This window comes from Cibotium barometz, chromosome 18 (assembly GCF_041138505.1).
Source record: "Cibotium barometz isolate CiBa-2024 chromosome 18, ASM4113850v1, whole genome shotgun sequence".
Lineage (NCBI taxonomy): Eukaryota > Viridiplantae > Streptophyta > Polypodiopsida > Cyatheales > Cibotiaceae > Cibotium > Cibotium barometz.
This window is the reverse complement of record NC_141063.1, coordinates 7,352,792-7,641,149: the sequence shown is the minus strand read 5'-3', so window position 1 is coordinate 7,641,149 and position 288,358 is coordinate 7,352,792. Positions and strand designations below refer to the sequence as shown.

The following is a 288,358-nucleotide window of genomic DNA, read 5'->3' as shown; positions in this document are numbered from 1 at the left end:
AGCATGGTTTTAAGAGAAAAACCATAAAATAAAATGCTTCCTAGGCATGAGGGAGGTTGGGAAGATGATTAACATTAAAAAGAGAGCATAAACATCATTGTTGTTATGACCCATGTTAGTCATGGTCATTTAATATTTGATTTATATATTTTTTATGATGCCTATTTCTCATGAACACGTTAGGATTGATTGATGTGATGTCAATTGATTGTTACTACTGACGTGGTTTATGTTTATGAGTTTAGGTGATGAGGTGTGCAAGGGTACCGATTTAGGTGTTGCACAGTGCGAGGGTACCGATTTAGGTGTCGCACGGATGGTGGATTGAGTCATGGCGTGTGGACCGATCTCACAATATTTTGTGGCTGTACTATGGCGTTTGATATTATTTTAACATCAGTGTGATGTGTATGTGTGCACGCGTCAATTTATTGTACAGTGTGCGTACGAGCACTAGTTGATTTATTTTGTAATGTGCATATGTGCACAAGTTAGATTATTGAATTTGAAAAATTGTGCAAACCTTAGAAGGTTTGAGGACAAAGGTTAATTGAGGACAAAGGCTAATTAAATGGCAAAGTCCAAATATGGATGTATACTTTATTTTTGGCTGAAAGCCTACTTTTGGAATATATAAAAATACCCACGCGAGAAGAAGCCACTCACGTTGGGGGGGAAGATTGCACCCAGTCTTGTGTTGATGGTGATGTATTTCTTTATCTTGCTCTATGTTTTGATATGTGCTTTAATTTTCAATTTAATTCAAGTAGTTGTTTTGATATTTGATATAATTTTTATGAATCTTTTGATTATTCTCTTCAAGAAAATTAAAGGTCCGGTTGCAGTGGTATCAGAGCTTTGGTGTAATTTAATTTTCTTGAAGGCGGTCAAAAGAGGTGAAAGAGACGAAAACAGAGGTAATTTTGGTAATTTTCTTGAATTTAAATTGAAGAAGAACACGTTTAGGGATTTTTGTTTATGTATGGATGAAATAAAGCTTGTTTTTCCATTGGGTAATCAATCTCCATCAATCTATTGCCTAAAGGGTAAAACTAGGTGAAAAACCATTAGTGGGTTTCTCAAAACCATGAAACCACCTTCCTCTTCACTAATCCTCTTCCTAATCTGTTTGTACGGATTGAAAGAGCAAGCAGAGAAGCATGGAGAGCCATAATCTGAATTGCTAAACCTTCTCTTTGCTCAGTTTCTATAATAGAGGGTTGAGAATTATTCAAGAGTTCAAGAATTACTTTTGATTTTTTATTTTCTTTCTCCTCCTCTGCGCTACGCTGGAGTAATATATATATATATATATATATATATATATATATATATATAATCCTTCTCCTCCTCCCTCCATCCTACGGTCGGGCGCATCCTGAAGGGCAGGCCGGCTGCACAAAATCCAGCAAGAGGCGTGAATTTTTTTCTCCTCTTTTCATCCGACTTCTCTCCATCCCGTCGCGGCGGCGGCCAGCGCTGCAAATTGAGGAATTTTCAGGTTGGGAAAAATTCAGTAGGCGCTGAATTCTCCCTTTAAAATTCTTTTTTTTTTAACTCTAGCGCTCTGCGCTGTGGGACTATTGGTGGGAGAAAAAAGAAATTATTAAAGCTTTTATATTAAGCTTGTTAAAGCTACATAAAAGCTTTATAAGCTTACAATGTTTATTTTTATTTTTATATTAGATGCCGTGAATTTTTTTTCGTGGGCTGTTTTCTTTTTGCGGTTGTTGACTCCAGCGCTTGGCGTTGGGCATTGACCAGATTACAAGCTTTAATAGTAAAGCTTTCATAAGCTCTTTAGTAAGCTTAATAAGTCTAATATTAAAAGCTTTATGAGATAAAGCTTAGTATAAAGCTTTGATATAAGCTTAGTATCTATAAATATATCACTTCTTCTCTAAATTTGGGTTAGCTGACCTCTTCTCTAAATTTAGGTTAGTTGAGTTGACAGTTTCAGGCTGAGAAATGCTTGAAAAAGCTTTTATTATAAAGCTTTGTTAAGTTTTTCAAATAAGTTTTCAAATAAGCTTAAAGCTTTATAAATGAGACCAATCAAATGTTTTACAAAAGAAAATATTTTTTTTGACTATTCCCATCATATTTTATGGAAAAGAATCTTATGTGCATATAGTGAGTTTGGATTTCTTCTACAGATTTTTAGAATTTACCTCAAGAGAAATTTTGAGAGTTATCAAATTCTTGTGATGAATAATGTTGTTTTCTAAATCCTCATGAAGTACGAATAATATAAACAGCTTGTTAGTGAAGATATCATTCAAATGTTGCTTTAACCTATGGCTAGTTTTCTAATTTTAAAGAGTACATGGATTATTTCTTGAAAAATTATGCATTTGTGTATTGAGCTAACTTGGCAGGACTCACATCTAGTTTGACATTCCAAATGAGATAAGAAACCCTATCTTTCTCTTGTTTTAAATTTTTCCTATTCATACTATTCAGGAACAGCTTGATTCTCTTTATATTCTTTTGAATCAAGAACGAGAGCATCGGGACAACTTTCAAAGAAAGATTGAACAACGTCTATCTAGAATAAACAAATATATTAAGAAGAAATTTAAAATTGTGGAAGCATCTGACATGCATAGCCTGACCAATGACATCGTATCCAAGCTGCCTATTGTCAAGTGTTTCAGGTGTAAGATGTTGGGACATTATACTAAATCTTGCCCAACTAGAAAGAAGAACCAAATTGCCCAAAAGGACATGCTTGACACCGAAGAGGTTAACACACTCGACACACTAACCAAAGGTGGAGGTATGTGTTAAAAAAAATTATTTATTGTATACAATTTCTTGTTTGCTTTTGTATCTGTTTTCTGAATATTCTTTGTTTCTAGACCTAGTTAGAAAACTTTAGCTCCTGAAAAGAATTTTAGATACCATGACCTAACTAGAAAGATCGAGACAAGATTAGCAAAAGTTATCTTCAAGATATAGTTGCCTAAATTCAAGTAAAAATGATTGCTAGACATTTCATAGAAGATTAAGACCAATTTGAAGATTCAAGAACCAAGCAAGTTTTTCCAGTCTTTGATTCAAGTTATCAATTGCTTCACCATCGAATTTAGTGATGATGAGAAAAGTAAAGAAATAGCTCTCAAGTGACTAGAAACCAAGCTTAAGTTGTATGCCAATCACAATTACGAAGTTTATAACAATTCAAGTAAAGTTTTATCTAAATTTTCAAGTGTTTTAGTTTAAGATCTATCCAAGTACAAGATTTTGTCTAAATTTTGAAGTGTTCTAGTTTAAGATATATCCAAGTACAAGATTCTTTCTAGACCAAGTATTGCTCTAAGTCAAAGATATATTCAACCACAAGATTTAAACCCCTTAAGAACAAGATTTATTCAAGAATTGTAATTATGATTAATTAAAGACTAATCTTTCAATTTTCATCTATTCAAGTATTTTTAATCTAAGCCAAGATTCATTACTAGTATATCAAGTTTTTGCTATCAACTAGGGTGGAAGATGTCTATCATTATTCAAGTTCTGATTTCAAGTTTAAGATCAAGATCCTCTTAAGATTTCATTGTTTACAAGCAACATTCACAAATTCAAGAATTATAGACCTATTCAAAGATTATAATTTTTGAAATTTAGTTAATCAATTACAAGATTAACATTAAGATCAAAAACAAATCTCGAGAATTCATCAAGAATAAGATCAAGAACAAATCCCCAGAATTCATCAAGTTATCGACAGTAATATAAGTGATTATTCTTCAATCTTAAGTTGATAAGAATTTCCATTTCGACTTAATTCATTTTTGGAATAAGACTTGTAGACTAATTTTGAGGATAGAGAAAAGTTATGTCGGAATGAAAGTTTCAGAGGGAATTAGCTACTCCGTCTCAAACTTCTATTCTTAAAGTAGTGTCGTGTGGAATTAATCTATGGTATGGGACATTAGATTGGTTTTACATACCTACCCCAGACGTATCTATGTCTTCTATCTTTCACCAACGAGTATTTGTATGTGGAAGGTACCTATGTGGTATGGGACACTTAGATCCTTTTCACATGCGTTCACTTGTTTGGTTTTATTTTTAGAAATTGTTTGATGATCTTGTCCTCCACTTGTGCCATGCAGCCCATCCACTCATTGATTGCACAACTGAGGACAGTTGATTCCCAACAGGGGGGACTGTTATGACCCATGTTAGTCATGGTCATTTAATATTTGATTTATATATTTTTTATGATGCCTATTTCTCATGAACACGTTAGGATTGATTGATGTGATGTCAATTGATTGTTACTACTGACGTGGTTTATGTTTATGAGTTTAGGTGATGAGGTGTGCAAGGGTACCGATTTAGGTGTTGCACAGTGCGAGGGTACCGATTTAGGTGTCCCACGGATGGTGGATTGAGTCATGGCGTGTGGACCGATCTCACAATATTTTGTGGCTGTACTATGGCATTTGATATTATTTTGACATCAGTGTGATGTGTATGTGTGCATGCGTCAATTTATTGTATAGTGTGCGTACGAGCACTAGTTGATTTATTTTGTAATGTGCATATGTGCACAAGTTAGATTATTAAATTTAAAAAATTATGCAAACCTTAGAAGGTTTGAGGACAAAGGTTAATTGAGGACAAAGGCTAATTAAATGGCAAAGTCCAAATATGGATGTATACTTTATTTTTGGCTGAAAGCCTACTTTTGGAATATATAAAAATACCCACGCGAGAAGAAGCCACTCACGTTGGGGGGGGGGAAGATTGCACCCAGTCTTGTGTTGATGGTGATGTATTTCTTTCTCTTGCTCTATGTTTTGATATGTGCTTTAATTTTCAATTTAATTCAAGTAGTTGTTTTGATATTTGATATAATTTTTATGAATCTTTTGATTATTCTCTTCAAGAAAATTAAAGGTCCGGTTGCAATTGTTTAGGCTTACCCTTGGTTTGCTTGATTCTTTACCTTGCAAAAGTTATGTAGTCCTCAAAGAAAAACCTTAGCCACCAAGGGGAAAGAGTAATCTTCAAGAGAAGAAGAGGTTTAGTGAAGCCCCAAAGCTTCACAATGGAGGGCCAATGAAGAGGGAAGAGAAAAATACACTAAATTAAAAATTACACTAGCATAGAATTACTCTAAGATGAAAATACAAAGGAATAGGGGTCTATTTATAGGTCAGGGAGGCCACCAACCAAGTCCAACTGGGATCTTGAGGCTTCCAGCTTTAGTTTGATCCAATTTGGACAAGTTTTGGACCATTTAGGCCCATTTTCTGATCTAGTTTGAAAGAGGTGAGAGGAGAGATTAAAAAAACCTTATTTTTTTATTAAATAATTAGAGTAATCATGAGGATTCTAGGTGCCTTCTTCATGAGCTCCACTCCCCCTCTTGAGGTGTCAAAATTTCATTTTTTTACTGTTTACATTTTTCCATTCCAAGTGTGTGAACCACACTCATTTGGTTCTATTTGTAGGAAAGGATTACATACAATCATTAAGGTCATCTACACATACCCTACCCATGCACGCTAAATTATGTGAAATGATCCAAGGTAAGTTTTACATGAATTATCTATCCATTAGCAAGTTTGTTTGCACTTCAATGGTGAGTTTATTTGTAGGAAAGGATTACATGAAGTCATTTAGGGCATCTACACATACCCTACCTATGCATGTTAAATTATGTGAAATGAGCCAAGGTAAGTTTTGCATGAATAGTCTATCCATTAGCAAGTTTCTTTGCACTTCAATGGTGAGTTTGCACCCTGCAGTTTGGTGAAACTTATACGGTTACAAGCTTAGCCGAAATAATTATTAGAGACGATTCCAAAAAAACTCACTTTGACTCGGCATTGTGAGCAAACAAAGATATGATTCATATGTGTTGTTGGGCACATCAATGTAGGTGGTGTTGAGATGGTTGGTTACTTTGGAAAACTCCTTTGTCATAAGGCCCACAAGCTATTTGGAAAAGTCCTTTGTCATAAGGCCCACAAGCTATTTGTCAACAACTAGAGTCAAGGTGGAGAGGATAACAAAATCTATCGTCAAGGTGGAGAGGATAACAAAATCTATCGTATGAACAAGTTGTTAGTATTAGTTCATGAATCCCCATGATAAGGATGAATCATGATAATCTTTAAACACTAGAAAATGATGGGCACATGTTTGGGACATCATAGCATAGCGGAGGCTACACTCCAACCCACACACTTTGTCAATCCGTGAATGCAACCCGATTAGCACCGCATAGAGGCTATCCCGAATGGGAGAAGATTAGTTAACCACACACTAATGACTTCTAGTCCTACTCAATCCTTCTTCAACACTCAAGTAATCAATCTAACATAATCAACACATCAAGATTAGACTACACTTAATCATAAAAATGTAACTTATGCAAAGAATCTAACATGCAAAGAGCTATCACACAAGCCTCAACTACACATCATTTCATGCACAAGCTTCATCACATGCACTCTACAGATCAGATTTTAGCATCAAAACATCATTAAGAAATCTAGATTAGCAAGTGCGTAGACCATAACCTCATATCATTGAGAATGTAGAGAATAGAGAGTACAAGATTGAAGCATGAATGGAGATGGAGAGCCTTGGGAGAGCACATGAGAAGGAGCTATGGAGCAAGCTCTCTCTATGAGCTTCTCAACCAAATGACCAAAGAGTCCTCTCTAGCTCTCAAATGGGCCACCTTTTATACAAAAACTCTAGAACTCCCAAAAGTTCCCATGTGGGATTATTGTCAAGCCCTCTCCCACATTCATCTACAACTTGGAATTCTTTACAAGAGCCCTAAGTGTCTTTTTTGTTGCATCCTTGTATTGATCTTCATTCGTCATGCAACACTCCCCCCTTCCTATTTTGTGCACGTCCTCGAGCGCGGTAGTAGCAAGAGCTGCAACAAAAAAAACAATGGATACAAGTAAAGTCTTTTATTGAAAAAAAGAAAAGAAAAGAAAAGAAAAGAAAAACCAGCAATGATAATTTCACACGTGAGCATACAAGTGCAAGGCTGATTAAAGTTTTAATGAGTACTAAAATAGGTGAGTAAAGACTGGTCAAAGTGAGACTTAAGTAGTAGATAGTGCTATGCAAAGGCAAGTGTGCTTGTACACCGCCGGTTATGACCGCAGTCTCAATGTCCTACAAGTATGTAAGTTATTCCTAAGTGGCAAACCTACTCCTAAATATGAGCAAAGGTGATTGGAACTCTTTTTTTTTTTTTGAATATGTGTGTAGAAGGTGATAAAGATTAAGGTTCTATCCCAAAGAGACCCGAGCAATGGCCAAGAGACCTCCGCCAAGAGAATCTAAAGACCACTAAGTATCTCAAGGGCGACAGACCCTTTTTCTTTCTTTTATGACATAAGGAGTACCCCATGAAGATGAGGGCATCGGTCTCGAGGGTCCATAATGTACCCCAGAGTCCTACCAACATCTATCAAGGCGGTAGATTCCTTGAAGGTCTTTTTCTGAAGCTTTTAGACGTCAGTGTTTACCCCATGGAAACCAAGGCATCGGCCCCAAGGTGCTAAGACAACCCCAGGTCCTACCAAGCATTCCACATGGCTGTAGACACATCATGTCTCAATTTACTTTGTATTTTTTTTAATGGTATATTTTCATAAATTTTTTTATTAATCCTAGCACCTAGCTCATACCTAAGAGGTAGCTACCACTAGGGATAACTAATATACCTTGAAAGCATAAGAACTTAGCATACTCCATTGGTATATATCCTACACTGTCTTTAGATAGAAATATCTTTTACTAAGTCTTCTAAGAGTCTAGAGTTCACTCACCATATTTTAACAACTAATCAAAATCTTTGGTTTTAGGTATATCCTTTTTAAGAGGTGGGAATTTTAGCAATTGTCTTGGAATTTGAGCAAGATAAGAGGATTTAGGCATTGAAATGCTAGAATATATGCTCAAATGAGACTCATTTGGACTTATCTTAGGTACACATGTTGATGGTGGAATTGGGTAATAAGGAGAAATTGGGACAACCGGTGTTTCAATACATGTTTTAGGAAGATCAACACAAGTAGATTTGTAGGTGCTATCACAGCCACCTTTCCTTTCTTGAAGAGTTTGTGTTGATTTCTTTTGCACCCACTGATATGGAAAATCAAGGGTGGCTTTTGGAATCTTTCTGAAACACTCTTTTACCCCTAGCAAACCATGGCATTTTGGAAGCCAAATTGCTGTTGCCCCCTCATAATAGCCTTGTGCTTTAAGAACATGTTTTGGGACCCATCGAGTAACAATCCAAGGTTTAGGCTTGGAAATGATGTGCTTCTTAAGAGGCTTAGCAACTGGACTAGATGGTACAAGTTTGTACGCATCTTTGGGTAGCCAAATTGATAATTCCTTCTTGCCTGGCCTTCTTTGAGCAGCAACTAGAGTAGTTGGAACATGCCAGCCATGGCCCTCACTTGAGTACTCCAATTATCCACATCATTTGTTTTGGAGCTTCAAGAGCAGATTTTGAGAGTGGATTGTGTAAGGTAGAAACATTACCCCTTTGACAAGATAAAGCTCGTGGAGTAGCAGATCCCAAGATGCAATCAGAATCAATTTGCAACTTGTATTGTCTATTCTTCCAATCTAATGAGCAATTGGTAGCACTTAACCACGATCTACCGAGAACAACCTCTACTACTGCCTTGGACTTACGTGCCATATAAAAGGGCACTGACATCTGGTGATCCTGAATGGTCATCATAATGACACATTTTCCCTCTATAGGGTTATCTTCTCCTGAGAAGCTTTGTAGGTCCACAGGAATTTGCACAAGTGGTGGTTGACCCAAGGCTATCCAGGTGTCAAACGAGAGAACATTATAATCTGCACCAGAGTCAATTAAGGCAGAGACAAAGTAGGTAGTCTCATGAAGATGGAGGCACACTTGAATATTGAATGGATCGACATATGGTTCATCAGTAGCCAACTGTATGGCCAACATAGAAGCTTTGCGACGCTCCTTGGCTTTTGCAACTCTAGCTTTAGCCTCCTCTTGAGCCTGACGTTTAAGTAGGTCAAGTGCTTCTTTCCGTGTTTGTGCAGCATGCATCTGTTGAAGCATGGCTTCAGTTAATGGTTCATTGTATTTCTTGAGACGACTTCCATTAATGAAGTTAGGCATTTGCTCACCTTCTAGTGTCTCTAAACGCACTGCACCACTTGGAGTAAGCTCATTAATCACAAACGGTCCTAGGCCACGTTTCTTGAGCTTTCTCTTATGCTTCTTAAGTGTGTACAAGAGCACCAGGTCTCCTTTTTTGAAACGGCCAGTTGTTACATTTCTATCATACCATTGCTTCTGTCTCCTCTTCTCAGCATACATCCCCATTACCGCCAATAAGCGGGTCTCATCAAGCTTTTCCAATTCGTCAACGCGTTGTGAAAGCTCATGACCAGTCCAATCCAATTGTTTAGCTACTCGTAGAGGAGGTACAAGAAATTCAATGGGAAGAATTGCGTCTAGCCCAAAAGCAAGCTCAAATGGGGTTGTGCCCACAGATGTTTTATAGGCTGTCCTATATGCCCAAAGAACTGAGTGCAACTTTTGCTCCCAATCAGTCCTATGTCCCTCAACAATCTTTGTGAGTGCTGTGCAGAGAATCTTGTTAGTACTCTCGGCTTGTCCATTGGTCTGGGGATGATAGGGTGCAGAACGCTTATGAATTACCATAAATTCTTGAAGCAAAAATTCTATGACTTCATTTACAAAGTGTACACCTTGATCACTAACGATCTCAATAGGTAAGCCATAGCGTGTAAACACGTACTCATACAAGAACTTGGCTGTGGTTCTGGCATCATTTTTGACTGTTGCCTTTGCCTCAACCCATTTGGTCAAATAGTCAGTTGCAACTATAATATATTCAGCATCATGCGTGTGACGAGCCGGAGGTTTAATGGGACCGACAAAATCAATACCCCATTTTGCAAAAGCACGTGTGCTTAACATAGGCCACAATGGCATATTGTCCTTTGTGATGGGAGGTTTGGTCCTTTGACAATCGTCACAACGTTTCACATATTCTTCGGCATCCATTTGTAAGGTTGGCCACCAAAGCCCAGACCACCTAATCAACTTAGCTGTGGTATTGCCAGAAAAGTGTCCACCCCCAACACCTGCATGTGCATGAGTTAAGATTTTCAGATAGTCAGCTTCACATACACACATGCATAAGTTGCCATCCTTGCCCCTCTTGTAGAGTTGGCCCTCTATCACCATATAGTTTGCCGCTTCAATTTTAATAGCAAGCTTTCGATGTTTAGGAATTTTTTGATCCGTATGACCATGCTGAAGATAGTCCACAATATACTTACTCCAACTTGGTGTAGTTGAAATTTGGAATAATGTGACATTATGAATTGGCTTCTGAATTTTACATGAAGCACAGTTACGAACAAATGTTTCAGCATCTGCATGCATGGTAGGCCACCATTGTCCATCCTGAGATATACGTCGCACACAAGTAGTAGCTGATACATGGATTCCATCGATACCCGCATGTGCCCATTCTAAGATCTCCTCATATTGGTCGGGGTTAGGTATAAGCCGCAACACTCCATCATTACCCTGACGATATAATCTTCCTGAGATTAACTTGAACGGTCGCCATAGGTCCACATTAGGACCCGCTAGTTGTATCTGCCCACTTGTCAAAATTTCTAAAATGGATTCAGACCATCTAGGAGCTGTCTCTACAAGGAAAAGTGTTGAATCTAACATATCATCATCCACACCCACAGGAGCTTCGCCAGAGGTGATTCGAGACAAATGATCTGCCCTAAGATGAGTTGTTCCTTTTCGAACTGCCACTTCAAAATCAAACTCAAGAAGGATGATAAACCACCTTACAATCCTTCCAGTTGCACAAGGCTTATTTACCAAATATAGCAATGCTTGATGGTCCACAAAAAATATGAATTTGTTAGCCAAAAGGTAATGGCAAAACTTTTTCACTGCATATATCATGGACAATCCTTCTCTTTCTGTTGTGGTGTAATTCTTCTCAGCATTGTTCAACTGTCGACTAGCATATGAGATTGGGAAATCCTTATTATGTTCACCCAATTGAGCCAAAATACATCCAATTGCAAAGTTTGAAGCATCAATATGGACATTGAAGATTTGGTTCCAATTTGGTGCCCGTAAGATGGGTGCAGTCACTAATCCTTGCTTCAACTTTTCAAAGGATTCCTCACACTCATCAGTCCAATTAAACTTTACAAGAAGAGCATATAATGGTCTGGCTAGGACAGCGTACATGTAGATGAACCTACGGTAATAGCCACAATGTCCCATGAATGTTTGTACCCCTTTAGGGTTGATAGGCCGAGGTAATGAGACAATGACATCAATTTTATCCATATCTGTTGAAATCCCATTGTGAGAAACAATATGGCCCAAAATTTTCCCTTGTCTTACCATGAATTTGCACTTGTCAGGATTCAAGCATATACGATAAAGTTGACACTTTTGAAACACAAGTCTGAGGTGTTCTATATGATCATCACACTCTTGTGAGTGAACACATAAATCATCCATGAAGATCTCAAGAAATTGCCTAAGGTACTCCTTGAATACATGAATCATTAACCGCTGAAAGGTTGCTGGTGCATTTGTTAGACCAAATGGCATAACACGATAGGCAAAGATGCCATCTTCAGTAGCAAAGGCTGTCTTGTGTTGATCCTTTGGATCAATTGATACTTGATTGTACCCGGATAATCCATCCAAGAAACTGTATGCCTTTTTCCCTGCAACTCGTTCCAGAACATGATCCGTGATTGGAAGTGGGTAATGATCACGCACAGTTGCTGCATTTACCTTCTTGAGGCTTACACATACTCGAAGTTTTCCATTTTTCTTGGGCACCACTACAATAGGGGAGACCCATTCAGTGTGTTCAATCTCATAGATAAATTCTGCCTCTAAGAGCTTGTCTATTTCTTCCTTTATCTTCCATGTGAAATTTTCATTGTAGGTATAAGGACGTTGCTTGGAGGGCTTTGCATCCTCTCGCAATGGAATTGTATGCTGACATATGCTTGGATCAACTCCTTTGAGGTCTTTATAACTCCAAGCAAAAACATCACGATACTCCTTTATTGTTTGAATTAATAACTTCTCCTCATCTAAGGACAAGTCTGTGGCAATCCACACATAGCGAGGCTCTTCTCCTGGCTTAGCAATATCAATCTTTTTAGCATCTTCTGGACCATCGTATGAAATCCCTGGCATGCTTGGTTTTTGTCGCATGGGCTGTTGAAGAACAATCTTCCGATCTTGAAGAGTGTACTGTGTGAAATTGGGAGGAACATTGAGACCTTGTTCTTGTCCTCTTCACTCATTGAAGACCATGCGGTTTTGAGCTCTCCTTTGCTATCTTGCATCGGATTTTTTTGTTCAACCGTTGTCTTTGCACTTCCGACACTCTCTTTTGAATCGGTTTTAGACTTGAGTTTTGGTTTTTGTTTCTTCGTTTTTTTACGATTTTTGCTAACAGTTGTTAGCTTTTCCCCTGCTTGGAATCCATCTGATCGTTTTACTTGGTCTTTGATACTATCTTGTGCTTGGACATAGTATAGGTATCCGTTCTTTCCTGAGAAGTGAGGTGGTGGTCGAGAGTTTTCACTCTTAGACTCCTCCTTTTCTTTTTGTAGTCTCTCACGTTGTTCCCGCTCATCTTGTCTACTGATTCTCTTATGGCTCTTACAACATTTACGTTTAGGTCGGCTTCGAGGGATCTCTACTTGAACCTCCCTTCCTCTCAAGAGTAGGCGTGCCTTTTCTAACTCATCCTCAGGGATTGTCACATCATTATTAAAATCAGAGTCCCAGCCATCTTCCTTATCAGCATCATTAGCAGATTCGAGTGTCAAATCCTCCACTGAGACTTCCTCGACATGCATAGCTATTGTGGATGTATCCCTATAGTACAAATCATCTAGAAGGGCACGTGGTTGTACCATTCGTATAGGAATAATATCATATCCATCTGAGTCACAAAATTGAATTGGCTTCGGTAAAGCACATGTCGATAATGTTGCAAGGACATGACTCCATTCTAGTGGATCAATTAAATGCTCAGGGAAGGGTTGTGGAATGTATGCCTCATCTGATACACTTCGATTACCCTTAAGTCTCTCAGTGTTGAAATCCCTACATGAGGCTCCACACATCCACAGATCTTCTCGCCCATCTGACAATGTAACTCTTGAGCCCTCACATGAAGCAGAATCAAACTCATCTATTGGAGACCTTGTTACATCACGATATGAGTGATTCCTTAGGTTGACCCTTGTAATGACAGAATCATGTCGGAGGTACAAATAATTGTATCCCCAATCTTGAATCATTTGAAATTGTCGCATGAATGGTCTACCCAATATCACTTCATAGTTTGGATGTTTTCCAAAATCCACTACTGCAAAGGTGTGCTCATATTCAATCCCACATGTGGTGACCAATATGTTCTCAAGCAGCCCAAGGGGATGTTCTAAGCTTCCATCTGCAAGCTGCAAGCGCATCCTGGTACTCCTAATTTAGCTGGTTTGCCCCACTTTTCCCAAATGGACCTTGTCACAATGCCCACTCCTGCACCACTATCAAGTATTGCAATTGAAGCTACTTTTCGCACTTCTAATGGGAGGGTAGCATTTCCCTGATCGTCCTCACAAAATTTTCCTACTTTGTTGATAGGAACTGGCATAACATGCTTTGTCTCAGGGTGTATAGTACACTCATGGTGACCCTTTTGTAGCAATACCTACTCTGACAAACATGTGGCAATATCATTCCACAACTCAGGTCGAATTTTTATCAAATCAAGCAATGGTAAGGTACAAGCCACTGGTGCTGACAAAATAGCTTGCACGATACTCATATCCTTCTCCTTTGTCAACCTTTTATGCATGGAGGGTATCCTCAAGGTTTGAGAACAATTCTCATATTCTCCCAAATATGATGGTAAGGTTTTCATTGTATGCTTACTTCTAGGAGAAACAATTGTTTGAACTTCCTCCTGGATGCTTGGGCGTCCAAAGTTGTTTTCCGTGCCCCTGGTAAAATCCACCTCAGAGAATGGAGGCGAACTAATAGAGGACATGTTCTCATTAACTTTCTCATGAACTGCGGCCCACATCTCATTTGCCATGTCCTCATTAGCATCAATAACTTCATCATTGCATGGGAAGACAAGGCTAGGTGGTGGCAGATTACCTCCTTTCAATTGGGTGTCAATTGGTGCAGACCTTTCGCTATGAGCTTGTGAAATGAGCTCACTTTTCATTTCCCGACTCGATGACACTTCTGGTATGGTTTCTAATGTTGGCTTAAGAGAGGTTGGGCCCCGAGGAATAGGTGGTGGTGGTCCCTCAAGTATTGACGGAGCTTCCCTAATGAGTTGCTGATGTACAGCTAGATTGATCTTCTCCTCACGAGGGTTTGGGTATTCTTGAAGCTTCTTGGGTAGCTCAGATAAAGCTGCAATGCGACTTCTATGAGCATCAATGATGGCATCCAGAGTCTCATTCACTTTATCCACAAAAACAGAACCCCCAGAACTATCCTCAGTCGTACTAGCCTCATCTTGTTTAGCACTAGGCCCAGGTTGAGGTTGATGTTCCTCATGCACTTCTTGGGATGTAAAAGTTTTATCCCTCATGTTTTGTTTAGAGGCATCTTGAGAACCAGTGGATGCACTTTTAGTTTGCTTGTTTCAGTTCTTCTTCCTCCTAGTGGTTTTTTTTCTATTGGACTGTAGGGTCTTATCCACTAGATTTGTCTTTGCATCCCTAGTTCGAGGTGTCTCATCAGTCTGTATTTCAGCATTTCGTGTCTGTGATCGAGTCATGACTCTAAGTGGCACGACATCCTCATTCTCAGATGAAGGTGGTGATGGAACTGCCCCTACAAGGTTGAGTGAGACCTTTGGTTGAGAGGTGCCTTCCTCATGTGGTTTCAGCAGACAATCTTTTGGGAAGTGTTCTACACAACACCCTAGACAATATCTTTCAATTGGTGGAAACTGTTGTACTGTTGTATTGGATCGAGATGCTTGCCTTGAGCGATGTGGACAATCACGAGCCCAATGGGGTTCTCCGCACTCATAACAGGGGCCCATTGGTTTGGCCTCTACTTTCCTTGGCTGCCATTGACCTGAGGGGCCTGGAGTCCTAGGTTGGTAGCCGCCTAGCAACATTAAAGAGTTTTGTTCCCCTGGTTGAGCCCAGTGCTTGGCTTGGGTATGCGGGACTTTCAAAGAGATTTTCTTTGGATGAATATGATGCGTATTCCTCCTCCACATAGCCCGGGTTTACTAAGTCTCTACACATATTTGAATTGTCGTAGTCGACAACCCTCACAGGAGCAGTCCCAGGAGCAGGAGGTTGAGCACCAAGTACAGGTCGTGCTTGCTCTCGTGCCATCGGTGGCTTTCGTTCAAAATTAGTATACTGTTGATACATTTGTGGAGCCACTCCACCCCTTGGCTGCTCACGTTCCTGTCTCATTCTCGCAATGCGAGTACATTCCTGTGTGGTATGGGTAAAGTTCCAAGCACACGCTTGGCACCACTTTTTTGTGGGTTGGTTTGAGACTAGAGGAGAAAAGGTATTACAATTATCTGTTTTATGGTTACCGCCACATGCTCCACAAAGATGAGGACCTATAGGAAGTACACTCCTCATTCTCTGCTGCTGTTGTTGTGGCTGCATGGGTGGACGATAGGTCTGTCCCAATCTCCTTAGTACTAGGTTAGCTATCTGGTCTGGATTTACTAGTGCGCTAGACCCTGAACTTTGGTCATCACCCCACTGATCTCTCGGTTTCACCTCTGGGCCAGAACCATCTTGGAATTTGAAGTTATCGGTGAAATCCATAGCATCATGGCAACACTCATTGAAATTTGTATGCTTCTTCGCATAGAGATGTGTATGCAGTGTTAAATTTTTGAGTCCTTTTAAGAAGAGAGAAATTAATCGACTTTGGGCGGGCTTCTCATCCTCTGGGCAACGATTAATGTACTGCTTCATTCTATTTACACAGTCTCTAACACTCTCATTCTCGCCTTGCTTGAAAGAGTAGATGTGTGCTACCGTGTCATGTTGAATTCCCATCAAGGAAAAAGCAGCAATGAATCTCTCTTCCAAAACTCGTAAAGAAGATTTGTCTGAAGCCTCTAATGCTTGAAACCAAGCAAGGGCCTTTCCCTCAAGAGTGAGTCCAAATCCTTCAATTTGAGTATGCTTGTCAGCCACTTGCTCACCTCGAACTACTTGCCTAAATGCTGCTACATGGTTGTATGGATCTCCCGACCCTTCATACTTCTTTACCAGTTTCTGAAGAGTTGATGGCCTTACTTGTCTTGAATACTCATCATAGGGCCTACGGCCTATCACTCTCAGTGGGAATTGTTCCTCTCTTTGGTAAGATGGTCCACATGCATCAAAACTTGGTGTGGGTCCCCTATTACCAGCCTCACCAAACCCCTCCAAAGATCTTGTCACCCGCATTTCAGGAGGTGCATTAATGGGAGGCCGAGTTGGCTCCCCTCTCCTCCGATTGTCATAGTGAGAAAGATGTTGGTGTGGTGTGACCTGTGGTCGCACATTTGGTGTAGGATAATGTCTTGGTGCTAGAGTTGGGCTACTAGCAGTGGTCCACTTGGATGTTGAAGGTCCCTCTCTAGTGAACTCTCGTAGGGGAGGAGCAACAGTTTCTCCAAGAAAGGCTGTCTCTCCTGGTTTGGCTGTATTTGTTGAGAACACTTCCATGAATAATGGTTGTCCTTTCCATGTGAGTTCCCGAATCTCTTTCCAATCTAAGGTTCGGTATTCATTGGCCCATTTATCAATTATTCGGTTTATGTGTCCTGCAAGCTTCTCAACCACCACCACCAGTGCTAGAGGAAGATCTAGCTGTGGCAATCTTGTTGTGGCATAATATCCCTCTAACGAGTCCTTATAGACCTCTTGAAGTGGGTCATCCTATAAGACCTTTGTCACTGGAATTTGTCGTATAAACTCCCATTGGTTCTCAGCCCCCTGATCCATTTTGCTCTTGCCTTTCCTATCCCTTTCCAAATTTAGATCTACAAGAAGTAAATCATCTATGGATGGCTTTGAGGACTGGGCATTGGAGAGTCGAGGCATGTCCGGCTCAATGAGCCAATCATCTCTAGACTCCCTTGCTCTGGAAAGTTTTGATAATTCTAAGAACTCGGTTTTAGAGAGCTCCCCTAATTTGTCTACATTTTCTGGATGGTAGGTGACTTCGTAGCGAACACCATCTCCACCCATGTACATGTTACCCTGGTCACTCATTGACTAGAGGTGCTCTATCAAGTTCTGAGAAAATGTCTGCGATCTTAACAAGATACCGTTGTTGTGGGTCCCTAAATATCTCAGCTCCTTGAGCATTTGTGTAGACATATTGGAGTCTCACATTAAGTGTTAACCCCATGGTGTCGGCTTCAAATGGATTAAAAGATCTTGCGGGTGTCCTATTTGGGGCTACGGGATGACTATTTGTCGGCCCTAGATTGTCCATGGACAATGAACTAGTTGTTCTGGAGGAAAGGGTATCGGATTGGGATTCAGAAAGGGTTTCAGCAATATCTGCCAAATTGCCTACCGATTGGGTCCCACTTTCCTGCGTAGGTACTCTAGAAGGTGCCCTAGGCCCTATGGCAGAATCTATAAGACGTCCCGACCGCAAGTGCATAAGGTCAAATTTTTTTGGTTTTTTATGTGTTTTTTTTGTAAATATATATATATATATATATATATATATATATGTATGTATATATATATATATATTTTTTTACCCTACCTAACCACTAAATGCAACTAAAATGAGTATGTGTGGTGTAACTATCTATCCTATTTTTTATTATTATTTTTTTTATATGATTTTTTTTATATGATTTTAGGTTTTTACTTTTTTTTTAATTATAAAAATTATGAATCACGCTAAAAAAAATACTAATTATGCACAAAGTTACAAAAATTAAAAAAAATACAAGTTACACTAATTATACAAAAAATTAAAAAAATAAAGAATTACAAAATATGCAAAAAAAAGTAGACTCCTAAAAAACACTTAATTTATAGAATTTTTTTTATTTATTTTTATTTTTTTAATTTCTATTTCTTTTCTTTTATTTTCTTTTATTTTCTTCTCCTTTTGTTGTTTTTTTTTTGTTTGTTTGTTTGTTTTTTTTTAAACTAATAAATTTCGTGCCAATTACAAAAAATATGAATCTACTAATTATGCACGCAATTACAAAAATTCTAAAAAAAATAAAAATAAAAAATGCAAGCTACTTTAATTATGCAAAATTTTACAAAAAAATCAAGAAATGAAAAATGGACTCAAAGTACGAAAATAAAATTGTTTCTTTTTTTTAATATTTTTTTTAAATTCCTTTCTTTTTTCTCTCTTTTTTCGCTTTTCTCTCTTTTTTTCTTTTTTTTAAAAAATATATATTTTTTTTGTTTTGTTGTTTTATTTATTATTATTATTATTATTTATTTAAAAAACATAAAAAATAAAAAAATAAAAAAATAAAAATGAACCAACCTTATCCTTCGCTCTGCGTGTCGGATTCATCGCTGCACCCACGCGCCTTCACGTGCTTAGCTTTGATGATTTCACAGCTGGCCTTCGACCACCGCCTCCCCTCCACGCAGGTCTTCTCTCCAGCCGCCTTCAACTTCACGTAGCTACAGCCCGCCTACAGCAACCCTCAAGCGCCACCACGCAGGTCTTCTTCGTTCACCACCTCCTCTGCCGCCTATCTTCCACGCCGGCTACTCTGCGCTGCCTTCTCTCCAGCCGCCTACATCCACTACTGCTGCAGCCCGCCTCCACGGCCTTGCTCTCCACGCGGTCTTCAGCGTATTCGTTCTTTTTTTTTAATATAAAGGCCTCCACGCAGCCTTCCACGCCGGCTACTCTGCGCTGCCTTCTCTCCAGCCGCCTACATCCACTACTGCTGCAGCCCGCCTACACTGCCTGCAGCAGCAGAGCCGGTCCTTTTTTTTTAATTATTATTATTTTAACGTTTTTTTGCTCCCTCGCCTTCGTCCGCTTCATGGCCCTTCAACGAGTCAGTCGCCTTTGCTTTCACTTCACGGCCCTTCAACGAGTCAGCCGCCTTTGCTTGCTTCTGTCAGCTGCCTGCGTTGGCCACAGCAGCACCAAGCTCTTCTTCACGCAGGTCTTCTCTCCCTTCGCGAGCTGCACTGCCAGCCGTCTCCAGCTCCCTCAAGCGCCACACCGCTTCTACTGCCACGTCAGCAGCAGCTGCAGACGTCCCCCTCAGCGCCTCTGCAGGCTGCAGCGTATCAGTATCAGCAGAGTCCGAGATTCTCTCATCGTCGAGCTGATTATTCGGATTAGTATATATATATATATATATATATATATATATATATATATATATATATATATATATATATTTAAAGCCGCCTCCGCTCTCCTTTCAGTCGGCCTTCCTCTGAGTCCTTCGCCTGTCTACAACAGAATAAATATATATAGAAATATATATATATATATATATATATATATATATATCTTTTTCTTCACTGCGCCCGATGAAAACGACTCCCCACACAACGCTCTGCTGCCCCTTTCAGTTTATATTTTTTTTTCTTCTCTTTTTTTTTATTAAAAGGCCACCTCCAACACTTCCTACCTACCTCTCGCTAACCCCGTCAAAAATACAAAAACAGAAAGTACTTAAACCTGATTAATGGCGGGATTTCTCTACCGCAATGGGGCTTTAATTTTTTTTGCTTCTAATCAAAAAACAAAAAACAGACAAGGCGCCCTTGAAATCACACACTCAATGCCCTTGCAAACTCTACTCTAATCTACCCTAATCCACGATTTTGCAATCAATGGAGCACTTAATAAGAAGTAATGGTTAACACCCTTCACTAACTTAGGTGTGCGTTCCCCGGCAGCGGCGCCATTGTTTGGGACATCATAGCATAGTGGAGGCTACACTCCAACCCACACACTTTGTCAATCCGTGAATGCAACCCGGTTAGCGCATAGAGGCTATCCCGAATGGGAGAAGATTAGTTAACCACACACTAATGACTTCTAGTCCTACTCAATCCTTCTTCAACACTCAAGCAATCAATCTAACATAATCAACACATCAAGATTAGGCTACACTTAATCATAAAAATGTAACTTATGCAAAGAATCTAACATGCAAAGAGCTATCACACAAGCCTCAACTACACATCATTTCATGCACAAGCTTCATCACATGCACATTACAAATCAGATTTTAGCATCAAAACATCATTAAGAAATCTAGATTAGCAAGTGTGTAGACCATAACCTCATATCATTGAGAATGTAGAGAATAGAGAGTACAAGATTGAAGCATGAATGGAGATGGAGAGCCTTGGGAGAGCACATGAGAAGGAGCTATGGAGCAAGCTCTCTCTATGAGCTTCTCAACCAAATGACCAAAGAGTCCTCTCTAGCTCTCAAATGGGCCACCTTTTATACAAAAACTCTAGAACTCCCAAAAGTTCCCATGTGGGATTATTGTCAAGCCCTCTCCCACATTCATCTACAACTTGGAATTCTTTACAAGAGCCCTAAGTGTCTTTTTTGTTGCATCCTTGTATTGATCTTCATTCGTCATGCAACAGCACATAACATTTATTGGCAATGGCCTCATAGGTATAAAATCCTTTGCTTTTGCTATATTCAGTGGCAATTATGCTATGAGCATAATGAGTTTAGAAATTACAAGAAGAACTTCATACACCCATCCACATGATGTGAAACATGATTCCTTGAATATTCCTCATTTCAAATCTTTACATACAAAGATATCCAACACATTGACATAGTCTTAGCTCAAGCCTCCCAAGAGGCACTTTTTATATTGCAAGATTATGAGCTTTGGTATAGATGCCAATGTGCACCAAAGAGTAGTTTTACCTCCCACAAACCGTGGGGTTTTGGGAACATGAACTTCGTTTTCAAGTAATTTTCACCACAATAGTCACATACACATGGTTTAAAGTAGTTTTATGTGTTTGGCACTTTTTTTTATGGTTCTTGAAACTAGCGCTTCACCTTTAGAAAAAATTCCAACCATTTCAAGTTACTAGGGAGGGCACTCACCTATGAAGCAACTTGAGTGTGCTTTTTAAAATGAGGCTCCTCAAGTGATGACGATGATAATGTTCAATAAAAAGTACCCAAAAGCACATAAATTCTAGTGATAACTTACCTCCTTATGCACTTTTTTAGTTAATGGCCCAATATTTAGTTATCGTTTTCCTCTTTAGGAGAAGGAAGAAGGTTTTAAAAAAAGGGGGGGCCTTCACAAGGAAGAAGAAAAGAAAAGAGAAGGTGGGGGGGGAGGGGGTATTCTCTAGAATATAGTCAAAGCTCCTAGTACAATGGAAACATAACTCCTTGCAAGTTTCAAAAGTGTTTTAGCTTCAAAGTAGCACAATACACAAAAAGAAATGGAGTTTTCTATCCAATGCTTAAATTTTGTTTTTTCCATTGTTAGTCTTGCTATTTTCATAAGCCATTAGCTTGTGGGTTAAGCTAACTTATCGTACATCTACCCTATTACCAAGAAATGTGAGTGGCACATGCTTCTCCCCCTACCCTAGCACTACATGTCAGTCTCGATGATGAGAATGGTGCATGCTGATTGAGATGTTGATTGAGATGGATAATGATATAGACAATACATGTGTGGTGCATCACAACTTACCTAACAAGAGTCACCACATCACAATGTCTTATTTATAAAGTGTAAATAGTGGGGTGTGTCCACCTTCCAAGTGCATGAAGGTGACATATTTTCTATGGACAACAACTAGAAATCCCATAACCATTTGAATAACTTGCACTTCAACAAGGTGGTGACAACCTACAAGTTTAAAAACTAGCTTCATTCCTTGAAAGCGTTGATAGGATTTTTGTGGCCCAAGGGGTATGCCCAATGGAGGTGTCCACCCCAACCCCAAGAGAAAGAAAAACGCATTGGGTATGGTTAGGAACCTTAGAAGATAGGAGATTGTTGCACGGTCACCTGCGCATTAGTAAACTGGTCATTATCAACTTTGCTGTTAAGTGGAGGGTGGATTGTTACATGGAGAATAACTGACTTGGGTAGAATAATTGAAGTGTGCATGGAGAGGGAGCGCATTGTGTGAAGAGGCATAGGAGAGGAAGTTGTGGTGTGTGAGAGCTTTGCTTTTGAAGAAGAGAGTGGCGAGAGAATCAAGTTTTTAGGGAAGTTTTCTATATAAGTTGTTGAAATTAGTTGTTTTGTTTTTAGAAGAAGGTGACGTGGAGACTGCTAGAGGAGACTTGGGTCTTTCTAGAGTAGGGATTGTAGGGGTGATAGAGAGTTCTATTTGGAAGGTGGTATCCCACAACCTTTGAAGTTGCACCACTGTTGAAACTTGGACTAGATCAAGGATTGCTCAAAACAATTCCCAGTTGTATTTGATGGTTGAAGCTTGCAAGTTGTTGCTGCAATTCTTATTGTTATTGTTGATCTTGATAGAGTTGAGAATATAAGAGTGGTTTCTACTGAGGTTAATTGTGTGGGATTCCCTTGATTTTCTTGTTGTTTTCTATAATCTATTCAATCCCCAATTCTTCGGGTTCATTGAGAGTGGGGCAGTTATATATATATTCACAGAAGGTTAGGTTGTGTGCATTTGAAGAGTTCTCTTGTTTTGGTTCTATCAGTGTTGTTTGGATAAAGTTCTATTGGAGGAAAAGTTTTGAGTGAAGAGCTAACCTTGGTTGAGTCTGAGCTGAGTCGGTTAGCTTGTGTAAGAGTCCGAAAAGGGCGTCAACGTGATTCCCCCCCAAACCGAGATGGATCGGTGTGGTTCCTCCATGCCTGAGACACCACTACCATCTGGCAGGTTTCCTCAAAAGAATGAAATTTACGAAGGCTCAGGTCGAAAACTTGGCCAGGCTATATTATCATTACCAATGTTTGCGTTACTCAAGCCGACATTCTCCAATGCCCTTTGGGCTTACAAATTCTCCTCCTACCTTTCAAAGGTTTATGAATCTGGTGTTTGAGCCCTATCTGGGGTCCTTCATGAGAGTGTTTATTGATGATTTTTGTATCTACATTGGCAGATGGATCCATTGTGAGAATATGAGGTTGGCTTTAAAGAGATTGGATGATCTGGGTGGTCAGCTTAACCCTAACAAATGTCATTTAGCGCAGGCCAAGGTAACTCTACTTGGTCATGTGGTTTCTGAAAATGGGATCGAGGTAGATCTAGCAAAAGTGGAAGCTTTGCTCTTATTGGAGGCACCTTATAATGTGAACCAGTTTGCTGACATTTACTCATAAGGTCATATACCTTGCCAGATTCATTTTTCTTTTATCTCAAGCTTTATATCCATTGCAACAGGCATCCCAAAGGGATCCCTTTATGTGGAAAAACAAGGAGGAAGAGGCCTTTATGCAAGTTAAAGAGATCCTTAGCACCTTGCCAGTGGTCATGCCTCCTGACTGGAGTAGATAATTTTTTATAAACCCTAGTATGGGTGAGGATGTTATAGGTGCAATACTATTATAGAAGGAAAAGGAACATTCCTATATGAGGCCTATATATTTTGTCAATAGAATAAAGACACTAGGAGAAAGGACATGTTTTGAAGTAGAGCTAGTGATTGTGGTGGTTGTGGTGTTTGCTTTAAGGAGATTTAGGTCTTATCTACACCCAAAACCTTTCACTATATTGACCCATTACTCTCTACTTCCTCATCCGATTCAGTTTGACATTCCTTCCAAGAGATTATCTAAGGGTTGATTGAGTTGCAAGAGTTTTCATTCGCTTGTATGGTGGAAGATAGCGCAAGAGCTACACTAGATGATATTCCAACATACAGACAGAATCCAGTGGTATTGAAGGAAGAGACAGTGACAAAGAAGAAGGTGCCCAAGTGGAAGGAATTGAAGCAGGCTTGCGAGATGCTTTCACTCTATTTTTTGATGGGGATTTTAAGAGAAGATCAGGAGTGGCCAGTGGAGGTATAGTCTTGTTGGATCCAAAAGGTAAAGAAGTATTGCAAGAAGGGATTAAATTGCAAGTGCAAACGAGCAATGAAGCTGGCTACCTTAGAGTATGGACTTCAACAATGTATTAAGAAAGGAATTATCAGGCTTATCATAAAGGGAGATAACTTATTAGTCATCATGTAACTTCAAGTTGTCTGGAAAGCTAAGAACCCTAATTTGAAAGAATAGTGTTTTTAAATAAGAAGGATGTTGCAGAGATTTCAGAAGGTACATATTCAACATGTGAAGAGGAAGCTAAACTAAGCTGCAGATGCATTAGCAAAAGGGGGGTTAGGCCATCATTGTAGCCATCATAGCTATGTTGGAAGGGAGAATTTACAAGAAATTGAAGATTTTTTACACACAGGTCTTGTGCCTTCAAGCTTATCCAAAAGGGAGAGATATGGTTTCATAAGGAAGGCTCTGCAGTACACTATTTTGAATGATAAACTTTACATAAAGGGCAAGGATTTGATTATGACATAAGGATATAAGCTTTGTTCCAAATGTTAATTTGTCAGAGATAAAACATTCAAGCATGAGGGCTTCACATGGTTATTCAAAAAATGTATCACTTTACGAAGCGTGTAGTGCAGATCTAGCCATGGCATTATTACAAAATGCCCATTATAAGGCATTTATGGCAAGAAAACATTTGGGAACTGGACCAACTCTAGAGAAATTGAAAAATAGAATTATGTCACGTGAGGGAAGTGTGAATTCCAATAAGAGATTAATTGATTTGACACATGCAAATATTTCAGAGGCTAGGATTAAATCTTTAGAGATGTTTAAGCCACGAATGGAGGAAAGAAGCATGAGGAGGAACAGAGGTGATGTAGATCCTAGAGTATATGCCAACCGATAGTCACAGACTAGAGTACTCCATAGTGACTATGAAAAGAGTCACTATGGGAGCATGAGACATGTAAGTGCAATAATTATTGACCATCTACTTTCCAGATTGTAAGGAGATTGTGGTTCACGAATCAAATTGGGCTATTAGGAGGACATACCCAAGAAGTGTTATGATATGTTTTGGGTACTTGGCGTCCTCAAAATCTTGATGTGGAGAATTAATAAATGCATTGGGAAAGACAGCAACAAGGGGCATATCTGCACCATGTTTCAAAGTTAGGAGGCAACATCTAAATGGTACAATTGAGCAGCACATGTGGTTTTGCAGGAACACTGATGCACACACGTGGTTGGTGGATAGATCAATAGTGCGTGTTCCAAGAAATGCACGTGGAATATGGAAGATTCCTAAGGGAATATTGCTTACTTTAGAAGAGAGATATAGATTGAAGTCTGCGGGATTTGTGTTTGACGAGGCCGACGAGGTTGTTATGCATGGATGTATGACTAGGGCCACACCACCAAGTGAAGAAAGACCAACATGAAGGGATGGCATGTTGGTGAAGTGGAGGATCAAAATTGAACAAAGAATTCATTGTGAGAATAAAAAGAGCAAAGTTAATGGTTACAGAGTTCGTGCAAGAAAATGTTACTGTTTGCAATGAAACTCATGTTTTTTCGTGAAGAAAAAAGGCTTAGAAGCAAAAGGGATGAGCTATTTGGTTATAATATTAGAGTTTCTATGATGATCATGTGAAGATTTAACCCACAAGGATGCTAAAAGGTTGTCTTACATGCCATGTAATCATATTTACTACATATTCATAAAGGTGTTGGGTCTGAATGAGGTTGTGCATCAGTTTATTAACTAGGCAACTTTGTCTAAGTTGGAATTGTCCCAAGCCTTAATGAAAAGACATGCCTAGCTTGGAGGGTAAACTTTGCGGTGGAGCAATCACAATGTGCGATGTTTTTTTGTGGAGCTCGAACGAGACTTAAAGCTAGCTGTCTTTCTTAAGATAGTTTTGTATTTTGGATGGTTATTCTAACTTCTTGCTTGAAGGATTTATAATAGAACATGTCATGCTTATTTTTGGCAATGATAGGCATCTCACCCAATGAGTTTGTTTTGTGTTATTGCTACAACTTCATAAATAGGAAATAGTTCAGAGGAGCGTAACATTTTGTCATGCTCAAGTTGCCTTCAACCTTCCCTTGTCACATAAAATTTATCAATTTGATCTCATTTGTATACATGTGTGTGTGAATGTATACGTATGTTTATATAAGATATATATACAAGTGTGTATATGTGTGTGTGTGTGTGTGTGTGTGTGTGTGTGTGTGTGTGTGTGTGTGTGTGGATAGGTATATGAGTGTGTAGGGAAATATGTTGTTATATTTTATATGCTATTACATTGAAAAATAATACTTCCAATGTTTGTGAGACTATGTTATGTTGATGAATGGAAATACATTCTTAACACTCAATATAAGGCACATTTTGAAAGCCATAATTAGTTTCAATTCCATATTTTGGGTTCTTGCTCGATTTCTTTCACTAGCTTTTCCAACATCACTCGGTTTTGGTCACTCGCCTTTTGGTAATCCTCATTTCATGGAATGCACACATGAGTGGTCATACCACCATGAAACCTTGAGTAATTAGCTTCAAGAGATATTGTATATTCAAAAGTTGGTAAATTAACATGTCCATGGGGATATTGTATATTCAAAAGTTGGTAAATGAACGTCCATGGGCTTATATACTTGGGCCCCTTTCCACACTACTCTTATTAATGTACTTTTACACTTGTCCATGGCCTTTGGCCCATACCATTATTTATATGACATTAGTAACTTTGTTACAAACCATCCCTTCCCATTGGTTTCATTCTCCAAAGCATAAAATTTCAGCTCATGAAATGGAATGTAACTCCAATGACCATGTAGACCATATGTAGCATATAATGGCCTTGATTTGCAAGGCTCCAAATGTGTCTATAAGAACATAGTGCCTTCCATACACCAAGAATTTCATAATATTCTCTCAAATAATCATTCTCAAAGTGATCTCCAATGTCAATGTATAGTCCCTATTCTTTGCATGAAAACTCAAATCTTCCACTTTTGAGACCCCAAAAACTATCATAACAATAAATCCCAGCTAAGCAAGTAGCTTTCATAAATTTCTTAATAGTTTTCTTTGGCATAATTTACCAAATAACCTTGCATTGATCACGTAGCCTCTGGGATTAAATGGAAATTGGGCATCACCATCATAAAAAATGTATTTATCCATGCATCCTCCCCGTTCAAGTGGATACCCTTTATGTGCGTAATGCTCCCATAAACTAAATGTGTAATCACTTTGATCAATTACATATCCAAGTAGAGCCATACTTACATCCTCTATCATGTAATGCCACCCAGGCCGAAGGGAAAACTCAAAGCCCATCCTTGCGTGACCATAATAATGATTCTTATCAACATCCACAATCGCATGAGCATCCATATTAACCTCATCAATGACATGATCCATGCAATGCTCAACATCAAGACCAATAACATGATGATCCCCATATACATAAGTATCATCCAATTGCTTCACGATCATCATGTGAATGCTGTCCTAATCCATGAAATGCCTCAATATCACCACAAGCAACATCTCCAAGAGTGTAAATAGATGAAGAAGATAAACTCTCTTCATTGGGTAATCCATAAGATAAGTCCATGGATGTAGGCATAGATAAATCTATGGATGTAGGCATTATCATAGATGTTCCACAAGATCCATGTGATAATTCAATATGGAAATCTAATAAAGATCGCATCAAGGTAAGTAACTACATATCATGCAAACATGATAGCCCCTTACAAAAGCTATCCAACTCATCACCACCTATATTCTTGCCTTGTATGTCATCACCACAAAAGTCATGTCAACATCCATCTCAACTATCCCATGAGTTTTACTATCATTTGGCACCAAGTTATGAGTTGAGCATGCATCTATAATGCTTCGATTAGCCAATGCACTATGATCTTGAAATTTTACCCCACATAAGTCATGATAAAGGGTTTGCTAAATTTTTAACACACAAGCATCACTTTTAGAATAATAGTAACTTCCCCATAAAAGTCTTAGACTGAAGTGAACTCCCTTTTTCAAGATCATCACATTCATGTGCATTCTCTACAAGTGTTACCTCACTATCTTGAGCATGGCTGTCCACACTTTCATCATTCTCATGCATCCACTTGTTATCCAATATCTCCACGTCCTCATGGAAGATTTGCTCATCACATGATGTAAATGTTCTATCATAATCTTCACTTGTGTAGTCTTCACATGATGTAGACACATTGCATTTCATCCCTTCCTCAAGATTTTAAAATTTGTGCAACATGAAATCCCCAAGTGTCCAAACCTTTGGCTCTTTTGCATCAACACCACAATTAATGTCATCATATTCATCCTCCCAATGGTCATGAGAAAATAGGTCATCCACATTTGATGACCAATGGTGATGTGGAAATCTATGGCATTTAGACTTCATAGAAATTTTGGACTTTGGGTTCGCATTTAGGCTCGATGTAGAGGTGGAAAAAGAACATGAAGTATATGCATCAAGCTCAACATCATCTTCCCCATGGATGTCATTACCATATGAATGAGTCTTCATCTCAACCATGTGTGCATAAGTTTTAGTCACCTTTACTTCTTTTTGGCATCCAAAATATGCTTATGGTTATAAGTGTACCATCCATGTATGCTCTTCTCCCTTTTCGCCCTTTTGCAAGTACCGGCATGAAACCCTATTCTTTTTCCAAAACATGTATATTGGGTTTCTCAAAGACCAAAAGTAGATTAGACGTCACACCATTTGCATCATCCTCATCATCACACAAGTACCCTTGAGTACTCAAATGCATCGAACCTTTTTCTTGCTTGAGTTTTTATGGCTATCCACTATTCTGGAAAATAGCATGACTTCTCTAAGCATATAATTGTTGACTTCACTAATCATACTTTTCACTATATGATGAAGATCAACACACAACCCATTCACAAACTTCTTGATTACCACTTTCTCATTATAGCCACCAAGGAAGAAAGAAAGATACCAAAACATTTTGACATCGTCTTGGAGTTTCCCACTTTACACAAGCTTGATACATTGATCCTCAAAAACTCTTTGTTCATGCAATTGAACAAAATGTTAAACTATGTAGTAGGACAAATTCTCCCAATCCTCTATCTCTTTCACATCAACAAACTTTTTGTGCCACAATGCCTTGTCCCACTATATCTTTGCACACGACCATGAAGATGAGAAGTCACCCAATTGACTACGGAAGAAAATCTTATCTCACTTTATTATCCAATCTTTGATAACTTTGGATGAGACTCCTTTACCATAAAACCACATTTGTTCCTTTGCAATTACCAAATGACATGGTACCTCATTTTGCATCCACCTTGAGCATACATTTTAATGCTTCAAAACATCTACGAAATACTGAAATTGCACAGGTCTTTGCACCCACAAAAGCACATGCTTATATGCCCTCTCATACACATGGAAGATGTCATTGTCCTAACCATAAACATTGAGATAGTTTGAACCCTCATCAACACCTTGCATGCTTGTAGAAATATAAGATAGACACATAGATTGGTTTCCTTTATTTGCATCCACTCTAGGCGTAGGGAAACCCACATCCTTATCCACCTTGATGAGACCCTCATGCATTGAAGAGGAAACAAGCTTTCCATCATGGAAGATACCAATTGCCTTTCTCCATACCCACTTTACGAAGAAGAAAGTTGTTGGCCCTTTAAAGCATTGATACGTAATGATGATGTATGTAGCCAATTTTCCTCATGTGCATGATTATTTGCCAAAGGAATGTCTTCATGCCCTTGATCACCAACATCCCTATGATCACATGTAGACTCTTCTTGGACCTTGATGTGCCTTCCATTTTGTTGATACGCATGGTTTGCCATGATTTAGTACTTTTGCAATTTGAAGATGGTGCCAAGGGCCCTAAATTAAGTGTTTTATGGTTCTATGGAATGGTATTGGAGAGTACTATTCACATGTATAATCACGTTTGATTGAGTCAAAGCTGTACTCTCTGTTTTGACTTTTGTTTGCAAAAAGTTAACCATCGATAGTAATTTGCCCTTTTGACCCCCAAAACGATTGTTGGAATTAGGGTTGCAGGAATGCACATACAACTTCAAGAAGATAAGGAAGCTTGAGCACAACACAGTAGTGTATTATGAGTGCCAAAAATGAAAGATAACAAACCCTAGAAGATAATGGGCGTATATACAATGCACGGGGGAAAAAACCTCCTAGTGAGGGAAAAAGTGCCCCGGCGGTCCTAAGTGTGTTCACACACATCACTACTATAATATGGTAACAAATCCCCCCTGGAGTGATGCGGTGAACAAGAGCTAGCACTCATGTATAGGGAAGTGTCTAGCTATGTGGACGAATCCACAAAAGGGAGTAAGCCCAAAGCTTTACGAAAAGCTTCGAACTTCTCACGAGGCAGAGCCTTTGTGAAAAGGTCTGCAAGGTTATCCTGTGTTGGCACATAAGCCAAACTGATCTCTCCTGCAGAGAGTCTCTCCCTGACATAATGGTAGTGCAGCTCAATGTGCTTCGTACGAGCATGGAACACTGGGTTCCGCGCAACTGCCAATGCGCTCTGACTGTCAGTGAAGATGGTGGTGGCAGATGGCTGCCCAACACCCAAATCAGCCATAAGGCGTCTGAGCCACACACACTCAACCGTAGCTGTGAAAGCTGCCCTGTACTCAGCTTCACAACTAGAAGTGGCCACAGTAGGCTGCTTCTTGCTCAACCATGATATGCATGAGCTTCCAAGCATGAAGCAAAAACCACTCGTGGACACGCGTGTGTCATAACAACCAGCCCAGTCAGAATCTGAAAAAACATGTAAATCTGGCGGCAATGATCCCCCCTTGGGATAAAACAACCCAAGATGCCGAGTACCACTCAAATAGCGAAAGATACGCTTCACTGCCTGCCAATGCTTAATGCCTGGGCTATGCATAAATCTGCTCACCTGTGAGACTGCAAACTGAATGTCTGGCCTCGTAATGCATACATAAATGAGGCAACCAACAGCTGTCTGATAGAGTGTGACATCAAAGTGATCTCCAGCATCATGAAGACTCAACTTCAAACCTGTCTCCATTGGAGTAGCAATAGGCTTGCAGTCTTCAAGGCCAAATCTCCGCAACAATGTTTCAATATACTTTGTCTGACACAAAGCAATACCTCCATCACACTACTTAAATTGTATCCCCAAATAATGATGCAAATGCCCCAAATCTGACATCTCAAAAGAGGCATTCAAATCAGCCTTAAAATCAGCAATATGACTCTCATTTGGTCCTGTGAGCAGCATGTCATCGACATAGAGAGCAATGATTAGATGTACACCATCCACACGTTTAACATACAAAGTGCTTTCTATTGGACTATTCTGAAACCCATGTGCAGTCAAATATGCATGTATTTTTTCATACCAAGCTCGTGGAGCTTGCTTTAAACCATATAAAGCCTTTTTTAACCTGCACACTTTGTTTTCCTGCCCTCTTTGAACAAAACCACGAGGCTGCGATACATACACCTCCTCATGCAAATCTCCATTTAAGAACGCAGTCTTTATGTCCAGCTGATGTACATTCCAACCATTATGAGCTGCTAATGCACAGATGCTACGAACAGTGGTCATACGACATGTGGGAGCAAAAGTCTCATCAAAATCAATGCCCTTCTCTTGAGCATAACCTTTTGCAACAAGCCTAGCCTTATGGCGATCCACTGTGCCATCAGGCTTACGCTTCAATTTGTATACCCACTTAGTGCCAATGGCCTTCTTGCCAGGGGGCAAGTCACATAAAGACCATGTACTATTCTTCATAATAGCATCGTATTCTGCTTGCATAGCAGCCATCCAATTTTCTGAACTTTGTGCCTCATCAAATGAAACAGGCTCACTTTCATCGCACATACTAGAAACAGCCAATGCATAACAATCTGACGCATAAGAGGCACCATGAGAGCCAGAACGAGTGCGACTAGACAAAGGGGCATCCAACTTGCTGTCACGCAAAGTCTGCACCAGCCATCTAGGCATATTCCTAGAGCCCTCAATCTCTTGTCTCTCATCCTCAAGTGCATCATGCACATCTGCATCAGATATAGGCTGATTTGTGCCATCATTTAAAACCTGCATAGGCTGAAAAACTGCCTCATGAGGTATTGCACTTGACTTTGCACCACTGAAAAGAGGCAACAATGTATCATAGACATCACGTGAGCTGATATCTGTCTCCTTAGTACATGAAACCAAGGGCTGAACTGCATCTTCCACAAATACAACATCACGGCTAACCAAAATGCGCTTTGTCTGTGGATGATACAAACGATAGCCTTTGCTCTCAGCACTATATCCAACAAAAATACATTTGACAGCTTTGTCATCCAATTTTCTGCGATGTTGCACAGGCACTAATGCATATGCCAGGCAACCAAAAACACGTAAATGGCCAACAGATGGCTTGCGGCTATGCCAAGCCTCATATGGAGTGACAACCTGTAATGCTTTGGTGGGACACCTGTTTAGTACATAAGTGGCACACATGACAGCCTCAAGCCAAAAACCATGTGGTAGACTTTGACTCTTAACCATACATCTTGCCATTTCCATGAGAGACCTGTTTTTTCTCTCAGCCACACCATTTTGCTGTGGTGTATACGGCACTGTACATTGGTGTTTTATCCCACGCTCAGCCAGAAATGCATTAAATTCTGAAGACATATACTCCCCCCCTCGATCTGAACGGAGGGTGCCCATCTTACTTTCTGACACATTTTCAGCCATAACCAAAAACTGTTTGAAGCACAAAAACACTTCGGACTTTGCCTTCAAAGGATATACCCATGCATGCCTGGTAAAATCATCAATGAAAGTCACGAAGTAAAGGTAGTTTCCAAATGATGGAGTTTGCATGGGACCACAAACATCACTGTGAACAAGCTGCAATCTGCGTTCAGCTCTCACTGATCCATCTTTGGGAAAGGAAGCACGCTGCATTTTACCCAATATGCAGCCCTCACAAACATGCTTGACAGGTGCCTCAAGCTTAGGCAAAGAAGACACCATTTCAGATTTCTGCAGGCGCAGCAAACTTGCAAAATTCAGATGACCAAAACGTGCATGCCACAGTTTTGCATTTGAAATAGCCTGCGTATCCATAATAGCACATGCTGAATCCTCTACACATTTGCCATCCATATTGAGCTTATACAGCCCTCGACATAGTGAACCAGATGCTACAATGATGTCACCACAAGAGAGATCATGAACAGTACATCTGTCATCCACAAATTTTACAACCAAACCTGTTTTGGCAAATGCGGAGACTGACAGCAGATTCTTTTTGATCCCTGGCACATACAATGCATCAAAAAGTGTAAAGGTGTTGCCATTTGCAACATTCAGCACAATCTGTCCAACTCCTTTAACGGGATAAGAGGAGTTATTGGCACAAGTGACAGTATTCCCTGTGGGAGCAGACTCAAGGAAAGTGAATAAACTGCGCTGCGAGGTGATATGCTTAGTGGCACCACTGTCAAAGTACCATACATCTGAATCTACTGCAGACATACATGTGTCATGCAAAGATGGGTCATAACTGCACTGCGCATTGAATGCCCATTCTGTATCTAGCACAACATTAGCAGATTCATTGTTAGAAGGAGAGGCATCTGCAACAGCCATACCAGCCTCTTTCTTCTTAGCCTCTTTCGCAGCCAGCTTAGGACACGCTTTGATGACATGATCATTTCCCTTACAGTACTTGCAAAATGTCTTCTGTTTGTCACCCTTCTTCTCATCTTTGTCTTCCTTCTTTGGTTGCGCAGCATTTGCAGATTTCTGCTTACTAGAAGAAAAGCCAGCTTTACCTTTCCCGCTTCTCTAACTAGCAACGAAAGCTTGATCTGCGACACGCATAATATTCCTGTTTTGCCTTGACTGGTCTTCTTGCAGCAAAACAGAAACTAACTCCTCAAATGATAAGGCATTGGGATTGCCTTTCATCATCAAGCGAAGAGTGGAAGCAAAACCCTGATAAGAATCTGGTAGACCATTCAAAACAGTCTGCACAAGTGAACTGTCTGACAGGATTTCATCTGCAGAAATGAGCTGCTCTTTGAAATCCTTGATCTTTGTCAAAAAGCTATCCATAGAATCACCTTCGTTCATATGCTCACTCTCCAACTGTTTTCGGAGATAAGCAACACGAGCCTCATTTCTTGCCTGATACAATGTGGCAAGTACATCCCAAGCATCCTTAGAAGTCCTGCAGGAGCGAATATGTGGGATAATGGTACGTTTGACAGACAGCGCAATCAAGGCATGAGCCTGCGCATCTCTACCATCCCAACGAATCTGCTCTGCTGAAAGTGGTGGTTCTCGAACAGCTGCTACAGCACTTGTGCCTGCACCATCATCAACAGTACCTGTTTCTGATGTGTTTGCAGCATTCCCAGCCACAATAGGACGTGCATCAATACCCTGCACAATGTTCCATAACCCCTTTGCTACCAATACATGTCGCATCATATATGCCCACAATGGATAGTTGGTGCCATCCAACTTATCCTCAGCAGCCAACATGCGGAATACATCATTGTTGTCAGCCATGGCCAATGACTGTACTACTAGATGTAAATGCTGTCTGTAAGAGGTAAACCTGTATAAAATCGACCTGTGCTATGTAGCACAGCCCAAAACAGACGAATGGGCACCTGTCCTGCAGATTTTAATCTTGACAGAAAATCTGCACAGTAGGACGATTTTGCCTGCGCAGTACTTGGAATGCAAAAACGGAGGGCGAAATGACTTCAGATCAAAATTCTGAAACGACCAAGCCCTATGGACTCTCCCACGGCATATACTAACCTGCAGACGCTCGTGAAACCTCGTCGCAATCGGAGGAGATGAAGCGGCAGGTGCCGGTGATGCTGCCCGGGAGGAGGAAGCCTGCTCTGATACCAATTGTTGGAATTAGGGTTGCAGGAATGCACATACAACTTCAAGAAGATAAGGAAGCTTGAGCACAACACAGTAGTGTATTATGAGTGCCAAAAATGAAAGATAACAAACCCTAGAAGATAATGGGCGTATATACAATGCACGGGGGAAAAAACCTCCTAGTGAGGGAAAAAGTGCCCCGGCGGTCCTAAGTGTGTTCACACACATCACTACTATAATATGGTAACAAATAACGATATCCTATTAGGGATTTGTTTAGCTCTATAGGATGGTTTAAGAGTGTATTATCCAAATATAAAGTCAAATTTGGTTCACTCAAAGTGGATCAAAACTATAAAAAATAGGGCAGCCATACAAAATGCGACCTAGCCAATTACCCGGGTGTCTAAAGGGAAAGTTTAAGGGCGAGAATTAGAGCTTAAGGGATGGGGATCCAACCCTATATCCACTTTTTCCTCAATCCAAAACCTCTTCTTCTAGATTAGGGTTTTATTTTTTACTGTGAAAATTGTGAACACTATCAAGACCCTAAAATTATGCATTCGAAGCATTCCATTGTCCATGGCAACAATCCATCGATACATAATGCATCAATCTCACTATCCATCAAGTGATTCCAATAAAATTTTGCACAAATTTTGGCATGACCTTTAGGCATCAATTGAAAAATCTTAGTAAAACCAACTATGATATTCCGATTATATTGCTACTTACTGATCTCCCACATCATTTGAATTGAAACTTTGAGATTTTCTTGTATCTCCATTGAATCAACCTATGGCGGACTCTAGCGTCAAAACACAATTACTATAATAGAATGAGGGTCTAGTAGCAAAAATAACAACGCTTTTATAACTACAAGAGTACAGCTATGTCATGCCTATTTCACTACTAGACACGCTATTATTTTTGTTGCAAAACGGATCACTACTGAAAATAGTAGCAAAATTTCACAGCTACTTTTGCTACTGAGCAGCAATCACATTGTAGAAAAAAAGCTGGGTAGACTGGGGAGTCATTCACATAACTTCCCAGTCTGCCTCAGCTCTTTATAATGGATACAGATAGAAACTTGAAAAAGAAATTAAAACTATAAACAAAATATTTTTATATTGCTCATTTACAATTGGGGCCCAAAGATATGCTTCCTAGCTCTATGTACATCTAGCTCAATCCTATGACCATAATTACACAAGTCATAAGCTCGGTCATCCCATATTGTAAGATTCCTCCCTCCAGCTTTTGAGATGTAAAGATATAAGAATCTCCCCTTCAGTCTCTTGTAATTATTCCCCCCCCCTTCAGAATAGATGTAAGGTTCCTCCTCAACCTAAAAAGATGTATAAGTTCTCCTCTTAGTCCCTGTAATCATCCCCTATTTCAGAATGCAAGAAAACATTGTTTCAAGCTGTCTATTGTCAAGTGTTTCAGGTGTAAGATGATGGGACATCATTCTAAATCTTGCCCAACTAAAAAGAAGAACCAAATAGCACCAAAGGACATGCTTGACACCAAGAGGTTAACGCACTCGACGCATTAACCAAAGGTAGAGGTATGTATTAAAAATTATTTATTGTATACAATTTCTTGTTTGCTTTTGTATCTGTTTTCTGAATATTCTTTCCTTCTAGACCTAGTTAGAAAACTTTAGCTCCTGAAAAGAATTTTAGATACCGTGACCTAACTAGAAAGATCGATACAAGATTAGCAAAAGTTATCTTCAAGATCTAGTTGCCCAAATTCAAGTAAAAATGATTGCTAGACATTTCATAGAAGATTAAGACCAATTTGAAAATTCAAGAACCAAGCAAGTTTCTCCAGTCTTTAATTCAAGTTATCAATTGCTTCACCATCGAATTTAGTGATGATGAGAAAAGTAAAGAAATAGCTCTCAAGTGACTAGAAACCAAGCTTAAGTTGTATACCAATCACAATTACAAAGTTTATACCAATTCAAGTAAAGTTTTGTCTAAATTTTCAAGTGTTCTAGTTTAAGATCTATCTAAGTACAAGATTCTTTCCAGACCAAGAATTGCTCTAAGTCAAAGATATATTCAACCACAAGATTTAAACCCCTTAAGAACAAGATTTATTCAAGAATTGCAATTATGATTAATTAAAGACTAATCTCTCAATTTTCGTCCATGCAATTATGATTAACTAAAGACTAATCTCTCAATTTTCGTCCATTCAAGTATTTTTAATCTAAGCCAAGATTCATTACTAGTATATCAAGTTCTTGCTATCAACTAGGGCGCAAGATGTCTATCTTTCTTCAAGTTCTGATTTCAAGTTTAAGATTAAGCTTAAGATCAAGATCCCCCTTTAGATTTCATTGTTTACAAGTAAGATTCACAAATTTAAGAATTATAAACCTATTCAAAGATTATAATTTTTGAATTTAGTTAGACAATTACAAGATTAAGATCAAGAACAAATCCCCAGAATTCATCAAGTTATTGACAGTAATGTAAGTGATTATTTTTCAATCTTAAGTTGATACCATTTCGACCTAATTCATTTTTGGAAGAAGACTTGTAGTCTAATTTTGAGGATAGAGAAAAGTTATGTCAGAATGAAAGTTTCAGAGAGAATTAGCTACTCCGTCTCAAACTTCTGTTCTTAAGGTAGTGTCGTGTGGAATTAATCTATGGTATGGGACATTAGATTGGTTTCACATGGCTACATCAGACGTATCTATGTCTTCTATCTTTCACCAGTGAGTGTTTATATGTGGAAGGTACCTCTGTGGAATGGGACACTTAGATCCATTTCACATGCGTTCACTTGTTTGGTTTTATTTTCAGAAATTGTTTGATGTCATGATCTTGTCCTCCACTTGTGCCATGAAGCCATCCACTCATTGATTGCGCAACTGAAGACAGTTGCTTCCCAACAGGGGGGACTGTTATGATCCATGTTATTTGACGAATGATAGTCATGGTCATTTAATATTTGATTTATATATTTTTTATGATGCTTATTTCTCATGAACATGTCAGGATTGATTGATGCGATGTCAATTGATTGTTACTACTGACGTGGTTTATGTTTATGAGTTTAGGTGATGAGGTGTGCAAGGGTACCGACTTAGGTGTTGCACAGTGCGAGGGTACCGATTTAGGTGTCGCACGGATGGTGGATAGTCGTGGCGTGTGGACAGATCTCATTATTATATTCACAATATTTTGTGGCTGTATTATGGCGTTTGATATTATTTTGACATCAGTGTGATGTGTGTATGCGCACGCATCAATTTATTGTACAGTGTGTGTACGAGCACTAGTTGATTTATTTTGTAATGTGCATATGTGCACAAGTTAGATTATTGTATTAGAAAATTGTGCAAGCCTTAGAAGGCTTGAGGACAAACAGGTAGAGGGTTGTTACCACTTTTTCTATACACATGATGAGGGCCCCACCCTACCTTGAAATTCTCACTCTACATATGGCCAAAGGTCTAACCTTGTAATAGAAGTCGGGGCATATAAGGCTTGTAAATGGAACAAAAATAGTAATGGGCACCCTATAGGTGTGGGCAGCTAGGAAAACCCCATTGTATATAAGTTATTTATGGAGGTTTGTAAAGGGTTTCAAAGCAATACAATCAAGCTTGGGAGCTTCTCTATTTGTATTATCTCATGATTTCATGTCTTTGGTTGCTTTCATTTTCTTACATGTCCATGGCTATGAATCTCGTTTACTTCCTTGCATGCTTTTTGTGTGTGTGTGTGTGTGTGTGTGTGTGTGGAGAGCTTGAAGTTTTCACAATTCAAGTCTTGTGATTGCTAGTTGTGTGAAGAGGGAGAGATTGGAGAGAGATATATAATATAGGTGAAGAGACAAATTCCTAGCCTCCCTCTTTGGAGGGTTGGATTGCAAGGAGTCCAAGCAATAGGATCAATAAAGCTCAAGGATTGGATTACAAGGAATCCAAGAAATAGGATTAATAAAGCTCAAGGGTTGCACCCCCTAAGGCTTCCATTTCTTGTAATCAATACGCTTTTACACTTTAGATGAGTTCATACTTCTGGTTTAACAATACTTATTGTGAAGCTTTAACTTCACCATTAACAATTTTCCTACCAGAGGAGTGTTGGATCTAGCTCTTCAGCCAGCACACATCAAAGTGTGTTTGTTGGGAGAGCTAATGTGATTATTGCTAAAGGGTTATTTGCGGTAAGAAATTTAGTCTACCAATAAAGGCCGTGCAATGAGAAACATTTCAAGATTCCTAGTAGGAAGAGGAATTGCACAAAGGGAACCTCCTCTTCAAACTTTTATCCAGAGTAAAACCTTTTACCATTCTTGAGAGCCAATCCACTTTAAGTATTAAGAAGAATGTAGAGAGTATCACTAGGGAAACCTTTTTTCCTACAAGCAAACAGATGGAAGTACATATAAAGTTCAAGGAGGCCCAAAAATAATTACAGATTATAACCAACTGAAACAAGAATGGAACACTAGAAGGGCCCTAGCTCAACAAAGATACAGAGAAAGAGAGCTAATCCTAGAACCAAATGATTTAAAGAAGGAAAGATTAAAGGCTCTGGGGCACATGCCCAAGCCTTGCCACACAACCATTAGTAGAGGGGATGCCCCCTAAAGAGCTAATCAAGAGGAATCAAATGTTTAGTGGGTGATGGCTACCCCTTATGGTCTAGTAGAACCCATCTTAGAAAACAGGGAAGAACCCAAAAGCACAACTATCTATTAAGGAGGGTATTAACAAGACGATAACCAATCCTGAGTTCCTCGCTTACATACATGCAATGCTTTTGCAAGGGCAAGGTTGATTTTGCCAAGGGGGAGGAGTATTGAATGTTGAAATCCCATCCTACCCACAAATTTGGGTAGAGAGGAGCATCACAAAGAGATGCAGGGAGGGGAACAGGGAGAGGAAATATACACTTCACTAAACTAGCCTGTGAGCTAATCTCGATCTTAACTACAGCTACCCCAATTGACTTGTTAAAAATGGCAAGGGGTGGGCTAGTATAGGGAGTTTGGAATTGCTCACACATGCCCCAAGGAAAAATCCCATGGAGCCATATCATATAGCTAAACTAATGCAAAGCTTAGGTGTGAGCATTATCACACCAAAAGATGATGGGAAAAATGGCGTAAACTAGCTCTAAAACAAACGGATCTTATTGTGAAAATGCCTCTATAAGACCCATGGGAGTTTTGTATTAAAAATATTTTCAGTCCACTATTATCACAAATTTATAGTGATGAACTCCTTACACCAACAACTGGACTCTTACAATATCATACTTGGCATACCTTTTATAAGTGAGGCCACAATGGTGCATGATTGGCCTTAGATAAAATCTATTTACGAAAAAATGCCCAAGTTCTCAAGGTGGATTTATAGTCTTGGAAGATGCACCTTATAGAGGGTAACGCCTTTGGAAATGAGCATGCCACCAAATATTATGTTGAACAAGGTTGAGGAGGAGGACTTGATGTATGCATCGCTATCATCTCCATATTTTAGTGAAAACTAGATGCACGTATAGTCAACAACATTGAGGAAACAAGTACATGGATTTGGATGCAATGATAACATACAGATCATCTTCTGTCATGGTGATGAGAGTTGGGAGACAATTGGCTAAAATGATAGAAATGAAGTTGACAAAAAACTCTAACAAACGAAGCATTGCCAAGAGGGCTACAAAAGTGCATGAAGAATTCTCAAAAATTTAGAGCAAAGAGCTAAAAAAGATTACTACTTTAGTAAGGTACGAGAGGAGCCCTAGGCCCCAAAGAAAGTTGAACCATGACTTTCTAAGTTGTAAAGGTGTAAGAGGAAGAAGGCCTTGGCCAAGGCAAAGCGACCAAGAAGATATTAGCCCAAAAGGAGGCCACAAAAGATGATGTAATGATGGACCCACTGAAGTCACAGAGGTGGACTTAATTGAACCTAGGGAGGAGCCCAAACCAGTGTTTATTACTAAGGACTTAACCCCTCAAGAAGAAGGGGAATTAGTTGAATTGTTAAAAGAATTTAAGGATTGATTACTTTGCCTAAAAATACACAGATATGAAGGGAGTATCACTAGAAGTGGCACAACACATGATCGGTATCATTAAGGCAACCAAGAAAAAGCCTTATCAAATGAACACCAAGTATTCTGCTATTGTGCAAGAAGAAAGTGACAAACTTATTGTTGTAGGATTCATCTAATGAAATCGAGCATATTGAGTGGCTCTCTTACATCCATGCTTCCTTGCTTTTTTCTCTAGCCTATTTATGCTCTACCTTGCATCTTGCTTAAACTTACTCAAAAATATTGGTCACCATGTCTTGTTTCTAAAAGGAAGCAAACCCTAAATAACAATTGTGCCTACTTTTCATGTATGCTCTATGCACCCTAAACTGACTAAAAACATCTCTGTAGAAATATCTTGGTTGTGAAAAACCAGTCTGGTTTTTTACAGGCATGAAAAACCAGTCTGGTTTTTTACGAGCTTGAAAAACTAGTCTAATTTGTTATGGGCATGAAAAACCAATGTGGTTTTTCATGCCAAAACCACCATGCTAAAAAAGAGAGCATTTGACCTAACTCAATCGTTAGCACTCCCCACCATAACATAAATCTGGTATTTCCATCCCTTAACTTTTGATGTGAATATCTCTAATAATCATGCTTGTGAAAAACCATGGATTGGTTTTTCAAGCCAATTGACCCTAGCCAAAAAAAAACTAATTAAAATAGCCTTCTAACACCTTTAAGAACTCTTACTAACATCATCTCTTACCATTATATTGACTTTCCTTAGTCGTGAATTTCTACCCGTCGCAATTCACGCATGAAAAACCAAACTAGTTTTTCACGACCCTAAAATCTCTAACTTTGCATTTGTCCTTAACTTCATCTTTCCAATAATTGACCATTGTAACTAACATACATTACTTTTATAAAGGAAATAGATCGTTTTTTTGGCTGTATATCTCTAATATTTATGGCCATGAAAAACTAAGCTAATTTTTCATACCAACAAAATATATTGATCCTGAGATATCGTGGGGCATAGCAATACTCCTTAGATATTTGGGTTGCTCGCCCATAAGATCATGCGTGGTTAGGGCTGCGCTAGCCTAGGGTTGCTTATATCCTCCCCTATTGCGATGACTTCATGACCACTGTTATCATTTCTTCTTGAGATAAAAGTTGATGAGGCTTATGTCAAGGCAATTAGTGTGATCAGGTTAGTGTTAAGGAAATGAGTGTGATCAGTGTGTGAAGGCAATCAGTGTGATCAGTGTGTGAAGGCAATCAGTGTGATCAGGTTAGTGTTAAGGAAATGAGTGTGATCAGTGTGTGAAGGCAATCACTGTGATCAGGTTAATGTCAAGGTAATCAGTGTGATTAGTGTGTCAAGGCAATCAGTGTGATCATTGTGTCAAGGCAATCAGTGTGATCAGTGCGATCAATGTGTCAAGGCAATCAGTGTGATCAGTGTGTCAAGGAAAACAGTGTGATAAGTGTGATCAGTGTGATCAGTGTGATAAGTGTGATCAAGGAAAACAGTGTGATAAGTGTGATCAGTGTGTCAAGGCAATTAGTGTGATTAGTGTGTCAAGGCAATCAGTGTGATCATTATGTCAAGGAAATCAGTGTGTCAAGGCAATCAGCGTGATCATGTTAGTGTCAAGGCAATCAGTGTGATCAGGTTGATGAGGCTTATGTCAAGGTGATCATTGTGGTCAGGTTGATGAGGCTTATTTCAAGGTGATCAGTGTGATCAGGTTGATGAGGCTTATGTCAAGGTGATCAGTGTGATCATGTTAGTGTTGGGGGTAGGGTCTGGTTGTTTGCTATGGTCCAATATTCTAAGTGCTTGGTCAATGTCTATCCCATTGAGAGGATCATGCCAACTGAATGGGCAGTCAGGGGGTGCATTTGCACCTGTTCTTTGATGGGGGATTTGGGGATCTCACTTTCTTCCAAAATTTGTAGTGGGAGAAAGGGGTGGTTGGCTTACAAGGTTGAGGCCTTGGTGAGTCCATTGAGGGAGGACGTCTCCAAGAGAGGTTGGTGGTGGGGTTGGCTTGGGAAATGAGAAGGGTGACGGCAGAGTTGCAGAGGTAGGTGGGGATATCTAGGAGGAGTGGTAGGTGGTGAAGTGAAGGCAAGGAGAGGTGTAGCTGGGTAGAGGGTGGTCAAGGGGGAAAGGCATCAAGACTTGCTTATTCTCTTTGAGGGACCCAAAGTAAGTGCAGTTGAAGACGAGTCGCCTGATGTTGGTGAAGGGCCCTTGGAAGGTACGTTGGGAACACTTTCTTTGCCTGGTGGGGGGAGCCTTCTTCAGATAGGTCTTTGCTACACCCAAAAAGTAAAAGGAAAGCCGACGGCATGGTTTAGCAATCTGGAATTTCACCTCTAAGCTCCAAGCTTTGTAATGCTTCACTTCTTTCCGCCGACATCGACATGCTTCAAGCAAGGGGGTCAATTAGCCATCAACACTCCAAAAAGAGACTTAAGAATCACTCAAATCCATTCAGCCACTCACAACTCATGGAACTAAACCCAATTTGCCAAGAGCTGCATGGTATAACATATCGCCTAGACTCTCGTACACCGGAGTATATATCATACAAGTTGTCTAAATTCTTTCATTATCATGGACAACCTAGCCTTTTGCAACCACCCTATCATACATCCTCTTTACACATCAACACTTAGCACTAAATAACCCGATTGAATAACCATTGGCCTTACCACCCAGTACCTCCAAAGGGAGCTCTAAAGGGCTTTAACAATGCAGCATGATTAGACTCCAAATTAACCAAAAGCTCACCTAGCTGACATATCAGCTAACCATGTAGATTAGCAACACATAAGCACAATCTCTAAGCATCAAGCTATGAGATCTAGAAATCATATCCTATCGTGTCAAGATGACCTAAACCACCATATCTACCCATGCAAATCATTCATGGTGGTCATGGTGGTCATTTCGCTCACTTCTAACAAAATTGCCTGAATTTGCACCCATGCCACTTCCATAATAGAAGAGGGCCTTGTATGAAGAACTCCTCCATCACATATGCCTTTTATACCACCTCGACAAGCTAGCTACTACCAGCATGTCTACCCAAAGCTTATCACCAATATGCCATGCATGTGGCTATGAATTGGTCTCAAATCTACCACTTAATTTCACACACAACTTCACAGCATATTGACACCTCTTCGACTCAACAGTAGCTTCTTCACCACCAACCTAGGTGATGCAAGGACATGGTAACCATTAGGAAGGGAGGTATGTTAACTAGTTTGCTCTAGTTAACATAGTTTTGCCTGCCCATACTTCTTAAGGTGCTTTGCTATCTTACCCACTAGACACCTTCTATCTTTTGTAAGACAACACTAGAACATATAAAGTGGCCTCACCTTGAGCTTATGTTGTCAAATAGGGGAAGTCTAGAACTTAGTGTACATATTTGCTTAATACTTGTAATAGTGGTTGGACTATTACCACATTGATCCGTTAACATGGTTTTGCCTTCCCATCCTAACATAAGGCACTTTGCTACCTTACTGACGAACAGACACCTATCTTTGTTAGAGCATATAAAGCGGCCTTACCTTGAGCTTAATGTCAACTAGGAGATGTCTAGAACTTTGTGTACATACTTGCTTAATACTAGTTATAGTGGCCATACCATTTTTAAGTTTTGGCGGGTCTAGTGCAAAAGCTAGTCACTTATATATAAGTCATTTTAACACTAAGCAAACATTCATTCCCTTTGGATAGTGGCTGGACCATTTTTAAGTTTTGGTCGGTCTAGTGTGAACGGTAGTCACTTGTTTAAAAGTCATTTTGACACTAAGAAGTATTCTATTTCCTTGGAATAGAATATTTGTGAGCTCTTAGGTTTCGCTCTTTCATTAGCTTCTTCCCTATCCCCTTTTGTGAGAGCAAACCACCTCGCGAGTGAAGGTTATGTCTTGTTGGCTCCGTTTAGGTATAGAGAGCTATTCCTTTACCCTTCTTGTAAAGGACAATTTTAGTGTGACAATTGAGTGAGGACATGACAGACAAGCTAGCACACCCACATTGGGGAGTTGCATTTTGCGCCTCGAAGGCAAGACCAATGATACATGATTTAATAAGGATAACGTAAGCACTTGACTTGAATAGGATCAAATGGCAAGCCTTGAGATCTTTAAATTCCTCTTTTCAAGGAAATGGTAGTTGGCTCAAAGTCATAGGACACATAGAGAATTGTGTGTAATAGTAATGCCTTGAGGACATACAAATGTAGACTTAAATGCGAGACTCCAATGCCTAGACACTAGCTTGGATAATTAGACTCAAGGATTTCTCAATTAAAGATCTTGTTTATATTTAGGATACTTTAGGTGTTTAGACTCTAGTGTTTAGACTCTAGCTTGGGTAATGTCTAGACTCTAATTTTTAGACATTGACTTGGTTAATGCCTAAACTCTAATTTTTAGACACTAACTTGGGTAATTGGACTCATGGATTTCTTAATTAAAAAATCTTGTTTATGTTTGGGACACTTTAGGTGTAGAGACTCTTGTAAAACTACAAGTTGGCGTACACTATAATCAAGATAGGGAACTTATAAGGCTCATATAGAGAAGTCAAAGATGGCTCAACAAGGAACTTGTGTAAGAGAAAAGCCAAATTTTGACCTTGTACTTTGTAGAATTTGTGGTATGGCAAAGAAATGCAAAGGATGGTTTCATAGTCGAGTTCACAACACTGTTGTTATCTTATCAAACAAACTCCTCAAATATGAAAGGAAACATTTGAAGTGGTTAAACTATGGACTCATGATCTTGAATGAGTTGTGGATGAATCTGGAGGGATTCATCCAATAAACTTTACTCCTTTGGAGATGAGCTATTAAGGGGGAAAGTATGTTACATCCATGGGCCAATGGGGTGTCACATTGCTAGGATGCATTGGTATGATTGTGAAGTGGTTTTGTGGATCTAAAGGCCTCATGCTAAGGTGGTGCATACCTCTATCTCTCCTAGCTTAGGGGTGCCTTAAAAAAGCGAGCTTACTATTGGGAAGTGAGGAGTCCACCAACTATTGCTTTCCCTTGTGTGTCCTCTGCATATCGATGTGTGAATGATTATGATCATGGATCAACATTGTGGTGGGGATATCACACTCATAGCAAAAGAAGAAACAATACATTGTAAGCTATAAAGAAGAAATTGAGTTTTCTTCTTCTAATATCTTATACAAACTTTGCACTAATCTTTTGAAAGGTCTTGATTTTTTGTTAGTATGAATTGTGATATGCCATACTTTGCATTTTCTTACAAACCTCCAACTATGTTAAAAAAGTATATAACATATCAAATTATAGCTTTATTTGTTGGTCACCAAATCTCTCTCCTTTATATATGTGTGTAAGAGAGAGAGAGAGAGAGAGAGAGAGAGAGGAAATAAAATTATATTTATGGTCAGTGAAAAGGCCAAAATTACCTTTAAGACCAAATACACAACATGAAGACCAGAAAGGCCTTGACCCAAATTTTATGGTCCAATAAAAGAAAACATCAAAAGAAAGGAGCAATCCTACTAGTCAACTAGTAGAGCTATGATGCTAAGAATAAGATACATTCACCTTAACTAAGAAAGATAAAATTTCATTTACATTCTGGATTGGTTTGGCCAAAAACCTCAATAAGGGCTCTACACTCACAATAGATGGAGTGTAATTCATATCTTTGTGCCTTTAAGTTTGTTTATCTATTTCAGAACCTCAATTCAATTGATTTTGGTACGATAAATGATTAATTTATTTTAACTATTTGAGAACCTCAATCTTATTGATTTTGGTACAATAAATGATTAAGTTGTTTAAAAATTTGAGAACATCGATCTTATTGATTTTGCTACGATAAATGGTTTGGTTTGAGAACATTAATCTTATTGATTTCTTTTTGGTTTGGCAAAAATCCTCAATAAGGGCTCCACCATCACAATAGATGGGGTCGATTCATACATTTGTGACTTAAGTTTTTTTAACTCAAGGCACAAATATATGAATTTTATTGATTTCTTTAAACTCAATCTTATCGATTTCTTTTTGGTTTGGCAAAAATCCTCAATAAGAGCTCTACCCTCACAATAGATGGGGTCAACTCCTTTGCAATTCATACCTTTGTGCCTTAACTTTGTTTAACTATTTGAGAACCATGATCTTATCGATTTTGGTATGACAATATTTAAGGACCTCAATCTTATTGGATTTGGTAAGATAGTAATTATTGCATGATTGCCTTATCATAAAGACTGGGCAAATATTGAATCCTATTCATCCACAAAGGCTCTAGCTAATTTCTCATCGAAATATCCCTTCTTGTCTCCATCTTTCTACCATCCTTTAGGTAAACCACACCCATATATTAAGAGCCTTTAAGCTCCTCAGTTTTGGCTATGATTTTAGATTTAAATTATTCTTGCAAATCCTCCTTGATTGCTATTTTGATGCAACTTTCTGTCACTTGTAAGTCTTATTTCATCTCTTCTCTCATCTTAGTGACATTTACATTGGTAGATTGAGCCTTGGATAGTGGGCTGATTCTCTAAGATTTCATGCAGGCTTCAAGTTTATAGGCTTTATCCCTTTTAGTAGGGTGATTTGTCCATGTAATATGTGGTGAGCTTATTCAAGCAAGTGGTGGGAGGATTTTGTGGAATTGCCAAACAAAGAGAGAGAGAGAGAGAGAGAGAGAGAGAGAGAGAGAGAGGTTTCAATTTTTGTTCCACCCTTTAGGTTGTTATGGATCACCATGTGTCCATTTGAGGAGTAAGGGTTTCAATAGGGAATATCCTATGTCCATGACTTTTTTAAGGCCATTGATTCCTCTTATTTATAGGATGGATTCCAGTATAGTCTAAACACCCTAAGGTTGGCTCCTATTTGAGGAGCAAGGTTTTTAATACGGCATATCCCATGTTTGCGTTTTTTTAAAGGCCATTGATTTCTCTTCTTTATAGGATCCAATGTCCATGTCATTTTTTAGGCCATTGATTCGTCTTCTTTATAGGATAGATTACAATATAATCTAAACACCCTAAGGTTGGCTCCACACAGATAGCATGCACTTCATCTTCGACCTAGGGCATGAGCAAACTATAATTAGTCTCTTTAGCTAATTGATAGTGAACACACACATGTAATAAGAAGGTCCTACAAAGAATCACATGTAATAAGTAGGCCCTACAAAGAATCACATGAATTTGATTGGGAAGGCAACTCGCCGTCCATTTTCGGAAGGGGCACCACCACTAATAACATTCTCAAACTTCCATGGGCAGAGAAGACGCCACCACTAATAACATTCTCAAACTTCCATGAGCTTAGAAGATGCCACTAATAATAACATGAGAGAGAGAGTCCTCGTTTTGTGTAAACTACTCCAAAGGAAAAAATTAGGGGCTGGCTAATTTTAGAGGAGTTTTTGATATTGTCGGACTATTTCACTAAAAACTTTTTTAAAAAATTACCTAAAATTTTCTAGTTTTTAGTGAGTTCTAGTAAAAAATACACTACATAAATACCATATAACATAGAAAATTTCAAAATTTCAAAGTTTCTACAGAAATACCATATAACATAGAAATTTCAGCGCTCTCCGGGCACAGTATCAAATGCCTTGCGAAAATCCACAAAGCAACAATAGAGTCGTTGCCTCCGTGCCTTGGCCTGATCAATCAGGCACCTCAATGTAAAAATGTGGTCGATGGTCGAGAAGGCTCGTCGGAAGCCTGCCTGGCCTGCTGCTCTCAATCCCCCATCCTCTACATGAGGACAACCTTAATCTATGTATTACTCCTTTATGTGCCAACACAAGCTTTTTCTCCATAGTCTAATTAAAATTGTGCCTATAATAACGTTTTAAGGCTCAAATTTCAACATTTTCACAATCTCTAGCCTAGCTTTAGTATGGCACCATGTGTAGATGACAAGCACACAATCTATACACGGCACCATAAGCACACAATCTATACACGGCACCATGTGTAAAGTTTCTAAAGTTTATAGGTTATATAGAAAAACATTTATCCAGGTGTCTTATATTTTACCCTGATCACTGAGTCTTAGTCTAACCCTCGGGGCCTGCACGGGAGATTAGTGTGTAAGTGCCGTGATTTGGTAGCGTGAGAGGACCTCTAGAATCACAATGGATCTGCGGCCCCTGCCTGCTAATAATTTCTTTAGTCTCGCCACCAATGATCACCAGCATCTCCTCCACATGCCTCAATTAGCCAAGCGTAGTAGCCTTTCCATAACTATGTCTGCAAATCAAAGCAATACTCCAGGAGAAGGGAGAGGTATGCAGCCCCTTATATATCAAGCTTATGAATTATTTGGGCTCTTAAACCCAGTTTTTAACCATTTTGTATTTGCGTTAATTGGATGCAGTTGTGACTTTGCTGGACTACGGGGCTGGGAACGTTTGCAGCATACGAAACGCAATTCAGCTTCAGGGCTATCACATCCACGATGTTAGTTTTTTTGTTTCCTTGCTCTTTTATTGAAAGCCTTTTTTTCTGTGGAAGATTTGCCCCAGTTGATTGAACTGAGGCCATTATTCCATCTTATTTGAACTTAATGTATAATCTTATTTGATTAAATAGATGGGTTTTCAAAGTGCATACCACTGGAGGGAGGTTGAGACGTTGGTTTGATGTAATCATATTTAAAAGCTTGTCCTTGTTTGATTAGAATGGGAGTCACTTTGGGAGCCTCCATTGTTTCCACGGTTGTGTGTGCTTGTGTGTGTGTGTGTGAGAGAGAGAGAGAGAGAGAGAGAGAGAGAGAGAGAGAGAGAGAGAGTTTATTAACGTCTTCAAAAGACCCAAAGGGTCTATGAGACCAAAATGATGTGTACATAGTGTCCATGCAAGGCAATGCCATGTCTAATCCCTGATCACGCATCTATTCCACCTTGTCTCCTTGCCTTCTTGCCCTATCCTTGAACACTTTCTTTGGTCTTCTTTTCTTGAGTATTGACTTTGGCACTCTCACTTCACCCCTTGGAGGATCATCCTCCCTTGGAACCGTTGCTTGCCATTCCTCTTGGGTCTTGTGGAACACCACCAACCAACCTCGTGGGAACTTCATCCATGTCATGTGTTACTCTCCTTGGACTATGCACCTTCATCTAGGACTGAATCATTGTTTAGCCTTGCCGAGCCTACTGCTCTGATACCAATGTCACATCCGAAAGCTCGAGGAGTCTTCTTTTAGCTTTGACACCCTCCAGGAACATGTAGATGCAACAGGCATAGAGAAGGTGGAGAGAAGAGAGAGAGAAAGAGAGCTGAGATTCGGTATTTTCATAATGTGCCCTTGAAAAGGATTGTTGACTTCTAGGAGTCCTAGTCTACCGACTTAGCTCCTATAGGACTGAATACCTAGCAATGCTCTTGGCTTAGCCTTTTATAGGCTCACAACGTGCAAGAGGAGAAGAAAACCACCCGACCTGTTGTCCAGTACATGTGTCGGCCAGCTACAGTAGTTAAAGTTGATAGCCTTCTAGCCTTTTTTTCTGGGGTTCACCTGCACACAATTGAGCTTGGCTCATGCTCTAAATTTTTGTTTATTCTGCTGCCTGTTAGGGATTAGCTCAAGGATCCGCATGTACATGTCATGCACATGACAATTTCAGCCATTGGGAGTGTGTACGAGAGTGAATATGGCTTGGAAACACTGTGGGAAGCTTGGAAAACGATCTAACAAGCATAGATATGGTGTAAGGAAGGAGAAAAGTGCAGAAAATACAACCATAGAGCTTCTTGAAGGAGGTGCTAACTTCAGGCAGAGAGGGAAAGTAAGTTGGGGTCTAAGCTAGGATTGACACATGGCTGGTTGCTCTCTTTGAATAAAGGGGATAAGGTCTGGGCGGTGGAGTGAGCTTTGTCCACTTGGGACATCAGTGAGTGTGAACACAAGGCTGGGCATAATATATAAGTGAGTTTTGGTCACCCAAAAAATGGGTTGAGTCATAGATTAGAACTAGATTAGGTATTGCTACCTTTTGATGCTAGCCATGGGCCAGCCAAGGCTTGTACACCTTTTTGTACTATAGAATATATGGAATACTGAGCTATCTCTCTCCTTCTCTCTATCTTCTGTATGCGTTTTGCATCAAGCATGTTCCAAGATGGTGTTTAGGGCTGAAAGAAGACTTTGAGAGCTTTCGCATGTGACATTGGTATCAGAGCATCAGGCTCAGCAAGGCTAAATGCTGATTCAGTCCCAGATGAAGGTGCACAGTCCAAGGAAAGGAAAACAAGACACGGAAGAAGTTCCCAGGAGGTTGGTTGGCGGTGTTCCACAACACCCAAGGGGAATGACAGTCTTGTGAGTCGGGTGCCAGTTGGGGCATGCCTAGAAAGGCTTTTAGGCAACGGTTCCAAGGGAGGATGATCTTCCAAGGTGTGGAGTGAGAGTGCTAGACTCAATAGTCAGGAAAAGAAGACTAGAGAAAGTGTTCAAGGAGAGTGCATGAAGGGAGAGGAGACATGATGGAACAGATGCATGGATCTTTAGCAGATTTGGAGACCGGGTAGGTTTTTACTATTTAGTGAAAAGGTTACCACGAAGGGAAGGACGATAGGTGTGGGACTTTGGGACAGACAATGGGATGATGAGAGTCATCCAAGAATAGAAGTTGGAATCCCCTCATCAAGTTTAACAGAGGGGGATGTCATGCGCAAGACATGTGCATGCTAATTCCTAGGACTAATCCTTGAAGGGCAACAAGATAAAGAACCAAATTAGGACCTGTTTTGGACCATATTTAGGAGCTGGTGCAGCTTGTATGAGTAGGGAACACCTTACTGGAGGAGTTAGGAGGCTGTTGGCCAATGCATGGAAAAGATGCTTTCATTGGCGGCCTTTTTGGATTTATTGTCCATGGACCTAGCCGACAACAGGTTGGCCAGTCCAGGAGGTGGTCCAGAGCCTATATAAGGCATCAATAGCTCATTGGGTAAATCATTCAGTTCTTTCATGGGCTGAGTCATAGATTAGAACTAGATTAGGTATTGCTACCTTTTGATGGCAGCCATGGGCTAGCCAAGACTTGTACACCTTTTTGTACTATAGAATATACTGAATACTCAGTTATCTCTCTCTCTTCTCTCTTCTCTCTTCTCTTTTGTATGCATTTTGCATTAAGCATGTTCCAGGATGGTGTTTAGGGCTGAAAGTAGACTCCGAGAGCTTCCGCATGCGACACAAATGGTGACACTAATGGAGGTTTTATGTGGGATGTGCTATGGTGGTATGGGATGCCAAAGTGTATTCTCATGTAGGATCTCCTGAGGCTTCGCAGGTTTCTTGTCTGGGACACTCTGTGATTTGGCATACTTAACCAATGGTAACTGTGAGGGGCAGTGTTGGTCTGTGAAGATAAGGAACTTTCATGGTTGTCTGAGCATGGCGTGTTACCCATAGGGTGATTCCTCACACACTCTCTTGTGATGGCCAAATAAAATTGATGCATCAAAATTGGACATGAGAGATTAGAAGTTTGGAACTTCTTGGTATTAGACTCAATGTCTAGACGAGTTGACGGTTGGACCGTTTGATACTCCAGGATGGATGCAGTTCCATGGGGTTATTTTGATTATAGTACTTGGGAGTCATGCGTATTTTTCACTAGTTGAATGGGGTTTAACCCATGGACATGTTAGTGGTGAATATGTTATAACCATTGTTCTTAAGGAACTCTGTTAGTGAGATTGCGTGGACCCCAATTGGGGGGCTGAAATGTATGCTGCATCAGGCTCTTTGAGGACATGGGACATACGTAGAAGTTGATGGGGAGTTTTATGCTTGCCCTAAAAGTTGTCACGGGCACAAGGTATTGCCATGTCTAATCCTTGATCATATACCTCATTAGGCAACAGTATTAGGTGCATTCAAGGAATCTTCATCACAAAGCATCAGGTCCGCAACAGTTCAGGAGTCAGCACACATATACCAGGTCGGCAGGAGTAGAACATTAGTCGGCAACATTGTGTGAGAGTCGGTAGCATTTATCAATATTTATGGTGGTGGTTTGTGGAAACCTTACATCGGGCCATTGTGATGGGAGCATGTCATGTCGGCGGAGAACCTACGGTTGGGTGGTGAATTGCTAGTCATAGTCCACCGTGGTCATGCGATGCGTATGACGATGTCGGGTCTATGAAACCACGTTAGGGTTGTGGTTCTAGGTCAGATAATCCTTGGACGTGGTCTGCGGAAACCTTACATCTGGCCCCTGTGATGGGAGGATGTCATGTCACGGAGAACCTCCTTGTCTCTGTATGGCGAGGGTCCTAATGCTCTGGGTCAGGGGCATCTGGCTCGTAGATGGATCGGAATCTCAAGCTAACAACTCCTTTGGGGCGTGGAGGCGGAGTGCGGGTATGGGTGGTGAGCTCTGAAGTTAGAGCAAAGGCGTTGATATGTTTGGTGGACTTTAATGTGAATGTGTATCACAAAGAAATTTGTGATGGTTCTCTGGGAGGTGTCATGTTGGGGCTGGGCCTGAAGTCGGAGCAGAGGCACTGGTATGGGTGGTGGACTCTGATGTGGATGTGTGTAGCACGAAGAAATTTGTGATGGCTGTCTTGGAGGTGTCTTGTCGGGGCTGGGTCTGTCCCTGAACATGCTGCCTCAACACTACATATCTGTGTTGTCTGAGCTCCATCAAGTACATGCCCAGGCCCCGAATCCCTCTCGGAAAAGGCAGTATAATCTCCCCCGTATCTCGTAGTAAGCGGGACAGCTAAACATATAATGGGCTTCATCCTCTACCGCTTCCGTGGTGCATTCTCTGCATGAGAGAGAGAGAGAGAGAGAGAGAGAGAGAGTATGCAATTTGTACAAAGAGAACTGGAGAGCATCCCCTAAATGCTGTTGCAGGAAAGAGCTTGCTTGAATTGCTTATTATTGCTGCTGTTGTTATTTTTATTTTTTGTCCAGGTAAAGCAACCTGAGGATATTATGAGAGCAGAACGCTTGATATTTCCAGGTGTAGGGGCATTTGGTGCTGCTATGGATTCTCTAACTAAGCAAGGGTATACTCTCTCTAAAAAAATGCAATGGCAGGCTGCATCATGAAAGCTATGACAGGAATGATGATCTGAGCTCTCTGTTTTTTTAGTTTTTACTTTTTTTGGTCCAATAAAGTGTCTGCTGGCAGGTGGGCTGAAGCTTTGTGTGACTATATAAGGCAAGATAGGCCATTTTTGGGTATCTGTCTCGGTATGCAACTTCTGTTCGAATGCAGTGAGGAGAAAGGGAATGGTAATAACATTTCCTATATGGTGTTTTTGGTTATATGGTGCAGTTCTGCACGTAAAACTTGCTGCCCATATGCAAAATTTGGCTTCTTGGTGTTTTGCAGTGAAAGGTCTTGGCCTCATTTCTGGAGTTGTTGGACGTTTTGATTCCTCTCAAGGGCTCAAAGTGCCTCACATTGGCTGGAATCGACTGAATGTAAAGAAGGCCTCTAATCTTTTGAAGGGCATCAACGGACAGCATGTGTATTTTGTGCATTCTTACCGAGCCATGCCTGTAAGCTCAGTCCCACTGTTTTTTATAGAATGTGTTGTGTCAAGATTCAAGAAGCTTGCATGTTAGCTTGAATGTTATACTCACTTATATACTGTTTTTTTATCACCTCAAATAAGATCAGTCCACAGCCAACAAAGACTGGTTGCTTGCCACTTGCAACTATGATGGGGAGTTCATTGCTGCTGTGAAGAAAGGAAACGTTCATGCAGTCCAATTCCACCCTGAGAAAAGCGGAGGTAATGGCAAAACATTGCGTGTTACTAGAAAACTCAAAGATCTTCTTGATTTTCAGTACATTAGGTTACAGGAGACACCTAGTATTTCTTGTAGTGTTCATTGTGTCAACCATCAATGCAGGGCATTATTGTGTTGCTGCTTTTAACTTACAAAGTTGGGGGAAACTGCCGAAACTCGGGCTGCCAGGCTGAAACGTCTGCTTCAGGGGCTTCCTTGGCCGGAAAGGCATTTTGGCTATGTTTCAGCAGTTTGCCATCTTCAAAATTGCCATATTGACCGTGTCCTTGTTGTTTTGGCAGTTTTCTCAACAACTATTGGCATTTCCCCTCTGCACCCCCCATTTTAGTTCATGTATAGGTCAACTGACCTACATTTTTAAATATCTCCTCATGCACCTTCCATTTTCTCCCGAATCCCAAGACGTGGCTGCCAAACACTCATTTCTCATTTAAACATGAGGACGTGGAGATAGCTACTTCATATGTTCATTGTCTATCTACGGATTACCTTCACGAGTCCTATCTTCACCATGGTCTTGGCTGCAGAAGCCCGCCTAGCTTGAGGATAGCTGCATTGGCCTGTTTGAAGAGACAATGCTTGTAGGAACCTAGCACGAAGAGTTGGTTGTTTGACACATTGGTGAGGCCAGCTATGATGTATGGGGCTCCATTTTGGGGAGGTGATTTGGGACAGCAGGATGGCGGGAGGATAGAGAGAGTGGAGATGATAATGTTTTCACGCATGATCAGGAGTAAGCCCTCTACACCACATGAGATAGTCTTGGCTGAGTTTGGCGCAGCACGGCTGGCTATTGATGCCTTCTTGCAGACAATCACCTACAATTTCCATTTGAACGCATTGGATAGAGATCGTGTCACCATTTGGTCCCTTCACCAGCTTTGATCAGTGTTCTGGGGGAGCCCACACAGAACGGAACCAAGGTGAGAATGGGGGTTTTTGCACAGCAGTAGGAGTAAGCTGAAGCATTCATTGGCATTGATAGGTCTGAAAGATGGTCACAAAGCATGGGCATCATGGGATTTTAATCATTTATGTGACTCATAAGGTTTACGAGTCAATGTGTTTAGACGTCATTAAAGTTGGCCGGACATATTTTTATTTGGGCATGAATTCATGGATAAAAGAGGGTGCCTATGGCTGAGGGCCAAGTTCTATCATTTATAGAAGCATTGGTTAAAGAAAGCCAAAAAGGGTATATTTTTAGGAACCAAGGCCACTTTTGGCAAAAAGGAAAAGCATGGACCATTATATTTAGAGCTGGTCGACTCAATAGGGGAGGGGTGGGGCTGAATCATTAAACGCATGAGGAAGGGGCTGCTCTTGGGGATGCACACAGGCCCGCAGCAGCTAATGTTCTCTTTCTCTCTTCTAACCTCCTCCAAGCTGGTCATACAACAGACCGTACAGTGTGAGGGCAAAAGGACGAGATGTACGAGAGATTAGAGCAAAACAACATAGCATGAAATGGGTGAGTGAGTCTATATATAATGGTGAGTGAAAATATGTACAATAGTTCCTCTGATGTGAGGAGACTTTGTGAAGAAGACTGGTGCAGAAGCAAAGACGATGTCGGAGCTAGCACGGTTGGTGACGAAGGCTCGTGTCGATGTGAGGCAAAGGCACTTTGTGAGGTGGTTGGTGTCGAAGGCTTGCGTCAGTGTATGCAGAGGCACTTCGAGGTGGTGGTGGGCAGCGGAAGGTGAAGTGATGGAGACTCTAGTGACAAGGGTGCTACGGTACTTGAGGGGTTATGAGGAGCAGAGAGGGCTGCCGTCCCGAGTGGTGGTGCAGGCTCTGGTGACGAGGGTGTTGCAATACCTGAGTGGTGGTGAGGAGATAAGCAGAGAGGGTTGCCGTCCCGAGTGGTGCAAGTGGTGCAAGCTCTGGTGACAAGGGTGCTGCAATACCTGAGTGGTAGAGAGAAGCAGAGAGGACTGCCATCCTGATGATGTGAGATGGTGAGTAGAGAGGGCTGCTGTCCCAAGGTAAACTGTGGAAGAAAAACAATGTACTCGCTGCTGTCCCAAGGTAAACTGTGGAAGAAAAACAATGTACTGTAGCTGAGAGTGGGCTGCTGTCCTAAGATATGTACTGATGATAAAACGTTGAGATGCTGTACTGTAGCAGAGAGTGGGCTGCTGTCCCAAGGTGTGAACTGAAGATAAAACGCTGATGTGCTGGACTGTAGTGGAGAGGGCTACTGTCCCATGAGCTGAGGTAAAAACGCTGGTGTGTTCTCTGTAGCAGAGAGGGCTGCTATCCCATAAGCTGAGGTAAAACGCTGATTATATGTTGATGTAAACGCTGATGATATGCTGAGATGATATGTAGCAGAGAGGGCTGCTGTCCCAGTGATGTACTGGTGTAAAACGCACACCAGATGATGAAGATGATGAAGCAGATGTAGTGAAGGCGCCTGCAGCAGTAGCAACAGCATCAGATGATGATGTGGTACCGGATGTGTGCAATGATGTGGTACAAAATGCTGAATGGTCAAGCTAATCTATATATAGTAAGGGGGGCTGCTGGTTAGCCCAGCATGCTAGGGTCCCACACTAACAACATGGCAGAAGGAATGTATCCCCCTCTGGTAGCAAAGTCTGATAAAGTCAGAGGGGGAGATTGTGATGGCAAAGGTGATGAAGGTGAGTAGATGTACATGAGTTGATCGTCTCCCAATGAAAGATCCTGAATGGGGCTCTCCTCCGAGTAAGAAGTCCCATTCCCTGTGGTCCATATCGGAGTTTGGAGAATCAACTTTTGGTGAGAAAAATTGGTCCTCCGGGAATGTGGGTAGACGATCCATGTTACCTGCTCTCGAGGTCTTCAATCCTTTTGCTCACGATAGCTCTGATACCATGTGAGGGCAAAAGGATGAGATGTACAAGAGATCAGAGCAAAACAACATAGCATGAAATGGGTGAATGAGTCCTACATATAATGGTGAGTGACCTCTAATGTGAGGAGACTCTGTGAAGAAGACCGGTGTAGAAGCAAAGATGATGTCGGAGCTGCAGCACGGTGAGGGACGAAGGCTTGCGTCGATGTGAGGCAAAGGCACTCCGTGAGGTGGTCGGTGTCGAAGGCTTGCGTCAGTGTATGCAGAGGCTGAAACCGGCCTTCAGAAATCTGATGGGCAGTGAAACAAACACTCGCACACAAAACACTTCATCACCCATACTGTTTCCATGACAGATCATAGTTGTTTCTCGTACCGGTATTCGTATCGTACGGTTCGTACGGCACGATACCGTACAATATCGTACGGTACGGTTTTTTTTCTTTTTTTTTTTTCAAATTTTTTTTTTGAAAAAAAAAATCCAAATGCTTAAAAAAAATATAGAAACGCTGCATAACGAAGATCCCAAATGCTCGCAATACTTCGCAACTTTCGTGTCCACTCAGTATTCCATATGGGGTTGTTGAGAGACCTAAAAAATCTGGCGAGGTAGACTGGTAGTGTACACTTGATTGGTAGGATGAGAGAATCTTGCTACATCACTTGGAGATCCCTGGTATAGGTAGGCTAGACAGTTAGATTCTCAAGTTATGTACGAGGGAGAAGATTTGGACATGGCTATTTTGATCTAGAGAGGAGTCCCTAAACCTATCACCCTAGATGCATTGCTCGTATTTGTGCAAGGACGGTCCCTTAGTCGTAAACGCTACATTGGGAGACCTTTGGTATTGCATTACCCATCCAGGTTCTTTTTTGGAGACAATCGAGAGATCCAATTGGGAGAGACACATATCCATGTTCTGGTTCCTCGAGCACTGTAGACTCCTCCCTTCCCAACCTTCCCTCACATTCAAGCTTGAAGCTCCATAGGTTGTAAGTGTAAAAAATAAAAACCGTATTTTATCGTACGGTATCCAAAAATTTCATATCGTACCAAAAATTCCCGTACGGTATCGTATTATCGGACCGTGACAACTATGTGACAGATAAATCCACATATGCACCATCCAATCACGGTGCCAAAAACCTAGAGAGAGAAAGATAGAGGACGTGTCAAGCAATCCTTGAATACACATAGATCCAAGTCGAAGAGCAACACACATCTCTTCCAAGAACTTCATCCTGTGCATATGTAGCTTGATCCTCTGCATCCTAATCTCGTAAACAAAACCTGCTGGCGAAGAGAGAGAGAGAGAGAGAGAGAGAGAGAGAGAGAGAGAGAGAGAGAGAGACCCCTTGGTTGTTAGCCCCTTGGTGCCTCCTTCAGCTCACCTTCTTCAAGAGAGAGAGAGAGAGACCCGCGCTGACTGCTTCCACACATGCAGCCACCTAGCGTAGAGGGCCTCCCATCTGACACCTGTCTGGCTGCTCGATTGGTTGCAGAGAAACTCCTGCCTGACGCCTGCCTTGCTGGTTGCCCGCTTGGCTGCCCCATGTGATGGGAGCAAGGAGCGGAAGCAAGAGGGAGAGGGAGAAGGGTGAATGAGCAAAAGAGAGAGCACGAGTTTTGTGGGAAGCAAAAGTCTTAGAGTGTGACTTCCCTTATTGCCTTTTATACAAAGAACAGATAAGGTGATGACATGGCATTATAAGTACCACTTATACAAGGGATAGCACATTGTGCCTTTATCCCCAACAATCTCCCACTTAAAGGCAATGTGCCCAAAAAAGAGAGGAAGAAGTGTACATAAAAACATATACACAAAATACAAGAGAATCTCAACATGAGAAACTCAGCCAACACCCATGTGTACTGTGCAATGTGCAAAACCACGAAGGCGGAAGTCAACCAAACTTGGCAGACAGTGTCCCTTCAAGTAGGCAACCACTTTTATGATGTCAAATCAGCAGTAGAATGTGCGAAATCCACAGATCTGCAACTTGCCCTGTGGCTGGAAACTGAAAAACAGCAAGAACTTCGCAACGGGCAGGCAAAATCCAACCAAACTTGGCAGGATTCCTCTACAGGTGTAGGCGACCAGATTTAGTGCAAAAAACTAGAGGAAAACCCCCAAAATGACAGGCGAAATTCAGCTCCTGTGTGGCTGAAAAAATGTCGCCCAGCTTAAACTGCACCAAATCTAACGAAAAATGATGCAAATGCAGTCGCCCTGCTGCAGGAGGTGTAGCAATACCAAGAGCTCCAACTGGAAAGTGTCCTTGACCACTTTCTCACTGTATTTCGCTTGCTACAGCCCAAAAAACAGTCAAAAAATGCTGAAAAACAGCAAGTACACTCACCCAAAAGGTGTCTCCAGCTAGGAGCATGAGAATAGAAGTGATTCCCGCGATGAAACTCCACGAAACAGCTGGGGGCAGCGAGGGAGAGTGGCTGGACTGTGTGGGCAGCAAGAACAAGTGACTTCCCGTGATGGAAAGGTCACACAGTGCGAGGGGAGGCTAGGGAACGAGGAGGAGCTGGTGGGTAGGGAGGCTCTGATACCAATTGATGGGAGCAAGGAGCGGAAGCAAGAGGGAGAGGGAGAAGGGTGAATGAGCAAAAGAGAGAGCACAAGTTTTGTGGGAAGCAAAAGTCTTAGAGTGTGACTTCCCTTATTGCCTTTTATACAAAGAATAGATAAGGTGATGACATGGCATTATAAGTACCACTTATACAAGGGATAGCACATTGTGCCTTTATCCCCAACACCATGCTGCCCATTGCTACCCGGCTGTAGTCCATACGCAGCAACAGTAGCACGTGGCGGCAGAAGCAGCAGCAGCAGAGCAGCACGTGGCAGTGGCAGAAGCAGCAGTAGTTGCACTTGGCGGCAGCAGTAGTTGCACAACAACAGTAGCAATAGCAACCCCATGCGCAGCAGCAGTTGCACCTGGCGGCAACAGCGCCCAACGACGGTAGCAGCAGCAGCACCATGTGCAACAGCGCCCATGCGTAAACCATCCGGCCACCCCCCCACACGGTGACCTTCCTCTTCAGCTCGCCACCCTTCTCCTTTTAAAGAGGCGATGCGTTTTTTTCTCAAAAACGCCAAAAGCAAAGGTTTTAGACTTTTGCTGCTTGTTCTCAAGGAATAAGCAAGAGTTGTTTGTCACTTTGACGTGACAGTATGGCCTTATTGTCCAGGATGATTGTTTCATCACCCAGATGCACTGGAGGGGCATTGCTTTGGTCATATGGGGAATCTTTCTTCATTGGATGCTTACTGTGTTATTGAGTGCAATCGAGGACGCTTGCTATTTTTCAAGAGGGGGGTAATGTTACGAACCTGTGTTTTTCCCTCTGGACAACAAGCAGGTGGGCACGGGCATGGGCACGGGATGGATAGTGTGAACAGGCATCAGTTGGATATGAAAAGGAAACCCATATATGGTGGCCAGCCCAAGTGTGAAAGGGGACAAAAAGGGATTTTATTGTTTATAAGGTTTAATAACCTTTGAGGCTTAAAAATATTATTAATTATCGGAGGCATGTGTTTTTAATCTTGCTTTTGGCGTTTTTGAGAAAAGCGAATCGCCTCTTTAAATAGGCGAAGGGTGGTGCATGGAGTATGGCGGGCATCCCCTGGAGAGGCGGTCGCCATGTGGTCTACAGAGATTTTCGGGTGCTGTGACCCAGGGCTACAACTGGCCGCTGCTGCTGCATGGTCTACAGGCGGCGGCTGCGCATGGTCTACAGGTGGTGAGGCTGCTGCGTACATGTGGTACAGGTAGGCAGGCGGCTGCGCCTATGGGTTGCAGCCAGCAAAGGGGCACCAGGCGGCTGGGCTACAACCAACAACGGGCAGCAAGCAACAAGCAGCCAGGCGGGCAGATTGCAGGCGAAACAGGGGGGGGGGGGGGGGGGGGGGAGGCGCTGCTGGACAGAGGCTGCCAACCACTGTATAACCCCTCTCTCTTTCATCATAAGGGCCCGGTGTGTTTTTCTCTTCTGTGTGCCATGGAAGTACGAGAGACTCAAACACAGGAGAACAAGCTACGGATACATAGGACGATGTTCATGGGAGAGATGGTGTGATTTCTCTTCGTGATGAACCTATATGTGTTCAGGGATTTGCTTACAGGTTCTCTATTTTTCTCTCGCTTGGTGCTATGGAAAACAACCTTGGTTTTTGGCACCGTGATTGGATGGTGCATCTGTGGGTTTATCTGTCATGGAAACAAGACATTGGTTTTTCGAGAGGAAACAGGACTTTGGTATCGTGGAAATAGGTCTATGGTTTATGGGATACAGGTCTATGGTTTATCAGATACAGGTCTTTGGTTTCATGTGGAAAGCATGTCTTTGGAGTCATGTGGACAGGTTCTAGTTTTCTGGAGGTTACATGCAAGCTGTGACTATAGGAAGGAGTCAGGACATATGGTTTGGTACAGCCCTACTGCTGTTTGGGAAGGGGTTGTGGGATCCATGATAGAGATGGAGAAGATCTTTTCAAGCAGGGAGGTGTTATACAGGTGTGCCTTCTCTATGGAATGCTTTGTTGTGATAACGAGAGTTCTTATTTGGAAGTCCTGGTTGAAAGCCATAAAGGATCCTATTGATATAGGATTCGACAAGTTGTACTTTGTACTCAAATTTTGTTCAAGTAAAGAAATACCGCAAGGGGCACCACTGCGTTTTGGGGCCAATCGGTGTCCTTGTACTATTTGCAGGAGCACTCTAGCTCCCCTGTTTGTTTTACGTTTCCAGGTTCCCATGGGTGATGAAGTGTTTTGTGTGCGAGTGTTTGTTTCACCGCCTGTTAGATTTCTGAAGGTGTGGTCGACACATTTAATTCTATGGCTGGAACTAGTGCGGAGAGGAAGGATTTATCTTCGGAAGAGGACGACTACTACTTCGATGAAGACGAGGAAAGTAAGCAAGAAATACCTTCCGATATGCCAGAACTTGAAGATGATGATGCCACCCATGAACCAAAGATGCAGAGTTTGATGGAGGAATTAATGGAACTAGCGAAGGACTCACGTTTTCCATGAAACTTCAAAGCTGATTCCAAACCACGGAGGCAGGGGTCTGAGAAGAAAGCTAAGCCTCAACATTCGGCTCCCATCCACCCAAATTTTCAGCCATACCCCGATTCTTCTTCTTCTTTTCCCCCACCTATCCATGGAAACCCTTTCAATACTTCTCATCTTGGTTACTTTGGCGGAGGCTCTATCTTTCATTCCATGACGGGTGTACCCAACATGGGCATGACTGGGAGCTATGGTATGCAACCAGGTATGCATGGAGGTATGTATGGAGGTATGCCAGGAGGTATGTATGGAACTTATGGTGGCGGTGGTGTAAGTGCTTTTGGTATGCCTGGTATGGGAAGTGGTATGATGGGCAGAGGGTGGTGCTGTAGTAAAGTATGATACTTTTAGTGGTGCAAAGGATCGTTTGAAGGCTCTCACCTTCATTCAATAGTTTGATGCGGCATTTTTTGGTGGTAACTTCACAGAGGCATCTAAGGTACGAAAGGCAGCTTCTTTTCTAAAGGGTAACGCTCTTCAATGGTGGTCAACACTTCTTCATCAAGGAATAGCACCTAGCACTTGGGTGGAGTTCAAGCAAATCTTCTCTTCCTTATGGTTGACACCGACTTTTGAGGTGGATGTTATGACAGCTTGGCATCGACTAGATTCCAGAGATTGTAACAATCTGGAAGAATATAACAAGAAATTTTGGGATGCTCTGCTACCGGTCACATCCTTTAGGCTCGTGTCACTGGTTGAGTAGATAGAGACTTATTGCCTTGGATTACCCAAGGAGCTTCGAGATTATTGCATCAAAACAAAGGTCATTAATATGACATAGATGATAGAAAATGCTCAGACTGGATATGCCATGCTTACTGGTCAGATGTCAGGATTCAAGGATCAACGTCTCTTCTCCAAGAAAGCATCAAAGGAGTTGAAAGAGACCAAAAACACTGAACCACGAGAGAAGGGGCAATCCAAGAAGAGAAAATTTCAGCCCTTACCTCAAAGGACAGATGAAGAAAGGAAAGAGCTTATAGCTGGTAACAAATGTTTCTCTTGTGGAGAAGCAGGGCATCGGTACTATAGGTGTCCGAAGAGAGCACCTAAAAACGCAGATGATTCACTGGAAGAGCCTAAAGTAAAGAAACAGAAACCGTCTGCTGGACTAGTACCTGACTTGATAGGGATGAAGCAAGGGGATGCATCTTTAGAGTTATGCAGAGCATGGGGAAGACTACGAGATCAGGAGGTCTTGATCTTTTTCGATCCTGGGGCTCGTGCAAACTTTATCACCCTCGAGCTTGCAACAAAGTTGGGCATCAAATCACAGGAGATGGGTGTGTTGCATGAGGCTACTTTGGCTTGTCCCGGACATTCGGTTGAGGTAAACACTGATCATAGGGAAACTGCGTCTCAGTGTGTGCAGACTTACACGGACAGAGAGGATAATTTCTTCATTATGCCGTTGGAGGGTTGTGATGTTTTGTTGGGTATGCCTTGGTGCCATAAGGTTAAAGCGGTAGTAGATACTTTCAACAAGAAAATCTCTCTCACTAATAAGAATAAGGAACACACTCTTGATGTAAAGCTTAAAGGGGAAGGCTTGTATAAGCTGGACAGCTATGACAAGCGTACTTATGATGCAAATACAGTGGCTGCCCACACTCCTGCTATGCATGATGGAGAGCTATGGCGTGCTCGTTTTGGGCATGTAAATTTTCGGAGTTTGATGCTTTTGCAGAAGCATCATATGGTTGATAATATGCCGTCTCTTGAGTCTCCACCAAGACATGTATGTGAGGGGTGTTTTTTTGGGAAAGATGCAACGAAAACCATTCCCCAAAGATGGAGCTGTTAGAGCTGAAAGTAAATTACAGCTCATACATAGTGATGTATGTGGTCTAATGCGAACACCATCCATAGGGGGGACATCTTTACTTCGTCACATTCATTGATGACTACTCCAGGTTTGCTTGGGTTTACCCTTTGAAAGCGAAAGCAGAGGTGTTTGCATGCTTTCGAGACTTTGTAGCAATGGCTGAAAATATGCGTGGATGTAAAGTCCAAACACTCCGCTCAGATAGAGGTGGAGAATCATAGTCACAGGGGACGGAGGGGACGGAGGCTAGGAACGCCGGGATGGCGAAACGGGACGGCGTAGGGACGGGGACGGACGGACGTCCCCCGCCGCTGGACATTTCTCACAGGGGACGGTGGTCGGGGACGGCAGAGAGCCGTTGTGCCTGCCGTTGCTGCCGTTTTTGGCTGTTGCGCCTGCCTGCCCGTTTCTAGCCGTTTATGGCTGTTGGGCCTTGGCTCTTTGAGGCTTGGCCCTCTCTCTCTCTCTTGCCCTTGAGGCTTTCCTCTTTCTCTCTTGCCTATCTATATAAGAACAAGCCTCTACAAGGCTACAAGCACACACAAGTTCACAACTCTCTCAAGCTTTCAAGGCTCAAGCTTCTTGAATCTTCTCTCTTCCAACTTCCAAGTTCCAAGCTCTAGGGCCTAGGCTCTCACCTCTCCCTCAAGCCTCTTGAGTCTTGACTCTTCCAACTTCCAAGCCTCTAGGCTCTCTCTCTCTCTCTCTCTCTCTCTCTCTCTCTCTCATTCCTTAAGGCTCAAGAGTCAAGCCATCTTCAACCATGGCATCCTCCTCACGTGCCGGGGCTTCTCGTAGAAGGACAACGGGATGGACATGGTGGGAGGAGGTTAACTACACCACATCCGTTCATGGAGGCGGGTCTCGGCCATGGGTATGCAAGCTTTGCCCGTACCGGCAAACGGGTGGTGCCGACAAAGTGCGAGCCCACCTCTTGCATGAGAGTGGGCATGAGGTGAGGTTTTGCATGAATGTCACGCCCGAGAAGAGACGGGAACTTCTTGACAAGCTTAGCGTCTACGAAGCGGTTGAAGCGACAAGAAGGACACCGTGAGTGGCCGTGGATCCCGCGACGATGGGGAGAGGAACTCAAGCCTCTATTGGGAACAGGAACAAAAGGTATGGCATTGCTATTTGTTGACAACACACATGCTGCACGACAGGAACGCCAGCCTATGGAAGGAGTTAGAAGAGGCCAATGCACACACACAAAGTGTGAAAGATACTTTGGTGGCAGCAGAGGAAACTCATAAAGAAGTAATCATAAAGAGTTTACAGGCTGCAGAATAACAGGAAACAAGATACAGCGCATTGGAGAGCAATAACTTGGTTTTGAGTCAAACCATTGTACAAAAAATAAATGAGAATGCTGACTTGAATGTAAGGCTGGAGCAAGCAAAGGAGCGGATACAAAAGGAGATAGCTCACACACAGAGCCTAACAACTAGGCATGCCAAGGAAATCCAAGAGTACCATGTGGTGGATCGGGATCATGCACACCATCACCTTCACCATCAAGTCGGAATGTTACTCCATCCACGACACCGGCACCCTCCATCTCCACGGCCTCTCAATCATTACGTGGCCCACGGCGACAATCTACACTTGGGGAGAATTGGAACCCCAAGTTGAAGGAGGAGGTGGATATGGCGGTGGCCCGCTTCTTCTTCCACGACCACATTGCCTTTCAAGCGGCTAGGTAAGTGCAATCGATCATTGCCTTTCAAGCGGCCACATTGCCTTTCAAGCGGCTAGGTAAGTGCAATCGATCATTGCCAATTCATCATTCATGTTTTCATCATCCTAGTCCCCTTCTCATTAGTAAATTACTTTCTTGAATAGGTCAGAATACTTCAAGGTCATGGTTAAGAAGATTGGGGAGTATGGCTCAACCTATACGCCCCCCCTCATCCGAGAGCTTGCGCACTACATTGCTCGACAAGGAGAAGCGCATTGTAGAGCAAGCGGCCGACAACACAAAGCGGCAATGGGAGAGGAACGGAGTCTCCCTCATTGTGGATGGATGGAGTGACACCCGCAAGAGGAGTATTCACGGCATGGCTGCATATTCCCGCGGAGAGATGTACTTCATCTCATCTCATGATGCATCCGGCACTGGGAAGAGCGCGGATGTGCTTGCGCGGCGGAGTGGGCTACCACCATGGAGATCGTTGGCCCCGAGCATGTAGTGGGCTTTGTTACGGATGGGGAGCCTTTCAATAGGGCGGCTGGAGCTATTCTCCAAGGTATGTATGGACATGTCATGGTGTCCTTTTGTATGGCTCATTGCCTAAACAACCTCCTCAAGGACATCGGGGCATTACCATGGATCAGCCCGCTCATTGAGGAGGCCAACACCATCGTCTCCTTTGTCCTCAACCACCAGAGACTTTGGCATGAGTTCAACAAGAGGTCCTGTCTCTCTCTCCCCTCAAATATTCCGACACCCGGTTTGCCTACAACTTTCTCATGTTGGGCCGGTTGAAGGATTGTAGCGGTGCTTTGAGGGGGCTTTTCCTTAGCGACGAGTTTGTCGCCATGCAAGAGTCCCATACAAACACTGGCCAAGAGTGTAGGCTACGGGCGGATGACGCCTCTTGGTGGGAGCGTGTGAAGACCACAGATGCTATGGTGAGGCCCATAGTCCACCTATTGAGGATTGTAGACGCTATGCAACCATGCATAGGCAAGGTCTACGAGGCCACGGATCGCATGATAGAGAAGTTGAAAGACTTCGTGCCTGACGAAGACAGATACGAGGAGATCCATGCCTTGTGTCTAGGAAGGTGGAATTCCTACTACTCTCCATTGCATGCAGCAGCTTATGTGGTGGACCCAAAATTCCAAGGCAACAAGTAGGAGAGCGACCGGGAGGTGAGCGCTGGATGGAGGATCATCTTGGATCGTCTTGTGCCTGATGCATCGGTTAGGCGCAAGATCAGGGACCAGCTTTCGATGTACAGGTCATTTCATGGCTCCTATGGCTGTCATGATGCACAGGTTGACCGCTCCAAAGTTGGTGCTGCTCTATGGTGGGAGGACTTTGGTTCAGATGGACCGGAGCTGGAGTAGCTTGCCATCCGCATACTTAGCCAGGCCGTCAGCTCCTCTTGCTTGGAGCAACTTTGGAGTACCTACAGCCACATTGCCTCTAGGAAGAGGAACCGACTCGGGGTAGAGCGTGCCAATGACCTTGTCTTCGTCAGCGCGAACTTGTGAATGCTTTGCAAAGAGCGTGACCAAGAAGGCAGATTCCTTCACCGAGTGGGAGATGAGTCAACAAGAAGAGCAACAAGAGGATGAGGTGAAGGAGTAGCATGCCAGTGAGGATGAGACTGAGGATGAGCTTGATGCTTCTTTGGCACAAGCTACTCATGACCATGAGGCGAGCACTTCACGTGGATGATCATTCATGGATCATGATTCATGGGCCTTACTACTTAGCTCTAGCCTCTAGCCTCTAGTCTTCAGCACTTTCTTGTCATTGACTCATTTGAGTCCGTCCATGTATTTTGTCTCCTTAAGACTTAGTCCTGACTCTTGAGTCCTGACTCTTGAGTCATGACTCATTTTGTATCGACTTAATTATTAATATGACTCAAAAGCTTACCATTTTAGTGTAAATTTGTGCTCATTTTGATGTACTTCCAAAGTAGAATAAGTGTAGAGTAGAAAAATTTAAAAAAAAAAGTATTTTTTGAGTGCCGTTCCCTCCCCCGTCCCCGTTCCCTACTTATGGCCGTCCCCCGTCCCGTCCCTGTCCCCCGTCACCGTCACCGTCCCCCGTCCCTTGTGACTATGTGGAGAATACATGTCAAATGCATTCAAGGATTATATGCTTCAAAAGGGCATCAAACACCAATGTAATGTGCCTTATACACCGCAGCAGAATGGTGTAGCTGAAAGAAAAAATAGCTCTCTCATGGAGATGGCAAGATGCATGGTGAAAGCACAAAAATTGCCTCACAATTTTTGGATGGAAGCTATAATGTGTGCAACTCATGTGTTGAATAGGTGTCCAACAAAAGCTTTGAAAACCATAACACCATTTGAGGCTTGGTATAGCCGAAAGCCAACAGTGGATTATATGCGTACATTTGGGTGTTTGGCATATGCACATGTGCCAGAACAACTCCGAACAAAGCTAGATGACAAAGCAATGAAATGCATTTTTGTGGGCTACAGCAATGAGAGCAAAGGATACCGTCTCTATAATCCAACAACACGAAGGATTTTTGTCAGTAAAGATGTGATATTTTCTGAAAATTCAGAACAGCCCATGTACAGCTTGTATAAAAGTAATGATACAAGCATACAGGACATGTTTGATGGACTATTACCCATTGCAATTAGGGGGGATTCAGATCAGCCAGCCCCTACACAAGAAAATCCTCATGTAGAACATGTGGAACAGCCAGCCATTCGGCCCCCTTCTATGGAAGAAGTGGAAGATCTTGTCAGGGAAGAGCAAACAGCCATAGACACAGCCAAGTTAGTGCCAAGATGGTTGCTGAAAACTTTGCAAGAAAGCAAACTTGCAGCTCCACTCACAGGTAGAACAAGGGCTAGTTCGAGCCATGCATTGAATATACATCGTGGGGAGTCTGCATTAGCCATGGGTGGTCTCTTTGATTTAGAACAGCCTTCTTCTTATGAAGAAGCACATGAGAATGAGCATTGGGTGCAAGCTATGCAAGCTGAAATCTCTTCTATCATGAAGAACAATACTTGGGATCTTGTGGAATTGCCTAAAGGCAAGCATGTCATTGGAAAAAAGTGGGTGTACAAAGTCAAAAGGAAGTCTGATGGGTACTATTGACATGTACGAAAAATGACCACAATAAGATCAGTCATTGCATTGGCTGCACATAAAGGATGGAAAGTGCATCAATTGGACATCAAAACTACATTCTTAAATGGGGATTTACAGGAGGAAGTATATGTAAATCAGCCCATTGTTTTTGTAGTTCCTGGTGAGGAACATAAAGTATGCAGGTTACACAAAGCATTGTATGGGTTAAAGCAAGCTCCAAGAGCTTGGTATGATAAAATACATGCTCATCTAACCAGCCAAGGTTATGTGAATAGTCCAGCTGAAAGCACATTGTATGTAAAGAAAACTGGTGCCGATATTCTCACAGTCATCTTGTATGTAGATGACATGCTCATTACAGGTGCTAGCAAAGCACAGATTTCAGATTTCAAAGCTGATTTGAAAGCTGAATTTGATATGTCAGATTTGGGGCCTTTACACTACTATCTTGGCATACAGTTTATGCATACAGATGATGGCATTGTTATGCAGCAAACTAAGTACATAAAAAGTTTGCTAAAAAGGTTTCACATGGATGAATGGAAGCCCATTTCTACTCCAGTTACTATGCATGATATTGGAGAGCCTTTTGAGGCCGGCATTTACAACCAGGCAGTGGGATCTCTCATTTACTTGTGTAACACGAGGCTAGACAGACCTTTTGGGGTGTCTTTGTTGAGCAAATTCATGCACAGCCCAGGCACAAAGCATTGGCAAGTAGTCAAACACATTTTTCGTTATCTTTAGGGTACCCTGGATCTTGGTTTGTTCTATCCCAGGGGGGGCAGCTTGCAGCTTTATGCATACAGTGATTTAGATTGGGCTGGTGATTATGATACCAGGCAATCCACCAGTGGGAATTGTTTTTTTCTTGGCAGTTCATGCATATCTTGGTTGAGTAAAAAGCAACCCACTGTTGCCACATCTACTTGTGAGGTTGAGTATAGGGCAGTCTTCACAGCTACACTAGATTGTGTATGGTTGAGGAGATTATTGGCTGATCTTCGTGAAGCAAACGGCGAAAAAGAAAAAGAAAAAGAAAAGCTACGTGGATTTTTTTTTTTGAAAATGCTCAAGCGCCATGTATTTCATTTATTTTTATATTAAAAAAAAAGAAAAAAAAAGTAGAAGAAGAAGATGAGCTTTTTCAATAGTCTTTTTGAGAAAATCTCTTCTAGTAGATTTTTGGGGGAAAAGCATAGCTTTTTTCCCCTAACTTGTATAAATAAGAGGCCAAGGCCCTTGTATTCCACAACACATCTTGGGTGAAAGCTTGAAGGAGATCTCCTCCCCGTGGATCAAGGACGAATCTTCTTGGGAGTTGTGCAAGGGCTACGCCGACTTTGAATTATGAATAAATACCTGCGGGGGCGCCACGCTTTGGGTCCAATTGGTCTTGTGTGCAGGAGCACTCTAGCTCCACTTAAATATTTTCTTTTTCTTCCAAATTTATTATTCTAGTTCATACAGTGATTGTGAAACCGGCCTTCAAAAATTTGACGGGCGGTGAAACAAACACTCGCACACAAAACACTTCATCACCCATGGGAACTTGGAAAAGGAAAACAAACAGGGGAGCTAGAATGCTCATGCAAATAATACAAGGACACCGATTGGTCCCAAAACGCAGTGGCGCCCCTTGCGGTATTTCTTTACTTGAACAAAATTTGAGTACAAAGTACAATTTGTCGAATCCTCTACCAATAGGATTCCTTTTAGCTTTTCACCTAGGACTTTCCCAATAAGAACTCTCAATATCACAACAAAGCATTCCATAGAGAAGGCACACCTGTACGACACCTCCTTCCTTGAAAAGATCTTCTCCATCTCAACCATGGATCCCACAATCCTTTCCCAAACTGCAGTAGGGCTGTACCAAACCATATGTCCTTCGTATAGTCACAGCTTGCATGCAACCTTGAGAAAATTAGAACCTGTTCACATGAATCCAGAGGCATGCTTTCTACATGAAACCAAAGACCTGTATTTGATAAACCATAGACCTGTATCCATAAACCATAGGCCTTTTTCCTCGATACCAAAGTCTTGTTTCTTCTCAAAAGACCAATGTCCTGTTTCCATGACAGATAAATCCACATATGCATCATCCAATCGCGGTGCCAAAAACCTAGAGAGAGAAAGATAGAGGACGTGTCAAGCAATCCCTCAATACACATAGGTCCAAGTCGAAGAGCAACACACATCTCTTCCAAGAACAACATCCTGTGCATATGTAGCTTGATCCTCTGCATCCTAATCTCGTAAACAAAACCTGCTTGCGAAGAGAGAGAGAGAGAGACCCCTTGGCTGTTAGCCCCTTGGTGCCTCCTTCAGCTCACCTTCTTCAAGAGAGAGAGTTGTAGAGAAACTCCTGCCTAATGCCTGCCTGGCTGCTCATTGCTGGTTGCCCGTATGGTTGCCCGCTTGGTTGCCCCGTGCTGCCCATTGCTACCCGGCTCTAGTCCATACGCAGCAGTAGCAGCACCTGGCAGTAGCAGCAGCAGTTGGCGGTGGTAGAAGCAACAGCAGTTGCGCCTGGTGGCAGCAGCGCCCAACAGCAGCAGCAGTCCCATGCGCAGCAGCAGTTGCACCTGGCGGCAGCAGCAGCAGCGCCCAGCCGCCGCCGCCGCCGCTGCCGCCTATGCGCAGCAGCACCCATACGTAAACCATCCGACCACCCCCACATGGTGACCTTCCTCTTCAGCTCGCCACCCTTCTCCTTTTAAAGAGGCGATGCGTTTTTTTCTCAAAAACGCCAAAAGCAAAGGTTAACAAAAACGCATGCCTTTCAAAAATATAATAGTAATATTTTAAGCATCAAAAGGTTATTAAACCTTATAAACTTAAAAATCTCTTTTGTCCCCTTTCACACTTGGGCTTGGCCACACTTATGAGTTTTCCTTTTCATATTAACTGATGCCTGACCACACTGTCCATCCCCTGCCCGTGACCGTGCCCACCTGCTTGTTGTCCAGAGGGAAAAACACAGGGTCGTAACATACCCCCCTCTTGAAAAGTAGCGAGCGTCCGCGATTGCACTCAATAACACAGTAAGCATCCAAAAGATTTCCCATATGACCAAAGCAATGCCCCTCCAGTGCATCTGGGTGATGAAACAATCATCCTGAACAATAAGGCCACAATGTCACGTCGAAGTGACAAACAACTCTTGCTTGTTCCTTCAGAACCTGCAGCAAAAGTCTAAAACCAAGTGGAAACACGTAACCTGTGTTAGCCAAAAACAAAATCATGCATCATTCTACATATGACAAACATATGCATGACGCATATATGCATTCGCAAACAATATGCTCCTCAAGATGCTCTACCTACTCCAAAATAACAGTCTCAGGGTTGCTCGCAAGCCTTACACCCATGTATATCCCGCAGGACCCACGATTGATGGTACAACATGAGCATATGAAAGCACTCAATGCATCTAAACTATACATCCACGAAGTACTTCCCACATATGTACCTCTTGATGCTTCACCCACTCTAGTTATGGCCATCCCGCAGGAGCCACACTCAGTGATACACCATGAACATGGTAAAGTACCTGATGTATCATACCAATATACATGCATCTCATCCTGACACATCTAAAGTATTACCTAGTGTTCGTGTCTGTAACAAGGGAGCAGAGGTGCTACCCCCCTCTTGAGCATCAAGTAATGCTCCAGACCCATGCTCTGCTGAACCTGAATGAACCGTAGCAAGAGTCGGCTCCAACTGAAAGGCATCAAGATAAAGCTGCAATTCCTGAGGTGAATCTGCTAAGTCACCCTCCTCCATCCAGTTCGCATCCATCGGTGAATAGTTCTTTAAACTTCACAAGATAGCGACGGAAAACTTTACCTCGTACCTTTCTTTCCTTATGTGCCAGTATCTGCTCTGGAATAAGAACCTCATCAAGTTCCTCTGCTTCAACTGAGCCTCACTTGATACATCCACAGACACCCAAAACTTGCTTGCACTCCACCCAAGTGGTAAGCACAAGTCCCCAATGAAGCATAGTAGATCACCATTGCTGAACATAGAAAGAAACTGTCTTCCGAACCCATGAAGCCTCCGTGAAGATACCACCGGTGACGAAGTGTCGAAAGCCATAGCCTTCAATCCATCTTTTGCACCATAACACTTCAACTGCTTTTTGTTCTTGGCTGACTACTTCCTGTCCTTGGTGTCTTTTCTCCTGAGCTTCATCTTTAGCTTTTGCTCTTCACCTCATACAGGAAAAGACTCATAATTCTGCACTGTCTCTTGCACTGTCTTTTCACTTTCCTCATGTAGAAGCTTTTGATGTGATAACCACGGGCTCGCCTCCTTGAGAAAGTTGACGATATCCCGGCAATGGAACCATGAAACCGGCCTTTAGAAATCTGACGGGCAGTGAAACAAACACTCGCACACAAAACACTTCATCACCCATGGGAACCTGGATCAGCAAAACAAACAGGGGAGCTAGAATGCTCTTGCAAATAATACAAGGACACCGATTGGCCCCAAAACGCAGTGGCGCCCCTTGTGGTATTTCTTTACTTGAACAAAATTTGAGTACAAAGCACAATTTGTCGAATCCTCTACCAATAGGATCCCTTTTAGCTTTTCACCCAGGACTTTCCCAATAAGAACTCTCGTTATCACAGCAAAGCATTCCATAGAGAAGGCACACCTGTACAATACCTCCTTGCTTGAAAAGATCTTCTCCATCTCAACCATGGATCCCACAACCCTTTCCCAAACAACAGTAGGGCTGTACCAAACCATATGTCCTTCCTATAGTCTCAGCTTGCATGTAACCTCGAGAAAACTAGAACCTGTTCACATGAATTAAGAGGCATGCTTTCCACATGAAACCAAAGACCTGTATCTGATAAACCATAGACCTGTATCCATAAACCATAGGCCTGTTTCCTCGATACGAAAGTCCCCTTTCTTCTCGAAAGACCAATGTCCTGTTTCCACGACAGATAAATCCACATATGCACCATCCAATCACGGTGCCAAAAACCTAGAGAGAGAAAGATATAGGACGTGTCAAGCAATCCCTGAATACACATAGGTCCAAGTCGAAGAGCAACACACATCTCTTCCAAGAACATCATCCTGTGCATATGTAGCTTGATCCTCTGCATCCTAATCTCGTAAACAAAACCTGCTTGCGAAGAGAGAGAGACCCCTTGGCTGTTAGCTTCTCGGTGTCTCCTTCAGCTTACTTTCTTCAAGAGAGATAGAGAGAGACCCGCGCTGACTGCTTCCACACATGCAGCCACCTGGCGTAGAGGGCCTCCCATCTGACACCCGTCTGGCTGCCCGACTGGCTACAGAGAAACTCCTGCCTGACGCCTGCCTGGCTGCCCATTGTTGGTTGCCTGAATGGTTGCCCGCTTGGCTGCCCCATGCTGCCCATTGCTACCCGGCTGTAGTCCATACGCAGCAGCAGTAACACCTGGCGGTGGCAGCAGCAGCAGCAGTTGCACCTGGCGGCAGCAGGGCACAACAGCCCCATGCGCAGCAGCTGCACTTGGCGGCGGCGGCAGTAGCAGCAGTAGCACCATGTGGCAGCAGCGCATAGCAGCAGCAGTTGCACCTGGCAGCAGCCGCGCCCAATGGCAGCAGCCGCCTATGTGCAACAGCGCCCGTGTGTAAACCATCCGGCCACCCCCACACAATGACCTTCCTCTTCAGCTTGCCACCCTTCTCCTTTTAAAGAGGCGATGCTTTTTTTTTTCTCAAAAACGCCAAAAGCAAAGGTTAAAAAAAATGCATGCTTTTCAAAAATATAATAGTAATATTTTTTGCATTTTTTGTATGAAACTTTTTTTTGACATTCCTTTTTTGCTTGGTAGTGACTAGTTGACCATCTCAACAAGGACGCTTGAGCCTAGGTCATGGCCTAAATACATATTTTCATGTATATTCTATATTGAAAAATATATATATTTTTGCATTTTTGTATGAAACTTTTTTTGGTCGTTTCAAAAAAAAAATGAAACTTCTGAAACCTTTTTGAAACCCATTTCAAATAAGGCGTTTTTGAAACTCGTGGTAACTATGGTCCCAAGGTGTGAACTGAAGATAAAACGCTGATGTGCTGGACGGTAGCAGAGAGGGCTGTTGTCCCATGAGCTGAGGTAAAAACGCTGGTACGCTCTATGTAGCAAAGAGGGCTACTGTCCCATAAGCTGAGATAAAACACTGATGATATGCTGATGTAAACGCTGTTGATATGTAGCAGAGAGGGCTGCTGTCCTAATGATGTACTGATGTAAAACGCTGGTGTGCTGGAGCTGATAGGCGAAGATGATGAAGCAGATGTAGTGTAGGTGCCGGCAACAGAAGCAGATGATGATGTGGTACCGGATGTGTGCAATGATGTGGTACAAAATGCTGAATGGTCAAGCTAATCTATATATAGTAAGGGGGGCTCGAGCAAAAGGGCAGTTGGCCAGCTTCAACACCAAAAAAACATGAATAAAACCCTCCAAAATCCAGAATAATCCCCTTCTTAGGGCTGGACAAAATGCCATTTTCACACCCCCCCTCTGAGGCCAAAAAGGGGACCATGAAAGAACTAGATCGGAGTTTGGAGAATCAACTTCTGGTGAGAAAAATTGGTCCTTTGGGAATGTTGGTAGACGATCCATGCTATGTGCTCTCGAGGTCTTCAATCCTTTTGCTCACGATAGCTCTGATACCATGTGAGGGCAAAAGGACGAAAGGACGAGATGTACGAGAGATCAGAGCAAAACAACACAACATGAGATGGGTGAGTGAGTCTATATATAACGGTGAGTGAAAATATGTACAAGAGGTCCTCTGATGTGAGGAGACTCTATGACGAAGACCGGTGTAGAAGCAAAGACGATGTTGGAGTTGAAGCACGGTCAGTGACGAAGGCTCGGGTCGATGTGAGGCAAAGGCACTCAGTGAGGTGGTCGTTGTCGAAGGCTTGTGTCGGTGTATGCAGAGGCACTCCGAGGTGGTAGTGGGTAGTGGAAGGTGAAGTGATGTAGACTCTGGTGACAAGGGTGCTGCGGTACTTGAGGGGTGATGAGGAGTAGAGAGGGCTTCCGTCCCAAGTGGTGGTGTAGGCTCTGGTGACGAGGGTGCTGTGTTATGACCCTGTGTTTTTCCCTCTGGACAACAAGCAGGTGGGCACGGGCACGGGATGGACAAGTGTGAACAGGCATCAAGTTTGGGTATGAAAAGGAAATCCATATATGGTGGCCAGCCCAAGTGTGAAAGGGGACAAAAAGGGATTTTATTGTTTATAAGGTTTAATAACCTTTGAGGTTTAAAAATATTATTAATATTGGAAGCATGCGTTTTTAATCTTGCTTTTGGCGTTTTTGAGAAAGCGCATTGCCTCTTTATAAAGTGAAGGGTGGCGAGCTGAAGAGAACAGGTTGACGTGTGGATCATCGTCGATCATCATGGAGGGCATCCACTGGAGGTGGTCACCGTGCGGGACAGCGCCACTACGTGTGGTATAGGCGGACTACGAGGCAGCTACTAGGCAGGTGTCCAGGTAGGTGCGCAAGAGCTACAGGTGGCAGCTGCTGCTGCGCATGGGCTGTTGCTGGGCGCTGTTGCGCATGGGCTATTACAGGCTGCTGTGCGCATGGTCTACAACCGGCAGGTGCTGTTGCGCTAGGGTTTCAGCAGGGCACTGCTGTGCGTATGAGCTACAAGCAGGCGGGCTACAGTCAGCTAACGGGCGCGAGGTGGGCTTCAGCCAGTCAGGGCAGTCAGGCGGGTATCAGGTGGAGGCTCTTCTCGCCAGGTAGTTGCACGTATGGCACATATGGGCTTCAGCCAGCAATGGGCACAAGGCGGGAGACTCTCTACAATCAGTCAGGCATCCAAAAGGACTGCAGGTGGCCACAGAGACGCAAGGGCTGAACTGCACGCTTGACTCTATCTCTCTCATCGTGGATTGCAGGCCTTGTTTACGGGATTGGGATACAGAGGATCAAGTTAAAATGCACATGATGATGTTCTTGGAAGAGATGTGTTGTTGCTCTTCATCTTGGACTTATGTGTATTCAGAGAGTGCTTGACACGTCCTCTATCTTTCTCTCTCTAGGTTTTGGCAACCGTGATTTGTGGGTTTCTCTGTCATGGAAACAGGACATTGGTTTTCGAGAAGAAACAGGATTTTGGTATCGAGGAAACAAGCCACTCAAACTTTGATCAAGTAAAGAAATACCGCAAGGGGCACCACTGCGTTTTGGGGCCAATCGGTGTCCTTGTACTATTTGCAGGAGCACTCTAGCTCCCCTTGTTTGTTTCTTTTTCCAGGTTCTCGTGGGTGATGAAGTGTTTTATGTGCAAGTGTTTGTTTCACTGCCCGTCAGATTTCTGAAGGCCTGTTTCATGCTGTAATACCTGAGTGGTGGTGAGGAGATAAGTAGAGAGGGCTGCCGTCCTGAGTGGTGCAAGTGGTGCAAGCTCTGGTGACAAGGGTGCTGCAATATCTGAGTGGGAGAGAGAAGCAGAGAGGGTTGCTGTCCCGATGATGTGAGATGATGAGTAGAGAGGGGTGCTGTCCCAAGGTAAACTGTGGAAGAAAAATGTACTGTAGCTGAGAGTGGGCTGCTGTCCTAAGATATATGCTGATGATAAAATGCTGAGGTGCTGTACTGTAGCAAAGAGTGGAGTGCTGTCCCAAGGTGTGAACTGAAGATAAAACGTTGATGTGCTGGACTGTAGCAGAGAGGGCTGCTGTCCCATGAGCTGAGGTAAAAACGCTGGTGTGCTCTATTTAGCAGAGGGGGCTGCTGTCCCATAAGCTGAGGTAAAACGCTGATGATATGCTGATGTATACACAGATGATATGTAGCAGAGAGGGCTGCTGTCCAATGATGTACTGATGTAAAACGCTGGTGTGCTGGAGCTGACAGGCGAAGATGATGAAGCAGATGTAGTGTAGGCGCCGTGCAGATGATGATGTGGTACCGGATGTGTTCAATGATGTGGTACAAAATGCTGAATGGTCAAGCTAATCTAAATATAGTAAGGGGGGCTGCTGGTCGCATAGTAGCAACAGAACGGGAATGGGAACGGAACGAAAGCCCAATTAGGGGAACGGGAACGGGCCACAGGGGGAACGAGAGAGAGAGAGCGAAAGAGAGGAAAAAGTAAGTAGCCTTGTTGCCTTGCCTTGGAAAGTAGGAGTCGAAGTCTAAAGAGAGGAAAAAGTAAGTAGCCTTGTTGCCTTGCCTTGGAAAGTAGGAGTCGAAGTCTAAAGAGACTCGAGAGAGGAGCCTACTCGTGACTCAGAGCTGTCAAATACGCATGCCGCACGGGCCTAGGAAGTATGCGGGTAGGCGACAATACGGTACGTCTTTCAAGGATACCCACAGGCGGCTCGCGATAGCAGGTACACTTTCTCTCTTTTTTTTTTTTTTTTCGTGGCCAAACATAAAAAACGTTCCCCAAAGGGGGAACAGCAGCCAACGTTCCATGTAACCGTTCCCCCACATTCCCCCCCCGTTCCCTTGGCCCTTCCCATGCCAAATCGTTCCCCCATGCATGTTCCACCCGGTTTAGGCATCTCAGCCTTGGGGGAACGCGTTCCACCTTTCCCAAGGGGTGGAAACAGCGTTCCCTTGCTACAATGGCTGGTCAGCCCAACAAAAGGGCAGTCGGCCAGTAGCAAGACCAAAAAAACATGAACAAAACCTCAAAAATCCAGAATAATCCCCTTTTTAGGGCTGGACAAAATGCCATTTTTACACATACAGCTGCTATCCTCTCTCTCTCTCCTCCTGTTTTGATGTTGGCCGGATGCAATGGTGTGTTTTATTTCTGTTGGTTGCCCACAGGCTGACCGTATAGTGGTGGTCTCTTTCTTTCCTGCCTAGTTGGTGCAGAGGTGCAGGCTGTACAGTAGCAGCGTTGCATTCCCTTCTGCTAGCTGTCATCAGCCTACCAGTAGCCATACAGCCTACCAGTAGCCGTACAGCTGTGAAGTCTGCCCCCTGAAGTCTGCTCTCCCAAGCTGGTTGTACAGTTGTCCTCTCTCGCTACACTGGGCGTGTAGTGTTGAGTTGTTCCCTGGACTCCCTTGCACAGAGCAAACTGTGTACAAGAGGACTACCCTTGGTTAGATACAAGGATTGTTTGGACTGTTTTGGACGATTGATTTGGCCTGGCTTTGTGAAGAAAGCGTTGTCAGGACATGTGTGGAAAATCCGGTGCTAATTGCACCCTCACCTTGGATTCTTTGTAAAAAAGCTTACGTAATAAAGAGTTCCTACGGAGGGCTGGCCATTCCGGCTCAGCGTGCGGTCTATATTTTTATTTTGTGGCTTTTTGGCTATTACTCTCTGTTAGTATTTGAAGTGTTTCTCTCCTAGTGTGGGACCTATATTGGTTACAGTGGTATCAGAGCCAGCTTTTCCTGGAAGAGCATATTGTTCTCGGGAAAAGGAAGATGGCTAGGGGAGCACAAACTCCATCAGGAAAAGACACTTTGAACAAATCTGCTTTATTGGGACATGACTTGAAAGAGCTGTTTGAGAAGTTGATGACTCAAGGGACTCTTTGAGAAAACCTCAACGAAACATCAATAGAGTTTGGAAAACCAAAAATAGTACTTCTCCAGTGAACCGGGAAAACTTCTGGCCACGCTGTCAGAAAGAGAAGTGCTACTTAGATACTATCGAGATGAATCCGAAGATCGAAGATTCTCACACAACCCCATCTCTTCCTCTTGCGTTTGAGGGAAGAGCAACTCTTATTAGGAAGCCTCGCTCCAGGGTGAAATAGTATGTTGGTTTTGCACTACATAGCGTACCTCCTCTCACTTCTTTGTGGTAGCCCAAGTACACAGACTGTGGAGCAGGGGATCACATGACGGTCTTTTGCCCTCGTCTGATGACTACACATCATTTTGATACGAAGGCTTCGCTTGAATTACAGGCTCTTAGACAACAGTTTTCAGCCTCTCTTGGAAGGCATATTTTTTTGTAAAAAGGATGCTATTTTGGATACACCTCAGTTGTGTAGTTTTTGCTGGTATCCTTTGATTTTGCAAAGATCAGCTAAGTATTTTGGCTTATGTATATGCAATCTTTTTGAAATAAATATATATTCAGTTTATTTATTTTTGATCTTTCAAATAATTTGTTTTTGTCTTAATATCTTTCTTCGCTATTATTTCTTTATCAAATCTCTCAATTCATAAGTTCAGATTTTTCTGACCTTATGAAGGTATATATATATATATTCAGTTTTTTTGTCGGTTGGATATATGTTTTCACCCTTGCATGTATGTGCAAGGAGAAGCCTCTGGTTGTTTGTGTTGAGTCCACCTCTTCTCCAAGGTGTGTGGTTGGAGTACCAACACGGAGTGCACAGGGTAAAGTGAACTTCAGCCTACCTCTCCTCCAAAGTGTGCGCTTTGAGTACCGACATGGAGTGCATGTGGTAGAGTGGACATGATGCTTTGTCGACAGGGACTTATGTCTACAACAAGGGTCATGTGATCTAACATCTCGTTGGTAGAGGATTGTGTCTACACCAACTTTGACTCACTCATGAAAGGATGGTAGCTGTGGTGAGTGAAGACGTGAACTCATGGAAGGGTGGTAGCCCTGTTGAGTGAAATCTCGTGGAAGGGGAAACCCTAGTGACAAGCACTCGTGGAAGGGTGGTAGCCCTGGTGAGTGAAGTCTCGTGGAAGGGAAACCCTGGCGAGCATGTTTGGCTTCATGGAAGGGTAGTTGCCCTGGTGAACCAATTATACTCTTGTGCAGGGTAGAGGTACCTGTGAAGAGATGGACATGTGGAGCATGTTGTTGGAGAATGCACAGGCAGAAGCATAAATAGAACAAGAGAGAGAGTGTAGAGAGAGCTTGTGCACAAGATCACCTTTTATAATAGCAAACAACTTTACAATGGCAATAGCCAGCAGAAGTACGGATCCAACCCGTACCGTACATCCGTACCGTACGGGGATCCGTACGTACGGATCGATCCGTATGCCTCTTTTTTTTTTGTGCTTTGCTTTGCTTGCCTGCGATAAATGTTTCGCCTGCGATAAACATTTTTTTTTTGGGGGTTTTGCCTGCGATAGCGTCTGGACTCCGTACGGCGCACACCTTCCGGTAAGGGCCTCTACAGTCGCACTCTCTCTCTCTCTCTCTCTCTCTCTCTCTCTCTCTCTCTTTGCTACTGTCGTCGTCACCCTTGCTCAGGCCCCCAAGGCAGCAACATAACTCTCTCTCTCTCTCTCTCTCTCTCTCTCTCTCAGAGCCTTAGCCCACCCTCTGTCGACCGTGCATAGAGCTCTCAGCCTCTCTCTCCTTCAAGTCTCTCTCTCTCTCTCTCTCTCTCTCTCTCTCTCTCTCTCTCTCTCTCTCTCAGCTGAGCTGCCCACTAAATATTATGCATTGCATGATTGCTGAATCCTGATTGAAATTGTATGGCATTGTGCATTGAATTTGTCAGAGCAATCATGCATTGACTTGTGATTCTAATTTCTCACTTTTGAATTAGTAGGTTTTTGACCTTGTTGTGTCTCTATTTCGAAAGTTTTATATGTCAATGTGGACATGGACTGAAATTTTATGTAGGTGGCTGAAATTTCTGAGATTTTATGTATTTTTACCAATGGTACGTATTTTTACGTACCTTAAAATTTTTTCCGTACCAAACAACGTACAGTACGTACGGATCCGTACAGTACATAACGTTTGGAACCACCTTACTTGAACAATGTGCAAGGGATTGGATGGTGAAGTGAGCAATGAGATGCCTTATATGGTAGAGAAGTGAACCCGGCCGACTGCATCTAGAAACAGGCCGACAGCTTACGACTTGCTACACAAGGAAAAAATACATAAAATACCCAATAAATAGGGTAACCTCATAACACAGAGATGCACAAATTCTAACACCCCCTTTGCAGCTCATAGTGTGCAAGAGTCTAAAGAAGGTAAGTTGAAGATGCAACCATGGACCCTCGAGCACCGCGAATACTGGAATCACCTCGGAGAGAGCAACCGCCAACCTGTTTCCTCGAAAAAAAATGCCACCACGAACAACAAGGAACTTTGCTTGGCTATGAACTCCCGCACAAGTGTGCAGTGAACTCCAAGAATAGATAATGAGTTGCTGGACACACATTGCCCATAATCCCCAACAGTGGACGGAAAACACATCACATCCCAAAAGCCTTGAACAATGAACTCGGAACAGACCAGTTCATAATCTCTGCTACACCAAAGATAACCATGTCCTGCCAGATGTCTAATGCTTGGAACTTCTGGCTGAAAGTACATGGGGGAAACTGTAGGTATACTAGAGAAGTACACCATCTTGGTTCCTCCCGAGCCGGAAGCACCCTAGGAGCCCTAGATGTGTTACTAGAGGAATACTAGAGGAATCTATATCATTGTCGTTTGTCGTGTCTTTGCCCCTTTTTTGAGATGAAGACTTGCCCTTGGTCTTGTTCTTCTCCTTGGACAAACAATCCTTGGACAGATGTCCTCTCTTCCCACAGGAGAAGCATTGACTCCAACCTTTCTTTTGAACTGTGGAAAGTGCCTGGTCAGAACTGTTGAGAGACACCTTCATCTTACCCTGTGAGACTAGGACGGACTCTGCCTCCAAGAGTAGGAAGCTAAGATCATCAAAATCCAACTGAGTGGTGGTGACGTGGCACCACATCATACTCCGGGGGAAGCTTGGTGAGGATAAGTGCAGCCAGCTGAGCAGAGGACAAAGCAGCACCCATCGCCAGTAACTGGTCATGGATAACCTTGGCCTTCATGAGGAACGACTGCATAGAATTGCTTGCAGGAAATAACAAACCGTAGAGTTGCCCTTGCAAAGTAATTGCCCTCATCGACAAATCTCGTGCAAAGAGATCCTCCAATTTAGACCATACCTGATGGGCACTGGTGAGAGTTTGCACGGCTGGCGAGACCTCCTGTGTGATGGTCCGCACAAGCACTGAATGCGCCTTCGAATCCCGATTCTCCTAGTCTTGTAATTCCGCTAGGAATTCATCCTCTTGATCCTGGGTCCATTGCCTAGAGTTTTGAGGACGCTCAGGTTTCTTCTCGTTGCCCTGAACAATCTCCCACAAACCCTTGTGGATGAACCAGATCTGCATTTGCAGCTTCCAATGGGTATAGTTGGGTCCGTTCAACTCGTCATCCTTGTTCGTACAGGGGGGGAGCCATATCCATAGCAACAAAGTACACAAATCTCAGCACTCCAAGACTCCTTTCGAGTGCTTTCCAACGAAATGAGGCACCAGGACCAATCAGCCCCCTCTCAAATCTAAGAGAGAAAGAGGTTGGACAACAGCAAAACAGTCCTAGAACCACTGGGAACCTCCTAAGGACTTGTGGAGGAAGAAGAAAATGTAGTGCCACTTGTCTGGCAACACCTCATGCAAGAAACTCACCACAAATAGATGATGGAGGAGAAAACGCAGCCACAACTCCGCAACCTGCCTCAATAGAACAAAATGCAGCCTAGAAGGCTAGCCGACAGCAAGAAGATGGCTGGACCAGAAAACGCAGGTAGGGTACACAGTAACACAGCCATTGTTGCTGCTGATCTGCAGCCTGGAGAAGTGACGGAAGCAAACACACAGCATAGAAGAAGACGGCGAGCAGAATGTAGAGTGTTGGAGCAGCCTGAACCTAAGCGAGTGATACCATGTTGGAGAATGCATAGGTAGAACCATAAACAGAACAAGAGAGAGAGTAGAGAGAGCTTGTGGACAAGATCACCTTTTATAATAGCAAACAGCTTTACAGCCAACAGTAGTGTTGAACAATGTGTAAGGGATTGGATGGTGAAGTGAGCAATGAGGAGCTGCCTTATACCGTAGAGAAGTGAACCTGCCTTATATAGTAGAGAAGTGAACTTGGCCGACTCTATCTAGAAACAGGGTCCAGGCCGACAGCTCACGACTTGCTACAGAAGGGAAAAATACATTAAATACCCAATAAATAGGGTAACCTTATAACATAGAGATGCACAAATTCTAATCCTAGGGGTGGTGCCCTTATGGAGTCCAATCGTATGGCAAGATGTCTTGTGTTTATGTATTCTGTCTACTTTCTTTTTACAGGTACTCATAGCTACTTATGAATTTATCGATATTTGGGACACAGTTGGCTCTTATGCCTGTGTCTAGCTGTTACCAGAGTTGTTGACTCTTGATTATATCTTGGATATATGGATTAAGCCTCAAAGTTACGGGCAACTTTTACGAAGTTGGCGAGGTTGTCACTAGCCTGGACATTTCCCAGTATGAATGGTGCTTGGTGGCTGCAGAAACTTCTCGTGGAAGTTGTAAGATGCGGGAGCTTCATGGTCAAATCGGTAACTTCAATGCTTAGAATTTAGCAATCTTTCACGATGAATATAACGCACAAAATTGAAGGAGATGTGCAAAAAAGAGAGAGAGAGAGAGAGAGAGAGAGAGAGAGAGAGAGAGAGAGAGAGAGAGAGAAGAGGACACAGTATTGGGTCCCAAATACCCTTTGTAGGGCCCCCACCATGAAAGGTGTATTTGCTTTATTAGAATGATGTAAATCAGAAAATAAAGACGGAATCTTCACTTGCACTTTTCATCTTGGTTGAACCTTTCCCCTTGGCTGTCGTGGCCCTTGGAACGCAACAACCCGTCGTGAATTATGAAATGAATTAATTGATTCCTTGGCTGGGCTTTTTATACCCTCTCATGCTTCAAGTCGGCCAGCATAAACAAGTCGGCTTGCTGAAGAAAAGCTCATGACCAGTAAAAATAGCATTTAATGCTATAATAATCATCGTTTCACTCCATGGGAAGGGCTGGCCACCAAAACACAGATGCTGGGCTGGAAGACAGCCCATGTGCTGGCTGCCCACACGTGGCCGACAGGTTGTCCAGGGCCTAGGGCCTTGTTGGCTGCTTGTCGAGAGGCTCTAGGGCTGGCCGATAGCCCTTCCACCCCAAGCCAAGGCTGGTGGGCCCGGCCTAGGGCCCTCTTGGCCCCTTGGGAGTGGTTCTACACCTCCCCCAAGCCCACAACAAGAGCTCTAGGCTCTGCCTTGGGGTAGCCTTATGGGCTGGCCCCTTCTCTACGTGCATCCACATATGTCCAGCACCCGGTTGTAGACCAGATACACAGATCACCTGACATCATTCCAGAGGGAGACTCACAGTACGGACTTGCACTACTTCATGTACGGGACAACACTCACCTGACCTTGGACGCATAGAGTGGAACCCTGGTTGACCCATCTTGGACTGGGCTCACATGGGACCAGTTTCCACTCGAGGTCCTGCACCTTCTTGTTCAGATATGTCTACATGGCATCCAAGTGCGGGTTGCTCATGACATCCCCTTCTGCGTAACTTGACGGAAGCCGCATAGTCTCCAAATAGTCTGTCAATAAAGCCGGATAGTCGTCGAAGAACTCTGTCAAGCCATACCGCTTCGTGGGTCTTTCAGTCCTGAAACTTTGTGAGGAACTGTCTTTGTCTTCGGCCAGAGCCATGCTTGAAGCGGTGCAAAAGGATCTGTTATGGAACCATAACTTCAACTTCATCAACTATATTTGGTTTTGCTTCGTCTTTCACTTCTGAAGGGATTGGACTTGCATACGGTTTTAGCCAACTGACATGGAAGACATCATACATAGTCGAGCTCGGAGGTAGGTTTAACTTCATTGAAACCTCGCTAATCTTTCTCGGGATGGGAAAAGGACCGAAGTTCCTGAATGATAGCTTTGGGCATCGCTTGTCCACCTGTTTCAGTCTTTGCTTCATGATTTGAAGATAAACCCAATCTCCTTTCGAGAACTTCACATCTCTTTGGTCTTTGTTGGCTTGTTGAGTGTGGCCTCCTGCGCTTCAGCCAACTTGTCTTTCACTGACTCCAAAATCTCTTGGTAAGACCCGTCATTCTGTTCGCTTCAGGTACTGAAGACGAGGTTCTGGTCGATAGCAACTGGAATGGTCTTCCAAACGTTGCTTCATATAGAGTCCTACTAACAGTTGGAGAACTAACAGTTGGAGAAAAGGAATCATTCAAAACAACTTAAACTAAAGTCAAATATAATTTCCACTTACCTTGCTGATTGTGGACATAACACTTCAGCATGTCAGAGGCCAATTGGTTGTAGATTTCTGTCACCGTTAGTCTGTGGGTGAAATGCACTAGAAAAATTCAATTTATTACCAAAGTTATTAAACAATGCCCTCAAAAAATGATTGGTAAACTTGGTATCTCGGTTGACACTATGGTCCTAGGGATCTCACCATTGGGTACCAATGCCGAATGAACAAATGGGCAACATCCTCGGCGGTCACCATGGCCCTGCATGGGATAAGCATAACAAATTTGCTAAATCTATCAACAATAGTCAAGCACTGAGTATTATGCTTACCGGGACTAGGAGGCAGATTCGTGAGACAAAGTCCATCGAGATATCTTGAAAAGGTTCTTCGGGAATTGGTAAAGGTTGTAACAACCCTATCTTCTTCCCACGAGAAGCTTTCACTTTCTGACAAATGCCACATTGTTGCACATGTGCAAACACATCTAGCCTCATTCTTGGCCAATAATATTGCCTTTCTAACTTCTCCATAGTTGAATTCATGCCCCAATGACCACTAGTGATGGCGTCATTGGAGAAGAGCTGCACTGAATGACTTCATGACACAAAGTCCGGCTTTGTAGAAAAGCCAACTATCGAGTATCAAAAAGTGGCATGGTCCTGTGGCATCCAATGCGTGTTTCGACTATGTAACGAATTCTTCGGAATCTGCATACGTGTGCTTCATGTCATCTAGTCCTGTACCAGCAAGGTTGAGTCTAGTAGTTTGAATCAACGTCACTTGTCTCTTCCTGCTTAAAGCATCGGCCACTGGGTTGGCCTTTCCTGGAAGGTCCTCGATCATACCACTAAATTGCTGGAAGATCTGGCTCGAGCGGTGCTATCGCTAACTCCACTGTACACTTGGCTTTATTTGAATCCAACGTAATACTTTATGGTCAGTGCAAACTTCAAATTTACGGCCATAGAGGGAATGTTTTCAATGTTTCAGGGCCCGAATAACTGCGAGGAGTTTCCGATCGTGTAAAATTTTTTTGCGAGCAATAACTTACGAGATATGTAAGCTACTGGATGGCCATTCTGTTGTAATACACACCCAATTGCGATGTTACTCGCATCGGTGATCACCTGGAATGGCTTGTCCCACGAGGCAAGCGCTACATAAGGCGTTTTTGACAAAGCCACCTTGAGGTTCTTGAATGCCTCCAACGCTCATGGAGTCATTCGAATCCGTTGCCTCCTAGTCTTGACACCCTTTAGCAGATCGGTGCGATCCGCCGAGAGGTTAGAAAACTTGTCTATGTGGGTGGAGTATGCCTGGCATATATCCACAAAGGATCGGATCAAAAGCAATCTGTGGTACTTCCCAGTTGCAATCTTGGCCACCTTGGCCGGATCAAGTCGGATGCCCTCAGCATTGATAATGTATCCAAGGTAGTGAACCTCTAACAAATAAAATTCCGACTTCTTCTAATTGATGTAGAGCTCGTTGCTTTCCAGCAACTTCTGGACTTTCTCCACATCAATGTCATGTTGCTCAATGGTAGCTGAAAATACTAGTTATGTCGTCCAGAAAAATGAACACAATTTCCTATTAAGTCCCTGAACACATGCATCATCATGTGGTTGAATGTGGCTGGGGCGTTCGTCAAACTAAAAGTCATGACCATAAATTCATAGTGGGCCCGTTCTGTACGAAAGGTTGTTTTGGGGATGTCCCCCTCAACAATCCTCACTTGGTGGTACCCACTCTTCAAGTCCAGTTTCGAGAACACCTTGGTCCCATTCAGCCTCTCGAGAATATAATCTATTCGAGGCATCGGGAACTTACTCTTGATAGTCAGCTTATTGAGTGCACGATAATCGACACACAATCACGAAGACCCATCCTTCTTCTTGACAAACAAGATCAGTGCTGCAAATGGCGACACACTACAGCAGACCGCACAACTGCTATACTTTCTCTCTCTCTTCTCCTGTTTCGAAGCTGGCCGGCTGTGGTGCTGTGTTTTATTTCTGTGGTCGCCCCTAGGCTGACTGTACAGTGGTTGCCTCCTCCTTTCCCGCCTAGTTGGTGCAGAGGTGTAGGCTGTACAGCAACAGTGCGGCTTTCCCTTCTGCTGGCTGTCCTCAGCCTGCCGACAATAGACGCAGCCATACAGCTGTGAAGTTTTCCCCCTGCAGTCTGCTCTCCCAAGCTGGTCATACAGAAGTGCTTCTCTCTCTCTCTCTCTCTCTCTCTCTATGCTGGCGTATAGTGTTGAGTTGTTCCCTGGACTTCCTCGCACGGTGCAGACTGTGTACAAGAGGACTACCTTGGGTCAGATACAAGGATTGTTTGGATTGTTTGGAGGATCGATTTGGTCTGGCTTTGTGAAGAAAACATTGTAAGGACATATGTGGAAAATTCGGTGCTGATTGCACCCTCACCTTGGATTCTTTGTGAAAAACTTTCTACATAATAAAGAAGTTCCTATGAGGGACCGGCCGTTCTGGCTCAGTATGCGGTCTATATTTTTATTTTGTGGCTTTCTGCTGTTACTCTCTGTTAGTATTTGAAGTGTTTCTCTTTAAAGAGATGGTAGAGTGGTGATTATGGAGAGGCGCTCTTCATGACGGCGCGAGACCTATGGGACTACACTCAAAGTTGCTACTTGGAATTGTAATGGATCTCTACGTCTTGATGTAGGGGCTTTTGAGGATAGTTTCACTGGGAGGGACATCATCTTCTACTGTGAGACGCATCAGGCTCCTGGATAGTCCATGCCACATGTTAGTGGATACCGATGGGAGACAGCTTGTAGACAGGAGACTCGTTCAGAGCATAGAGGACGGGGCTCAGGAGGAGTGGCAGTACTGTTTAGAGAGGAGCTACAGCCACTGATACATATAGTCCGCAGAGATGAGCAGGCTAGGTACATGTGGGTTAGACTGAGGCCAGAGACGGGTAGATATCTCTACATTGCTATATGCTATTTTGCTCCTAGTACATCAGTGTATGCATCACCTAGCGGGCAGTCTCCCTTTTCTATTTTGGATGATGATATTTGGGAGTTCTCCAAGGATGGTGACATCATTCTCCTGGGGGATTTCAATGCCAGGACCGCCCATAACCAGACAGTATTTTATGATACCTCAGAGGAGATGTTGAGGGAGCTTGATGTTAGGGATATGGGCCTATCTAGACTATCACAGGATGAGGAACATACAGTGTATGGGCGGTATTTGATAGACATGGGGACTGCACATGGATTGGCCATCCTGAATGGCCTACAGAGATTCCCGACATCGGGCGGTTTCACTTGCTTTCCACATAGGCATGGTGCTAGTACAGTGGACTATGTTATGGCTCAGCCCAGTCTCATTCCCTCTTTTCAGGATTTTATGGTAGGCACTAGGCCGGTTGGAATAGCAGTGGATCATGCTATCTTGTCCTTCACTCTCACATTTCAGTTCAGCACCGCTCCATTGGGACAGGTCTCCACACACACTCGTTATACCTTTACGAGGGAGACTGACACCGTGTACACGGATGAGATATACAGACGCTTATGTGCCGAGGAGCCGGGACGGCCATTAGATGAGCTCACTCAGATATTGATAGATACGCTTCATGCTGCCTCATTAGAGGCATATCCCCATAGTCAGCCTACACGGAGACGATCTGGGAACATGCCCCAGAACAGTTGGTATGATGAGGAGTGCAGAGAGATGAGGATCAGATTACAGAGAGAGGTGCTCATGGGTGTTACCACTCACAGACAGTCACGGATTACCTTCCGGCACCTAGTGCGACGGAAGAAGAGGGCTTATCTTGCTCAGTTAGAGAGGGATTTGTATCAGTTATTTATGAGTCGGGACTCAGGCGAGGCATGGAGACTATTTCATGAGCATTCACCATCACCAGCCATTACCTCCACAGAGATTTGGGGTGAGTATGCAGCATCCATGTACACAGCAGCAGGACAGCCGCCCTTGCCAGACCCATCGGAGCCATGCCCAGAGACATGTGCTTTCTTTACTGCTGAGATGGTAAAGAAAGCTATTGACAGGATGAGGACTGGGAGAGCATATGATCATGATGGTTTGGTAGCAGAGCACTTTATTCATGTCAGAGATATGCTTGCAGAGCTTATTGCTATGATGTTTAACCGAGCCATGTGTGAGGGTTTTCCTGAGACTTGGAATATGTCCACGATTGTGCCTATCTTCAAGTCAGGGGATCCCATGCTTCCTGGGAATTATCGTACCATCATGATTGGTCACACATTGGCTAGATTATATGCATCTGTTCTTGAGCAGGAGTTGAGTAGATGGGCAGAGAGAGAGGGCATACGTGCATCAGGGCAGGCAGGGTTCAGGAGAGGTTTCTCCACTCTTGACCATATCTTGACACTCAGAGCTATTATTGAGGAGGGCAGATTATATGGCAGGAGGATTTATTGTTGCTTTGTGGATTTCCGCAAAGCCTTTGACATAGTACCGAGAGCCAGATTGATGCGCAGACTACAGGAGATGGGAGTGCCCACAGAGCTGATTTGGGGAATCATGGCTTTATACAGGACAGTTGTGGGACAGGTACGTACTACTCAGGGTATATCTGAGATGGTTCACTCCACTATTGGAGTGAAACAGGGCTGCCCCCTTTCTCCCACCTTATTTGGGATGTACGTGGATGAGGTTTCAGACTATGTAGAGCGGGAGGGTGACAGAGGAGCACAGCTAGCAGGGACATGGATTCCGGTGTTATTGTATGCTGATGATATTGTGCTGATCTCAGATTCTCCAGAGGGGATGCAGCGTCATTTGGATGCATTGCACACATTTGCACAGGATAGTGGATTGTCTGTTAACCTTGGTAAAACCAAGGTGATGGTGTTTAACACCACAGCACAGTGGGTTAGGAGGTCAGTACCCACCTTTACATATGGTCAGGAGACAGTGGAGTATACAGATGCATATACTTACCTTGGTGTGGTTTTCAGTGGCCCACTATTTTCCTTGAGGAGAGCAGCGGAGACGACATTGACCAGAGCTTATGCAGCATTGGGGAGACTAGAGAGGATGTGTTCGCAGGTTCAGTTTCACGAACCTCGAACAAAGCTCTGGCTCTTTGACACTTTGGTCACTTCAGCCATGCTGTATGGAGTGGAGATATGGGGACCCTCAGTGGATCACCACAGCCGAGCTGGTAGCACTGATGGATGGAGACATATGGAGAGGCCCTTGGTTTCTATGATTTCCCGGATGATTAGGGCTAAGGCCTCCGTACCACATGATATTATCCGTGCAGAGATGGCTGCCCCCCCATTGGTGGTAGAGGCACTCACTCGATTAGTCTCCTTTATACATAGCACTTGGGCTCTCCCTAGAGACAGATATGCTCGCTTAGCCCTGGAGTCTTCACGACAGTTGGCATCACAGGGAGACGGATCATGTTGGTATGCACAGATGACAGCTTGGTTCCAGTTGCATGGCTTTAGTATGGAAAGGCTACCTCCATTTCAGTACTCCCTGGATGCACCCTCCCTCTCTCTCACACGGGCAGAGATTACCAGACTTATCAGGCAGGACTTGATTCAGCTGGACACTAGGCTTTCTATAGGGATCATCTTCTCCAGCTCACGCAGGATGGGTTTGTGATTAGACCCAGCTACATGGATACTCATCTTTCTCATGGGGTACGGTGTGTTATTGGTCAGATGCGCACATCCTCACACCAGCTAGAGATTGAGACTGGCAGATTCAGAGGAGTACCAGCTGAGGCCAGGATTTGTCAGCTATGCCAGATGGAGCCAGAGACAGAGTTACATTACATATGTCACTGTCCAGTATATTATGAGATACGAGGCCGTTTTCACTGCCTGTTTAGAGAGGGTTTCGGACCACTTTCTAGAGTCATGAGATACCAGGATCAGAGATGCCTCGGATTATACTTGCTGGAGCTTCGTAGACATAGAGAGGGTCTCTTGAGAGGGACGGGATCAGAGAGGGAGACACACCTACAGAGGTAGATTACAGACTTCTTTCGACTAGAGATTGAGCAGTCAGGCCAGCAGGCATTGCAGCTAGCCCCAGAGTATAGCCGCACTAGAGGTACACTGATTGATCGGGCTATAGAGCTGGGGCGGTCCAGGCGCCCCAAGATGAGAGGCCCATCTCGACACCGGCGGAGACTACAACAGAGGATCAGGACCATACTAGCACAGCATGGGAGACGTCCAGTCAGAGTACTCACCATGGAGGACATTGAGGATATCCGCCATCGACCGATGAGAGACATCTTTGGATAGTGATGTGTATGATGCTTACCTTTGTTGCTAGAGTTTTCCTCCCAGATGTTATCCATTAGGAGCTCCTAGTACCGTACTTTTCCTCACAGTTATTTCAGTTTCAGTTAGTTGTTTTTTAGCTTTTCTTACACAGACATTGTATCAGATCCACCAATTGTTGTAACCTTTTTGGTCTCATAGGTCATTTTGGCCTTTTGAAGACGTTAATATTTCATTTCATTTCATTTCATTTCATTTCTCCTAGTCCAGGACCTATATTGGTTACAGTTCGCCATTCTGAGAATGGCATTTGAGTCTTCTAGATAGCTTGCACAGGAGGGCCATTGCAGGTCTTGGTACTCACAGATCATGAGGTGGTTTGACATGCATGGCCTTTAGATGGACCGCCTCCCCCTTTCAAGTACTTTTTTCGTGTTTTCAATAACCAGTTATTCATGGACCATATGTACTCATTCCTATTCTCATAGATCCTTCGGGTCTTTTGTAGAGGTTGAATACAATCTTTTTGTGTGCGTGTGCGTGTGCGTGTATCTTCTCTCATCTCCCTGACTTGTTCCTCTCTTGCTGATGTGGCATTTCCCTGTTTAGATCACTGAAAATACTGTTTCTGTTTCGCGTAACTATACTTTTAAGAGGATGGTCTGGAAAGTGTTGATGAAAGTTTAGAAGAGTAGTCACTATGGTTGTATGTCTAGTGCTGATTTTGGGCTTTCTCCATGCAGTTGTGGGGCTGGGTATAGTTCAGAGGTTTTTGGACGGAGATCAAGCATCTAAAATGGAGGTAATTGAGTGCCCCTTTCAATCTTTTGATGTATATGCATGATAAAGACATTTGATTTTTCTTTCATGATGTGCCTTGATAGGGCATGTCATGAAAGGATGTACTTGGTAGGGCATCTATCCTTGCAAATCTTGAACACTCGCTAATTCATGCAAGGATGTACTTGGTGGGGCATCTATCCTTGCAAATAGTGAACAATTGCTTTAGGAAGGTGAGGTTAGGCTACGGCTGGAGAGCCTGTGATTTAAAGCTGAGTGTGTATGTCAGTGCATTGGATGCAAGATTAGACTGCCAGCGAATTAGATGAAGCTTTGTCCACATCAGCTGCTATTTTGAGATGGCAGTCAATGCCAGCTCGTGTAGCCCGTTGCAGATAAGGGGAGCATAGCCTTAGGTGAGGCTGTGCTGAACTGCAGTGCCAGTTGGAGCTTCTCACTTCTTGGACCTTTACTAAAGTAATTTGAAGAGTTATATGTTTAGTTTAGATAGTATGCCATGCCATTTCCATCGCCGATGAAGTGAATACAGATTAAGGCTTATCCTCTCTTGTCTGCAACTTTACAATCCTACCGTAGGCTTCCAGAGTTAAGGATTCTCTCTCTCTGTCTTAGGTCTTCTTTCTCTAGATGTAGGTGTTTTCTTTTCCTAGAATACTAATTCTAGCTTATAAGTTGATCAAAAATGATTTTGAATTTCTAACTCAGCCGTGGTCATACTTTACACATGCATAACTAGCACATGTAAGGTATTTGTGTTGTTAATTAATTGTGCTAATTAAGTGTTCCGAGATGCACTGCACACCTTGTTCAGCCCATAGTCTCTACCTGTCTTCACCTTCTCTTCCTTCTACTTCCTCTTGTCACCCTCTTCCTTATTCTCCCTCTATCTCCTCCATTTCTTCATTCTTTTACCACACAGGTCTGTAGATGAAGTTCCAGTCTCTGTGTGTGTGTGTGTGGAAAAAGCTTTAGAGTTGATAGATGTGAATGGTTTCTCTCTCTCTCTCTCTCTCTCTCTCTTCCTTTTACTTCCTCTTGTCACCCTCTTCCTAATTCTCCCTCTATCTCCTCCATTTCTTCATTCTTTTACAACACAGGTCTGTTGACGAAGTTCCAGTTTTTTTTTTTGTGTGTGTGTGTGTGTGGTGGAAAAAGCTTTAGAGTTGATATATGTAAATGGTTTTTTTAGTAATCTCTGTGTGTTTTTATTCAACCATAAATCCATGTTAACACTAGTTCTATAATTGAGCTGTAAAGTGGCCCAAGTAAAAAAAATGGCTCAAGGTGTAATTGCAAAGTTTTGGGAAATGGGAATGCAAAGACATTAAATTTCTTGTGTAGTCTTGGTTAGCATGTGTCCACACAGGGAAGAGTTTCGGAAAAAAATATCTTGTACCTTGCAAATTTACGATTTTCAAAAATACTCTTCTGTCCTCAAAGTAGCTATCTCCCCTTCCTCGATGAAGTATTCTCCCTTTATGGATGTCCGGCTAGTACTCCGCTCCTCCTTCCCTATTTTCAACCCCTTCAAGGTAGGCGGGAGTTATGATTGGATGCTGTATAAACTCAAAGATAGCATAAAGCATAAGCTATACTTTTTCTCTAGTGCATTCTATATCATTGTTGAAAAATGTGCTGCTAAACAATTGCCATAGTAGCATTGAAGAGTTTATGTGCGTTCAACTGCAGAATGAGTTTTTGACTTGGGATGTCTGGTATGAGCAGGTGAATGAGGAGCCTTTGCAAGGGTCTGGGAAAAACCCCATGCTAGCAAAAAGGGTGGGTATGATGGCTCGAGAAAAAATAATCAACAGCAACGTCATGTGCATGACCCAAGGAAACTGTGCTGACGAAAAACTTTTTTTGCTTAATCTAAGTTGGTTATAATAGATGATGCTAAATATATGCTGGGAGAGTTAGACAAGTAATTTTTCTCAGGTAATTGCCTGCCTCGATGTAAGGTCCAATGATGAAGGAGATCTTGTTGTTACTAAAGGTGACCAGTATGATGTCCGAGAGCAATCCAAAGAACGAGAGGTATGCTTGCCGTTTTGACACTTGATTTGTGATGGAATTATTGCCCTTTTTTCTTGAGATGTTTGCTTGACTCTTTTTTTTCCTTTCGTTCTGGATTGCTTAATGTTATTTCTAGTTCTTATATATACTAGTGCTGTAACCCTGTTACCCTTTTATGTGAATAATCTATAACCTATCATCCAATGACCAAGATGAAATCTTGCTTTTTGATCACCATCCAATGGTAGGGAGCAAAATTGTCAATGGTGACTAGCTTGCAAAAAAGCTAGCCTCAAGAATTTGCAACACTTGAGAGAGAGAGAGAGAGAGAGAGAGAGAGAGAGAGAGAGAGAGAATTATATTAACGTCTTCGAAAAAATCCAAGGGTCTATGAGACCAAAAAGTAGTACAATTAATCCATGAGTACGCTGAGCCATGGAAAGATAAGGAAAATTAGCTAATAGTAATACTGTGGGAGCCAGATGGCTGACACCATATGTCCCTATGGGGGATAGTGTAACAAGACTCTACTAATGATTCCATCCTCCTATGGGCCGTGGTAATATCTATAGCCTGAGATGGGAGCTATTCTCATGTTGTTGAAGAATACCCTGAATCTGCAGCTGATGGGTAGAAGGTCGGGATGATCGAGGTTGGGGATGTCTGGCCCTCAGAATGGGGGGAGAGAGAGAATTTTATCTAGGGTCTATGAGACCAAAAACATGTTAAAAAATAACATAAATGAAAAAGAACCTAAAACTAACAGCATCATCTGCAGACAAGTAAGTAGTGGCTAATTGAGGTATGGCATGTACAACTAGAGAGACTGAGGCTCGTGGGGTGGTGGCACCCTGGAGAGTGGAGAACCAGAACAATTTAGGGATGTTCAAGGGAGTACCTATCACCTCTCTACCATATGAGGGTGCTGGTGATATTGGAATTTCCACCTCTTGAATAGATTCAGGGTTTTCATACTCAAACATTTTCACTGACCTCAAGGATGACACTAGGTATATCCAAGGGTTTGTGGGTTACGATCGGCTTTAGCTTATTTGGATGCACAGTGTCAGAGATGTTTACTTGTTTTGGTCTTGATTCTAACTCCTCTTGAGTATGTGTGACCATATCCCTAAGCTCATGAAGTTGTTCCAATTCTTTTACAGGTCGGGATATGACCTAAGTTTCTCTTTGTTTGGTTTGCTTGGGGGCTTTTCTTAGAACCAGCATGTGTGTCTAGTGAATCGGAATCCTTATCAATATCATTCATGTAGACTAGTTTGTCAAGTGTTCCCAAGTTCAGGTTGATGAGCAAAGAGTTAAAAAGGCTCTTAATGTGAAGGACTTCACAAACAAACACCTTGGGTGATCCACACTCTTAATCTTTGGAAGAAAAAAACACTCACCCAATATGAAGAAATCTTGTAGATGCACGACTTATTTACGACTCATTTAGAGAGAGAGAGAGTTGTATTAACGTCTACAAAAGGCCAAAATGACCTATGAGACCAAAATGTTACATCATGTCCATGAGAGAGAAAGAAAGAAAGAAAGAAAGATTTTATTAACGTCTTCCAAAAGACCGAACTCGGCCTATGAGACAAATCGGAGTACCTGTATGGGGTATCCTCTGTCATCCCAACAAAATGAAAAAGTACTGAATAAAAAAGCTGAATCTGGGTGTGCAGGGGATGGAGCTCTACTACTAGAAGAATGCAAAGCTATATGCATGGAGTATACAATCATGATATGCAACCTAGCTAGCTCCATCCTACAGGAGGCCTACAGATCGGAAGACAATATACACATATTTAGAACACTTAATTTAACTGTTATTAAACAATGGAAACAACATCAGCAACACAAATATTGGAAATACTGAAAATACAAACGACACCAGCACTGGGGCCGGAAAGGGCCGCCTCCCCCCCCCTCAATACTTTTTGTATTTCTTGGAGTATTTATATTTGTACAAGTGTCACGGGTCTGACAGGCCAGATTTCTCCACAAGGGAGTGAAAACAACCAAAAAGAACTGGTTCAAGTCGATGAAGAGGTGCTGGGCAGAGTAGCCCCAAATCACATGCTCATTCCCACCTTCACTGGCATAGTTGTGCGCCTCTAACGGTTAGAGGCATTCGAGGCGTACGAGGCGATCGAGGCGTATGACTGCCTGATCGAGGCGGCTACCTTTTTTTTGTTTTTTTGTTTGCTGGTTTGAGTCTTTAGACGGGGGCTTTAAGGGCCCAAGGCAGCCCCTCTCTGCCCGCCTTTTCCCCAGTTCGCCACTTTGCCCGCCTCTCTGCCCGCTTTCCCCCCAGTTCGCCAGTTCGCCAGTTCGCCTGCCTCTCTGCCCGCTTTCCCCCCAGTTCGCCAGTTCGCTGCCTCTCTGCCCGCCTTTTCCCCAGTTCGCCACTTTGCCCGCCTCTCTGCCCGCCTTTTCCCCAGTTCGCCACTTCGTGCCCTTTTCCCACCCACCCTTGCTCAAGCCCCCAAGGCAGCAACATAACTCTCTCTCTCTCTCTCTCTCTCCTCCCTGCCTGTGGTGGGAAGGACTGCAGAGTGATTTGGAGGAATGGCCCCGAGTCTCTAAGAGAAACTCGAGGCCCTAGAGATGGCAATGAAGGCATTAATCAAGGAGAACAAGAAGACATCCGATTCCAACCTCAATGAGGTGGAAAACAAACTACACAAGCACATCATAGCTCTCGAAGCACGGGTCACGAACCTCGAACAAGAGAACACGGCACTCAAGGAGGAGGTGAGTGCATTGAAAGTGGAAATGGTAGCCATCAAGAATGCTGAGAAGGAAGAAGGGGAGATCAATGACAACACTCTCACGGCCATCAAGAAGAGATCTCCAAGGAGATCACAAAGGACATGGAGGGAAAGCTCGAAGCCAAGCAGTCAGGATGGGTCGAGGTGGTGAAGAAGAACATCCGTAAAGAAGTGAGGGAGGAGACTCAAAGGGAAGAAAACCAAATCATTCACACCACCATTGAGGAGGAGAAGATGAGGCATGCCCGCCGCCTCAACATTCGAGTCACAGGTATAGCCGAGACACCCGACTCCACTCCCGAGAAAGATGGACAGCTTCTATGCATGAAGCTCGGCTACAAGGAAGAGCACCCTCTCCCCTTCACCAAAGCATGGAGAGCCGGGAAAGACTCAACACGCAAGCGAGCCCTCATCCTACAGTTTGCAGGAGAGACGGAGAGGGTCACCTTCATGAGGAAGAGGGTCATACTACGGGGTTTAGAGGGAGCTCCTATTTTCTTGGATGATGATCTCACGAGGATGCAGCTTGAGCATAGGAGAACTTGCATGCCACGAGTCTTACACGCGAGGAGAGAAGGCAAGAAGGCCTTCTATCGAGATGGTCGGGTCATCATTGATGGCCGGCCCATGGATTAGCGGTTTGGGGCCTATGGGACACAGACCAGGCCACTGACAGAGATACACATAGCAGTATGGAACTGTAATGGTTCACTATGGGTGCAGTCTGGACGACTGGAGCATGTTATGGTGGGGAGAGACATCATACTTCTGACAGAGACACATCAGAGCCCAGAGAGAGGGCTACCTCGAGTAGAGGGATTCCAGTGGGAGTCAGCATACAGGAGGACCACACGCCAGGGTACCTCGAGAGGGTCGGGGGGAGTAGCAGTCCTATTCAGACGGGAGCTACAGGGGAGACTGAGAGTGGTAGCACAGGATCCAGAGGCCAGATACATGTGGATCAGCTTACAGCTCTCACAGGACAGGGTTATATACATAGCTCTATGTTACTTTTCTCCATCAGGATCCTCCTACGTCATTACAGAGGACATGCCACAGGAGGAGGAGATAGGAGCCTCGCCATACACTTGTCTGTCAGAGGAGATTATGCATTATTCTACACTAGGGGAAGTATTTCTTACGGGCGACTTCAATGCCCACACACAGAGCAGACAGTGTGAGGTGTATGACTATGATGACATGGAGATCCTCCACCCTGTGGATCCAGAGGAGATAGGGGCTAGTCGGGCATCAGAGGACACTGGACCAGACAGAGGGCATTATGGGGACCACTTACTAGAGTTGGGAGCCAGGCATCGTCTCGTTATTTATAACGGGATGCTACAGTGGCCGGGATCAGGAGGGCTGACATGCTTCCCACATGGGGGTCATACACGGACCGGAGGCACGGTGGTAGACTACATTATGGGGTCTTTGGAGGCATCACAGCTTGTCACCTCATTCTCCATTCCACCTCGTCCTATTGGGGCAGATCATACATACTTGGCATTTTCACTAGCCGGATCACCAGTATCACCAGCCCCCCATATACCGACGCCACACATTCTCACAGCATGGCCTAGACATGGATCATCTACCACCATTCCAGTATGACAGGGATGCACCACATATCCGTCTCTCTCATAGTGAGAGGAACAGAGTATTGAGACAGGATCTATGGCAGCTCTATACACGAGAGACATGGATATCGCCTACACAGCCTCTTCCACCGAAGATGCTATACTACAGAGATCACTTCATGAGTATCACTGATGATGGATTTATAGAGAGGCCTAGATACATGGAGGGCTTTTTACCACACGGCTCCCGAGTGGCTATTGGTCAGCTCAGAGTTTCATCACACCGATTGGAGATTGAGACTGGCAGAGCAGCACGGATCCCCCGAGAGGAGAGGGTATGCAGATTGTGCAGAGAGGAGGTGGAGAGTGAGGAGCATTATGTATGCAGATGCAGAGCATATACAGCCATCAGAGAGAGATATCCCATTTTATTCAGAGAGCCACATTCCCTACGCCAGATCTTTGAGACAGCAGACCAGCGCATACTGGGGAGATACATTCTAGACATACAGCGCCACAGAGAGACATTATTACAGGCTCAGACAGCTCCAGAGGGGGGGCGACAGACACAGATTACTACATTTTTTCAGAGATCCATACCCCTCCCAGGCCCTACACGGCAGGGAATTACTCTCCAGAGAGCAGAGACACTTAGAGCCCGCAGGAGACAGAGGACACCTGGCTTTCGGACACCACGCCTATACCAGAGAGAGATGACAGAGATCAGAGCTCAGTTTCACAGAGAGGGTGCGGAGCGACTGGCTCGCTTCAGAGCACACCCAGGCATGTTCTTCAGGGAGCTGTGGACACCCCCTTCACTGATGTATACCATTTTATACCCCCAGTATGGTACAGGATGGAGCTAGCTAGGTTGCATATCATGATTGTATACTCCATGCATATAGCTTTGCATTCTCCTAGTAATAGAGCTCCATACCCTGCACACCCAGATTCAGCTTTTTTATTCAGTACTTTTTCATTTTGTTGGGATGACAGAGGATACCCCATACAGGTACTCCGATTTGTCTCATAGGCCGAGTTCGGTCTTTTGGAAGACGTTAATAAAATCTTTCTTTCTTTCTTTTCTTTCTTTCACACGCACTCTCTCTCTCTCCCTCATTCTCTCCCTCCCTCCCTTAAGCCTTTCTCAAGACCCAAAGTTCAAAGTTCAAACTTCAAACACACTAGGATGATGATGTTTTTTATACCCACTTTTGGAGCTCTCTCTATACTCTACCGGTTAATTGCAGTTCATTTCATTTTACTTTGTACCCTTGAATCTTGATGATGTATCTAGATGATGATGATGGACTATTTTCGTCTCATAGGTCATTTTGGCCTTTTGCAGACATTTAATACAGCTTTCTTTCTTTCACACACACACACACTCTCTCTCTCCCTCTCATACACACCCTCTCTCTCCCTCCCTCAAGGCTCATACATACACACTCTAGTCTCTCTCTCTCTCTCTCTCTCTCTCTCTCTCTCTCTCTCTCAACTTTCACTATATATATTATATCTATCTATCACTATATATATATATATATATACATATAAAACAGACGTCTCTAACACGCCTCTTATATCTCTAAAAAATACGAGTCTTTTGAGGCGCGTACCATACCTGCCTCGTACCAAACGCCTTTGACGCCTCTGATGCCTTTCATTGGTCTTCTAGGACCGTGCACCAACAAGCACGCCCGTACTAACGCAGGCCAAGGAGTATACCGCGGAGGGAACTTGGCCTGGTTCTCCCCAATGAGCTTTGCTCCCAAATTCCCCGGTGAGTCTAACCTTCACTGGCTCTCAGAAGCTCTGAGAGAGCGCGGTTAACAACACCACAGGGAAATATACTAACCACACCAGGAAGAATTTCTTGAACATGGTCAGCATATACATGCCATGCTCCTGCACTACACAACTTAAAGCATTTTTCGAATTTAAATTAGCAAATTTCAGATTTATTCAAATGAGAAAAAGAATATGAGAGCACTTGGTACGGTGAGTACAATCTACATACAACCGGTACTACTTGTAGGAGGTACAATCAAGCACTTTAGGTACTTCACACATGTGCAAGTACAACCAGCCAGGTACTATGTAGGTACCTGTACTTGCAGTAGGTACAACAGGTACACCAGGGGCAGCCAACAGGTGCAGTAGGTACACCAGGTGCAGGTACAGGCGGGTACAACAGGTACTGCAGGTTCAGCAGCCAATAGGCAGGTACAGCAGGGCTGGTACAACTGTGGACAGCAAGTACACAAGGGTTGGTACAGGCGTGGACAGCAGGTACACTAGGGCTGGTACAGGCGTGGACAGCCTCAGGCGGATACAGGCGATGGGGAGTAAGCTGCAGGCGATGGAGAGAAAGAAACCACCAACCCACCACGTGGGGAATTTTCAATAAATGTTCCATGCAAAAGGAAATGTCCAACCCTTCTTTTAAAACCTTGGCAGCCAACAGGTGCAGTAGGTACACCAGGGGCAGGTACAGGCGGGTACAACAGGTATTGCAGGTTCAGCAGCTAACAGGCAGGTACAGCAGGTATTGCAGGGCTGGTACAGCTGTGGACAGCAGGTACACAAGGGCTGGTACAGGCGTGGACAGCAAGTACACCAGGGCTGGTACAGGCGTGGACAGCCTCAGGCGGATACAGGCGATGGGGAGTAAGCTGTAGGCGATGGAGAGAAAGAAACCACCAACCCACCACGTGGGGAATTTTCAATAAATGTTCCATGCAAAAGCCTTATCAAAGGTTATAAAACCTTAGATTCAATTTAATACGATGGGCACCATCAAAAGGAAATGTCCAACCCTTCTTTTAAATGTGTGTGAACACATTACTTATAAACATTAAAGTTAACTATAGCTTATGGATTTTACATTTTAAAAGGGGCAAAATGACAATACTGACCACCTGTTCACACGCCACACCACCAAGTCAGCACAAACAGCATTCCACGGTACACTGGGGGCGTCCCCGTCCAGTGTAGTGGCACGGCATAACAGGCAGACACATGCAAACAAGTCATGCAAAAACAAATTTATGCATGCAGGCATAAATGCATGTGCACAAATAGTGGACGAAATCTCCCTTTCATGAAATTTGTACAAGAGGTTCCTGTCGGGCACAAAACTGGCGCGACAAATATAAATAAATATGTCCTGGTCTTCCTATGGAGTGACAGTCCCATAGGTAAGACACCATCCTGGCTATACACGGGTGGCACCACCAGGCTCCGTCCATACTGCACGAAGCAAATCACACACGGGTGACACAAAATTGGTTCCCGTCCATGTGACACCACAAAACTGGCCCTTTCACATGGGACACTGCCCTTGCCGCATGTGAACATGGCACAAATCTGGTCGCTCTATGGAGTGACAATCCCATAGAAGTGGCTCCAGAAATGGAGATGGACCAAATGGTGACATCCCCTCAGGCTTCTAAACAGTTGACCTCAACTGAAAAGCCTCAAGATATGCCTGTAGAAGCCGAGGGTAGTCCGCAAAATAATCCTCATCTACCCACTTTGTATCAATTGGTAAATAATTTTTAAATTTCACAAGGTATGTCCTGGAAAGCTTCCCATGTGGTAACTTTCTCTCCTTGTGAAATACAATCTGCTCTGGCTGAAGGATCTCCTCAAGCTCATCAACTTCTGGCGGTTCTTCTGTGACAGGCTCCTGTGGATCTGGCCCCACATACTTCTGCAAAAGACTCACATGGAAAGCATTGTGAATCTTCCAATGGTTGGGTAAAGCAAGCCTGAAGGACACTTCATTGATCTTGTCAATCACTTGGAAGGGTCCATAATATCGAGTAGAAAGCTTTGGATATGATTACTCTCGTCATGGCCTCTTCCGAAGCCTAGCTTTCTCTAATTTCAGCAATACCCAATCACCTTCCTTGACTTGCATATCTCTCCTATGCTTGTCAGCAGCCCTTTTATGCTTATCTTGTGACCTTGCATTGGCTGTCCGCACCTGAGCAAAGGCTACATCCAAGTCACGCACATACTCATCAGCTGCAAAAATCTCATCCTTTGTACGAAGGATGGGTGGCAAGACCACTCTGCCATAAATGATCTCAAACGGGGCCTTTCCCGTGGAGGCATGAACTGTGTTGTTGTAGGCAAACTCTACAAGTGGAAGTTCTTCTCCCATGCAGTCTTTTGATCTGCCACATAACACTTCAACAAATCCAACACGGCTGAATTTGCAGCTTCACTTGGGCCATCCGTTTGGGGATGATAAGCTGATGAAAACTCAAGTTTAGTGCCCATGTTATCAAATAAAGCCCTCCAGAAGAGGCTCGTAATCTTGGGATCTCTATCCCCAACAATGGACTTAGGCATACCATGATGCTTGAAGATGTTAGCAAGAAAAAGCTTCACCATATGATCAACTTTAATGGTTTTCTTGACGGGCAAGAAATGAGCTTGCTTGCTAAACCTGTCCACAATGGTCCAAATAGCATCATTCCCATGCTGGGATCTAGGCAAGTCCATAATAAAGTCCATAGTAATACTTTCCCATGGTTGCGAGGGAATAGGCAATGATTGAAGCAAACCTGGAGGCTTTTGCCTGTCAAATTTCACCTTTTGGCAAGTAAGACATGCACGTACATATGCCTCAATGTCTTTACGCATGCTTGGCCAAAAGAAATATCTCTCAATCATGCGTGTAGTAGGCATGATATCTCTATGACCACCATAAGGTGGAATGTGACATTCCTCCATAACCTTTGGACGCATTTCTTCACCACACATAAGCAGTTATCCTTCATAAGATAACCCTCTTTGATCACATAAGAGGCATGCGAGTGACCAGCCATCAAATCAGTCCATATATGGCAAAAATCAGCATCCAAATGATACAAATCTTGCATGGCAGATAAGTCCCCATGAGAGGCCACTGAAACTGTAGCCACATAAGGCCTCCTGGATAATGCATCTGCCACCACATTTTTCTTTCTCGGAGTATGTACAATCTGAAAATGAAACATGGAAAGAAAGTTTGCCATTCTCATCTGCTTCTCCGAAAGCTTTGTTTGAGATAAAAAGTATCTCAAGCTTTGATGATCTGTCTTGACTACAAATTCAGCCCCAAGAAGATAATGTTTCCATATCTTTAAGGCATGAATTACAGCCAAGAGCTCTTTCTCATAGATATCCATATGAAGCTCGGCATCATGCAATCGATGGCTCTCATATACAACTGCATGACCTTGATTTAGGACAGCTCCTATACAATCGCCACAAGCATCACATTCCACTATGAATGACCTTTGCAAGTCGGGAACAATCAATACGGGTCCACATATGATAGCATTCTTGAGTTGCAAAAAGGCATCCTGCTCCTTTGGAGTCCATTTAAAAGTGGCTTTCTTCTTCGTGAGATCATGTAGAGGGGTGGCTATCATAGCAAAATGCCTTATGAAACGCCTATAATATGAACATAATCCCTAAAAACTACGTACTTGATGTACATTTTGCAACTCTGGCCAATTTCGAATGGTTTCTATCTTGGCAGGATCCATTCTTACTCCATCCTTGGATACAATGTGACCCAAATAGTGTATCTCTGAAAGAAAGAACTCACTTTTCTTGGCATGCATGAAGAGTTTATGCTTCCGCAACTCTTCAAACATTGTGGCCAAATGAGTTCTATTCTCCTCCTCATTCTTGGAGAAAACCAAGATGTCATCAAAGAATACACTTTCAATGGGGTCTGAATATCCTATCCATCATGCGATTGAATGTGGCTGGGGCATTGGTGAGATCTTTTTCAAAAATTCATACAATCCAAAAGCTGTCCTGAATGCAGTTTTGTGGACATCCTGTGGCACTACTTGTATCTGGTGATAACCCTTTTCAAATCAATACGGTTGAAACAAGCCGAGCCATCAAGCTTATCCAAAATGTCATCAATACACGGGATTGGAAATCTATTCTTGATGGTGAGCTTATTTAGAGCTCTATAATCCACACACATGCGGAATGACCCGTCTTTCTTTTGAACAAGAAGCACGGGCGAGCAGTAAGGTGAGGAACTTGGCTGAACCAAACCTTTCTCTAAAAGCTCATTAACCTGCTTCATGATCTCTTCTTGTTGTGCGGCACTCACACAGTATGCGGGTTTGTTAGGTGGAGAACTACCTGGCACAGGATCTATGTGATGATCCTTGGGCCTTTGAGGAGGTAGTTCACCTGGCAATGCATTAGCAAAACAATCTTTATATGCATGAAGAAAATTCAACCTATCCTGAGTCAAAACATCCACATTTTGATGACTTGGTTCAATGCTATCACGAACAAAAAACAAGTACGCAGAAAGACTCTTTTTCATTGCTTTATTAATCTGGATGTGAGATACAAGTGGGATAGTATCCCCTTCCTTGCTAGCATCAATAACATGCATGCGGCCTCTATGCATAAAGGAAATCCTGTTTGTCTTGTACTCTTTGCGGGGCTCAAGCCTGTGATGCCATGGCTTGCCAAGCAATACATCACATCCATTAAGTGGTGCAACCAAGAAATGCTCATGATCAAGGTAACCCTGGATATGTATGCGCAACTTCCCAATAAGTGGGGTAACCTGCACCTCTTTACCAACAAAGGCAGTTTTTGCTTCAATTTGAGGCCCCATGTCCTTAACCTCAATACCCAAGGCGGCTGTCATCTGAATAGAGATGAAGTTATCTGTTGTACACTCATCAAACATAAATAGGGCAGGCTGATCCTTGATTTGACCCCATGCTTTGCATACCATCCTCTCTTTTCCGTCATGCTTTGTGTTTCCCTGCACATCGGGAACTGCATGCACATTTGCCTTGGTTTGCTTGTCCTCATGCTTTAGTTTGTGGCTAGGGCATTGTCTAAACATATGCTCTTTGCTGCCACAAGAAAAGCATTTCCCCTCCTTGGCATATTACTCCCTTTGCTCGGGGGTCAAGCCAAATTTGTTCTTCTTTGGCCCACGATCCTTAGATGAGGTATTTTCAGCTTTACCTCCCTTGTGGACCTCCCGGAAGCTCTTTTTAGGTGGCTGTCCACCTTTTTGCAGGTTTGGGATAGCCTTATCTTTGCCCTTAGAACCCCCTTGATCTTGCTTAATCTTGAGCACCAATTGCTCTGTAGCAAGAGCAGAGGCTATAAGCTGTTGCAGAGTGTGGTTCAGGTGCAATTCAATGCTCGAACGATAGGCTGGTTGCAATCTGGAGTGAAACTTCCTCTTTCTTTCATCCTTGGAGATTTGCATAAAGGGAGTTACCTCAAGCAACACTTTCCAAAACTTATTGACATACTGCTGCACACTTCCATTATCTTTTTGCTGAAGTTGTAATATGCGGAAGCTTCGGAGAAGGATCGGTACTTCAAAACTCAGAAAACAGCACTCTTTTCACGACGGAATTAACGCACAAACTGAAAGACGATGTGCAGAAAATAGAGAGAGAAGGGGGAGATGGAGAAGGACACAGTATTGGGTCCCAATTACCCTCTGTAGGGCCCCCACCACGGATGGTGTATTTGCTTTATTAGAATGATGTAAATCTGAAACAAATACAAAGTACTTGACCTTTTCTTGGCTGGAAAAAACCTGCCCTTGACCTTCAGTCCTTCACCCCTTAGCTTTAGCACTGTTCTTGGCTGTCCTGGCCCTTGGTTGCTTGGAGCTCTTGGTGAATTATGAGATGCCTGAAATGAATTATGACTTGGGCTTTTATACCCCTCCTATCATCCAGTCGGCCTGCTCATAACAGCCCCACGACTGAGTCTTGTAATAAAATGTGTTCACACTTTAATAAAGTGTTTTCTCACTGGTTTAGCCCCTGTCCAGCCTGCGCATGACCCTGGGACAGCACCCTGGCTGCTGGGCATTCAACGCAGAGGTGTGGGGACTGCCCCTACACCTGGCCGCCTTCTGTTCTAGGGTCTGTCGGCTGCCTGTCCAGAGGCTCTGGAGCTGGCCGACTGCCCCTCCAGCCCTTGCCTTGGCTGGTGGGCAAAGTCTTGGGCCCTCCTGGCCCCTTGGGGGTGGTTCTACACCTCCCCCATGCCCATCTAAGTATGCACATGCAAATACCTACACTGGGGTAGCCCTATGGGCTGACCCCATCTCCACATGCAACTACATGCCTACAGATGTCTGGCATCCAGTTGCAAACCAGATACACAGCACATCCGACATCATTCCAGAGGGAGACTCACAGCGCGGACTGGCACTGCTTCATGTGCAGGACAATGCACACCTGACCTTGGATTCATGTGCAGGACGATGCACACCTGACCTCGGACGACTGAGATGGATCCCTGGCTGACTCGTCCCGGACTGGGCTCACATGGGACCAGTTCACCATCCCAGGTCCTGCACCTTCTGTACAGAATGTCTACGTGGCATCCAAGTGCGGGATGCACGTGACATCCCCTTCTGCTTAACTTGACGGAAGCTGCATAGCCTCCAAATAATCCGTCAATAAAGCCGGATAGTCTTCGAAAAATTCTTTGTCGAGCCATACCGCTTCATGAGTTCCTCGGTCTTGAAACTTCGTGAGGAACTGTCGTAGTCTTCGGCCTGAGCCATGCTTGAAACGGTGCAGAAGGATCTGTTCTGGAACCATTACTTCTGCTTCATCAATGATGTCTGGTTCCGCTTCGTCTTTGACCTCTGAAGGGGGTGGACCTGCATATGGCTTCAACCAACTGACATGAAATACATCGTGCATAGTCCAACTCGGAGGTAGCTTTAACTGCATAGACACCTCATTAATCTTTTTCCGGATGGGGAATGGTCCGAAGCTCCTGAAAGACAACTTTGGGCATCGCTTGCCCACCTGCTTTAATCTTTGCTTCATAATCCGAAGATATACCCAATCTCCTTCCGAAAACTTCATGTCCCTTCGGTCTTTATTGGCCTGTCGAGTGTAGGCCTCTTGCGCTTTAGTCAATCTGTCTTTGACGGACTCTAGGATCTCCTGGTAAGACTCCGTCACTCTGTTCGCCTCCGGTACTGAAGACGACGTCCTGGTTAACAACGACTGGAAAGGTCTTCCAAACGCTGCCTCATATGGAGTCCTGCCAATAGCTGAAGAAAAAGAGTCATTTAAAACAGCTTGAACTAAAGGCAAAAACGATTCCCACTTACCTTGCTGATCGTGGACATAACACTTCAGCACATCAAAGGCCAACTGGTTGTATATCTCTGTCTGGCCATCTGTCTGTGGGTGGAACGCACTGGAAAAATTCAACTTAGTACCAAAATTATCAAACAATGCCCTCCAAAAATGACTGGTAAACTTGGCATCTCGGTCTGACACTATGGTCCTAGGAATCCCACCAATCGGGTACCAATGCCGAATGAATAGCTGGGCAACATCCTCGGCGGTCACATTGGCCCTGCAAGGAATAAGCATCACAAATTTGCTGAACCTGTCAACAATAGTCAAACACTGTGTATTACGCTTACTCGGACTGGGAGGCAGATTTGTGACAAAGTCCATCGAAATGTCTTGGAAAGGACCCTCAGGAATTGGCAAAGGCTGTAAAAACCCTATCTTCTTTCCACGAGGAGCTTTCACCTTTTGACAAATGTCACAGCGTTGTACATATGTAAACACATCACGCCTCATCTTTGGCCAATAGTATTGCCGTTCTAACTTCTCTAGAGTCGAATTCATGCCCCTATGACCACCTGTAATGGCGTCATGGGCATCATGGAGAAGAGCTGCCCGGAATGATTTCATGACACACAGTCGGCCTTTGTAGTAAAGCCAACCATCGCGTATCAGAAAATGGCATGGTCCTGTGGCATCCAATGCCTGTTCCCACTGAGTACCGAATTCCTCGGAATCCGCGTACGTGTGCTTCATGTCTTCTAGTCCTGTACCAACAAGGTCCAGTCTAGTGGTCTGAATCGCAGATACTTGTCCCTTCCTGCTCAAAGCATCGGCCACTGGATTGGCCTTTCCTGGAAGGTACTCAATCATACCACCGAACTGCTGGAATATCTGACTCCAGCGGTGCTGTCGATCACTCCACTGTGCACTGGGCATCGTCTGAATCCAGCGCAATGCCTGATGGTCAGTGCGAACCTCGAAGTCACGGCCATACAAGAAATGTTTCCAATGTTTCAAGGCCTGAATGACTGCTAGGAGTTCACGATCGTAGACTGAGTAATTCTTTTCGGCGGGCAGTAACTTACGAGACATGTAAGCTACCGGATGACCATTCTGTTGTAATACACCTCCAATTGCGATGTTACTCGCATCGGTGATCACCTGAAATGGTTCGTCCCATGAGGCAAGGGCTAAACAAGGCGCTTCAGACAAAGCCACCTTGAGGTTCTGGAATGCCTCCAACGCTCGTGGAGTCATTCGAATCTTTTGCCTCCTTGTTTTCACTCCCTTTAGCAGATCGGTGAGGTCTGCTGAGAGATCAGAAAACTTGTCAATGTGGGTGGAATATGCCTGGCATATACCCACAAATGATCTAATGTCATAAGCGGTCTGAGGTACTTCCCAGTTAACAATCTCGGCTACTTTAGCCGGATCAAGTCGAATGCCTTCGGCACTGATTATATATCCCAAGTAATGTACCTGGAACAAATAAAATTCTGACTTCTTTTCATTGACATAGAGCTCGTTGCTTTCCAGCAACCTAAGGACTTTCTCCACATCAATGTCATGCTGCTCAACTGTAGCTGAAAATATGAGTATGTCGTCCAAAAATATGAACACACACACTCCAATCAACTCCCGGAAAATACGCATCATCATGCGGTTAAATGTAGCTGGGGCGTTCGTCAAACCAAATGGCATGACCACAAATTCATAGTGGGCCCGTTCTGTACGGAAAGCTGTCTTGGGGATGTCCCCCTCAACAATCCGAACCTGGTGGTACCCACTCTTTAAATCCAATTTAGAGAACACCTTGGCTCCATTCAGCCTCTCGAGAATATAGTCAATTCGAGGCATCGGAAATCTACTCTTGATAGTCAGCTTGTTGAGTGCACGATAATCGACACACAACCGAGAAGACCCATCTTTCTTCTTGACAAATAAGATCGGTGCTGCAAACGGCGACACGCTGGGGCGGATGAAGCCAGCTTGCAACAATTCTTGGAGTTGGCGGTCCAACTCCGATTCCATTGCCTTAGAAAGGCGATACGGAAACTTGCTCGGGGGTTCCGAGCCTGGGAGGAGATCAATTTTGTGATCCTCCGGTCTGGACGGGGGAAGCTGGGGAGGGAGACTGTCCCGAAGAAAAATCTTCTGGAACTTTTCATGGAGAACCGAGTACTTCTCGGAAGCACTGGCCACCGTCTGGGCTGTCTGGACGTAAATCATCGCACATTGTGCGCCTTTCCTGACTGCTCGCTTAGCCTGCAAGTGGCTTATGAGCGGAAAGTTTGGAATACCTGGCTCACACTTAATGGTCACAGGGGTGTTTGACACATTCCGATCAATCTGGAACGTGTGCTTGTCCCACTTGACATCAGGAAGGAACTTGTGAAACCACTGGATACCCAAAATTATGTCTGCTCCTACAAGAGGGGCAACCATAAAGTCACGCACAAACTCTATGCCCTGAATGACTAACTTAGCACCTAGAGCTTCATACTTGACGCTCGTTGTCATACCTGTGCTAAATCCCTCAACTTGTTTGTCCACCGGAGTCAGCTCGAAACGGGCACGCCTAGCGGCCTCTTCCGTGATCACATCCTCCGTACTGCCGCTGTCAAACAAGACAACGACTCTCTGGCCACCTATGTAGCCAAAGGACTTGAGCAATTCGTTGCGCTCATACTCCTGGTCATGGGCGCCCTTCTGCTTATCTTCGAGCTCCCGACTAATAATTGCTCCAACTGAAGCACCGGGGGTTGAAGAAGTAGGGGTAGCCGCTGGGATCTGTGGTGGAGCTGTGCTCACCACGGAAGCTGTGGAGGCGGCGGCGGCCTTTGGAGGCTTCTTCGGACAATCCCGAGAAGTATGTCCTTTTGTGTGACAAAAGTAACATCTACCCTCCTTCCTGTACTGAGCAAGCTCCTCAGCACTCAACTTGCCACCTGTCTTGCCTGCCTCCGCTTTCTGGTCTGGAGTAAGCTTAGACGCATTGTTCGAGTTCTTGGAGCCAGAGGCTCCTGGGCTCTGTCCTGGGGAAGACCCCGTCTGGTTCTGGCTTTTGCCCCCCGAGGCGTTAGCCTTGGGAGAAGCCGGCTGGGAAGTCTTGGGCTTGCCACCATTGTGTTTCATTTCTGCACTCTGCGCAAGCGAGAGTGCGTCCTCAAAGGTGGCTGGCCTGAACATACGCACCTCCCATTGGATTTGCGTGTCCAGGCCATACAAAAACTGCCCTTTCTTGTCCGCATCAGATAAGCCTAATTGTAGACACAAGGTCGAAATTCTATTGGCAAACTGAAGGACTGGTTGCGCATTCTGACGCGCACCCCTGAACTCGTCCTCGAGTCGCTCAAGGTAGTGGGGCGGTAAAAACCGCTGCTTAAGGTCACGGACGAACTCGTCCCACCCATAAGCTGCCATACCTGATCTGGTGTGGGCATGAGCCCACTGAGTCCACCAAGGAATGGCCTCACCTTCCAAATACCAACTGGCTAAGATCACTTTGTCAATATCTGATTTCCTAACTGCGGCAAAGTAAGCTTCAAATTGATGTAACCATGAATACAGAGTAGTGAGTTTACCATTATACTTACTGAAGTTCATTTTCTCGGGAAAATGATTCGAGGGCGCCGCCGGTGTCAATCTGGCGTCCAAAGCTCGGAGGTAACGCTCGTGTTCCACTCGTCGCATGGCTTCGTCTTCTCGTTGTCGAATCTCCAATGCCCGTATCTGCCTCTCAAGCAAGGAGCTTGACTGCGGCTGTGACCCCTCGAGAGGGTCCCTGTGACGAGGATCTGGTATTTGGGGTACGGAAGGAGAGGGAGGAGGAGATGGAAAACGCGACGCTGGAGAGCGAGAACGCTCCTCCAGAGCCAAAATCCGCGCCTTCTGCTCGTCCAACTTGGTTGTCTGGTCTGCGATTGCTCGCATCATCTGCTGGAACATGTCTTGTACACTCAAGCCGGGTGCCCTCGCTGGGCTGCCTGGTGCACTCTGGTCCCATGGTTCTGGTTCTCTCTCGTCGCCAAAGTTCGCCATAGCGGGGATATGCAGTTCCTTTCCGGAACGCAATCTGACCATCCACTATCTGTGTGGGAGACTTCCGGAGGCTTCCGGAGGCTAAAAACCAACCGTCCTTCGAGGGACAGGAGTCACTCCGAAAAGGGTAGTCCACCGGCGTCTAAAAACCAACCACACGAGCGAAAAAATTTTCTGGTTTTCTTTGCTGAATCTTCGTCCTTGAAGTAGGCTCTGATACCACTGTAATATGCGGAAGCTTCGGAGAAGGATCGGTACTTCAAAACTCAGAAAACAGCACTCTTTTCGCGACGGAATTAACGCACAAACTGAAAGACGATGTGCAGAAAATAGAGAGAGAAGGGGGAGATGGAGAAGGACACAGTATTGGGTCCCAATTACCCTCTGTAGGGCCCCCACCACGGATGGTGTATTTGCTTTATTAGAATGATGTAAATCTGAAACAAATTCAAAGTACTTGACCTTTTCTTGGCTGGAAAAAACCTGCCCTTGACCTTCAGTCCTTCACCCCTTAGCTTTAGCACTGTTCTTGGCTGTCCTGGCCCTTGGTTGCTTGGAGCTCTTGGTGAATTATGAGATGCCTGAAATGAATTATGACTTGGGCTTTTATACCCCTCCTATCATCCAGTCGGCCTGCTCATAACAGCCCCACGACTGAGTCTTGTAATAAAATGTGTTCACACTTTAATAAAGTGTTTTCTCACTGGTTTAGCCCCTGTCCAGCCTGTGCATGACCCTGGGACAGCACCCTGGCTGCTGGGCATTCAACGCAGAGGTGTGGGGACTGCCCCTACACCTGGCCGCCTTCTGTTCTAGGGTCTTTACCCTCTGTCGGCTGCCTGTCGAGAGGCTCTGGAGCTGGCCGACTGCCCCTCCAGCCCTTGCCTTGGCTGGTGGGCAAAGTCTTGGGCCCTCCTGGCCCCTTGGGGGTGGTTCTACACCTCCCCCATGCCCATCTAAGTATGCACATGCAAATACCTACACTGGGGTAGCCCTATGGGCTGACCCCATCTCCACATGCAACTACATGCCTACAGATGTCTGGCATCCAGTTGCAAACCAGATACACAGCACATCCGACATCATTCCAGAGGGAGACTCACAGCGCGGACTGGCACTGCTTCATGTGCAGGACAATGCACACCTGACCTTGGATTCATGTGCAGGACGATGCACACCTGACCTCGGACGACTGAGATGGATCCCTGGCTGACTCGTCCCGGACTGGGCTCACATGGGACCAGTTCACCATCCCAGGTCCTGCACCTTCTGTACAGAATGTCTACGTGGCATCCAAGTGCGGGATGCACGTGACAGAAGTCTATCCCACTTTTGGGTGAGAGTTTGCTCCGCATTAGGTGGTAAGAATTGGGCATAAAATCTGTCCTTAAACTCTTTCCAAGTGCAAATGGGGTCTTTGGTGGTCTTTTTAGTGATCCACCAATGGGCAGCTGTCCGCTTCAAGAACATGCTTGCATGACGAATTTTGGACTTCTCAGTCAAGTCCTCATCACTAAAAGCAATATAAAACTGTGCCACAAATGCTAGCACTTTAGAGGCATCATACTCTCCATGAAAGGCATCAAATTTCACGGACTTGTCCCCTGCCTTGAACTCCTTGAGCTTCTTGGGATGTGGGACATGTTCTTCTCTTTTTCTCTTCCCCTTATCCAACGGGGCAGCTCTCTTTGCATGAGCTTCGTGAGTAATGATAGGTGTTCCACTAGCCAAAGTGACATGGGTCTTTGATTCTAGTGGCCCTACTGCATGTGACCTCGCTGAAAGATGCCTTGTCTCGCCATGAAACAACTCAATAGGCAAGGTCTTTTGGCTTGCATGCCGACCACTGTCCCCATGATGTACATACCTAGAATCCGAATGGCCTTGAGCATGCATAAATCTGTTTCCTCTTTATGCAAGTATGATCTCAACCTTTGAGAGGCTGGGTCTCCATGCTGCAAAGGGGGTGGATTCTTGAACATAAGCTGTCCATCCTCTCCCTCTTTAAGGTCACCCTTGCCGATAAGATAAGAGAGTGCCAGCTCCCTTGGCTTATGCCTTCCATGCAATGCATCGGAATCCAGTGAAGCACTTGATTGGCCCCTCGAATTTGGCACTTCCAATGGGTTTCCCTGGCTGTCCATTGAATTAAGTGTTCGTGCTTGCTCTTGATCTCAAAACTCCGTGCCTCCTCTTTAGAAAGAGAGACGACCGGGCTCTGATACCAATGTGACCGCTCCCTATAGGAGGCCTACAGATTGGAAGACAATATACACATATTTAGAACACTTGATTTAACTGTTATTAAACAATGGAAACAACATTAGCAACACAAATACTGGAAATACTGAAAATACAAATGACACCAGCCCTCCCCTCCCCCCTTCAATACTTTTTGTATTTCTTGGAGTATTTATATTTGTACAAGCGTCACGGGCCTGACAGGCCAGATTTCTCCACAGGGGAGTGAAAACAACCAAAAAGAACTGGTTCAAGTCGATGAAGAGGTGTTGGGCAGAGTAGCCCCAAATCACAGGCTCATTCCCACCTTCACTGGGTGGACACCTGCCTTTCACTGGTCTTCCGAGACCGTGCACCAACAGGCACGCCCGTACTGACGCAGGCCAAGGAGTACACAGCGGAGGGAACGTGGCCTGGTTCTCCCCAATGAGCTTTGCTTCCAAATTCCCCGGTGAGTCTAACCTTCATTGGTTCTCAGAAGCTCTGAGAGCGCGGTTAACAACACTACACAAGGAAATATACTAACCACACCAGGAAGAATTTCTTGAACATGGTCAGCATATACATGCTCTGCTCTTGCACTACACAACTTAAAGCATTTTCTGAATTTAAATTAGCAAATTTCAGATTTATTCAAATGAGAAAAAGAATATGAGAGCACTTGCTACGGTGAGTACAGTCCAGATACATCCGGTACTACTTGTAGGAGGTACAATCAAGCACTTTAGGTACTTCACATGTGTGCAAGTACAACCAGTCAGGTACTATGCAGGTACCTGTACTTGCAGTAGGTACAGCAGGTACACCAAGGGCAGCCAGCAGGTACAGTAGGTACACCAGGGGCAGGTACAGGCGGGTACAACAGGTACTGCAGGTTCAGCAGCCAACAGGCGGGTGCAGCAGGTACTGCAGGGCTGGTACAGGCATGGACAGCAGGTACACCAGGGCTGGTACAGGTGTGGACAGCAAGTCTACAAGGGCTGGTACAGCCGTGGACAGCCTCAGGCGGATACAGGCGATGGGGAGTAAGCTGTAGGCGATGGAGAGAAAGAAACCACCAACCCACCACGTGGGGAATTTTCAATAAATGTTCCATGCAAAAGCCTTATCAAAGGTTATAAAACCTTAGATTCAATTTAATACGATGGGCACCATCAAAAGGAAATGTCCAACCCTTCTTTTAAATGTGTGTGAACACATTACTTATAAACATTAAAGTTAACTATAGCTTATGGATTTTACATTTTAAAAGGGGCAAAATGACAATACTTACCACCTGTTCACATGCCACAGCACCAAGTCAGCAAAGTGCATTCTACGGTACACTGGGGGCGTCCCCGTCCAGTGTACTGGCACGGCATAACAGGCAGACACATGCAAACAAGTCATGCAAAAACAAATTTATGCATGCAGGCATAAATGCATGTGCACAAATAGTGGACGAAATCTCCCTTTCATGGAACTTGTACAAGAGGTTCCTGTCGGGCACAAAACTGGCGCGGCAAATATAAATAAATATGTCCTGGTCTTCCTATGGAGTGACAATCCCATAGGTAAGACACCATCCTGGCTATACAGGGGTGGCACCAAACAACAGGCTCCCGTCCATACAGCACGAAGCAAATCTCACACGGGTGACACGAAACTGGTTCTCATCCATGTGACATAGAGCTGGTCGCACACGGGTGGCACTGATCTGGCTCCCATCCATGTGACACCACAAAACTGGCCCTTTCACATGGGACACTGGCCTGGCCCTATCATGTGCACAGTGTGTATCTACCGTGTGCTATACGCATGCAAGACTAGTTTCGAGGCTTGGGGAAGCTTGGAACTAGGCAAGCTGATTGACGAGCTGAGTTAGGGAAATACTAATGGGCGGGCACCCAAGTATGGACGGGCGGGCGGCCAAGTGTGGACGCCCGATGACCGGCCAAGAGCCTATAAAAGGGTGGCCAAGGTTAGTTATTGTATTATAGAGAGTCTCGCGAGTTTGTGAGAGCTCTATGGTCTTGGAGCCTGGATCTAGTGTAGACGTGCACCTGCTTTATGCAGCCGAGGCCGGCAGCAGTCTCGAGGCCCGTGAGGGCAGCTTCGTGGCGGTATGGGACGTCGCGAGGAGGAGATTGGTCGGTACGTCATCCTAGTTAGCTCAGCTCGTGGCTCGGTGGGGACAGCCAAGACTGTGGGCTCGCCCACGGCTGTCATGGTTGGGAGGTGAGTCAGGCCTGCACCCCCTTGCTTGTTTGTTTGTTCGTTTGTTTGCAGGATTCGAGTTTCGAACCAAGATCGATCACGAGGGGATCTGTGGGGATTTGACAGTGGTATCAGAGCATACCTCGTGAACGAGCAAGTCGGTAGGTAGAGAAGATGAGGTTGAAGAACGGTATGTGTTAAAAAGCTTGCTGTTTTTTCTGTGCGTACTGCAGTTTTCAGATTTGGTATGTGTTTTTTCTTCATCAAAGGACCCCATGTTGATGGGAGATGGTAGTGTAGTAAGGGTTGATTGCTTTGCAAAGAAGAGAAGTCGTGTTTGTGCAGTCGCATGAGAGTAAATTTTTTCTTACAAGCTTTCGTTTTTTTTAGTTTAAATTTTTTATAAAAATTTAAAAGTTATCTCCTCTCCAAGGTTTAAAAGTGTTTAATTTTTTTTTAAAGACTTTAGAATATATATATATATATATATATATTCACGAAAAAAAAAACACAAAAGCTAAGTCTAGCTTTTTGGAGATTTTTGGCTTTTGGGAAACCTTTATAAACCCGTCAAGTGGGCTTCTTGTCACACATCTCTCAAGTTCTCAAGTTTTCAAGCTCTCAAGCTCTCAAGTTCGCTCGCACTTTCATTGTGCGAAGATCGAATTTTCTCTCCACGTACCCTCTTCAAGATGTCGACCCAAGAATCAGAGTTGGAGCCCCTCGTGGAACGCGAAGGCTTGCCGGCTACGGAAGGTACCGATGCTGATCTTTTTGACGATTTTGTGTCAAAATCAGATTTCCAAGAGTTCAAAGTAGCTCTCGAAGCTTCTTCGTCGGAACGTCAGGCACAAATCGCAGCCCAGATGCAAGCTTTGCAGAACTCCATCGCTCTATTGACCACTACCCTCTCTACTTTCTCGGGTATGGATACTTTGGCTTCAGGTGACTTGGCCGTTCACACTTGGGCACCCATATCTGCGAAGAAAAAGAACACATGCGTAACGAGTGCCCGAAGCAAAAGGGTACCAAGTCAAACGCAGGACCCAAACCAAAGGCAGCTAACCAGTTGTCTTTGACAGGTAAGTCAATTACTGTACTTTCTCGCCCTAGTACTTGTTCTGATTGTCTGTTCAATTCTAAGCTATTTGGTATGCATGATCTTCTCCGAGTTTATGGAGAAGTGAATGGCCATAAGGTTCACATTCTTTTAGACCCTGGCAGTTCGCATAATTTTGTTAACTACAAACTTGTGCAGAAATTGAGTCTTGATACGACACTCAGCGACCATACCTATGAGGTACGTCTACCTGCGGGAAGACAAGTTTGGGATCGCAAGGTGGAGATGCTTCCAATCCAGATTCAGGACTACAAAGATACTCTGGAATGCTATGTTATGCATCTGGAAAATGTAGACTTGTTATTAGAGATTGAGTGGTTTAAGACTCTTGAAGTCCAGATAGATTGGTCTAGTCATATTTTTTCTTTTCAGCATAGGGACACCAAGTATAGTATTTTAGGTGATTGTATTCATCCCTCTCAGGGACCTCTTGTAAATACAATTGATTTTGGAAATATAATGGATTCTTCTTTGTATACCGCTTTCCATTGCGTATTGATTGAAAGGGTCCATGAATAGTATTGCAGATGCGCTTAGTCGGATTAGAGAGGTGAATACTTTGTCGTTCACCGAGATTTCTACTGACTTATTTCAGTCATTGAGGGGGCTTTGCAAGACTGATAGTTATTTTGGTCCATTTTGGCAGAAGATCCAGGACGGGAGCTCATTGATTGACCAAGACTTGGTGACTGAGCAGTCTACTATTCAGGCTGTAGGAAGCCAGTGGATGATTCGGAATGGTTTGCTATTCCGTAATGACAAAATTTGTGTACCACAGATCCCGGACATTAGGTCCAAGATTCTGAGGGAGTGTCACGACGCCCCTTCTGCTGGACACCCTGGGGTACACAGGACACTATCATTAGTGAAACACACTTTTTATTGGCCGAAGATGAAAGGGTATGTAGAAGATTATGTTCTCAAGTGTCAGATTTGTCAGGCAAATAAAGCTGAACGCTTTAGACAGGCTGGGTTGTTGCATCCTTTGCAAATCCCAGGTAATAAATGGGAAAGTATTTCCATGGATTTTATTACCGGATTGCCAAGAACACATCAAGGCTACGATTCTATTTGGGTTGTGGTAGATCGCTTGACAAAAATGGCTAGATTCTTACCGACCCGGAAGACTATTACAGCTACGCAATTAGCTCGGCAGTTTATCGAGCAATTGTTTAGACTGTACGGGTTACCGCAGGACATAGTCAGTGATAGGGACTCTAAGTTTACGAGTGATTTTTGGAAACTTGTTTTTGAGAAGTTCGAAACAACTTTGAATTTGAGTTCCTCAGATCATCCTCAATCTGATGGCCAGACTGAAAGAGTGAATCAGATTTTGGAGGATATGCTTCGAGCATATGTATCCAAAAGACAGAGTTCATGGGAGGATTATCTTCCTATGTTAGAATTTGCATATAACAGTACTAAGCATACGAGTACAGGGTTTAGCCCTTTCATGCTTATGTATGGTTTTCAACCAAGATCACCTGTTACAGTAGGATTCTCAGGACTTCAGCATGATGCAGCACGTAATTTTTTGCAAGATATGCAGGAAATGTTACAAGTTGCAAAGGAATCTATTAGAAGTGTTCAAGACCGAGACAGGTTTTATTCTAATAGACATCGTTCACCTAGAGAGTTCTCTGAAGGAACGATGGTGTATTTGCGAGTTCCGAAAAATTCTGAGACTTTACGGACAGGTAGATCTCCGAAATTATCCCCTAGATACTGTGGACCATTTCGTGTTACACGACAGATTGGTTCCGTTGCATATGAATTGGATTTGCCTTCTCATGTGAAAGTTCATCCTGTATTTCATGTCAGTAGACTTAAGGAAGTACTGGGTAGAGCAGATCAATTAGTTACTCCTCAAGAAATTATAGATGTCGAGGATATGACATTTGTTCCGCACGAACCTGAAAAGATTCTTGGATTTCGTGAAGGAAGATTGCGTAATACGCTTCTCACGGAATACAAGATCAAGTGGAAGGATCGTGTTGAGGAGGACGCTACATGGGAGACATTGACTACTCTTCAGAGAGATTACCCTGGCTTTTTAGTGAGCTCAGGAGTGAGCTCTTAGAGGAAGGGGAGTATGTCATGTGCACAGTGTGTATCTACCGTGTGCTATACACATGCAAGACTAGTTTCGAGGCTTGGGGAAGCTTGGAACTAGGCAGGCTGATTGACGAGCTGAGTTAGGGAAATACTAACGGGCGGGCACCCAAGTATGGACGGGCGGGCGGCCAAGTGTGGACGTCCGATGACCGGCCAAGAGCCTATAAAAGGGTGGCCAAGGTTAGTTATTGGGATATAGAGAGTCTCGTGAGTTTGTGAGAGCTCTATGGTCTTGGAGCCTGGATCTAGTGCAGACGTGCACCTGCTTTATGCAGCCGAGGCCGGCAGTAGTCTCGAGGCCCGCGAGGGCAGCTTCGTGGCGGTATGGGACGTTGCGAGAGGAGGAGATTGGTCGGTACGTCATCCTAGTTAGCTCAGCTCGTGGCTCGGTGGGGACAGCCAAGACTGTGGGCTCGCCCACGGCTGTCATGGTTGGGAGGTGAGTCAGGCCTGCACCCCCTTGCTTGTTTGTTTGTTCGTTTGTTTGCAGGATTCGAGTTTCGAACCAAGATCGATCACGAGGGGATCCGTGGGGATTTGACAGGCCCCATGTGAACATGGCACAAATCTGGCTGCTCTATGGAGTGACAATCCCATAGAAGTGGCTCCAGAAATGGAGATGGACCAAATGGTGACAGTATTAAGTGTCTACTAAAGACCCAATGGGCGTATGAGACCAAAGTGATACAATAATGTCCATGGCATATCTCATCATGGAATGACAAATAAAATAGAAACAAAAACATTGCTATCTCATTGGGGTGATACAGAATTGTCCATGGAAACTCGTCATGGAATACTACGAACATAGAAACATGAGAGGAGCATCATCCCCTAGTAGATTGTATACCACTCTCCAAAATATCAAGCATGGGCTAATGAGTATGGCCGAGAGGTCTCCCTTAGCTATCTCACGTGGAAAGGTAGCTTGGCATGTTGTGGATCTGGAGCTGATGAGGGGATTGTGGCTACAGTCCGGGACCCCAGGGGCGTCGGGCACGCTGAAATGTGGAGGCCCAGTCCAAGGTAATTGCTCTCGGACGAGGTGGTTCCGGAGCAGCCCGACAAGATCCACTGTATGGGTGTCCTCCACCTCTTGGGTTTGGAAGAAACTAGTGAGGGAGGGGTCAGGGTAGTTGGGTCCGAAGCTCTCTCAAGAAAGTGTTCCTGTGTCTGCGGAGCTCAAGCAGGAAGAGCTCTAGGCAACATTGGTCCGGGAAGTCAATGATCTTGGAGAGGAGACCAAATCCCTCACGAAACAGACAGTGAAACCTCTCTGTGGATCTCATATAGTATACTAGGCAGTGGCATTTGTGATGCTCCTCTGTCTCAACCTTTGTGTGGCATAATCGGCATATCCTCTCCTCTCTGGGTCTCCGTATGAGCTCCCCAGCTCTGAAGACGCGCTCAGCTCTACTTGTCTCCACTCTGAGGCAGTGGGATGAAACTCGTATCTGGCCAATCGCAATCCGCATGGCATGGGACATGTGAACACTCAGGTAGGTACCCAGGCTGCTGGATGAATCCATCCTCAATGAGCGTGAGGAACTCGAAAACCTGGTTGATATCCTCATGAGAGAGCCAGAGAAAAGGGGAGTCCAAACTGTACTGAAGGGGTGGTAGGCGGTCCATGCGGAGCCCATATAGTGAGAACCAAGTGGAAACTAATGCATACCATACTCCAGATTGGCCCTCAAGTGCTAGCTGTCTTGAGGACTCCAAGGCAAGCCTTGGGTACGTGCGGGGATCCATGTGACTGATGCGATGGAGGTATGTGATTGTCTGAGAGAAACGAGTGAACACGCGGCTCCGGCCAACCAACAAGCCACACAGATGGGTGCTAACAGCCACACCAAAGTGTGGCCACCACACGACAAGTGCGGCAAAGATTCGAACCCGGGCCAACAAGCAAGGGCTTTAAGCCCCTTCTAGTAGCCAAGCCAACCATGGACCTCGCATTTTGTTAGAGGCTCTCACAAGCGTTACAAGGCGCAACACCCCTTGCTATGCGTCCCGCTTGTAGCTGCTGATAGTGGTGATGTTATGATGATGATGACGTTGGTCTTGGTGTCGATGATGATGGCGACAACTTGTATTTTGCTAACTGAAGCACTCTCTCTCTCTCTCTCTCTCTCTCTCTCTCTCTCTCTCATGCATAGGCACACATTGAACCTCTTTCTTAGGTATACGCACAGAAGGACAACGGAGCTTTCCTTAAGCTTTTGATAAAAAACTTCTCTTATTATTCAAAGTCCATACTTCCTTCCTGACAATGAGTACAAGCCCGATTCCTCTCTACAAATATAACAATTCTCCTCTAAAAACAATGCTCTCTCTCATCAAATAGGAGCCAAGCTCTTTATAGCCTTAAATTACAAATTTAAAAAGCTACTAAAAAACACCTCCAAAGCTTGCTCCCCCAAATATGGCTAAAAAAAAAGGCTAAACTCTTAGCCTTCTATAAGATGCAACCCCAAATAATATTTACAAAGGAAACAATGAGGGCATCCGATGAAGATCACTTGACGGGAGTCTGCCAAGATCCAAAAAACCCGACACCCAACCGATGCTGACGCGACAACTCCAAACGGAAAAGAGCAAAGCCAATGTTGACGAACATGGGTGCAGCACCCACACACATTTCCGGCCAAATGTGTGTCAAAAACCTGAGCAAAAAATTCCCATCACAATGTGTTGATTGAAAAGTAGGTGTACATCACTTGACTGTTTAAGCAATTAATTTAGATTGGTCAATCTCAACTCTCTCATCTTACCCGTCTCACTGATGGAAGGATCATTTCATTTTAGTTGATTTTTTTAAATTTCCACACCAGTTGAATGATATTTTTTATTTTTGACTCTCTTAAGCTACATTGGCCACCGAATATAAATGTGTAGAGCCAATTATCTTCTAGAGGTCATGATCACATGACGATACTCCAATGACCACACATGAAACTCGGAGGGTTGATGTAACCGGCCTTCAGAAACCAAAAGGGCGGTGAAACAAACACTCGCACATAAAACACTTCAACACCATTGAGGACCTAGAAAAGGAAAACAAACAGGGGGAGCTAGAGTGCTCCTGCAAATAGTACACGGACACCGATTGGCCCCAAATCGCAGTGGCGCCCCTTGCGGTATTTCTTTAATTGATTTTAAGAGCTTTGATTACAATATAAGGCTGGAAACACAGCCGTCACAGTAGAACCCTGGAAGCCTGCAAAGAACCTGCATCTGGCTTCTTGTCCACTCGGCATCCACAAACAAGTCCAGCCATTGTTCGCATCGAAAGACTCTCTCACATTGAGTCTGCATACAGAAGCTTTCTCCCATGATCAAGGCTGCCACAACCATCCATAGCCTCTCACACTATGAATAGCATCACACCCTGACACATCCAGTGCTTCTGCATCACAACACAGACTCCCAAATTGTCTCTCAAAAGAGTATCACAGCACAGCATACCATACAGTCGACACACCTGTACAAACCCTCTCTACCTTCCAAGGGTACTATCCATCTCTGTCATGGATTCCCTGTCCCCTGTCCAATCGATAGCAAGGCTGTACCAAAAATGTGTCCATTCTTGTACCTTCTGCCTGCATGTGACCTATCTTATGGAGAAACCCAAAACATGTTTCCTCGTCGAGAAACCTACGACCTGTTTCCACATGAAACCCTTAGGCCTGTTTCCCTTTGAAACTTATGTCCTGTTTCCATACATCTAGTTACCTGTTCCCTCATGAAACATCTGGCAACATAGAGATGCCCATAACTGTAGGTCCCATTGTTCCTTTCTAGCAGGAAGAAAACAATCTGCTCCATGAGCACGCAGCCATGCGAGCTTGCATCACTCCCATGCCAAGAAACATAACCAAATGACCTGTACTTGCAGCTGGAAACCCAAGTACATAGCTGAATTTGCAGCCAAGCAAAAACAGCCCATAAACTGTCCTGTTTCCACCCTCTGAACTGCCAAACCCTTCCTCTCACAAAGGGCTAGAGAGAACCACTCTGGAACAGTCTTGAACCAGTGAAAAGAGAGACTCTGAAAGACATCACCTGCAGTCCCACTTGCTCACAAAGAAAGAGAGACTTACAGTCTTTATGTCGCTTTCCACAAGAGAGAAAAAGACACGAGGAAAAGCCCCGTTGTGTCCTGCCTTCTTGTCCTGCAGTCCACGCCTTTGTGTCCAACTCTGCCTGTATGGACAGCAGCGCAGCCAGCCAGCTTCATGCCAAAAGCAAAGGGGAAAGAGGGATTCAATAGGCGCCTGTTTCTGTCCTGTCCGTACAGCTGTCCGTACAGTCGTACAGATCTGCATGTATTCCCCAGTCCACTTCTCCCAAAAAAGCACACGCTTCCTCAAGAGATAGGTGCCTCTTTTGCCTGCCAGACCCTCTTCTTCCCAAAAAGCACACGTGGCCCCAGAATAGCATATGGGCCACGTTTTTCTTTAATGAAGGGCTTTATAATAATTTTTAAAGGTTTTTAAACCTTTGTCCCCACCAAAACCCTTTGTCCCCTATGCGCAGCCAGCATGTAGTCCACTTCTCCCAAAAAAGCACACGCTTCCTCAAGAGATAGGCGCCTCTTTTGCCTGCCAGCCCCTCTTCTTCCCAAAAAGCACACGTGGCCCCATAATAGCATATGGGCCACGTTTTTCTTTAATGAAGGGCTTTATAATAAATTTTAAAGGTTTTTAAACCTTTGTCCCCACCAAAACCCTTTGTCCCCATGGGTTATGAGAGACTTTAATCACTTGGCCCCCTTCACACTTGGGGTTGTCCACATATGGGCTCCCTTTTTGACTCCAACCTGATGCCATTCACACTGTCCACCATGTCCCCGTGCACACCTGCATCTTGTCCAGAGAAAAACACAGGGTCGTGACATACCCCCCTCTTGAAAAATGGCAAGCGTCCTCGATTGCACTCAATGGCACAGTAAAGCATCTGATGAGCAAAGATACCCCATATGGCAAAAACAATGGCCCTCCAATGCATCTGGGTGATAAAATAATCATCCTGCACAATAAGCCACACTGTCCTCTTGCTTGTTCGTTCAGAACCTACAGCAAAAGTCTAAAACCAAATGGAAACACGTTAACTGTGTTAGCCAAAAACAAAACCATGCATCATTCTACATATGACACACATATGCATGACACACATATGCATTCGCAAACAATATGCTCCTCAAAATGCTCTACCTACTCCAAAGTAACAGTCTAAGGGCTGCTCGCAAGCCTTACGCCCATGGGCATCCCGCAGGTCCCACGACTGATGGTACAACATGAGCATATGCAAGCACTCAATGCATCCAAACACTACATCTAGTAAGTACTTTCCCACATATGTCTCATGGCCATCCCGCAGGAGTTACACCCAATGGTGCATCCATGAACATAATAAAGCACTTGATGTATCATACCAACATACATGCAGCACTCAACACAATGCAGAGTATTTCCCAATGTATTCTCAATGGTACCAGGATCCAATGGCACCAGAATACAAAAATACCTCTACCTCAAAAAGTGTATGCATACATGCACAAATAGAATTCGATCCATATATGAACCAAACCAACTCTAGGACTGCTCGCAAGACTTATGCCCTCCATAGAGTTATCCATAGTTGCAGTTTGAGGTGCGCGCGACTGTGAACCATACTCAACCACCATCTCCTGTGACTAGTACACAATATCATAGAAGTCCCATAAGCAGATGTACTGTCGGCCTCAGTACCTTCGGGTGAATACAAAGATGTCACCAAGCGACTCCTAGATGACAACTGAGCCTGTCTGTAACAAGGGAGCGGAGGTGCTACCCCCCTCTTGAGCATCAGGCAATGCTCCAGACCTATGCTCTGCTGAACCTGAATGAGCCGTAACAAGAGTCGACTCCAACTCATAGGCATCAAGATAAAGCTGCAACTCCTGAGGTGAATCTGCTAAGTCACCCTCCTCCATCCACTTCGCATCCATCAGTGAACCTCCTCCATCCACTTCGTATCCATCAGTGAACAGCTCTTGAACTTCACAGGATAGCGACGGGAAACTTTACCCTGTACCTTTCTTTCCTTATGTGCCAGTATATGCTCACGAATAAGAACCTCGTCAAGTTCCTCCACTTCCATCTGAGCCTCATCTGATACATCCTCAGGCACCCAAAACCTGCTTGCACTCCACCCAAGTGGTAAGCACAAGTCCTCGATGAAGCATAGTAGATCACCACTGCTAAACATAGAAAGAAACTGTCTTCCGAACCCATGAAGCCTCTATGAAGATACCACCGGTGACAAACTGTCGAAAGCCATAGCCTTCAACGCATCTCCTGCACCATAACACTTCAACTGCTTCTTGTTCCTAGCCGACTACTTCTTGTCCTTGGTGTCTTTTCTCCTGAGCTTCATCTTCAGCTCTTGCTCTTCACCTCATATAGGCAAAGACACAAAATCCTGTACTGTGTCCTGCACTTCCTTTTCACTTTCCTCATGTTGAAGCTTTTGATGTGACTCTCATGAGACAACCACGAGCTCGCCCCCTTAGGAAAGTTGGCGATTGTCCCAACCAAAGCAACCACGGACTCGCCCACTTGAGAAAGTCGACGATGTGTCCTGGCAATGGAACCTTGTAACCGGCCTTCAGAAACCAAAAGGGCGGTGAAACAAACACTCGCACATAAAACACTTCAACACCATTGAGGACCTAGAAAAGGAAAACAAACAGGGGGAGCTAGAGTGCTCCTGCAAATAGTACACGGACACCGATTGGCCCCAAATCGCAGTGGCGCTCCTTGCGGTATTTCTTTAATTGATTTTAAGAGCTTTGATTACAATATAAGGCTGGAAACACAGCCGTCACAGTAGAACCCTGGAAGCCTGCAAAGAACCTGCATCTGGCATCTTGTCCACTCGGCATCCACAAACAAGTCCAGCCATTGTTCGCATCGAAAGACTCTCACACATTGAGTCTGCATACAGAAGCTTTCTCCCATGATCAAGGCTGCCACAACCATCCATAGCCTCTCACACTATGAACAACATCACACCCTGACACATCCAGTGCTTTTGCATCACAACACAGACTCCCAAACTGTCTCTCAAAAGAGTATCACAGCATAGCATACCATACAGTCGACACACCTGTACAAACCCTCTCTACCTTCCAAGGGTACTATCCATCTTTGTCATGGATTCCCTGTCCCCTGTCCAATCAGTAGCAAGGCTGTACCAAAAATGTGTCCATTCCTGTACCTTCTGCCTGCATGTGACCTATCTTATGGAGAAACCCGAAACATGTTTCCTCGTCGAGAAGCCTACGACCTGTTTCCACATGAAACCCTTAGGCCTGTTTCCCTTTGAAACTTATGTCCTGTTTCCATACATCTAGTTACTTGTTCCCTCATGAAACATCTGGCAACATAGAGATGCCCATAACTGTAGGTCCCATTGTTCCTTTCTAGCAGGAAGAAAACAATCTGCTCCATGAGCACGCAGCCATGCGAGCTTGCATCACTCCCATGCCAAGAAACATAACCAAATGACCTGTACTTGCAGCCGGAAACCCAAGTACATAGCTGAATTTGCAGCCAAGCAAAAACAGCCCATAAACTGTCCTGTTTCCACCCTCTGAACTGCCAAACCCTTCCTCTCACAAAGGGCTAGAGAGAACCACTCTGGAACAGTCTTGAACCAGTGAAAAGAGAGACTCTGAAAGACATCACCTGCAGTCCCACTTGCTCACAAAGAAAGAGAGACTTACAGTCTTTATGTCGCTTTCCACAAGACAGAAAAAGACACGAGGAAAAGCCCCGTTGTGTCCTGCCTTCTTGTCCTGCAGTCCACGCCTTTGTGTCCAACTCTGCCTGTATGGACAGCAGCGCAGCCAGCCAGCTTCATGCCAAAAGCAAAGGGGAAAGAGGGATTCAATAGGCGCCTGTTTCTGTCCTGTCCGTACAGCTGTCCGTACAGTCGTACAGATCTGCATGTATTCCCCAGTCCACTTCTCCCAAAAAAGCACACGCTTCCTCAAGAGATAGGCGCCTCTTTTGCCTGCCAGCCCCTCTTCTTCCCAAAAAGCACACGTGGCCCCAGAATAGCATATGGGCCACGTTTTTCTTTAATGAAGGGCTTTATAATAATTTTTAAAGGTTTTTAAACCTTTGTCCCCACCAAAACCCTTTGTCCCCATGGGTTGAGAGACTTTTATCACTTGGCCCCCTTCACACTTGGGGTTGTCCACATATGGGCTCCCTTTTTGACTCCAACCTGATGCCATTCACATTGTCCACCATGTCCCCGTGCACACCTGCATCTTGTCTAGAGAAAAACACAGGGTCGTGACAGTTGATGTCGTATCAATGCCTCTATGGTGTGCCCTGTATATAGATGTCAAGTTGAGCATTGTACCTTCTGCTAAACATGGTGAAAGTCCATGAGTAAATGAGTGCAAGTAAGAGCATATCTTTTTTCTGCATGTTTTTCTGAGATTCTTTGTTTGTAATGTGATAGGTACGCAATCTTGGCAAACCTGTTGAGCTTGCAAGTCAGTATTATCAGGAAGGAGCCGATGAGGTAGTAATTATTTCCTTATGACGTGCTCATCTTAGGTCACTGAGGCCCCCACTTTTCCAAGACCACCCTATCACTTGCATTCAACGACCTTGACTGAGGGGGTATATTACCACCCCCCCACCCCCACCCCCACCCCCCCCTCCCCCTTTTTTTTTCCCCCCTTTCCCCTATATAACGGGAAAAAAAGGGGGTATACCCCTATCCACATGTTTTAGGCACAAATAAACCCCTTTTGTATGTATTAAGGTCGTGAATCCACATTTTAAACCCCCTAGTGCATATGCATGTGTTTTTTGTTTCAACAACTGCAATGGAGGCTGCTCCAGACATTGACCATTGTTTAACATGTCATAATGTGATGGTTTCTCAACTGTTGCATTTAGCATGTATGCACATCCCATCCACGCACCGTGCATGCACACACATCCATACAGGCATGCTTGCATGCATACATTTACACACATGCACACACACATACATACACACACACACACATACATACATAATAAATAAATACAGGCATATTAGACACATGCACACACGCATACACATGTGCATGCCTTTCCGCCCATCACACGGCCACACACACATGCACACACATCATACATGCCTCTGCTCACACACATGCATGTGCCTTTTTTTTTGAGAGTTTATTATTTTGTACTATGTTTGTGGTGGGTTCAAACCCAAGACCTGTATGTCCACAAACAGAGGGTGTTGCCACTCAGGCTAGAGCCTGCCTGCACACACAAGAAGTTTTATAGGCCTCTCATAGTGAATTGGAATGTAATGTGATACGTGAAGGGCAGGTGGCATTTCTCAACATTACAGGTTTTCGAGAATTTCCTTTAGGTGACATGCCCATGCTGGAGGTAAGGATTTCATGCTCAAATGTTTTTCTCTAGGCTAGGAACTTAGTGCTTTATTTGTTCAATGAAAGTTTCATCATCAAAGTGGAGTCTTTACTATGGTGCGAATAATTTTTAGGTCCTTCGGCGTACATCAGAGAAAGTTTTTGTTCCCTTGACAGTGGGAGGGGGCATTCGAGATTTTACAGACAAAAACGGAAGGTAAGTTGCATTACTGGATGTATGTTTTTATACATAAAGCCTTGCACCTGCTTTGGGGTGCTGATGACATGAATGGGGATGTAAAAGCACAATGCATGATGGTGTCCATGGTCCACTTGGACTCTGAAGGTGACTCTTTGTGAAGCTGGTGCATTATTCCTTGTTAGATTTGATTTTTTTTCGAGACGTGTGTGTGTGTACATTATACACACGTACACACACATACATACATTCATAAATGCATGAATACATAAATGAATGTATGGATGCATGCATGCACACATACAAATATACGTACCTATGTATGTATATATATATGTGTGTGTGTGTGTGTGTGTGTGTGTTTTCATACATACTTATATACATACATACACACATATATATACATATACACATATATTTACATCATGGTTGTCACGGTACGAAAATACGATACCGTACGGGAATTTTTGGTACGATATGAAATTTTCGGATACCGTACGATAAAATACGGTTTTTATTTTTTACACTTACAACGTATGGAGCTTCAAGCTTGAATGTGAGGGAAGGTTGGGAGGGGAGGAGTCTACAGTGCTTGAGGAACCAGAACATGGATATGTGTCTCTCCCGGTTGGATCTCCCGATTGTCTCCAAAAAAGAACCTGGATGGGTAATGCAATACCAAAGGTCTCCCAGTGTAGCGTTTATGACTAAGGGACCGTCCTTGCACAAATACGAGGAGTGCATCTAGGGTGATAAGTTTAGGGACTCCTCTCTAGATCAAAATGGCCATGTCCAAATCTTCTCCCTCGTGCATAACTTGAGAATCTAATTGTCTAGCCTACCTATACCAGGGATCCCCAAGTGATGTAGCAAGATTCTCTCATCCTACCAATCAAGTGTACACTACCAGTCTACCTTGCCAGATTTTTTAGGTCTCTCAACAACCCCATATGGAATACTGAGTGGACACGAAAGTTGCGAAGTATTGCGAGCATTTGGGATCTTCGTAAAGCAGGGTTTCTATATTTTTTTTAGCATTTGGATTTTTTTTTTCCAAGGATTTTTTTTTTGGGAAAAAGAAAGAAAGAAAGAAAAACTCGTATCGTATGATATCGTACGGTATTGTACCGTACGAACCGTACCGTACGAACCTGTTTGTACGCGTACGAGAAACAACTATGATTTACATATACATTTATATAAAAGATCTATATATGTATACATATATATGTACATATATATTTATATAAAAGGTTTATATATGTATACGTACATATGTATATGTATAAATAGATATAAATATAAATAAATCAATAAAAACAAATATGAGGATAGAACATCTTCCTGAGGTACGCTTTAAGATCTAACCAGGTCTGGGTATTTCGGTTGAGACAGTTTGTCTCGCAATGGTTCCTCCATGTGACCCTGGCCGTTTTCACAATTTTCAATCTGGCGAGAGCCATCTTGCTCCTCTCATTATAACCGGTTACATCAAAATATTCTTCCATTGCCTCGATCCATTTTTCCACTGTTTCTCCTAACTGTTTCCCTGCACACTTGAAGAGACCAGGATAGGATTGGTGCAGGGCTTTACGAACGTCCGGATCTAACTCTTCATCATCGTCAGTAAGAGGATCCGGCTCTGCCTAGCACGGGCCACGCGCCTCATGATTCTGACAAAACGAGATTTTTGTCAACTTAACTTTGTCATCAGATTTTCGATTATTTAATTTTAGCCCAGTGTTACTAGGCGTTTCTGAAACGAGAGGTATGAAACGGGTTTCATACGTTTTGAACCGTTTGAGAAAAGGTAAGAAACGGGTCTAAAAAGATTTCAAACAAAATAGAAAAAACATGTATATTTTTAACTTGAAATATACAGAAAAATATGTATTTAGCCCTATGACATGAATACATAACTTATAAGAGACCACATTGAATTTATTTCAATAAAAACAAAATACATGTAAGATATAATGATATCACAAATCACGATTGATCATTTGGCCACTGCCCACTACCAAGAAAACGCTTCATACTTCATTAATAGTGATAACTAAACATAAATCAAATGGATCACCACGTGGGTGATGAGTCATGACTCAAAATCCATGATCAAAATAAATAACATGTCCAAATAAAATGATTCTGCTATCTGCATCTTCATCCTCATCTGCATCCCATGCTCATCCTCTGTCTCTGCAGCCTCACTCTCAGGGTCATTGTTGGTAGCTGAGTTCTCAAATGCCTCATCCTCTAGAGATGTAGGTGTAGCACTAGTACTAGCCTCTCGACGAGATCGTGTAGTGCGAGCTGGAGCCATGATCTCCTCATAGAGCATGGAATAGACATCTCTCTTCTCCTAAGGAATTTCGGGAATCTCCTTGCATTTCATGATACCAATCTTATCTGGATTCACTTGGCAAGGCTCAATGGGATGATCCTTTTGCTCTAGCGATCGAAGATTGCAATGGCAAAAGACAAGCCTTCTCCAATCGTGCTGTGGAGAGTTTGTTTCTCTTTTTCGTGCGGAAAAGCGCCTATGTGCTCCAGTTTCTCTCACAAGGCCCTGAACTGTAATCTTGGGAGAGAATTCTCAATGCAATCCATGTCTACATTGTACAAAAAAGAATGTAAAGTTAAGAGTCAAAGAGAATAGAATTTGAATATAGATTTTGAAAGAATAGGAGACAAAGATACAAGATTCAAGAACCTTACCAAGTTGGGTGTACCAATACTGTATTTTTGCCTCCAAGACATTGGTTCCAACTGTGTCTCCTTCAACAATGTAGTAGCTCGCCCAAACATATGGCTACTGTTGTGGTAAATGAGAAGCTCATCCTCGAGCTTCCTCATAAGCTGTATATCACCTTCTAGTCCCACCAACTTGGTAATGTACTTGGTCCATCTCGACTCTAGTTCCTCATTCCTCCAAAGGGGATGCAAAATGTGAGCGAATAACATGGATTGGCGTATGAAACCAATCCCAATGCCGATTCCAAATCTCCTTAATATCTTGAGCTCTATATGTGACATACTTAAGAGATCAAGATTTAGGTTATAGGAAGCACCAAGAAAGCTACAAGTCTAGACTCTACATTTATAAACAAGGTAATGCACTGTGCAAGGGTGAGCAGCTGTTAGGCGACAAGGTAGGGCAAGTATTGAGAGCTTCACCGATTCTATCCATGAACTTATAAAGCAGCCCAATGGTACTCCCCTCCATGTCTGTGAGTCGAAGGACACTATACATGGGCTGAAGTGCTTTCACAAGCCCCTCTGCATCCTGCCACTAAGTATCTCTCATGACCATACGAGAGAATGCTATAGACTTGGGCTCGTGCTTGTCCTCCCATGCTGGCCACTCATGATACACAACAGTGCACAATAAGCCATGTTGCACTCTCACTAGTCTCTCCACCACAAAAAACATATATGCAAACCGAGTTTTGGAGGCACATGCTCAAAACCTTTGGCCCTGTTGGCCCAGTACATGCTCTAAACCTTTGGCCTCCTTGTGACAAAGTTCACCATGCTAGATGCAGCTGAAAATACATGGCTCACCCAATCAAGCTTCCCCACATCCTCAATCATCAAGTCAAGGCTGTGAAACTCATGGTGCCCGGGGGCTAGGGCCTTTGACACACTTGTTGATACCATCAATGCATATTAAAACATATAAACATGGCCACAACCTTAACACATATCCATCATCACTTTGCATAAAACATAAAAGCTGGACAAAACATCCACAAATGCTGAAAGTGAAGCTTGCACATGTGACACCGCATAGAGGCCGGAATGGGCGGACTCCCCCCTTGGAGTATTATATTACCCAAGGAGAATAATATCATGTACAAACTTTGAGGGCCTAACTCTCCCCACGGGAGATGCCGGAGTATGATGTATCCATATACAACCATCGTTGGACCAAACACACAGGCTATCATCAAAAGAAGCCCCTAAATACCATGAATGCGTGTAAACCACCTCCTCTGGTGAGGGTACTGATCTCCCCCATCACCACGGGTCTTCAAGATGCCATATGTGGAAAACTCAGCTGAAGCAAATAATATACCATATACATCACCATGAACAAGTTGGGCAGCACCATGGGCAACCAAAACAAGTCAGGGCAGCACCAATAGAGCTGGTACAACAGCTACAAAATCTGAAAGAGTAGGTACACTCTACTAAGCCGGTACAACATTGGTTGAGTAGGTACAATGGCTCGTACAATAGGTATAGTGGTTGGTACAATAAGTACAATGGTTGGTACAGCAAGTACAATGGTTAGAAATTGTAATAAAATGATTACGTACCCTTGCCTTCAGTATTTCTTCGCGATGGAAGCCTCCAAATTAGTCCCCAACAGCCGGTATTCTTCATGGGCAGCCTTCAAGAGACAGAGAAAGAGAGTAGCCATCATTAGGGGAGCTTGTAATGGTGGTAGAGACTAGTGTGCAACAAGAGAGCCTCCTTCAAATGAAGAGAGGGGGCTCCAATTATAGATTTGGGCCTCCCATGAGCTAAAATGGCAAGAGAAGGCTATAATGACAAGTGTGAGGCCACTTGTCTTACTTTGATTCCCTGTCTTGACAAGTGTGAGGTCACTTGTCTCACTTTGATTCACTTTCTTGCCACATGTCCCAATCTAAGAGATGGGCTCTCCCATAATCTTTATCTCTAAAAATATCCTAACTGGTAGCCCATTTGTCATAGGTACTTTGGCAACTCTTGGTATCTGCTCAATTCCAGACGTAATGAGACGAACAGAATTTCCATCGGAGTCGGGCCAAAAATAGCAAAACTCCTAAATTTTAGGAGTGTATTCCAAGATAATTCCCCATTCCCAAAGCTTGTTCTTTCTGAATATTTGGATGTCCTGAAGTCCACTAGACCTCTTTCATACTCGGAAATGTCTAGGCTGGTGACAGGTTGTGTGTTGCACAAGATGTCCACACAATCTTGGGGAACTCCCATCTTGCCCATGGATACACAATTGGACCCATTGTTCGTGATCACCTACACAATGTTATCAGGGCCAATTTCATTGATTGCCTAGTGCACGTGGGACATAATGAACTTCCTTGTAACCACTGTCCCTGCCACCGATGCATCTATGACACTAATGAACATTCTGCCTTTGCAGGAGGACACAAGAATGTCGTACACATTTCTCTTCCGCACATCGGTCCATCCATCACAAAGCCACCATACTTTGCCTAAGTGGCCTTGAGAGGCGGTTCGTAGCGCGACTTGCTCTCCCCCCCCCTCCTGTGGTTCTGCCTGCGCTCCCCCGCCCCCCCCCTTCACTTGCTTGTGCCCCATCTTCGCAGCTGTGCCCCCCCCCCCCCCCCCCAAAGCAGCGTTTGATCTTGTCATGCAGCTAAGCCCCATTGCACTGCGTACGGCCCAGGCCTTTGCATGGTGGCAGCACGGCTTCGACCCAACATTTGACCCATTAGCTGGAGTTTCAGGCTTTCCCGTGACAGTTTGCTTTCCAGGCCTTAGGAAGGAATACCTTCCTCTTCTCCCAGTGATTGGTGGTGCCATTGGGAGAGTGATGGAATCCCCTCCCACCGTTGCCTCGGCCCTCGTAGGAGCAGCGGGGATTCCATCTCTCCGCATTTGTATTGCCTTGCCGGATTCTGTGCCTCACATGATATCTATTCCCAGTCTTCAGGGCGATCCCATTATGCAGCGAGTGGAGTACTCTGGCCTTCCAGGCCAATGCTTTATCTGCAGACGGATGGGTCATCTGGCTAGAGTTTGCCCTCGGCGTCATACTAGGCGATCGCCCCCGGTGGTTCCCCCTCCTACTTCCCATTCAGATCCTCATCAAGGGCCGAGGGAGGAGCAGGTTCCCAGGCCGCGGAGCACTAGGTTCCGACCATGGAGGACCAATCAGTTGGAGAGTGGTAGATGGTTGGCCCCTACCCCGATTTCCAGCCGAGCACCAGAGCTGAGCGTCGCCGCTGTGCGTGCCAAGCTGGCAACAAGCAGGAGGATTTGGTTCTGTCAGAGAACCGTTTCGAGCACTTATCACAGCACCCGCCGGCACCCCCCCCCCCCCCCCCCCCCCCCCCCTCAAGTGGCAGCCGATTCCATGTTGCGACATCTCCTCTGCCCTTGAGTGCCTAGTGGGGCAGGTTGACCCCACCCTCGGTTTGTCGAACCTTCCCCAATAGCCTTCTTCTCCGATGGATACCTCTCAGCAGCATCCCTCTCCAACCTCTCCGCCTTCCCACTCCCCTCGCTTCCTCCCCCGTCGCCTCCCCCCCCTCCCCCACCCTCACCTCCGACTCTTTCCGCAGTCGTTCCATTTGCCCCTTCCTCTTTCTCTGTGCTTGCGATCCCCCCCCACTCCGCCTCTCGAGAGCATTCCCGTTAGCCCCTTGCAACCCCTGACCCGGAGAGGAGACAACCGGCGAGTATCGTTCGCCGCTTGATTCATTGTTTCTCAGAGCCAGTGGAGATGACCATTGTGGCCTCACCAGTGAGGGCTCTCCCACCCGAGTCTTCAGGCGGGCCTCCCAGGATCTTGGGGTAGCCTATGGATAATGGTTTCTTCCGATGTCTTCTGACGGAAGGGACAGACAGGTTTGAGGATACTGTAGCCCCTATTCGGGTATGTGTGGTCTTCCATCACTCTAGACCCTCTACGCCATATAATGGTGCGATGATCTTCTCTTTCCCCTTGAGCGCAATCCCCGAGACAGAGTGGGATTCAGAGTCGGTGGTCGCTACCACACAGGATCAGGCAGTTGAGCTATTGCATCATCTGCAGGATCTTTTGATCACAGACGTTCTTACTCATCTATGGCCTTTGGCCAGGATGGAGCTTGGTGGAGCAGCACACTGAGACCAAGGAGGGGAGATGGTGACCTCCAGTGTGGAGGTGCTGCTTTTTGTGTTCATGCATACCTCGCTCGTCGCAGTACCTCCCCCCCCCTTCTTACAGATACCTTCATTGTGATTGATGGAGCACGAAGTATTCATACTCTCCGCTCGGGTAGAGTGGCAGTACATGGAGGGCAGGATCCACACCCACTTGGCACGACTCCGCACCAAGACATATTGTGACTATTCCCTGTCTAAGCCTGCACCCAAGACTCTTCGAGTGGAGGGAAGTTCCGGTAGTTCCGCCTCACACAGATTTTGACATGAGGATTGTCTCATGAAACATTCAGGGCTTAGGGGGGCCTCTTTCAGAGATGAGGCGTCCGTAGAGGGCTATGGTGGGGGGATCTATCGACATTCTTTTCCTTCAGGAGCACCATCTTATTGAGGGGCGTACCCGTCACTGCGGGAAGATTCTACCAGGTAGGAGTCATACTTTTTGGTCTCCATCCTTCCGTCCTTCAGGGACTCAGGGAAGAGTGTCTCTCTCTGTCAGTGAGCAGCTTATGCCGTCTGTGACAGGATCAGGAGTCATAGTTCCAGGACGTGCTCAGTGGTTACCATTTTGATTGGAGAGGATAGCATTTGCTTCCTCAACATTTATGCGCGAATGCGGCTGTAGGTAGAGCTATCTTTTGGAGCACTGCCCGATAGGCCCTTCCCCAGGCTGATTTTTGGTGCATGGGCGGTGACTTCAACATGATAGAGGCAGCAGGGGACAGACTTGGAGGTGGCACGACCACTGTCTTAGGGGTGTACTCTGCATGGGAGGAGATGATATTGATTCTTAGGGGACAGGACCCTTGGCATCTTCTAGAGTTTGGGTGCAGCCTTGGGAGTCTTAGCTTTTCTCGATCGGATAGAAGGCGCACTGGTCCAACCTCTCTCGGTTGGACAGGTTTTATGTTGACGAGTGGGCTTGCGGCTGTGGAGGCATGGTTGGTATTCTGGCAGGCACTACATTTTCAGATCATGCCCTGGTTATTTTGTCCCCAGAGGACCCATGGAGGCATGACAGACATGCGAGCTCCAGGATTCGAGATAGCCTCATTCAGGACCCTGAGATTTGTAGCCGGATTGAGCAAATATGGGGGGGTCTAGACTTTTCCCCAGGATCTGCAGCGTGCACTTTGGATGAGTGTCTTGGGGAGGTCAGTATTTTCTTACAGGAGGCAGCCCAGAGGAGATTGGAGGGATTTCCGGAGCAGGAGAGGAGTCTGAGGAGGGGCCTAGCCTCTTTACATCTTCAGGGGAGTTCCCCGGACAGCATGTGAATTGAGAGTCAGATCACAGTTGCCCGCACGGAGATTCAGTCCATTGAGGAGAGGAGGGTGGAGTAAAGATACCATGCCAGGACCTCTTTCTGGACTCAGGCCGGTGACAGAGTTACTGGAGATTTCTTTGAGATAGCCGGCCCTCACAGGAGGAGAGACGATATTCGCAGGCTACGTGGCCAAGATGGAGTTATTGTTTCCGATCCCTCGCATGTGAGAGCCATCGCCATGGATTTCTTCCGGTCTCTTCTCATTGGTGCCCCATTATCCCCCCAGGTGATGGATGCGCACGAGAGAGTCTGGAGACACGAGAGAGGTGGTTCCCCCCTCCCTTCGGTCTTTCTTATTATTGACCCCTTTCCCTGCAGAGGAGCTAGCGGAGGCGGTGAAGGCATCACCTAGGGACAAATGCCTGGGGGTGGATGGGCTTCCTACTTCTTTCTTTCTTCGCCATTGGGACCTCATGGAAGGTGGCCTTCACGCTGCCTTCAATGAGATTATGCACATAGGTGCCATGCTAGAGAGGCTCATAGAGGGCTTGATACATTTGATTCCCAAGGACGGTTTTGATAGATTGGAGATCCGGCAGTGGAGACTCATCACCCTTCTAGGGACGGCCTACAAGATTTTGGCCAAGGCCATCAGAAGGCGTCTTCAGCCTCCCTCCCAGACTCGATTGATGACACTCAGACTGGTATTCTGGACATAATTGATCTCTCTCCCCAGCAGCAGCTCGCTTCACTTCTTCTGAGTATTTGGAAGAAGCTTCTATATTGGAGCTCGGCGAGGCTATCCCTTGCAGGCAGAGTGGTGGTGGCGAACCAGGTGTACTGCTTGCCACCATGTGGTACATCGCCTCGTGCTGGGCCTTTTCTCGGGCTTGTATTGGCCAGGTACAATGTTTGATCCGGAACTTCTTGTGGGCCGGAAGTGATGGGAGGCCAGCCAGGGCCAAGGTGACATGGAGAGTGATCAGTCAGCCACGTAGCAGAGGGGGGCTAGGTCTCATTGATCTAGCTATACAAGTTGGGCAAGTTGATTGCCAGAGGACTCCAACCCGGTGGTGAGTGTCACCAATCGGCCGACCATTTGGTCCATCTCCAGATTTTGTGTCTCGTTCACTTGAGGCCAGGCCAGTGTCTCATGTGAAGAGGCCAGTATTTTGCTGACATGGAGGGGAGCCAGACTGGTGCCACCTGTGTGTTAGCAGGATGGTGTCGTATGGACGGGAGCCAGACTGGTGCCACCCGTGTATGACCTGGACTGTGTTCGACCCATGGGATTGTCACGCCATGGAAGAGCCAGTATTCGTGCTGTGTTTTGCCTTTGGGACTGTCACACCATAGGGAGGCTCGTGCCTGGAACTGTCTCTTACCTATGGGACTGTCACTCCATAGGAAGACCACGCTTTTATGTTTTACGTCGTGCCAGTTTTTGTGCCGACAGATATTTTGTACTTGTTCCATGAACGGGAGATATGTCCATGTTACTATTTGCACATGCACACATATTTTGCATGTTTGAAACTGTTTTCGCATGACTTGTATTTTTGTGTTTGCCTGCTTGACGTGTTACGTACTGAGCGGGGATGCCTGCCAGTGAGTCGTGAAGTCTGCTCTGTCTTCTGAATGTTTTAATATTTCATATTTTAACCTTTTGTTTTATAAGGTCATTGGTTCACACTCACTTAAAAGTGGGCACCCCCTTTGGGCACCCACTTAGGGGCCAAGGTGGGGAGCGCCACTTAAGTGAGTGTGTGGGGGTGGGTGCATGGTCACCTATCCACACTCCCAAAGAGCTGGCCGCCCACATGCAAGCATGGGGAGCCAGCCAGCACATTTTGTTTACTCCTCCTCCATCCTTAATAAGAAAAGCTCCACGACCACCTTTGGAGAGAGGATTTTGTGCGCCTCCATCACCCTGCGCTCGATCGCTTGCTGTTGACGGCTGAACCTTTTTCAAAGGCGGCTGTGCTACTGCATACAGCCGGCGCATGCTCTCAAGTGGGGCCATCCCCTCCATCGTTGTTGACGGCTGTACACGCTTCAGGGTACTCTGCCTTCACAGAGGCGGCTGCCACCACCTGAAGGCTACGCTTCAACTCTGCTACAGCCGGCTGCTCCTCCAGGCCATCCCCTCTTCAGGTTACAGCGAGGCGGCTGTGCACTGCAGCCAGGCGACTACAGCAGCATAGAGGTGGCTGCTCCTAACTTCAGCGTGCTGCCTCTGCTCCTACAGGCGGCAGCATACCTGCAGGCTGCGCTGCCTGTTCCTCTTGCAGGCAGTTGTGGGCCACCTCCAGCAAGCATTGCGCCCTTTCTTCAGCAGGCTGCGCCAGGCTGCTCACAGCACAGTAGGCGGCTGCGCACAAGTGGCTGTGCACAGCAGCCAGTCAGCGAGGCGTTACCTCTCCTAAGGCGGCTGCTCCATCCTCTTTTTGGCAAGAGGTTGTGCCTTCTTTTCATAGGCGGTCTCTCTCTTCTTCAGGAGGCTATACCTTTCTCCAAGCTGCTACTCCTGTCGACGTGCTGCTGCATCTTGGTGTCCGTCATTAATAGCTGCACACAGACAAATACCACGGGTATTGGTCTTCCATCTGCTATCCACAAGTAAGTGAATTTTTCAGATTTAAATAAAGTATTTTGTGATAAATCTGTTAAGGGACTCTCTCTCCACGGCAACACCCGTTCGGTGCCGGGTAGTCCAAGCTCTATTGGAGAACCTCGGTCCAAAGGTGCTGAGATCGGGAGATCTAGGCGTTAGTACGAGAGTGCCTGTTTGTGTGTGGTCTCGGAACACCAGTGAGGCGCTCTCCGCGGAGTCCAATGAAAGCACAGGACCGTAGAGACTGGACCACGCTAGTGGTCGTTCTGCTTCGAGCATCTACTTTGAACGTCGACTTCGAACCTATTTGTTTGGTACTGTATTCATATGTACATGGACATCATCTGGTTCTTGGAACCCATGGAGCATTGTATTTGTTAAATACTCCCAATAAATATATCATATATTGAGGGGGGGGGGGGTCGGCCCGTTCCGGCCCCCGTGCTGGTGTCCATCTTTCAATTTCATTTCATTTCAATTTCAAGTTGTATTAAGTTGTCCATTTCAAATTGTGGTTTTAAAGTTGTGCTATTACGCGTGTGGGTGTCCAACGGAGTCTTCCCACTCGACGGGATCGGTTTCATTGGTATCAGAGCACGGTTGTTTCCCTCTTCCTAGTGGAGAAACGAACCTGTGTACTGGACATCCCGCTTTTGGCACACTTAAACACAATGGACAGCCAAGGCAACCCTTTGGAAGTGCCAAATTCGAGGGGTCCATCTAGTGCTTCTCGTGGGTCTGATGCTCTGCGAGGAAGGCAGAAGCCCCTTGAAAGGGTAAATGATAGTGAATCAAAGGGTCAACTGTCTCCAGGAAAGACAGTCATGTTTGAACAAGAGCCTGATGCTATGAGTGCTGAAATGGAACATATGAGAAAACTTTTGCAGGCTCAAGAGCAAGAGTTAAAGTTTTTGCATGAAGATCCCCATGTGCAAAGTGCCATTGAAGCCAGGAAGGCTGATGCAATGGTAGATGTAACTTTTGAGTCCATGGCACGGGAAGTGGGCAAGAAGCCAAGGGAGTTGGCACTTGCCTACCTCCTCCGCAAAGGTGATATCAAAGAGGGGGACGACGGAGAGCTGAAATTCAGAAATCCACCTCGTTTGAAGCATGGAGATCCCGCATCTCAAAGGCTGAAATCTTTTATGCAAAAGGAAGAGGTGACAGTCACCTCTCGACATGCATCTTCTCCACAAGGCACTAAGCCTGACAGATATATGTATGCCAGTGCTCATGGAGGGCATGAAAGTCACATGCATGCAAGACATGTATCCCATGGTAAGGGTGACAGGTCTGCTTCTAGAAAAATTTTGCCTTCTGAGTTGTCTCATGGAGAGACACTGCCTTATGTAGGTAAGTCACGTGCATCTGAGTTTCAAGTTCGTGGAGCACATGCCACCGTGCCTCATGAAACTTCTATGACGGCCCATGAAGCCCATGCAGATAGGGCTGCCCCGTTGGATAAGGGGAAAAGAAAAAGAGAAGACCATGAGCCTCATGCCAGAAAGCTCAAGGAATTCAAAGCAGGTGACAAATCTGTTAAATTTGATTTCTTTCATGGTGAACATGATGCTTCTAAAGTGTTAGCATTTGTGGCACAGTTCGACAGCAATGAGGACTTTACTGAAAAGTCAAAAGTACGCCATGCTAGCATGTTTTTGAAAGGGACCGCTGCTCATTGCTGGATCACTGAAAAGATCACCAAGGATCCCATCTGCACCTGGAAGGAATTTAAGGATAGATTCTATGCTCAGTTTTTGCCACCAAATGCGGAGCAAACTCTCACTTAAAAGTGGGACAGGCTGGAGCAAAGAGATAATGAAAGCGTGCAACAGTATGTTAACAAATTCTGGAAAGTGTTGTTGGAAGTAACTCCCTTTATGCAAATCACTGAGGATGAAAGAAAGAGGAAGTTTCGTTCTGGACTGCAACCCGCATATCGTTCGGGCATTGAATTGCATCCGAAACATACTTTGCAACAGCTCACAGCCTATGCTCTTGCTACGGAGCAATTAGTGCTCAAGATTAAACAGGATCAAGGAGGTTCAAAGGGGAAAGACAAGGCTGTCCCAAATCAGCAAAAGGGTGGACAGCCACCTAAAAAGAACTTCCGGGACACCTACAAGGGTGGTAAAGCTGAAAATAACACATCTAAAGATCAGGGCCCAAGGAAGAACAAATTTGGCTTAACCCCGGAGCAAAGAGAGCAATATGCCAAGGATGGAAAATGCTTTTCTTGTGGCAGCAAAGACCACATGTTTCGACAATGCCCAGATCGCAAACCAAAGCACGAGGACAAGCAGACCAAGGCTAATGTACATGCAGTTCTTGATGTGCAAGGAAATACAAGTCATGATGCAAAAGAGCGAATGGTTTGCGAGGCTTGGGGACAAATCAAGGATCAGCCTGCACTATTCATGTTTGATGACTGTGCAACCGATAACTTCATCTCTATGCAAACGGCAGCTGCATTGGGTATTGAGATTGAGAACATGGGACCAGACTAGGATGCTTTAAGAGCTCTCTCTGTATATGACTGTGAGTTGGCAAGGCAAATGGAGGGGACTCTCTTGGATTGATAAGATTTTTTCCCATGCTCCACTTGTCCTCAAAAATATGCCCTTTTGCTGACTTTCTGATTAAGAAATGGAAGAGGTTCATTCCCCTCATTCAATGGCAAGGATCTCCCAGAATCATGGGACATTCACTATGCATGTATAATGTTTGGTGGTCCCCAGTTTTTTTTCCCTCCGTTAGCCCTCATTGAGCCCAAAGTGAGCAAAAGACTCAACAACAGAGGGATAAGCAGATTTGAGGATTTCTGGGATGGTTCTCTTCTGGGGTGGAGAGATGATGAACAGCTATGTGTTATGTATGGTCTCTCAAGATTTGATAAGAATCATCTGCTAGTAATTATTGGTAAGCTCAAGACGCTAACTATCAATACTTCTCAGCTCACGGAAAGGTGGATCAAAGATTGGGGTTGGACAGATGGACTTCCCCTTGGTCGGGAATCAATTGCCAAGTGTTATCAGATGTTAATGCAAGAGAAGAGAGATTTTAAACATTGCAATACAATATGGAAAGTAGCTTGGCCGGACAAATGCTAGGAGTCCAAATGCAGAAGAATTTGGGGATCCTAACTGCCAACACATGCTCAGACTTTTTTGTGGAGAATCATGGTTGGGGCTCTTCCGTTAGGCTGTAAGTTGATGATCAGAAATATGGCCTGAGGGATATGCCCAAGATGCAAAGCAGCCATCGAGGATTTCAAGCATGCCTTTTGGGATTGCCCGGCATTAAGATCCTTTTGGACACAGCTCTCTAAATGGGATGGGGGGGCGGGGGGTATTTTTGGGCTGCAATGTACATGGTCCCATTGGGTTTTGGGTAAAAAGATTGGTCCAACAGAGGAGAGTAATAGCCTTTTTGGATTTGCAAGATTTACATGCCTGTGGGAGATTTGGTCTACGAGGGACACTCTGGTCTTTGTTAATGATGGCATGCACAGTGTAGATCTGTGGAAAATCCCTGTTCTCACCTTGATTCTATTCTGTGTGTGTGCTTTCCCCAAAACATTGATCAAGGCTGGTGAAGGGACCAAATGTTGACATCCTTGAACTTCTTGCTTGTACTTTTGGGCTAGGGCTGCCCACACCTCAACAAATGACAAGGTCGACATCAATTTGAGAGTTTCGATGCATGCTCTCATGACGTTGTTCCATGCTGTAGCCGTGGCAATGATGCCTCTTTAGACTATAATCATGGGGATGCCTATTCTTGCAGCAGATTGTAGTTAGAAAGATGTCTGCTTGCATGAAGGTATCGAGAAGAATCCTCATGATGATGGGCATGGAAATCTTGCAAATGTGGCAACTTTGGTGTTTACTTTTTGTGTCTATGTGAATAACCAGTAACCAATGTCACAGAGGGATGGCGAGGGTTGCGACCCTTTGCACTGAGGATGAGTGGAGGGGGAAGGGGACTCAAAACGGAGGAGGGGTGGGTGTGGCAGGGAGCCCAAAACCAGATGAAAAAAACCGAAATAGTGGCTTTTCCCAACTTTGACTTGTGCACATTTCAATTCCCTAGGCTTTGATATCAGCTGTGGAACACTCGTGCTTATGTGCTATTGTTTGAGTAATGAAAAAGATTGGCGATTCCCTTAGGTTTTAAGAGTCTGTCACTTAACCCACTTGGAGAACACTCAATGCATATAGGTTACCCTAGCATAGCAGGCATTTAGGAGCATGTAGAAGATGTTTAGCAAAGGGATTAAAAGGCTTGAGGCCAACACTTGGGCCAACCTATGAGCCTCGACTTGTGGGCCACCATGGGCCACACCTAACGAGGGCATACAAGTGCATTCGACCGAGTCGGCAGCCTTATAAAGGCTTAGACAACAATCGGCTAGTAGCTGCAGCAGTTGGCCAGCAGAATGAGCAGCCCGACTCACATGTGTGAAAGCTGTTAGCAGTCATCTCCTGTCTGTGCATTACACGCTAGGGCCTCTGTTGTGGGTGTGCCCGCCCAGTTAGGTGTGTCTCCATTTTCCCCCACTTACCATGATGTTTTCCCAATTTTGCTGGATGTGGGAGAGCCGTCTTTTTGCTGTCGGCTGTTGTCTTCTGCTGGCCGACTGGACATTTGCTACCCGACCTGTTTTCAGTACTGGCCGACCGATATTTTTTCTGGTTGTGAGCATATGGGGCTGCTGCCGGCGTGTTTTGGGCTGGCCGACCAGCAGCCTAGGGCCATATATAGGCCCCCCCCACACTCCATTGTACCGGATCTTGTATATAGTAGAGTTTATACAACTTCTTTCTCTCTCTCTCTCTCTCTCTTCTGTGTTTGCTCTTCCACGCTCAGTTCTGTGTTCAGATTCAGGCTGGTGGTTTTCTCCTGCGTCTGCTCGTCTTCAGCATAGAGTCCTGCTGCGTGTGCTCTTAGGTTTTTGTCTCATATCCGCTGCATATTTCGACATGGTATCAGAGCCCCAGGTGGCTTGAAGCTTGGAGATATCGGAGAGCTTGCGGGAATGTTGATTTCTTGAAGACCTTAGAGAGCTTGTAGGAGATTTGAAGAGCTTGCGGGACTGCTGGTTTTTGGTGCTGATTGGAGATCTCTTGGGTTTATTGGGACTTGGAGATCGAGTAGAAGGTGGCCATCACTGTTGGACAGCCACCTTGCATATTACTTGTAGCCTCTTTTTCATTTTTTTTCCCACCCACGCTCCCTCCCTTCACAAGACCAAAGTAAGTTAGGAGATGACAGTCTTGCTTGAGATGGCTGAGAAGCACGTGAAGATCCCTACTCTCCCCATGTTCCCGGTGGATCGACAGTTGGACGGGACCAACTATGGCATCTAGAAGGTTATGATGGAGTCTGTATTGGAGTCTCATGACTTGGCTGATTTCATTATTGTTGGTGTTCCACGGCCAGAGTTGGAGGATGGGAAGCTTCTACCCTTTACTCGGAAAGAACGGGAGGCTCAGGCACAGACGCTGGCCAGAGGGATTTAGCAGCATTTGGCTTCTCTGTATAATAGGGTATCACCCATGAAGCGGATCTCCTTGGAAGTGTAGATGCGGGTGATGGATCTTGCAAAGTCTTCGACGATGTGGAAGCACATCAACAAGTTGCAGGCTCTTCGGCAGGAGGTTCTTCAGGCTGGGAGGGAGATATCTTTAGAGGACATGGCCATCACTTTGCTGTCTCATCTGACCTCTCAGTACTCAAGTTTGTACTCCTCTTTGATCACCAGTGGCACGCTCAACACCATCACAGGAGGAGCTTGTGTCTACGGTCTTGGACCAAGAAGAGCGTTTTACGAACCCTCCACAGGGTGGAGGTTCTAAGGCCTTGACTGGCCATTGGTCGCAAGGCCGCAGTAAGGGCAAAGGGAAGTCTTCACAAGAGAAGTCTTCTGAGTAGGAGCCCGACTTGGATCGTGACGCCTTGAAGGCACCGGTAACAGTTGTGGCGAGAAAGGCCACTATTGGAGGAAATGTCCTAAGCGGAGCACCGAGAAGGGTGCAGATTCCTTAGCAGTAACCGTGAAGACTCCAACTTTTGTGCAGATTATGGACACCAGCGTTTCATCTTTTTTGATCAGGGAGGCGGTTGGACTCACCCGCTAGCGACACTCGGGACTGGATTCTAGAGAGTGGTGCTTCCAGGCACATGACTCCTTTCCGAGAGTTATTACAGGATCTTTGAAGGCATGTAGGTCACATCTTGATTGGTGACGAGTCCACTATACCTATTCACAGTGAGGGCAGGTTAGAGATCATTCCCGATGGCAGAGGGGGAAGCATTTCTCCCAGGTCCTTTTTGTCCCATCTCTTGGTTTTCATCTGTTGTCAGTGCATGAGGTTTGTAAGGCTGGCGACACTCTCTCTTATAGGTTCTCAGTTAGGTGATGTGTGGCGGTTTGGTCATGTCCCCCGCTCGTTAGTCAGAGGAGCCTTTACAGTAAACTATGCTTTGATATCTCGTATCATTTTGGACAAAGAGCCTCCTGTTGTTGAGGAAGCTCTTTCCCAAGGGACTTGTAGGAAAGCTATGCAAGTGGCAGATGTTGACTTGTAGGACGAGGTGTATGTTGAGCAGCCTCCAGGCTTTGAGGTTCCGGGTTCATAGGGGGTGGTTTACAGGTTCCGGAAGGCCTTCAATGGTCTTCGAAAGGTTCCCAGGAGTTGGCATACTAAAGTTACAGTTGATGATCCTTGTGAGCAGGTTGATGCCTCTTTGTATCAGAAGTGGTTTTGTTCATTGATGTGGTTGCTAAGCAACAGAATGGACTTGAGCTTCCCGGTGGGGCTGTTGAGCTCATTCATGCAAACGCCTTTGAAGACTCACTGGGACACAGGATTGCGGATCTTGCGGTATCTGCATGAAGGATCTTGGACTCTTCTATGACACTAGAGGGGGAACGACGGATAGAGTCCGACTTCAAGGTTGGAGTGAGTCAGATTGGGGAAGAGATCCAAACACGAGGAGATCTACATCTGGCTACAGATTTATACCCTTGGCTTAGGAGCTGTTTAGGGAGTAGCAAGAGGCACCAAATATTGCCTCGTCGTCTACAGAGGCAAAGTACCAGGTTGCTTGTGGTGTTGCTTGCGAGGTTGTGTGGCTGTGGAGGTTACTTGGCGAGATTGGGTTTCCCCTGGCGGAACCCACGGTCATCCAGAGTCACTTTGTTCATGAGAAGTTTTTTGCTGATGACATCTTGCTAGAGTTTTGTTCGACGGAGGACAAAGACAATGCGGCAGACCTCTTCACGAAGGCTCTACCTCAGGCGATGCTCCGGCAGCACTCCAGCTCATTGGGGTTGGTTCCACATCGAGGAGTTGAGAGGGGGTGTTAGCAGTCATCTCTTGTCTATAGATTACACACTGGGGCCTCTATTGTGGGTGTGCCCGCCCAGTTAGGTGTGTCTCCATTTTCCCCACTTACCATAGTGTTTTCCCAGTTTTGCTGGATGTTGGAGAGCTGTCTTTTTGCTGTCGGCTGTTGTCTTCTGTTGGCCAACTGAACATTTGCTACCCGACCTGTTTTCAGTACTGGCCGACTGAGCTTTTCCTGGCTGACTGATGTTTTTTCTGGTCGTGAGCATATGGGGCTGCTGCCGGCATGTTTTGGGCTGCCCGAACAGCAGCCTAGGGCCATATATATTGGCCTTGCCCCCTCCACACTCCATTGTACCGGATCTTGTATATAGCAGAGTCCTTCTCTCTCTCTCTTCTGTGTTTGCTCTTCTACGCTCAGTTCTGTGTTCAGATTCAGGCTGGTGGTTCTCTCCTGCGTTTGCTTGTCTTCAGCATAGAGTCCTGCTACGTGTGCTCTCAGGTTTTTGTCTCATATCCGCTGCATATTCCGTGAAAAGCAATATCATAAAACAAGTATTCTCAGTGATTGTGAGCAAATAAGAGTTGGCAACAGCACTAGACTGGACCGACCAGCAGCAAAGAGGCATATATATGCATCCCGTCAGTCCCTTGCATAAATCATCTCATTCCTCATAGAATGCAGCAGTAGAACAGTGCAGAAGCTTGAGACTTTGGTCTTGTGCATACATCAAATTGAGCCAAGCACTCTTTGTGCTACAGTCCAAGGCAGCCCGAAGCTAAGACCGATGCCAAGTTGAACGCATGACGTTGAAGTATCACCATAAGCTTGATCGGGAAGCCATGCAACTCCAGCATTAACCTTTACTGGCAACCTTTGCACAGCAGGTCAGTTTGATAGCAATGCTCCCCAAGTTGGCACTTTTCTAGTTCCTCCTGCACGGTTATTCGAGCTCAACCAAACTTCAGTAAGTATGATGGTAAGTGTGATCATTCTGCAATCCCACAATCTATACATCAATTTGTTGCATATTTTCCTTTGGTTAAAGTTGTACAAAGTCCATGTGACGGCTCCACACGTCACTGAGGAAGCCGTTACTTGGAGGCAACATTGGTCAAGTCTTCATATAGATCCAACCACTAGGCATGACTCATTACGAATTGGATACTTTTGTCAAAGTCCACACCAGTACATGACTAATTTAGAGGTTGAGTTTTACAAACTCTCCTAGAATGGGTCTCCTGTGTTGACCTATTCCAACAAGGTCATAACCATGTCACAACTATTGGGGAAGTCAGAAGAAGAGAAGCTGAAATAGTTTCTCAAGGAGTTGGATACGAACATTTTCTTGTACGGAATTTCGAGCCTTAGTCATGTGACCGGGATTGAGTCTAGCTCAGAATCAGAATCAGGAGATGATGCTGAACGGAGGCAAGCCCAAGCAGGTCCTATTAGGTCTTACACCCTAGCAGCAGCAGCAGCAGCAGCAGCAGCAACAATCTTCACCCCAGCTGGGTAAGGAAACACAACGATAAAGACAATAAGGACAACAAAGTCTCAAAGCAACTCAGTCGGCAAGAAAAACGCACATGCCAAGCCTAAAAAGATGCTTGAGGAGAAGGCTAAGGAGGATTACTGGAGGTTATCTCTAGCAAGACGAGCAAAAGGGGTTCCAGGCACATAAGTGTTGTTTCTTACCCCATGGCTATTTGCCATCAAATAGCCATGGGGTAAGAAGGAATGCACCAAGTGGCAGGCTGAGGAAGCCACCAAAGCGTTGTTCTCTATAGCAGGGCCGCTGAAGCTACCCCACCCTCCACCCTCAAATACGAATTCCATTCTACTATTTCTCTCTTTGGTGATAAGCATGAGGACGAGGTTGAGGGGCAGGCAAAAGGTCTAATCTGTGCCTAGTCCACCGTTGGCGGCATATCAAATGTAATCTCCTCAACCGTGCCTAGAGCAGATGAAAGCACATAAATAAAGAAGAGTATGAGTTTCATGATTTAGAAGATAAAAGCACATAAATGAAGGAGAGCATTAGTTTCATTCTTGAGGTATGGGAAATGGAAGGAGAAGAATCGAGTCTTTTCTCTTTGTAGGTTCTAGGAAGGGAGGAGGAGAGAAAAGAGTGGCAAAGAAAAGATTCAATAGTAGCATGAGGGAATTAAATGTTTTTAAATAGTACACGACTACTAGTGCAGCTATACATGTGGCTCTACTACGTGGCTCTAACTACTATAGCTCCTGCATGGCTACAGCTACACATATATAGTTGTGCCAACAATGCATGGCAACTGTACGAGTGCTTTGTAGTACTAGCACAGATATACATGCAACTTTACTGGTGTGGGTACTGCCTAGCTTACTAGTATGGCTATATATGTATCTCTACTGGTGTGGGTACTACACCGTACTAGCATGTTACTATAATATCCGCAGCACTAGTTGACCTTGATATCTCAACACTCCTCCTCGAGCTCAACTCAACACATTGTACTCCAAGTAAGCTCCTAAATTTGCGGAGCTTCTCTGTATCCCAATGTCTTCGTGAAGATGTCAACCACTAGATACTCTGTGCGGACATATACCAGATCTACATTACTTGCTAGAACTTTCTCCCTCACAAAGTAGTAATTCACCTCAATGTGCTTCGTCCTAGCATGGTGTACTGGGTTATTGGCCAACTGTACTACTCATGTTGTCACAATACTCTACCTCTGTACTCGACAAGGCAACTGTCGGCTGTTTCTTTTTGCTCCAACTCATAGCAACACTCTCGAAAGTAACCATAAAGGTGCTGGTAGATCTCTTGTTTGCAACACTACCAGCCCATTCATCATTCGTGTACGCATGTAGCTGTATCTTTGTGCCAGCATCATAGAAAAGTCCATAATCAACTGTGGACTTTATGTACCTAAGAATCCATCTAGCGGCATCCAAGTGTGGCTTCTTGGGAGCGTGCATAAATTGACTCACAAGTCCAACAACATAGCTCAAGTCTGGCCTAGTAATGGTCATGTAGATCAAGCTACCCACTATGTGCATGTACATAGTGGGGTCCTCCAAAAGCTCACGTGTATCTACGGAAAGCTTTGCGTTCTGCTTCAATAGGAGTAAAATAGGCTTGCAGTCTGTCATACCATAGTTAGACAACATGTCTAAGCCATACTGCCTCCGTAACAACAAAATGCCATGAGGTGATCTCACCGCCTCTATACCCAAGAAATACGGCAGCTCACCCAAATCCTTCATCTCAAACTTCTTCTTCAAAAGCATCCGGACATCATGTATGTTAGCATCACTATCACCAGTGATAATCAGGTTATCCACATAAATGACTAGTATGATCCCTCTATTTGTCTTCTTTACATAAGGCGAAAAATCTGCATTGGACCTTGGTAAGATGATCTATAATGGAGTCACCTTTGTTCATGGTCAAGTTGTCTAGCTGCCGCATTAGGTACACGACTTGTGCTTCATTACCGGACTGGAACATGGTCTTGAGAACTACCCAGGCAGCCCTTGCAGAGCTGTAGGATCGAATGTGAGGTAAAATTGATCGCTTGACTGAAAGAGCAATGATGGCCATTGCTCGAGTATCATGGACATTCCACCGTCTTTGATCTTTAGTGGATCTAGGAGGCAGTGTTATTGAGGAAGAATTCATGGAATATTTTATATATTTCCATGTTGTGTATTTATGGATTCTCAAAAGAATTCATGGAATATTTTTATTTCCAAGTTTTTTATGTTATGAATTCTCTTAGACGGGTTTAGATTGAGACGTCTTTCCAAATCCGGGCAATTGTAGCTTACTTTACGCGTACGCAGATGAATCTGTATATGTGTGGGAAGTATTGGTTGCATCGTCTTATTGATATGAAATTTTATATGGATGTTTATTTTTAATCAATTAATTTATTAATTGATTAGGTAGTTAATGCAAGTGTAAATCATTGGATTGGATAATGAAGGCGAGTTGGTGTTGGTTAGGAAATATATTTTGAGATGACAAATTTTGAATATCGATAAATAATTTTTGATTTTGTGACGACAAGCGCCATTAATTTATTTGGACGCTATTCATATTTATTAGCAATTTGTATATGTTATTTGGGACATGTGAAAGCTCCCTAGTGCATATTTTATTTTTCAAGACGTGCACTTTTATAAGGTTCAAGGCTCACACCCATTTTTATAAGAAGCTCAAGAAAGCTATTTTTGAAGCAAGCCACTTTTGATGAATACTATTCTTGAAGAAGTTGACATTTTTGTAAAGCATACTATTTTTGAGCCCCAAAGGTGGCGGCGGTTGGCTGTGCACTAGCGCCACCCGTGTAGCTGGCGGGTCTCGGCTGGCCACTGGCGGCGGTAGCGGGCTCTGAAGCGGCGGCGGCGTTTGATTGGTGGCGCTCCACATACTGCAGCTTGGCAAGGAGAAGTAACAGCTCTAATACCAAATGTTGACAAGATGCCTAGAGTGCAAACACATAGCTAGTGGGGATAAGAGAGGTGATCTACAAGATAATCAACACAAGGGCAAAGGGATTGAGGGAGTACAAGAGTAGTGGAAAGCATAAATTCATTATAGACATAGGTTCTTTTTATAGGAGAGACCCCTTTACATATTCTAAAGCATATGCTAAATATAATGCCATAGGTTTGCCTTCCGGAAACCTTGGCCTAGGCATCTTCGAGACGACTAACTCTAGAAGATTGCTTGAAGCACCATGTCCTTGGTTATGCCAACTCCCGACAGGATTGCCTGCCACCAGCCACCTAGATAACACTAAGAGTTCATGGTAAATCTTGGTATCCTTCCCACATCCTTTAAAAAAGCCATGTCTACTCAAGACAATAAATTCCACCACAATGCGGCAAAAGACCTCTAAAAATTAAATATTATGAATGAGGGGTTTTACAAAAGATACATACAAAAATCACGACTTAAGGTCTGTGAAGTCAAAACTATTGAGCCATTTGTGGACACACCAATGCATGTGTGAATTTTGACATGAATTCCACGTAGCAGTAGCCTTTTGATACCACTAGACATCCACGTGGTTATTTGTTGGTGAAAGCTTGGAGCACCCATCAACTTTTTGGGCTTTGACATCATCCACCCTTGCGGGATACTAGATAATGTGCTCCTGACTTGTGATCTCAGTGCTATCATCCCATATGGGACCATCGACAACGCTTTCGTGATCACCTGCCAACATATCAATTGGCGGAGGATAAAGTCCGAGCCAACCCGGTGGCTTTATGTGCTCAATGTCTTTTGACTTCACGGAATTACTGTCCACTGATTCCACATAAATCTTACCTTTTTGCGAGGCCATGAAGTTGTGCCAAACTTGCGTACGTGAAGAGGTAAAAAGCACGCATAGAGAAGGCGTAATGAAGACCAGCACGAACAATTTGGTCTTTGCACCTTAGAGAGTGTGTGAGAGATAAGAAGTTTTTATAGAAGTGAAGAGAAAAGCAAAAAGCTTTCAGTTTTTATCCAAAAAAGACTAGGCCTTTTATTAAGTTGGCCCCTTGCTTTTATTACCAAAAGCGGGCTCTTCAAAAATATATCCCTTGTTTTTTTCCTTTAATGCTTTTATTCTCTTATCTTGTGCACCAGTGCCCTCTCTCTCTCTCTCTCTCTCTCTCTCTCTCTCTCTCTCTCTCTCACTCGACAGAGCCACTGAGCTATGCAGAGCTCGACGCCCTAGACCCCATGGCCCTCGCCCATGGCCATGCCACCACAGGAAGATCCGGGCCATCATCTCCCATCATCGCAGGACCTTCTCGCGCCAGCTCAGTTTTACCACCTTGAGCACCATGTCACAGTAGCTCATGAGGGATGTATTAGGGTGATATGAGAGCTCTCTAGTCATGTACCTAGATCAGATTTTAAAGTTCTAGATTTTTGTTATCTTTCTTTATTACTATTTTGTACCCAGGATTATGTACCTCATGGATATGATGTAACCTTTTGGTCTCATAGGTCATTTTGGCCTTTTGAAGACGTCAATACAACTTTCTTTCTTTCTTTCTCTCTCTCTCTCTCTCTCTCTCTCTCTCTCTCTCTCTCTCTCTCCACGTGCATGAGACCAAGAGCTCGACGCCCCAGACCCCATGGCCCTCGCCCTCGCTCACGGCCACGCCACCACAGGAAGATCCGAGCCATCATGTCCCATCATCGCAGGACCTTCTCGCGCCAGCTTAGTTTTACCACCTTGAGCACCATGTCATAGCGGCCCATGAGGGATGTATTAGGGTGATATGAGAACTCTCCGCTCATGTACCTAGATCAGATTTTAAAGTTCTAGATTTTTGTTATCTTTCTTTATTACTATTTTGTACCCAAGATGATGTACCTCATGGATATGATGTAACCTTTTGGTCTCATAGGTCATTTTGGCCTTTTGAAGACGTTAATACAACTTTCTTTCTTCTCTCTCTCTCTCTCTCTCTTGCTCTCACAACGCAAAAATGTGGCCGCTTTCGTGACCAGCAGAGGAATGCGCTCTCTCTCTTCATGACTCAATGCAGTTCTCGACCCACAAATGCGACCTGCCTGTGCAATGCTGAATTGCCCGAATTGTGCTTGCTGCATGGCTTCTCTACCTCAGACTTGCTGCTCAAGGCTCATGTGTTGGCCTGACAGTTGGCCTGGGTGCCTCTAGCTCCACAGTCTACTGGCCTAGCCCGTGCATCTATTTGCCATGCCTAAGGCCTTGGCCTGCCCCTTGTCTTGGGCTGGCCGTCCTAAGCAAGCCAGGTGCCCTGACAGGCTTGTCCGCCCTTGGCTGGCCCTTACGGGCTGAACTTGGCTCCAGCGCCCTAGGACTAGCCCACATGGACCTCATACACAACCTGGCTACTCACATGCTTAGGGCATTAAAAAAATCGCCTCATCTACTCTGAAAAGGATAAAAACACATGCTTTTCTTGCACACCCACACGAGAGTACTTTCTTGTACATCCCACGCCTTGGGTTCATACTTTGTCAAATCCAGGCTGTGATACCAATGAAAGGTCTTCATTAGACCGTGCCCAAGGATTATCTAACAGAGAAACTTAGTACGAAGGGCTTGGTGTGAATATATGCTCTTATGTGTGTGTGTGTGTGTGTGTGTGTGGAGTGGGTGTGTGAGAGCATATCTTGATACAGAGTTCTACACCCACTATTGGGCACTGATGACATTAGTGGGGATGTCGTAGTATCTAGTCCATACTATTCATAATGGAGTTGATAGTTATATAGTCTTGTGGGTTGACTACCATGAGTATATAACATGCACGTTCCTAAAAGGTGAACTTGGGAATGTTCCTGGATTCATCTAGGTATATAATTAAGCCGTATTAGCGGACATGTAGATTTCACATTGTGAAGTTTTTGTCCGAGTTGCGGCCGGTTGATATTGTGCTTATTCTTTCTATCTTTAGCAGTGCATTTGCCCTATCAACTACTTATTTGCTGTACTAATTCTTTCTATTTGCTACTTCCCTTAGTGCTAGGCTTCATTATGGCTGAGTCTGCCTTGCATCTCCGGAGGTTTGACAGAAACTCAGTACGAAGGGCTTTGTGTGAATATATGCTCTTATGTGTGTGTGTGTGTGTGTGGAGTGCGTGTGTGAGAGCATATCTTGATACATAGTTCTACACCCACTATTGGGCACTGATGACGTTAGTGGGGATGTCGTAGTATCTAGTCCATACTATGTATAATGGAGTTGATAGTTACGTAGTCTTGTGGGTTGACTACCATGAGTATATAACATGCACGTTCCTAAAAGGTGAATTTGGGCATGTTCCTGGATTCATCTAGGTATATATAGGTATATATATATATATATAGAACCACTGTGGATCACAGTAGAGGATGCACTTGAGAAATCATAGCGAGGTTTCCATAGACCCGACTTCGAATGCATCATGTGACTGGGATAGATTGTGGCCAGCAACTCACCACCCAACCGTAGGTTCGGTACCTCGAACCACCCCTGAGCCTGAGGTCGGATTGCCACAAGCTTGCTAGTCACTGATGACCCTAACTTGGCGTCCCATACCATGAAGCCGAATCACTCATTGACAGCTCCATGGCTGAGAGATCTTGCATGCTCCTTTCACCCCTGGCTACCGCATGGCTACTTGATCTCTTGTGTCAAATAAGTGACCCCAAGTCGCGTATATAGTAATAATCTCACTATAAGTGGCCTCCTTTTATTTATGAGGCTTTCTTGCTTTATTTATAAGCTTTTAGGCATTATTAGTCCTAGGCTATTAATTATAAGCTATTAGCCAATCTAGACCTCTTCTTGCTAGCGCGCTTAGCCCACGTGTGAACCCTCCAATTCCCCACACCCTTGGCTAAAGCCTTAACGCTAATTTTGGTAATCTTGGGTTAGTCCACGTGTTCCCCGTCCTAGCCCTAGGCTGGTCGGGATGTAACAAACATGATTGGATTCGATGGATTATGGACGGCGGTCATGCCAAAGGCCTCAGCAGGGAGGCGTTGGTCGTGGGGTTGTAATAGTCTAGGCATGGCATAGATAAGGTGGAGCACGTTTCTGAAGTGTGGCGTGTTTCATACAAGAAGGAAAAATTGGAACACCAAGAGAGATAGGAAACAGGTTTCTTAATAAATAAATTTGCCTGACATAGTTCTTGCATATAGTGCGGGCCCTTTGCGAACCTGCTTGCTATTTTGTTGTATATATTATTTATGCCATTGTCGCTATTTTACTATATATAAACATTTAAATATATCACTATAAATAAATAAACATACATTTACTACCAGGAGGTTATAAATTGCACATTCTTATAAGGTGAATTTGGGTATGTTCTTGGATATATATATATATATATATATATATATATATATATATATATATATATATATAAACAAATAAACAAATATTTATAAACAAGGTGTCATGGTTTGAACTCACCAGCCCCTTTGGCAGCCTGACACAATAGTCACTCGTAGCCACTTGGGCAAGGGCCTGCTGACCACTCTTTGATATTTCTTAACTCCACCTTTAGATGCCTTGCCTTACATAAATGCAGGATTTGGTTTTGAAATTTATGAAGGCAAAGGTTTTTTGAAATAAATAGGCCTGTTGATAGGCTTTTTCTACTTTCATCTGAAAGCTCCAATGTCCAGCAGGTCCTACTCAAGCCTCGAAGTAGCAGCAGAATACTTTAGATCAGGAGCAGACAAGATCTCTATCGGGAGCGATGCCGTCTACGCTGCAGAAGAGTATCGAAAGACTGGAGTGGGTTCTCATTATATGTCTTTTCATGCCTGCATGTGGGATATAGTGTGTCTGTAGGTGTAGACTGGTGGGTGTCAAACCCAGGTTCTCAGCCTGGGAGGTGAAACCCTTCACCACCGGGCTACAATGCGTAGACAGTCATGCCTGCAAGTTTAACAAGATTCTGTTTTGATTGTGTGCTTGGTTAAGGATTCTTTTAGCTTCTTGTTCATAAGTCGTCTTGTTTTTCTTCAGGTAAAAACAGGAAAGAGCAGCTTAGAGCAAATCTCTTATGTGTATGGAAATCAGGTCAGTTACCATCTTTACCTGAGCAATTGGGAGATTTATGCTTGACAATATGAACTGTTAAAGCTTGTGATTATCAGGCTGTGGTGGTGAGCATTGATCCACGGCGTATTTATGTGACCACCCCCAATGAAGTTCCCTTCAAGACCATCAAAGCACAGAAACCAGGCAAGTCTAAAAATCAAAATTTAAAGAGAAACTCTGCTAAGAAAATCCAAGTAAAGCGCCATTGTGTGCTTTGTAGGTCCAAATGGAGAGGAGTATGTCTGGTATCAGTGCACGGTACACCTCTTCTTTATATCGTTTTCTGAAGCCTTTGTAAATGGTGTACAAACGTACTAGTGTTTCCTAGTGAAAAGGCTTGATGTTTTCTCAAAATGAGATCCTAGGCTTGAAGTGAGCACTAGATTTGCCTTCAACAATTTGGATGCGTGTTACAACGACAGGTCAGCGGAGGTCGGGAAGGCCGACCAATAGGAGCATATGAACTTGCCCAAGCTGTGGAGGAGCTTGGTGCGGGTGAGATACTTTTGAATTGCATCGATTGCGATGGTAAGAGCATCTTTCATCCACTTCCCCAGTGCGGGAATTGTATGTGCAAGTTTCATTTTTCAGCGATGTGGATATCTATATTTTCAGCTTTGTGCATATGGTTAAGTGGGTATCGATAGAGTTTTAATGTGTAAGTTTGCATTGATTGTTTCGAAAAGTGTGTCAAAGGCACTAGACCCCTGGGCACTGTTCAGTTTTAATCGTGATTTTTTAATTCATAGGATTGCTTGCGTGGTGCAAAGGGAGTTTTTGTGATCCCCAGGAGTAGAGACCTGTTTTCGTGACTTTTGGAATGGAGTTTGTGTGAAGGACTCTCTACAAAAGAATTCTTCTTAGGGGTCAACATGTTTAGTAGTTGGTGTTAGACGAACTACCAATATTTTGTTTAGAGGAGGGTGGACGGAGGATTTGTTAGTAGTTTTCTTTGTGAGTTAGACCAATGACCAGTACTTCTTCGGGTCTCGACAGGTTAGCAAGAGGTGTTAGATTGATGGCCAATACTTTGTTCGGAGGAGATTGGACAAAGGATTGTTCAATAGTTTTCTTTGCGATTTAGGTAAATGGCCAGTACGTCGTAGAGGATATTGGTTAGAGGATTGGTGTTACATGTGGAAGCTTAAGTAACCTTTTACTTGATAAACAGAGATTCTCAAAACTGAATTATGCAAGAGAAAGAGATGGAAGGGAGAGAGAGAAAGAGAGATGACAGGATTCGGTCTCAATAAGGCCCCCTACCTGTAGGTGTAATTGCTTGTATAGCTGTATGAAATAATGGACTGATCTTGTGGGCTGTGAAACCTGAAAATGATGACCATATGACTTGTAGAGAGCGGGTGTCTTGGGCTGAATGCCGACCCTTGAAGTTGCCTCTGCTCAACAGCTTCTATGTGCTGCAATTCTGTTGTCTGCGTTTTTGAGTCTCTGCAGATTTGGGCTGCATGTAAACCTCTGCTTGGCTTGCGTTTAGGCTGAGGGCTGCCTTGTGCAATGGTGTCAACCTTTCGTGTGCAAGAGTGATGAGATAAGAAGCAAAGGGCTGTGGACACCCTTATATGGGGGGCTAAGGGCTGGCTGACTGACTGTAGCAAAACAGGCCTATAGTGGCTTTTTGATGGTCGTGGGGTGAAAAGTCCCTTTATGGGCCTTCACATGGGTGCTTGGCCCTCCATACCTCCCAAGATAGTGTTGCATGTACAATTTGCATGGTTTTGCACACACCAGGACCTAGATATTTGACAATGACAGGAAGACATGCACCCGACCTACAGCCTAATAAGTCCCGGGCATGACACAATGTATTACATCATACAAGAGGGTTACATAATGTGCTGGATAGACACGGAACTGTCGTGTGCAGGACGTGCACCGCTCTGACTATTTCTTGGCGGTACACTGGCAACTTCTTCCTAGACAAGGGCTCACAAAATGCCTGGTGTTCAGCCTTAGGGCCTTGCACATAAAAACCCGTTTTGCCCTCTCGAAACGGCACGAAACGTTTCTGGCACGAAACATTTCAAAACAAAACGAAACCTGCCCATCGAAACGGTGTTTCGCCCAAATGTAAAGTGAGGTCAAAAAAACGGGCAAGAGGTTTTTTTTTTTTTTGCAAATGCGATTTTTGCCGTCGTTTTCGTCCTTGTTTGTTGCCCATTTGCCATTTCACGCATCTGACGCTTCTTCTCGGCTGCGACCTGTTGCTCCGCCTCTTCTCCTCGTCCACTCTTCCTTCTCGCTCCTTCACTTCTTCTCCTCCACGCCTCCTCTTCCTCTTCCCTTTTCTTCTTTCTCTCTCCTCCTCCACGGTCCACCCCTCCTCTTCCCTCCTCCTCTTTCTCACCTTTTCTTGTCTTTCAACTTTCTCTCCTTTTCTTTTCACCTCCCTCCTTCCCTTCCAACTTGTTTCTTTCCTCCTCTCTTTCTCCCCTTTTCTTGCCCAAATTTCGAAAATACCAAAAAACCTATCTTTACTGTGACGCAAATGCATGTGAACGTGTTCTACGTGGCGGGTGATAACACACACACAAGACTTGCCAAGTACACAAGTCAAAGAACTGTTTGGTACAAGATGCACAAATTCTAGTGCAACAGATTGTGTACTCTTTCTCTCAAAGTACCTGGTGATGGGATTTTTTTTTTTGGGGTTGCATCGTAATGATTTGCAAAAGTCAGATTTGCATTTTTATGCGCGCGCGCACGCGCGCACACACACACACACACAAATGTCCATGTCTATGTGGATGTGTGTGTGTGTGTGTGTGTGTGTTCATTCGAGAGCATCTTCTACAATCCGGTGATGCAATGCGCCTGAAGGCTAAGAAAACCCTAGCCGGCAATGCTCCCACCACACATCTCCATAGAAAGACCTTTTACTTAAGAGAGAGATTACTTGTGAGAGCACATCACGCCACCACCTTTGAGGCTTATTTAGGGCGGGGGGGGGGGGGGGGGGGTTGTTTGTGGGCGTGCAATAACAAGTGATATGCTTTCACAGCAGAAAGTAAAGGCATAGGAAAAGGACGGAGTTGAGGCCTCCTTGGAACAAATGACCAATCATCTAGTCTCTCTTGGGTTTCAAGAGGAGGCACAAGCTGTAATGGGGCAAGCAATTCCACCACTGTATTCCAAATCTGCCTATGATGCATACCCAATCCAAGTCGTTGCCTCACTTCAAGGAAGGAAAGTAGCATGCCATGCATATCAACCACATCATCTATGCTATGCAATCCATGTGCATGAAGGAAATAAGATCTGCAAGGCTCTAAAGTGGCCAGAGGCTCTTGAAACACGCTGCTCCAATGAATGTTTTCGAGGCGCAAGGAATTACCGATTGATTACTACCGCCCATTCCAATGTAGGTATTCCAAAATAACTTGCCAATCCTGAATCAACCCGGTGACATATGGGCAACCTGGGATTTGTCCTCTAAACTTTCCAAAAACTATCTCTTTGTAAGAAATAGACCAATGCCCAAAAGCTTTGGTTTGCATGACTGTCACCAAGTGAGAAAGCATGATGGCCCAAAGTTGTCGTTGACGTAGAAATTCCAATATAAGGATGCTTTTTCGAGCAATGAGATGCAATGAATATCAAGTATGTTGAGTCCACCATGCATCTTTGGAGTGCAAACCAATTCCTTTTTGAGAAGACGGAGAGGTTTTCGATCCGTACTTGTGTACCAAAGACAATCGAAGGCCTTTGACATAAATACATCCAAATCTGATTTTGTCCAAGGCAACAATGGCAAGTGAAACTGAACATATGCAATGAGAATGGATTGTACAATTCTCAGATGCACATGCAAGGGCCACGTAGATAGCTTCCAGTAGTCAAGTTTCTGTCTGAGTTTCTGGAGCATTCATTGCCTTTCTTGCTTAAGGGAAACACGCCAACCAATAGGATATCCCAAGTGTCTGACAATTTCTTTGGGTGGGAAAATCTGCCCTAGCCATAGAACACTATGCCAATCAGTGGTCACAGTAGTTCAGGGGCAAGAGCTTGGATTTCTGAAAATTCAAAAAAAGGCCAACAGCCAATCCATATAGATGCAAGGCATCCATGATATTCTGAAGATCTGTTGGCGTGTTTTGGGGAAGGAGTCATCGCCATACGCGTGACTGACAAAGTCTCTTCCTCCAGGTATGTTGATGCCATGTAAGCTACCATTCTCTACCAGCTTATCTATGTATAATCATAGTAACATGAAACGTTTCGTCCGTTTCATTGTTTCGTCGTTTTGAAGGTTTCGTTTCGTTTCGTCTGTTTTGGACGAAACACGTTTCGAAATGACACTTCTTATATACACATACCAAATTTATAACATAGCCAACAAAAAGATGAAGATGCATTTTTTGGGACTAGTGGATATGAAATTCATCATTTTTGGGAGTCAAAGGGTGCTAGTTTTAAACTGAAACATGTGCATAGAACCTGCCTCTTAGATTACTTTGCAGACTAAAATGTGTTCGCATGCCTTTATGAGTCATAGTAAAGATCTAAAGGTGCTAGTTTTGTCGAGCAGAAATGTTGTGCATAGAGCCTGCTTCTCAGATTGTTTTGCAGACAAAATAAAATAAAATCATGAATCATGAAGTATATAATGCTAGAAATCAATGCTCCACCCTCAATTTGTTGTCCTTGAGGTTTGAAATCTTGCTAGCTCATGTTTGTAAGGTTTGCTTTACATATGCTATCACTAACATTTTAAGCTGTCAATAATTCGTACACGAGATTCATTTAATTTTCAAATCATGTGTGCAGGTCAAGGACAGGGGTTTGATCTTGATCTTGTAAAGCTAGTCTCTGATGCTGTCAGCATACCTGTTATTGCAAGTAGTGGTGCAGGTGTTGTAGAACATTTCTCCCAGGTTTTTCACAAAACAACAGCTTCTGCTGCTCTTGCAGCAGGTATATTTCATAGACAAGAGGTACGATAAATGCTTGATTCAAATGTTACTTTTTTTTTCCAATAAGTGTAATAACGTTCTAAGATGTGTGTGTGTGTGTGAGAGAGAGAGAGAGAGAGAGAGAGAGAGAGAGAGAGAGAGAGAGGGAGATTTACTAAAGACCAAATGGGCCTATGAGACCAAAGTGATACAATAATGTCTATGGCATGCCTTAGTGTCCCTGTGTCTGCGGTAGGATAAATGCTACTTTTTTTTTCATAGACAAGAGGTAAGATAAATGCTTGATTCAAATGTTACTTTTTTTTTTCAGTAAGTGTAATAATGTTCTAAGATGTGTGTGTGTGTGTGTGTGAGAGAGAGAGAGAGAGAGAGAGAGAGAGAGAGAGAGAGATTTACTAAAGACCGAATGGGCCTATGAGACCAAAGTGATACAATAATGTCTATGGCATGTCTTAGTGTCCCTATGTCTGTGGAGCTCGAGCAGGAAGAGCCCTAGGCAACGCTTGTCCAGGAAGTCAATGATCTTGGAGAGTGGGCCAAATCCCTCATGGAACAGATAGGGAAACCTCCCGTGGATCTCATGGTATACTGGGCAGCGACATACGTAATGCTCCTCTCTCTCAACCTGTGTGTGGCATAATTGGCATATCCTCTCCTCCTTGGGTCTCTGTATGAGCTTCCCTAGCTCTGAAGACGCGCTCAGCTCTTCCTGTCTCCACTTTGAGAGGCGGTGATGAGACCCGTATCTAGCCAATCACAATCTTCATGGCATGCGACATGTGAACACTCAGGTAGCTCGGCTGCTAGATGAATCCATCCTCAGTGAGCGGGAGGAAGTGACCTCTGTAGAAGTGCATCTTCGGTGGGAGCTTGGAATGTGTGATCCATGTGCCTGTGGGTGTAGAGGCTGAGAAGATCTAACCAAATAATCGGGTTGGTGTCCTCATGAGAGAGCTGGAGAAAAGGGGAGTTCAAAGTTCAAACCGTACTGAAGGGTGGGAGGCAGTCCATGTGGAGCCCATATCCTGAGAACCAAGTGGAAACTTGGGCATACCATACTCCAAGGTGGCCCTTGAGTGCTAGCTGTCTAGAGGACTCCAAGGCAAGCAAGCCTTGGGTACTTGTGGTGATCCATGTGATTGATGTGATGGAGGTATGTGACTTTGTGAGAGAGTGCATCCATTATCATCGGGGTTGCAGCAAACTCTGCCTGGATAATCTGGTGTGGGACTGATGGTTTGATGTAGATCATACGGGATAACATCATGACCTAGGCCCTCTCAACTCACTGCCAATCATCATCGGATAAATTTGGCCCTCAGAAGGCTGCTCCATACATCAAGGCTGGTTTGACGAGGGTGTCAAAAAGCCAACCCTTTGTCCTTGGTCTTGGAAATGTCCCTCGAAGCACTGCCGCTGAAGGAAGCTCAAGGCTGCATATCCTCGTGTCACTTTGGCATGTGCTGTGGGAAGCATGGTGAAGTGTGGGCCACTAAGTGATACCAAGGTAGACATAGGATGAGACAATCTCCACAAGATCCCTTCTGAATGTGAAGCTCAATCTAGATGGGAAGGGGTGGGAGGTATTGAAGACCATTACCTTGGTTTTACCAAGGTTAACAGTGAGGTCCACAAAATCCTGTAAGGCATCCAAATGTCTCTGAAGCCCCTCGGCTGAATCTGAAAGGAGGACCATGTCATCTGCATAAAGTAGGAGGGGAATCAATATGCCTGCCAGTGTGGGACCAACCCTGCCTAATCTTTGTGAGAGAGAAAGAGAGATCTGTGGAAGGCCAAAATGACATGTGAGACCAAAATAGTACAAAATGGCAAAAATGGAGGATACCTAAAACATCCCCCTGTGAAGCCATCATAAATGGAAACTGTGATGTTGGATGAGCATGTGAACGTCACATGGTAGATGCTGTACCTTCTTGAATTTCTCCATATGCTCCTGTTCGAGGGCTGCACGCTTGTTCTCTCTTGAAGGCAATGGGGTTACAGAGATGCATGAGGATCTTGTTGAGGGGCTGTGTACCGATCTCTCTCTGAGGAAGGTGTCTGTGATTCCTCTTTGGTTACCTTGCAATCTCTTCTTAGTGGTATTTTGTGGGATTTGGTACATGGGTGGTTAGAGACAAGGAGCTGTCTGGAGGTTGTGACAAAGGACTTACTCTGCATGAGTTGGGGGCGGGGGTGTGCTGGATGATTGAGTGTCTGGCTCTGGCTTCCTTGCTTTCTTTCTCCTCTATGTGTCAGCTGAAGAGGAGCTTCATTGTAACAGCCCCCCTGAAGTGAAACTCAGATTGCAACTGGCACCGACCACCTCTCACAGATCACCATGCGTAGGTGAGCACCTAACCACCATCCAACAGGTGGCGCTGTCCCATCGATAGACGTGGAGGGCAGCTAATTTTTACACGGCCTCGCCCTACCATTGATATCCAGGGAGGTCCGTCTGGTCCATTCAACTATAATCACACCGCCTAGACCACGAGCAGCAGCGAGCACAAGGCTCTGATACCATGTCAGAAGCGCAGCAGCACCCACGAAGGGTCGCCACCAACACCACCCACGAAGGGTCACAGCCAACCTGAGGCTGGACCCCTCTCCCTCCCTCCTATCCCCATGATCCACTCACACCAAAGGTGTGTTGGAGGGATGAGAGAGGCCAAGGGTCCTTTTTGACCATTTATATGAAGGTGTGCAACACCACTTTTATGCATATGGGATTAAGGGCTGCCACATGTCAGCCGAGTAGGAGGAGATTCATTCCAATATTACATTTCTGCTTGGGAACATGTTTTTGCGATCTCGCCTAAATTTTGGAAATTTGATTATGATGATCATGTTGTTTTTGTTCTGATGTCACATGTTTGGACAATCAGGCTCTATTGCTAAGATCTTTCAAGGAGTTGCCTTTTTCTCGTGTGCAAATTTGAATTTCAAGAAGTGGGCAAATAACTGTTTTTTTTTTACGATTTCAGGTGAAAATAGCAGCAGTTAAGGAGCATTTGCTGGAAGAAAGTGTAGAGATCAGGTCTTGATGTTTGTTATCATAGTTGACAAATCCTTATTTTAGTCATTGAAGATGACGTTGGGTATATCATCATCGACATGTTGCAGCTGGGAAAAGTTCCTTTTCCTGTCTGCATAAGCACCAAAGGTGGCACTGCCATGCAGTCAAATTTGCAGCTGAGGTCTGTGGTCGGAAGTTGTATCTATCATTTCTGATCCACTGTCAAATTTTCTCTCTTTACCAGACATTACATAATTCTTATAGAAACCTTTGATTAAGCATTCGCTAAATAATTTGCTTACGGTCTTTGTGAATTCATTAGAAGCAACAAGAAGCTACTTGGTCTTGCCAAGAGTGAAAAATAAAATAGGCTGCAGGCACTTTCACACGTTTGATGAGCCTATGAATCTACACCTTTGTCTCTTATGAGCTTGTATATGCAATAGGTAGAGCACCACAAAATAAGCCAACTCTAACAAGATCTAAATTTAGAGGTGGGGTAGGATTTATATACGAGGCATGTAGGGTATAGAGGGCTCACCAATGACATAGGTGCCAATAAGGAGAGGCACATTTATCCCTAGTAAAGAGTAAAAAGTGAATGCTCTTAAAATATCATTGAAGATAACTTTTTGATTTGTGACACCTTATTGTTCCATATGTGCATTTACTAAATCTCTCCATTTTTCACATTTGAAACTTTTCACGAGTATGAAATCTCAATAAATAAATAAATGACACGAGTATGAAATCTCTTCATTTTACACATTTAAAAATTTTCATGACATGAGATCTCTCCATTTTGTAAATTTAAAAATTTTCATGAGTATGAAATCTAAAGTCAAGAAAAAATCCCTTCAAAATTATATATTAAAATGATCCTTTCATGCCAATTGTGAGAAGATAAAAGATGCTCAAATGCGAATGTTATCATGTCATCTTCTCGAGACAATCCCAATATGTTTCCTTCTTTTTTTCTCCCAAATACACATGTTTTGAAAATTTGGCATCGCGGACAAGGAGAGTATCCTTGATAGATTAACTCCCGAACAAAGGATGTGGGCGGAGATTGAGATAGAGATAGAGACATGCCAACAACATTACATCCAACCTTGGTACAACTCTCCATGCATCCTTATAGCACAATTGGTACATGTGTAAGTGTGTGTATGTATACATGTGTGTGTGTGTGTGTGGGAGAGAGAGAGAGAGAGAGAGAGAGAGAGAAGCAATAAAACATAAATTATAGTGTGTATTTTATTTACATTTATAAATACCCATATATCTGCTACGGATATTTGTGTGTGTGTGTGTGTGTGTGTGTGTGTGTGTGTAATATATCTTATACTATTCATTATGCGCTAGTTTTTGGGCAGGGATAGACACATGGCAATTGGAAGAGGACCAAGTGTTGGGATACTGGAAAGAGAGAAGGGGGTGGGATGTGGGGTGGCGGGTGGAGAGAGAGAGAGAGAGAGAGAGAGAGGTGTAGGGATATGTTGAGAAAGAGAGAGGAATAGGGGAGAGGAGTGTAGAGGTAAGAGAAGAAAAGTTAAATAAATAAAATAATACAAAAATATAAAGATATGATAAATAAGGATATATATATATATATATATATATAATACTTTTTTTTTCGTACACACCCGGGACCCACTCAAGTGGGTGGAGCCGATTTCCTCTTCCAACAATTAGCCAATTATCATGGTCGGGCAAGGGCCACGTACCATCGGGCAAGGGCCATGAATTAGGCATTCCCCATGACCATCGCGATGAGTAGAGCGCTGGAATAGCGGAGGGGTCTCGTATGGATCCTCCTATCTCGGGTGATCCACCACCTGAGGAGGAGGAGTCACTCGAGTGTTCAAGGGGCAAGAGCCCGAGCAACCAAACACATCAAGCGAGCATAGGTGTCCCTTTATAACATGAGAGAGCCTAGTGGGACTTGAACTCATAACCTAGAGGTTACGAGTCACAAGCTTGACCATTACACTAACTCAGTTGGGACATATATATATAATACTTAAGTATAAATTAAAAAACTAAAGATATATATAATATAAAAATATTCATCATAATACAATAAAAATATACCCAAAAACTATATATATATATATATATATATATATATATATATATATATATATATATATATATATATATAATATACAATAATGATATATAAACCAATATACATATGGTAAATATATAATAATATTATATTAATACTATTATATAAAAACACATTAACACACACATACATACAATACACACAGTCACACGTGGACAGGGTGTGTGAGGGTGTGGGTGGGTGGGTCAGTGTGTGTGTGTGTGTGTGAGAGAGAGAGAGAGAGAGAGAGAGAGAGAATGTGTGTGTGTGCAAGACCGATGTGAAAAGACAGTGCATGTGCACGTGTATGTGTGAGGATTGTGTTGACAAAGGCATAGAGAGAATGAATGTGAGAGAGAGAGACACACACAAACACACGCACACTCACTGACACGCGCTTGCACACACTTGCATAGATGCATATACACACGCACGCACATTTGCAAATGCACATATGCATATACGCAAAAACTTCTTGCCGCAGCAACACACGACTTGTTACATATAGAAGGCAAATTAAAGGCAAGGAAACTTCAATGCTGCACTAAGCTAACCAGTGGAATTGTGGTATCTAGTAAACACACTGCAATAGAAATTCAATGAGGTAATTGAATTACTAACGTTGGTACAATTGAACCATGAACACAACATCCTTTATTATAACTGTAAGCCTCCTGCAAAGCCACCCTAGGTCATTGAAATCCCACCAAAAAAGGATCGAACCACACAAGACAAGATAGAGAAAGAAGCTCATTGAAATCCCACCAAAAAAGGATGGAACCACACAAGACAAGATAGAGAAAGAAGCACTTCAGAGCTGCTCCCAAAAGTTTTACCAAGATGCCAAGCAACAAGAAGATTGAAGGTCATTCGACCCATTTAGGAATAGCAACCTGCTTTCCTTCTAACCAAATGGTAGGCAATCTTCAATGGCAATTTTCACCCTCGTTTGGCATTAATATATGTTTTTGATAGAGATCAGACCAGTCGAGGAGATGAATGGAAGGATTTTGTACTACATTAGAGGTGTAATTGTAGTGCATCTATCCGGTATTTATTGCACAATGCGTTTTAGATCTCCACAAATTTTTTTAATGCATCGCACAATCCATGTAGATGTTTAAAACATACAATAAATTGTGCACTAGGATTTCATAGTCCGAATCACGTGTAACATTTGGGATGCTAAAACTCGCATCAAAATGGCTCTTTCATAGTTGCAACTTCTAGAACAATGAGAGAGCCTCCACTATGCCAAGTTTCTTGTAACGTTTGAATTCCAAAAAAACTTTTATAATCTTCTTGCTAAAGCTATACATTTATATGTTTACTTGATAGCTATGTAAACATGTTTTTTTAAATCTTAGCATGCCTTTAGGTTGCGACGGCTAGCCTCATGAAGATGTGATGTGAATGATCCAAGGTTGATGCATCTCTTATCGTACAAATAGGCCCTTACAAAGATCTAAACAACGATGTTTAATTTAACTAGCTCACATTGTAACTCTAAATATTATCACCTACGTTGTTGGTTGTAGCTCTCATAGCCAAGTGGCCATGGTGGTGGAGATAGTACTTACAAGCCACACTCACTGACACTCACTCACACACACAAGTGATAAGGAAGTAAAGAAGATAAGAGCTGTCAATCTCACACAAGGAAAGTTAGTTATGTTAACTCATATACAAAATCAATAAGTGTCTGGACACCTAGACTTAGGTAGCTTACCTATGTTTAAGCCTTTTCTATAAGTGTCATGGGCTAACTAATGCTTTTGATGCTAGCATTACGCTATGCTTGATCATCCCTTGCTTTCATCAATTTAAGTACATTAAAGTAGAAGTTTTATATTAAATGATAAGAAAACAGCTCGAGCAGACAAGATTATAAAATGATGCAAAATAAAAGATTTAATATTATCAATCGTTTGTAAATACTCTGAATCCTCAAACACTGTTACTGGTGGGGCTTGTCAAACTCATCCACCCAAGCAATGCCATAAAATATGAAGTAGATAGCTCACATGAGAGTAGAAGATTTAAAAAATAGTTACAAGATGTTCAAGTTTGAGTTCAGACAATATAAGAGTAAGAAGCATGGTGAGAGGTACGCACATGAATATATAAGAAGTTAAATACTATAAAGGATATATGAATATGGTACTCAATTTTATACGAGCATGTGTATTCGACAAATAAGTGTTTGCAAAGTGGTATAATATTAATATAGTAGGTGTGCATATGTAATAAGTGTGTAGTGAGTGAGTTAGTGTGAGTGTTTAGAGAGGAGAGGAGAGAATAAGGATCAAAATATTTGTATTTATTTCCTTATCAATGTTTAATAACACTATTAACTTTAAAAAATCTTGACAACTAAATAGTACAAAGAATTTGAGTGCATTTCTATATGTACTCTTATTAAACACAAGCTTTCCCCTTCCCATGTAACCAAAGAAGAGGAGGAAGAGTATCAAGGGAGAAAGGATAACACTTCTTCACGACGTCCCTTTCTCAATTTTATATTTTTAAATTTTTAAAAGGATAACTATTCCTTTTTACCTAATGATTTTTTTGAAAAAAAAAATAAGAACCTCCCTCTTAAATTGTGAGCTTCAAAATGAAAACTTCAACATATATCTCATTATAGAGAAAATACAAGACATTATACGTAAAATGCATTTATTTGAAATTGAGCACACCTCACCGCGCAGCTCCACTATTGAATTTAATTAACTAAAATTATGTGTATATATAAATTTATTCATATTTATACACATTTATGCATGTATATATAAATATATAAAATGCATATTTACACGTATAAGAGAGAGAGAGAGAGAGAGAGAGAGAGAGAGAGAGAGAGAGAGGAGTGTGTGTGTGCACGTGCATGTGTGAGTAAAAGAGAGAGAAAGAGTGACATGTACAAGAGAGTTCTATATGCAAGAGTGAAGAGAGTGAGAATTTCTATGTGTACGAGAGTATACGTGGGAGGAGAGAGTGTTTGCATTAGTGCAAATACAAGTGTACATGGTGTGTGTATGTGCGTGTGCATGTGTGAGAGAGAGAGTTTCCACATTTGAAAGTATATATATGAGTGCATGTACATGTGTAAGTGTGTGTGTGTGTGTGTGTGTGTGTGTGTGTGTTTGTGTTTATAAGAGAGATAGAGAGAGAGAGAGAGAGAGAGAGAGAGAGAGAGAGAGAGAGAGAGAGATTACATGAAAGATGCATTTTTTTGAGAGTTAGCACACCTCACCACGCATCCCTATCTATTAAAATTTAATTTAATTTAAAACCAAATTATCTAAGATTATATATATTTATTCATTTATTTATTTATATTTATATACATATATATATAGGTATATGTATCCAAGTATAATAAAATAAAATATTATATATATACATACTTGAATGTGTATGCATGTGTGAGTGTGAGTGCGTGCATGAGCATGCGTCTACATGTGAGTTTCGAGTGTGTGTGTGTGTGTGTGTGTGTGTGTGTGCACGTGCACGTCCACGTGCGAGAGAATTCTATGTATGTGAGTGCATGTGGAGACAGAGCGTGTTTACATAGAATTCTCTCGCACGTCCACGTGCGAGAGAATTCTATGTATGTGAGTGCATGTGGAGACAGAGCGTGTTTACATTAGTGCATGAAGGAGCACTGTGTGTGTGTTTATCTGTGAGTTATGGAGTATCTAGGAACAAATGCATATATTTAGAACCTATTTATTATCACAAATTTGTCGAATCATGGCTACATGAATATTTTCTCTAAGCATCCCTACCTAATGGTAGCAAGCATAGATAGTACTAAAGCAAGTGTCATTAATGACACACACCATTGTTCTCTGCCATAGGTGGCACTAAACCAAATCCTCTACCATAGTTTGTGAGGGCATGCCATGCACTAAAGCTAGCTATTTTTTATTAACCCACACATGAGTATTAACTAATGTAGATATGTGTAAATAAATAAATTTATTATGAAGTATGTGAAAATTGGCATGATTATGGGTCATGGGTGTTACTAGTTGTTGGAAAACCAGTGGTGGCCACTTGCATATGCCTAGTGCACTGATTCACACACAAAGTGGACGGCCATCCTGAATTTTCAACAGTTAGTAACACCCAACCGCCATTCAAAATTTCCAACAACTAGTAACACCCATGACTCATAATCATGCCGATTTTCACATACTTCAGAATAAATTTAGTGATGCGTATCACTGCATGTGGCTAATACACGACAACTAGCTTAGCAAGTTATATGCCCTTACAACATGATACAAGACTAGAGTAGAGGGATTGGTTTAGTGACTTCTAGTTAAAAAACAAGGAAAAAGTTTATTTTTCAAATTCAATCCACAATTCACAACTACATTGTTGGATGTCTTTTTATGATGAACATTTTATTACCAAACGAGGATTTTGTTTTTTTGAGTTTTCATACTCTGTTGAAAGCATGAAAGGCTGTACATACTATTGGCTAAAATAGTACAAAAATTCAAGAGTACTAATATCCTTTGTGAGAATATTACCTTAAGAATTTTCTTTCACAAAACATTGCATCCAATGTAGCCAAACCTAAAAAAGTACTCTAGTTTGACATGAAAAAAATTGAAGTACTCACATAAGTATAAAATCAGTACAAAAGTAGTATTAATTTTTCCTTGCACTTTCCTACTTTCACCCACTTGTGAAAATTCTCAAAAGTGAAAAATGGAGAGATATATTGCTAAACACACATGGTACATGTGTCATTAGTGACCCCTCTACCCTACTTGCCACTTATATAAATGCTACCCCACCTCCTCTAAATTTAGCTCTTGTTAGAGTTGGCCTATATTTGTATTGCTCAACCTCTTGCATACCATCTCTAAGAGACAAAGGTGTAGATTCATAGGCTTATCACACATTCAAAGGTGCCTACATCATATCTTATTTTTCACTCTTTGCAAGCCGAAGTAGATTCTTGTTGCATCTAATGCATTTATGCAAGAATTTTGAGATCCACACAAAGTTTTTTTTTGATGCATCACACAACCCATGTAGATGTTCAAAAAACTCTAAATTGTGCACTAAGAGTGTATAGTCCAAACCATGATTCAGGTGTAAAATTCAGGGTGCTAAAACTTGCATGAAAATGGCTCTTCCACTATGCCAGGTTTTTTTGCAACATTTTAGTTCCCAAGATAGAGCCTCCACTATGCTAGGTTTCTTGTAACATTTTAATTCCCATGATAAAGCTATACATTTATATGTGTACTTGTTTATTTACCTATGTAATCATGTTTTTTTAATGACAATAAAATTATTAACATGCCTTCAACTTGTGATAGCTAGCCTCATGAAGGTGTGATGAATGATCCGAGGAGTGGGCTGCTTTTATCGTGCATCTATTACATATTATTAACCATGGACAACCAAGGCACATGGAGAAGAGATAAAAAAGAAATCCTGGATTTTTTAAAAATAAGAGGAAGAAATCCCTTTGATTTGACTCTTTGTATTTCGGCTTCCATTCTTGCGTTTTACTTCTTAATGTCTTTTACATACCACAACAACACGTAGGTTGAGTACTAGTATTTACAAATATCTAAACAATCACAATTTATACATGTTTACCCCTTGCCTCCTAATAGCTCAAGCACACAAGAAAGAAACCATTATACACACACTTATTCACATGTTAAACAAGAGATAAAGAAAAATGACTTAATGTGTTGTTGGGGATTATGGTGACTACCAGCGTGACTTGAATGCTTCTTTCTTTCTCACAAAACAAAATTTAGAGATCTCTCTCTTTCTTAGTAAGGAGAATAAATGGTATCTCTCTCTTACATAGGTGCAAGGAAGTGTTTCTCTCTTTATTTCACTTAGGATTGAGTTAAAGACTCTCTCACACTTACAATTTATAGAATAGAATGCTTCACAAGAAGGAATACAAACTCTTTCTCTCACATGGAGGACTTGGAAATGAGGCTTTCCCTCTCTCACTCAAATTGTTATTGAGTACTGAATGAAATTTGAAGAGACCATTATGCCCAAGATTTGAAAAAAACTCACAAAGGCAAATCTCCCTCACACATTCTCCAAAGTGCCACTCAATGGAGGATGATAAAGATTCACAAAGCTCACACAAGAATGAGAAAAAATAGAGATTTCTCAACATACACAAAGCTCACTAATACCCATAAAGTACCCCTCAAAGCAAAGATTAAGAAAGATGATTAACACCCTCATATATTATGCCAACCAGTCTCACAACCCTCACCTAAATAACCCACACAAATATGCCCTTTGATCAAGATCACTCTCACAAAAGAGAGCTCTGATACTATATAAAAATTCAACACACAAAGTAGAGCTACTTACCATTAGAGTGGATGAGAGTTCTCTAACACAAAAGTAGAGCTACTCACTGTTGGAGTGGATGAGCTCTCTAACACAAGATGAGATTACAATTAGCAATGCCAATCATAATCGTAAAAGAAAACGGATAAATACTAAGAATTCATAAACATAAATAAAACAAGCATAGACGAGGTTCGACACAAGTATTCCACAAAGCAACCGCAAAATTCTCATTAATCAATTAATAGAGGTACATGATGATACATGTTTACCAAGAACTCTCCCATGATCTAAGCGATAAGGTGAAAGGGAATGCAACCTAGCCCTATCAAGATCTATCCTAGGTTAATTCCCCTTTAATAATTGGCCTTTTAACCAGGGGAAACAACCTTGAACTTTATTTCTATATCACATTTGAAGGCCTAATATCACCTAGACTAATGTGCATGTGCACATGGATGTTGGATCACATAGATCTTTCAATATATTTCTTCAACAACTTGATTTCTTCTATAGCCTCATAGAGGTTGTGGGTCCTTGTGAAGACTAAAAATCCTCCATGATATGTGTTGTGCTCACCTTGGTGATGATAGGACACATTCTTTACATCACATTCACTCATTACATACACAACACACATACTACCATCTTGATACATCTTTTCAAGCACCCATATTATTGTCAAATACACATGCTTTAATATATTGTGAGTATTAAATTCTTATGTCCTAGATATTGTTCATTTCACTCACCTTGGTGATGATGGGACACATATTGTTTACATCACATTCACTCATTACATACACAACACACATACCACCATCTTGATACATCTTTTCAAGCACCCATATTACTGTCAAATACACATGCTTTAATAAATTGTGAGTATTAAATTATTATGTCCTAGATATTGTTCATTTCTTCTTGATCCTCATTTATAACTTTATTTCTTTATAAACCACTATTTTTACTCCTATAATCCTTGAACCTTTAAACTTCAAAATACTGTGAGACTACTCTTTGCTCTCTCAACTTCATGTAAGATAATCCAAGATAGATTTTGTGACCTCTTTATCTCTAACCCACTTAATTAATTTCACTTATGCTTGTACATTGCCTTAGTTACTAGCATATATTTTCCAACTTCTTAAAAAGTGTTCTTTCATACTCCACTTAATCTCGTGTCTCCCTTCTGTTGTGTTTGAGATAAATTTTGAGTGCAGCTCCCTTATATTCACCTCTAAGTTTGGGTTTTACCTCTTGGCTATGTTTGAGGTAACACACAACTTGAAGGTAGCTCTCTTGAGTTGTTATTCTTAGCTGATATGGTCATAAAATTCATAGCTTTGATTCTTTAGAGTACTTAGGGGGTGGTTCATGCACCGCTGTAGCATTCTACCATTAGGAAAAATATGGACTCAAAAAGGAGCCCTCTAAGGTCTCTCTCTCTCTCTCTCTCTCTCTCTCTCTCTCTCTCTCTCTAGGATCTAAAAGATCATGTTTTGGCTATATTATAATATATTCATCTATTTTTTTTATTTTGACAATATCTTTGTCTAAGATTAGGACTAGCTTTTAAAGATAACAAAAAGTGTTTTTTAATTTGAACTCAAAATGTGCAGCTTGTTGATGCGACTCTCTTGATTAAGCTCCTAGCTTTTTCCTTTCAAATTTCATCAAATTTGACGGATTTAAGCTCTTTTTACATTTCAATTAAGAAATTTTATATATCTACATATAGACTTCGAATTTTAGAATCATTTTTTATCCACGCCTAGATTAGGGCCTAAAGAGCGTGTCTGTACATTTTTTCCAATTTCTTTTCAGTTTACAATTCTTTTTTTTAAACTACTATAGTTTTCTTTTCAATTAATGTTTAATGTAATGATACAATATAGTTTTCTTTTTAATTAATGTTTAATGTAATGGTACAATATTTAAGTTTAAATTTATACTCTACTTTATTGAGATGATTGAATGTTGTGTAAATTGTTATGTTAAATTTCTTAAAATGTGTTATTATAGTTAAGTTTGATGTTATGCTTTAATTGGTGTGCTTAATATTATAATTTAATATGTTGATGTGCTTAATACTATGATTTAATATGTTGATGTGCTTAATATTATGATTTAATAAGTTATGTGTTATTATAGTTAAGATTAATGGTATGCTTTAATTGGTGTGCTTAATATTATGATTTAATATGTTGTTATTGCTAGTGTTATGGTTTACTACCCTGTTAACTTTTAATATGTTATATTTATCTAGTTTGATATTTAAGAATTAATGTCATGTTTTTTTGATTAAGATTCAATGGTTAAATTTTTATATTATACGTATTGTGGTTAATTGTCTGTATATTTTTAATATAGGATGCTGGAAGGAACATGAAAAGAGATATACACTTTCAATTAGATGTTAAGTATGCACCTTTACACAAGAGGACAGAAACAAGTATAGTGCAATAACAAAGAGATGTAGGTAAGAAACATGATCTTTGGATAGAGGGATCAATATATCCACTTGATCCTCTTACTCAACAGCCTTCCCAATTTTTAGGATTAACATCTTTTATTAAGTATGCATGTGAGGGTCATGTTGGTTTGTTAGGATACACAAAAAGACTTGTCAACCAAGTATATAGTGTTTATACATCTGCTTAACACCTACTAAAGAATAAGGAAGCAAGGATTGTGTAGCTCTCAAATGTGTTGATTGAGAAGGAAATTGTGTGTGATAAATTTTAGGATATAGTGCATGTTGTTAAAATAGAAAATGCTTAGAAAGAGTTTTACCTCTTCCAAAGCCCTATCATGTAGTACTACATGCGTGGAATTTATTGAATGATAAGATCTGCGAGCCTGTACATCTTTATCACATACACACTTGTAAATTAAGCTTAAAGGCAAGCTCACACACAAGTGTAGGGATAAGCTCACAGGCACCCTCAAAGAAGGCAAGCTTAAATAAGATCGGCTCAAAGGAGGTAGTCTCAAAGGAGATAATATTCAAGCTACAAGAAAAGAATAACTTTGTGTCTGATGTATACAAAGTACAATCTGCAATGGTTAAATTGTATAACACTACTGTTGAAGAATGTGGTGGTGTGCTAAAATTTGTTATTAAGCTTGATGAAAATGAAATTATAAAGGGTCAGAAGCTAGAATGATTAAGCTTGACCCTCATGAGCATTGAATCGTAATATCTTATCAAATTATCCAGATTACTTTAGTGTGTAGAGTGAAAATAAAATATGGTGGCTTGCTGCATTTGAGGTACCAAAAGAAGATCACGAGACATTGAAGGTTTTCTTCAATTTAATAGAGATACCTGAAGTTATGAGAGGTCAAAGTGGCATGAAACTTTTTAAGGTTGATGATTTGGTGAGTACTTAGTAGAATGGCATCTTATAGGAGATCTAAAAACTTTGAAGTGTGCTTGGTGTGTCAAATTGTTCCAATGCAAAGTTCTCTTGTTTGTATTGTATGAAATCAACTTGTTTGTCTGACAGAGTAATGGTACCAGTAGATTCAAAGTGGGATCCTATTCTTAACATTCCCTTGACTAGAGTCCATTTTTTCACTTTGTATGCCATGGTGAGAATTATTGAGAAATTGGTGTTTTAGTATGTGTGTTTTGCTTTTATAAGATGCAACCTGCTTCAACTGCTCAAGCCGCATGTAGTAAAGTAGAAGAAGCTTTATTAGAGATTGGATTATATCAAGGGCCAAGCAAAAAATCAAGAAGGATAAGAAAAAGTCTGGTGCAAATGGGAATTTACCATGTAAACCATGTTTTGGTAGAGCAAAAGCAATAAAATGTCTTTCTACACCAAAGAATGAAAGCGGCGAAGTGTTAGTAGTGAGACAACTAGAGAAGTATGATGGATGGAAGACGCTGCAAATGGTTGTTCTTGATCAGAGTAATGGAGGAATGATGTTGCTAGAAAAGGCAAATGTGTAGATTGCACTCGATAAATTGGCACCTTTAATGCAAAAGATGACCTTCGCATCGGATGCTATAGAATAGTTTACAGCTTTTACTACGTTTTACGACTCAGTGGTAGAAGCTTGGACTTCAAGTAGCATCACACATTACATGGTAAGATTCATTCTAAATCTAGTATTTTAAATGTATACCAATTTTTCAGTGTTTTGAGTATGCATATATTGATTGGGAACGTAGCCTATCTTGAAGGCTCATGGTCCATACTTTGCTAATGAGGGAAGTTTGACAATATGGTATATACAAGGCATGGAGTGATCACATTTGGCAAGCCTGATGCTTATTTCAAAAGGCAACGGATCATGGAGATGGAATACATGATGCTATTCCCATGTATAAGCCTCATAAGCTTTATACATGAGGGTTTATGCACAAGTCTCATGCATGTGGCTTATTCATAAGCCTCATATAGAAACCTTATATATAAGACTCATGCATATGGCTAATGCATAAGTCTCATGCATGAGGCTTATGCATATGGCTAATGTATAAGCTTTATGCACTAGACTCATGCATGAGGCTAAGGCATACGGCCACCTCTTGAGAGAAGCATAGCTCTCAAAAGGCTATCCATAGAGGGGAGAAAAAATAACAAATCCTAATCTTAAAAACCCTAAAACTTACGAATCCTATAACATGTAAAAGTATAAGAGAGGAAACATAAAAGAGAGAGATCTCTTACCTTATGAGGCTTATATGTGTGGATAACCTACAAAATCAAACTAAATTTTTAAAAAAGTATTAGTAATTCTATTAGAAAGCATATAAAAAATCCTAATTCTATTAGAAAGCATATAAAAAACCCTAATCTTAATAGAAATTTTAATGAAAGCTTTTGCATAACATAGAAATCTTATTGAATCTTTTTTTTCCCTTCTCATTGAAGCTTAACACTAACCCTAGATTTTACATAGAAACCCTAATAGGGGGCTTTGATGGAGAGCTCTTCATCAAAGCTCTCTACTAACACTTCTATATAGAATCTGGGGCTAGGGTTACACTTCAATGAGAAAGGAAAAAGAAGAAACGAAAAACTTAAAAGAGAGGAAACAGAAGGGAAATAATCACAAGAAATCTTTCATGGAAAGCTTGTTTGCATAGGAGATGACGGAAAAGAGAAGACATACTTTGCTTGAGCTTGAGGAAGATAGGGTAGGCATAACACTTGGAAAGATATATGTCACATAAGTGCTAAATATGTATGGGAATGGTATATAACAATTCATTATTGCAAGAGTACACACTGTATCTCTACTATATAGTGGCAGGGATTGCCATATAACATACTAGAAAAAGTATACTATGTAGAAGACTCTAAAAAGGTCTACTATATAGCAGAAGTAGATTTTGCTATATAGCTTAAAACAACTATATAGCACTCTCATAGAATGCAGCCTAGTGTTACAAATGCTTTAAAGAAGAAAAGTATTGCATAAAATGTGTATATAGCACTATAAAAAGTATACAATAAATGTTATAAAAAGTATAGTGTTTATGTTCTACACACTATAAAATGTATACTATATAGCAGACTCCAGCAAGGTTTGCTATATAGCAAAAGTAGATTCTACTATATAGCTTAAAACAACTATATAACACTCTCATAGAATGAAGCCGTATACTATATAGCAGACTCTAGCAAGGTTTGCTATATAGCAGAAGTAGATTCTACTATATAGCTTAAAACAACTATATAACACTCTCATAGAATGAAGCCTAGTGTTACAAACACTATAAATAAGCAAAGTATAGCATAAAACAGCTATATAGCATAAAACAACTATATAGCACTTTAAGGAATGCAATCTAGTTTTATAAACACTATATAAAAATAGAGTATTACTGCTATATAGCACAAAACTGCAAGATAGCACTCTCACAGAGTACAGCCTAGTGTTATAAACACTATAAAGAACAAAGTACTACGGTATAGCTATAAAGCTTTTCTAGAGAATGCAACCCAATTTTATCAATACTATATAGAACAAAGTGTTATTGTTGCGATATAGCATAGAAAAGATATATAGCACTTTTAGAGAATGTAGCACGGCTTCATAAACACTATAAAGAAACAAAGTAAACATGAGAAAATTGTAACACCCACAAGGGCATTGCTCCTAATTCTAAATAGCTACTCAACTTTAGGAAGCACAACTATATAGCAACTTACCTGGTATTAACTATATAAACTCCGCTAACTTAGCAGCACTAGTGCTCTTCTTGAAGTATTAACTATAGAAACTCTACTACTTAGCAACACTAGTAGTATGAAGTACTCTCCTTGAAGAGCTACCAAATGGATGTTCCATAATAATGTACACCATAAAGCTTTTCTATTCTCCTAGAATATGGGACTTAATGCTAAAAGAAGGCTACAAGTAAATGTAGGTGATGTACCTTTGCATTCTCCAAGGCCTCATGCAACGATTCAATGTCTTCCATGTTGCTCGGTTTGGATAAGTCCTTTGTGACCATATCTAAACTCCGACTTTGGGCATGTGAAAACAAAAAACTAGTCCTCATCCAAAATGCTTACAAGGTTTCAACTCTGTGTACTAACTCCCCTCTCTTGCCAATTATGTACCTCCCTGAACTCTTATGCTATCCTACAAAATTTCCATAATGTACCAATGTTGACCTCTAGGAGGTTAAGGCTTCTTGAGGGTCGAGTGGAGCTGGATCTAGGCTTGGAGGTTGATTTATTAATGGGGATTCTCTTAAAGTTCTTTGCTGGTTGGGCTTGTCTTTGCCTTCTTTGGAGACATGTTCTCACGAATATGGTAGCAAGCTTCACTTAGAATCTACTATAGTAGAAGACATAGACAGAGTTAGAATTATCTTGACACACAAGTGTTGTTTAGTTTATTCCTTATAGCTTTGCTATATACCTTCACCATTGTCTCATAGTCTAGTATGAGTAAATGCATCTCTCTCTCTCTCTCTCTCTCTCTCTCTCTCACACACACACACACACACACACACAATTTTGGGAGGTTGATGTGAACCCATAAAAGTGATTGTAATAAATAAAATATTAAAAAATAAATAAAACTAACAAGATACTCAATACTCAATGTTGGGTCCGATCTACCCCCACATAAGAGTTAGCCCACACTTCCTCTTGGTGTACTTAAATATATTTCATGGGTAGCCTTTGGGGCAAAAAAATAGTTTACTTTCACCAAAATGTTGACTTTCTCAAGAATAGTAATCTTCAAAAGTGGCTTGCTTTGAAAATAGCTTTCTTGAGCATGTAAGCTAGGCTTTTAAAAAAAATAGATATGAGCCTTGAATCTTATAAAAGTGCACGTCTTGAAAAATAAAATATGCACTAGGGAGCTTTCACATGTCCCAATTAATATATATACACTGCTAATAAATATGAATAGCATCCAAATAAATTAATGGTGCTTATCATCATAAAATCAAATATTATTTGTCGATATTCAAAAATTTTCATCTCAAAATATATTTCCTGACCATCACCAGCTCACCTCCATTATTTGGTCCAATGATATACACTTGCATCAACTAGCTAATCAATTAATAAATTAATTGATTAAAAATAAATATCCATACAAAATTTTATATCAATAAGATGTTGCAACCAATACTTCCCACACATGTACAGATTCACTTGTGTATGTTGCAACTAATACTTCCCACACATGTACGGATTCACCTATGTATGTGTAAAGTAAGCTACGATGATCATCTGATTTTAGAAAAGCATCCCAATCTAAACATGTCTAGGAGAATTCATAACATAAAAACCTGGGAATAAAAATATTCCATGAATTCTTTTAAGAATCCATAATTACACAACATGGGAATATATAAAATATTCCATGAGTTCATTATCAATAACATGCCCCGAGGGTGACAAGTAGTTGTCTTCGTTGTCACAAAATCATCAATAACAATCATGGGAATATATAAAATATTCCATGAGTTCATTCTCAATAACATGCCCCAAGGGTGACAAGCAGTTGTCTTCGTTGTCACAAAATCATCAATAACAATCATGGGCTAGTATCCCTGTAAGATGCAATCAAGGATGGATACCCATTGAATTACAACTGCATTCCAATCCTTGCAAAACCCATTGAATTGCAACTGCATTCCAATCCTTGTAAAACCCATTGAATTGCAACTGCATTCCAATCCTTTTTGCATGCAAAAAATCCATTGAATTGCAACTACATTCCAATCCTTTTTGCATGCAAAAAAATCACTACCCACTTAATTTGATGAAGTATGTCGATGAAGCGCTTTGGCCAATCTCCCAGCCAAGCCTTCTCACCCTCTTACCAAGGTTTGAATTCCGATGGCAAGAGTTGAGTCTAGGTCTTCTCTCCGTGTACCTAATCCCCCTTCTTGCCGCTTTTCCAAAAGCACTCACAACAAGGAGAGTTCAAGCAATGCTCCCCCTTGGCCTGTCCACCAATGCCAAGGGTACCCTCTCAACATGCTAGATTCTAGTGCTTGCTTGAAATGAACTTGTACAATTGATTGAGAATCTAGTAATGTAAAGAGAGTAGAGTGTTTGATGGCTTACAATTCAAAGTATGTACTCATGCCCATGTACATTATAACCATAGCATGTATTCATGCTTGCATTATGCTCCTTCTTCATTAAAATCCTTTGCTCCAAAGCTTGCAATAGTCAACCAATCTAAAGAGAAGCAAAACAATGCCCTTACCAAGTTATGACCAATGCAAGAAGCATCAAAAGCTACATTATCTTCTCTAGCTCAATCCCAATGTTGATCCCAATTGCATGTATAGGGCAAAATTGATTGAAGAATTATGTGGGAATGATAGAGAACAAATAATGGATTAAGGGGATGCAATCTATATGCATGGAAGTGATGAGAATCCCAAGATATGCAAGAATCTTCCCTAAACCTTGTTTCTTCACAAAACCCTAGAAATTATGATCATTATTGTAAATCTTTGATATGAGAGAGTAGAATAGAGATAGGAAAAGAGAATTAACCCCCTGGATCACAATAATTTTGGAAAGAGACCCTAATTTTCAATAAAGCCCAAATTCACTCAAAGAGGCAAAGAAACCCTAATTTCAAGTGGAAATCCAACATCAAACACATGTATGGGGAGAAGAAGACATGAGAAAGTGGATTATGAAGGTAATTTTTGGATTAACTGGACTGAAACCCTAAATTTGCCATGATTTCCAAGATATGCAAGATAGAGAGAAATTAGAAGCATTACTGGAATTAGAAACTTGTTTACACTTTGTAAGATCCTTAGTAATCATTGTAGGCTTTGTATTGTTGTGCTATTTGACCTCCAAGCTCCCACACAACAGTGCGTAGCCACCACAGCCTCACGGCTAGAAATCGTCATTTATCATGGCAAGAGAGCTCTCCCCTTGAAGCTCATAAGATGACTAATACAATAGAGAAGGTAATGATGGAGATTATTGGTTCATACAGAGGTTCTAAGGTCATCAAAAATCAAACAAAAGTGGAAGGAAAGGGGGAAATATTTTGGATTAAGGATACTAATCAAGATTTGCCCCGGTCCCAAATTTGAGCTCGAAATTCAGAATTTGGTCCATAACCCATACAAAACCCTTAGAATATGATCAATTGAAGTAAAATTTTCCATATCCACCCTCTTCCCCATCAACATCAAGAAAATCCAAGAAACCACAAAGAAAATAACATGCAAAAATCAAGAAAAATGTCAAAATCACATGTAAATTACAATTTTCTTGTAAATTTCTTGCCCAAATGCATAAGAAAGATCCCCAAAATCAAAATCAAGGCTCTGATACCAATTGAAATGGATTAAAACTAAGATTCAAGAACATATGACCAAAATTCAAGAACATATGACCAAGATCCAAGAAACATGGAAAATTCATGGAATTATTAAGAAAATAGAGTAAATCCATATACACATGTAGCAAAGAAAGATATGTGCATAGGCCTAAGTGATTTAACCTCTCACCATGAGGATGACTATCAAGCTAGCCATAAGACCTAGACCATGGAAGGTCATCTCTAAGAAAGGAGCCAAGGTACATGTAATGTCCAAGATAGTAAAATGACAAAAGGTTCCTACAATGCACCCAAGGCACTATTTATAGTAGCCTTGCCCATTATTTACATATTTTTGGACCTTAGTCTTGCCATATTACATGAATTTAGGCTAATGTGTTAATAATCATTTTGTTTATTAGAAGTCCAAAAGGCTTATGTGGCAATACATAAGGTTGAGGAGATCAAGATTGACAGAGTGCTGCCAATGGTATCACACTCTGTCAAAGTTTATAGATACAGAGGATCTAAATCGAGTGGCATTGGTTCTTGACTTGCAAGGGGTTATTTTGAAGACTTGCCATTTGAAGAAAGAGAAACTTACAAATATGGATACTAATGATTACATATAGGTAAAGGAATCAAGAGAGGAGGTCATCCACTTTGTGCACAAGGATGCGGAGCCCTTCTTGTTGCTGATGGCATATAGATTTGTGAAGGTTTATATTTGGAGTTCTTCCCTCCTCTGAAATGTTTAAAAAATGATGGAGCTTTGTTTCCCTCGTGCTTTGAAGTGGCTGTGTGCCTTGATTTGTCAAGAGTTATGTGATGTTGCATATTTCAATTTTGATTCAAGAAAACCGGTTTTCTTCAAGAACCTTTATAATTTTTTGAAAAGGTTCCCAAGATACAAGAAGAGGTAGTTTTAAGTACTTCTCAACAACTAGTTTTAAGTTATTGCAAATTTATACTTACTACTTTACAGGTAGTTTGCAATAATATGAAATGAGGGTATTTTTTATTCATAAGTGGAGTATTTCTTTGGATTTAATATAAAAGTAGTTTTTTGTACTTAAAAAGTAGTCTCTAGTACCAAATATTTTACAGGTGGTTCTCAAGTAGTTTTTATTACTTGAAAATATGTTCTTACTACTTTACATGTAATTTGAATGAGCGTATTTTGTCTTCATAAGTGGAGTATATCTAGACTCAATTTGGATTTAATCTACAAGTAATTTTAATTCCTTCAAGAGTAGTCTATAGTACTTGAGAGTTGGAAGTAAAAAACTTTAGAGGTGGTTCTGAAGTTACAGTACTGGAAAATATGAGCTTACAACTTGATAGGTAGTTTGCTATAATTTGAATATAGGTGGTGATAAAAGATAGATAATGAGAGAGAGCACACACAAGAGAGAAAAACCTAATTCATCAATGTAACCCTAACCATAGGTAGTTTGCTATAATTTGAATATAGGTGGTGATAAAAGATAGATAATGAGAGAGAGCACACACAAGAGAGAAAAACCTAATTCATCAATGTAACCCTAACCATAGAGGAAAGCCATATCCACTCTCACACAATGCGTAATAGATATGAGCTTACAACTTGATAGGTAGTTTGCTATAATTTGAATATAGGTGGTGATAAAAGACAGACAATGAGAGAGAGCACAAACAAGAGAGAAAAACCTAATTCATTAATGTAACCCTAACCATAGAGGAAAGCCATATCCACTCTCACACAATGCGTAATAGAATAAGACTACACACACCACACACTACATGTGCTATGTTCACACACTTAATAACCCTAACTAATGTCCACACATTGTGGCCAATTGGACGCGGCCACTTATTGTCACACACATGCTACTGTCTACCATGCCAGCACATATCATGCCTGACTCCAACTGTCACATCAAGCTTGTAATCTCAATAGTCCCTCTTGAGCTCATGATGTACAGCCATAGATGAAGATGAGCTTAAGCTATCAATACTCCCCCTTAAGCTCATTGCATGTTCTCCCAACATGGTACGGAAGTACTCAAACTTATCTCTCCCAAGTGGCTTCGTAAATATGTCGGAAACCTACTCTTTAGTCTTCACATACTTCAAATCCACTTACCATCCAACACTTTCTCCCTAACAAAGTGATAGTGGACCTCTATATGTTTGGTCTGCGCATGAAAAATTGGATTATTGGTGGCCAACTGTATGTTGCTCATGTTGTCATAATGTATGACAACCTTGCCCTCAATAAGCTCACCCAAATCAACCAGGAGTTTCTTTAACCATACTCCTTTACATACAGTTATGGCTACTCCTCTGTACTCAACCTTTGTACTGGATAAAGCAACAGTGAGTTTCTTCTTACTACTCTAACTCACCATGGCACTCCCAAATGTAAAGGCATAACCACTAGTAGATCTCTTGTCATAAGAGCTACCTTCCCAATTTGCATCTGACATTTGTATGCTTTGTGATCCTATGCATACCCAACAAAGATGTACTTTTCTGCCTTTGGATCAAGTTTATTCCTCCTCTCATCTGGCACATGCACATAACCAAATCTACCAAACACTTTTAGATTTCCAATGTTTGGCCTATATCCAGTAAGACACATCCCTGGCGTACTTTCATGTATGGCAGATGTAGGTGTCTTGTTAAGCAAATACATCGTTGTGGTGCATGCTTCTGCCCAATAAAAGTTTATCATACTCTTCTCATTTAGCATTGCCCTAGCCACATCACCAATGACCTTGTTTTTTTGTTCAGCAACACCATTTTGCTGAGGTGTATACTTGCATGAAAGATGCCTTCTAATACCATTCTTCCTCAACAAGAAGTCCTCAATGCATGTGAAGTGTTTTCACCACCTCCATTTGTCCTCAAGCATTTGATCCAACAACCATATTTCTTTTCTACAAATGCTTTGAAATCCATGAACTTTTCTTACACTTCCCTCTTCTCTTTGAGAAAATGGATGCAAGTCACCCTGCTCTAATCATCAATGAAGGTTACATAGTACCTGCTGCCACTAATGGATAAGCTTTGTGCAAGCCTCCATACATCATTGTGAACAATCTCAAGTGGCCTCCTGCTCATGTTGCCTTCTCTAGGAAATGGCAACCTTGCTTGCTTTCCACACTGGCAAGCATCACATACATGCATACTCCCATCATATTTTAATTTGGGCAGCCCACCAACTATGCCTCTTGCTTGCATATTCTTCAACTTCTATTGGTTCACATGCCCAATACATTTGTGCCACATCTCTCAATATCTTGGACCACATTATAGCTTTTAGAAAACATAGTCGACTTCAACTCTGGAATACCTGCATCCAATTTGAATAACATGCCTTCCTTCTTGCCCTTGGCAATAACTCTATAGCCATTCTTAAAGTCTTCAATGAAGAAACCATTCTCGTTGAATCGTACCTGTAATCCTTGCTCAACCGTTTGACCAATATAAGCCAAACTCTTTGTAATGGAAGGCATATACAAAACATTTGACATAGACTTCACCTCGCCATTATGCATCACTAAATGGCACACTCCCAACATGAGTGATAGCATGCTGAGTGTCATCACCTGTCTCCACATATCCTTTTTCATCCATTGGTTTTATATACTCAAACCACTCATGTGATTTAACGGCAAGTCATGTGATTTAATGCTCCTGAATCCATATACCATGTATCATCACTGTCTCCATGTGTCATCATGGAGCCCACTACATGCTTCATTGTAAACAAATGATTTGCACTACCATCATGACTACTAGATGCAAAATTAGCACCACCATGTGCAAAATTACCACCATATGTACTCTATGCCTTCTCAAATCATGTAGTTTGAAATAACAGTCACGAGCCATGTGACCAAACTTTTCACAATTGTGACCTGCATAGATGATTGTTAGCCTTGCCAACGACCTCTTCCACGAGCATTACCTCGACCTCTTTGAGGTGCATAGCCAACGACCACCTCTAGCACCAAATGATGGCTGAAAATTTTGTTGAGACTATGGTGACCTATCCTCCAGCCACATCCACCTGTATGTCCTCACATGCATTTGAGGATTTCCAACAATCAACTCAGAAATGCACATACATACCTATACTTCAGCACCAATGTTGTCCACACATACCACAATTTTTATGGCAATAACTTCTTGAACTCAAAAATACTATTTGTAAAAGCTAAAAACAACTTGGCGCCGCTCACAAAATCTGAGAACTGCATCCAAAACAGTCCTCCACTTTCCAAAAACCTTTAATTTGCTCGTATTATGCATACAAGATCACCCACATAGCATTTGAGCTCAACTATGTACGAACATTCCACTATGCCTTGTTGTGATGAGATTTGCCGAGCCTTCCAATCCTCCAAATCAATGGAAAATGATCAAATCAAGTGTGGACCATGTACATTGACATCCATACATCCTCCATGTTGCATATAAATATCATCTAAGATCACCAAGTACCAATTATATGCTTAAAATAGCTCTTTATTTTGGTCTGAAACTTATAAACTGTTAATTACTAGCACTAATCTGCTTCCAATTCATTTGATATGAATCCAAATATTAGGCCTAGGCATTCATTAACTCTGTATGATGTTGCCTCACATCTGTATAAGAGGAATTTCTCCAATTTTGAGTAGTGAAAGAGTAATTTGATGATTTAGTGAAGCTTTGTTCACTAATAATAGGTAACAAGCCTATTAATCCTACTTAATCCAAATCCTTTTGCTTAATTACACCCAAATGAGAGCTTATGGGTTCTATCCAAAGGTACATACGTACACATGTGGGGGCCAATTGCTAAGCTTCTTGTGCAAGGTATACATCAATTTGAGCTTCACAGGTAGTTTTCAAAAATATGAAATTAGGCTATGTTCTCTTGACAAATGGTATACATATATGATTAGAAATTATGGTCATAATAAGATTGTTTGAAGCACTTAAAAATTAGTTCATGGTATTGAAATATTAGCTACGATATGGAAAAAGTAGTTTACGTGCATGCCAAGGTAGTTTACACTTTGTATCAAATGAATTGACAAAATGACTTCAAATTTCATTCAAAAATGAAAACAAATATTTCTAGAGCTCAAGGGGCATGATATTGTAAATATTTTCTTGGACCTTCAATGATACCTAAATAGGTTTGGCTTACCCTGTATACATTCCATTTCAAACTTAACGACTCTTACTAGGTGTGAGGGTAAAAGTACTGGAGGTTGATTTGTTGGGATGTAGTACATGACATTTTGACCATCAACTCGCTCATAATAGTATCCCTCAACCACATATGAATGTGCGGATACATAGTTACCCCACCCATCTTCACGTGCTCTCGTTGTTTTATACTTTTTCATGGAACATTTAAGGATGTAGAAATCGGCATTTTTCTCTGCAGGGTTGGTGGCAAAGTTATCTCCTACACATTAAGCATCACTTAAGGCATTGTGTGACCTATATACATAGGGTCATTGTCAACCTCTTCATGACTTAAGTCTTCATCTAAATAATGAATGACAGGGGAATAATTTGACGATACTCCTAGGCATCTACATATGCTAGATTGCTACATCTTCTCCAACGTTGCAGCATACAAGAATCACAGAAGCAAGTGAGTTACTGCATCTCAAGGCACACTTATCAGTGGACCAAGTATCCATTCACACAATGCATTGACTGTGAACTGATCACACACTTGCATTCCCACTTCTTTTCTCTTTGTGCATCACTCTCCTTGATTTTCCAAAAGATTCTGCAAACTCTTGCATTGTCTGCACCACAAAACTTGTGTCTTAGGAAGGAAACTACATCTGCTACACACTTCAGAAGCCACCCATTCGGCTTCAGTTGTTCATGTGTTAGTGTTCTCTTGATGACTGCTCCAACTCCATCATGCTCGCCCCTTCCGTGGCTTGAGACAAAAAAAATCCACATCATCTCTGCTCTTGTCAGGTGGAAGTACCTTGTAACGAAGTAAAAAGGTCGCTTTGCTTGAATTGGGAAGTAGCTCCATCTGATCATAGCCAGTGTCTCTTTGGCGTAAAGTTTTGCTGCTTAAGCCACCCTACATGTAAGAGCAAGTAGTGCTGGACATACAAATTATAATGGGTCTTGTCATTAGAAATATAGAAGTATATAGCCTTATGCGCTTCATTTGACACCTTGCAAAACACATGTGATGTGAACCAAAATAGTGACCAGAGAAGAATACCAATGCATTGATTGTATTTCATTTTGTTCTTTGACTTCGCTTGGAACTCTAAAGATGTTGGCTTTGGACAAAGTACTGACTCCCAAATATCTATGATACTATAATGTGTATGTTGAGCACCTCTACATAAAGTAGGAGCTGCCTTTGGGCTATATACCAGACACATACATGTACAAGAAGGGCCATGAAGCCCAAATGATCGATGGCGCATGTGGTTGAATGCATCTCTTAAAAACATCATTTGCACATGAGCAATACAACAGCAAGTATAATTATCTCTTAGTTTTTACACAAAGAAAGGCTTCAGTCCCTCAAAACTTCTTAGAGAGATGTGTAAATGTGGTTGTTGGTCTTGAAATAATTTTAAAAACTCCACCTGCCAAACAAAAATATTTACAATCTACTGCAAACTACTTTTAAAAGTATTGTAAACTAGTTTTGAAAATATTGTAAACTACTTTTGAAAGTACTGTAAACTACTTTTGAATTAATTGTAAAATAGTTTTGAATTATTTGTAAACTACTTTTAAATTAACTACAAACTACTTTTGAAATTACTATAAACTAGTTTGGACTACTTATGGCCTGTTTGCACATTACTCTCTGAATTGCTTCAGAAAGTGTAGGTAATTGTTTTGTAAAGTACTTTAAGTATCCTAAAAGTTCTTTGTAGACTACTGGTATGGAAATCATGTAAATAACTTTAGAGATGTTTTAGAACTTTCTAAGACCTCTTTTGTACTTTGGCCTACTTATAAAGTAGTTTTTACAAGTACTCTATACTGCAACAGAAATCAAGTTGATAATTTCACGGTGCTATAGACTACTGGCTAAGTATCTGTCCTACTTGTAAATACTTTGGACTACTTTGAAATTCCATAAACAACTTAGAATTGATTTTCACCTAGGGTGAAGTACCTGCCCTGGGACTTGTGTTGTTGACACAATGATTGCTTGTACTTCAGACTTGAGCTTACTCAAAGTTTTTTCTCTAGTACTTATATAGAAGTTTGGACTATTTTCAAAGCACTATCAACTACTTCAAAAGGTGGAAGACACACATTTAAAACTATGGACTACTTTTAAAGTAGTTTTTATAAAAACTTTATACTTTAGCTAAGTTATGTGGATAATTTCAAGGTATGTGAGCATCATTCAGAGTATTTTGCAATACTTTTGGGATAATTCTAAATCTTACAAACTACTTAAAAGTCATTTGCACATTTTTTGAAGTACTTTGGACTCATGCTAAAGTATTATTGACTACTTTTTAGATACTATAGGCTATTCTACAGTAGTCCAACTATACTTTTGACCACCTTGAACATGTGGAGATACCACTTAAGTACTTTTTAGCGTTCAAACTACTTTCAACAATTGATCAAGAACTTTGAAGATTTTGCAAGATATGTACTTGGGGTTCGTCAAGAAAATGTATAGAATGTTGCATGATAGAATTTCTCCCCAGCCACTTTTGACAAACATCCTTTTTGTTAGGTGAGACTCGTGTCTCAGACATCCAATAGGTAATTTTTAAACAAGGTCCTTGACCTCATATGTGAGGATACTACTTTGAGGTGGCTATCTTTGGCATGTTTGCAAGGGCAAGCCACCATCATCTACTATGAGCTGTAAGCGAGAATTTGCTGCAATAAGATTTCTACGATAGATGCCTAATAGCTTTGTTGCTTGTGAAAAATTGACACGTTTTAAGTTGCTACCCTCACTATTCACCATCATCATGCATGCTGATCTCTTGAGCAAAAGATCATCTCCCAATCAGGGGACCTTCACTTACATCAAAGTGTTCTATATGTTTGAAAAAATAACTCTTTCAAGACCTGAACTTGAAGGTTGCAACCCTGCAGATCTTCTTTTCTTGAAATTGTGCAATTTCAACATTCTCCCCAAAGCTCTTCTCAATGACCTTCTTCCGTGTTTATTCCTCCCTCTTCTTCAAAGCCCAGTACTCCCTGATTTCCCTTGTAGCGACATGGTGATTTTCCATGCTTATTTTTGCCTTCTCTAGCCATATTTGCACCCTCTCCAGTCATAATCTCTGCAGGGGTTATACATTCATATACTCTGTAGGTGCCAAAAGCTCTGTATTTGTATTCTCATTAAAGTCCTCCATATTTGCTCTGCACAGAGAGAGAGAGAGAGAGAGAGAGAGAGAGAGAGAGAGTGCAAGAAGCAGACAAAATGGAGTGTTTGGCAAGAACCCTCCACCTTATTGAACAGACCACCTAAGAAAGAAACATAATTTTTTTACAAATGTGTAAAATTACAAACTCACATTATTTGTCCTACTTGGAAAGAGATGTCAAAGACACTGGTTTTTGTACCACCTATCCATGTTTTCTGCCACCATTAACTTTGGCGAGTTTCCCTGTAGTCCATATGAACACATGGAAAAACAAAGGCTCCAGTCTAAAAATCGGTGGGCATCTTTGTAGTAGAACACGTAAGGCGTGCTACTACGACAATTAAATGATCAAGCTGACTTTCAAATTGAATATGTTTCTTTGGATCTGCCTAGACTTCCTGATTTGCCATTTTCGGCATCTAAGTATCTGGTTTACTAAGGGCAAGTCCGGCAATTGCAAATTGTTTGACCCTAAACAAGAAAGTTATGTATTCAACAAATAAAGAATATAATAAGATAGATAAGCTATGATTGATAAGAACAATTTCATGCCAACAATATGAGATGAAAATATTTTCCATTATAAATATCGGATACATTACATCAGTGTGTAGTTCAAGGCACAATGAGATACATTCAGCAAAACAAGGCATGAGAGATAGATTCAGTGAATTAGGGCACAAGAGCAAGGCTATAAAAAAGAGGGCATAACAAAGTCAGGTTCATCACATCTTTTTGCATGCACGAGAGAAGTGACTTTCTGTGCACCTGCAACCCCCCCTTCTTAGCACTATCCTTTGGAACCTCCGTATCTTCTTCATAAGGTTGCTTCACATTTTCAAACACAGATGCTCTAGCCTCAAGGACTTTCCTCTTCAGCATAATCCGTTTCACAAGCCCTGCTATATGGTTATAATCACCAACATCCTCAACTAGACGTTCACCCCCAATCCTAGTAGTAGTGAGGATTCCCTTCATTGTCTTCACACCAAATTCTTTAATAGCAGCATCAACTATTGTGTTGAAGTCAGAAATATCAAAATGATCTTCAGACTCATGTCCGCCTGTCCCCATTGTTTTAACTTCAACATGCAGAGGTTGGTCAAGGCTTGGTTGATCTTCTTTAGCTATACTAGAGGTATCCTTCTGGTGGGGTACTAGGACAAACTCATCACCTTCCATTGTAGCATCATAAGCCTGACATTCTGCTTCAGTATCATGACCTCCACCTTCATTCAAAACATCCCCCCCTTCAGCATCTGGCATGCCTTCCACTTTCTCTCCACCACTAACGCCCTCACTTTTTCTTATACTCAGTTTGTATTTCATTGGGTGATTTGGATTCTGCACTCCCTCCCTTGCCATGCTTGTCAGCTTGGAAAAATTATTTAGCAATGCTCTATTTTGACATACTTGTCCGTAAAGGTGTGGTCGGGCACCATTTTAGCATCTACAGATAGATGCATACAAGATGTTGGTCAGCATACATAAGTGCCAGTTAACTAAACAATAGTGCTAGTTGTGCACACAAGAGTACCTAAAATGCTAAAATGATTACTAGTTAGCAAACATCATTGTTAGTAAGCACACACAAGTGCTAGTTATCATACATAAGTGTGAGGCATATGAGTATCACACTAGTGTACAAGTTAGTATATTTGGATGCTAGTTATCATAGATAGCATACAAGAGTAATAACCATTTGTATAAGATGTCTAGTAAGAATAAGAGATTGCTATATATCATAGAAGGGTAAGCATACTAGATTGGTTGTTATCATACAAGATAGCTAGTTAGCATATAACACTGTTACTTAGCATTCTAGATATGCTAGTTTGCAATTTGGATATGTCAGTTAACATACAAGAGTGCATGTTAGTGTACAAGATATTTAGTTATCATATTATAGTGCTAGAGTCAGCACTCTGGATATGCTAGTTAGCAAACAAGATAAGCATACTAGATATGCTAGTTATCATACTTGATATGCTAGTTATCATACTTGATATGCTAGCTAGCTTTGTTATATGCAAACTAAAAATCTAGTTTGCTAAATTTTCTATGCTAACAAGAGTATCTCGTATGCTAGCTAGCATCTCTGGTATGCTAACTAGTATATATAGTAGGCTAGTTATCATACTAGATATGCTGGTTATCATACTAGACATGCTAGCTAGGATACTAGACATGCTAGTTAAGCATACTAGATATGCTAGCTAGTATACTAGATATGCTAGCTAGCATACCAGACATGCTTGTTAGCATAGTGAATTTAGCAAACTAGATTGATAGTTGCCATAAAACAAATCTAGTTAGCATATCAAGTATGCTAAATAGCATATCTAGTATGCTTACGAGCATATCTAGTATTCTAATTAGCATATCTTGTTTGTTAACTAGCATATCTAGTATTCTAATTAGCATATTAAAGTGCTGACTAGCATTGTAATATGCATACCAGATATGCTAGTTACCATACTAGATATGCTAGTTAGCACACCAAATGTGCTAGCTAACATACTAGATATGCTAGTTATAGCATAGAAAATTTAGCATACTAGATTGCTAGTTGGCATATAACAAAGCTAGTTAACATATTAATATGCTAGTCAGTAACACTTACCTGAGTTTGGTGTGATTGGATCCCTTTGTCCGAAACCTTACACAACCAATTAGAGGGTATCATTTGCCCACATCTTGTAGTCCTGCATCCAAGCCCAAGCAAACATGCACTTGCAAAGCATAGAAAGTGATACTTATGCTTACAAGGTAGCATGACCATGGCAACAAGTTGTTCAACCTCAAGAGACAAGCCACAACCAACACATTGGTTGCGGTGGTCTAACCCTTCTGTTGAATCTGCCATGGTTTCTTTTTGTACCTATTGCATAGGGCTTATGCATAAGCCCTATTCATAAGGCTATGTATAAACGTATTTCATAGGGCTTATGCATAAGCCCTATTCCATAAGGCTATGCATAAACCTATTGCATAGGGCTTATGCATAAGCACTATTGCATAAGGGCTATGCATTACCTATTGCAAGAGGCCTATTGACCTAACCCTAATCCTTGGCACCCAAGGGTGCAAAAACACAAAGGCAAGAAGCATAAGCCAAAATGAAGAAAGAGGGCTTACTGCCGTATGAGAGGCTATGCCCAAACCCTTGTAACAGTGAGTCATGAAAAATGTTCACGAGTCGTGAGTAGTCGTTTGCACAACAGGCTATCTTGATTTTTCACTAGCCCTAAATATTAATCAATTTTACAATCTTTTGGAGACATTAAAGAGAACGTTTTTATAACTTTTGTAAAATAAACATAGTTTCAAACTTCTTTTAAAAAATGTACATATTGCTAATTTAAAGGTGAATTTTTTTTTCACTTTTTATGTCAAATAAAAAAATAAAAAAAACAAGGTCAATGACAAGATCTAATATTCTTTAAAACTACTAATAATTCACGCACATCTATGTAATCTATAATACATTCTTTACTTAGAATTACAAAAATATGCTTTTTCTTCTACAAGAATTTAACTAACTTCATCCTCCCAATCATTGCACTTTATCCCAATCATTGAATTAGAGCATATATTTGATATTAAGATAAGAAGGTATATGGAGTCCATGGCCATAGAAGAGGCTTATTGAAAGAAATGATTTCTCTAGATTCAAATAGAAAACCAACAATCCAAACAGTCAAATTTTAGATGGTAGTGAGTACTACAATTTATTAGTTTACTTTATTTTGATCTAGTAGTTCGATTTAGATTTATAGTCTTTGCAAAAACATAAATTTTAGTTTATACCATTTAGATTTTGAACCATGAAAATGACAAGATATGACCTTTCTTAATTGCCACCCATGGAGGGAGGTTGTAATTCACCAATACAAAAGGCCAAGTAGACCATGATGTGTACTTGAAGTCAAATGGGTTAACACCATCCATGCCCAAGCTAAGTGATGAGGCTCATCTTTAAACTCTAGCCATTGATGCTCCACATGTTGCCATGCTGATGAATCAGCTACGATCCTCATGATGCCATCGGTCGAGCGATAATAAGTAGCATGCCGTGTCATGAGTTCTGTAATCCCCTTACATTTAAACACGTGTTGGATGCGAGGAATGACAGGAAAGTGTCTCAAAACCTTTCAGGGAATTTTATCTCCTTGCAAATCATCCCTATAGCGGCTCTCCCCACATTGTAAACATTGTGTTGCATCTTTATTAACCCCTCTAAATAGCATGCAATCATTGGGACAAGTGTGTATTTTTGTGTAATCCATACCTAGCATCGAGAGAATTTTACGACACCCACCTCATGATTTCGGTAATAGATTTTGAGGGAGAAGAATATTCTTGAGAAGCTTGCAACAAAACATAAGAAATCATATGTCAAAATATTAGCAAGGAGAGTATATAGAACATGAAACATTTTCTATTTGAGAGAATAGAATGAGATGGTCTTACCGAAGAAGACTTGTGATACTTGCATCACTCCATCCATAAGTTGTTTGCAAGTTCAATAGCTCCAAGTTTGCTCACAGTGTGGAGTATGAACATCCCTCATACAAAGGGGTGCTTGCCTCTCTATGCAAGGTTTCTCCTCTTGTGATATTAGAGTTTGCTCACTATCATCTATGACCTCCTGTCCAAAGAAGTCATTCACCATTTTGTCCATGATGAGATTCTCTTCCTTCTCATGTGGCAATGGTGGAGGCACCTCATTCATTGGTTGGGGAAGATGAGTCTCAGTTTGCTTTCCATATGTAGCCTTGCCACCTTTCGCACTCTACCCGATGTCACCAAATGGTGTAGCATGTTACCTAGCACTCTCCTATGGTTCTCCTCCATGTCATCATCCGCACTTGGTTGTGCCATTGCCTCATGAAGACTATATGTTCGGATATGCTCAATTGTTATATGACATTATCGTATATATTGGATGGCCCTTGCATCGATCAAACACACAACGAATTTTTTTCTCTCGAGCATGCCTCTCGGAACCAACTTCCGGCCCTTAGACATCTTTAACCTAGCCAAAACTGATTTAGGGTTCATATAAAACACACAACAACATCCAAAACTGTAAATAAAAAATTACCCAGGGATTTGTTGTGCTGCACAGTGCTTACAACATCATTTTTTTGCTGCCAGTAGTAGTGTCCTGCAAACTGTGACTCCCGCCTATATCACTGCTGCCAACGAGTGTCAATACCTACGTACTTTTCCTATCCTACACATGCACAAGCTACGCTTGCAACCCAACCAATTATTTCTCCCACACACCTCTTTTCTCAAGGGTTTTTCATCAATCAACTCTCCCTCTCCAAGGTAAACCCTCTTTCTTGATTTCTTCAAGCTTTAATGGAAAGCTTCAATCTTTGTCTTATTCCAAGCTTTCATGGAAAGCTTGTTCATAGCTCAATGTGAGCTTTTTTTCCCTTTCCTCTCTCTTTCCTTCCCCTTCTCCCTTCCCCTCTCTTTTCTCTCCCTTGCCCTAACCCTAGCCTAATGCATAGAGCTCAAATAGAGAGCTTTGATGAAGAGCTCTCCATCAAAGCTTTCTATTAAGCATTCTATGCATAGAGCTAGGATTTAGGGCGCTTAACATAAACTAATTTTTTCATTCACTTATGCATTAAGAGTAGGGTTTAGGGTACTCACCTCTTTTTTCTCTTGTTCTTCTTGCTTGCTAATGTGTTATAGAGGACTAACTTTTTTATTTATTATGTTTCTTTTTTATAGGTTTATTCAAGTGAACAAAATAGTGAGTCATGAAAAATATTCGCAAAATCGTGCAAATGTTCACTCAATTCTATTTTTAGAAAAAAAAATGGTACCTTTTTTCAAATTTATGGAGACAAAAGACATATATTCATGTCAAACATTTTTTAAAAACCACTAATTTTGTGAAAAAAAGCATAAAACATTACTTACATTTTACTCTAAATCCAAAAACGTCCAATTTGAAAAAAGAATTACAAAGGAGAAGAAACTCTTCCAAATCAACTAGAAGAGTCATTAGACCTTTTGCTTAAAAATATCAATTGTTTTCTGGCACAAGTGTCCATAATTTTTTAACTTAAATCCATACACAAGAATTTGTATATCATACAAATTAAGCATGTCCACATGTTGACAAATTACACTTTTCTTTTCTTTTTTGCTTTGTTTAAGCATCTCTAGATCATACTTTCTCTTGAGCATGAATAAGTTTTGTACCAATACATGTTTCTAGACTGCGTGTCATATGTAGCGTGTTATCTACAAACTGATAGATGGTAAAATTGACGTTACTTTTAGACCCAATATAATTTGATGAAACTCTCTTCCATGGGACTAGTGCATTATCTAAGAAAATAAATTTTCTTTGTATACAAAGTTGATCCAATGGTTGAATTTAAGCATATTTTGATATTAAGGTAGGTGGGTATATGGAGTCCATAGAAGAGGTTTATTGAAGACAAAGATGTCTCTAGATTAATATAGAAATCCAACGATCCAAATGGTTAAATTTTAGACGGTATGGGTACTACAATTTATCACTTTACTTTATTTTAATCTAATAGTTGGATTGTGAGTTATAGTCTTTGCAAAAACACAGTTTTTAGTTTATAACATTTAAATTTTGAGCCATGAACATGATAATAGTTGTTGTTTTAAAAAATTGATGAAATTTTGGATTCTAGAATCCACTTTTTTAATTCTGGAATCCAAAGTTCAGTGACAAACTGATGTTTCTATCGTGATAGTGAAATTTTCATCCAAAAAAGAGAAATTTTGGTCCATAATAATTTTACTTTTATTTGACGAAAAATTTAGTCCATCGGTGGAAAACATTTTCATCGACAGAATTTTTTCCGTTGATGGAAAAAAATTTCGTCGATGAGAATTTGGATTCCCGAATCCACTTGGATTCTGGAATCCAGATGGTTTGAAATTTTTATCAATAAAAATTTAATTCGTCAAAAATTTCATTGGCGAGAAAATTTGGTCGGTGGAAAAAAATCCGTCAACGAAAAAGAACTCTGTAAAAAATTCCGTCGATGGCAAATTCTCATCATCAAAATTTTTTTCCTATCAAAAATTCCGTTGATAGAAAAAAATTCTATAAAAAATTCCATCGATGGAAATTTATTCCGTCGATAAAAATTTGGATTCTAGAATCCATTTTTGTCGTCAAATTTTTTTTACGTCGACACGAAAAAAACATCCATCGATGAGAATTTGGATTCTAGAATCCAAATTTCCGTCGACAAATTGAAATTTACGTCATCGATGAAAATTTGGATTCCAGAATCCAAGTGATTTTGGAATCCAAATTCTCGACGACGGGATTTTTTTCCCATCGACATAAATTTTCTTACCATCGACGAACTAAATTTTTCGTCTTATAAAAGTGAAGTTTTTGTTCATTATGGATCAAAATTTCTCTTTTTCGGACGGAAATTTCACTCTCATGATAGAAACGTCAGTCTTTTGGATTTCAGAATCTACTTTGTCAATTAAAGTGGATTCTATAATCCAAACTTTCATCAATTTTTCAAAACAATGCTTATTTATGATATTTTAAAATTCATGTGTACGTAACGAACTATTTAAAAAAAAGTATATATGATCAATTATGTAATCCCAACTATGTGCCACATGATGTCTCACCACTTGTGATGAGAGGTAGAGATTGGTTTGAGGCATGGAGAAGCACTCCCAATCCACCACCAAATGGGATGTCTAGACACTCAATCTTCTTTCGACCATATTGGTGTGACATGAAGATCAATCATCTCTTAGATTCCATGTAGATCTTCAAGAATGTGGTAATAAATATTTAGAACCATTTAATTGGTAAAAGATATACAAAGAGTGCAAGGGATGACTTAGAAAACATTGGACGCCTTCAAAGTGCATGGTCAATTGAAAGTGAGAGTGGCAACATAGTCCTACCAAAGGCACCATGGGTAAAGGTGAAAAGTGTGATTGCCTCTTTTCGTACACCAAACGGGAGAAATGCATTCACTGAAGGGTGCCTTCACAAAGACCAAAAAGAAAAGAGAGGAACAATTATATGGCCTCAAGACACATGATTGGCACAAGATATTATAGGTATATAAATATTCGTTTATTCATTTTCTCTTTGTGGTACATAATTTATAAGCTCATATACTAACTTCCATTTTTTTTCTATGCATAGTTTATTCTTCCAATTGCTATAGTTGGTTGTGGAGACAAGAAGGTGGGAGAGGCTACTTACAAAATGGGAAGATTGGTAAGGTATGAATCTTCTCTTCAATTCACTAAGTTATATTGCTTATTTGGCATTTTCATGTGCTCACAAGTTATGTATTGGTAAATAGTACACATGATTGCTATGTATGCACGTACATATCCTTAAAGGAGATAGATCCTACATCCATTGAGATGGCTTGTCTCAATGCTATTGAGGCAGTGTGTATGATCGAGGATAAATTTCTTAGAACAATTCTCACAAGATACCTTCGTACTAGGCTCAACACTGTCAACAAGTTAGTAACCCAACCAATCCCAAATTAAATCTTGATGTAGTATAATAAAAGTGTGACCCCTTTGCTTTGTGATATTATAGGTTGTGTTTCACGTCAATCGAATTGATCCAAAGTGATGGAATGTTATACAAGTTTCCCCTCGTTCAAAACATATCTTTCAAGATCAAGATGTGGAGGCTGAATCTCTCGATGAGGTGCAAGTACTACCTCAAATCAGTTCATTGGAAGAAGACGATGAAGAAACATTTTAGAAGGGGTCGATCAAGAGTATGAAGAGCATTAATCCGAAGAAGATGATGAGTCACCTATCAATCATGACAATGCTTCATTGGATCATGATAGTGATATTGATATTGATATGGAACCCCATCTTTTCATTGAGCTTTCATTAGATATAGACATTGATGAAGCAACACATATGGATTTATTACAAGATGGGATAGATTTATGATCTTGACATTGTTTCGCTTCGCAAAAGTTTCAACTCTCTTTTTTCTTTTTTCTCTATACATGGCTCCAAGATTTCTCATGGATGTTTTTTTTTAACTATACATCATTTTCTGTGTGTATGTGACATGTATTTTTAAAATTCAGCATCCAACAACTCTCTAAAATTTCATACAGCAAAAATAAGAGTGTAGTGTAATTTTGCTGCTATTTTCACTCTACAACAGTGAAATCACAGTATAGTAGTGAAATTTCGTTGCTCTACAAAAGCTGCCCACCAGCAGTGAAATTTCGTTGTTATAAATGCTGTGGAGCAGCAAAATTTTGCTACTATAAGCGCCGCTGGGCACAGCGAATGGAATCCCTGACATCCCGACAAAAAAAATGCTACTATGCCCCCGACGTGTTGTGAGAGTTATTTTCACATAAAATTAAAAAAATAGATATTTTCTTACTCAAGTTAAACCATTTTTACTTTTCATAGATTCACCATGATTAGCACTAATTTCTCATATAAATTTACTGCATATTCATACAAAAATAAATTTACTGCATATTCATACAAAAATAAATTTTTATAATTAATTTACTAATAATGTTCAACTACTAAGACTTTGAAGTAAATTTCTAATAGAGATCTTGAAAAATCTAATCATTAAAAATTGTATTGAAAAACTATTCTATTTGGGAATAGAATTGAAATCAAAAAAGATAAAGTTATAAACATTTTATGATCATACTATATACCTATTCAAATTTAGGACATGGCATATATACTATATTTGTAAAACAAAAAAAAAATTCACTTAAAATTTTTGAATTTTTATTGCAAAAAATATGTTTAATGCAACTAATAGTGTGATCCTTATGTTATTATTACTCTATTAAAGAGCAGGTATTGTGTTGTGTTGGAAAGAAATCTGATATACATGCAATAAATTGTACTTTCAATTGGGCTACCTGATCTACTCAAATGAAGGATAGTGATGATACCATTATGATGCCACTATGGAGATAATCTAGAGTCTTGCAAAAGGAAAAAAAGTTGATGGCTAGTTAAACATTGATTTTGAAAATCCCTAGGGGTAGAGATTCAATAAGTAGTGAATGATTGAGCAAATGAGTTGGTATGCCTTTATTGTAATGAAAGTCACTTACCCTCCAAGCTCATTATGGGCATGGAAAGCATGTTTCAGCACCATATGCATGCTAAATTACCTAGGGAGTGATGGTGCTTATGGGTGTTCATGCGCACTTTATAAGTAATAATTTTCTTAATTATCATTTAAATCATAAATCTTCTTAGTTTGTTGGGTTTTCTTAAATTTTTGTTTGTTGTTTATGGTAGAAAGCTTTTGTTGGTTGCATTTAAAAAACCATGATTACAACTATGTCGTACAAAACACAATGAAAGCATTATTTGATGCATTGGAGATGTAAGAAAAGGCATGCCACTAGACTATGATAGTGTGTACATAAGTATCTCTGTCTTTCTTCGTAACCTTGTAAATAAGTAAGCCCAAAAACAAACAATTGAACATTTTTGAAGTGTAAATGGATAGTTATGGCGAACAAACATTCAATTGCATCCACTTGAAAACATGTTTTCTTCTATGAGTAGCAACAATATGGTTGTAACCAAATCCTTAACCGTTTATTACTCCACACTTCCACAAGATGCCATTGTAAGCCCAACGGGGCGTGACAGACTCAACCACATGTCCAAGAGATAAAGATATATAGAGAGAGGGGAGAGAGAAGGGAATAGGGATCTTGCACAGTACACCACATTGAGTAGGGAACATGCCCCGCCTCCTTTCAGGAATTTATTCAAGAACAATCCATGGGCACACTGGCTAGGATCAATACAATACAAACAGACATGCCGATGTAGGATATCCAAGTCGATGTCGATGTCGATGTCGAGATGCCGAGCACACCACGAGGATGACCCACAAGTATCTCTCACCGGGCTAGTACCAAATCTAATATCCAAATCCTAAGTCCAAGTCGAGATCCTAGTCCAAATTCCATGTTCATGTCCAAGTTCATATCCAAGTCCAAGATATCCAAGTTCAAGTACTCCCCATGATCAGTAATCTCCACAACTCCTCCAACCTTGAAGAAAACCATGGAAATTATTCAGGAATTTATTTGATCAACCTTGTTTGACTTTCTTGCTTTTTGACCAAGAATGGTGTAATTTATTCAGCTTAATCTCCTCTTTCGAATGGTGCCCTTGGCTCACGATCAACCTTGTTTGACTTTTTACTTTTTCTAGCTTTTTGACCAAGAATGGTGTTTTTTCTTAATCAAACCTTAGGGACCTTGTCCCCATGTCTTCTTCCACCTGTTTGGTGTGCGAGCATGGGTTCGTGCATGGGTTTCATCATGTGAAATAGAAGTAGGAGGGCCAATTCTTGGTGTTCTCTTAATCCATAAGGCGCCATTGGCTCACGATCAACCTTGTTTGACTTTTTGCTTTTTCTAGCTTTTTGACCAAGAATGGTGTTTTTTCTTAATCAAACCTATGGACCTTGTCCCCATGTCTTCTTCCACCAAAAGAATGGTGTTTTTTCTTAATCAAACCTTAGGGACCTTGTCCCCATGTCTTCTTCCACCTGTTTGGTGTGCGAGCATGGGTTTGTGCATGGGTTTCATCATGTGAAATAGAACTAGGAGGGCCAATTCTTGGTGTTTTTTCTTAATCAAACCTTATGGATCTTGTCCCCATGTCTTCCCCTCCCTCTTATAAAGTGGCCACACCTTTTGTATGTTTATATAGTAGTATGAAAACTTCTACTAAACTAAACTTTGTACTACTAAACTAAACTAAACTTTGTACTACTTTAGGCCGTTTCCCACCTTTCCCACCTTTTGTATGTTTATGTAGTAGTATGATTTCCCGCCTTTCCCACCTTTTGTATGTAAACTTTATATTACTTTTTAGGTTTCCCATGTTTTTTTAGATGTGTACTACATTCAATTGCATCCACTTGAAAACATGTTTTCTATGAGTAACTAAACAATATGGTTGTAACCAAATCCTTAACCGTTTAACCAAATGGTTAAAGCATGTATATTACTTCACTCTTCCACATTTCAAGAAGTTTGATTTCAAAAAGTTTTTCCCATGTTTTTACATGTGTACTACATTCAATCACATCCACTTAAATTGTTTCTATTGAGTAACAATATGGTTGTAACCAAATCCTTAATTGTTTATTACTGTTGGAATTAGGGTTGCAGGAATGCACACACAACTTCAAGAAGATGAGGAAGCTTGAGCACAACACAGTAGTGTATTATGAGTGCCAAAAATGAAAGATAACAAGCCCTAGAAGATAATGGGCGTATATACAATGCACGGGGAAAAAAACCTTCTAGTGAGGGAAAAAGTGCCCCGGCGGTCCTAAGTGTGTTCACACACATCACTACTATAATATGGTAACAAATCCCCCCTGGAGTGATGCGGTGAACAAGAGCTAGCACTCATGTATAGGGAAGTGTCTAGCTATGTGGACGAATCCACAAAAGGGAGCAAGCCCAAAGCTTTGCGAAAAGCTTCGAACTTCTCACGAGGCAGAGCCTTTGTGAAAAGGTCTGCAAGGTTATCCTGTGTTGGCACATAAGCCAAACTGATCTCTCCTGCAGAGAGTCTCTCCCTGACATAATGGTAGTGCACCTCAATGTGCTTCGTACGAGCATGGAACACTGGGTTCCGCGCAACTGCCAATGCGCTCTGACTGTCAGTGAAGATGGTGGTGGCAGATGGCTGCCCAACACCCAAATCAGCCATAAGGCGTCTGAGCCACACACACTCAACCGTAGCTGTGAAAGCTGCCCTGTACTCAGCTTCACAACTAGAAGTGGCCACAGTAGGCTGCTTCTTGCTCAACCATGATATGCATGAGCTTCCAAGCATGAAGCAAAAACCACTCGTGGACACGCGTGTGTCATAACAACCAGCCCAGTCAGAATCTGAAAAAGCATGTAAATCTGGCGGCAATGATCCCCCCTTGGGATAAAACAACCCAAGATGCCGAGTACCACTCAAATAGCGAAAGATACGCTTCACTGCCTGCCAATGCTTAATGCCTGGGCTATGCATAAATCTGCTCACCTGTGAGACTGCAAACTGAATGTCTGGCCTTGTAATGCATACATAAATGAGGCAACCAACAGCTGTCTGATAGAGTGTGACATCAAAGTGATCTCCAGCATCATGAAGACTCAACTTCAAACCTGTCTCCATTGGAGTAGCAATAGGCTTGCAGTCTTCAAGGCCAAATCTCCGCAACAATGTTTCAATATACTTTGTCTGACACAAAGCAATACCTCCATCACACTGCTTAAATTGTATCCCCAAATAATGATGCAAATGCCCCAAATCTGACATCTCAAAAGAGGCATTCAAATCAGCCTTAAAATCAGCAATATGACTCTTATTTGGTCCTGTGAGCAGCATGTCATCGACATAGAGAGCAATGATTAGATGTACACCATCCACACGTTTAACATACAAAGTGCTTTCTGTTGGACTATTCTGAAACCCATGTGCAGTCAAATATGCATGTATTTTTTCATACCAAGCTCGTGGAGCTTGCTTTAAACCATATAAAGCCTTTTTTAACCTGCACACTTTGTTTTCCTGCCCTCTTTGAACAAAACCACGAGGCTGCGATACATACACCTCCTCATGCAAATCTCCATTTAAGAACGCAGTCTTTATGTCCAGCTGATGTACATTCCAACCATTATGAGCTGCTAATGCACAGATGCTACGAACAGTGGTCATACGACATGTGGGAGCAAAAGTCTCATCAAAATCAATGCCCTTCTCTTGAGCATAACCTTTTGCAACAAGCCTAGCCTTATGGCGATCCACTGTGCCATCAGGCTTACGCTTCAATTTGTATACCCACTTAGTGCCAATGGCCTTCTTGCCAGGGGGCAAGTCACATAAAGACCATGTACCATTCTTCATAATAGCATCGTATTCTGCTTGCATAGCAGCCATCCAATTTTCTGAACTTTGTGCCTCATCAAATGAAACAGGCTCACTTTCATCGCACATACTAGAAACAGCCAATGCATAACAATCTGACGCATAAGAGGCACCATGAGAGCCAGAACGAGTGCGACTAGACAAAGGGGCATCCAACTTGCTGTCACGCAAAGTCTGCACCAGCCATCTAGGCATATTCCTAGAGCCCTCAATCTCTTGTCTCTCATCCTCAAGTGCATCATGCACATCTGCATCAGATATAGGCTGATCTGTGCCATCATTTAAAACCTGCATAGGCTGAAAAACTGCCTCATGAGGTATTGCACTTGACTGTGCACCACTGAAAAGAGGCAACAATGTATCATAGACATCACGTGAGCTGATATCTGTCTCCTTAGTACATGAAACCAAGGGCTGAACTGCATCTTCCACAAATACAACATCACGGCTAACCAAAATGCGCTTTGTCTGTGGATGATACAAACGATAGCCTTTGCTCTCAGCACTATATCCAACAAAAATACATTTGACAGCTTTGTCATCCAATTTTCTGCGATGTTGCACAGGCACTAATGCATATGCCAGGCAACCAAAAACACGTAAATGGCCAACAGATGGCTTGCGGCCATGCCAAGCCTCATATGGAGTGACAACCTGTAATGCTTTGGTGGGACACCTGTTTAGTACATAAGTGGCACACATGACAGCCTCAAGCCAAAAACCATGTGGTAGACTTTGACTCTTAACCATACATCTTGCCATTTCCATGAGAGACCTGTTTTTTCTCTCAGCCACACCATTTTGCTGTGGTGTATACGGCACTGTACATTGGTGTTTTATCCCACGCTCAGCCAGAAATGCATTAAATTCTGAAGACATATACTCCCCCCCTCGATCTGAACGGAGGGTGCCCATCTTACTTTCTGACACATTTTCAGCCATAACCAAAAACTGTTTGAAGCACAAAAACACTTCGGACTTTGCCTTCAAAGGATATACCCATGCATGCCTGGTAAAATCATCAATGAAAGTCACGAAGTAAAGGTAGTTTCCAAATGATGGAGTTTGCATGGGTCCACAAACATCACTGTGAACAAGCTGCAATCTGCGTTCAGCTCTCACTGATCCATCTTTGGGAAAGGAAGCACGCTGCATTTTACCCAATATGCAGCCCTCACAAACATGCTTGACAGGTGCCTCAAGCTTAGGCAAAGAAGACACCATTTCAGATTTCTGCAGGCGCAGCAAACTTGCAAAATTCAGATGACCAAAACGTGCATGCCACAGTTTTGCATTTGAAATAGCCTGCGTATCCATAATAGCACATGCTGAATCCTCTACACATTTGCCATCCATATTGAGCTTATACAGCCCTCGACATAGTGAACCAGATGCTACAATGATGTCACCACAAGAGAGATCATGAACAGTACATCTGTCATCCACAAATTTTACAACCAAACCTGTTTTGGCAAATGCGGAGACTGACAGCAGATTCTTTTTGATCCCTGGCACATACAATGCATCAAAAAGTGTAAAGGTGTTGCCATTTGCAACATTCAGCACAATCTGTCCAACTCCTTTAACGGGATAAGAGGAGTTATTGGCACAAGTGACAGTATTCCCTGTGGGAGCAGACTCAAGGAAAGTGAATAAACTGCGCTGCGAGGTGATATGCTTAGTGGCACCACTGTCAAAGTACCATACATCTGAATCTACTGCAGACATACATGTGTCATGCAAAGATGGGTCATAACTGCACTGCGCATTGAATGCCCATTCTGTATCTAGCACAACATTAGCAGATTCATTGTTAGAAGGAGAGGCATCTGCAACAGCCATACCAGCCTCTTTCTTCTTAGCCTCTTTCGCAGCCAGCTTAGGACACGCTTTGATAACATGATCATTTCCCTTACAGTACTTGCAAAATGTCTTCTGTTTGTCACCCTTCTTCTCATCTTTGTCTTCCTTCTTTGGTTGCGCAGCATTTGCAGATTTCTGCTTACTAGAAGAAAAGCCAGCTTTACCTTTCCCGCTTCTCTGACTAGCACCGAAAGCTTGATCTGCGACACGCATACTATTCCTGTTTTGCCTTGACTGGTCTTCTTGCAGCAAAACAGAAACTAACTCCTCAAATGATAAGGCATTGGGATTGCCTTTCATCATCAAGCGAAGAGTGGAAGCAAAACCCTGATAAGAATCTGGTAGACCATTCAAAACAGTCTGCACAAGTGAACTGTCTGACAGGATTTCATCTGCAGAAATGAGCTGCTCTTTGAAATCCTTGATCTTTGTCAAAAAGCTATCCATAGAATCACCTTCGTTCATATGCTCATTCTCCAACTGTTTTCGGAGATAAGCAACACGAGCCTCATTTCTTGCCTGATACAATGTGGCAAGTACATCCCAAGCATCCTTAGAAGTCCTGCAGGAGCGAATATGTGGGATAATGGTACGTTTGACAGACAGCGCAATCAAGGCATGAGCCTGCGCATCTCTACCATCCCAACGAATCTGCTCTGCTGAAAGTGGTGGTTCTCGAACAGCTGCTACAGCACTTGTGCCTGCACCATCATCAACAGTACCTGTTTCTGATGTGTTTGCAGCATTCCCAGCCACAATAGGACGTGCATCAATACCCTGCACAATGTTCCCACGGCATATACTAACCTGCAGACGCTCGTGAAACCTCGTCGCAATCGGAGGAGATGAAGCGGCAGGTGCCGGTGATGCTGCCCGGGAGGAGGAAGCCTGCTCTGATACCAATTGTTGGAATTAGGGTTGCAGGAATGCACACACAACTTCAAGAAGATGAGGAAGCTTGAGCACAACACAGTAGTGTATTATGAGTGCCAAAAATGAAAGATAACAAGCCCTAGAAGATAATGGGCGTATATACAATGCACGGGGGAAAAAACCTTCTAGTGAGGGAAAAAGTGCCCCGGCGGTCCTAAGTGTGTTCACACACATCACTACTATAATATGGTAACAATTACTCCACTCTTCCACATTTCAATTAAGTTTTTTTTATGACATGGTCCAACACTCCAATTCACTAACCAAATTCTCAACTATTTATTAACATATTTTAAAAGTTGACACAAATTAACCAACTATTTTCTTGACTCAACACACATTTCAAGAAGTTACAATTCACTAACCAAATTCTCAACTATTTACTAACAGAAGAATTGAACAATTACTTCAAAAGTAAAAAAAAGTAATCAAAATGGCATGATGCACACAAAAAACTTTTACTAGACAAGCATGCTTATATACACTAAGTGTCAAATATACATGCTTATATACACAATTTAATGTTTCTTTTAAGACTCCTCTTAGAGAGTTGGGTCTTTGGATTAATTTCAAATGCACAATCTAGAATGTATTTCTTGAGATTAAGTATTTGGATCTAAGATATTACAAGTGGTTCACTTCCCTAGTGACTTATAAAGTATAAGTAGTTCACTGCATTAGTGACTTATAATGCATCCCTATGCAATACCTATTTCTACATTAGGATCTAAGATATAAGTGGTTCACTTCACTAGTGCCTTATAATCTACTTACAATGTATAAGTAGTTCACTGCACTAGTGACTTATAATGCATCACTATGCAATACCTATTTCTATAATGTAGATAAATAAAACTTCAGTGGATAAATAAAACTTCACAGCGGATGCATGGATTAGAAAAAAAAAGCTCTACTTGCGATACCATAAAACTTCACAGTGGATGCATGAATTTAAAAAAAAGCTCTGCTTGCAATACCTAAATACCTTTCCCTTTCCCACATATTCCTACTCGATTTACACGTCTCTCCATCCCTCCCTCCCTCAAAAACCAATACACACAATGTTGTGTGCACGCATGTGGGAGTTAGTGGCCGCGACGCTAACAATTACGCTAGATTCCATTAACTTTTTAATGATAAGATTAAAGAAGCGTAGATCCTAAAACTGAGAAGGGAAGCTTTATAACTTTATATATATGCACCGTTTATGTAATTGCCCTGCTTTTGAAGCTCACGAAGAATATCACAAAAACGATAAGACGTGGTCTCAGCTAATAAACGATAAGAGGTGGTCTCAGCTAATAAACGTTGTAGCGTATAAACAAAAAGCTATAGAGAAGAAAGGTTGTAGCGCAAGTGAGAGCAGGAATTGCAGCACAAAATTGATATATATATATATATATATAGATAGATATCAGTACACCCTGTATAGTAAATCTTGCGTAAATGAGTTTATGTAGGCCTTAATTCAGTCGCCAATATTAAAACCTGCGGAAAAGATGGTGTGAGAAACTTAGAAGTGCTCAAGCTAAATAAATAAATCGATAAAAAAGAGAGAGGGTATGAATTAAATAAAATGAAGCCGAGAGGGGATTAAATAAAAGATATGCACTTAAAAAAGGGGGATTAAATAAAAGATAGATGTGCACTGAAAAGAATGGTATACTAATAATTGAATGAAAAATGCGAGAAGATGACCTGCGCAGTTGGAGTGTTGGGGGGGCACGGTGAGGCCGCATGCGTGGATGACGTGCTTGAGGGCGGTCTGGTTGATGAGGCCGCGGGGGATAGGGATGGAGAGGCTGCAGACGCAGAAGATGTTGGGGTCGGTGACGATGGAGCAGCACTGCCCCCCCTCCTCCGCCTCCGGCGGATCGTCCCCCATCACGTACTTCCCGCACCTCTCCACCAGCCCGCCCTTGATCTCGTCGCACGTGCGCTCCGCGTGTAACCCCACCACCACCACCGCCATCCACACGAGCGCCTGCACCTGCACCTGCACCCTCGTCATCCCACTCGACCTGCACACCCGCTTCATAATTGTTTTGCAGTATATTCGCTTCCCTACTAAAACATCGATCAGGTTAGCCCTAAAAACTCACATTCTCCATCAAAAACCCTAACCCTACAGATCACCTTTAATTTATTTAAGACTCTCCCCTGCCTTCTTCAAGAGTCTTTCCGTTCTCCTAGACGGAAATTGTCGGCAATGTTTTCATCAATACACTTATCCGACCTCACGCTGTTACCCCTTAATCTCACGCATCTCATCATCCTGTCTCACACCCCAGCACGCGCACACACTTACTTCTTTTGAAATCAGATGGCAGCACTACACGTGTATAATACGTTTCTGGCATGCATTATCAACTCAAGTTCGAGCCTCGCATGGCGTTTGCACACGTTTCTCCATTATTTATTATTAGGGTTATTAATTGAACATTCTAACATCCCTCGATCTCACGCAGCGTTTTTTTTTTCTTTGGGGGGGGGGAGGGGGGGGGGGGGTTTGCTGGTGCTCATTTGGAAATTTACCCTAATAATACAAAGTGCTCGGTGCTCACGCCACTACTACATGACGATCACGTGGTTGCAGCTTTGCGTGTTTTCTACACATGTCAATATTTATACTCAAGTTGCAGCTTTACATGGTGTCTCAACACTCACGTCAAAAACTTCCATTCAATTCACATTTCTTTCTTATCACCTTCGTGCACTCGTTTAACTCTCGAAATGATAAAACTATGTGGTTTCTTTTACAAGCTAAACCACTTTCCAAAGCATTATCAAAGAGGACTCTATGCATGCACATGGCCACAACAAAACTAACACAAGTTAAACACTGCTAGAAAAACAAAGAGGTCACAGGTCCAGGACATACTTACATGCTTGCCAAACAGGGCCTCCATAAATAATAATCCATCCTTTTTCATGCACCCTTTTAAAGGAGATTCCAAACCTTGTGGTAGAAACTCATATACATCCTACAAGAGGGCTAGTACACTACTTGAAGCTACATGTAGACGTTCAAATAAACACTAATTTTAAGCCGTTATAAGATAATCTTTTTTTCTTAAAAGATAAAAAGATTATATACTTACAAAGACCGCAAGGATATCTGCTCCTACTTCGCATGTAGCATTAGCTTGTTTTGCAAGTTGTTTGCAATCTATCCATGCATAAGCATAACGTCCATGTGGAGAGATAAGAACTTCTTGACACGTTTTTTCCCTTCACCCATCTATTCACAATACTGGGATAAACTTCTTGACACTTGTATAGGCGGAACTACACTACTTCATCCACTTTGGTTAAGTCAACTTTTTGACACTTGTATGTATGGAACACCACTACTCCACCCACCAAATTTTGTTAAAGCTAACAAAAGCGGACAAAGCAGTGGAGATCAATCTTGCACACATAGAGCATTGGATGCTCTATATATACATTTATAGAGCTATGTATACTCTAACATAGATAAGGTGTAAATAGAGCATACATAGCTCTATGCATGCATGCATAGAGCTATGTATGCTCTAACATAGATAAGGTATAAATAGAGCATACATAGCTCTATGCATGCATACATAGAGCTATGCATTCTCTATGTATGTGCATAAATAGAGCAAACATAGCTTTATATATGCATACATAGAGCTATGCATGCTCTATGTATGTATAAATAGAGCATACATAGATGTATGTAGTAGAGCTATGTATGGTCTATTCATGTACACATAGAGCATAGGTAAATAGAGCATACAAATTAGAGGGATGGATAGAAAATAGTAGGCAAAATGTGAACACAAAAAGAGGCCCTCTAAGAAGTGCCATGTCAGAATTTTTTTAAATAAAAAATGGGATGGCGGTTAAATTTTTGTAAATCAAATCAAAATATATCAGAGATTATAGATTAAGAATCTACTATTTGAGATCTTTCCAATGGTATAGCATGATGGGCAATTTTGCATAACATGCACATCATCATCAATTTGGGAACTTCTTGAGTATGCAAAATTTCCCATCATGCTATATATCATTGAAAAGATATCAAAGAGTAGATTCCCAATCTACAATCTTTGACAAATTTTGATTTGATTTGCAAAAACATAACTATCAGCCTATTTTTTTAGAAAAAGTTGATGGGACATTTTTTAGAGGGCCCCTTTTTGAGTCCAAATTTTGCCTAATGATAGCTTAATTACACCAAGAAAAGTACTTGCATAAATAATTAGGAGGGAAAAAGGGCCTAGCTGAAGGAGTAAGCAATGTAGCAAAACTTACATATAACATAGACACAAAATAAGGTATTAGAAGCAAGCATTAAATGATCTTTACCATAAATAATAGAAATTAAAAAAGCTTAAAACATCATACTTGCTCACAAATAGGAGAGCACCAAGAAGGAGCCTACATAGCGGTTAAAAAGTTAATGTTCTAAATCTTAATCTTAAAGTGATTATTTATTTAATTAAACATGACTTAGAAAATGCATATCAAGCAAATCTATAATTAAAATATGGCATAAAAGCATAGAGTCTGGTTAAGGTTAATATAGAGAGTCCTATTATATTCATGCATAAAGATCTCTATGAACTCTATCCATGCATAGATCTCATAGAGATCTCTATGCAAAAGCAAAAAAAAAAAAAAGCCCATTCCAAGGGCATAAGAGAATGAGAGAGTGTATAGCCTTATTACCTCAACACAAGAGGACTTGAGAAAACTGGAAGGCATGAAAGATAAAGACAGAGCAATATTGAAGAGGGGAAGGAAGAGGGAATTAGAGGAAATATTACTTGCTGTCTTGTGGAAGGAAGAGAGAAGAGGGGAATAAGAGTGAGAGTGATTAGATAGGAGGGAAAGAAGAGATTAGTGAAGAGGGGAAGGAAGAGGGAATTAGAGGAAATATTACTTGCTTGCTTGTGGAAGGAAGAGGGAAGAGGGGAATAAGAGTGAGAATCATTAGATAAGAGAGTTAATCATATGGGTTAGTTTCAAGGTTATAATGTAGAAAACTACCAAGACATTGCAAGTTCAAATTTTAAAGATTTTCTCTCATTTGTTTAGACTTAAGTGAAGTGAACATATATATAAATATGCTACTAGGTGGTTAATAAAAAAACCCCCATAAAGGTTTTTCATTTCAAAGTCATTTGGATTTTTTTTTAAATCATTTCGAAGTCATTTGGATCAATAATACTCAACTGTAGAGAAGGCTAATAATAGATTGTAGAATCTAAAGAGATTTAAAAATTAGGGTTTTAGTCTAGGTCTAATAATACTTTACAAGTGGTTTGATCATATTTAAATTATGTGTATTATCTAGTCAAAAACTCAAGTTTCTAAGTTGACTAGATTCCACAAAGTTTCAACTCATTTGGATAAGACAACTCCTCAAGTTTCCAAGTTGCCTCCATAAAGACTATAAGAACTAGATAGATCTAAAATTTGGGGTTATCACACAAATCCTAACATTTGTAGATGATTTTAACATATCATCAAGTCCTTCTAAATTTAATTTAGGTCTCCATAAGCTTTGGTTTCATTTTGGTAAGTGAGATTCTTTAGGTGAACATTAAGTGAGATTCTTTTGGTTTGGATAGTTGGTTGAAAAATTAGGGTTTTAGTCCAAAACCCTAAGGCTTGTGTTCTATTTTATTGATAAATTTGTATTTTCACATTTTCTCAAGGTCACCAAAGAATTTCATCTTATTTTGATAAGTAAAACCTATCACATTTAAAAGTTATCTACCTAAAAATTGCAAGAACTATGGCCATCATTCAAAATTAAGATATCAACCATAAATCCTAAAACTTGTAGGTGTTCATTTGAGCACATTAAGTGGTGCTCCTATATGTGGTTAAGGTCTCTAAATCTCTTTATTGTATTTGGAAAAGTAGTAAGTTGTTATAAACTCAAAAACAAATCTCCACTTAACAAGACAAGTAGTGAAGACTTTGACTAAGTTTAATGGTGACCGAACTATCTACCATGTATCACATGATCCGCTCATATCAGCCTAATTTTGTTGCAAATAATATCGATCATTTAGACTTAGGATATTTTTTAGCCAAACTGACCATGACATCGGTATAAATGTCGGTACAAAATCGTTAGTATAAACGTATGATATATGCCAACGTATACATATCGTATACGTGTTTGATATTAACCAGCGTATAACTATTGTACATGTCTTTGATACTAACCTGCGTCGATATATACATCGGTATAAACATTGATACAAAACTATCGATATGTGTGTCAAAATATGCATGGGACATCAATGTACATACCGACGTTTAATATCAAAGCAACATACATACTGACACTAGTTAATATCGTGGAATGGGCCAAAGTGAGTAATCAGCATTTAGCCATTTTGCTTTTGGATTTTAAGAAGGCCTATGATAGAATGGATTGGGACTTCCTTGAGGGTACTCTTATCCATATGGGTTTCTCTTAGAGATGATCAGGGGAGTTTCATGCATGTATCGTGATGCCCACATTAGTGTGCTCGTTTGTGGTGATAGAGGAGAGCGGTTTCAAATCTCTCGCTCAGTACGAGAGGATTGCCCTTTAGCCCCATTATTATATATCATATTTGCAGAGGCCATGAGCATCTTCCTCCACTCGACTACTGGTATTTCTGGATTGAAGTTGCCTCTTCGTAGTCAAGAGGAGCTAGTTGACTCTGAGTTAGCTGATGACACAGCCATGTTCTTGGAGGCCTCACATATATGCATATCTAAGTTGCATTATGCATTAAACGAGATTCAGTCCATTTTATATGTTTGTACTCTTTATATACGGGCGTATCATAAGTGATACATCACGTATTTTGGGTTATATGTTTTTCAATCGATAATGTATCGATCGATAACTTTATCAATCAATATATTATCAATCTATATAGTTATTGATTGGTGTATTATTGATCGATAAAGTTATTGCGATCGATATATTATTAATCGAAAAAAATCACTGTAAAAATAGAATATCATTCCCAATGTACTATGTACACAACTTTCAGCATATGAGGGCCGTAAGCTTAAAAAAGAAGCACTTCCTTCCAAGGTAGTGCTTCTAAAATTGGAAAATTAAAATGTTTCTAATATAATAAGTAAAAGAACCTTAAACATAGGCTTAGATATATGTGTACCTGCGTTCAAAGTTTACTTCACACTTGTACATATATTTTAGAAAAAAAAAATATTTTGTCTTTCATTATGTTCAAAGCTTGCTTCACACTTGAAAGATAAAGTCTTAGGAATAGGATTTATCTTTTATTGTGTTTGAAACTTTTCTTCACACTTAGGAGATAAAAGTTTAGGTTTAGGCTTTATCTTTTATTGTGTTCGAAGTTTGCGAACACACTTGAAAGATATAGGTAGCAGGTTTTATCCTTTACTGTGTTTGAAGCTTGCTTCACACTTTAAAGATATTTTTAAAGTTTACGATTTATCTTTTTTTGTGTTCGAAGCTTGCTTCACACTCTAAAGATAAATATTGAGTAAGTTTTATTCTATTCTTTGCATGAAGTGGGATGCTTTAATATTGCATGCCATGAACGTAAGAGTCATTAATTAGGAGCATGGGAGTTATGATCACCAGGGACCCATGGTAACCTAGGGTAGCCCATGTCTTATCATCAACCTCTTCAAAGGTACCTTCAGTTTTAGTGATGGTGAGAATGTGGAAAGATTTGGGACCATGGGTAGACCAACAAGTCATCTCAAGTGCATTGTTAACCCTTCCTCCGAGCACTCTTACATTCATGGACATGCATATGTGTTGCGACCTCTATATGTTGGAAAAAATGTATATGTGATGGGACCTCTATGTATTAGTGCATTGATTTCTCATGCATTACATTGTTTTCTAGATCAATTGGCTAAAATGGTGCGTGGTCTAGAATGGGAATATGTTGATGAGGTAAGACAAGGAAAAACATCATCTCATATGTGGTGTAAAAGTTATTGTTGTATTTCGTGGTAGCTTTAGTAGAATAAAAGAACATTGGTAATAATGTTGAACATTGCACAGTACCCCCTACTGACTTACATACTAAACTACATAAGTATGTAGCAAAGGTTAAGGTCAAAGGGGATGTTAATATAAAAAGGAAATTGGGCTTTGTAGTACAACCAATGGAAACGGTCGAAGAAGATAATACACATGTGTCCACACGTGAATGTATGCCATCTTGTGATCTGACACATGAATCAATAGCACATGCTGGTCAATTCAATACTTTGCAAAGAGCGGACACCTTTGCAGACAACATTTGATAAGCAAGGCATGCTTGAATTACATTTGAAATGGACACAAGCATTTTTTGCACGTGGGACTCCATTCAATATAATCCAAAATCCTATTTTTCAAGATGCATTGATGAGTACAACAAAGTATGGGTTTCAATTGCCTGATTACAATTAAATGCGGACAAAGTATCTTAACAAGATCTTGAACATACAATTGAACTTGCATTGAAACGTACAATGTTTGATTTTGTGCCTACATTTGGTAGACTAGCTGTCAAAAGAAGCCCTTGATTAATATTGTTTGCATATGTCCTAGAGGTTTTGTGTTTCTAGAGGCTATAGACACCTCACTGAAGGAGAAGGACTTTTCGTACATTTAAAATATCTATGACCGATAAACTGCAAGAGTGGGTGGGCCGAAAATGGTGACAACAAGTCACAAGCAATGCATCAAATTACAGGAGTGCAAGCGAGGCCCTATCAGTAAATTATCCTGAGATAACATGGGTGCCATGTGCTTCTCATACTTGTTAAAGGATATTGGAAAAATTTCGATATCATCTTTGATCTCAAAAAGAGCTTACTTGTAGAAGAGTAACACACATAAGAAGAAGAGCTGGCTGCTAACCCAAGTACCGCCTGTCTGTATGCCCACACCCCATGTGATACAACACACTCTAAAAACCTAACAGAGCCAAGTTTCTTCTTTCGATTTTGGGTGCGCCATCCGAGGTTACCATTACCCTGAAAGAGAAGTTAGCATCTATGATAGGTTCCTAGGCCCTCGCAAGAGTTTCTACAGTGAAGGCCAATCATCTGGTGGTGGCGGTAGAGACCTCTATAACAAAGAGAGGACGGGGTGGTCCAGGAAGAGCACCGCCTTCTTCAAAGGACTGGAGATCAAAGAATGGGTTCCAAAGGCCTACTTCTAGCTATGGCAACATGCTGCAAGGCAGTCATGGCTCTGGTGGGGCAAGGATGGCTACTTTGGAAGGAGAGGGCAGAGAAGCCAACATTTTGGAAGACGGAGACCTAGCCACAATGCGAGAAGAAGACCAATTACAAGAAGATAGCATGGTCATGAAGCTACTAGCAGCGGTAGTAGCACAGAGGATCAACTAGACACTAGGGCTCATATTCAAGGATCATGGGCAATTCCTTTACCTCCCCTGTTGGTGCTGCTGCCAAATATAGCAGGCATATCACTAGAAGAGGTAGAGCTATCCTCACCTCAGCTCAAAGAGAGCATCACTTTGCACTCTGAAGTAAGTGCTGAAGTTAGGAAGGCAACAGAATGCCTAGATCATCAAGGTTGGTTTTGGTTGATCCCAAGATACCAAAACAGACCTTGACGATCTAGGCTGGGATCAACCAAAAAAGACCTTGACAATCTAGGCATTTATGTTTCTCCTACTTCTCTTGCCTTCCTAACTTCACCACTTACTTCAGAGTGCAAAGTGATGCTCTCTTCAGGCTGAGGTGAGGATGGATCTTCCTCTTCTAGTGATATGCCTTCTATATTTGGTAGCAACACCGATAGGGGAGGCAAAGGAGCTACCCATGATCCTTGAATATGAGCTCTAGTATTTGGTTGATCCTCTGTGCTAGTAGCTTGATAACCATGATGTCTTCTTGCAACTGGCCTGCTTTGCTGGCATTGTGGCTAGGTCTCCATCTTCCAAAATGTTGGCTTCTTTTCTCTCTCCTTCCAGAGTGGACACAGTAAGTGGCTTCCTGCAAATTAAACTTAAAGTGGATACAACTGGTCGGTAATGACCAGAGTGGACATAGAACGCTTAAACAAGTATTAGTGTTTAATTAGAGTGGTCACAACAACTACCCCATAGGGGTGCTAGATTGAACACATCGAGCTTTTTTTTTAAAGCATAAAAAGAAAAACAAAAAGCAAAAAAAGAAAAGCTTCACAAATATTATCTGCTAATCATCCTAAACCTGCAAGTCACTCTCACAAAGCTTTTTGAAAAGATAATCGATTGAATAATCTTTTGGTGGCTTATAACGCCACTTTTTTGATCGATCAAAAAGTTTATCGATTGAAAAGGAAAAAAAACGTTATTCGTCTAATTAAACGAGAAAATGACAAATAACCTGTGTTATTCGTATTAAATGCATTATACGACCCATATAATGCTACTTAGATGCTTATGTTCCTTCCAGATGGCACTGGAAGAGTTTTGTTTGGCAGTAGGGGCACTCATTAATTGGCATAAATCTGTTGGTTTTTGGATTAGTGACTTGTTGCTTGGGGTGCAGAGATTGGTTTTACTTAGATCAGTAGAGGCTGCACTGCTAGATATTTGGGATGCCAGGTTAGGGCTGATATTTCTCCTATATAGCAATTTGCTCTGGCACTTATAAGTATCCAGAAGAAGCTTCTTCATTGGAGCTCCAGGAGATTGAATTTAGCCTCCAGAGCATCAGGTATTGGTTTCCTCAGCTTGGTTTATTACCTCTTGTTGGTGCTTCTCTCGTGCATGCATTAGTCAATTGTAGAGATTGATCCATAATTTTCTTTGGTTGGGTTTGAATGGCACCACAGATACACGTGCTAGGGTAGCTTGGCTCATAGTTATTCAGCCCAAATGAGACTCGAGGGGGGGGGGGCTGAATATTATTCATTCAGATGTTCAGTGTGCAGGGCATTGCTTTGTGAACTTGTAGTCAGAGGTTTCCTACTAGGCACTAAGCCTTGGAAGAATTTTTTCTTGTCTCAGATTTCCAAATGTACACCCTATGTTGGGAGACATTGGCTGCCCAACACACGATTTTTGTCCACATAGGCTGATATCATGGCACCATCTTCCTCTCTTATTGCCATTGTCAGAGCATGGTGAAGTATGAGACCATTCTTGCGACAAAGGCTTCCTAGGTCTTTGGATGAGGATGATCGACAACCTATTATGTGGAACAAGTCCATCAAGGATGAGGCCGGTCGGCCACTTGGTACATCTCGTTACATGCAATGGTCAGGATGGGAGAGATCTGCATACACAGTTCTTACTTGGAAGACCTTTAAGAGGCTTCCCATGGATCAAAGAGCTGCATCCATTCAGTAGCTTAGGGGCTCTCGTATATGTATTGATCAGATTAACGTAGCTATTTTGCATCTTAGGGGCTCTCGCCTATGTATTGATTAGATTAATGTAGCCATTCTGCATGAGCCTGCTCTCTGGGACCTTTCATGGAGATTATCATCAGAGTTGGCTGGGAGTTTTTTCGAGGATAGGCATACCTCTGGAGGTCATTTCTCTCCTGGGCTAGGAGGCTATTAATTGCATGATCCATTCTATCATGCCTGGGATCATCCCAAATACTAGGCTTAGTCTAGTGAGGATTGTTGGTCGTTCGGGGAAGCATTGGTTCATTGATTCTTCTCCTCAGACAGTGACTCATGACTCTTGTTGTTTGTGGTAGTCCTATCAAATATCTTTAGTGGGATCCAGCAGAGTGGGAGTGGATTGATGCCTTTGATCCATTGAAAATCCTTTCCTATTTCAGTTTCATGGTCCGGAATGTCAAGCGGCTTCTCATCACTCTGGTAGATGCATGAGATCCCTACTCTCATGCCTCATTGGGAGAATCACGATATCTTTTGTGATCCAATGCAGATATTGGCATAGGCTTTGGCATTCATATAGAAGGAGCCATATCTCTCATTTCTTTTGGTTATTTTTACATGGTTGTCACCCCACCAATCAGTGGAGATCGGTTTTTGGTATAGCACCTACCTACCCGAGATGTGCAGAAGATTTTGAGACTGCACAACATTGTTTATGGGGATGCAGCACTGCACAACATATTTAGGGTTCTATAGTCCAACATATGGGAAAATTGAGTGGCCGCGCCATGCATGTGGCTTGGGGTGCAGTTGCTTGGCTTTCCTAATCTGGCCCTATAGCTTTTCCATGAGGGCAATGATACAGACTCTGCTATCTTCATTTGTAAGAGGTATTTCCTAGCATGGTTTATTGGAAAGATATCCTAAGAGAGATACACCTGTAGAGAGGCTGGTCTTTGACATTGCTGAATGTTGGCTAGCTAGATCCACTTGTAGACACCACTGGAAGCTGGCTGTTATGCCATAAAGTGTAGCTGCCAAGCCTTAGAAATAGAGTGACTAGTTGTTGGTGTTTCTCATGAGGAAATGCTGAAGCTAAACCGAACTCGTACATTGAAGGCGATGAAGCTTGATTGTCAACTCTGATGCCTATGCTAAGCCAGGCGATGATGTGTGCTAAAAATGAAATGAAGCACTGCTGGTAGACATTGGTTGCTTTGCCTTAGATCTAGCCTATGATAGAGGATTGACACTAGCATAGCTTATTACTTGAAGATGTTATATACTTACATAGTTGAAGATGGGGTCCAATTGAGCTTGTTTCCTTCTTGCTCTATCTTCTAGAACAATGAGGTAGTTTCCTATGACCACATGAAGTCATACTCGTCTTGGGTATAGCCATGCCCTATTACTTTCCTCTACACATATTTAAGGAAATGGATCTGTGAAGAAGGAAAAGAGGGAGGGAGATACTTAAAGGCTACCTACCTTGCACAAAGAGCATAGAGGAAGTTTCAAAAATAGCAAAAAGTTAAAGAAACTAAAAACACAAAACCAACCCTTGCTTGCATATCTATAGTGGAGAGGATAGCAAGAGGTGAGAGAGGGACGGGCAAGAGGTGAGAGAGGCTTTGCAAGAGTTGAGAGAGAGAGAGAGAGAGAGAGAGGCTTGATTGAGAGGTGAGGGAGGGATGGGAAAGAGGTGAGAAAGGCTTGGCAAAAGTTGAGAGAGAGACTCGAGGCTTGATTGAGAGGTGAGGGAGGGATGGGCAAGAGGTGAGAGAGGCTTGGCAAGATTTGAGAGAGAGAGAGAGAGAGAGAGAGAGAGAGAGAGAGAGAGAGAGAGAGAGAGAGAGAGAGAGAGAGAACCAAAGTACTCGCGGGGGGGAGGGGGGGAGGGGTCACTTATAAATATGTAAGAGTAGCACATGGGTTCAACAGAAGGGGTTTTTAAAATCCCTTTTTTACATATAGAAGGGTACCATTTAAAGGGGGCATTTACAGACTGGATAGAAAAAGGATGTATTTAATTCATGAAAACATTACAGATAAGGGGTTTTTTAATTAGGCCTTGAACGCACGTGATATAGAGAGTTTACATATAGTGAACCCCCCAAGCCAAAGTATAAATTCAAACAAAAAGTAAAGAGAAAACAATCTTCAATTTTTATTTTCACACTGTCATCGGTATAAGCGTTGGTAGTAATTTTTTACATCGTCAATGTATGCGTTGATAAAATGGACACTTATATTGATGTCATAATTTGTTTTCTTTGTGTTTTGAATTTCATGGAAACAAAATTAACATTTGTTGACTTATAATTCATACGCCTACTTAAAGAGACCCATATTTTCATATCCTAATAACATTTCTCTTGATCTCGATTATAAACTCTCTTGATCCCTCTTGATCCCCATAATCTCTCTCCATTTCTCTTGATCTCGATTATAAACTCTCTTGATCCCTCTTGATCCCCATAATCTCTCTCCATTTTGTCAATGGAGTGTGCAAAAAATTCACCGTCTTCATAGGGAAAACATGAACAAGGGAACATGGCATGGCTGGGGCAGAGTATCTAATGTCTGTTTACCTGTTGCAAACAAGTACTCTATTAGAAGATGACGTTAAATCACCATACAACACATCAAATGATACATAGAGTTTAACAAGTCCTTACTTACTCGAATTAGCATATATTTCTAATGAGGTTAGTTTATTGAGCCCTTTTTTACACCCTCTCCCTAACCCTCTCATTGTCTACTATGATCTCTCTCCAAATTGTTTTGATAACTATATAGAATGTAGATGATGCAGAATGCACGTGAATTCAACCCAATGTGGCCATACAATCTAAAATTTTAGGCAAGGTACAAGGAATACAATCCTTGGAGAAGAACAACAATAACAACATGATAAGAACCGGTTGATGATATGAAGCCACACATACAAGAGGATATGGAACCACATGAACAAGAATATTTTATGGAAGAGCTAATTGAAGCAATGTTTGAAGGTAATACATAGGATGGATAAGACACGATGACGTCTAAGGAAAGAACATCTTCAAACTCTTGGTTCAACATCGTTGTTTGATAGAGTAAACACATCAAAGTTACAAGCTTGCCTCGCGTTTCTCAATCTGCAAATTGCTCTATGGTTTCTCTATAGTTGGTCACATGTGAGTTAAATGCAAGTAGAGCTAATGACTTGGTATGCTAAAACCCAATCCATGAATGGCATCCTACACATTTTTTTACTACTGATGATTGCGATGTATGGAGACACATTGAGGAGACATGGCCTGAGTTTCGGTTTGGAAATGGATGGTATTAACCCATTTGGTTTGTGTTCCACAACTGATCGATGTGGTATTGGTAAATTATAATACCTCTCTTGCTTGGTTTATTATTACATGGAAAGTACAAAGTTAAAAACATCACTATAAGGAATAGGGGCCTATAGCATCACTTATAGGTAAAAAATTATTGACATAAAATTTGATGCAACCATGTATCACATAGCGATAAATTTTGTGTCTCTAAATTTTGACGCTAGGCATCAAATATTAGGGTGATGCTATGCATCTATTTTTAAAAAAAAATCAAACTAGCTATTTCTCGTTTCTTAGCCACGCTGCTCAGACTATGCTCTCTCTCTCTCTCTCTCTCTCTCTCTCTCTCTCTCTCTCTCTCTCTCTCTCTCTCTCTCTCTCTCTCTCTCTCTCTCTCTCTCTCTCTCTCTCTCTCTCACACACACACACACACACACACACACACTTGTATAATATACACACAAGCTGTTGCACTAGCTAACTCAATGTTCGTGTTTTACCACTTTGCTTGTGTTATGTCTACCAATGGTGGCAGATCATTGGGTATGCTAATTTCTTTACGTTTTTAAATGTATGCTTATACAACTGAATTTTGGGTCATCAACATAGAAAGAAAAATCAAAAGATGGAATGTAAACCTGAAATTGTACATATAATGCTCCTTGCATCAATAGCTTGAGGACTTGTAAGACTAGAACTTTGATTCTCCACCCAACCATATCCCAAATTGACCCTAAACACATGGTTATATAGGCCTAGGTGATGCATGACCTTCCAACTTCAACCCCTTGACCTTCAATGGCTAGGCATGGCCCTTTCACTATCCAATGCCTTCTCAATCCCCCTAGAAGGGGGCACCTACTTCTGGCCTTTGGGCTTCCCTTATGCACCATCTACATCCCTTTTACATTGACCTTAATGCCTATTAACCATTGCTTTAGGTATTTTCGATTTGAAATCCCCTAAACCTTATTTATATGCAAACCTTTTACATATAAATAATCTTTTCTAGTCTTACCTCATAGTGTTTCATGTCAGTCTCATAACATTTCTTCCCCCTTGACAAAAAAAGCTTTCGTCCTCAAAAGCAAACTCAAGAAACCTTTTCTTCAGTGTAGCCACTCAATGTGGACTAAGTTCTCTTTTATAAGTATTTCAATTATAGAAACACTTCCTTTAGTAGAGGAATATTACTTCCTCATTCATGTGTTCTTAAAATCCCTTTCTACGAGAGATTATCTTTTTCTTTTAAAAACACCGACTATCCATGTAAGTGTCACTACACCATACAGATTTGACACGGCGTTGAGCTTTATGTTACACTTATAACAATGAGGTTGGTTTTAACATCTTCTAAGATTAATTTTTTCTCATGGTTGATGCTAAACATGAGGACAAACCAATATGATTATATCCACCAACTTTGCATATGTCCTTGATCAGAGCAGTTAATGACTTTTAATTGCTCTTTTTTACTTCTCGAGTGTCATGATCAATCAGAAGCTTTAATTAGTTACCATCAACTCTTTTCCAAGTGCATACTTCTATACACTAACTAGAACCAATCTTACGGATAACCTCCTTTCTGTGAGACACAATTTCCAAATAAGATTGTTCTATTACCTAACTTAGAACCTTGTGTACTATAAGTAAGTAAGAGTAAAGTAACCATTTAATCCCTTGGCCAATTCCTTTTACTTCTCGACTATCGACTCAATCAAGAAAATTTTTTTGTGGATGAGATAACCTCAACCTTGCCCGGTCAACTCCTTTTGATTACTCGTACGTTGGCATAGCACACATCACTAGGCATCCCATTCCACCTCAAGTACCTTGAGTAACCAGTGATTAACACTAGACCCTACCTTTTAAAAGTTTGGACGTCCTTGAATTTGGATCTAGGCAATAACTTCTTTTTCATTACACTTCAATAAGTGAAACAATGTCCACATAGACATTTATTTTTATTTGTAGATCTTTTTCAAGCAACTTATTTGCTTAATAACTTTTTATGCATATATAGAAATAATTATAAGGTTCTTTGTACTATGTCTACCATTATGGAATCCATAACCACTCGTAATAATGCCTCTCTTTAATATGGTTAACTTTTTTTTTCACAAATGAGTACATGTCATTACTTTCTTTTACAATCACATACTCATACATTTACGATGTGGCCGAAGCAAAACATCACTTTATTATATCACCACCACGAGAATTCATAGTCTTTCCTCTTTTCCAAGGATTTAGACTCTTATTTATAGATAGACAGGCCGATTTTATCAGACAGTAACTATCTTTACCAGGCATTAACAATCTTTTTCACTTTTACCCTTCTTTAAGTGATTCCTTTGAACCACTATCTTTTTAAGTGATACCCTTTTATCACTAGCACTTGCATTTTCCTATTTGAGAGTTATTTATTGTAATTAAGCAATTCCAAACTACTTGATAGATAGGGTTATTATTAGCACATTTTTCTTTTAAGTGAGCCAGCAACTCACTTTCTAGTTGAGTAAAACTCAACTCATTTATTATGGGTGCTCGATTTAGAGCATATGCCCCATGACCTTAAATTTTCTTTTTCTATATCTGATTTGAAAATCAAACTCTTCTAGGATTTCAGCCTATCTAGCCTTCCTACCTTTTAACTTCTTTTGAGTACTTAACCATTTAAGACTTTCATGATCAGACAATGCTTCCAAACTGGCACTATACAAATAATGATGCCACTTTTTAAAAGCATGCACAATTGCAAATAGTTCTTTTTCATAAGTTGAATAATTACTTTGAGCTTTGTTCAACGTTTACTTTCAGATAATTTAGATTTTTTTTAGCAAATAATTTGTTTTTCCTCTATATAATTAAAATACTTTTCTAAGGTGCTCAATATGTTCTTGTTCATTTTGATTAAAGACTAATATATCATCAATAAAAACCATCACAAATTTTTCTAAATATAGAAGTAGTGAGAGCATTAGCTAGACCAAAAAGTATAACTAAAAACTCAAAGTACCCAAAGATATCCTAAATGTTGTTTTTGGCACATGCTCAATTCTAACTTTTACTTGCTAATATCTAGACTTTAAATCTATCTTACTAAAATATTTAGCACCTTTGAATTGATCAAATAACTCATCTATCCTAGAAATAAAAAAATTATGTTTTATTGTGATTAAATTTAATCCACGATAATATATTCACAAGCGCATATATATGCATCTTTTTTCTTCGCCAATAATATTAGTGAAGTCCAGAGAGACTTACTTGGCCTAATAAAGTCTTATTGTAAATATTTAGCCAACTTCTTGTCTTTTTGTCAAACTTACTCAGACAGAAATACTCAGTCCTGGAACGACCTAAAAACCTATTTGAGAAAGAGATTTTGTCCCCCTGGATTTTTCGAAATCAAAATGAAGGAATTCTTAGAGCTAAAGTAGGAGAGCAAAACCATCGAGGCCTTTGCTCTTCTACTCAAATATTCACCACCTCTAGATGAAGAACAACTCATGTGGCTAGGTTCATTCGAGGAATGAACGAACCTTGGACACACTGGTCAAAAATGCCAAGCCAGTGTCCATGGCTGAAGCAGTAAGAATGGCAAAGGATTTTGCCAAAGCCTTTGTAGTAAAGGTCTTGCCAAAGCTTGCACCCTCTAACTTTAAAAGATTCCAAGCCCAGGGAAGTACTTCAAACTTTCCACCCCCGAAGAGGCAGCAAGGCCCGAATCAGAATCAAAATCAGGATGCAAGAAGATTCTGAAGTGAAGGAAGACCCTTCCCCCAGAATACTTTCTCAGGAGCCCCACCTCTTTCAAGAAATCAGAGGGATGAGCTCAGAAGTGAAGGAAGACCCTTCCCCCAGAATACTTTCTCAGGAGCCCCACCTCTTTCAAGAAATCAGAGGGATGAGCTCAGAAGTGAAAACCGATGTTTTGGATGCCAAGGTTTTGGTCACCAGTTGAAAGACTGCCCGACTCCTGCCATGTCAAGGGGACAAGGAAGTCAAGGACACCGAGTTCAGAGACCAACTCCTTCATACCAGTCTAATCAAGGTCCGTCTCGCCCAAGTCAGGGAAACCCCAGAAGAACTCCAGCTCAACCATCTTCCTCTATCCAGAGTAACCTCAGAACTCCCTCCCAGAATTGGGGCAACCAAAGAGAGAGAGTTCCACCTCAGACTGCAACAACCAGAGCAGTCACAATTTCAGATGTAGTAGAAGAGGAAAGAGGGCAGATCTTTGCTGCAATTGAAAACCAAGGACCTAACCGTCAATTCTCAGTCATCCATACTCCAACAGAATATCAGGGTAAGCCTTTTAAGCTTTTGATTGGTTCAGGCAGTTCTCATTCATTCATTTCCCCTAGATGCTTGTGTAAGCTAGTCTTAGAACAGAAATCAAGGAAACCTATGCAAGTTGAATTGGCCAGTGTGGGAAGACTCTTTTCACTCACCATGAGACAGATCTTATCCAGTTCAATCTAGATGGTAATGTAACTGACTGTCAATTCAAAGTCTTACCTCTGGGGGGGTTTTTGACGGGATCCTTGGAATGGATTGGCTCCACAAAAATCAAGCTGACATACACTGTCACAATGGAACCATTTCCTTCCATGACCTTCACGGGAACAAAGTTCAAGGAACTGGACATTTTCTTTGCCTGGGCGGTACTTGATTTCAAAATCAAATTCCTTCAGGGTCTGCATCCACCTTCTTTGGCGCATGTTGAGGTCCTTCTGAGTAAAGATCCACTTTAAGCTTTGATGATCTGTCAAAGTGAATCTTTTTCCTAGTAGGTAATGTCTCCACAACTTTAAGGCATAGACTACTGAAAGTAATTCCAGGTCGTGGATAACATAATTCCTCTCATGTGTTCGGAGCTTTCGGAATTCATAGGCCACTACATGACCTTCCTGCATGAGTGCACCTCCCAGGGCAAAACCACTTGCATCAGTTACTACCTCAAAGGGTAGAGAGAAATCTGGCAGCTTCAGAACGGGACTGGTTACCAAGGCGGTCTTCAGCTTATCAAAAGCACTCTGGCATCTGGCATACCACTGAAATGGGATATTCTTTGAGAAGGTTAGTCAGGGGGGAAGCTATAAGATCATATTTTGGTATAAAAATTCTATACCAACCAGTCAATCCCAAGAATCCTCTGACTTCTTTCACTGTCTTTGGTTCAGGCCAATCTATGACTGCTTGGACTTTCACGAAATCTAGAGCGCGAAATCTGGAGAAATTCCATCTTTGGATACCAGAAAGCCCAAGTATTCAACGTGGTCGGCAGAGAAAGTGCATTTGCTCTTTTTGGCAAAGAGTTGGTGCTTCCTTAGAATCTCAAGAACTTTTCGGACATGAGTCTCATGGTCAGTTGCATTCTTTGAGTAAATCAGAATGTCATCAAAGAAAACTAGAACAAAATCATCCAAGTATTCTTTAAGGATGTCCTGCATTAGGCAATTGAATGTAGCTGGGGCATTAGTTAATTCGAACAGCATGACAGTAAATTCATAATGCCCATAGCGAGTATTGATGGTGGCTGTTTTCGGTATATCTTGATCATTGATCCTGATCTGGTAATACCCGGATTTGAGATCTATCTTTGTGAAGATTTGGGCTCCATTTAGCCTGTCCAGAAGCTCATCAATTCTTGGGATAGGATACTTATTCTTAACTATGAGAGCTGATTTAGACCTTTGTAGTCCTCCACACAGAGTCTAAGCGTTCCATCTTTCTTTTTCTAAAAGAGAACTGGCGCACCCCAAGGTGAAACACTGGGTCTTACAAACCCTTGTTCTAACAGCTGTCTAAGCTGTTCCTTGAGTTCGATGGCTTCAGGAACTGGCATTTTATACATGCGCAGGGCTACTGGCTCAGCTTCAGGGGTTAATTTAATCACATGATCTACTTTTCGAATTGGAGGCATTTCAGTTAGCTCTGTTGAAAATAGATCATCAAATTCAATTAACCATTCTGGTTCTTTAGTCTTAAGCTTTGAGTCTACTGGGTTCATTTTGACAACATAAATTTGCTGCTTCTTTCTAAGTCCTTTCAGCAACCTAGAAGCTTTTACTAACTGAAGGTCTGGGGATCAGGAAACTAAGCCTCCTTGCTTGCAATTACTGTAGTATCAAATCCTTTGATTATTGAAGCAAGAGAGAAGATCATGCAAGATAGATTCTTTGGCCCTATTGCTACCCTACTTATGCAAGAAAGCAAAACTCCTCAAGAGTTGAACAGAGTTCAAGGGTACAGCCTGGATGATGGCATTATATATTATAATCGTAGGCTATGCATTCCAAATGATGAGGGAACCAAGGATCAAATTTTGAATGAAGCCCATGACAGCCTTATAGCAGGACATCCAGGTTTCATCAAAACCTACATGTCTGTAAAGAAAAGCTTCTTTTGGCCTGGTTTGAAAAAGGATGTACTGAATCATGTACGTTAATGTTTGACATGCCAGAAAGTCAAAGCTGAAAGATTAAAAATGCCTGGGAAGTTACATCTATTGGACATCCCCCAAATGAAGTGGGAATGTATCAGTATGGATTTTATTACTGGATTACCTTCAGTGCAATCAGGTTACAACTCCATTTTCGTGGTAGTTAACAGACTAACCAAAGTTGCCCATCTGATCCCAGTAAAAGAAACCTACACTGCAGCGGATGTGGCCAAAGTGTTCCTCAAGGAAATCTTCAAATTGCATGGCCTACCCACGAGAATAGTAAGTGATCAGGATCCCAACTAGTTTACTTCAAGGTTCTGGACTGCATTTTTCGAAGCAGTGGGAACTTTCTTGGATCTCAGCGTAGCTTATCACCCTGAGATCGATGGTTAAACTGAAAGGGTAAACCAAGTAATCGAAGATATACTTTGGTCATGCTATAGCTATCTGCACCTAGTCGAGTTCGCCTACAATGCTTCTTATCACCGAAGTATCGGGATGAGCCCTTTTAAAGCTCTGTATGGACAAGATTGCTTAACTCCATTAACTTGGTCCGACCCATTGATTAGGGTCGAGATGTCCAGACAGATGCTTGATGACATGGAGCAGCAGATGCAGTCAATTCGTAAAGATATTAAAGCTGCCCAGGATCGACAGAAGCAATATGCAAATAAGAAGAGGATAGACAGAAAGTTTGAAGAAGCAGATATGGTCTTCATTAGAGTACGGCCCAAAAGAAGTTCTCTATCTCTTGGGAAGTACAAGAAGTAATCCCACAGATATTGTGGGCCATATCTGATTACAAAGAAAGTAGGTGACTTAGCCTACGAGCTTCTTCTTCTCCTCATCTCAAAGTTCATAATGTATTTCATGTAAGCCTTCTAAAGAAATATGTGCGAAGCCCAAATCATGTACTTGATGATGAAATCCTAACCTCTTCAACCCAAGGGCAGATGGAACTCCAAACCTGAAGAAATTCTTGATGTTCGAGAAAAGATTCTCAGGAATAGAATTCTCAGAGAATTATTGGTAATATGGAAGTTCTATCCTTTTGAAGATGCCACCTGGGAGAATGAAGCAGATCTGTTTGCGGGATTACCCCCAATTTGGGAGATGAGGGCATCTCGCGTTTTTCAAGTGGGAGAGAATGTAAGATTTCTCTCCCAACCTCTCAAGATGTCCAGCATCTTTCCCTGTAATCAAATCCCTCTTCAGAAATATAAAAGATCTTGTTTCTACCAGTTTTGGCCTAGAGAGAGAAAATCTTCTAGAGAGTGGTAATTCAGTTTTTAAATATTTTTGGATAGAAAAATAACTCATCTTATTAAAATAAGTTCCCTTGAAACAGAAGTTCAAAAATATTTTCAGAAGGTGCATTAGAAATTAAGTATAATCTGTTCAAGAGGCATTATCCTGAGGGTCAAGATTTTTTTCGAAATTTTAAATTAAGGTTCCTATGGACCAATAAGATTCATCCAAATGTAGGGAGGAGATAAATGAAGAAATAAAAGGAAAATCCCCCAAAAATGAGTAAATACTCACATAAGATGAAGAGTTGACTAAGGACAGGGTTAATAGTTAAAAAAGAGAGATATTTAGAAGTAATGATACATTTTTGACACCTCAGTAGGGGGGAATTCTCCTCATGAAGGAGGCGTCTATTTCACATGTGTGGGAGAGTTTTAAACTCCCAAATAATGAGATATTTTTATCTCTCCTCTCTCCTGTTTCAACTAGATCCAAAAAGTGGACTAAACTGACCCAAAAATGGTCAAAAATTGACCAATCTGATCTGAAAAATTCTAGAATCAATTGGCTTGGTTAGAAGCTCACTTTTTTCTATAAATAAAAGCCTTCCCCTTTGTTGAAACTCAATAGTGTTTTGCACTGTTACCCCGCCTCTCCCAAGTGCCAAAAACTGTGAATTTTACTCATAATTCATTAGTTTTTGACCTTCCCTCTTCTAAAAGATTGGTGGCCACTCTTGTTTCAATCAAGAGTAGAATCCTCAAACCATCAAGCCAAAGGAAAGCTCTCAAATTATCTATGTAAGTTGGAGATTCTTCTCTTTTCTATTTCTTTTATGGTTTTTTATGATTTTTGTCTTCTCAAAATTGAATGGATGTTATGCCTCATTGAATGGAGATTCTTATCTTTTCTATTTCTTTTATGGTTTTTTATAATTTTTGTCTTCTCTAAATTGAATGGATGTTATGCATCATTGAAAAAAGGCATTCCCCTCTCTTCTTTAGTAAATCCAACCATTCTTTATCCTAGATGATTGATTATTGGATAAAATCTAGTTTTTCATAATGTTCTCTTAAATAAGTAGAAAATGTTTACACTAGAATGATTTAAATACTCTTGGTGAACTTATAACTAATTTTAGTGAGTTAAAAATTAAGAAATGGTCAGCTATACAAAGGAGGTTATGGCAAAATTTTTTAAAAATTTGTGAAATAAATTTCATCTTTTATTAATCAAAAAGAGTAATCCCCATAGTTAGAGTATTCTAAAAGTGTCATTTTTATTCATGCATAGAAAGATACATATTGATTAATTTTTATAAAAGAATGATTTTCAATAGAATTAAATTCTATGAAAGATACTTATTAATTAAAAAAATTTATTATGAAAATGTTGCTTTCTTCATTATGGATTTTTATGCATAAAATAATGCATAAAAGTATATTTTTATTACAAAAGAGTTACTTTCATCATATTGATTTTTATGCATAAAAGTATGCATAAAAGAATATTTTTTATTATAAAAGTGTTACTTTTATCATTATTGATTTCTATGCATAAAAGTATGCATAAAAGAATACTTTTTTATTATAAAAGTGTTACTTTTATCATTATTGATTTCTATGCATAAAAGTATGCATAAAATAATTTTTTTTATTATAAAAGTATTACTTTTATCATTATTGATTTCTATGCATAAAAGTATGCATAAAAGAATATTTTTTATTATAAAAGTGTTACTTTTATCATAAATTATTTTTATGCATAAAAGATATATTTTTTTGTATTGAAAGTGTGATTTTCATCATAAATGATTTTTATGCATAAACATATGCATAAAAGATATTTTTTTATATAAAAGTGTGATTTTCATCATAAATGATTTTTATGCATAAACATATGCATAAAAGATATTTTTTATATTAAAAGTGTGATTTTTATCATAAATGATTTTTATGCATAAAAGAAATTCTTTTATTAAAGGAGTGATTTTCATCATAAATCATTTATATGCATAAACATATGCATAAAAGAAATTCTTTCATGATAAAAGAGTGATTTTCAACATAAATGATTTTTATGATGATAAAAATGTGACTTTCATCATAATTGGATTTTATGCATAATTAGATGCATATAGAATCTTTATAATTAAATAAGGGTTCTCCTTAATCCTCTGTTTAATTTTCGTAAAAATTGAAAAAATGAATAAGTAGATAATCTGTGAGAAGAAATGCCACCGTTTCATATTCACTAAGATGGTAATGAGAAAATTCAATGAAACTATCGAAGTCGGAGATCGAGATAAATGATTATTTTATTCCTCATAAGAAATTCATGTTTTAGAAATCTGTAAGCAAATATTCGTCGAACGAAATTTAGAAAAAGAGAAATTTAAATAGTACCTTTCGAGAAAGATAGTTTACAAAGAACCTTTCCAGACCCAAACTCTGATTCAGACTATTGACCAAGACCTAATTCCTTTGTTAATTTCAATCAATGACGATGTGCCCACCAGTTCAGAAAAAATGTACTCAAATCCCCCACCGAATCTGAAACTAAGTTAAAACTTTTGATTTTGATCTGAGGATCAAGTTAAAAGAATTCGAGGAATTCTGTTTGGAATTCAGACCTAGATCTAGAAGTATTGGGATACGGATTTAAGATTATTCATGGTTTTCAAACAAAATCAAAACTAAAAACTTGCATAGAAACCCTGTTTTCTTAAAGGACTATCTTACGCCAGAATGTTGGAGGGAGCATTTGGCATATATGTTTATCTAAGGGAAGTTCCGTTACAATAGCTTGCGGGGAGTGTTCGAGGGACAGCTCACGCAGCAAAAACCTGCCAGGTCTTGACCAGCCTGGGTATGGTGAAAAATGGTGTGCTTCCGGTACGATCGACGAGGGCCGACGAAGCAGTCCCTGAGTGAAGTACCAAGACACCTAAGGAGGATCCTTGAGGGTTCTGACCAGGCGATGCACGGGTTTGCGGTGCTTAGGACACCCATACGTATGTCGAGGAAGATATATATATGTATGTTGACGAAATGATTATTGTAATCTATTACTGGATCTCGTTGGCTGACCAGCTGGTCCCAACGGAGAGTCCAGAGTGGTACTGTTTTTGTGAAACAAGGGATTGAATGAAAATTTTGAGTTATGAAATCTATGATCATATCTGTTTTGTCAATGGATTATTTTTTTTAATTAAAGTTTTAAAGAGGAGTGTGTGCGTATCTGTTTTCTAAAGCTAAAGTTAAGAAAGGCATTTCAATTATGGGTGGGTGAGTACCTGTTTGGTTCTACCGATTTCAGTGGTAGGGTGGTGGCTAACCCATGGGCCGGATGGGGTTAGGCTAGAATCAGTGGAGTTTTAATAATCAAACTGAAAAATCTTAAGATTACGTTAGGATTCAAGTAGCTAGTTAATTCCCTAATAAATTTCTCAATTGAGTGGATCAACGGCTGTGCCTGATCTTGATTAGGAAAAAAGCATTGAAATTACTCAGATGATCAAATCATATCAGTGATAGTTTCCTTCTATCTGGTTTATTCAGGTGAAGGATAGTTTAGAATTGATCTCGTTAGAAAAAATCGTTAAGAAAATTCAAAAAGGTGGAATCGTCCTCGCTTTTCGGGCATGGAAAATTTTCTCGGTTTCGGTTTTCAGAGTGACCACCAGCGCTACTCATGCTCATGTAGCTCCGACGCCTCTTAGTATGCTAATGGCGTATGCTCCACGACCACCTTATCACAACCCTTATCCAAGAGGAGCTAGGCCTAATCACATATCACATCCTACGTCAGCTGCCTACATACCAAGACCAACGCCAACTCCTATCAACCAAGCTATCCCAGAAGTGCCTCCACCAGCTATGCCTGCTCACCTAGGTGATCTCGCAGCATTTGCTCAGATGATCGGACGATCTATTGCAGAAAACATGCGGGGCATGCCTGAGAGAGAACCCAGAAGCAAGGCGGTACAAGTGGCTAAGCTCACTCAGAACTCCAGTGGTAACGAAGATGTGAGGAAGCACATTGAAGTCTTTGAACACGTGTGTGATTCCTTGGAAGAGCACAATGAGCTGCATAAGTGTAAAGCCTTAGGCTTAACCTTGAGTGGGAAGGCCGAAGATTGGTATCGAACCTTAAGGGTTGAAGAGCGCACTCACTACCCCACTCTCAAGAGATTATTCTTAAAAGAATACATACGTGAGGGTGTGCTTTGGGGAGTAGCATCTCAACTCCAAAAAGCTGAACGCAAGGAAGGGGAGTGAGTGAGAGACTTTATAAGTCGATTGAAGCATCTAAATTCTCGCTGCACTCCCGATGAGCGCTTCAATAAATACCAACTGCTCGATAGATTCATCCGAGGATTGCGCCACGAGGACATATACAATGGCCTAGTCATTAGAGGTCTTACAACGTGGGAAGCAGTCACTGCCAATGCAATCCAGTTAGAAGACAACTTGATGATTGCAGGTAAAAAGGTGTCTTCGGAGACAAAATCCGTTAGTTCGCAAGTATTTGGGCATGAGCCAATGACGGTAAAACCTATTGCCAAGGAGCCCAAGATATCCGAAATGTCTGTGAACCGACCTTACTAAGGCTCTCCAAGAATACTTTAGGGGTAATCGAGCTCCTCAAAATAGCCATATGTACCCAAGAAGAGAGCAACAATGGTGTTCGGTTTGCTTAGGACCACATAGCACGAGTGAATGTCCCACATTCAGAGTCAAATTGAATGGAAATTGCAATGCATGCGGTAAGTATGGCCATCAATCTAAAGATTGCCTAGTACTTAAGCGAATGTTGGCAAATCAGGCACCACTAGCCTGGTCAAACACACCTCAAGTACCCGCGCTAATGCCTGCACAACCTGTCGAGCAACCGTCACAGCACATAGTTCCAAGGAATCCGAATGTAGTCCAGTCTGTGCCGTTACCACCGCCAGTGCTAGGACCACAACCTCCACATCCAAGGATTACCCTAATAAACCAGATGGGTTGTGAGTCACATAGTGCGTGTGGGGATTATGAAGAGGAGATAGACCCCACTGCTCCATACGGGATTGATACTTTTGAAATGACTCCCCAGTACTACATGGAGGATCATTTCGGGCAAGTCAAGCCTATATATCAAGCGGCTGCTCTCGCCACAAGAGGGAAAAACCTTAATACCTTGGCGAGGAGACCACCTCTTCAATGCTACGAGTGTGGTGGACCGCATCGTGTAGCGGAGTGCCCTAATAGGCTACAGAAGATCGCTACTCAGATGCAACCAAATCAAGGGAGCACATCGGGAATGCCGGTACTTACATGTAATCGTTGTGGCATAGATCATTTGATTGCTCAATGTCCACATAATCCTAGTGCACCCAAGATTACGCCATTGAATTTGGTTGAGGTCACTAACCAAGCACGAGGGACCATACCTGTTGTACCCGCGAATGTAGTTACACGGTCAATGCTTCAAAATCAAAACTACATTATCGAAGAGAGGGATACTGCATCAATTGCTCGAGCAAAGAAAAAGAAAACGAGGCGGAAGAGATCGCTTAATGCCACGAGCTCCAAGCCTAGTTCAAATACTAACATAGGGACAGGAGACGACCCCGTGTATATGAATGATCTTGAAGATGATTTTGATTCAATAGAAACCATGGGGACCAAAGCCACTACCTTAAGGGAGGAACCCACTCGGGCGCTCAACGAAGGAGAATCAAGCGAGTACATAAATAAGGGGAAACAGAAGGAAACTTCCTCGGCCCCACAACCAAGTCAGTTAATGCCCTCTCAACCACCCAAACTGACTGAGACTCCCCAAGACAAGCCACGTGGGCCAAAAACCCTCAAGAAAAAGATTGGAACTTACCCAAACCCAGTTGAGGAGATTGAACAAGTGCAACACTTAAGGGGTTTGGTGGAAGAAACACAAAGAGAACTGGAGTCAAACTCGAGAAAAATCAAAATTCCAGACACAGTGTTTCCTACGCAAGTTCAGCCTCACAGGAACCATAAACCGTTAGCTATACCTAGTATCATTCGGGAAGAAAGTGAGGATAGGACATCAGGAAGTGGGCAAACACCCTTTTTGCTTGAAAGAATGTTTAGTGAGGGAATGCCTGACCCTATCGAAGAGGAAGTGATTCCATCTTCACCAATCCCTAGTCAAGGGGCGATGTCTCGAAAAGTACCGTTGAATGTGTCTAAGCTAATGGATTTCATGTCCTCTGAAATCAGAACCACGATCATATCCAAATTATACAGAGATCCTGAGCTATTCTTAGCTCTTCGGGCATTTCTCAATGGAGAACTAAAGGCGGGGCTACCATAATTTGCAAATATGGATAGACCCGATACACTTCAAGATGAAGGGGAACATTGGGATCTACAACCCAACCTAGATGAAGATTCGGTCGTTGAAATACCTGTTAACAAGTTGGGACAGTACTTTGAAGGTGACGAATCTAATGCAACCCTCCCCATTACTACCAAGGGATTAACTCTAAAGAGAATCCTTGATGGTGGTGCTGGAGTGAGCATTGTGACTAAAAACTGTTGGGAATCTATGGGAAGACCTCACCTCGAAGTCACAAACATAGTGGTTAAGATGGCAAACGGAACCATAGCTAAACCTATTGGAATGTTAAGGGACCTTAAGATCAAGGTCCTGGGATACAAGGTAAAACATACCTTCATTGTAATGGATTTCTCCGAGCATCCTATGTCATATCAAATGATCTTAGGACGTCCTTTCATGAGGGAAGCATAAATGGTGCATGATTGGTCGAAAAACCATGTCTACCTACAATTCCAGGACTCTGTCATTCGAGTTGATCTTGAGAATGGTCGTACACATCCTTTAGGAAGCAAGGTTATCATTGATCGATCGGATACCACTATTCACTCCGCCCCATTAAGGTATTGCTATACATGCAAAAAAGAGACTGATGATGGGAAAGATTCTCCTTATATGGATGTCCTACCGGGTATGACTGAGTCGGATAACATGGATTGGGTACACCTAGTGGCAACCATAGACACATGGGGAAATAGAGGCACAAGTTGGGTAACACCTGAGGGGCAAGATATGCCACCGTTAGTACCAATAAACATGATAGGTGTTATGCACTTGACTCCTGATGGCAAGAAAGTGGCAAACTCAACTGACAGTAGCGAAGACTCTGACCAATGTAACTCTGAGTATGAATCTCAAGAACAAACTGAGCTTGATGGGAGGGATGAATCAAATATTCACCCAAATGTGGAAGCAAGGTGCTCAAGGCCTAGGACAGTGACCTCCTACAATTCATCCGAGAGTGAGGGGGACACAAGTGAAGATCGACCAAGTAAGTTCGAATCTGACAAAAACAAAAATCAAAAACTTGGTAAGAAGAAAACGAGACATAAGCGAAAACGCTATCGAGCTAATGTACGAACTACAATAAACAAGGAGAGATCCACTGCAGAATGGCTTAGTTATGTAGGAGCTATTGACGCTCATCGGAAGTTAGCGGATAATTGGGGACAATACCTCCAAAGTGTCATGTGGTGTATTCCACAACCTCATGACGTCGCCCAATTAGAAATCGAAGAGAAGCCAAAACTAAGTCGTACTGCAAGAAGGCGGCAAAACCAAGAGTTAGCTGAACAACAAAAGGAGGTGGAATTGAAAGAAAAAAGCCTGGCACAACAAGAACCAGTAGACTTACACACCGCCCGAGCATTTCAAATCATTTACCACAGGGGAACGTAAAGTGGTCTACACAAAAGCTCAACGAACGCCTACCAATGGGAGTTGCGGTGTCTACGATGGCCCTGCGGTAGTTAAGGCGATAGACTTAGCAGATTCGGGTGAGGAGTCTAAACCAGTTTTTATTGCTCAAGACCTCACCCAGTCAGAGGAAGCTACACTTAAGAAGCTTCTTAAAGAATTCAAGGACATATTTGCTTGGACATATCATGATATAAAGGGTGTTCCACCCTCGGTGGTGCAACACACGATTCCAATGATTAGCACTGCTAAACCAGTCCAGCAACGTCCCTACCCAATGAATCCTAAGTACGCAAAGATTGTACAAGAGGAAATTAAAAAGCTTGTAAAATGTGGATTCATATACCCTATTGAGCACTCAGAATGGGTTTCTCCGATAGTCATTGTGCCAAAGAAGAATGGGAAACTCAGAGTGTGCGTTGATCTCAAAAAGGTTAATGCAGCCACCAGAAGGGATCATTACCCCTTGCCATATTCTGAACATGTGCTTGAAAGAGTGGCAGGCAAGGAGGCATATGGCTTTTTAGATGGGTACTCGGGTTACAATCAGATCACAATTGCAGTCGAGGACCAAGCTAAAACAGCATTTATCACGGAGTTTAGAGTGTTTGCCTTTCGCGTCATGGCTTTTGGCTTGACCAATGCACCTGCAACATTCCAACGATTGATAAACACGGCCTTTAAGGAATATCTAAGGGACTTCTGTGAAGCTTTCTTAGATGATCTTTGTGTTCATTCCTCTTGGGACGAGCACTTGATGTGTTTATGAAAAATATTTGAAAGGTGTAGATTATATCGCATCTCATTGAATCCTTTCAAATGCCAATTCTGGGTTAATCACGGAGTTATCTTAGGGCATATAGTGTCCAAAAATGGGATTTCCACTGACGAGAGTAAAATCAAGGTCATTCTGGAATTACCCCCATCCACCAACTATAAGGGAGTCCAACACTTTATGGGCCACGTTGGTTATTATCGAAGATTTATTCTATTCTTCGTCGAGATAGCTCGACCATTGTATAAGCTTCTCATCGAGTTTATTTGGACCGAAGAATGTGACCGTGCCTATGAGCTATTAAAGAAGGCCTTGGCGAGTGCTCCAATCTTGAGAATGCCTAACTGGAATTTACTCTTCCATGTGCATATTGATGCATCAAACTTTGCTATTGGGTGTGTGTTAACTCAACCTGGAGAACACAAGCTAGACTACCCCATTAGCTTTTCCAGTTGAACCCGCCAGTTGAACGATGCTGAGATGAACTACACCACTACGGAGTGAGAAGGGTTGGCAATGATATATGCAGTAAGGAAATTTTGTTATTACCTCCTTGCCACCAAGTTTGTTTTCTATGTGGATCATCAAGCATTGTTGTATCTGGTAAACAAACCATGCTCCACAGGAAGAATCACACGATGGCTATTGATTCTTCTTGAGTTTGATTTCACTGTTGTTGTGAGACCTGGCAAAAAACATGTTATGGCTGATCATTTGTCTCGCATACCTAATGGTGAGGCTCCTACGGGGGTTGATGATGACTTACCTGACACTTCCCTGTTCATGGTGGAGACAATGCCTGAATGGAGTGAGAAGATTGTTAACTTTTTGGTTAATGGCTTTCCACCCAAGGAGCTTCGTAAAGATCTAGCTCGAAAGCTAATCAAAGAATGTGAACCCTATTGCCTGATAGCCGAGACTCTTTATAAAAGAGGAAAGGATGACGTTCTTAGGCGTTGTGCCCGAGAGGATGAGTATCTATACATTTTGCAAGAGGCACATATGGGCGTAGCCGGTGGTCACTTCTCAGGAGACTTAACTGCGCGAAAAATCTTACAATCAGGGTATTGGTGGCCCACTATGTTCCAAGATGCATCACTTTTTATAAAGGGTTGCGATGAATGCCAACGATACAAGAAACCCCAACGGAAAGATCAGATGCCCCTACATCCAATCAAAGTAAACCAACCATTTGAAAAGTGGGGTTTAGCAGCCCGCAACACACAATCTCGCTGTATTATTGTGGCTACTGACTATATGACCAAATCGGCTGAAGCGAAAGCGACACGTAAAGCAGATGCGAGGACAACAGCCAAGTTCCTCTTTGAAAATCTAATCACACACTTCGATTGTCCTTTTAAACTTATGAGTGACAATGGTACGCATTTTATAAATGAAGTGATTAAGGAGCTCACAACAAATTTCATGATATCCCATCATAAATCTACTCCTTACTATCCGCAAGCGAATGGCCAAGCCGAGAGTACCAACAAGACCTTAATCTCTGTTTTGACAAAGACAGTTGAAGCTCATCGCACGGATTGGGATCTAAAGCTTACAACAGCTTTATGGGCCTATCGTACTGCCTACAAAGTGGCTATTAATTGCACACCATTCAAAATGATATATGGCCAAGAAGCGGTCATGCCGTGGGAATTTGTCATTCCTAGTCTTTGTGTCGCTACTCAAGAGGGTTGGGATGGTAATCCCTTAATAGAGCGTCTATATATCCTTGAGCGGCTAAACGAAGAAAGACAATTGGCTGTATAAAATGCCCTTGTGGAGAAGGATAGAAGGAAAAAATGGTTTGATCGCCACATGAAAGACAAGGACATCAAGGTTGGGGATAAAGTCCTGATGTATGGAGTGCGTAACGAAAAGAAGAAGCTCAAATATGCTGGTAAGGGACCGTATAGAGTATGTGAAATTACCCCGCAAGGTACCATCCGAGTGGAGACTCTCGACGGAGTTGAAACCATTGGATTCCTTAATGGGAGTAAATTCAAAAGATACTATGACCCCCTGAGCCAAGAGGAGTTACATGCAATCTATCAAAAGAAGGCAGCTAAAGAACAAGCTGAGCTTAAGAAGATACAAGCGAGAGTTGAAGCCAAAGAACGTCAACAGCGTGCTAGGCACCAACGAGAAGCCAACTTGGGGATTACACAAGAATTTTTTGAGGAGACAGACGAGGATTCACTGGAATCTGACCCGCCTCTAAGATACCCAATTGAGTTGCAGAGTCCTTATGGGGAGGTGCTGTATAATGCATTATTGGATACAGGAGCTCAACACAATTTGCTATCATATGGCGTGTGGTGTCAACTTGGAAAACCACCTTTATCCAAGAATGCTATCCAAGTTAAAGGAATCAACAAGAAGAAAACCCCTGTCTCAGGAATTGTGCACACTCCGATTGCCTATGACAAGGGGACCGTAATTCAAAGCTTTTTGGTTATGCCTGCGGGCACCATGGAAGGGACTGTAAACCTAGGGCGCAAATGGATAATGGCCACCAAGTGCAATATCGATTGGGCAACCAGACGAGTCACAACGCAAGAACCAACACTAGGTCTGACCGCTCAAAATCCCGCTCCTAAGCCATCAACTCTGGACAAAATGCTAGATAATGAAAAATCACAAAGTCCAATGGCAAAACCATCTTTGATTGTTTGCCACCCCTCTAACGCTTCAATGCCAAGAGTGGAAACATGCAGGGTGGTCTCTAAAGCTCCGCTTACTACGCCAAAGAGTACATACAAATGGGTCCCAAAAGCTTCGTTAACAGCTACTTCCCCTGCTCAATCTCGTTCAGACACAAAGCCTCGTAGGAGAAAAGCAGCTACCCACCCGAAAAAGGGCAATGTGACATCACGATGGATCCCTAAAAAATTATTAGTAGCCCAAGGGTATTACAAAGGGAATGACCAAATTTGGGTCCCTAAGCATAAGTTGAATCCCTGTACATCACCTGTAAAACCTTGCAAACCAAATGTTGCCACCCTAAACGACAATTCAAGACCGTGGTAAGGGAAAGGTAACAGAGTGCTCCGCACCACTTCTTCCAGAGTTAGTTTGGATTCCCAAACGATATCGATCATTACCACCTAGCTCAGGAAGGGGGGAGCCACATGAAGCTTCTAGCTCCTCATGCCAGGCACACACAGGCTGATATAGAAGTTTCTACATGCTCTACACCTACTCTTGTCAACACCCAACAAAAGACCGATGAGTCTACGTCTCCCCTTGTAATAGTATCGTCGGAAACCATTTCCTCCATTCGTCAATGGGAGCGTACACTAACATCTCTGCAATTGGATGTGGCCACAAGGGTCATAAAAAGCTATCTGCCCACATCACAACCTATGACCCGCTGGACAAATTGGTTCCAAGAGGCTGCAACATCATTGCAAAAAATATGATCTACCCAAGGAAAGGGGGAGCATGACATCACGCTCAACATTCTAATGTTTCCTCCTTAACCTTCTCCCTTGACCATGTAATTGCCAAATTCAAGGGGATGTATATATATAGCTTCATACACAAAAAAGAAAAGAAAAGAAAAGCAAAAAATAGTAAAAAGAGCAAGAGCACGTTAAGAGCAAAAATATCCGTATATACAATCAAGAACTAGATTGACCTGTCATCATAAACCTACTGATGCTATATCTGTGTTTGCAGATATGGTAGATGCACGATCATCATACACTTCATCCACTCCCACCTTTGGTGAGAGGTATCATCTGTACCTTTCTCAGATATTTCACATGTGCTATCCTATAATTGAGAAACTGAATGGGATCATATAGATGTACTAGCCAGAGAGGAAAATGTTGAGGAATTAGAATGGCTGATTCGCCTATTGACCATGACTGACCCCTACTTCGTATAGAGGACATATCCCCGATAGCCCAATGCTTTCCTTTTCCACAAGATGACTATCCTCGCATGGTTACATTCTTGATGAGTTTATGTGGATGGGAAAATGAAAAGGAAATATCTGACAATGATGAATGGACGGATGAAACTCATGGCACTACTGAGGTTGACTTTATTTATTTGGATGATGCGGATAGAGGCTTAGATTTAGGGCTAGAGCCAGGACTCTACAACATCCTCTTACCGTATCCTCAGTAGTAGTGTGGTGACTGGTAGGTAGGTTAGTGTTTTCAAGTTTTTTCTAGTTTGGATTCCTTAAACGAGTCTTTAATTTTTCACACTGATGTGCCTCTCCAGGTATAGTGCTTGTTAGTTGGTTGTACAGGTGGAAAAGTTTGAGGTGGGTTCGCTTTCAAGTCCTGAGATAGCCGCAACGCTCATACATAAATATCTCATCAAATTGCAAGCATTTTTCTCATCGAATCAAGGAGATCTCCAAAATATAGATGTAATTGACTTTATTTATTTGGATGATGCGGATAGAGGCTTAGCTTTAGGGCTAGAGCCAGGACTCTACAACATCCTCTTACCGTATCCTCAGTAGTAGTGTGGTGACTGGTAGGTAGGTTAGTGTTTTCAAGTTTTTTCTAGTTTGGATTCCTTAAACGAGTCTTTAATTTTTCACACTGATGTGCCTCTCCAGGTATAGTGCTTGTTAGTTGGTTGTACAGGTGGAAAAGTTTGAGGTGGGTTCGCTTTCAAGTCCTGAGATAGCCGCAACACTCATACATAAATATCTCATCAAATTGCAGGCATTTTTCTCATCGAATCAAGGAGATCTCCAAAATATAGATGTAATTCTTCCATACCCACTCTCTCTCGTTTTTACTGTTCAATTAATTGCATGAACTATAATGCATGACCACATGAAAATTGTCAATGTACTACTTAGTTTTTGAAGTTGCTTGACGTGTTAGTGTAAATCATTAATGAGCTTAACTTTATTGGATATATTCCTAGGCAGCATGACGTCTTTAGTTAACCTTGGAATACGATTGTTTTAGGTCTAGGGTCAAACCATCTTAATGTTTGACACCTGGCCATGTGTGTGTTGACCTCTAGGACATAGCTTTTACCCCTTTGTCGAAAGGATGCAAGACAAATTATAGTTCAGGAGCGAAGATCAAAAGAAATAAAATTTAAAAAAAAAAGCCTACAATAAATGGCAATACAAGTCTATGATGTGCTTTAATGTTGGCCTATCACCTTATTAATACTTGGTAGGCGAGGAGTATTCTACTCCAGACTGATGCCTTGGTTGGTAGGGGGTAGCCTTGCCTAAGGTGAACTAATAGATTCCTGGATAATGTCTTGTGTTAAACATGGTACCAGGATCGATGTTAGTTTTGCCTTAGGAAGGTCGCCATTGTGTGTAAAAATTGTCACGTGCATAAAAAAAATAAAGGCAAAAGGCTCCTGTAACTCTGATGTTTCTTGTGTCCCTAGGCTCGTGGTATTAACTTGGTCTTAGAGTAGACACAGTGTGGTCATCTGTTTATTTATTAAGCTTGGTTATTTTTCTTGACTTAGGCCAGTTATAAACCTTGATTAACCTTTGACACCTTGCTAACTCTTGATTTACTTTCAATAATTTTAAACTCCTGTTAATTTGCTACACTAGCTCATTCATGTGACCCCTTAAACTAAGTCTCATAGCAACATCCATTGTGGTCTAACATGCTTGAATTTATACACTTTATATATTTTGAATTCCAGCATACTTTCACTCTACTTCCCTGTTTTGCAGACGGTCTACCACAACAACCCTATCGAGTTTACCATACCATAGCTTCTGAGGACGGAATCTACATTAGGAAGGGGGGCATGTTAACCTATGAGTGACGGACATTGAGACGTACTATGTTTTACGTCATGTAATTAGTTTAACTATTCTGAGTCATGGGCCGGGCTTGTTGGCACCATATGCAAAGGATAAAGGGATTGGGTGATCGCCGATGAGAGGCGCACCTTGAATATCAATAGGGTAAGGGTTAGGATCGGCCGGCCATGTATGGGCGTCCATGTGTGAACGGCCAAGTCACCTATAAGAGTCAAATGTAACCCTAAAACCATTATTCTCATGTGTTGAATACAAGAGTGCTCTTGCCTTATCTCCTTGGTTTCCTTCTCCTGCGTGTGAGAGAGAGAGAGAGAGTGAGAGTGAGAGAGCGATCGAGCACTGTGTAGCGGCACGGCGGCGGCGGCGAGGCGGTAGAGCGGCGACGGCGGCTCCTCCTTCACCATTGCGACGCAGGAATCCTTCACGGTGGCAGTTTGAGCGGTGAGTGACACACCTTTGCATTCTGTTTGAGCTTGCTTTCCTGGTTGTATGCTTGCAGCCATTCGTGGCTCGCGTACGGTGCTCGGCAAGTCCCCAGCTACGACTCATGCAGCAAAAGCGCACACTAGGTGTCCCACAGTAAAAATTAGTGGGGGCTCCAAGTTTATAGGGCCCCTACTATTCGTACAAATCTTCTCAAAAACTCAAGGTTTTGTAGGGGTCCTATGTTCGTGGGACTTTTGGCCACGTATTTGTGCTAATTAGCAATCTAGATTTCAAAATTCAGGGTCTTGGGTATATCGGATAACATCATGTCATAGCACCTAGACCCAATCGTGCCTGGGGTGTTGATGTTGTTATTGCATCTTCCTTAGAATCTTGACTGTTGCATACTTTTCCAGCCTAGAGTTCATTTTTGTTTTAAAAACGTCTTTCATATAATTAGGCTTTTGTTTACCCAAGTAACTTAAGAAACCTAAATCTACTCTTAGGAAACCCTCCATCACCGTTTTAAGGTGGATCACTAGGCTTCAAGAGTAGACATTCTTCCCCTCTCTATTACTTAAAGTTAACTCATACATGCCTTCTCTTTTGGTCAAAAGAGGGGATCTTATGTTACGGAAGAAAGGCAAAGCCCCTTTTTGATCTCATACTATGAATCACATGTAAATGAGTGCAAAAGTTACTATTCTTTTATTTATTTTGGATATTAAGCCATATTTTACCTCCATTATTTGTGAATCTTATTCCTACTTTGAGAAAATCATGGTGCTCCATTATGTCAAGGGAGGGGTAGTCTTTCCTTTCCTTGATCCTCTCTCTTAGAAAGGGGAGATTTCATAAAAATAGTTATTATTATTTATTTTTGGTTGAATTGATTTATGCTAAACCAAGAAAGAGGGACCCCTAGGTTACTTCACCTTAGTCTCATGGAGAGGAGACAAGGTTAGGAACAATTTTTGGAACCCTTTCTTTTCCTAAAAAATTTGACATAACCTAGTTACTATTTTGAGGTAAACTAAAAAGGCAGGGTGGGTTGAATGGGTGGGGTTATCAAAGACAAGGCATAAAAGGGTCCTACTGATTGTAAAAAGATCCAGGTAATGGGTCATACCATGCACCCGCCATGACCCCCTATCAAGAAACCTAGATGGATGTCAATGTGATAAGGCTCAATGCAGCCTAGGAAGGAACAATGCCTATGAGCCTATTATTACAGGTAACATACATGGGCATTGGTAACAGGTGAGCCCATATTGAAGCTTCTTCCAATGAAAACTCCAACACCCTGCTTTCTTTGACAGTTCTCATTCTACTTTCTTCGACTCTTAAATATGATGGTTTGACATAGGAAATTGGAAGTTGAAGTGTAACGCAACTAGTTGATAAGACGAGTGGGAATAAGATTGGGTTGTCCATGCACTATAAGTGCTTGGCCCTTTATCGACAATTTTTTTCATGAGAAAGATAGATTATTTTTTATTCTACAATTTTTTGAGAAAAAATAATTAACAATTGGTTTACATAAACTTCATTGACTGTTCATCTAGAATGTGGGGGAGAAAGAGAGCTTGTGTTCCTGTGCAAGCAAACACACACACACACACACACACAAGAGAGACATGGATGGCTGAATTTTCTTCTATCTTCTTCTCTTATCTGTAACCATATAACTAAAAGATAAGAGTACATACATAAAGGGAAAGTACTCTCCTACAACATACAAAATGGTTGGTCTATAGTGTGAACCCGACTATATGAGCTGGCGCTATAACTATGCCATAAATCTAGTACTCTAAAGTGGATGTCACATAGCCTATCATCCATTAGTGGCATATCGACCATAATCTCACCAACCATGCCAGTGGCACAAGTACGGAAGGTGTCACCTGGGCGGGTCATCAATGTCCGCCTGTAGCACTAGTTGAGCCTCAACACTCCCCCTCAAGCTCAACTCTGCACACTGCACTCCAAGTAAGATCCTAAACCTGTGGAGCTTCTTTGTGCCCCCAATGCCTTTGTGAAGATGTCAGCCACCTAATCCTCTGTGCTGACATATACCAGATCTACATCACCTACTAGAACCTTCTCTCTCACAAAGTGATAGTGCACCTGAATGTGCTTCGTTCTAGCATAGAATATTGGCTTACTAGCCAACTGTATGCTACTCGTGTTGTCACAACAAATGACAATTTCCCTATCCATGGGATCACCCATATCACCAAGTAGCTTCTGAAACCAAGCTACCTCACAAGTTGCCATAGTAGCACTCTACCTTTGTACTCGACAAGGCAACTATTGGTTGCTTCTTACTACTCCAACTCACAGTAGCACTCCCAAATGAGAACATAAAACTACTAGTAGATCTCCTGTTTGCCTGCAACACTACCAACCCAATCAGTATTTGTGTGTCCATGTAGCTGTATCTCTATATAAGCTTCATAGAAAAGTCCATAATCAACTGTGGACTTTATGTACCTGAGAATCCATCTAGCCGCATCCAAGTGTGGCTTCCTAGGGACCTCCATAAACTGAATCACAAGTCCAACAACATAACTTAAGTCTGGCCTAGTAATGATCATGTAGATCAAGCTACCCACTATGCACCCTATATGTACTGGGGTCCTCCAAAAACTCACTTGTATCTATAGAAAGCTTTGGCCATAGCAATGACAGCTCTCACAGTTGCCATCTCGCAACTAGGCTGAATGTCTCTTCATAGTCAATGCCATAAGTCTGCACATTGCCTTTGGCCACCAATCTTGCCTTATACCTACTCATCACTGAACCATCAGCATTATGCTTGACTTTATACACCCACTTACATCCAATTGCCTTCTTTTCCTAAGACAAAGGCACTAACTCCCATGTTCCATTTGTATCCAATGTTGCCATCTCCTCATTCATGGCATCTTCCCATTTCTTATTTCCAAGTGCCTGCTCAAAACAAGTGGGCTCCAATTCCTATATTGCTTTAACCATGTAAGCATAATGATGGACTGTATATCCATCATATCTCAACCTGCCAAGAGGGTACCTAAACATCGTAGACCCGCGTACACCACATGGATCACTACCAGGTGTCCTTAAAAACCACCGTCATTATCCTTACACCAAGAGTAACCACAGATGGAATGCCAAGCTCCTCATTAAGGCTCAGCTCAAAGCTACTAGAGTCACCATCCACATATGAGTGACCTGCTACTAACAGATCAGGCACAAAAAGTTGATCTAACTTTTCCTTCCCTCTGCATGATACATATGTACCTACATCTGTCCTCAACCTGCCTGACCATGGGCTAACATTGGATCCACTACTAGAGTACTCTCCAAGTCCACTTAGCACCTGTGTGATTGCTGCTCTACATGTGGTGCAGCATTAACACTTCTTACATCTGCATCTTCTGTTGCCTTCACCTGTTGGTGCATACCAGGTACTCATCTCATCAAAAACATCTCTGCTTACTTGCATCTCACGAGTGTGGTAGGGTTATAACACCTATAACCTTTCTTCTCTATAGCATAATCAGTAAAGTTGCATTTCTCTGTCTTTGGATCCAACTTTGTTCTCACTTCACCAAGGACATGCACATATGCAATACACCCAAACACTTTCGAGTGAGACACATCCGGTCTTATGCATGTAAACTTCTATTTAGGCATCATACCATGAACAAATGCAGTGGGTGTCCTTTTCATAATGTACACAGCACTTGCTACTGCTTCTACCCAAAAATAATGTGGCATATTCTTTTCAACCCCCATCAAGGTACGTGCCACTTCTACCCAAAAATAATGTGGCATATTCTTTTCAGCCATCAAGGTACGCGCCACTTCTACAATCCACTTCTACAATGTACCATTTTTTCTTTCTACAACACCATTTTGTTGCGGAGTGTACTTACATGTAAACTATCTCTTGATTCCCTACTTCCTCATGAAATCATTGAAATCATTAGAGAAGTATTCTCCCCCACCATATGATCTCAAGCATTTTATTTGCATGCCTTTTCCCTTCTCAAGGTTTTAAATCTTTGAAAGTGAGCAAGCACCTCACTTTTCTCCTTCATGAAGTAAACCCACACTTTCCTAGTGTGGTCATCAATGAATGTAATATAATATCTACAACCTGTAATTGCTACAGTCTTGGCTAGTCCCCATACATCTGAATGTATGACATCTAATGACCTTACACTAACATGCTTTTCATGTATGAAAAAACCAGGTTATGTAGAAACAAGTGTGATGATATTACGTACTCCATTGTGCATGATAGTAAAGTGCCATTGTCTATGCAAGATGGCAAAATGAAGTACTTAGCAGATATACTTCATGTTCCAAATATTACAAAGAACTTGGTTTATGTTGACAGATGGTTGAGCAGGGTCTGTGAGTGAGGTTTGATTCTCAAGGATGTTTTGTGGAAGACTTTAAAAATCAGTGTCGCTTGGTTGCAAAGGGTAACAGAAATGGCAAGATGTTTACTTTGGATGTGAACATTCTTGAAGTAAAGGCATCCATGTTTGCGCATGGAACATGTGTCATTATAGATATTGACATATGGCACAAGCACATTGGTCATGTGAATGTAGTCTATACATGCCCAAAATATTGTTGCAGGTTTTCCAAAGTTTAAGGTTGATGGTATGCACAAAGTATGTGAAGCATGCCAGCTTGGTAAGCAGACTGCATGTCTCTATAGCTCTAGTACTCCAAAGTGGTTGTCACCACACAGCCTGTCATCCACTGGTAGCATATCGAGCATAACCTCACCAACCATGCCAATGGCATAAGTGCAGAAGCTGATTGCCCGCCACATAGCACTAGTTGAGCTCGATATCTCAACATCATCTTCCATAAGATCCATTGATCTAAAGAGATCAATTTCTAATGCTATCTTTGTATCCCCTATATATCTTTGGCTCCTAGCATATGATTGAAAAGTTAATTCATTGTCATCAATGAATTTGATGGAAGCTAATGAGACATCATCATAATATTTATCATCATGATTTCAACATCTCATGAATTTCTTTATTATTCTCATGAGTATGATGTCTAATAATCTATAAATCTTGGGTTTCATGATCTAATAATTCATTTGTGCATAGCATATACTTCTTCCCTCTTAGAGATTCTGCAATAATATTTTCCTCCTCCAAGTCTCTATCTTTAAAATTTTATTTTCTCTACAAAAGGAGAAACTTGAATTACATACCATCTTTTCAAATTTGAAGATTCTCATTGAAAAAATACCTTATATTCTTTTAATAAGTATTAGGCTATAAGCATGTTAACGTGCTCTAAAAACATTGTCCAGGACATTGCTAACTAGCAATGCTTGTTAGCTGTATTTTAAAACGTCCCACATTCTCCTTTTTCAATTTCAAATGTATTTGCAAATTTCATTCCCTTCCTTATCAAAGTTTAAAAATAATATCTTTATAATATTATCGTTTAGTTACACACCATAACGTGGACATGTGAGATGAGCTTTATCCCTCTCTCTCTCTCTCTCTCTCTCTCTCTCTCTCTCTCTCTCTCTCTCTCTCTCTCACACACACACACACACACACACACACACACACACACTCACCCTCTCTCCCCACCCCGTGTCTCCCTCTCTCTCAGCATCTCAGCAGGCTCCAAGACTCCCTCCTTTCCTTCCTCCCACATCCTCTCCCTGTTCTCTCACTCTCTTCCCTTCTCTGCAAAGATATGGAGAACCGTACAGTAGCATCTAATTAGGTAGGTGTTTTTGCGATGCAGAGAATAACTTCAATGGAGGTAAAGAACTTTAACCACTATTTGTATGAAGGCATGCATGATATCTTGGCAATTTTCTTGACTAAGTATCGTTACATATGTATGTTTACAGTTAACAAGAGAAACTTGTAGAAGGGATCCATTATCCATAATGGATCCCAACTTACAGGACCTATCTCTTACCGTCATTAGGGAGTATGAGAGAGAAAGGAAGAGGAAACAATGGGAGGAGTAGAAATACAAGAAGGGTGAGGATGGAGTACATGCTCTTGATCAAGAAGAAAAGCACAATTATCTTCTGAGATAGTGAAAGTTTTCAAGCAAAGGACCAAAGGTTTTGTTACAGAAGTGAGATGAGAAATTTGGAATCTAGCCATTCAGCATCCTGCCATGCAAGCAAACCAAGAACAGTCTACACGAGAGGATGCTGTTGTTTAAACCACAATCATTTCCAATGTGTGGAACACATTTTGGCACGTGTCAAAAGTAGCCATGTTGTAAAGAGGGGTTGTTTTTGAAGAATACAACAGTGTCCATGATGTTGAATTCAAAGGAAAATATGCCTATTGAATAATTCTCAAGGATCCTTGAAGTCCCTGTGCGCTTTTGCCGCACAAGTCGTAGCTGGGGACTTGCCAGACACCGTATGCAAGCCACGAATGGCTACAAGCATACAACCAGGGAAGGAAGCTCAAACAGAATGCCAAAGGGTGTGTCACTCACCGCTCAACCGTCGCCTTGAAGGATTCCCGCGTCGCAGCCGTGAAGGAGGAGCCGCCGTCTCGCCGCTCTACCGCCTCACCGCCGCCGCCGTGCCGCTACACAGTGCGCTCGATCGCTCTCTCACTCTCTCTCTCTCTCTCTCTCTCACACACACACGCAGGAGAAGGAAACCCAAGAGATAAGGCAAGAGCACTCTTGTATTCACAACACATGAGAATGAGGATTTTAGGGTTACATTTGACTCTTATAGGTGACTTGGCCGTTCACACTTGGGCGCCCATACATGGCCGGCCGATCCTAACCCTTATCCTACTGACATTCAAGGTGCGCCTCTCATCGGTGATCACCCAATCCCTTCATCCTTAACATATGGTGCCGACAAGCCCGGCCCATGACTTAGAATATTTAAATTAATGACGTAAAACATAATACGTCTCAATGTCCGTTTCATAGGTTAACATGCCCCCCTTCCTGATGTAGATTCCGTCCTCGGAAGCTATGGTATGGTAAGCTCGAGAGGGTTGTTGTGGTAGACCGTCTGCAAAACAGGGAAGTAGAGTGAAGGTATGCTGGAATTCAAAAGATATAAAGTGTATAAATTCAAGCATGTGAGACCACAATGGATGTTGCTATGAGAACTTAGTTTAAGGGTCACATGAGTGAGCTAGTGTAGCAAATTAATAGGAGTTTAAAATTATTGAAAGGAATTCAAGAGTTAGCAAGGTGTCAAAGGTTAATCAAGGTTTATAACTGGCCTAAGTCAAGGAAAATAACCAAGCTTAATAAATAAACAGATGACCACATTGTGTCTACTCTAAGAACAAGTTAATACCACGCGTCTAGGGACACAAGAAACATCAGAGTTACAGGAGCCTTTTGCCTTTTTTTTTTTAATGCACGTGACAATTTTTACAAACAATGGCGACCTTCCTAAGGCAAAACTAACATCGATCCTGGTACCATGTTTAACACAAGGCATTATCCAGGAATCTATTAGCTCACTTTAGGCAATGCTACCCCCTACCAACCAAGGCATCGGTCTGGAGTAGAATACTCCTCGCCTACCAAGTATCAATAAGGCGATAGGCCAACATTAAAGCACATCATAGACTTGTATTGCCATTTATTGTAGGCTTTTTTTTTTTAATCTATTTCTTTTGATCTTTGCTCCTGAACTATAATTTGTGTTGCATCCTTTCGACAAAGGGGTAATAGCTATGTCTTAGAGGTCAACACACACATGGCCAGGTGTCAAACATTAAGATGGTTTGACCCTAGACCTAAGACAATCGTATTCCAAGGTTAACTAAAGACATCATGCTGCCTAGGAATATTTCCAATAAAGTTAAGCTCATTAATGATTTACACTAGCATGCAAGCAACTTCAAAAACTAAGTAGTACATTGACAATTTCCATGTGGTCATGCATTATAGTTTATGCAATTGATTGAACAGTAAAAACGAAAGAGAGTGGGTATGGAAGAATTACACCTGTAATTGGAGATCTCCTTGATTTGACGAGACAGCTTGCAATTTGATGTAGATATATTTTGATGAACGTTGCGGCAGTCTCAGGACTTGAAAGCGAACCCACCTCAAACTTTTCAACCTGTACAATCAACTAACAAGCACTATACCTCGAGAGGCACATCAGTGTGAAAATTTCAAGACTTGTTTAAGGAATCTAAACTAGAAAAAACTTGAAAACGCTAACCTACCTACCAGTCACCACACTACTACTGAGGATACGGTAAGAGGATGTTGTAGAGTCCTGGCTCTAGCCCTAAGGCTAAGCCTCTATCCGCATCATCCAAACAAATAAAGTCAACCTCAGTAGTGCCATGAGTTTCATCCGTCCATTCATCATTGTCAGATATTTCCTTTTCATTTTTCCATCCACATAAACTCATCAAAAATGTAACCATGCGAGGATAGTCATCTTGTGGAAAAGGAAAGCATTGGGCTATCGGGGATATGTCCTCTACGGAGTAGGGGTCAGTCATGGTCAATAGGCGAATTAGCCATTCTAATTCCTCAATATTTTCCTCTCTGGCTAGTACATCTATATGATCCCATTCAGTTTCAATTACAGGATAGCACATGTGGAATATCTGAGAAAGGTACAGATGATACCTCTCACCAAAGGTAGGAGTGGATGAAGTGTATGATGATCGGGCATCTGCCATATCTGCAAACACAGATATAACATCAGTAGGTTTATGACAGGTCAATCTAGTTCTTGATTGTATATGGATATTTCTCTTGTTTTTGTGCTCTTGCTCTTTTTACTATTTTTTGTTTTTCTTTTCTTTTTCTTTTTCTTTTTTGTATGAAGCTATATATATACATCCCCTTGAATTTGGCAATTACATGGTCAAGGGAGAAGGCTAAGGAGGAAGCATTAGAATGTCGAGCGTGAGTACATGCTCCCCCTTTCCTTGGGTAGATCATATTATTTGCAATGATGTTGCAGCCTCTTGGAACCAATTTGTCCAGCGGGTCATAGGTTGTGATGTGGGCAGATAGCTTTTTATGACCCTTGTAGCCACATCCAATTGTAGAGATGGTAGTGTACGCTCCCATTGACGAATGGAGGAAATGGTTTCCAACGATACTATTACAAGGGGAGACGTAGACTCATCGGTTTTTTGTTGGGTGTTGACAAGAGTAGGTGTAGAGCATGTAGAAACTTCTATATCAGCGTGCGCCTGGCATGAGGAGCTAGAAGCTTCATGTGGCTCCCCCCTTCCTGAGCTAGGTGGTAATGATCGATATCGTTTGGGAATCCAAACGGAGCACTCTGTTACCTTTCCCTTACCACGATCTTGAATTGTCATTGGGGTGGTAACAATTGGTTTGTAAGGTTTTACAGGTGATGTAGAGGGATTCAGCTTATGTTTAGGGACCCAAATCTGGTCATTCCCCTCGTAGTACCCTTGGGCTACTAATAATTTTTTAGGGATCCATCGTGATGTTACATTGCCCTTTCTCGGGTGGGTAGCTGCTTTTCTTTTACGAGGCTTCTTGGTGGCTGAACGAGATTGAGCAGGGGAAGTAGCTGTTAACGAAGCTTTGGGGACCCATTTGTATGTACTCTTTGGCATAGTAAGCGAAGCTTTAGGGACCACCTTGCCTGTTTCCACTCTTGGCATTGAAGCGTTAGAGGGGTGGCCAACAATCGAAGATGGTTTTGCCACTGGACTTTGTGATTTTTCATTATCTAATATTTGAGTGGATGACTTAGGTGCGGGATTTTGAGCGGTCAGACCTAGTGTTGGTTCTTGCGTTGTGACTTGTCTGGTTGCCCAATCGATATTGCACTTGGTGGCCATCATCCATTTGCGCCCTAAGATTACAGTCCCTTCCATGGTACCAGCAGGCATAACCAAAAAGCTTTGAATTATGGTTCCCTTGTCATAAGCAACCGGAGTGTGCAGAATTCCTGAGACAGGGGTTTTCTTCTTGTTGATTCCTTGAACTTGGATAGCGCTCTTGGATAAAGGTAGTTTTCCAAGTTGACACCACACGCCATATGATAGCAAATTGTGTTGAGCTCCTGTATCCAATAATGCATTATACAGCACCTCCCCGTAAGGACTCTGTAACTCAATTGGGTATCTTAGAGGTGGGTCAGATTCTAGTGCATCCTCCTCTGCTTCCTCAAAAAATACTTGCGTAATTCCCAAGTTGGCTTCTCGTTGTCGCCTAGCACGCTGTTGACGTTCTTTGGCTTCGACTCTCGCTTGTATCTTTTTAAGCTCAGCTTGTTCTTTAGCTGCCTTCTTTTGATGGATTGCATGTAACTCCTCCTGGCTCAGGGGGTCATAGTATCGTTTGAATTTACTCCCATTAAGGAATCCAATGGTTTCAACTCCGTCGAGAGTCTCCACTCTGATGGTACCTTGCGGGGTAATTTCACATACTCTATATGGTCCCTTACCAGCATATTTGAGCTTCTTCTTTTCGTTTCGCACTCCATACATTAGGACTTTATCCCCAACCTTGATGTCTTTGTCCTTTAGGTGGCGATCAAACCATTTTTTCCTTCTATCCTTCTCCACAAGGGCATTGTATACAGCCAATTGTCTTTCTTCGTTTAGCCGCTCAAGGATATACAGACGCTCTGCTAAGGGATTACCATCCCAACCCTCTTGAGTAGCAACACGAAGACTAGGAATGACAAATTCCCATGGCATGACTGCTTCTTGGCCATATACCATTTTGAATGGTGTGCAATTAATAGCCACTTTGTACGCAGTACGATAGGCCCATAAAGCTGTCGTGAGCTTTAGATCCCAATCCGTGCGGTGAGCTTCAACTGTCTTTGTCAAAATAGAGATTAAAGTCTTGTTGGTACTCTCGGCTTGGCCATTTGCTTGCGGATAATAAGGAGTAGATTTATGATGGGATATCATGAAATTTGTTGTGAGCTCCTTAATCACTTCATTTATAAAATGCCTACCATTGTCGCTCACAAGTTCAAAAGGACAACCGAAGCGTGTGATTATATTTTCAAAGAGGAACTTGGCTGTTGTCCTCGCATCTGCCTTACGTGTCGCTTTCGCTTCAGCCCATTTGGTCATATAGTCAGTGGCCACAATAATATAGCGAGATTGTGTGTTTCAGGCCACTGGACTAATTGGACCTACAAAGTCTAAACCCCACTTTTCAAATGGTTGGTTTACTTTGATCGGATGTAGGGGCATCTGATCTTTCCTCTGGGGTTTCTTATATCGTTGGCATTCATCGCAACCCTTCACAAAGAGTGATGCGTCTTGGAACATAGTGGGCCACCAATACCCTGATTGTAAGATCTTTCGCGCAGTTAAGTCTCCTGAGAAGTGACCACCGGCTACGCCCATATGTGCCTCTTGTAAAATGTATAGATACTCATCCTCTCGGGCACAACGCCTAAGAACGTCATCCTTTCCTCTTTTATAAAGGGTCCCGGCTATCAGGCAATAGGGTTCGCATTCTTTGATTAGCTTTCGAGCTAGATCTTTACGAAGCTCCTTGGGTGGAAAGCCATTAACCAAAAAGTTAACAATCTTCTCACTCCATTCAGGCATTGTCTCCACCATGAACAAGGAAGTGTTAGGTAAGTCATCATCAACCCCCGTAGGAGCTTCACCATTAGGTATGCGAGACAAATGGTCAGCCATAATATGTTTTTTGCCAGGTCTCACAACAACCGTGAAATCAAACTCAAGAAGAATCAATAGCCATCGTGTGATTCTTCCTGTGGAGCATGGTTTGTTTACCAGATACAACAATACTTGATGATCTACATAGAAAACAAACTTGGTGGCAAGGAGGTAATAACGAAATTTCCTTACTGCATATATCATTGCCAACCCTTCTCGCTCTGTAGTGGTGTAGTTCATCTCAGCATCGTTTAACTGGCGACTGGCAAAGCTAATGGGGTAGTCTAGCTTGTGTTCTCCAGGTTGAGTTAAAACACACCCACCAATAGCAAAGTTTGATGCATCAATATGCACATGGAAGAATAAATCCCAGTTAGGCATTCTTAAGATTGGAGCACTCGCCAAGGCCTTCTTTAATAGCTCATAGGCACGGTCACATTCTTCGGTCCAAATAAACTCGATGAGAAGCTTATACAATGGTCGAGCTATCTCGGCGAAGAAGAGAATAAACCTTCGATAATAACCAACGTGGCCCATAAAGCGTTGGACTCCCTTGTAGTTGGTGGGTGGGGGTAATTCCAGAATGACCTTGATTTTACTCTCGTCAGTGGAAATCCCATTTTTGGACACTATATGCCCTAAGATAACTCCGTGTTTAACCCAGAATTGGCATTTGAAAGGATTCAAGGAGATGCGATATAATCTACACCTTTCAAATACTTTTCGTAAACACATCAAGTGCTCATCCCAAGAGGAATGAACACAAAGATCGTCTAAGAAAGCTTCACAGAAGTCCCTTAGATATTCCTTAAAGGCCGTGTTTATTAATCGTTGGAATGTTGCAGGTGCATTGGTCAAGCCAAAGGCCATGACGCGAAAGGCAAACACTCCAAACTCCGTGATAAATACCGTTTTAGCTTGGTCCTCGACTGCAATTGTGATCTGATTGTAACCTGAGTACCCATCTAAAAAGCTATATGCCTCCTTGCCTGCCACTCTTTCAAGCACATGTTCAGAATATGGCAAGGGGTAATGATCCCTTCTGGTGGCTGCATTAACCTTTTTGAGATCAACGCACACTCTGAGTTTCCCATTCTTCTTTGGCACAATGACTATCGGAGAAACCCATTCTGAGTGCTCAATTGGGTATATGAATCCACATTTTACCAGCTTTTCAATTTCCTCTTGTACAATATTTGCATACTTAGGATTCATTGGGTAGGGACGTTGCTGGACTGGTTTAGCAGTGCTAATCATTGGAATCGTGTGTTGCACCACCGAGGGTGGACCACCCTTCATATCATGATATGTCCAAGCAAATATGTCCTTGAATTCTTTAAGAAGCTTTGTAAGTGCAGCTTCTTCCGCCTTGGTGAGGTCTTGAGCAATAAAAACTGGTTTAGACTCCTCACCCGGATCTGCTAAGTCTATCTCCTTGACTACCGCAGGGCCATCGTAGACACCGCTACTCCCATTGGTAGGCGTTCGTTGGGCTTTTGTGTAGACTACTTTACGTTCCCCTGTGGTGAATGATTTGAAATGCTCGGGTGCGGGGTGTAAGTCTACTGGTTCTTGTTGTGCCCGGTTTTTTTCTTTTAATTCCGCCTCCTTTTGTTGTTGAGCCAACTCTTGGTTTTGCCGCCTTCTTACAGTACGACTTAGTTTTGGCTTCTCTTCGATTTCTAATTGGGCGACGTCATGAGGTTGCGGAATACACCACATGACACTTTGGAGGTATTGTCCCCAATTATCCGCTATCTTCCGATGAGCGTCAATGGCTCCTACATAACTAAGCCATTCTGCAGTGGATCTCTCTTTGTTCATTGCAGTGCGTACATTAGCTCGATAGCGTTGGCGCTTATGTCTCGTTTTCTTCTTACCAAGTTTTTGATTTTTGTTTCTGTCAGATTCGAACTCACTTGGTCGATCTTCACTTGTGTCCCCCTCACTTTCGGATGAACTGCAGGAGGTCACTGTCCTAGGCCTTGAGCACCTTGCTTCAACATTTGGGTGAATATTTGATTCATTTTCCCCATCAGGCTCAGGGTCAGTTTCTTCTTGAGATTCATACTCAGAGTTGCATTGGTCAGAGTCTTCGCTACTTTCAGTGTCGGTGGAGTTTGCCACGTTCTCGCCATCAGGAGTCAAGTGCATAACACCTATCATGTTTATTGGCACTAACGGTGGCATATCTTGCCCCTCAGGTGTTACCCAACTTGTGCCTCTATTTTCCCATGTGTCTATGGTTGCCGCTAGGTGTACCCAATCCACGTTATCCGACTCAGTCATACCCGGTAGGACATCCATGTAAGGAGAATCCTTCCCATCATCAGTCTCTTTTTTGCATGTATAGCAATACCTTAATGGGGCGGAGTGAATAGTGGTATCCGATCGATTATCAATGATAACCTTGATTCCTAAAGGATGCGCACGACCATTCTCAAGATCAACTCGAATGACAGAGTCCTGGAATTGTAGATAGACATGGTTTTTCGACCAGTCATGCACCATTTGTGCTTCCCTCATGAAAGGACGTCCTAAGATCATTTGATATGACATAGGATGCTTGGAGAAATCCATTACAATGAAGGTATGTTTTACCTTGTATCCCAGGACCTTGATCTTGAGGTCCCTTAACATTCCAATAGGTTTAGCTATGGTTCCGTTTGCCATCTTAACCACTATGTTTGTGACTTCGAGGTGAGGTCTTCCCATGGATTCCCAACAGTTTTTAGTCACAATGCTCACTCCAGCACCACCATCAAGGATTCCCTTTAGAGTTAATCCCTTGGTAGTAATGGGGAGGGTGGCATTAGATTCGTCCCCTTCAAAGTACTGTCCCAACTTGTTAACAGGTATTTCCACGATCGAGTTTTCATCAAGGTTGGGTTGTAGATCCCAATGTTCCTCCTCATCTTGAAACGTGTCGGGTCTATCCATATTTGCAAATTGTGGTAGCCCCACCTTTAGTTCTCCATTGAGAAATGCCCGAAGAGCTAAGAATAGCTCAGGATCTCCGTATAATTTGGATATGATCGTGGTTCTGATCTCAGAGGACATGAAATCCATTAGCTTAGACACATTCAATGGTACTTTTCGAGATATTGCCCCTTGACTGAGACTGGTGAAGATGGAATCACTTCCTCTTCGATGGGGTCAGGCATTCCCTCACTAAACATTCTTTCCAGCAAGAAGGGTGTTTGCCCACTTCCGGATGTCCTATCCTCACTTTCTTCTCGAATGATACTAGGTATAGCTAACGGTTTATGGTTCCGGTGAGGCTGAACTTGCGTAGGAAACACTGTGTCTGGAATTTTGATTTTTCTCGGGTTTGGCTCCAGTTCTCTTTGTGTTTCTTCCACCAAACCCCTTAAGTGTTGCACTTGTTCAATCTCCTCAACTGGATTTGGGTAAGTTCCAATCTTTTTCTTGAGGGTTTTTGGCCCACGTGGCTTGGGGAGTCTCAGTCAGTTTGGGTGGTCGAGAGAGCATAAACTGACTTGGGGTTGTGGGGCCGAGGAAGTTTCCTTCTGTTTCCCCTTATTTATGTACTCACTTGATTCTCCTTCATTGAGCTCCTGAGTGGGTTCCTCCCTTAAGGTAGTGGCTTTGGTCCCCATGGTTTCTATTGAATCAGAATCATCTTCAGGATCATTCATATACACGGGGTCGTCTCCTGTCCCTATGTTAGTCTTTGAACTAGGCTTGGAGCTCGTGGCATTAAGCGATCTCTTTCGCCGTGTTTTCTTTTTCTTTGCCTGAGTGATTGATGCAGTATCCCTCTCTTCAAGAATGTAGTTTTGATTTTGAAGCATTGACCGTGTAACTACATTCGCGGGTACAACGGGTGTGGTTCCTCGTGCTTGGTTGGTGACCTCAACCAAATTCAATGGCGTAATCTTGGGTGCATTAGGATTATGTGGACATTGAGCGATCAAATGATCTATGCCACAACGATTACATGTAAGTACCGGCATTCCCGATGTGCTCCCTTGATTTGGTTGCATCTGAGTCGAGATCTTCTGTAGCCTATTAGGGCACTCTGCTACACGATGCGGTCCACCACAATCGTAACATTGAAGAGGTGGTCTCCTCGCCATGGTATTAAGGTTTTGCCCTCTTGTAGCGAGAGCAGCCGCTTGATATACAGGCTTGACTTGCCCGAAATGATCCTCCATGTAGTACTGGGGAATCATTTCAAACGTATCAGTCCCGTATGGAGCAGTAGGGTCTATCTCCTCTTCATAATCCCCACATGCACTATGTGACTCACAACCCATCTGGTTTATTGGGGTTATCCTTGGATGTGGAGGTTGTGGCCCTAGCACTGGCGGTGGTAACGGCACAGACTGGACTACATTCGGATTCCTTGGAACTATGTGTTGTGACGGTTGCTCGATAGGTTGTGCAGGCATTAGCGCGGGTACTTGAGGTGTGCTTGACCAAGCTAGTGGTGCCTGGTTTGCCAACATTCGCTTAAGTGTTAGGCAATCTTTAGATTGATGGCCATACTTACCACATGCGTTGCAATTCCCATTGAATTTGACTCTGAATGTGGGACATTCACTCGTGCTATGTGGTCCTAAGCACACCGAACACCATTGTTGCTCTCTCCTTGGGTACATATGGCTATTCTGAGGAGCTCGATTACCCCTAAAGTATTCTTGGAGAGCCTTAGTAAGGTCGATCACAGACATTTCAGATATCTTGGGCTCCTTGGCAATAGGTTTTACCGTCATTGGCTCATGCCCAGATACTTGCGAACTAATGGATTTTGTTTCTGAAGACACCTTTTTACCTGCAATCATCAAGTTGTCTTCTAACTGGATTGCATTGGCAGTGACTGCTTCCCACGTTGTAAGACCTCTAATGACTAGGCCATTGTAAATGTCCTCGTGGCGCAATCCTCGGATGAATCTATCGAGGAGTTGGTTGTTATTGAAGCGTTCATCGGGAGTGCAGCGAGAATTTAGATGCTTCAATCGACTTATAAAGTCTCTCACTGACTCCCCTTCCTCGCATTCAGCTTTTTGAAGTTGAGATGCTACTCCCCAAAGCACACCCTCACGTATGTATTCTTTCAAGAACAATCTCTTGAGAGTGGGGTAGTGAGTGCGCTCTTCAACCCTTAAGGTTCGATACCAATCTTCGGCCTTCCCACTCAAGGTTAAGCCTAAGGCTTTACACTTATGCAGCTCATTGTGCTCTTCCAAGGAATCACACACGTGTTCAAAGACTTCAAAGTGCTTCCTAACATCCTCGTTACCACTGAAGTTTTGAGTGAGCTTAGCCACTTGTACTGCCTTGCTTCTAGGTTCTCTCTCAGGCATGCCCCGCATGTTTTCCGCAATGGATCGTCCGATCGTCTGAGCGAATGCTGCGAGATCACCTAAGTGAGCAGGCATAGCTGGTGGAGGCACTTTCGGGATAGCCTGGCTGATAGGAGTTGGCGTTGGTCTGAGTAGGTTGGCAAATGACGTAGGATATGATATGTGGCTAGGCCTAGCTCCTCTTGGATAAGGGTGGTGATAAGGCGGTCGTGGAGCATACGCCATTGGCATACTAAGAGGCGTAGGAGCTACCTGAGCATGAGTAGCGATAGGTACATAGGGTCGATAGGCACTGGCACGCACTGTTGTAGGTACTGTTCCACTAGGTAGCGGTGTCATACTAACTACAGCGGTAACAGGTGCACTTTCAGCTATGCTCATCATTGGGGTAGGCATTGCGGATTCCCTAATGGAAAGTTGAGCCAAGGTTGGAAAGCTAAAGTTACTACTCGTGGGCTCAACATGCATTGAGACTCCAGGCGAAACAACATATGAAGGGTCTATGGGACTCACCGAGGGAGTCTCCAATTGTGATAGGGTTGGTTGTTTGGCCTTGCCCATATCCAAAAACCTCATAGGGCCAGTGGAAACTAGGTCCACTCCCCTATTTTGCCTCTCAATTTGGATAATTCTATGAATAACATCACATATCATGTGTTGTTGCTCCTCTAGATTAGTGGCGCTAGATGTAGATCGTAGGACTTCTAACCAACCTACATGGTATGTGTAACCCGTGTATAGGTCCGTTAGAGTCTCTGTGTGTAGATCATATTCCCAATTTTCATTGAGAAATATCCCATCTAGACTTGGTGTGCCAAACGGTTCTCTTGAAGTGGACGCAATGTCACTTCTTATGGATTGGCTTCTAGGGACCTCTACTTTAGGAAGAGTATCGGAAGGTGGTAGCTCAGTAGGGCCCTCATTAAACGAAGTGGGTAGAATATCCACATGGACACTCTTTGGGAGGGTAGGGTCTACATAAGATGTGAATGGCGAATCCACTACCCCTCCTTCTTCATTTACTTCGCTTGTCGCATGTTCAGAGCGTGTAGCTCTACTAAAAGTCTCTATTAGACGACTAAACATGCTAGATCCAGGTTGTGGGGCCCACACTGGCATGGTTTGGCTTGTCTCCTCAGGGTTCTTGGTAGGGTGTCCTTCCATGGCTTCTGAGTCAGAAGATGAGTCACTATCCACCACTATTCGTGGATCTTGGGTCGCACTCCCTTGGGTTCCAGCCGAAGGCCAAGATGCTAACGTGGAGGGATGGTGTGAGCCTGCGTAGACTGAAACGCTTTCTAGTGGCTCAGACTCCAGCACCCGACCAGAGCGTAGATGCATGTGACGTGGGTACCCTACGTGCGTTGGTAACTACCCTTGAAACTCACACAAGTGGTTTCTTAGGTGTTTCGCACCCCGTTTTTACTTGTTTTTGTGTTGTTTTTAACCCGTTTTTGACCCCCTTACTTACGGTCGAACTTGGACTAGGGCGTATGATAGCTCGAAACGAGCGTATCGTTCAAAGGGTCCTAGTGTGCTTTACAGCACCGTGTTCGTCTATCTAGAGCTCCTGTAGTCCTCAAAACAGTTCCCTTGGGGGGAAGGGGCAAAAGCCTATTTGCTTGTGGAGGAAAGGGTGAGGGCTTTATCCCACATACTCACTTTACTCCTTGGGGAGTGGGCTACATATAGGGCACAACTTCCCATAAGCTCTCACTTGAAAGAAAGCTATGGAGGCTCACTCTCCTATATATATATATCAAAAGACCAAGACCGGGGTCGGGGCCGGGGCCGGGGGTCAATTGGGGTTCTTTCTTTTCAAAAAAATTTTCTCCAATTAGAAAATCTTTCCTCTCCACACGTTCGGTTCTTTCTTTGAAAATAAAATTTAATTTTTTCTTTTTTATTTTTTATATTTTTTATATTTTTTATATTTTTTTTATTTTTTATTTTCTGTTTTTTTTTGTGAGATAAGTTTTCTAGGGTTTCCTTAGGGTTCAGCCTTGGCCGCGGCGCAGTTCGCACACACAGCACAGATCTGGGGATTCAGAAATCCCTCTCACACGCAGAAACCAGATAACAGAACGCACGCCCACACGCGGAGCGAAAATATAACAAAAGAAACAGAAATGCAACACAGAAACACCTTAACAACAAACACACAGTCGCTTTCCTACAGTGTAGATTGAACTTCACGCAGCAGCCAAGCTGCAAACTGGAGCTTGGTGTAGGGCAACTCCCCGGCAGCGGCGCCAAAAATGTGCGCTTTTGCCGCACAGGTCGTAGCTGGGGACTTGCCAGACACCGTATGCGAGCCACGAATGGCTACAAGCATACAACCAGGGAAGGAAGCTCAAACAGAATGCCAAAGGGTGTGTCACTCACCGCTCAACCGCCGCCTTGAAGGATTCCCGCGTCACAGCCGTGAAGGAGGAGCCGTCGTCGCCGCTCTACCGCCTCGCCGCCGCCGCCGTGCCGCTACACAGTGCGCTCGATCGCTCTCTCACTCTCTCTCTCTCTCTCTCTCTCTCACACACACACACACGCAGGAGAAGGAAACCCAAGAGATAAGGCAAGAGCACTCTTGTATTCACAACACATGAGAATGAGGATTTTAGGGTTACATTTGACTCTTATAGGTGACTTGGCCGTTCACACTTGGGCGCCCATACATGGCCGGCCGATCCTGACCCTTATCCTACTGACATTCAAGGTGCGCCTCTCATCGGCGATCACCCAATCCCTTCATCCTTAACATATGGTGCCGACAAGCCCGGCCCATGACTCAGAATATTTAAATTAATAACGTAAAACATAATACGTCTCAATGTCCGTCATAGGTTAACAGTCCCCCCTTACAACTTGTACAAGGCAAAATCACCTGATGCTGCTGATGGACTATTTGCATGTCATAAGCAAAATCGTCATAGCCCAATCACAGATGAAATTAAAGAATTGGTTTACACATTTTGGAGATGAGACGCATGTATCCCCTAACAAAAAGGATGTTTTTCGAAAGAGAATGGGACGAGGAAAAGTTATATAAGGCACCCCGTGCACTTGCTCGATGAGCCTCAAGTGATCAATCTAACTCAAGTGAAATAAATCAAGTCTCTACTAATAGAACTAGTGATTTATGTTTTACTCTACTTTGAACTCTATGCTAATTAGCAGTAGTAACTCCTTTTGCTATTTAGTCTTTCATCTCATAATTAAAGCTTCCTATGATAAATAGCACTACAAAGTGTGCTATCTAGTGTCACATCTGAAAACCAGCATGGTCTAATAGCTAGATGATGCTAACTAGAACGTTCTAATAATAACAATCATAGTCTGATAACTAGCATGTGCTAATAACTAGGTTGTGCTAACTAACATGGTCTACTAATAAGCACGGTCTAATAACTAGCATGTGATTCTAGCAAGTAGATGATGCTTACTAGCATGGTATGATAACTAGCATGGCCAAATAACTAGACGCTGCTTGCTATCATGGTCTAATAACAAGAAAGGTCTAATAACTAGATTATGCTAACTAACATGGTCTAATAACAAGCATGTGATGCTAGCAAGTAGATATGCTAACTATCATGGTATGATAACTAGCATGGCCTACTAACTAGATGATTCTTACTAGCATGGTCTAATAACAAGCATGGTCTGATACGTAGCATGTACTAATAACTAGATTATGCTAACTAGCATGGTCTAACTAGCATGTGATGCTAGCAAGTAGATGATCTACCCCTAGCAAGGTTTGATAACTAGCATGTGCTAATAACTAGATTATGCTAACTAACATGGTCTAATAATAAGCATGTGATGCTAGCAAGTAGATATGCTAACATGGTATGATAACTAGCATGGCCTAATAACAAGCATGCTAATGACTAGATTATGCTAACTAGCATGGTCTAATAACAAGCATGCTAATGACTAGATTATGCTAAACAACATGGTCTAATAACAAGCACGGTCTAAAAACATTTACTGTTAACTAACATTCAAATATCTTACTTAATACATGATGCTATGAAAGGCAAAGTGCTAACTAGCACTGTCTGATAACAAACAAGACAATGCTAGTGCTAACTATTATCTACTAGCTCTAGCACTTGCTACAATGCTAGTGCTAACTATTATCTACTAGCTCTAGCACTTGCTATTAACTTTTAAAGTCAAATCAGGTGATGAGTGCACATGTCTGTCTAGACCTAAGATTAATGCATTATTGTGAAATTTCACAAGTTGAGTTCTTCCATAGGTTCAAAGCAAAATATCTAGACTACACCTAAGATTAATGCATTATTGTGAAATTTCATAGGTTGAGTTCTTCCATAGGTTCAAAGCAAAATATCTAGACTGCAACATTGGTATGAGATCCTTTGAGATACTGAATCCATTTTTTATACACATCAGTTGAAGGACGGATACACATGCTGCTGTGTGAATACCATGTGCAAATGTCCTTCTAAAGGACACATTGAACCATATGTGGTCTCATACCTTCGAGCTCCATGAAGCGAGATGCAATTGTACATGTGGCATTTGTGCCACAGGTGCTGGCATGAGCATTGGTTGCTCAGCTTCACTTCACATTTTCAAAGGTGTCACACATCTATGGGAGTCAACACTCTCCCAAAGGAAACAGATGCATCTTTCCACAACAGGAAGTGTATAATGGGAGCATGCAAGAATTGTGGTGTGAGAAGTTGGAAACATGCATCTTAGGGATAGAAAAGAAAGGGAAGACCATTACTGTAAAAGTATTTGAATATGTCGAAGCAATGGATAAGCATGGAAACTTTATATTAAAAAAAAGATCTTTTGAATAAAGACATACAATGTTGGGAGTTTCTTCAACACTTGAAGACCAAGCTTAAGCCCTTCATCACACATAACTACATCGTACGATGGCAAGCATAACAATTCAAGGAATGTATACTTAAATTTCTTGGTGATGTGGTTTTTTCAGTTGTAGATTTTGTAGAGATTTATGCATTCAAGGAGAAAAATGAGATCAAGTCCATGCAGCACTAGCACTCGAGTCAAGTAACCATTTTCGTACACATAACGTACTATCGAGGAAGGTAAGGGAAGTAGTCAAAACAATCCACTTTTTCAAATCAGATGACAATGTACATGACACATTGTTTGTCCAAAATTGTTTTATGTTGCATTATGATTGGCTACAAAGACAAGGTGTCACTCTGAAAGAACACTAGGTCTGGTCAAATGGGCTCACAGTTCAAGGCCACTAGGCCTTTCTATTTTGTTGCAAGATATGCTGAACAACTGACAGGGATGGAGATGAGCTGGTTCTTATTTGGAACAAAGCATGGAAAGGGAGAGAATGATGGTGTAGGAGTAGTTGTAAAAAGAACATTAACACATGAACAATTAAAGAAAAATGGGGCCACTTTAAAAGGAGAAGGAAGCGAGGGGCTTCACACTTCGGCTTCGGTGAAAAATCCTCCTTTATTGCATGTTTCGTAAGTAATCATTTCTTCTCCTATTTCTTTTTTTTGTACTATATTGTTTTCTTTAACTAATTGTATATTTTCTAAATTGTTTTTTGTAGAGGGAGGTTGTTGGGCGTGACCCAACAAAGGAGGAGTACGACTATGGGTACAGAGCCCCCCCGTCCACAATTGTGGGCATGGATGTGTACGCGAGACGTACACTTGGATGAGTCCGTTTTGGGGACTCAAGCAGATGAGGCAAGTGAGGCCAAAACAATCTCTTTCTACGTCTAATTGTATTTTAATGCCCTTGCTTTACCTTACGCTGATGGCATGTATGTAGGATGAAGAGGAAGATGAAGAGGAGGATCCTAATTTATGAGCATGAAGCAACAGAAGCAAGTGAAGAGGATGAGGAAGACGATGATGATGATCACTCAGAATTCGAGGAGAATTCCAGTTAGATACCTCTTCATTGTAAACATTTTATGCATATAATATGGCCAAAGGGCCAACACTTTATGAAATATAATAAATTTTTGGGCTCAATTGCATTCTCCACAATCTTTGTGTTTCTTATGTTTGTGTTTGTGTTTGTGTTTGTGTCATAAAACTGAAACTATGACTCTGTTTTAATTTAAAAAAGAGTTGGGGCTGATCGGGGAGTTTTGTGCAGACTCCCTAGTCTACCCCCCAGCTCTTTTTTTGCTTTGCAGAACTTTCACTGCTGAGCAGCGAACCCATTGTAGCGAAAACACGAATAGTAATGTTTCTAGCAACAAAACTAGCCCTACATCTACCTACCCTTCTAGTTATAAAAACCCTTTCTATTTTCATTGCTACACCCTCATTCTATTGTAGTGTCTACTTAAGTAGTTTCTTTCCTAGCAAGCTTAAACCCAAGCCTAACTAGGCTTGGTAACCTAGATTAGGTAATGTACCAAGCCTAGGTTGAGACCCTAAGGTTTCCATGCATGTGCCCATGTGCTGACATGTCACCTACACATGGCATGCATTCCACCTTGAGCAATGTGCCATCTCAATGTACCACTTCATTCATCATGTCACCTCATCATTGATTACATGGCATGCCACCTCATTCGATGCCATGTCACCTATATTGACATATCATTAAGAAGGGAGAGTTGCCACCTCACTCTAATTGTCACATCATTAGTCTATGTCATCAAAACATCCACCATATGGACATATCGCATCATCTTGAATTGGTGCCACATGTAACACATGTATGCCACATGTAACACGTGTATGCCACATGTAACACATGTATGCCACATCAGCAATTCACCCTACGACATCATCAACCCAAGTTTTCATGTCATCATCATCCCATGCATGAGTGCATCCATTCATAGTTTCACATGCATGTAAAATATATATATATATATATATAATTTTTAGATAATCCATGCATATGTATGTAAAATACTCTTTATGATATATAATTTCTTTAAAATAAAATATAAATAAATTAAAAAATATACATTATTATGATTACATAAATTATTTTAAAAAAAATATTTTTTAAAATTAGCTATTTTTAATTTATGTAATATATATAATTAGGTATGATTTTTAATTATTTTAAAAAAATAAATTTTAATTTATAAAAAAATAACATATATAAATTAAAGAATATATATTTTTGTAGTTGAAAAAAAGTATCTTTTAAATCTTGTTTATATATATATATATATATTATCAAATGCCTCTCCCTCATGAAAATCTAGCCAAAGATATCATATTTATTTAAATAATAATAATATCTATCAATCCATAATCATCCAACTGAATTTTAAAAAAAAAATTATTATCTTATGAATTAGGATATCCAATACAATGCAAGATAAGAGAGTATTACTTCATACAAATGCACAAGTTACTTTTATGATCATTTCATTCAATCATAGTTTGGTGTCTAGTTTTCATAGCATTTTAGAGAGAATGGGCTCCAAAGTTGTAGGAGTATTAAATCTATTAGGAATAAGAAACCCCTCGCTCATGAGGCTCAAGAAGCTAAGAGAAAGGGGATAGCTCTTGCATGATGGTAAAGAGTGGAGGGCAGCAGGAAGGCTCTAACGTTGGGAGGCCACGACCACCCTCACCTCCTCCACATGAGCCTCCACCTCTCCCTACTATTTCTCTCGTTGGTTTGGATGAAGCATGTGAGCGTCCCTTTCCTCCTCCTCCTCCTCCTCCTCCTACTACTAGCGAGAGTGTGGATGCAAGAGCCACCATAAGCAAGCTAGCCATACGTCATAGTGTATCTAAACTTTATTCATCAGGATCCCACTCCCTTGTCACAATATGTTGTTCTCACATCCCTTATTGACCATCTTAACCTAGCAGAGTGTAGGTTTATTGGGATTGGTGAGCATCAAAGAGGAGATTGGGTGTCAAGGTCCTCAATAGTGTTTGTCGCTCATATACGTCCATCAAGAAGAGGAATACTTTAGATGCATTGACCGCTCATCACACTATTGTAGCAGCCATTGTAGATCCCACATGGTAGGCAAGATGAGAGCTACCTCTTGCATTCTTCGCATAGTACCATGCACTCTCATAGGTGGTTCCTTGAAGAGACAAAGTCTAGATACAGATGATGCTCGGGTATGTGGGCTTCTAGTGGTCGTGCTCCTAGATGTAATTGTTTGATCAATAATAGCACCAAGGCACTACTAGTGAAATTTTGGGAAGATATTTGTAGAGCCTCGCCAGTGTTCAAGAAAGCATTACGAAAAAAAGTCTCAAGGGTGGGTGCAAGGGCATCTTGCCCAGTGTATAGATATAACATTGACCTAACTCAAGTTTTGGGCATTGACGATCTTTTGGCAAGCATAGCAAAGATTGATCCACAGTTAGGGATTATGGTCTCTCACATGATGTGAGAGGACTTGCTGGCTATTACTCTCGTTAGTCACGCATTGAGACCCTCCCAAAGGGCTTTGAGGAGCCTATAGAGTTGAAGTGGAGTGCGATAGAGTTTTAACACCCTACAAGCTGCTCTAGAGGAGAGTAGGTGTACACTACAACAAAAGGAAGCAATAGCGACATTTATTTTGTGACATTTTAGTGGCGTTCTATGTTACATCGCTATAAGCGCCACTCAACGCCACTATAAAATTGTCGGTATAATCGTCGCTTAGTGACACTATAAGAAAAAATACAATGGGAAACTTGTGTGGAAATAAAAACATAAAACAAATTAAAGTCCAAAAGACTTGTTAAACATCCAAATATTTTTGAAATACAACAACAAAATCACCAAATCGTTTACAAACCAATCAATATGTGTATAGGTTATGATGATATATATATAATTAGTACCATCATCAATTTCATCTTGCAATAAATCCATGCATGCCCAATTGGTCTATCTCTAAGTCCATTTCAATGGCATTATATACCAATATAAAGTCCTATTCCGCTACTTGAAGAAGATGTAGAGGTATTATCATCATGGTTATGACACATAGGCTCATTGATTTCATTTGATGAAACCAAAGGTAGTAGATCTTCATTTGTATTGCATTTGAATGGGTTTGTTCCATTTCTTGGTCCTCATGGTGCTCATATTGATTGTTAGTTGCATCTTCCATTGATGATCCGTCATGCTTTTCTTCTTCAACATCTTGATTTTGAAATATATGTTTATATTAAGGAGCAACTTTGTTACGTAGCACGTATCGCTACGAGAAGCTCGATCGGCCTTCAAGACCGTCCACCAAAACATGGATGGCGAGCAAGCTAGGGTTCAAGGGAGAGGGCACCCGAGTGTAGTCTCACGGGCAGCCGGACATGTATGGGCAAGCAGGCCACTATATATGTCCGGCGGTGAGAATCCCTATCTTCATCCCCTCTATGGTTGGGTGGTGAACAAGAGCTCCCTCTCCTTTTTATCGACGCATCGCTGCTACACTAGTGTAACATTGGTATGAGACCCACGTGAATGGGGGCCAAGCCCATGCTAAGGTCCACTCAACCGTTTAAAAAAAATCTTATCCAATCTTTGGGAGCTCCTCGACTGTGTTGAGGAGAATCCGTAGCCATCGCCTGAGGGTGGGTAGCAAGCTTGTGTGTGTTTGAGAGGCTTGCAGCCGTAGCAAATTCCAGTTCTCTTTCTCTCCCTTGTAATTATCTCAACACAGCACCATCTCCATCCGCAGCAATCTGTGTGTGGGTGTGGGGAGAGGAAGACGAGAGCTACCTCTTTCTCTCTCTCTTGGCGCGGCTGTTGCACACGCCAGCTTTGAGAGAGCCATTTGGTCATTCGTTGGGTACAGCAACCCAAGCGGGGACAGCAACGCACAGCAGCGCCGTGCGCAGGGGAGCCAAAACAACAACGGCTATATAACTACATGGTGGTGAAGCCAAAGCAGCAAAACGTGGGCAACAACAGCCGCGCGACACTTTGCCACGACAACCGCGTGGAGAGAGATATAAGCTCAAGCGCTTTCTCTCTCTCTCTCTCTCTCTCTCACTTATTCGTGCTATATAATAGCGCGGCCAGGACTAATGCAGTAAACCTCTAACCAGCAAACCTCCATGACTAATGCAACAAACCTCCAACTAATTCAGCGCATGGGCACAACCGCGAGGAGAGGCAAACTAAGCTCTCTCTCTCTCTCGTGTTGGCAACAGCAACGCCATCTCCGCCCACTGCTGTATGAAGGGGAGGCCACCTGTTTCGGCGCTTGGATAGGCTACTGAAGAAGGCCTTGGAGAGGCTGTAGCAGCATATCGTGCTGAAGAAGCAAAGAAGCGTGAACTGGGAGGAGGTATGCCTTCTCTCTCTCGACCTCAACTGCAGCACAAGTATAGGGGGGGAGCAGCCAACTAAATCTCTGTCTCTCTCTCTCTCTTTCTTGGCTTGAGGACCAACCCCAGCCACTAAAAGGGGAGGGGGGGTCACCCCTTGACTGCTACAGGAGTAGCCCCACAAGCAAGAGGGGTCCTCGTCTCTAAATCACACGGTGCCTTTAAGAGGCACTTTAAGTGGGATCGACTCTGAGGTGGGCACGAAAGCCAATTGAATGGATCTGGCTGTCAAAAATAGTAAACTAGGGATAAAAAGTAAGCTAGGGACGGTGGCAGTTGGGAAAAGGACGCGGATCATAGATTCGGAAGGTCGTTAATTATTTGGGTTGGGTTTGACAGAATTTTGAATCTTAATCATTTTCAACACTTTTTTCTTAAGAAATCTATTGGTTGCATGTAATGGATCAATTAATGAGGTTTGAGCGTCTTCCCAAGGTAAACTAGGACCTGCAAAGAAATACGCAAGATTCTCATTGTCATTCAAAAATGCTCGCTTCCACCTTCTCATATGTTGCTTCCACCACCTCTTTTACTCAAAGAAGCTTGCTATTGACTATTTTCATTGAGTATTTTTATATTTTTGTGATTGAAAAATCCTTGCTTCCAACTTCTCTTTGACTCAAGGTAGTTTGCACTCACCACTCTCAAATACAACTCAAGTTCATTGATAGAACTACCTATGGTGCTGAAATTTTCATTGGTGGTACAATCATTGAAGGTAATTTGCTCTCTCTCTCTCTCTCCCTCGTCTCTAAATCACACGGTCTATTTGAATGTGGTGAGAAAATCTAAAAACAAGGTCTACGGAGTAAACTAGAAAAACTAGGGAAAGTAGGTCTGTGTAGTAAACTAGGACTGTGAGCAAACTACGACGGTCAAAGGGATAGATAAATAGCATTATATGTAGAAATTTTTTTCCCTTTTTAAAACACAATAACTTTCTAAATATGTCCATGTGTGTCTAGGATGAGCTTGTGAATTGAAGATGGCCCAAGTGATATCAATGAGATCGAAGAATACTTGGTGCCTGCTACAAGTAGCCAAGAATCTAGTGAGGATCAAGATGAGCATGGTTTCTTTGCACAAAGAGTTGAAAGCAAAGAAATGGAAGAAAGTGCCAAAGAGTCACTTAATCCACTACTTTATCTATCTCCTATATATTTCTCCTTTGATAGGAGAAGTTATGATGTGATGATAAGTGTGATTCAAGGGAATGTGTCGATGACCATTGAGAGTCTTAAGACTTTCAATTCTAGAGGAATTCTTGATCTGAAGAAATGGACGCGAATGAAGGAAAACCTTTGCTTGGATCAAAATCAAGATGGATCCCTTGTGCTTTACTTAAAGTCATTTCCAAATTTAAGGATATCATGCATAGAGGAATGGGAAAATATTGTCATAACATGTCATAATATATTGGAGTGTCGAGATCATAGAGGGATAAAGGAAACCCTTGAAACCATTAAAGAAACATGGTGTGTTGACATTCGTCATCATCATGGAATCCCTATTTCTTATGTAAAGGACTTCATTAATTCTTGTGCTTTGCAGAAACATGGTAAAAGGAGTTGATAGAGATTCTATTCCACATTGGCTTCACAAGAACCCAAAAAAAGAATCCACGACCATTTTGAATATTGATAGCTCTAATGTGGAGAGGCATTTCATAGAGATAATGATAGAGCACAAAGTGAGGCTTGTGAAAGTTCGCTCAACAAAAAACCAAGGGCCATCAAAGAGGGTTATTGATTACATTTGCCATAGAGGTGGAGAACCTAGTCAAAAGGGGACACTAAGGAGATTGAGGACCTCAAATAAGTGCATTGTCCATTTAAGGTACAAGTGGAATATTTGGATGCAAAAGACAAAGCAATTATTTCATTATATGCTTCTCATAAGGGACATGTTCCTGGCACTCGAAATGATCTATATCATTTGGCGGTCCATCCTATTGTCATTGAGCGTTGTATAAAGGATTTGTTTGACATTGGTAGCTCTCGCCATATGTAGCAAGGATGTCACTCTCAAAAGAGAGATTGCATATGGAGCAATCTTCAGACCTAGATCGCACGTCGAGCTATAATTTTCCACATGCATTAATTCATATATTTATCCAAGAAATTATACAGTATACTAGAAAAAAGGGTTAGTGGGAATACATGTTCAGTAAAATTTATTGGCATGGCCTCCTCTACAAAGCACACGTGACCTCCATATCCTCTCTATTTACTTGTAGAAAGTACCTAGGGAAGAGTCCCTAGCATGGCTATGTTCTCCATTACCATGACCTTCTTTTCCTCTCTACTTCCCCCTAGGGAAAGTACTTAAGGAGGAGTCCCTAAGATACCAAGATCTCCTCTGCATGCACATGAACTAGGATAACTTGGTGTGAAAGAAAGCAAGCCCAAGTACTTTCTCTAGAGAAAGTACTTGGGATAGCTTCTGAAATAAGACAAACCCAAGTACTTGGACACCTTTTCAAAATTGCCATAACTCTCACATCTAATGTCCAAATATAGTTATCCAGCCACTCAAATCGAAAGAAAATTGTCATTTGAGCACAGTCAATGGATTAAATCTTACAAAAAAAACATGATTTAATATTTAAAAAATAAAATAAAGATCTAGATCTATAATTGGATAAGTTTAAAAGCTATTTCTTATGCTTTTTCTAGCAACGTTACTTAAGTCTATCCTACTATATATCTAGGGATGATTTCTACAGACTCATGAACTCCTTGTCCTTCCTAAATTTTTTGATTAATTTCATGGAGAGGAGTCTCTTAATATGGGCATGATCTCCTTTACAGATGCCTACATTCACGTGTCTTAAATCTACCCGTCTCTCTCCATGCCACCCTCACATGTAACTCCTAATAGTCAGATGTGCTTGTTTTCTAGCCATCATGTAATATCAAAGTTTCTTTCTTGGAATGTAAAAAATACATAATTTAATAATATATCCATATTTCTTGGATAAACATGCTGGTGATTTTTCTCAAAAAGTTAGTAATTGCTTCTCTTTTGTGATACCTTAGCTCGCGAGAGCTCGTGGATTTTAGCTCGTGAATGTAAAAAATACATAATTTAATAATATATCCATATTTCTTGGATAACATGCTAGTGATTTTTCGCAAAAAGTTAGTAATTGCTTCTCTTTTGTGATACCTTAGCTCACGAGCTCGTGGATTTTAGCTCGAAAAATGGTAAGTCCTATTGGATTTGAACCTTAGTTTTTTTTTTAATTAAGTGCTTTGTTTTCTAGTATTGTTGTATCATTGTTTTAAGTTAAGTGGCTGTTTTAATGAACACCCTGTAAGATCCTTAATTAATGAACTTGTCTACATATGTCACACAGTGTGATAGGATTAATTAGAAAACAAAAATGACGGGGGAGATGGGTGGAAAGTGGGAGGGTGGATCACCCTGACGGCACCATCCTATGGATGGGTGGACCCAATTAGTCAGGTTGCTTTCCAACAAATCTAATCAAGCGCACTATGCTAGGTAATAAGTCCCTGGGAAATTCTATTCTAGAGAATTAGGTTAGCAGTCGTGCCTCGCATAGATGGGGAAAAAGACGTTGCTTCTAGTAATCAAAGATAGAGGTTTCCCAAGATAGGTTGATCACTCTATAGGTGATTCGATTTTTAGAACTATTTAGGAGACCACGCTCCCCTGTGAGAAAGAGCTAGGTCTTACCTAGTAGTTGTACCCTCGTATATCTACACGGTCGAGGTGATGACTAAGAAATTCTTTCAAAGGCTTAGTAAACTATCTTAAGGATTCCTCTTTTTAGGTTGGAGACCTTACAGTAAGTCTTGCACTAATCCTCTCCTTTGGCTTGACAATAAAGGTGAAGGAGACCTGCATAGTGGCTGCAAGTATACACCTTTAAAATTGGAGGCTATGGAAATGAAGCTATTGTGAAGACTTGCTGTGCTGAGATTCATTTGAGAAGGTTCCCCACTTTCTGTGTTTCCTTTTCTTATGTTTTTGTGCCCCATGTCTCAAGGGTGTTGAGATCTATTTGATTTTGCAAGTTGAATTTCACAGTGGATTTGAATTGAATGTGATGAATATGGGACAATGATGACTTTATGATGAGGTGGGTATGTTATTCTAGATTATGCTGTTGAGCTGAGTGACGAGTCCATCATGAAAGCATCTGTAATTTGTGTTGGATCATATGGGATTAATTATGGACAACTTATTTTTGGCTGAAGTTTGTTAAAGGGAGATTATTTGGGAATGAAGACCTGAGTGTTTAAGAGTCAAGGTTGAGTCAAACCCAAGTGGGCTTTGTGAGAGATGTCATTTTTGTTAAAGGGGTTGAGGTGTTTAGTTGTGTTCAGTTGAAGGATAGAGGATATTAACAAAGTTATTAGGTGCTTTGGAGTAGGTGATTGGGGAGCCCTCAGATCTTGCATATGTATATCTCACTCTTGAGTCTTGTGTGGTGTCTAGTGGTGTTTAGTGGTGTTATAGAGGCCATCACCTAGAGCCCTCACAACATTTAGCATTCTTATGTTATTTAGGTGAAAAAGGTCTACTTCCTATCTACATTTTCCTATCTACATACACTGACTCGAGTACCCCAAGGATCATTCCATCTCTTGAGGTAAACTCCAATGATCTTATTCTTTTTATTTATATTTATTACACCCTTGGGTGCCGGGGTTTTAATTTTTATATCCATTAAGCTTATGCCTAATCTTAGTGCATAAATCTTATCCCTAAGCTTCATGTAAAAGCATGCATAAACCTTTATACATGCCTAAGATTATGCATAAAGCATAGAGCTAATGCATGCATAAAGCTTTATGTATGCCTAAGCTTATGCATGCATACATGAATCTTTAAGCTTAAATCTTATGCATAAAGATTTATGCATAGAGCTTATGCATTAAATCTCGATGCATAAGCTTATGCATAAAGCTCTATGCATGTTTAGAGTATACACATAATAGATATGTTTTTTAGGTCATCCTTGTTCTATACATATAATAGCTATGTTTTTATTATGTAGACATGTGGGGGGAGGATCCAAACTTGAGAAGTCTAGCGGCCGATCTTTTGGTGTCCATCGTTGTGATGATTTAGATATGGAGCGACTCTCCTAGTTGGACGCAAGTCTATCGCATTGGTATGGTAGAGAGAATGTGTGGAACATTTTTGCTCCACCCTCGATTCCTTCCATAGTTAACCCTACACCTATGGGGGGGTACTCTGATGGGTGGTTCTACTCCTGGGTTATGCACTCCTATGCCCTTATCCACTTCCATTGGAGGATCTAGTTCTTATCAAAGTGCTAGGCCTTGTCATTGTTGAAATTTGAGCAAAATGATGAGCTATGGTGGATCAAACACTAGAATCAACATCATTAACAAAGTGATTAGCAAATGATTAAGACGTAATTAGTGGATAATTAGCAAATAGATTAATGTAGGCATGGATACTCAAAAATCAGCAAATTCTCATTAGGGCTATGCCTGAGTTTATAGAGTTTACATCAAGCATCAAATCCCATTGATTTCTCCATGATTCACTCCCAGAATATCTCCACCTTTTGCCTGATTCTCTCCACCTCTTCTCTTTTCCCTGAATATCTCCCAGAATATCTCCACACTCCTAAATTCTCTCATGCTACCCTTTATTCTCTCCCAGTAGATTCTTCTCACCTTTTCACAGGTTCTTTCACAATTACATCTCCTCTTTTACAGCCTCTAACCAAGAGATTGTTCCCACACACACCCTATTCACTTGTATATTTCAACACCTCCCCTCAAGTGAATAATCCTAGCACACCTGGACCCTGTACCAAGTTTCCCTCTTACTTGATAGACCGCGACCAGTGCCTCAAGTCCCTAAACTCCATAGTCCTTGACACTCTCTCTCTCTATGTGTCCAAGGCTACTATAAGTGCCCGCGACCTTGACTAAAGTGCTCACACATACATCTACCATGTGGCCTACATCATCGGTGGCTCAGAGGTGGTTTTACTTTATTGGGGCAGGTACGTTCCTTCTTCACTGGGTTTGCTGTAGCAGTCTCTCGCCATGTGTCCTGGCTTTCCACATTTGTGGCAAGTGAAGGTCCTCCCTCCTACTCTGCCTCTTCCTTGTCCTCGTCCTCGAGAGAATCCTCCTCGGGTGAAGAATGCTTTTTCTTCTCCTACTGTTGAGTCGAGTCCTTTCTTCTCTTTGCCTCTGCTCTCTTGCTCTAGTAGACCTGCTTCTATCTCGTGTATCTTCAATTCAGGTACATTCTTTAGTGTTGCTACAATGTTTTCATAATCTCCTTTGTCCACACTCTTCAGAAGTACAGCTAATGCTTCATCATCTTCTACCTTTTTGCCAATAGCTGCCAGCTGTTGCTTAATGCTTTTATATTTGTTCAAGTGTGTGATTAAAGGTTCACTTTCCTTCATGTCCAATTTGTAGAATTGCATTAACAGATTTATCTTGGAATTTTTTGCTTGTGTACCAAATAATTTATTGAGTTCATCCCATGCATCTTTTGCCCACTGTATCCTTGTGATGTGATGAATGATTTCATCATTTAAACTGAGTGCAATAAGTCCCAATGCTTTTTCATTCCTGCTCTTCCACTCATTTTTTCCTCTCTCTGGGCATTCATCTCTCCCTTCAACTAATCCCCACAGATTTTTCCTCATCAGTAAATACATGGTTTTTGTCTGCCATGTATAAAACTGTTCCCCATTAAATTTGGCTATTTCCTGTGCTGAACTCATGGTGATGTGAAGGGGGTCTTACCTCTTGATCCAATTTCAAGATTCAAGGGCAGTGTCTACCCTTTTACAACTCAATCTGGTGTTTAATAGATGATTACAATAATTTTATCAGCATAAAATCACCAGAAATTACACTAAATTAAGGGTAAGCAATTTGTACGGGATGGTTGGAGTATCAAACCAACTCCGATTTGCAATCTGAAGCTTTAGGGATCTGTATCAGATACCTAATGGTTAATTTGAACACTCAATTGCACCAAAATACAGTGATTAGCACTGATTAATCACTGATTAGTAAATTAATGCTCTATTTTGTGTGCAGAAAACAGAGTATGCGGGGAGTCCAGATCTGGTGCCTTCCACTTCAAATGAGCTCAAATGCTTTCAAAGGCATCAATAGCAATGAGTCTAGTAGAGGATTAAGCCAAGAAACACAAGATTTGACCAAATATTGAAAGCTTAATCTCTGTTTTACCAAAGTCACCTGCTCTATAGATTTGATGAAGAGCTTGGATCTCACTGTAGACTTGATGAAACTCAATTCTGTCTTCACCAGCTTGTAGAGCATGCTTGATTACACCTTGGGCTAGGAGGAATTAGAAGGATTTGACTTGATGAAGTAGCAATGGTAAAAACTGCAGAGAAAAACGACGTCGGCGAAAAACGCGAAATCTCTTAAATCCTTTGGCGGTTTGCTACGCCGTTTCACTGAGCTTGTAGCCAAGGATGTTGGCTAGCTTGTGTTAGAAGCACAAGACCTAATTTTGACTGTGCAAGGAGAATGGAGTCCTCCACTGGCTGGGGGTGAAGGGGGAAGTGAAAAACTCACTAAAAATTTGATTTTTTGCTAATTATCTATTAATCCTAATTAATTAACTATTGGGCTCATAAACCTAATTGATTCTAGGCATGGCTCTGATACCATGTTGAAATTTGAGCAAAATGATGAGCTATGGTGGATCAAACACTAGAATCAACATCATTAACAAAGTGATTAGCAAATGATTAAGACGTAATTAGTGGATAATTAGCAAATAGATTAATGTAGGCATGGATACTCAAAAACTAACAAATTCTCATTAGGGCTATGCCTGAGTTTATAGAGTTTCCATCAAGCATCAAACCCCATTGATTTCTCCATGATTCACTCCCAGAATATCTCCACCTTTTGCCTGATTCTCTCCACCTCTTCTCTTTTCCCTGAATATCTCCCAGAATATCTCCACACTCCTAAATTCTCTCATGCTACCCTTTATTCTCTCCCAGTAGATTCTTCTCACCTTTTCACAGGTTCTTTCACAATTACATCTCCTCTTTTACAGCCTCTAACCAAGAGATTGTTCCCACACACACCCTATTCACTTGTATATTTCAACAGTCATGTAGGTTGCGACTAGCCCACACCCCTTTCTTCTGTGGCACCTAGTCCACAACCTCATACCACATCCTCGTCAGATACTAAGGTATTCCTCTTCTCTTCATTCTTCTATTGGGGGTGGTTGTGGTGGTTGTTTTGGGGGTAGTAATAGATCTACTTCCAATTCCCTATCAAAGGATGTGTAGGCACATCAAGTGGTTGATCTAAATGCCTACAACCCTGTGACACATTCTCACCGTGTGAGGAGAAAAAATGGGAGTATCATTGAGGATAGCAAGGGGAAGCATGTCACAGCACACATGCATCATCTGGTAAATCTTGAGTTCAAAAATATTTGAGGCATTGATTAGCGAAATCAAGATAATGCAAAATAACACTACATTCTAAGTGTATTGAAGACAAAATTTCTTATGCCACACCCCAACTTACAGTTTAATGATCTTAAGATGTTGGATCTCGTATGCAGGGACATGAGTCATAGGAAATCATTATTGCTAAGGCCATGAAGCGTGGTGCTCAAGCCGCCAAGAGAATCAGATAAAGATTGGAAGAAGGTAAAAAAGACATTCCAAGAAAATCCCAATATATTCAAGAAATAAAGAGAAATAGCCAGAGTACGAGACAACAAAAAAGAGGGGCTTCTCATCTTGGATCGGCCGCCATCTTTCCTTGCTTAATTTGTAAGTATTTGAACCCTTAACATTTTGTATTCAAAAGCTTAGGCATGAGCACCAAGAAGACATGAATGTCTATAGAGTGAATATCATCAAAAGCGTACAATGTCCATGAGCCCTATGCCTAATATAGCCTAAGGCCCCCAAAAGTACACATGTAAATGTCCCTAAGCCTAAGTGCCTAGGCCCCATTCCCCACATGCATGTGCACCCAAACCTACTTCATAACACTGAGTTGAAGGCTTAAATGGTCCAACGAAATCCAGACCCTATTTTTTAAAAGGTTCCATGGGAAGCCCTAGATTATGTGGCATCCGATCCACTGCACTCGTCGGCTGACCTAGCCACTGGCAAACATCACACTCCCAAGCAAATTGCCATGCATCTTTGATCACTATAGGCCACCATAATCTAGCTTGAAAATTTTTTCGGCCTATTACTACTCTAGAAAATTAGCCGCCAACTGATACCTTGATGAGCTTCCATCAACATGGCTTGCTGCTCATGTGACTGTACACACCGACGAATCATTTGATCAATGCCCATTTTGTACAATTGGCTTGCAATCACCAAAAATGTTTTATTGTAGAGAGCTAAACACTTTTGATGATCTCTGGTCATGTCTGCCCCCGGAAATTTTCCTTCTATCAAGAAAATAAGCATTTCATCATACCAATCCGGAGCCACAGTGTTTCGAAACAAATCTGCATCCGGTAATTGATCCAATACACCTTTCGGGGGTTCTCCAATGTCAATCCAAGATTAAAAAATCACCCCACTACATGTTGATTGTTGCCGGAGTATGATGAATAGTGAGTTCAAACTCTTGTAATATCGGTATCCACCTGGCTAATTTTCCTAATAAATTGGGTTTATTGACCAAAAACACCAAAGCCTAATGATCCACGTGAAAAGTAAACTTGTTGCCCAAAATATAATGCCAAAACTTCTTTACTGAATAAATCATTCCAAGTGCTTCCCACTCAGTAGTAGAATAATTCTTTTCTACTCTGGATAGCATTTGGTTGGCATAATAAACTAGTCAAACCATCCATCCTCAGATTCTTGCATGAGCACACTACTAATTGCCACATCTGATGCATCAACAAACACATGGAATGGTTTGTACCAATCCAGTGGTTGAACAATTGGAACGACTACTGCCAACATCAATTGTAAATATCAAAAAGCTCGCCAAATACCGCAAGAATCTGTTATGCCATTTGATCTGACCCAAAAATTTCCCTAATTCCTTGATTTTATGAGGTGCCATTAAAGCTTTGATTACTTCTATCTTCTTGGAATCCACCGCAATTCCATTGTTAACACTATGTGCCCTAAAAGGATTCCCTTGGTCATTACAAGGGCACATTTAGCCGGATTGAGACTTAAACGAGCAGTACGGCACCTCTCCACAGACAGATTGCTTAAAACAAAAGATGCTCCACCATCTTCCTAAAGACACTGAAATCATCTAAGAATACTCTCATGAAAGTGACCAAGTAATCATAGAAAATCTCATGAACCATTCATTGAAATGTTGCTGGAGCATTCTTAAGACCAAATGTCATCGCATTAGAAGCAAATGCTCCCCATTTTATAATGAAAGTTATCTTCTCCCGATCATCTAGAGCCATCAAGACCTAATTATATCCACTAAATCCATCCAAGAAAGAATACATCTCATGCCCTGCCACATCATCCAACATCGAATCTGTAAATGGAAGCGAAAAAGTATATGTCTAAGTCACTGCATTGAGCTTTTGATAATCTACACAAACTCAGAGCTTTCCATTTATCTTCGGTACTATTGGGGACAGCCATATCACCTTATCCAACCATTGGATGAATGAACTCCAACTTCAAAAGTTTATCAATTTCTTCCTTAACTTCTTTGCATAATTAGGCTTTATTATGTACCTTTGTTGCTTGATTGGAACAGCATCTTCCTTAAGATTGATATGATGCTGATAGAATTGAGGATTAACTCCCTTCATATCCTTGTAACTCCAAGAAAATACATCCATATATGATTTTAATAATTGCTAGAGATTCTGTTTAAACTCTGCATCAAGCTTACTACACCTACACTGACCCGGGCCATCTTCATATCCTCCTCATCTCCCAAATTCATATCTTCTAGTTCATCTAATGTGACCCCATGGTGGGTACGCTTCATATCCCTCTCATGATGTTCTTCCGTCGGTGATGAGAACTTGAACTTCTTTCGGTACACCTGTGTCATCCAAGAGAGTGCTCTAGGAGACTGGGGACTTGGCCATATCTGAAGTTAGAGCATAACGAGAAACAATTTTATCCACATCTACCTCAAAGAGTGATACTAAATCCAAATTTTGGTTAAGAATTTCTTCCTCCTAATCCACATCATCGACTCCCTCTCGGGGGTGCACTACCAAGAAACCCTATGTATCACACATGCATTCAAGGGGTATTTAAAAAACCCTTCACCTACTACGAACTTTTCTTGAATAAAATGACCCCTTTTTCTATATGGTCTTATAGGTTTTTGATTAAAATAACCCCTTCTATAAATGTATTTTTGTAATATTATTTTAAAATTTTGAATTTAAAAACCCCTTCATTTGAACTCACGTGCTATATTACAATTTTTTAGGTGAACCCCCGAGTCTACTCCTTCTAACAAATTCAATCCTTCAGCACAAACTGGGCGGATGGATTGTTACAACATATCTCGGGATGCCACTTTTACTCGAACTTTCTTCTTCTAGTTTCGGATTGTAATCTGATATGTTGCCTAGTTGTTTTTAATCTTTACTTACAACCATAGCCTTCCCAACAACATGGGGTAAGATCTCATAATCCCTTTCATTTTTAACACAGTGAAAGCTACTGGGAAATCATATTCCACTATCTGGATTTCATAATTCTAGATTAACGTAAGCGGCTTCACTCTTCGCTAATCTGCCATTGGAATCAAAAATGGAACTGGTTCCAATTCTCAATCCAAGATGCCCAATTCCTAGCAAGTTTTATCGATGATAATATTCACTCCGGATCCGCCATCAAGGACCACACCTTTGATGGTCTTCCCCAGTATCTGAATTGTTACTTTTGGAACCGCCTCATCCCAATCCACGACTGGATAGACTTTAAAAGTTGAATTATCCTCTTTCTCTTCCTAAGTATTGACCATTACGGGTAAAACCTCAACAAGGTAGTCTTCAGCCATGCTTCCACATTAATTGTTTGCGATAATTGGGTACTAGACATAGAGCTGGTCCAACGTCATGTTGTTAAGCTTCATATTCTTCAAATCTTCCCATAGATTGTACTTAAGAGCTGTCATTTTTCTACATCCGAAGTTTTTCTTCTTTCCAGACTCCCAGACAGTATCATCTTGTCTTAATGGATTTGTCTTCATCAAGGTTTGCTCCCCCATCTAACTAAAGCTTCTTGTTTCCTGTAGCTTGTGTATAACTTCTCGCGTTTTTATAGTTGAGTATCACCCAACTGGATTTCTTTCACACATCTTGTGCGAACTGGCTCTTTTCGGCCTCCTTTATCCTTTGTGATTTCCTTCCGAATGTCAAAATCCTCTCATACCATCCCGTAACAAACTGCTTCTTACTTTAGCCTTCATCTAGCTTTCCAGAAGGCAGGAACAACCAAGCATACCCGAGGGATTCACTCTTAGAAAACTTATGATATCACGTGAGTGTACAAGAGGGGGGATTTTTGAAATGAGGCATACTCCATGTATTTAGATGAATACTAAATCTTGAATTTAAGTTAGGGGGAGGGGGCCTCAGGGGGGGAGTGATTTACAGTGATGATTTCCTAATACTTAACATCTCTTTCTTGGTAGAATACATGAAGTACTTATGCTCACTCAATAAGGTTTAAAGTAACATACTTTAATCTAAGGAGAGGGGGTGTGTAAATGCTGGGTGCCATAGTCATTTTTAAAGGTATGCTTATTTTATAAGCTTAAATAGGGGATGTTATTATCTTATGAGAATCATATATAGGAGGTTTTCTTGAGGTTCATGCACACAGGTGACATCCCCCTTTATTGTGAGTGAATCCCCCTGACAAGCGTAATGCCTTATTGTGCTTTGCTGACAGTAGAGTTGTACTTGCTAGCAGACTACGCTTAACCACTTGGATCCAGGAAGGAACCTACTGATCATTCCAAACCGCCCCTTGTGCTTCTTGCACTAACTTGGAAACCTAGTCTGGACATGCATTTGTTCCACCCAATCTGTGGGTTTATCCTTTGTCCTTGGCAAATCATGCTACTCTCTTGCCTCACTGGCTCTTGTGATCGTGTCACCAGTACAGCCATTCTAGTACAGCCATTGGTGGACTGTCTTCCATCGGAAGAGGCTCAATCTGGACCATATTAATTGCCGGAGCCTGCAAAGTAGACCCCTCCATATAATTTTGTTGTAATTTTCCTTGATGGCACTTCCAGACCGAACATTCAAAATTCCGGTGACTAGAGCCTTTACATTAATAATAGTTAAAATTGCCACCGAGTGCACCTCTGGATCTTCCACGCCCATAGAATGATAAGGTGGTGAGCTAGCATTTACCGGATTATCGGGCACCACTTGTTGTACGGGAAGGCTAGGTTGCACTCGACTTGTGTCTCATTTTACGGACGGTGAACATGATTATTGTATCTAGAAGTATTTTTGCTATGTGTGGTGGTCTGACAAATTGCACAATACGAGGTTAGTTTGCACTCCTCCTTGGTATGGCCTTCATTGGACTTGGCACACAAGACATCAGGACAAAATCCAGATCCAGTTCCTCCCACACTTCCTCCAGTGAACTTTTCCAATACTGCCAACAGTCGTTCTTCGACTTTCTTATCCAGCTTTTGGCTCCACATCTTCCGATTCTGGTGCTGAGTCTAAATCCGAATCCGAATCCGAGTCCGCATCAAAAGTGTCCTCCACTTCCTGGTTCAAATCTGAGGAATTCGAATCTTGCTTATGCTCTTTCCTTCATGTCAAGTTTTTAGAATTGCATTAGCATATTTATCTTTGAATTTTTTGCTTGAGTGCCAAATAATTTATTAAGTTCATCCCGTGCATCTTTAGCCCGTTGTATCCCTACAATGTGGTGAATGATTTTATCATTTAGGCTAAGTGCAATGAGCCCTAATGCTTTCTCATTCCTAATCTTCTACTCATTCTCCCCAATCTCCTCTGGACATTCATCTCTTCCCTCAACTAGCCCCCACAAAATTTTTCTCATGAGAAAATACATGGTCTTTGTTTGCCATGTATGGAACTGCTCCCCATTAAATTTAGCTATTTCTTGTGCCATTCTCATGATGATATAAAGGGCTTCTTCCCTCTTGATCCTATTCAAGATTCAAGGACAGTGTCTACCCTTTTACAACTCAAATTTGGAGTTAAATGATGATTACAACAGATTTATTAGCATAAATTTACCAAAAATGAGTTAAATGATGATTACAATAGATTTATTAGCATAAATTTACCAAAAATTACATAAAGCCA

General features: G+C 42.0%; 1 protein-coding gene across 3 annotated transcripts; it reads left to right on the top strand.

The window, feature by feature from the left end:
- Positions 1 to 49,027: 49,027 nt before the first annotated feature.
- Positions 49,028 to 166,610, top strand: AT-HF (HIS HF). Of its 3 annotated transcripts, XM_086812034.1 has the most exons (20): positions 49,029 to 49,445; positions 49,537 to 49,619; positions 54,097 to 54,191; positions 54,317 to 54,420; positions 54,521 to 54,690; positions 54,812 to 54,926; positions 93,617 to 93,675; positions 95,400 to 95,453; positions 95,613 to 95,711; positions 129,400 to 129,462; positions 130,272 to 130,334; positions 130,450 to 130,532; positions 157,816 to 157,927; positions 158,162 to 158,215; positions 158,293 to 158,380; positions 158,457 to 158,494; positions 158,659 to 158,764; positions 163,022 to 163,188; positions 166,155 to 166,233; positions 166,402 to 166,574. In XM_086812034.1, the coding sequence occupies exons 1-19, from the start codon at positions 49,295 to 49,297 to the stop codon at positions 166,212 to 166,214; spliced, it is 1,764 nt and encodes a 587-aa protein (XP_086668160.1). In that variant the 5' UTR covers positions 49,029 to 49,294; the 3' UTR covers positions 166,215 to 166,233; positions 166,402 to 166,574. The 3 variants fall into 3 exon arrangements, with proteins under 3 accessions (XP_086668161.1, XP_086668159.1, XP_086668160.1); XM_086812035.1 differs by having other exon boundaries at positions 49,028 to 49,445; positions 157,819 to 157,927; positions 166,155 to 166,610; XM_086812033.1 differs by having other exon boundaries at positions 49,028 to 49,445; positions 166,155 to 166,610.
- The last annotated feature ends 121,748 nt before the right edge of the window (positions 166,611 to 288,358 follow it).

Coding starts and splice junctions, on each gene's coding strand:
- AT-HF (XM_086812033.1), top strand. CDS start 49,295: ATGGATCTGCGGCCCCTGCCTGCTAATAATTTCTTTAGTCTCGCCACC. Junction 54,691..54,811: donor ATTCTTACCGAGCCATGCCT/GTAAGCTCAGTC, acceptor AAATAAGATCAG/TCCACAGCCAACAAAGACTG. Junction 130,335..130,449: donor GTGACATGCCCATGCTGGAG/GTAAGGATTTCA, acceptor AATAATTTTTAG/GTCCTTCGGCGTACATCAGA.